The sequence below is a fragment of the Mercenaria mercenaria genome, chromosome 10, assembly GCF_021730395.1.
Source record: "Mercenaria mercenaria strain notata chromosome 10, MADL_Memer_1, whole genome shotgun sequence".
Lineage (NCBI taxonomy): Eukaryota > Metazoa > Mollusca > Bivalvia > Venerida > Veneridae > Mercenaria > Mercenaria mercenaria.
Window position 1 is genome coordinate 57572499 of NC_069370.1, and position 288358 is coordinate 57860856.

The following is a 288358-nucleotide window of genomic DNA, read 5'->3' on the forward strand; positions in this document are numbered from 1 at the left end:
TTTCATTTATGAAGCTTACAGAATGTAAGTTGTCACAAGTTCTTGGACATGGTAGATTGCTAAAATAACATAAGCGTTATGATCCTAGACTTTGATGCAATTTCTTTATTTCCACATTCAAATATTAAAATATAAGAGGTTCATTTCTTATGCAATTTTAATGAAACTTACACAGAATGTATAAGGGTGCAAGATCTCAGTTAAATGTGCAAATTGCCTAAATTTGACCTACCGGTAGACCTTTGTAAATCAGAAAACATCAATAAATTTATACTGACCACAGGCATGTGAAGTTTCATATGTACAGGCTGGAGACCAAGTTATTATTAAAAATTGTCTGAAGTTTTAGCCGATGTTCATCATTGATTCATCTGAAGGAACTGAAACACAGTTTGATAAGTATCCTTAACTTAAATTACATTAAATGTTGATCACACTTGCCTGACATTCAGCGCTTTGATTGTCTTAGGCTTACGGATGAAGTTGAGTGGCGTATTTTGATCTTTGTTGTACTTGTACCTAAACTCCTTTGTTCATTTAATTTTAGGGTCCGGCTTCAGACAGAAACTAACATGTCAGTACAAGCATCTACAGACTAAGAACTTCTTTCTCTTACTTCCTAATGAGCAACGAATCTGTCCGTTCTACAAGCATCTACCGACATACTAGACTAAGAACTTCTTTCTCTTACTTCCTAATGAGCAACTAATCTGCCCGTTCTACAAGCATCTACTGACATACTAGACTGAGAACTTCTCTCTTACTTCCTACACAGTAACTAATATGTCTTATTCTACAAGCATCTACCGACATACTAAGCTGTGAACTTTATTCTCTCTTTCTTCTTAAGGGCAACTAGTATGTCTGCTCTACAAGAATCTACTGACATACTAAGCTGTGCACTTCATTCTCTCTTACTTCCTAAAGAGCAAGATATATGTCCGTTCTACAAGAATCTACTGACATACTAAGCTGTGACCTTTATTCTCTCTTACTTCATAAAGAGCAACTAGTTTGTCTGTTCTACAAGAATCTACTGACATACAAAGCTGTGCACTTCATTCTCTCTTACTTAGTAAAGAGTAACTAGTATAACTGTTCTACAAGAATCTACTGACATACAAAGCTGTGAATTTTATTCTCTCTTACTTCCTAAAGAGCAACTTATATGTCCGTTCTACAAGAATCTACTGACATACTAAGCTGTGCACTTCATTCTCCCTTACTTCCTAAAGAGCAAGATATATGTTCGTTCTACAAGAATCTACTGACCTACTAAGCTGTGAACTTTATCCTCTCTTTCATCCTAAAGGGCAACTAGTATGTCTGTTCTACAAGAATCTACTGACATACTAAGCTGTGCACTTCATTCCCTCTTACTTCCTAAAGAGCAAGATATACGTCCGTTCTACAAGAATCTACTGACATATTAAGCTGTGAACTTTATTCTCTCTTACTTCCTAAAGAGCAACTAGTATGTCTGTTCTACAAGAATCTACTGACATACAAAGCTGTGCACTTCATTCTCTCTTACTTCCCAAAGAGCAACTTATATGTCCGTTCTACAAGAATCTACTGACATACTAAGCTGTGCACTTTGTTATCTCTTACTTCCTAAAGAGCAAGATATATGTCCGTTCTACAAGAATCTACTGACATACTAAGCTGCGCACTTCATTCTCTCTTACTTCCTAAAGAGCAAGATATATGTCCGTTCTACAACTGACATACTAAGCTGTGAACTTTATTCTCTCTTACTTCCTAAAGAACACTGGTTAGGTTAACTGCCCGCTGTTACATGACTGAAATACTGTTGAAAAACGGCGTTAAACCCAAAATAAACAAAATACTTCCTAAAGAGCAAGATATATGTTCGTTCTACAAGAATCTACTGACCTACTAAGCTGTGAACTTTATTCTCTCTTACTTCTTAAAGGGCAACTAGTATGTCTGTTCTACAAGAATCTACTGACATACTAAGCTGTGCACTTCATTCTCTCTTACTTCCTTAAGAGCAAGATATATGTCCGTTTTTCAAGAATCTACTGACATACTAAGCTGTGAACTTTATTCTCCCTTACTTCCTAAAGAGCAACTAGTATGTCTGTTCTACAAGAATCTACTGACATACAAAGCTGTGCACTTCATTCTCTCTTACTCCCTAAAGAGCAACTTATATGTCCGTTCTACAAGAATCTACTGACATACTAAGCTGTGCACTTTATTTTCCCTTACTTCCTAAAGAGCAAGATATATGTCCGTTCTACAAGCATCTACTGACATACTAAGCTGTGCACTTCATTCTCTCTTACTTCCTAAAGAGCAAGATATATGTCCGTTCTACAACTGACATACTAAGCTGTGAACTTTATCTTTATTCTCTCTTACTTCCTAAAGAACACTTGTTAGGTTAACTGCCCACCGTTACATGACTGAAATACTGTTGAAAAACGGCGTTAAACCCAAAACAAACAAAATACTTCCTAAAGAGCAACTAGTATGTCTGTTCTACAAGAATCTACTGACATACTAAGCTGCGCACTTCATTCTCTCTTACTTCCTAAAGAGCAAGATATATGTCCGTTCTACAACTGACATACTAAGCTGTGAACTTTATTCTCTCTTACTTCCTAAAGAACACTGGTTAGGTTAACTGCCCGCCGTTACATGACTGAAATACTGTTGAAAAACGGCGTTAAACCCAAAACAAACAAAATACTTCCTAAAGAGCAACTAGTATGTCTGTTCTACAAGAATCTACTGACATACTAAGCTGCGCACTTCATTCTCTCTTACTTCCTAAAGAGCAACTTATATGTCCGTTCTACAAGAATCTACTGACATACTAAGCTGTGCACTTCATTCTCTCTTACTTCCTAAAGAGCAAGATATATGTCCGTTCTACAAGAATCTACTGACTTACTAAGCTGTGAACTACATTCTCTCTTACTTCCTAAAGAGCAATTAATATGCCCGTTCTACAAGCATCTACTGACATACTTGACTGGAAACTTCCTTCTCGCTTACTTCAATAATTTACTGACATATTAGACTGAGAACTTCATTCTCTCTTACTTCCGACAGAACAACTAATAATTATGTCCGTTTTACAAGCATCTACTGCCATACTAAGCTGTGAACTTTATTCTCTCTTACATCCGAAAGAGCTGCTGATATGTCCGTTCTACAAGAATATACTGACGTACTAGAATGAAAAGTTTCCGACAAGAATCTACTGATATACTAGACTGAGAACCTCCTTCTCACTTACTTCCGACATAGCCACTAATATGTCCTTATTAATAAATCTTTTGATCTACTATCTGTCAATTATTACATCTCTCTGTCTCTGTCTCTCATCTCTTGAAACTCGACAAGCTTGACGCCAGATCATCGAAGAGTCGGGGCAACCCTCTTGGTTTGTTTTAAGCCACACTGAAACAAATTGTGTCATATGGCTAATATGTATGGTGGCTGATTTCTGCTATTCCGCGTTTTTGCCCCGTGACCCCGCCAAGCGAAAACACAAGAATTAACGAGTTGCTATTTAGCGGGGGCGCGGAGCGAAAACACGATGATTAGCAGGGTCGCGGGGCGAGATTTAGTAACTAATATGTCGGGGGCGCAGGGCGAAATCACGATAATTAGCGCTGCTTAAACGTCGAGTTTTTTCCCGACATTCCAGTTACAAAATCTCGCCCCGCGACCCTGCTAATTTTTGTGTTTTCGCTCCGCACCCCCGCCATTTTAGCTTGTTAGTTCTCGTGCTTTCACTCGGCGGGGTCGCGGGGCGAAAACTCGCTATTTATCGGGGGCGCGGAGCAAAACACTAATTAGCGGGGTCACTGGGCGAGATTTAGTAACTGAAATGTCGGGGGCGCGGTGCGAAAACTCAACGTTTAAGCAGCGCTAATTATCGTGTTTTCGCCCCGCGCCTGCGCCATTTTAACTTGTTAATTCTCGTGTTTTCGCTCGGCGGGGTCGCAGGGCGAAAACTCGAAATGGCAGAAATCAGCCACCATAGATATGCGAACTGAAGCTTACCTCTTTTCCAACAGCATTCTGATTCGCTATAACTGCGTCGATAAATGGTCTATTATAGCTGTTGGCATTTCAAGACGTCATTGGCGACGAGATGTAAAGGCTGTGAAAATAAGAAATACCATTGCATTTAGCGTTTTAATGCTGTTACTATGTCAGAATGGATTCACTGCTGCACAGATTGGCAAGAAGAAGATATAATTAACAAATGATTCCAAGCACATGTCACTTTCTGATCAGTGCAGTCAATATTACTCTGATAGTTGCCAAAATAAAAAATCACCATCCTTATAATTTTGGTTTGCACACCACTAGAATAGAATTTCAGGACGGAAAGCTACCCACGAGTTTTCTTTTTTTCTGAAACCAGTGTGTCCACTTCTGGGGAATTGGAGTCGACCGAGATCGAAGTTATTTTTACATTGTAACGCATTCCTGTGAACGCTAGGTATGTTATAATTTGTCTTCTTAAGTTGTCTGTCCTTGACAGGAACCTCAGTACCGGGGAGCTCTTTGGTCCTCAGACAACGTATCGGGAAAAACTAAGTTCTGTGGAGGATAACCTTGTTCGGACCGAAGAAAACATCGACCGTCTCCAAAATATTCACAGAATCCTAGATTGACGACAAGATACCCAAGGTATGATGACCCAGAAACGATGAAAGAAAGACAGCAGTGGCCAGGGTACCAAGACAAAGGAGTTTTAAAGTGTTACATTTATATAACGTGAAATATGCCGTGTTGTTTACTCTTGTTTCGTGAGTTTTTCCCTCCCATCCCCCCACCCCCGGTCTTCGGGTAGCCAGGTCGGATTTCCGTATCTGTGTATCATAACAAGAATGTCAATGGCTATAATTATTTTGGTACCACGCACTCACTTGCATATATCTGTAAAAATGAGCGCGTAGCAAGTCCTTTTCACCAGTTCTTTTCCATATAAATGTAGGTTTTCGCAGATTCTTGTTTGGTATTGTTACCATTTACATTCTGAAGAAAGGTGGCATTTTGAAGTGAGATTTAAAATTTAAAGAAAAACCCCACCAAATGTTAAGTTCCATTTAAAACAATTGAAGAAGAAATGCCTGACGGAAAGAAAGAGCATAATCAGGAAAGAGACCAATAAAACGTCGAAGACAATTGAGTGACGCAGGCAGTTCTACTAGAGAGGTATACCACGGAAAGCAAGCAGACCTGGGAAAACTAGACTGGGGTTCCTAGTAAGGTGAGTGCATGTTCCATTGCCTTTTTCTAATCATTTTCACGAAAAAACAGACTACCAGACTATCTTAAGTACCATTTATGTGGTAAAATTGGAACACTTGAGCACGTCTATCCTGCTTTTTCGGCTAAGGGAGCCTACCGAATGGGACAGGGAAAACTGCTAGTGGTGTACTGCCCAACAATCAATTCTGATTATAACTGGGAGGCGCTTGTCTGGGACTGACTGTTAAAAGATGAGCAAGCTTATTATGTGCAAAATGAACTACAATTATTAAGATTAAAAACATAGATATAGATTGGAAGGTTACAGTTGCCAGCCTCTCAGTGAATAGAATCAAACTGGGGCTGGACTGTACGTGTAGGGGAAGGCCATTCCAGGAAAGAATTGTCCTTGTGTGTGTGTGTGGGGGGGGGGGGGGGGGGGGGGAGGGTTAGAATGGTATTGCGTATGAGATTTTGGGACCCCCTGTACTGTAGGTGTGAGATGGTTATGGTCAACTGCAATAAGTACTTTATTTCAAAAAATGTAATAAGGGAATTTTTGATGCGGAGTTGTTCAAGGGATTGCCAGTTGAGATCTTTAAGCATTTGGGTGACACTGGTTGTTTGGCTATAGTTGTTACATGCGTATCGAGCTGCAGGTTGTTGTACTCGTTCAATTTTGTATGTGAGGAATTTTTGCCAAGGGTGCCATATGGAGGATTAGTATTCAAACTGTGGGCGGACATAGGTGTTGTAGGCTGTTTCTTTTACTTTTCTGTTTTTTTTTTTTTTTGTTTTTGTTTTTGAAATTTCTTTTGATCAATCTAAGTGAGTTATTTGCTTTCGATGTCTTTTCATGACAATAAATGCAAAGACAGATAGGCCGATCACTATCAACAGCTAAAATGTTGTAACATCTGTAGCAAAATCACTGTCGAAGGCAACTAAAAAGGCGCGCAATGTCAAAGCCGTAATTTTCAAACCCTGGGGAACATTTTCATATACATATACGGCTTATCTCGAACTCATTAAAACTCTATCAGACCTAGAGACTTAGAATCGTAAAGAGCAATGTATTTGGAATCCTGTATGAATTCTGGAAACTCATTTGCCAGAAAATTGTCGCCTTTTAGATGACGAAATGTCTACGCAGAATCCTTTCTTTTGGACTATATCTATATCAACCAACACTTACATCGCATAACAAATACAACCTCACTTTTAATCAAGAACAGACATAGAAGATGTCACTGGAGATGCCACGTCTTCAAAATAGAAGAATAAGCCATCCTCAAGGTTGCAGTACGATATGGATCCGAGCAGAAAGAAGGAGAGACCAAAGGAAAATCTGTTATAGGAATATATGAAATAGAAGACTTGTTGCAGATAATGGCGAGGGACATGTTACAGATTCTGCTGAACGCCTTATACGCTTTTCAGTGCGAGGGGGATTAAACGGTAATTATATCATCTGATAAGAAAAATAATCTTATAATTACACTCATTTTTCCATGCTGGTTAAGTGTGTTGGATACTGTCTTACTATTTATTTACTATTTTTGGATATATTGGATTAATTGTGCGATTGTAGAAAACCGTAAATATGTATACATGCATGCGGCTTTTGTTTTTGACCACGTTATTTCGATTTAATAATATCCTAAATTCGTTTCCTTTTTTGATATTTGAAAATACATAATCAGTAACGTCTGCAATATTCGATTATTAGGCCTAGATTTTTTCATATAAATAGAATATTATAAAATAGATTTTAAGATGTCAAAAATAGTCTAGGGAGTCTCTGCTTTTGGATATCAATTATGTGTTTGATACTTACCATTTGATCGATTTAAAACTCCGACTTTTAGTTATCAAAAACTTGTAAATGCATAGCTATAGTTCATGGTTTTAAAGAAGACAATAATTATTGATATCAAACTATTCGAATTTGGGATATCATTAAAGCACAGATATTACTATGATGAGATCTATCTCAAGATCAAAATGATAAATTAATTATTACTAATGTTTTGGGAAAGAGGTGGTCCAGTGGTTAACAGTTGACTTCTCAAATTACACATCAATCAGTTCAAACTAAAAAAAAAAGTTATATTCGGATAGATCAAAGAGCTATAAAAATAATAGTATTTTATACTTCTTTGGATAGATCTATCTAGATCTAGATCCAATACACAAGGGGGGTATTCGATCTACTCCTTACCACCGAAACAAAATGGCGGCCAAAACTGAAAATGTGAGTTTTTCTTACTTTTTTTCTTTTTCAAGGATATCTAGACAATAACACATGTCTATCAACCTGCTCCACTGTTTTCTCTATCAACCGGTACCTTTCACTTTGGAAACAGTGCTGTAATTTGTCTGGAATGCTGGTCATGAGATTCGAATCGATGGAAAATCCTCCGTTAAACACGGGATAAGGAATAGTGCGATTAGCAAAAATGGTCTTTGTTCCTAATATACCGCAGGTTGTAAGCTATTTTTTCTGACTGAGAGGAATATTTCCACATACTTATCTAATACTGTTCGTTTTGTGCAGATCACAGTTCGTATTTTCAAAAAAAACACAATTTTTGTCCGATGGTAAGGAACAGTGTGCGAAATCAGAGGATAAGGTGCAGTGCAATTTTTTCAAACGGATTTTACAGTTTTCTTTCATCGTTTCTGAGATAACCAGTTGACATTTCTCTATCATGTAATAACTGAAGGGGTCGGATTGAGGAGAAGAACAGTAACATAATCCCCGAATGAACATATTACCAGACAAGATATGTCAGTAGGTAAGCACACTTGACTTTTTCAGTGATTATCGATTAAACAAAACTGTTGTTCTCTGTTCTTCGTGGTGTCTTATATCACTTTTGGCCTAGATATTTGGCCAATCAAACATTTTATAGGAACTTATATTTGGCCATTCAAATGCTAAATAGGTAGGGAGCAAATGTAACCGATTTTTCCATTGTTAAATATACACAGCAACCAATTTCCTCTTCAGAAGATATACTACAAAGTTTGATTTCCACTTCAGAAGCTTTTCACGAAATATAAACAAGAACGATTCTTCTGGAAATTACAAATCGGTTAGGTCTCTTGGTAGACTTTTATGATTATTCATGACGGCTAAGAACCGTTGCTTTTTATTTCACAATCTCATTTGCATATTTAAAGTGAAACTCTGACCATCTTACTGTAATTCGTGTAGTATAATACTAGTAGCAATTTTCAGTTGCTGTGCATTTCCATGTGTAAAATGAATGATATTTCCGCATAAGTATTTGGTTGTCGTGCTTTTGAAATATATAAACCAGGCATTCGGAACAGGACAATGCTCTATTCTGTATGCTAAAACATACTAGTACGGTAATCCAATCTCATTTGAAAGACTTCCAAGTAGGATGTCTCGTTATCAGCCTGCATGAAAAAAGTGAAAAATGTAAACATTTTCATAAACATGGCTATAATTAAGGGGACTCGGATTCAGTCTTCATTTAAAAATGCAAAAGGAATTATTCACCCAAAATCACTAGTGACGCGCATGTGTATGTTACTGTTTACTATCTTATTCACAAATCAATAGAAGAGTAATTCGTCTCCATGTCATATAGCACTAAGCTTGTTTGATTTTTATACCGAATCTTTGACTGTTACCTTTGTCTGTTAGTAATTTATGAAGCTTCAAACTACCGTAAACACATACATACGTTACTGTCGCCAGCTCATTTTTATGTTTAATGAACGTTCTTGTAGTTAAAATTCATCAGTAGTCAACGAAATCACATATTTTTATGAAGTAACATAGGAAGTTATTTTATAATCAAACATAGATACAAATTTTTCCGGACTCCTTTGGTATCAGTCATCATTTAAAATGATGCCAAAGAATATGATAATGTGTTTGCCGTTTCTGGGTAGAATAAACATTCACACATGTCTGTTTGTAAATTATATAACTATTATGCTTGCTCATTCATGCTATTAATTCGGGTTACATTTTATACCATATCAGCGTGGAAAACCTTGCCCAAAAGCGTATACAGTAAACCTCACTTATAAGGAACTCGGATATAAGGAACACTCGGTTATAAGGAACATTTTTCATTTCCCCGATTTAATTCCTTCTTTATTCAATGTAAAAATCCTCGGTTATAGGGAACTCGGTTATAAGGAACACTCGGTTATAAGGAACACTTTTTCTAGTCCCAAGGTACGAAATTCAATGGAAAACCCCTCGGTTATAGCGAACAGACCTAAAGAATAAAAATTATTGAAAACTGGAAATAAACAGGAGAATTGCTGATGACGTCCGAGTAATGTCAGCACTTTTACGCGCTTTTATGCACATGAATAAACACATATTATTTCATTTCTATGATCTTTAGTTTGTTTTATTTCACGGATATGTTAAAAAGAAAATAAATAATATCACCATTAATTTATATTTACTCGAGATTATGTTTGAGAGCTACATGTATAAGGTATTTCATGATAACAATACTGAACGAAAATAAGTCGTGGACACGGTCATGATGTCATACTATCCTAAATAAATGTGTTAATTATGCGTGATTAACAATGGCAAACAGTCCAGTTTACCAAATTTTCAATTGTAAAAATTATATCAGGTGCTAAAATAGACAATAGCAAAACTATAGGTATAATTTACACTTTAGTCCGTATGTATGGCGCCGTTGTCTAGTCGTAATGCACTGTATGTCATAAACATCCTACTTTAAATTTTAATTGGTAGTCTAATTTAACATTTTTTATATTAATTATTTGAACATTTATTTATATTAGTATTGATGCCTATTCACATAACATGCTGCCGAGCAAGGTAAGGGCTGCAACATATCTTATAATCATAATGTAGTGCTCTCCTAAAAAAGAGATAGAAATAGCCGACAATAATAAACACAAATCACGTCATTCTTACCGACATACATTTTGGCTTAGTTTAGGTTTAAACGCCGTGTTTCAACGCTATTTCAGTCATATACACGCAGTCAGTTTATCTTACCATCTCTCTAGAGGACCGGTACTAGACTCACAACTTTCTCACATAAAGATTCATGGTCGACCCGGGGCCCTTTTCAAACGTCAGTCAAATAGTGTTTGCTATACAAATTGTGTTCGTTATACAAAACTCGGTTACAAGGAATTAGTTCGCTATACGGATATAAGGAACCTCGGTTATAAGGAACAATTTTTAGAGGTCCCAAGCTGTTCCTTATAAGCGAGGTTTACTGTATAACAGATTGATACATCCGTTACCGTATTGTAGAAATATCACAATTTAATTCATTTTTTTAATGCTCTTAAAGACGAAGATCATTGTCATATCTGATAGCTGATTACCCTTTAGGCAACAAATATCTATCTATGAATATTTTTTATGAGCATCAAAGAAGGAAATGATACATACGTGATCGATACATACGTTACTGTAATATTTAAAACTAACTCCTACGTCAGCATACGTCAACAGTGACGCAGGGTTTCATGTTTACAAGCTTTTTAGGTCGCCAACTTTTTAATTTTGATAACCTTTTATCACGTACACATTGTAAACAAATTCAGTTTTGAGAATTGTATGCTATAGATATGATAAGAGAATAATATCACACGTAATAAATTTTCATATCTAATAATTTTTAAATATAGAATATGTTTATTATTTTCAAATGAAATCATTACATGTATTAATGTATATAAAAGTAAAGATACAGTGTTTACGAGTGATACATACGTATCCAATAGTAACGTATGTATAATTTCAAATAAAAAAAAACATTTCTTTTTTTGTGGCATTCGTAATGTAGTAATACAATAATTTAAATATCATGCTCGGAATATACAGGATATGAATAGATAGGAAAGTATTTTCGCATTATGTTCAAAACGGGTGCCATTATTTATCTCCAAAGTTGATTTGACAATGTAATTCAAATTCCATTTGATCTGTAATTCATTTACATCAATACTAATGCTTCATTCAGTCGTACAGGATGGATTTTATATCGTTTCGTAGAATTTTGACAATTACATAACGCAGATTCTTACTTTTGTACAGCAGGAGGTTACATGCCAGTGTAATTGTGCAGTAACGTATGTATTTGCTTTGAAAAAAAGCTATTTGTTACCGCGATATTGTTTATTCTTCTTTTCTGCAATTCACATGATATGCATAACTGCCTTGATAGTGATTAAACATCTTAAAACATTTCCTTTATTATAGTTTTGGACCAATATACTAGAAATTTAGAACGTACATAAATTTCAGGGCAGTATCATAGATGATTGAATTCAAATGAGAATACACTATTGCCCATAAACAGTAATACAAAATTTAATGTGATCGAAACATATTCAAAGGGCATATAAAAGATTTTATTGAATTAACGAAAAGTGGTATCGGTAAATACATTGTATATGCATAATTTACTTAACTGGTACATACGTTACCTTGAGCATACTCATCGATTTTGTGTTATGTATGATGAAAATATGATAGAATGTTCTCAAAGTTGTTAGAATGACTGTAAATATTCCAGGACTTTTCCTTCAGACAAAACTATTGTTTGTATTACGTTTAAATTACATAGAAAAAAAAGAAAAAACTGGTTTAGTTCACTCTGAATGTTTAAATAAAATTTGATTTCAATTCATCTTGTTAGTTTGATATACGAAGCCGGAAAAAATAAATGCAGTTTGTATAATCAGTATGTAGCTAAAATGCTGGTATATTTTCAGCTATTCTACTAAACATACCGACACAGTCAACCGCGCAACTGTTCCCGAAAACAGTTTGTTTTTTTAAACACTAGGTGTAGTCACGTATGTATTTTGAAAACCCTCAAGGAAAAAGTGGTGATGTTTTTTAATGTATCATAACTTTCTTCAGAGAAAATTTCATGGTTGTTTTTTTCTTGTGTTTAATCTAGGTATCTTTATTTTGAAAATGAAAACACCTCACTTGTATACCTCATTTTTTTTCCAGATTTTTACGACCTATAGCGCCTAATTTTAATTTTGGGTGAATTACTTCTCCAAAAAGCTTTTAAAATGTTTGAATTATTATATACCATTAGGAGAAAGGCTTCTGGAAAACAAGGTTTAGTCCTTTTCATAAATAGATGTCAGCAGTAGTGTTTTCAAATCATAATAGTAAGATTTAGATTCGTTTATTTATAAAGCTTATGGAACTAGATGTGGTGATAAACGTATTTTATGATACTGCTTTCACCCCTGAAATTAACATGTATGCTTTAACACATAGTGGGAACTCCAAAAACATTAGAAGCATAAGCACCACTTGCAAAAACACAAATGGTAAAAGCACATAGTGTAAACACTCCTATACCAAAAAGAAATTTACAGATAGTTAAATGTTGGCAAGGGATACTATATTAAATACTTGCTAAACTTTTGGCTTTCAGTACATCACGTGTCTGATAGACAGGCGGATACCTTTTAAATCTTACTACATTGAGCAAGAGATAGTTATAAATGATCACCAAAATATTATTTTAACAGAATTTTACTTGATTGTCTCTGAAAAGAGCGAAGGAAAAAGTCGCTTGAAGAAGTGAACTGCACCTTATCCTCTTATTTTCGTACACTGTTCCTTACCATCAGACAAAAAACTGTGTAATTTAAAATTCACGACTTTTAATCGGCTCCAGACTAACCATGAAGGAAATATATATTGATATTTTACTTCTAAAAAAAAAATAGCTCACAGCTGTTTGAATAATTAGGAAAAAAGACCATTTTTGCTAATCGCACTATTCCTTATCCCGTGTTTAACGGAGGATTTTCCATCGATTCAAATCCCATGACCAGCATTCCAGACAAATTACAGCACTGTTACCAAAGTTAAAGGTACCGATAGATAGAGAAAACAGCGGAGCAGGTTGATAGCCATGTGTAATGGTCTAGAAATCCTTAAAAAAGATAAAAAGTAAGAAAAACTCACATTTTCAGTTTTGGCCGCCATTTTGTTTCGGAGGTAAAGAGTAGATCGAATACCCCCCTTGATACATGTAGTTCCCTATTTTTATATCTTTAATTCAATATGACCGTTTACATTGTCACATATATAAGAAAATACATGTAACGATACATCTAGCACACAATATATAAATATGTCACTGATTAAAGTTGCAAAATTGCTATTGCAGAGACCTCAGTCATTTATTTTATCATTTTTATACAAAAAAATAGAGCTTGACATTTTGGCGCGTTTCTCCACTCGGCAACTTCCGGACCAATACGCCATAAGATACTTCCGCCGCCATCTTTAAACTTGTTGAAAAGTTTATTAAAGTCTTAAGGAGAAGTTTTTCGACCTTGAACTCATGCATTTCATCGAGCAAGCTGAAGTACTTAAATATAATTATGTAAGTAAATTGCTTTTTGTTGTTATTTAATTGTAGATTTCAGGTAATCGAGTGATAAACGAGCGCAAATTGATCTCGGCAGGTGCGCGCTTTATTTACTAAGATCTGTCCAGGCGCTTGGAAAATATTTCGCTTCGAATATATTTATTTGTTATGTATTTAGATCGAAAATAGAAGGTAACATTTATGTTCGCAAGTTTTGTTAAACTCTTTGAAAATGAACATTGTTTTGGCATGTTTATTAATTGTTGTCTTGTCTTAAAGTCGCAATGGTACAGCATGATTAAGACTTTTAACTTTAACTAAGTTAAAGAGTTAATTAGACTGGTGGAACCTATGCTCGCGGTATTCCTATGCTAGCGGTATTTCGATAAATATGCTCACTGCAGAAGCACTGCTATATTCAACACCGACCAGTGGTGAAATACCTTTACAACAAACGTAGCGATAGCCGCGCGTGCCGCTCACGTGACGTATACAGCAGCCGATACATTTTACGCAATCTGTATCCGTCGCACAAATCTCACACAAATATGTCAAAATCACTCAACTAAAGATTGTTTTTTGAAATCATGCATTACATTCAGATATAAGATACATTTAAGAGCAAGATGTGATGAATGTGGCGCCTGGCTACACTACGAGTGCCTTTCGAACCATGAAAAGGTCTTAGTATTTTGACAAAGTCCAAATGGTTCTTCCTGAGATGTAGGGAGGAGTAAATTTCCTACACACAAAAGAAGTGTAGAAAGCATTAGCGAGTTAATCACTGTCGTTGTTTGAATCTTTAATACTTAAAACATTCTGTTTTTAAACAACATTATTATACGTTTCTAAGCTTTGTTCTAATAGTGACTCCATTTCTGTAAGGGAAATATACACATAAAGGCACATACTAAATGTTATCCCAATTTATTTTGTTTTTCACATAATAAATGAGTAATGTTCTAAATATTATATTCGCATATGCTTGTTTGTTCATTTTTAGTCTGCTGAATTTTTCTTCGTCCTTAGTTTAATCGATATTACATACCGCCAGCATAGGTTCCCTTCAGGGCGAATTTTCACCTTTTTACGTATGCCGTGTCGATAGCTCACGAGACGACTAAGTCACGTGATGACGCACATCAACAATATGTTTCGCTAAAAGGAGGATAACTTTATGTTTTTGCATAGGCAAATCGAATTAATAATTTTTTCTTGCTTCTTAAAAAGATTATATATGTACAAAATACCGCGAGCATAGGTTCCACCACTCTAGTTTAAAAAGCAAATAAATACAACAAAATTTCCTTTCCTAGAACATAGAAGGGCCAGAGCAGGCTTGTGGTAATTGGTTTGAGATTGAAGGTATTTTTATACATGGCAGGAGCTGTTTACAGTAGTCTTATGCTGATAAAATGTATATCAAATCATGCAGTTTTCTCAACTTGATGAAAAAAGTCAAAGTGTAACTGACACCACCAGTCTGGAAGGGTTTTAGACTGCTCTACGTCAGTTCAGAGCCACCCCATCCAGTACAGCCTAGCTCACCTTGCCATAGTTTTAGTTGTTTCATCTTTTACACAAGATTTTAACAGTTTTATTGGGAGAATTGATGGCTGTCTCATCACCCTAGTTAGGTACAGTACAATACAATAAATTTTATTTAAAGTCGGCAAGACATCTTAACAAGAAACATAAGCTCGAGAAGAGCTTTTATAACCGACTCTAGTATACTAAGGTCAACAATACAGTCTTTTAGACTCCTGACCTCTGGAAAAGAAGAATTAATGTTGTAATGAATTACATGCCATGTTTTTATCACAATCGGGTATTCATAATTTAAAATTTTTTAACATGTTCAAAATATTGCAGTATGATGCTAATTTCATTTGGGTTATAAATTTTTACTTGGATTTTGTCATAGACTCCATGTTTAAAAATCTCAAACTTCAGCCCTTTTTCATCAATTTGTGTTTGCTACTAACATCGGCAGGGCTTTTTCCCCGGCCCCTATAAATCTACCTCCTGTAAAAGGAGGTAATCCCAATGCAAAAAAGTATGTTTTTTTCCCAAAGTTGAATTTAAAATTCCCAAATGATTATACCTTTTAGGGTTTTTGCTGTTTTGAGATAGTTTTGCTAATTTGTATGTAATTTTAGGTAAATTATAATACTGTTGAACAATTACTGAAATGCAATTCATTAATATTTCACACAAAAACACATTTATGTAGATTTTGGTAATTTGCAAATTGTCCCAGTTAAGACAATTACTGAGAGCATTTTCCCAGTTCCACCGGTGCTGGTGCATTCCCAAACTGATGAAAAAAGGCCTGATCGGTGAAATTGGGAATATTGTGTTGTGAATTGTGGAAATTGGGATTATTTTAGAATATTTTAACTAAAGAAAATCAGCAGTTGTAATGTATAGTTACTGTTAAATCTGAGCAATATGTACGCTGTAATTCAATGTCTTTTCAGCAGGAGAAGTGTTAAAGTAAACTTTCACTTTCCACCAATAGTTACGTGTATCAAGTGTGACAATTTTTACAGCTGTCTGCAATCTATTTATTTTTCTTTGTTTGAATGTAAAATTTCTTGAATTTACCTCATTCCTAATGGAATCCATCGCCACAAGGGTATGAGAGAAGAGGGCATGCAGTTCCCCTTTTTAATGCTTAACACCAAGCAAGGGAGCTATTGGTACCATTTTTCACATCTTTGGTATGACACGCCCGGGGATCGAACCCATGACCTCGTGCTGAATTGCTGGATGGTATTTTATTATTGTCTTGTTTCGATAGCAACAGTACTGTTTACCTGATCGAAAAAGCAGAAAACCTCGCTGGAACCACAACGTTATATTTATGTATAGATTAATTCCGTCGTTATACATGACACAGTGCTTGTTTTATGGATACTTAAGTCCATTATCACAGCCAGTACTTACTTTTCAGCAAGGTGCTTGACAATGTGATGTAAGGTCAACCCCTGAAAGTAAACTTTTACATGATTATCAGTTAGAATTCCTGATGTTAAGAGTAGTGAAACAATGAAATTATTAAATAAGAGCCACAAAAACTTTTGAGTGTTGATTACAAATGAAATCACTTGACTTTAAAGTAGCAAACTAGCACTACAACATATTAAAAGGTTTGAAAATAAATTTAATTTACAGACGAGAACATGATCATCATTAAATTAAAACTATTTTAAAACCTAAATAAAAGAATTACAATGTCGAAAAAATTAATTTTGAGAAATAGCACTGATAATATTCAGAAAAAATGCAAATAATTGTAATTATCGTTTTCATTGCAAGTGTGCTCTCAGAACAGTCTAATTTCTGTTATTTTTGCAGATCAAAAGATCTTACTAAGCTTGATATTTAAACTTGATAACTGCTTTTAATTTAATATTGTTTTGTTAAATTGTTTGGCTTGCGTGAAAGCGATATCGTTAAGGCCATGGTGACTTTCTGGCTTTTAATGCTGGAGGAAGAGTCAAGTCCCATCACATCATTATGTCTGGCATGCAAAGACACCTGGGTAGCACCTGTCCTCCCCAAGTAGATGGCATCTCCATATGAAAGAGTTCTGCACCCCAAGGGCGGTTTTGAACCCACAGCGGTCAGGGGCAAGAGATTCTTAGTCAGCAGCATTAACCTTTCAGCCATGTAGGGCCCCTATAACTTTGGACAATAATCAGCTGATGTATTATTTGATATTTTTTAATTATTTTCATTATATTGATTGAAAAAAATTATCAATGGCAGCCACAAACTAGACACAATTTTTATAGTTCAATGTCCTTGATTTTTTCAAGTGTGAAGCATATTTTTAGATATTATTTCCACTGTGTATAAGTGCTATTTCCTGCAATAGCCCGCTGCAGTTTCCTGCAATTGTATAACTTGCATATTAGATTGCCATAAAAGAACATTGGAATGGTAAGTGATTTGTTTAGAGTAGTTTGATCTCTTCCTTTAATTTAGCAAATTGAATAAAAAGGTTTGGTCACTTTAACAGTTTGAAGAATAAAACCTTACAGCAACACAATGCATATTTTGTCCGAATATATGTTGTTGCCAGTCTGGTTACTGTTATAATCACCTGCAATAAACTAAAGCATCTTGAAGTCACTAGGTCCAGCAAACTTAATTGGTTGCGAAAAAGCTTTGATTTGCTAATACATAAAAATTGTCCTTGATCACACCATGAGAGTCTATTACATACTTTTTAAAATACTGATTTTATGCTGGTGCCCATATCAGTTGTGTAAGAGCTATCTTGCTAGCTTAAATCCAGCTGATTCTCATCAGCATTGAATCCAGGCTTGATGAAAAATCTAAAATACAACTCATAAAACTCGGTCTGTTGGATTAATTGTTAAGGCTAGGCTGCATAAAAGCTGAAGTTAAAATTGGAACAACTTTTATTGAATTTTGCCAACATTTGTTTTTAAATCTTTTCATGTAATGGTTCAACTTCAGCCCATGAAATATGTGAATTTATTAGTGCTTGAGGATTACTGCTCCTTATATATTAACCCTTATCATGCAGAACACCATTGATTCTGCCTTTACGACCAGTGTATCTGCACTGTTCGCCATTCATCAGTATCTTTTTGGTAAGCTCCCCTTTTAACACTGTCCAAATTGAAAGATGAACAAGTTCATTAAAGAAATTTAGCAGGGTTAAAAGTACACTGCATGTAGAAACTTGTCAATATCAGAAATAAGTTCAATGGTCCATCTTTATTAGTTTGATGTGTTGCAGATTGACCAAGGCATGTTTGAATGTGAAACTATTACCGAAACAACTTGTTCTTCTTTTACATGACCCTGAAATTCCCTTAAAGTAACTGATCGTTTCACATCCATGTATGTTTATCCATCACTAATTCATCTAAATCTGTTTGATAGCCCTAGAGAAGATTCATCCAAGTCAATGTTTCACCCCAAAAAAGAATTATCTATCCAAATCTGCTTTATAGCCCCAAAGAAGAATGATTCATTATGAACTCCTTATTTGTATTTATGGAACCTACATGGCCCAGTAGTTATGGTTGCTGACATCAAATCACTTGCCCCTCACAGATGTGGGTTTGTGCCTCACTCGAGGCATTGAATTTTCATGTGAGGAAGCCATCCAGCTGGCTTATGGAAGGTCAGGGGTTCTACCCAAGTGTCCACCCGTGATGAAATAATGCATGGAGGGGCCCCAAGGGTCTTCCTTCACCATCAATGTCGGAAGGCCCCATATGACCAGAATTGTGTCAGTGTGACGTTAAACCCAATAAAAAACCAAAAAAAAGTATTTGTATTTGTAACTTTTTTGTAGAACATAAAAAAAAACAGCGTGATCAGATTGTTAAAATAGGTTTGTATTTCAATTCTGTACTTTTCCTTTTCTGAGTGCTGGATTTTGCAGGTCACCATTTCGAATATCTGTCCCCTCACCTTTGTTTGGTTTGAACTTCGGCACCGTTGTTTGGTTTGAACTTCTGCAGATAAAATAACTTTTCCTCTAGTAAGCTTGCAGAAGGTTGATGACTTTCTGCAGGTTGCTCTGCACATACCTGTCTGCGATTGAGTAATTGACCATGCTGCTGATATTATGCAGATACGGCTGGACAATGTTTGTGTGCCCTTGACTCAGTCTGTCTTAAGGTAGTGGACTGTTAACAACAATCAGCAGTTTTGTTTTGTGATTAAATATTCTTGTATTCTTTTTCTTCATTTTTTGCTGAAAATATAGCTCGTACAACCACATGACTTTCCACACTAGTCTGATACTGTGAAGTCATTTTTGTTGAGGTTTTGGCCAAAACGGCTGTTAATTGGGACAAATGAATTAAAGATTTTTTTTTTTTTTCTTTGCAGATAAAAATTAACTTGATTTTTTTTTCATAGGTTTATATAAACCGTGGAATCAAAGAAAATTTGTCCCCCCCCCCCCCCCACCCAGCTCACCCCACCCACCCAGCTCACCCCACCCTACCCTACCCCATGAATATTAATGATTTCACAGCAGTCTGAAGAAATCATATGTGGAGAATACATACCAGAAAAAAATATGTCAGTTGTCAATATTCATACACTATCTCAGAGCATTATTTTTAGGCTTCATTTCAACTTCCTGTAGAAAAAATAGCCGTTGTTCCAGGTTTTAAGACGGAGTAAAGAATCAGTCAGATACCTCAAGCAGAGATTCATAACCTTAGTTCTGGGTATTTAATCAGGGCTCAGACCAAATCTTGACCTCGGCGGGTTAAGCAGCTACTGTCATTAATGTAATGTCACTGCTATTAGGCTATTACTTAAATCCTTAAAAAATCGAGATTTTGTTTATATTAATGTATTATCTGATCAGTGTTACGCATTTATTTTAAGCTAAATCTTGGTTATTTATCTTTAAGATTATTTTTTTCAATATACCTGTTTGACCTTTGCCTAATCATAAATATTCATTCTTCCCTAACATGGATAACAAATTTACTGGAGCCACAGGTAAAATACAAATAATTTTGTTAGGTTAAGACTCCAGTTTTACAAGTGTAATACGCTTCGGTGAGCATATTTTGTAATGTTTATACTGTCGGTTTTGGTCGTAGATTATTGTGCGAGTTTTTGTTACGAGAATAGGGGTGGGATTTCCGTTTATAAACTGTTTGACATTACGATAAAACTGATACAATAGTGGTTCCGGAGGCGGAGAAGTTCACTACTGATTACTGACCCAATGAAAGGCACCCATAGTGTGACTAAGAGCTCTCATGTATTCAATACACCTTTAGATTCTCTAGATAGGGCTCCTAGGTAAATTTGCTGATTAAACTTTGCTGAAAATATGATTTATATTGTATATTGGATAACACTGGCGGTGAACTGACAGATTTATTCTTTTTTTGAGTGCTAAACTATTTGGGTTTGCTTTATTTAAAAGGTGGAAAGTTTATGTTATTTATCGGCTGTGTGAGCGCTTGTGTATTAGTGTGGGAGATTGGAGTTAAAACAAAAGATAAACATTAGCTTTGCTTAGGAATTAAATAAATTTCGGGAGCAGTTTTCACTGTGTTCTAGAAAGTGTATGTATACAGAATGATTTATTGTTAGCTTTATAATATAAGTAAAGTTAGTATAATATAATACCATCCCTGTAAAAAAATCTTTTATAAGCATGTTCTCATCTTTAGTACATAATTTTCCCACTTTTCTTTGGTATTCTGAGGTGTTGTTTTCTCCAGATTTAAAAATAATTACAAGTTTTCTTTTGTGAGGACTAGCCTCTGAAAGTTACTTTGTGTCAGGATATTCCATGTTTATATTTCTTGAGGTCCCATGATATTTTGTTAGTCAAAGTCAATGTGAGAAATGTGATTTTTTTAAAGATACATGAAAACTGATGACAAATTTAAATCATTCACAAGTATCTTGCTGTAATACAATAGTTTGAAGGGTATTAAATATAGTTGCACAGTTTCATGCAAAATTTTTTGTTCTTTAAAATTTTAGTTGGATTTAAATCTACAAGGAACGTTTTCTGTCACTGTAGTGTAATGATATAAGTGTAATGATATATGTATCATATATCACAATATTAGAAAGTTATTTTGAACAAATATTTTGTGCTTCACCAGAGCAAAATTGTTGTTTTACATGGATGGAAAATGGGTTGTAGCTTGTTTGAGTTTAGAAAAAATATATACAAGGTATTTTTGTCACATGATTGTCAGTTAAATTATTGTTTAGGTCCACTTTTTGTCAAAAACTAAAAGAGCTTTAGCTTGGAAGATTTACACATTTGTTTATCATTGCTAAATGGGTCAGAGGGCCATGAACCATAACTTTGACATGTATTTTGATAGAGTTATGACAGTTTTTGTAAATATGAATTTTTTGGTCATAATTTGTATTTAAGTCCACTTTTTTTAATACTTTAAGAGGTATAGCTGAAATTTTTCAGACTCGTTTATCATCTTTAGGTTAATACATTTATACCAAAAAAATGGCCAATTTTATTCTTAGAAAATTGAGTTCTTGGTAAAAGATTTTGTTTGGGTCCACTTTCCTTGAATATTGTAAGAGCTATAGCTTTGTAATATTATAAGTAAGTATGTCAAGAACCATAACTCTGAACGGGCATTTTGTCATAATTATGGCCCCGTGTAACTCTAAGAAAATTTGTAATTCTTAGTTACATATTTGGTTTAGTTTCAATTTTCTTAAATACTACAGGCTAAAAACAATGACGAAAAAAGAAGTGATGCAGATATTACAGGATCTACAATATTCTGTTTATCTTTACTAGATATTGTAGTGCCTATTATATAAAAATGTTAAAAGTCTAAAACAACAGAACTGAATATTAACGAGTTGGTGGCAGTGTAATTGTTACAGTTGTTATGGTATGTTTATTAATTACTGATCTTTATCTATAAAAACACTAATTAAGTAGTCTGTATCAGAATTATCAACTGCATGATCGCATAATTAAATGACACAGTTGAATAAAGGAATGTGGCTGCACATGTACATCGGCTTTAACTCATATCTTTAAAATAACTCCCTGTTTGTGAATTTCACTAATATATTTTATTGACAGCTATTTTAAAATTTTGATACATGGCGTGTAATCATACATTATGTATTTATTAATCAATATAACTTTAAATGTGGTTAATTAATCAGATTTTTATCAAGATATTGAGTTTGAAAGTTTATCAAAGAATTCACAAGTGTTTACTGAGCTCTTCATACATGTTAGATTATTATTGGAGGTATTTTTAAAATTTGAGGTTTGGTTGCCCAGCTTAAGCATATAATTATATAAATTTACTAAACAAATGATCACCGATAGAATATTAAGAACTATTTTAATATATTTGTCAAAAGATTTACATTGCCAAATATGTACTTGACTACCTTGTTGTGTAAGTTATTAAAAAATTACAAGAGATAGGTTATAATATTATCTTAATCATAAGTAATATTTTTTTAACTTTTAAAAGAAGGTATACGGTAAGGAGGTATAAGCGAACTTGCAGCTGCAGGCTTAAGTACTTCTCTCAAATCCACTCCTAAGGTTTATATATACAACAGCATTAATTTTCATGTTTTTTGATCTACAATGTAAATTAATGGCAACTTTTTTTGGTTACACTTTATGATTTATGACATGTAATGTAATACTGTTTAAGTGCATAGGTCAAGTCAAATATGTATTCGGTTGAAATGCTATCCAGGTATTGGAGAGAATAATAGACTTGGTAAGCCTTGGTTCTTCAGTGTTAAAAAATCATAGGTAAAATTTAAATACGATTTTTTTCACAGGGTAAATCATACCCAAACATTGCAGACAACTGTGTTACATAATTTGAATGCACAATATTTATGGCACATGCCTGTGAAGAAAGCACTGAGAGAATTTCCTCTGTTAGGCCTCACCAAATTAAAAAGTTGTTCATCGGATTTGCCGCTCGTATATTTTCAGAAACACAAAAAAAATATTTTTTTTTGTTTTTGGCTTGCGCTCGCCCCATTGAAAAAAATCAATCCAAAATTTTTTGGTGCGCTACTTTTTACGGACGTAAAAGTGTATAAATGCTTATAATTTCAGTCCTAGATTGTTCTCAAATGGATTTTAATCAAAATAAATACATACTACGCACACATCGTCTATAATAAATCATAACACTTATGCACCTGTCAATATTTTGCCCGCCCGGGGGAGCGGCGGGCATACACGGGACTTTAGACAGAAGGCCATTCCCGACAGGCGGGAATTAGACAAACATTTGATGTACCAACAAGGCTCTAGGGTGGGATTTAGACAAAAAAGGTTGTCTCTAGGGGGGGGATTTAGACAACCAATTTTTTGAAATGTCAAATTCCCCTGGGTCAGCCCGCCGCCCCTCTTGGCGGGCAAAATATTGACAGGTGCATATTTAGTTGCATTAAAGTTGTTTCCCCTTTATGCAATTACGCCATTTTCTTCAAATGTTTACCAAATTACATGCTACAAAAAATCGATTTATTTCATTGAAAACTGGACGAAGAAAAACATACTAATTTATTTGATAACATCTACATTATCTTGGTAAGGGTAAATACTTATTGATGCATGTCACTTATCTGTTTTCTGTTTTTCCTTGCCAAATGATCAGCATTTGCATACGAAAGTTGGTGGGGTAAGGAATTTACATTATGAGTTGTTTTCAGAACAGTTTCGATTTTCAGATTTTCCAGTCATTTAGTAGACTAATGTTAATGCACGTTAATCTCCATTTCAGACTTTAATTGAGACTTTGTTTCAACAAATTTAATATGTTATGAAAGTTTAAAGTTAGAAAAAGAGCTGTACATAAGACATCATGCTCGACTTTTCTGAATCAGAGCTTTGCCAGTAAAAGGGGCATAATAGTCAGAAGCTTTGAAAGTACAGAGCTATTGGTCATTATATAAAACTTAATTAAAAATATTCTATGTTAAAAAGGGGCATAACTCTGTCTAGATTCAGACTTAAGAATATTGTTTCTCCAGGTGTAGACTTTGACAGAAAATAACTGTTCTAAGTTTCAAATCAGAAGCTTTAATAGATCTAGTAACACTCGCATAGATATTTGATGTATCAAAAACTTTGTAAAGTCAGCTAAGAATGCTACATCAAGTCACATATGTGTGATAAGTATGGTGTAAGGTTATGCATTGTTGTTTATTACATATTTTCAAACAGCATTTTCAAAAGCATGCATTATTTGATTACAGTGTACTGTATGACAATGTTATTACCTTTTTTTCACGAGTTCGCTTTGTTGTGCGTCTGCTGGTCAGATTTTCTCAATCCCTGGGGACTTACTTTTTAATTTAAAAGGGCTATACATTCTATTTTAAGGTTTTTATTAGTCAGTCGAGAGCCAAATGAAGACAAATATATTTCTTCGCTCTTCGCTCGCTCCAGATTTTCTCAAAAACCTAAAAAAATATTTAAATTATTTTTTCGCTCGCCGCCTCAATTTTTTCAGAAAAAAATCCGATGAACAACTTATCAATTTGGTGTGGCCTTAGCTTTAGAATTTTATTGATGAAGTAGTTGCAGCAATTTTATTATAGCATGACTAATTATTGACCTGCCTGTTCTTTTCATGTAGTTTATGTGCATTTAGATTTTTTGTGGTTGTGGAATTGTAAAAATCTTGTAAGGAAAGCATTGTAGTGTTTTTGATACTTTTCATCCAGATGTTTTATGCCAGCTAATGCAGTCCCATCTGCTGTCTCTTACATGTATTCTCTTTGTCAAAATTGAGATAATATTGATCTTCAAGAGTCTGAGCCAGCCAAGTGTAAGCTTAAAATATATGTATAGTATGAAATCATGAAACTTTTCCAGTCAGTTGATGTACAATAGATATAGAGAACTTGGGTCATTCCTTTTTTAGCTCGACTTTTTGAAGAAAAAGTAGAGCTATTGCACTCGCCCAAGCGTCCCCGTTGGTTAAAGTTTTTGATAAGGTCGAATATCTCTATTACTATCAAAGCTATTGACTTGAAACTTAAAACAGTTATTTACTATCAAAGTCCACACCAGGAGAAATAATCCCCATAACTCTGGTTTGAATTTTGACTGAGTTATGCCCCTTTTTAACTTAGAACTTTTTGGTTAAAGTTTTTGATAAAGTCAAATATCTGTGTTTCTATCAAAGCTTTTGACTTGAAACTTTAAATAGTTTTTTACAAAAAAAGAAACTTAAAATAGTTTTTTTACTATTGAAGTCTTTACCAGGAGAAATGATCCCCATAACTCTGGTTTGAATTTTGACTGAGTTATGCCCCTTTTTAACTTAGATTTTTTTTGTTAATGTTTTTGATAAAGTCAAATATCTGTGTTACTATCAAAGCTTATGACTTAAAACTTAAAATAGTTATTAACTATCAAAGGCTACACCAGAAGAAACAATCCCCATAACTCTGATTGAATTTTGACAGAGATATGCCCCTTTTACTGGCAAAGCTCTAATTCAGATACAGGCACTGAGAAAAGTCGAGCATGCTGTCTTATGGACAGCTCTTGTTTTGTCTCCAATTTGAAGAGTGATATAAGTCTTAAAAGCATTTTGGAAAAGAAAAGATAAAATTTTCAGCTGTTTTGGGGAAAAGTTATGTTACATTACTTACCTATTTGCATTATGCAACATAAGGGATGGAGTATTTTCTGAAAGTTAATTTTAATGTGTAGATTTTTGTCCTGATATGCTTTTTCATGACTTGCATCTGCGGTAGTTACAAATTTCTCTTTGCTTTGAACAAATTAGGTAGTCATATGAACAACACCTGAGGTGTGAAACAAGGGGACACCTTCTGTCCATTGTTATTTATTAAGTTTAATACCATCGTTAGCTTAAGGGCTTATTTAAATGTTAGTTGAGCTTTCTGTCATATTTAATCTGAAAATTTTATCTTTTTCATGTCATTTATATTAATTATACATGTCAAGAATGCGAATTACTTCTTAAATATGAATGATTTATAACAAGATTTGTTTCGGGTCAAGATTTGTATATATAAAAGTGGCGACAAGCTCAGTAGGCTGTATGAATGTCTTGCAAAAAGTAATCTAGTACAACAGTTTGCCGTGAGCTATTCTTTCCTCACTTTTTTGTTGCTGTAAAATGAACAACTTTAGTTATATTAGAGTCATGTTAGATCTTTATTTTAGGCTAGTGTTGAAAGCAACTGTTCTTATTGAATGTATATGTCCCCTTTCATTTATTTTACAAATAGTTGAGACTGACAATTTGGAACATTAGCTACCTAATTATTTACCATAGATCAGTCTCTTTAGGAAAATAATAGGTAACTTCCTTTTTTTCTATTAAATTTTGAAAGCTGCAGAGTAATAATCTATACCCAGACTCAAAAAATTTTTTAATCAGAAACTGCAATAAATTGTAAATTAGGCCAAACTTGACCTGCTGCATCATTGCAGATTGCGCGTTACATAGTGACAGTCAATGCTGAAAATTGAAAAAATCTATGATAAACTTCTCTTTGATCATTTGATAGACTACATTAAATTTAAAACTAGATCTTAAGCATCCTCACATGGACCATCCTTTTTTGGTTCAAAAGATTCGCCGCCTGAAAGTCTGCATAAAAGGCAGTAAGATATATATATATATCAGGGCTCCGGAAATTTTGAGAACTCAATCGGTCCGAAACGAAAATCATGACATCGGCGCTACCCCACCCACCGCATTACCAATATACCATATTTGTAAAACGTGATAGAGTAAAGAAATAAGCATGTCATTAATTAGGAATGATTTACCGGTCACCGCGAGTTACCATACAATGAAAACGCTTATTCATTGTTATATGTGATCGTTACTGTGTTTAAATTTCGATGTTTTTCCGAGAAAATACTTGCAGAGATAAAATTGCCGAGGCATTGACACCGTGTATCTAACTAGTCTAAAAGCCAACGCATGTGACTTCGGTACTGTATTCACGGCAGAAACTTTGTGATTTTTCCTCATTCTTTGACGGAATTTTATAAAATACAATGCGTCAAAGTGAAATGTTCTCTGCGAAACATCCTCAGTACTTTAAGAATACTCTGTCGGGGACCGAATGTGTACGTTATGTGAACGCAGAGATCGAATTTCCCCGCATGTATAGTACCAAAAGGTCACGCGGGTTGACCGCGGATATTTCATTTCACTGGCGTTGTACTTCATTAGGCAACTACATTTTATAAAGTTATATGTTCTCTTCTGGTGTAAAAACAAAATTTCATTTTGAAACGTTTTTTAAAAGACCGATTTGATAAACAGTGCCACTCCGGTTTTCTTTATCATTCGTGTTTGGCAGTCCATTTTTTTTTTTTTGTACAGTCGGGTTGCAAAGACGATTTTGTACACTTGTTTCAACTGGAGGTCCAACTAATGAATCATGTAATTTTTACAAATCAAGTAATTATAAAAACTATTTATATCAGTTTCCCGTGTGATGTCTCATTAAATGCAGTTACCGTTTGTTTTTTACCCGTGATTAATCGTAGCCTTTTGAAATAAACCATCCGTCGGATTCTAAATAAAAGAAGTGGATCCCCGTCGAAAGCATTTGGATCCAGTCAGAAACATTTGGAAACCAGTCAGAATTGTTTAATACACTGCAGTCGGCTGTCTGCAAACATTAAAGGATGTGCCGCGCGAGCACTGATTGCCTCACATGCTAATTACAGACTGATTATCAAGGTGACAATCGGACCATTTGACATGTTTATTGATTATCTGAGAGTGCTACCAACAATTAACAGGTGATCAAGTCAATATTTATTTATTGTCGGTAGGTGATGGTGTATCGAGATTTCAGACCGAAATTTATACTATTCTCCATTTTTACTGGACCGATTTTTTTCATTTTTTCACTTCACGAATCGGTCTGAAAAGTCAAAAATCGGTCCAAAACCGACAAACTGGCAGATTTCCGGAGCCCTGTTATATATATATATAGATTTTTGCAAACTTTGAAGAATGTTTATTTTTTAGTCAGATCTCAAAAATGTTAGAGATTTTTACTCCTTGTAAACAGGCCTCCATGGCCAGTTGGTGGTTCTACCCAGGTGCCCGCTCGTGATGAAATTGTGCACGGAGGGGCACCTGGGGTCTTCCTCCACCATTAAAGCTGGAAAGTCACCATATGACCTAAAATTGTGTCGGTGCGACGTTAAACCTAACAAAATAAATAAATAAATCCATGGCCAGTTGGTTAGGGTCGCTGACTTCCAATCACCTGCTTCTTACCTTTAGGTGTAGAATTCTTGATGTCTCAGGAAGCAGTCAAGCTGGCTTAAGGAACGTCGGCGGTTCTATCCAGATGCTTGCCCATGCCTGAAATGGTTCCCTGAGGGTCACCTGGGTTCTTCCTCCACCATCAGATTTTACTGCCTTGGAAGCCTAGTGCTAGAGTACCTGCGTGGAGTGCAGGAGGTTGTGGGTTGGCTACCTGGCCGCATCATTCTAAAGACATAACAACGGTTCTGGTAGCTTCCTTGCTTTGCGCTGAGCATTAAGAAGATAGTGCTAGGACTGGTCAGCCGTATGTTAATAGTATAATGTGACTGGGTTGGATATCATGTCATGTGTATCTGGCAAGATATTCCAGTGAGGTAGCTCTATAAAGCTGGGCATTGTGCTCACTGCTACAATTAGGTAGTCATTTATATGACTAAAAAATGATGGGAATTTTTTTATGCCCCTGGCATCTACTGATGCGGGAGGCATATAATGATTGTCCTGTCCTGTCCGTTTGTTCAATTGTTCGTCCGTCCGTACGAGGTTAACCAAATGGGACCGTTTCATCTAGCATCAATACCCCTATCTAGAATGACTTGATACTAATGCAGATGTAACCTGTGACCATTCCTCAGCTTCAGACATCACCTGACCTCAGTTTGACCTTGACCTTGAACTTGACCTCGTTTTGGACTTGGGTTGCTTTGTATCGACAAGGCTGCCACCCGGGGCATCAAGCGTTTATTGAACGCAGCTCTTTGTTTTCATCAAAAATGGTTGAGTGAGCCAAAAAAATAGCTTTATATAAGGAAGATGGTAACGCTTTGGTTTATTTTTAGGAATAACAGTAATCGATACAGTAACCTGATTATCATAAAAACTGTATGACATCATGATCTCTTAATTTTATTTGCAGGCGTGATGACTGATGTAAGATGGCGGCAGCCAGTATAAAGGAGGAGGTTCGTCATGGAAGTGCGAGCCCTTCAAATATGCCGGGGCCGTCTTCAAATGAAGGGCTCATCAAGTCCTGTGGTGAGCATTCCTTCCCCGCATTACATGGGCTCATTATGGCCGAAGACAGACGGACAAAAGAGAAGGAGATGAATAACTTCCAGAATGTAAGTTAAAATTTTGAGATATTGTTGAGACATCTCATAAAAGTTATATTGACTGAAAATATGTGACAGGGATACACAGTAGGAATCTGCTGTATTAAAACAGTCCTGTCCTTTCACAAAAGAAGTTAAAGAAGACAATGAATTATATAAGATAGTTCTCACAGAAATCATTTTTTTCAAGCCCGCTTGCGGTGAGCGCAATATAGTTGTCACTTTTGGCGGGTCGTGTATGTGTGTGCGTCCGTGTATGTGTCTGTCTGATTTTGTCCGGACCATAACTTTGACATGCATGGACCAATCTTGTTCATATTTGGCATGAATGTTTACCTCAATGAAAAGGAGTGTCATGCGTAAACCCCATGTTCCTATCTCAAAGGTTAAGGTCACACTTTGAGGTCAAAGGTCAAATTGAAGTTTGTCCCAAGCATTTCTTCTTCATGCATAGTGGGATTTTGAAGTAACTTGGCATGAATGTTCACCATTATGAGATGGAGTGTCTTGTGCAAGAACCAGGTCCCTAGGTCTAAGGTCAAGGTCACACTTAGAGGCCAAAGGTGCTGGCGGGCTCGACAATCTGCCCATGGGCATGCAGAATGTATTTCTAATTTGTAGTTTCAGGTGACTCCAAAATGTTCTATGAAAATATATAGAAAGATTGGCAATGTCAGTCTGTCTGTATAATGGAAAGTATATACTAAAGCCAGTTAGCACAAAATTGAAAAACACTTGTTAAAAATCACAACTATTGTAGTAAATAGGCAAAAAGGTGGTAATTACATTCAATTAGAAAGTCTTTATAACAACATTTGGGATTTCAGTGGTCTGAATGAAGTGTATACAACTTATTGATAACCTGACAAATGGCCATATTTGTACTGAAAAGGATCAAAAGAGAACTTCAAACAATTTTTTGTGTGAAACAGCTTGTGTTGAAGCAGATTGCTAAACAAAAAGTGTGCACAAGCTGTTCGTTTCGTGTAAACTTAACTCCTATTGGTTAGAGCCATTTAAAAAAATCAAATTTGAATTTAACGAAAAATTGGAATATTAGTATTAATAAAAATAAAAACAATAATTTTATGAAATTTTAGAAATTAAAAAATGAAATATAATACTCTTTATCAAAAAGGATAATTATATGTAAGCAAAATGGGTGCCTGATTAATTCATTGATATGATTTTGATGTGTAATAAAAAAAATTACAACAGGACTTTGAACATCTGCAAATTTGTGTCCCATGAAAATAGCCATTTTTACCATTTATTATGCGAATTGGTGTTCACTGAAAATTTACTCACTTGCCACAAGCATGCTAAAGGTTAAATGATTTCAAAGCATATATTGATTAAGATTTATAAATATTTCAAAATTAATGATTTTTGACATATATTTCAAAGAAACTGAAAAACTGATAAAATTTTATGTGGTAATTTTACATGGGCCGTGCCATGAGAAAACCATCATAGTGGGTTTGCGACCAGCATGGATCCAGACCAGCCTGCGCATCCACGCAGTCTCGTCAGGATCCATGCTGTTCGCTTTCAAAGCCTATTGGAATTAGAGAAACTGTTAGCGAACAGCATGGATCCTGACCAGACTGTGCGGATGGTTTTCTCATGGTACGGCTCAGTCATAATCAATCAAGTTAAAATTTTATCAGATTGAAAATGACTTCCTTATTCAGAAAATGTAAAAATAAATTTGAAAAACAAATCCACAAGATAAACAGCTCCAAAAACATTTTTTTTAAAAGTTATTTTGTGGTCTATAAATTATTAAATAAAACAGATTTCTGTTTTAATTATAATGAAAAATTATTGGCTTTAATTTTAAGACTGATTGTGGAGTAAAATTTTATTTTATCTTTGTAAAAAAAATTTTTTTTTATAAATTATCATTTTGTGTAAGTAAAATTTCTCATTTTACTAAAGTTTTTATATCACATGCACTTAATTCCAAATAATATATTAATATAATTAATTATTATTCTGCAGAATACTTCATATATTTTAACCATCCCAGATTCCTATTAAAATGTAATTAAAGGCAGACTTGAAAGAGAAAAGCAATCAGGACCAATGATTTGACTTCAAAGCTGCTTTATCCCCTTGAGGCAACTTGCTGGGGTAAAATTACATTAATCATGTGAAGGCATTTGTCTTGTTTTCATAGAAATTTTCATGAGCAGGTGGTGCAGTTGTTATGAATGAATGGAGCCATTTGATTGGCTGTTGGCTCTGATAGTCCACCAATGAAAACATTTGGTGCAGCTTTCAAAATGGAGTAATGGTCTTTGTGTGAGATGAAATGCTAAGGGTTTATCAGTGAATGAATGGAAAAGTAAAGAAAAGGAGATTACTTATTTATCTTGGATGTACACATAAATATGTGTCCATAAATAGGGATAGCTGATAACATTGATGCAAAGTAGACATATTTTGTGTGGATTTAAAGTTTAAATGTGTAGAGATTTTGGGATAGATTTGGGGTGAGATAAAGCTGACCACTTCATGGTTCAGTGGTCAAACTGAACTGACCAAAGTCACAAGTGTATGTTATGTGTGAACAACTGACAGTGCTTTTTCATTAGTGTGTACAAAACTGATTGAATGAAAAGACATTAGTCTGTGTATATTTTACAGTGTACAGTGGAAAGGATATTTAAACCTTTTGAGATTTTAGTTTGATTTGTTTTACAAAAGAGAAATATGTAGGAAATTTTATCAGAAGTTTTATGTCAGTTGAGCTGTGTGCCTCAAAACAAAACAATCGAAGTACATTGTTGGCTACTTGGAAATTTGTAAATATAATGTAAAATGTTGTACAGCATTGTGAGTCCCGACTCTACACAGACGGACACGGAAAAACAGGATGTTATTGATGCCAAGAAAAATATAAATGGATGTGATAAACTCAAAGAACTGATACACAACAATGAAGATCAGTTTGAATTTTGTAAACCTAATACTACATCATTCAGTACGTACCGTGATCGGACCAGGGAATCTCATTCCGTCACGAGCAGCCCGTGCAAACCAAGACTGACTGTTGATGTGTCTAAGTTCAACCGCATTGGAACGTGTAAATCCGTAAAGAGGTCCAGGGATTACGATAGTCCAGTGTCAACTTTAGAAGAGGTATAAAGTCAGAAATATGAAGGGATATAAAGTTAGATAAAAAATACGGTTTTCTCTAGAGACTTGCTGCTCAATATATAAAAGCTATTTAGAGGAATGGTTTATCATTCACAACCATTCATATTAATGGTATATTAAAGTCTTACAAGGGGTCAGTTTGAGGAAGCCAGCTATCTGGCTTTGACTCGGAAAGTTGAACTGTAATTTTGAATTTGACAGATCATTTGAAGGCTGCATTTCTGCATAGATCATTGTCCTTCAAGACAGGGTGCTCAGACTTTCTTTGGATTTTTTCGGCCTGAAAATTAATGTAAGAAAAGATGAGGCTTACTAAATTCTGCAGGGTTGCAAACAATTCAGTATACATGTAAGCCCATGTGAAGTTTTTAACCTATCACCTAGTTGATTATTAAGTGCTTGCATCTTCAGGTATTTTAAATTATGAGGGATACTTTTAAAAATTTAAGCCACAAGTATAATTTTGAAAGGTGGACCAAGAGTTTACTTGTATTTCAATATGCTCCAGTATACAAAAAGATGAGACAATATTCAAGTTTTTAATGTAATATTATGATCTCTGTAGTATTTTCAATCCAAAAAATTATGAAGACTGATCAGTCAGAAATAACCCTGGGGCAATATATCACAGTTTTACAAACAAGTGGTCATAAAATCTAGAAGGGTCTAATTGTAGCCAGCTGTCACATCAAAGGAGTCCACTGATAGTCTAAGGGCCATCATATCTTAGGCCTGATAATGTGAAGTGTGTGTAGTCCATCTATTCAACTTCATATGTAACAGATTTCCTATCATAATATTTATGCATTATCTGATTGCACTATGGGCAAGATTTCTCACTGGGGTATTATATGGTGTCAAGTGTTGGTAAGATTTTGTGTGTGACTTTGTTGTGTTGACCACATGTATGCGAGTGTTCAAGGTTACAGGTCACTAATTAAAATCCTTCTTTGTTTCATATAAAATATGACAACTTCAAATCTTACATACATGTCTTTAGAGAACATCACTTTTTCCTACAAATACATTTTGTGAAAGTTGTAGGGGATTGAATAGTTCCTATTGAAATGCCCATCAGTGGTGGTCTTCTACCCTGAAAATATGAATATTTGCTTTGTCTGCACAATAAACCACTTGTTCTGGTTTTGATCTGCTTAACTTCACTTTGGAGTATTAACATGAAAAATGTCACATTTCATGCAGAATACATTCAAGCATTATTAAAGCACCTGTTCAACATGAAATTGCACAAAAAATGGTAAACTTTGGATCCATTTACTATGGACTTGTTACAGCTAAACCATGGAAGCACAATTACTGACATTATCTGACATTATTCCTCAAGGTCTTGTTACAGCCCCCCCCCCCCCCCCCCCCAACCTTAGCTCAATAGGGAGAGTGCAGATCTATGGGTCTCAGGATCACGAGTTCAGTCCCTTAGTGAGGTACGTGTGTGTTCTTCATAACAATTTGATAAAAGACATTGTGTCTGAAATCATTCATCCTCCTCCTGTGATCCATGTGCAGAAGTTGGCAATTATTTGCAGAGAATAGGTTAGTAATGGTACAAAATCCAGGAACACTGGTTAAATGAACTGCCGGCCAATAACTGAAATACCGTTGAAAACCCTCTCCATTCCCCCAAAAAAGCAAAACAAGAACAATCACAAAAACAACAGCAAAATAAACCACAACAAACAAAATTTAATAAAAGAAAGGCCTTTTAGCACACAAACATGATATGACTGTATTTAAAGTCACATTTTTTAACTGCTCTACAGGTTTTTAGCGAGATATACATTTTGTATATAACAATTTACAGTGGTAAAGGACTACCATCCCACCACAAAACCTTATTTCTTATAAATTGCAATAGTTTATTATTCATCAGATTATAATATTGCCAAGATTCAGCTTTAAATTGGCTTTTTTTGTAAAAATGCAAAGTTTATATGATATAAAGTTATGAGAATGGGTGGAGTGGTGTGGGGAGTTGGGATGAATTTGTGTGAATGCTTCTTATATACTTGTATAAGATAAGTAGTTCTGAAGATTGTTAACTGTTGGAATGTGGTCCGGATTTTAAGGGAAAATTTGGTCTTATAGATAGTTCTAAGTTTTATTTTACACTCGCTTTTTAGCTCGACTATTCATAGAATAGTAGAGCTATTGGACTCGCCCATGCGTCGGCGTCCGCGTCCCGATTTTGGTTAAGGTTTTGTATGTAAGCTGGTATCTCAGTAACCACTTGTGGGAATGGATTGAAACTTCACACACTTATTCACTGTGACAAACTGACTTACATTGCACAGGTTCCATAACTCTGTTTTGCTTTTTTACAAAATTATGCCCCTTTTTCGACTTAGAAATTTTTGGTTAAGGTTTTGTATGTAAGCTGGTAACTCAGTAACCACTTGTGGGAATGGATTGAAACTTCACACACTTATTCACTGTGATGAACTGACCTACACTGCACAGGTTCCATAACTCTATTTTGCCTACAAAATTATGCCGCTTTTTCGACTTAGAAATTTTTGGTTAAGGTTTTGTATGTAAGCTGGTATCTCAGTACTTACTAATGGGAATAGATTGAAACTTCACATACTTGTTCACTGTCATGATCTGACATGCACTAAGCAAGTCCCATAACTCTACTCTCTTTTTTTTTCAAAATTATGCCCCTTTTTAGCTCGACTATTCGAAGAATAAGTAGAGCTATCCTACTCACCACGGCGTCGGCGTCACACCCTGGTTAAGTTTTTCATACCAGTCCACATTTTGACAAAGTCTTTTGAGATAAAGCTTTGAAACTTTCAACACTTGTTTACCATCACCATGTCCAGTTATAGGCAAGAGTATATAACTCTGTCAAGCATTTTGACTGAATTATGGCCCCTTTTGACTTAGAAATCTTGGTTAAGTTTTTCGTACCAGTTCATATTTTGGCAAAGTCTTTTGAGATAAAGCTTTGAAACTTTCAACATTTGTTTACCATCACCATGTCCAGTTGTAGGCAAGAGTACATAACTCCATCAAGCATTTTGGTTGAATTATTGCCCCTTTTTTACTTAGAAATCTTGGTTAAGTTTTTCATACCAGTCTACATTTTGACAAAGTCTTTTGAGATAAAGCTTTGAAACTTTCAACACTTGTTTACCATCACCATATCCAGTTGTAGGCAAGAGTACATAACTCCATCAAGCATTTTGGCTGAATTATGGCCCCTTCTGACTTAGAAGTCTTGGTTAAGTTTTTCGTACCAGTTTATATTTTGTGTAAATTGTTTGACATATGGCTTTGAAACTTTTATATCTTGTTCAGTATTATAGTCTCTATCAATAGGCAAGAGTACATAACTCTGTCATCTTTTTTGGCTGAATTATGGCCCTTTTTGAACTTGGAAATTGGTTCTGTTTTCGTATATGTCCATGTTTTGTCAAGATTATTTGACATATGGCTTTTAAACTTTAAACACCTGTTTATCATTATGATTTCCATCTGCAGGCAAGAGTACATAACTCTTGACAACTATTTTGGCTGAATTATTGCCCTTTTTGGACTTTGACATTTTTGTCAAAATATTTGAACTGTGGCTTTGAAACTGTTAACACTAGTATATCAACATGATTTCCATCTGTAGGCAAGTGTACATAACTCTGTCAACTATTTTGACTGAATTATGACCCTTTTTGGACTTGGAAATTAGTTAAACTTTTCATACAAGTCTGTGTTTGCCTAACATATAACTTAATAACATATTTGCCATCATGGTCACACATTGCCACTTAGTGCAAGACGAATCGAAATCCACAAATACAGGAAAACTTTTTGTTTAATCCATTTTTTTCTTTTGTCTGAAAATCTATGGAAATATTTTGACCCCATTCTTCAATCAGTTCTTTGAATAGTCGAGCGCGCTGTCATCCGACAGCTCTTGTTCGACTTAGCAGTTTTTGGTTAAATTTTTGTATGTAATCTGATATCTCAGTATCCACTAATTGGAATGGATTGAAACTTCACACACTTGTTCACTGTCATGATCTAACATGCACTGTGAAGGTCCCATAACTCTACTTGGCATTTTTACAAAATTATGCCCCTTTGACTTAGCAGTTTTTGGTTAAGTTTTTGTATGTAAGCTGGTATCTCAGTATCCACAAATTGGAAAGGATTGAAACTTCACACACTTGTTCACTGTCATGATATGACATACAGTACAGAGGTTCAATACCTCTACTTTGCATTTTACAAAATTATGCCACTTTTTCAACTTTTGTATTCATTCAATTGACAAGGTTGTTGAATAGTCGAGCATTGCTGTCCTCCGACAGCTCTTGTTATGTTAACTACCCATACGACTGCTGACCAGTGCTCAGAATTAAAAGTAATGTGAGGACCCTAAAGTCAGACCAGCAACCTGTTAAGGGCTGTTATACCTGAACCACTGCAAATGCTTCCTTTATACACCTTGTTATATTCTACACAAAATATATTCTAAAATGCATTGACTACATCTCCAATTCTGTGTCTTTCTTAAAACAAAAGATAGAAAGTAACTCTTCGTTAGCTCAGTAGGGAGAGTGCAGATTCTAGGATTGTGGGGGTCCCAAGTTTGATCCCTAGACAAGACACATATGTTCTGAGCTTCTCTATGGCAGTAGAATTGTGTCTAAAGTTGTTCATCCTCCACCTCTGACCCATTCAAAGAAGTTGACATTTTACTTGTGGAGAACAGGTGAATGGGCCAGAAGCCAGTAACAGTGGTTGGGTTTAACTGTATTTGGTTATGAAACTGAGATAGCGTCAAACCTAAAACAAAGGAAAATGAATTAAATTCTGAAATCAAGTTTTTGATTAAAAAACAAAAACATTCTTGAAAACTTAAATCATATTTCTTCCTGCAAAACATTGGAATTTTATTTATGTTCAAAATAAATAAAACCATTGAACTTTGAGTTTATATATTGATAGATCAGTCTGGCATATCTCAGAACATGCAGGTGCTGAAAAATCTAATTCAAGAGCATCAACAATAACATCTTGAAAGATAATTTCCTTTGCAGTATCTGCTGTGTGTTTCACATTATCCTTAATTAATGGAAGAGTTTTTTTTCTTTTTTTTCTTGAAACTCTGCAAGTTTCTATTTAAAGTGCATGTTTACCTTGATCAGCTTGATGAGAACGGAAGTTGGGATAACCTAATCACAGAGGATCAGGACTTTTTCACAAATTGATAACATTCCTGAACTAGGGCCTGGTTGAACCATATGGTTGTCTAGATGATCAGGGAGAAGTTGGCCATTTATAATTAAAAATATTACATTGAATTTCACTTATTGTATTGTAGAGGAGAAATTAGAAGGCGTTAATATTTGGATAAACGTCATTAGTGAAATAATATCAAAAATGACCATATCGCAAGTTACATGTACAACCTGATGTCCTTCACTGTCACACAAAATGGTGTTGTTAAAAAAAAATCTTTCACAATTGGGCACCAAAATTTCAAAAAGAACATTAAATTTGAGAGTTAGCTGAAGTTTATTTTTCAGAAAGTATTGATCAATCTTGATGATTCCTAGGCCAAGTTTGAAACTGGTTCATGTGGGATCAAAGACTAGGTCATCACTCAAATCAAAGGAAAAGCTAGGTCATCACTCAAATCAAAGGTTTAAAGCTTATTAACACTGTAGAGGCCATATTTATGACCCTATCTTCATGAAACTTGGTCAGAATGTTTATCTTGATGATTTCAAGGCCAAGTTTAACAGGTGAGCGATATAGGGTCATCTTGACCATCTTGTTACTGGATTTAATGGATATTTAAATAGAAATCAGGAACTGTAATTTTTATCTGGAAAGGCGAGTTCCAATTTAATGTGGGCGGGTCTTTTTGGCTGTTCTATCTAGATGTTGTAAAGATTGAAAGCCTGACATTTATTTTGATTTTTTAGATACTCTTGTAACTTTTGTAGGAAGTTGCTCTTATGACTGTTAAGACTGGAAATAAAACGATTTTTGAGTGATTAGATGCGTATATGCCTCATTTGGATAAATTCCCAACATGTTCGCAAATGCGGAGACCCTGTTGAGAGTTAAAGCTAAACATCTTTTTATAAAGCAACCTTTATTATCAAAAGATATCTCATTTTTAGTGTGGTGGTGAATCACATTGGAGCAACAGTTTGAGATATTTTTATTTTTTATGTATTCTGTTGTAGTTGTATTTTGGGAACAAAGTGGTCCTTAACATAGATACTTCTTTGAATTTCGTGTGTTTCATCAGCTTGACTGTTGGAAGAATAAGGAGGGCTGTTGTACTTGCCCTTGCCTTGGCCCCTGCATTGCCGTCACATTCAGGTAGCAAGCTTCTCCATTTCATTATAATCTTTTTACATACTGTATCATCAAACTTTGCAGAATGGTTGGTCTTGGTATTAAGAGCAAATGTCTATAGTTTTAGTCAGGTGTCCAAAAGGTCAAGGTTGGTGCTGTCAAATATTGTAACAGAGCAGACAGTATAAGTTTTAAGGCAATTTTCTTAGTTTTACAATATCTTCTTAATTATTAATTGATTAATGATCCTATTTATCATCAAACTTCACTTAAGGGTTGGTCTTGGTGATGGGCAGTTGATGGCAAGCTTTCAGTTTCATCAAACCTCATGTAAGGCTAAACATGTCTGTAATATATATTGTTTCTTCTTAGATTCCAGCATACCCCACCCCATCTCCACTTAATCCCATTTTTACCCCAACTGCATACCTCCCCCACCACCCCAATTTTCTCGGCGATACATGACCATTTTGTGTCGATTCGCCGTAAAACCCAACTCACTCACCCCCCCCCCCCCCAATTCTTACACATTTTTACAGCTCATGTATTAATTACTATTTTTAATGATTTGTGAAATTATTATCAGGGAATTAGTTTTTGGAGTTGACATAAACCATGAAATTACATCCGAGTGAATAAATTTTATGTATCAGGTATTCTGCATAAACATATAATTAGTTTGACCATAATTATGAAATTTTATTCATTTATCACAGTACATGTAGTTAATACTCTTTGATTAGAAGATATATGCAGAAGTTAACTATACCTTTTCAGACAATATGAAACTTGTTTATATTTTTTCAGACAGTATAAAATCAGTAATTGTTCCTGCCGCCTCTGAAATTGTTATGTTCCTCCGAATGTTCTGAATTATGTAATTATTAATTTTGCTTATGCAACTTATATGTTTGCTCTGATAAGTGAATAATGTTATGTTTGTTACATACCTGAATGATTTTTTTTGCTTCCTCTGAACTCGGTAATACCTGTCAAAGAAGTGGTGGACTGAAAGATGAGTTTATCATTAAAAAAAAAAAGAAAGGACACGGGTATTTTAAGGGACAAGCAGCCTGAGAACTTTGGAAGAGCAAAATCGTTTAGCAAAGATAATTATACCTTGCTTTTCTAACATTGTCTATGGTGTTTGTGTAAATTTGACCAGAGCTGACATGGGGGACGAAACTCATTCTTTACCTTCAAAAATGTCCCTTCCTCCTTCATTATAATAGATTCAACAGGCTTGAATATTTTAATCCTTTATCATAAAATACCATCACAGGGCTTGGGAGAAGGTCTCTTGCTGGCCTTTTATGTGAAATAAAAGCCATTTTAATAACAACATTTCGTAAATGATTTACATCAATTCGTCTCGTGAATGACTTCAAGCTCTATTGTCAAAGCGCAGCCACTGTTTAATTAAAATGTGACCTTCCATTTTCATAGGTTACTTGATCTCCTAAAGATTCGGAATTGTAAGTGGGTAGGGACGTGATTATTTGCGATTAATTCCTGTAAACTTCGCCGCCCCGATCACGGGTTTGCAATCAACGTCTTTGTGTAAAATGACAAATGACGAATACAGCGATAATGGACCAAGATTACTTTATTTTTCAATGAATCTTTAAGATATGACCCTCTTAGATATCTTGAATAAATAAAGCTTAAGAAAAACCTGTTGAATTATAAAACTCCTTGACCAGATAAAACTAAATTTATTATGGTCACTCCGTGATGATAGAAATTTATGACTCAGCTGCAAGTGTAACAAAGAATTTGAAATATTTTTCATAATACAACATATCTTCTCTTTGTTTATCTTTCCTGCATTTGAGTTGTTTGAATAATCTATATCTGAAATGAATAAAGTCTGCACTTTTATGATGATAATAATAACGCATAAAGTTTGCCAGATCATCGGTTATTATTGTTCGTTACAGTTGGAAGCCTTTATACGGCTTGGCAAATAAAGTGATTTATTTCAACTTGCACAATTCATAACTCTGGTTGTTAATTCACTTAATGGTACGGAGAAAAAGCGCAATGTAACGTGGGATGATAATAACATACAACTATTGTTGTGCGAAAGTTTATCTGCATAATTTACAATTCTAATTTAGTAAAAGCAACACTGAAAATATTGCTGCGGAAACGCAGATATCATCTCGCCTGTGCTTTATTGAATTACACAATAATTGCATCACAACCGCATCAACCGGAATTAACTTGCGAACTTACAAGCAGAAAATGTTCGCTTCATTGGTTTTTCAGTGCAGAAAGATGTTGCTAGCTTTTTAATTCCTTCTTTAAAAATTGTGTAGCAGATAATATGTTGAATTCAGATAATGCTGCCTCCTTGTTCACCTGCACTTTCACCTGCATAATATAATGTAGCTGAAATACTGTTGTGTTGAGAACTGTCCTCCTCTTATACAAATGTTGTAAATCCATGGTTACTTAACTACCTTTGGGAGAGTTTTATATACAGGCAGGGCTTTTTTCTTGCAATTGCAGTGTCTTCCTCAAGGAAAATTTCCTTCAAGTTGTGCAATTTTCGCCTAATCATCAGGATCACATCAGGATTTTCTAAATGTTAAGCTCATTTCGCCCACAAGTCTCCTTCTCAGATACATTAACATTCTTGAACATTTTCATATATCAGGAATTAACTTTCATTAAAATGGATAGGCAGCCAGAAACAGTCTTGAGTCTGAGCCTCAGAAAACTTTTCTTGTGATCTGCTGATGCTGTATACACGGAAAAAAAAAATGAATGTAAAATTGAAAACACTTCAGTAACTGGATATGTTTTTCTTGGTATTTGCACATCTCATTGATTTAAGATATGAGTAATTGAGTATATTTCCGGCCTTTATTAAAGCTTTATTAGGATAATGAAAAATGATTTCTGCTTATAATGTAAACATTAAATACAATTTACAGGTTTATGCCTAATTGGCTTTCATTGTATTATGAATGATAAATTGGCCTGATAGAGGAAAAAATGTGGACATTGAAGTTCTGCTTATCGCACAATATAGTTCTCTATATCAATGATATTGAATGGCTCTTCAGTAAAGAAGTTTTATTGTTTTACTACCATGTTATTTGCATTTTGGATGAGCTTGGGGGTTAGTTAAAACAGATATTTATGGTTTTGATATTGTAGCAATAAAACTTTATCTTCAGTAAAAATAAATAGGTGAACAACTGTGCCCATGTATATGGATGTGAATTTGAAGCCTAGATTTTAATGGACCTAGACATGCTAGTAGAAAAGTATAGTTACTTAGCCGGTTATAAATATGGGACCATGTAAAAAAACAACAGTTTTCTGATGGGTCTCTGTAGCAGCCGTTTTGAGGTACCTTTCCTTATTGTGTGGAGTAGGGGTATAGGGTGTTGAACTCCTGCTGTTGGGGTTACAGGCTCAGGTCCTTGCAAGATCGAAATTTGACTGCTTAATAAAGGCACAAGAGATGGTGGTCGTGGAAACAGTCATTCAGTTTGTTCAGCTCAAGTTGTGGGCAATGTTCCCGGTCAATACTCCTGAAGTCGTCAATACTGGTTGATAGGTCAATTCTGCTCAGTCAGTCAATATTTTCTGTTAAGATATTTTGCAGAGTTTGTGATGACTGTTTAGAGCATTTGCTAATCTGTGAATCAAAAAGTGTTGAATAAACCAGTAATGACCACCCAAGAGTGACCATAGTATTGAATCAACCAGTATTGACCGGTTTTAAACAGTATTGACTGCCGGCTGGGTCAGGACACATATTGACCAGCTTTTTGCCAACTTGTGGGAGCAGTCTCTAGATACAAGTGATGTAAAATAAATTTAAGACTCGGACTTAGTCTTGGTGATTTTCTTGCTTGGTCAGAGTAGGTTGCCGGAGTTGGTTGTTTCTTATAGTAGTTTTAAACTTTTCATTATACTGTACGTCTGGTCAGGTTTTTAAAGAAAGCATTGCCAGCCACAAGGTCTCGAGTTGGCGCAGATGTGACGGTATGTCCACATCAGATTTGTTTGGAGAAGTTGACAGTTACTTTGAGAAAACAAGTGTGTGCTGGTATGGAATCTAGGTTAAATGGGAAAGTTGTCCGTTACATTGAGAAAAGTATGACATTGAGTTTAAGTGGCGACCTCTACTGTTGGCTAAAAACTATCTTTCTGCAACAGTTGTCAAGAGTAGTGGTATTGTGGCTTTACTTTCGTGATGCAATGTGTGGGAATTTCTCCCTCTGTAGTCACAGAGTCTGTCATAGTAAGCTATTGTTTTCCTTATCTACTTCCTATCAGGAAAAGGATTTACTAAACAATAGATAAAAATAGAAGTTTGACCTAGTGACCTGACACACATTTTCATGCATAGTTAAAAAAATACACACACACACACACCTCACAAAATAAAATATCACCATAACAAAGTCTGATTGCTAGTTAAATGGATATTTATAATAAGATAACCTCAGATCGGTAAATATTATAAATTTATTAAGTACTATGCAATTGAGAGCAAATTATTTTTGAGATAAAAGGTTTATAATTGCTTTTATTTACATGCTCTGGGCTGGGTAAAATAAATCTACAAAGCAAATTGAGTCTTGGTTTGTAATTAAGGAAATATTTCCTGTTTTTATCTGCATCAGTTTTACCTGAAACAATGTACTGTTTCTTTTGAAAATACTAATTATTTTAAGCTGTGCTAATGTTTTCTTTGTAAATCAAGTCTCCATTGTTGAAATACAACTTGGTTTAGTGAGTTACTTGAAGTTATTCATGCATTCAAAAAAAAAAATGTTTAATGCTTTTTCTGATATGCAATATAAGGATTTATTTGTATTTTTCAGCTGATGGAGTACCGTGAGGCCCCGGCAAGCCCGTCGGCATCGTCTGTAACAACGACGTTGTCGCTAGAGAATTGCGGGTCACCGGGGACACCAAACTCCCCGCCCCCGCAGGAACCTCAGGAGATGGATGATGAACGACTGCCCAATGAACTGCTTGATGAGCTGTGTGAGGATATTGGTATGAAGGAGGGGATGGAGTTGGATTTTGTCGAGTTCTTAATGGAACAAGATATGGGAGATCCTCAACAATACATGACTCCCGAGGCACTCCGCTCTTCCGGCTTTCCAACTCCGACCAACCAGTCACAGGCTAATAGTGCTTTAAATACACCAACTAACAAAAGTACAAGTGATAGTAACTGGGGAAATAGGAACTGTGGCTCCCCGTCATATTCAATTGCCTCAAGTACAAATGTAACTATAGCAACGTCAAGTGGTTCTAGTAGCCCGGTGAGCAAGAGATTTCATATGTCAAATTCTGGGCCACCAAGCCCGCCACCATTGACTCATATGAGCAGTAACCATGTGTTTAAAGCACCTCAGACTCCTCCTACTCCACGGAGACCGATACCAACATCACAAGGTGCCATGTCTCCCAGATCAAACCTGTCTGTAAGCTCAAACCAAAGTTCCCATAGTGATCACAGTAGTCATAGCAACCATTCTAGTGTACATAGCAACAATAATCAAAATGTGCCACAAAGGTGTTATTCACCCCGAACTGTTGGTGGTGGTGCACCATCTCCACAGATGCCTCATAGTACTACTGGTGTTCAGGGGTATAATAAGCCACCTCCTCAGTATGGGCAATATCAAGGTCAAAATCAAGGTCATAGTGCACAGAAGACACCTATGGCTCAGCAGTACCAGCGACTCGGTAGACCGGTTCCACCAAATGTTAATGTGCAAAATTTTCAACCGCAGCAGCAAAACAAATATATGTCACCTGCTGCTAGCCAAGGAAACATGGCAAACCAGTCTTGTGCTATGAATAATTCTGGTAACCTTGGCAACATGAATATGCAAGGTCAAACAATGAACTCTCAGTTTAGCCGTCCAGTTGATTCACCTTTAGATCAGGGATATTTTACGTCTTCGGACACCATGAGTACACGGAGTTTGGACTCTGCCACATCGACAGTGCCCTCTAGTGTTTCAAATCATATGCATCCGGTGAACTCGCAACAAAAAGTGACAATGGGTGCAACTCCACAAAAGTCAGTACACTTTGCTGAAAATAGTGCTAATTGTGCAAGGCAAAATGGTGGCTTGCCATATGAACCGTGTTATAGAACTAATGTACCGGATTGTGAATTAGAAGAATATAGAAACAGTATTCAGAAAATGCATTCGAAAATGATGCCTCGATTAAATCACCATGTCAAACCAGAGACTGCTCCATACACAGTGCCTAATAATAATGGCCAAACAAATATGAACCCTTTCGAATACTCAAATAGTTCTAATAATATTCAACAGTTTGACTTCCAACAGAAGTCTTCCAGCAATAACTTTGGTATGGATAATAATCAGAACCTAGTAATGCCAGCGTATAATGAAAATATTTCAAGTCAGTCGAACATGTCTAACATGAATTGTCAAATGCCAAATGGCCCAATGGGCCCCATGCAACAACCTCAGATGGACACATATAGGGGCCAGACTGCTTGTCAGATGCAGGACCCTTCAAAAGGGTCTAGTATGTATGACCCAGTTAATATGCAGAATACTATGGTGAAAAATTCAAACTGTCAATATTCTGGTCCGTCTCAGGGTAATATGAACGAGAACTGTGGCATGATGGGAATGAACCAAGGGGTTATGGGTAATGTTAGTCAAAATATGAATTATGCAAATGGTCAGAACTTTCAGGGAATGGGGCCGAATTCTCAAAATGGCTACCAAGGTCAAAGGTCAATGCACATGAATATGTCATCTGCTGCAGGAAACAGTGGAATGATGGGATACGATCCGCAGTTTGAACAAAATCGTGCAATGCCCAGTAATATGAACATGAACAATATGGAGAATCAAATGTTTCCGCACACTCAGGGATCTAACATGAATGACAATATAGGTTGGAACGGGGGTATGCCCCAGACTCCACAGCAACCCCATCAGATGGGGGCAGCCCCTCAGTCTGCACCAATGGGTATGCAAGGTCAGGGTATGGGAATGGGTCAAGGTCAGTGTGGACAGTTATCTGGTGTTCCGTGTGCAATACCAAACTGTAATAATTGCAAAAATGCGTCATCTCCAAATCGACCGCCTATGATGGCATCACAACAGAGATTTATTCAGCATTTAATCACAGACAGATCTAACGCATTCAGATCTCATCCTTTATTCCCGCTACTCAGAGACCTTATTATAGCGGACATGAATTTTAGTACGCCAAATTTCCCTTATCAGCTTATTTCGAATTTGCCAGCGGACTTCGATAAGTTGTTGCAAAATTTCTTACATCGGAACCCGCCGGCAGGAAACTACCAGACAAATTTCGCAGTGGAAAGTGTTGTGATGGATGCTTTAAAATATGCACATCATTGCTTGATAGGTTTGTAGTACTTCATTCCTTCATATTCCATGTCTCTTTTTGGAAAATGTGCTTTTCTGTAAAATTAGTTATTACTTTTGCCACAAGAGAAAAAAAATCATTGTTAGGATTTACACCAGTTCAGATCTCTTAGCTTTGAATTTTTTTAAATCTGGAACATGTGATTCAAATACTTTGAAGTCATTAAATTTTTGTTTTGAACATAAAATTTTGTAGTTCCAGCCAAAACTGAAACTTCTTTGGAATATGAATTCCTTGGTTTGAACTTGAGTAAGAATTTTAATATTAAAGTTTAATTTTGAATTTAATTTTGTGGATTTAGCAAACCAAGAAATCTTTGAAAATTATTCAGCAGTGAATATCACAGTACAGGTTTACATGTATGTAAAGATTTTGTCCTTTACAAAGGACATAGTAATCCATCAGCTTCTATTTTTCATTGTTGAGTAATTCCGTAACTCACAGAGACAGGGTAGAATGACTGCCAAATATGATATTGAACAAGCTTAGCTTGAAGGCTTCAAGTATGAACAGAATAAATTGTTTTCTCCTTTGAACAAAAGAAACAATTGATACAAAAATACATAGTGTACAATGTTTATTTTGCTAAATTTCAGAAAAAATTCGTCAAAAGCAAGACCAGGACACGGACAAACACAGCAAATCTACTTCAAAATCTCTCAGCGCTATCGAAGAATTCTGTGAAAAATTTGACCAATCAGTGCGCAAAAGCTATATTAAGGTATGTAAACTACTGTTTTGGTATTTTTGCCATTTTGGTGGGAAATATAAATGTTGAAGAGCACCCTTATACAAGTAGTCTTCAGCCTATGCTGAAAAAGATTTTAAAAAAGCGATATTTATTAAAGTCAAAACTTATGACAAAATAAAAAAATAATTTTAAAGCTACTTGTAAATTGAGGGAGGTGTGTGTGTGTGAAAAATTTAATATAACTCGATATAAAATTTCTTCACAGAACTAAAGGTCCATAGATACCAGGGCTTGACAGATTTACTCATACATTCCTAACCTTGTAAGTTAAAGTTAGCTCCTGTTTAGTGGAACTTTCCATTATACTTGTCCTGCAGGATTTTGATCAAAATATATGAGTCGTGCCATGGGAAAATCAACATAGTGGCTTTGCGACCAGCATGGATCCAGACCAGCCTGCGCATCCGCGCAGTCTGGTCAGGTTCCATGCTGTTCGCTAACAGTTTCACCAATTCCAATAGGCTTTAAAAGCGAACAGCATGGAGCCTGACCAGACTGCACGGATGCGCAGGCTGGTCTGGATCCATGCTGGTTGCAAACCCACTATGTTGGTTTTCCTATGGCACGGCTCATATAATAAATGAAAACAAGAGCCGTGGGGAAGCTTGAGCATCTCGGCAGTCAAAAATGGAAGTTGATTTATTGTTCGCAACTCTAAAATCTGTCCAGTATGGGTATGGTACCACACTTTTGTTGATGCTTGAAAAAGATTCAAACACTATTTTCACTGCATTTAAATAAAGACACTGTAGCTATTACTCATTTTTCCTCGGTGAATTGTATGAGGAATACCAATTGCAGCAGGACAGTGGAAATTCATAGAGTTTGTCAGCCCTGGTTACTGAGCAGACTTTTGAACTAAATGAGGGGAAAAAATGTCACTGAGATACTTGATTTTCAGAATCTGATATAAGATATCAGTTACACTGATGTAGTAAGAAACAGACACACACACTCTGTTGATTTTCAGTACAGATTTCAAATTTTTCAAATAGTTTTGAAGAAAAAAAAGAAAACTATGTAGGTGGTCGAAATAATTGCTGTTTGTGTAAAAGATATCAACAGGGGGCTCTTTGCTAAATTGGTTTTAATTAGTTGACCAGGTTCAACAAGATCTGCCTTTCTCTGTGTTTAGTTACAAATATTTAAAAAGAAATTTCTCTCTTCGTGAAATACTAAAATGTTTTTCAACATGCAAGATGTTTTTCAGTAAGAAGAATTTGCTTTTAATAGTTCCTTCAGCACATTTTAAAAAAAACTGTTCAGCATACAACTTTTTTTCTCTCTTCCCCTTAAAAACTGTTTAGCACATAATTTGTTCCCACAAAAAATAAATAGATGATGGAAATCATGTACTGTGTAACACTTCCATTGAAGAATAGCTTGAAAGTCAGCATTATTATTAATGCATAGTATTATGTTTGTCTGGCTTAATAACGTATACTTTTCAACTGGAAAATACATCTTACGTCAGGATTCATTGTGAAATCTGGTAGATGCATTTAACTGATAACAGATAAGATTTTTACAAGAGAACTTTTCCCATGGTCTAATTCATAGTGAAGCAGTAGGTGTTCACATGGTTTTCATCAAAACTGAAGAAATATTACAGTTTGATTCTCCTCACGGCTGTTCTTGTTAAGGTGAATTTTTAATCCATTGTGTTCAAATTTCATTAAAAAGACATTTAAGGTTTAATTTTCCATTAACTTTTTAGCTGCTGTGTGAGATATTTTTCAGTGAAAGAATTTAATGTTGGTCACATTTGGTAAAGAATTGAACTGTTCAATATGAAATGTAGGGGACTGGGAACAGCAGCTGTTTTTAAATGATGGATATAAAAGGGATGGGACACAGAAAGATGGGTATAGCAACTGTTTTAAATACTGGGTATGAAAGGGAGAAGGTTGGGAAAGATGGGTAAAGGAGCTGTTTTAAATGTCAGGTATGTGAGAAATTGGTAAAGCAGCTGTATGAAATGGAGAAGGTATGGAAAGGTGGGTAAAGGAGCTGTTTTAAATGTTAGGTATGAGAGAGATGGGTAAAGCAGCTGTATGAAATGGAGAAGGTATGGAAAGATGGGTAAAGGAGCTGTTTTAAATGTCAGGTATGAGAGGTAGGGGATAGGGAAAGATGGGTAAAGCAGCTGTATGAAAAGGAGAAGGTGGGGAAAGATGGATAAAATAGCTATTTTAAATGTCAGGTATGAGAGGTAGGGCATAGGGAAGGATGGGTAAAGGAGCTGTTTTAAAAAAATAATGTCAGGTATGAGAGGTAGGGGATAGGGAAAGATGGGAAAAGCAGCTGTATGAAAAGGAGAAGGTAGGGAAAGATGGGTAAAATAGCTATTTTAAATGTCAGGTATGAGAGGTAGGGGATAGGGAAAGATGGATAAAACAGCAGTTTTAAATGTCAAGTATGAGAGGTAGGGCATAGGGAAAGATCAGAAAGGAGCTGTTTTAAATGTTGGGTATGAGAGGTAGGGGATAGGAAAAGATGGGTAAAACAGCTGTATGAAAAGGAGAAGGTGTATATATATAGGGAAAGATGGGTAAAATAGCTATTTTAAATGTCAGGTATGAGAGGTAGAGCATAGGGAAAGATGGATAAAGCAGCAGTTTTAAATGTCAGGTATGAGAGGTAGGGCATAGGGAAAGATGGATAAAGCAGCAGTTTTAAATGTTGAGGACAATAGGTAGGGGATAGGGAAAGATAGATTAAGCAGGTATTTTAAATGTTTCATATGAAGGATAGAGAATAGTATGAATACACAACCTTGTTATTATTTTAGGTAGATTCAGAGGTGTAATAGATAATAGGTTTTGCTTTATTTAGTATAGTGCCAATTCGTGTGATGTAAAAGTACAAAAATAAATTGTCGTGATAAAAAAAATTCCTACAATCTGTTTTAAACATGCTGTGTTTTATAGCTGATCGTTATATTTCTGTTTGCTTAGTAATGAGCCACGTTTGTATGGCTCTTGTATATTTTAAGTCTGTTTGTCTTGACGAAAAATTGCAGTGGCATTTTTGAAGCGAGATGTTCCAACTATTTTGGTAAGAACTATTAAGTTCTCTCAAAAATATAAATGGATGAATAAGATCAGCAATACCATTTTCACCCGGTTTATATTTCTCATTGCCATAATATTATGCTCTTAAAAATGAAGACATGAAAATGTTCATCATGTCTGTGAAGGAAATACTTCAAGGCTGTGAAGGCTAGCTTAAAAAAATAATATTTATGAAAATATCAAAATTACTCCTGGTGCAGTGATTCGATTTTGATTTGTAAGTGCTCTCTATAATATCACAGCTAGAAAAAAAAGCATTCAATTGCTATTAAACTTTTAGGTTGTTTTGGGTGCAACATTAATGAATGAATTTAACAATAATTAATGTCAGTTTGACTCTATTTCCTTCATCAAAAACAAATCCCAGGGGAATGAGGATATCATGGTAGCAGCCTGTCCAAAAAACAACAACAAACTGATAAACTGATGAGGCTAAGCTAAAGTTATTGTTTATTCACTGCCACAGCCTTTTAAGGTTATTATACCAAAATTATACAGAAATTGCAGTTATGTTCAATCAGTTAATAGTTTGTCAGACTCTATAGAAAATACATCTAAAAATACTTGCAGAGACCATCTTCAAGTTGGTTTTCAGTCCCATTTCTTTCATTGAAGTTTGTTTATATTTATTATGATAAACTGAAATTTGTACTAAATTACTCTCAAAAAACCAGCATTTATGTCCAGATATACGTTTATTTCTCCGATTTCACACATTTGAGGTTGCGAGTTTTAAGCCCAAATAGGGACGAACATTGGTTCTTGATGATTTAACAGACTACACTGCTTCTCTAGGCTTGTCTTTCACGTATATCTAAGGAATGCAGGGAATATTGTCTTCTACAGAACGCAGGATTGGGACACAGGTTGGTTTAATTGACTGGTTGTTTATCTCGGTAACATCACTCTTAATACTAAAAATGCATTTATTTTTAGTAGACTAGTTTATATCTCCAGACCAACTACCACAAGCAAATTCCAGTCCTCTCATCAATGTTGCTATTTTAGGTGAAAAAAAATGGCATTTTACATAAATATGAATTACAATCTTAACCTAAGAAGCTAACTGTTTATTCTATCTAGCCTAAGTGCATATAATTAATTCAGGAGGTAAAAAAGCCTTAGTCATGCAAAAAAATCAGGTACAGAAAAAAAGCAGATTCAAACAAAAGCTAGGGAGGTTTTGAGTGAAGTAGTCAGTTATTTTGTGTATGTATATTCCAGCGGTGCCAGAAACATTACCAGAGTTTGATTGTGTTTATGGGGAACTTGATACATACTATGATTATTTCTCCAGACTCTGGTTGCTTATCTCCACAACTAATGGTTCATAATCACTCTCTGATTAGAGAGAAAAAAATATTTCGGCAGGTTGAACTTGCTAGATGATTTTTCTCTACATTTGTTTTTTTTGTTTATTTTTTTTTTTTTGTTCTATCAAGATTGATAGAGGGATAGGGAAAATAATATCTATCAATCTTCGAGTTTCCAGTTTTTGAAGAAAAGAAATCTTGAAATTGTAGCAGTTTTTGATACTGGTATAAACTGAAGCTCTATATTAACAGTAGTGTATGTACACTGTTATAAGTTTTTTTTATTGTGACAGCACCCTGACAAGTAGTTCAGTTTATTCCTTTGATGTCAAAATGGTTCATTTTTTTCTATTTTTAGCCAGCTACGCTTCATGTTGGAGGTGGGGTAGGACCAGGTAACCCTGGAAACATGCCAAATGGACCTCAGATGGGCCCAATGGGTCCTCCAGAAATGGGAACCCCACAGAAAGATCTCAAGTTCACAATGGGCATGGGCAGTATGATGGTAAGATTTTTTTTCTCTAAGAAACTTATGTAGTAGTGTTACCTCCCCTAGCAAAGGAGAAGAATTACTAAATCCCATTTATTGAAACAATATAAATTTTATCGTGTATTCAAGTAATAAGACTTGCATGCAATTTAGGACTAGCTCCTAAAAGTGAGACAAGGCAGGAGTGCATAGCAACAACTGGTTTGTTGTTTTCTAGTCATCTGTATTTTAAATAATGATGATATCCAAAAGTTAATGGTTGAATTTAAAAATGAAAGGTCATCGTTCAAAATTTATGAGTGGAAGTACTAATCATCAACTACTTTATATAAAGTATATACAGACAAGATACCATATCTTCATGCTGAGGTCGCAAAATGTAACATAATCTAGTATCCGAGTTTTATTTCACCATAAGTAATCAGAATTGAAAACATTCGAACAGGAAGAATGCTGTCTGTAAGTACATTTAAAGTAAACATATAGCCATAGGGTACATACTGTCTAGGTTAATGTATAAATGCATGTAGAAAATTTATAAAAGAGAGAAAGAATAGAAAAAAAAAATCTTGAAATTTCTTTCATTTATAACAAAGCATTTTAATGCATGAATGTTGTATTTTCAGACATGTTGCAAGCTTTGAATCAATCCTACGCAAATAAAGATTTAACGTATTATCAAAAATTCTACTGAAGAAGATTAATCGTATGAATCATTCATTATAAACGTTTTTGTCAATATTTGTATTTTAAGAATACAACGGTTTAATTTGTCGTGAAGAATGTATTAAAAATATTGATTTGGGCTACGATTTAGATAGTCCGGATTTAGATTCCAAGTTTTCGGAAAGATTAGAATCTTGAATTTAATACCCACCCATAAAGTATACTTGGACGTTTTCGTTGACAGAGGGGGTTGGAAATCAGATAGGTAGTTCATTGGCGATGAATATAGTTAGATGCGTAATGAAGATTGTTTTGTTTGTATGGGAGGAGCACTAGTTGAACTGAAATCGTTTACTGAACCTTTAAAATGTGCTTGATAGCTCGATAATACTTCTTTTTTGCCAGTGTGAGATTTTTTTTTTTTCAACATTGCATTTTGTATCAATGAAGGTGGGTCCTATTAAAATTGTGTAAAGCATCGCAGCATTAAGTCTTAAGAATTAAAATTTCATGACATAAATACCCTCTATGAAGACTGTTTCTTTTACTGTTTGTAAGTATGGGCCAGTTTTACTTTTAACAGTAAAAAATGTTTGTTTTTTTTTATACAGGTGCAAACTTAAACTGTTGCCCAAATTTGTGTAAGACAGTGTAAGGAAGAATTAGCTCAGTGCCATCACAAACGAAAAAGTTCATTGTTTTTATCTGTATTCTGAAATTTGTGACGATTAAAATTTTGTGACCCTGTGTCAGGTACATGCTAAGATTATTGGAAAGATTACAGGGATATCGGGGATGGTAAAGTTTTTCAAAACATGTCAAAATTCATCGAAGCAACGGTGGCACGCAATATGCAATTACATTTTCCAACTGAAACATTGTACTTAACCAAAGTTAGCGTGAGGTTAATTATTTTCATTTCTTAAAGTGGACAAAAGAATTCCTTATACCTCCAGCAGCTTGTAGCCAGTAACCATTAGTTGATTTAAAATGTTAAAGATAAGACTTCGTCATGAGAATATAGAAATTAAAGAATAACCTCAGTTCATTACCTGCTTTTAAAGAATTTTAATATTGAAATATAATGAGATATTCTTGTGATTTTCTGAAAAAGTATCAGATATGTTTTTTCACTAAGTCTTGTAAAACAGAACTACAAAATGGGTTAAATCTTGTTTAAAACTTGGAAATATATATATATATATATAGAATTTTTTTACTTTTGTCACAGTAAAGGATAATGGACTCTTATTGAAAGTGACTGTTATCACTTTCATGATACCATTTCGACTTTCTTCACTCAAAGTCATGTGCTTATAGGGCTACAAGAATGGCCGAAGAATACGAAAGTAGCAACTGTGGAATTACTATCATTATACGGCCACTACCTTAAGTGCAAAAACTGTGAGGTGATTTAATACCGTAAAAATGATCGAAGTATAGTTAAATGTTGTCAAGTTGCAAAAAAAATGAAATTTCTAAATAAATTTCAAACATATCAATAAGAATATTGCCCTTGTAGCCAATACTTTAAGTAGTTATTGACACACTGTTATATCCATAAAGTTACCATTGAAAACTCTTTTATGACCATAAAATTTCTCTTTATGATTTCCTCTTTATGTTTTATTGGTTTGAATATGGTCATAATTAGCAAAATAAATACTGTATCCCTCAGATATAGAGTTTTGATAACAATTTTAGTTCATTTAGAATAAAATCATATGAAGATGTTAAAAACAAGCACCAAGGTTTTGGGCATGAATCACATGTCTGTTATTTTCGTTTGAAGCATTTTACATTGCTTTGGGGTTATTAAAAATTTGTTTCAAAATGAAATAACACACTCAATAAAAGTGATTTTTCTTCAGATTTGATGGTATGATACTCATATTAGGCATACTAATTGCATAAGATTTGATTAAAGGGTTTGGTGTCCACAAACTTGGGAATTTATCTTGAAATAGAATTACATATGAGTAACATGAGCATAATTATATGTAAACATGTAGAACACCTGGTTTGGAAAATTTGTTTTCATTATTAGATCGCTTCATTAACCATCAGAAGTAGACTTAAACCAAAATAATAATTCTGTCAAAAATGTTGGTAATAGTTTCACATTTTTAACTTTTATTATGTTATATGATGTTTTAAATATAAGTTTGAAGGCAGAAGTCTGGAATTTTGTGATTTGGCAACCTCTTTACATGAATAAGTTAGAAAAGCGGGGTTAACCAGGCTTATATTAAAAAAAAATTCATGCACCATGGTTGTGTAACATTCCAGGGACCATCCACATAAAACTTAATAGGTAAAATTTGTTTATATACACTGGAAAATCAAATTTTTTAGTCATTAATTGCAGAACAAAAATTTGCTTTTCGTGCTTAGACCTCCCGCAGTCATGACTAACTTCTTATTTTTTTGTTATAGTTAAATGAAATCCAAGAATGAAGATTATCTTTCTCAGCCATAAAGATACTAACTGAACAATAAATCAGCATATCAAATCTCCAATTTTACAACCCATGGAAAACTACTCTAAAACAGATGCCTGCGAAATGATTGTTTTTGCTGCTTGCTTGTCAGACCTTGGGTATATGTTTTATCATGAAGAGTTTTATATTAATGGTGTGTAAAACAGACATGTGCATGGGAACTTGAAGGCCATGTGGCTTCGGCTAATTACAATGACACCCATGTGATTTGAATCTCTTTGTGTTTTTTTGTGCCACTATTTAAAGTAAAACCTACAAAGTAAGGTTCAGATTTCTGTACTCATGGTGGGGTTATTGAGGTACTAGTATCATAGCATGAGTGAGTTGTTGTTGTTGTTGTTAACCCTTACCCTGCTAAATTTCTACAATGAACTTGTTCATCTCCCAATTTGGACAGTACCATTAACTGTTAAAAGGGGCGCTTACCAAAAAATAGTGAGTGAATAGCGAACAGTGCAGATCATGATCAGACTGCACGGCTGTGCTGGCTGATCATGATCTACACTGGTCGCAAAAGCAGAATAAATCGTGTCCAGCATGATAAGGGTTAAGATGGATTGTTGTACACAGTTATCTCCCCTTATTTTTTTGGATAACAGAAAGACATTAGGAAATACCTTTGTGTAACTGAAACATCAATTTACAGAACACTCCTTCAAGGAGATTCCACTGGAGCACCAAAAAGTTTATTTATAGCTATTTTACAAAGACTTGGTCATGCCCTGTTTGCATTGTTATTGCAAATGTCTTAGCAACAATTAATGTTTCTATGGAAGCCTGAAAATGCCAAAATAGTTCTGGTATTAGGTTTAAACACATATCAGGGGTCCAAAGGATATGTTTAACAGGAATGGTGGTCTAGAGGTTATATTTAAGTGTAGACTGCTCAACCCAGGGGTCGTTCGTTTGAAATCCACCTTGGTTACGACCACGCCTTCTCTGGCACCAGTACTGCTTGTTTTTTTTTCTTCAGAAAACGGACAGGAGAGTTGTTCAAATAAGCTTAAAGCTTTCAACACAAACTTTGATTCCATACCTCATGTTTTTATTTCGATGTAAATGAGATATGAAACCAAAATTTGTAGTCCTGTTTGGCGCCATATAACCTATACTGTGTTGGTGCGCCGTAAAACCCAAATAAATAAATAAATAAATTCAACACAAACTGAGATAAAATAAATTAATATAAACTAAAGGATAAGTGTATGAGATTTAGAACCATTTCTCAGATTGCTTGCTTTCCATGTTGCTATTTTAAGGTCAACAAGAAGTGTTTCCATGAGTCTGTTCTTTGACACATTAAAGCCGCTATATGAAGGCCACACCTTCAGTATAACAAGATTACAAACATTAAGAAATATCGTTTACGGTGAAAAACCACTGGCTTCTAGCCCCATGGCTGACTAGAGCAATGTATGTTGCGGCTGGCCTTTTTCCTGATATGCTGTATGTTTGGATTGCTTGAAACCCTGGATGATTGAAGCATTTTTAAGCAAAAGTAGAGTTATTGCATTCGCCCCGGCGTCAGCGTCACCATTGGTTAAAGTTTTTGATCAAGTCAAATATCTCTGTTACTATCAAAGCTATTGACTTGAAACTTAAAATAGTTATTTACTATCAAAGTCTACACCAGGAGAAATATATCTTATAACTCTGATTTTAATTTTGACAGAGTTATGCCCCTTTTTAACATAGAATTTTTTAGTGAAAGTTTTATAAGTTTTTACTAGCAAAGCTCTAATTTGAGTCGAGCACTGAGAAAAGTAGTGTGCTGTCTTATGGACAGCTCTTGTTCTTATTCCCATGCAAGTTTCAGCAGTTTGGGTTTTACTTTATAGTGATCAGAAATGATTGAACAAATACAGAATTTCTGTTTTGTTGAAAGCCTTTTCCTTCAAATATTTCTCAACTGACCTTTCTTACAATACAGAAACTGCCTTTCTCTTGCAATTACTGGGGACACAAATGTTCTTTCATGCATAATAATTTGTGGCTTTTACAAAGACATACATTACTTTTGATTAAAATCATTCTTGTTTAGGCTTGAGGTTGAATATAAATAATGTAGCTAGAGTGACTGTAGGTGAAACTATTTCAAGTTGTAAGGTTATGATGGGTTTGTTGTGCTAAAATTTTGACAGATGATTGAGTGGTGGAAAGGGAGGAAGGATATAACATATGTATACAATAGAAACAGCTAGGATGGGCAGAGCATGAGTGAAATTTTTACATACAATGTTTTGGGAAATTTAAAAGGGAGACCTAGATAACACAATAATTATGATATATACGTCAAACAAAAAATGAAGTGTAATTAAACTAGAAACTTAATTGGTTGAAAACAGAAATTGAAAGCTTGCACATTAAATATTGCCAAAATTTTGACAGACTGGTCTCCTTAGCTACAATAAATCTGTATAACAAACTGGTACAGTGTTAATGTAACAAATTTCATATCGGTTTCTTGACTTTGATACTACTGGTATATCTTGTTTAACCAAAAAATACCGTTTCTACATATTCAGCCATAAATTAACATTCAATAGGTGAGAGAAAAATACTAAAAGATACCTTTTTCAATCTGAATTATTCTAAATAAGGTCTTATACTGTATCCCAAAACTAGTCAACTGTAAAGAGCAGTAAGCAGTGGGAGATACAGACGTAGACTGATTGATGAGGTACTTCTCTGGCTTTTATGTAAATTAAATATTTCTAAAAATGTGTTAAACTTCAAGATACATACGTTACATACTTAACGATGCAGAATGTTAATTAACAGATTGCCTGCACTTGCTCTGTTTGACAAGGAAATAAGCGATCAGTTAAAGTGATTCAGAAGCTTGCATTTGTTACCTGTGAGAAGGAACTAAACAGGCCTTAAATGTGGTTCCGAACCCAGGATTAATTGTATGCAAAAAGGAAATGAATGGGTCTTTAAAGTGGTTTGAACTGAGGAAAATGTCATGATGACTTATTACACACCCATCTCTGAAAGAGCGGGGTGTATTATGTAAACACCCGTGGCGGGCGGGCAGGCGGTCAGCGTCCAAAAGCATGTCCACTCTCTAAGTCAAACAGTTTTTATCTCATCTTCACCAAACTTGGTGACAATGTTTGTGGGCATAATTTCTCGGCCAAGTTCGATAACCAGCAAAATTGCACCAGGCACTCTTTTGAGTTATGGCCCTTGAATTAGTAGAAAAAACTGCAAATTTAGCCTTGTCCGCTCTCTGAGTCAAACAGTTTTCATATGATCTTCCACAAACTTGCAGATAATGTTTGTGGGCATAATATCTCCACCAAGTTTGATAACCACCCAAATCACCCCAGGCACTCTTGGATTATGGCCCTTGAATTACTCTAAATCTGTGAATTTAGCCTTGTCCGCTCTCTAAGTCGAACAGCTTTCATCCGATCTTCACCAAACTTGGTGACAATGTTTGTGGGCATAATATTTAGGCCAACTTCAATAACCAGCCAACTCGCCCCAGGCAATCTTGGATTATGGCCCTTGAATTAGGCCAAGTTCGATGACGGGCGTATTTTGTGACAGTATGCCACTCTTGTTTAATGATGACATAGTGTTAGCTCTACTTCCTTTTGTCTGTTTTAGATTAATAAGTATGCAGTTTTATGCATAAAGAGGTTATACGCTACTGTTCAATTAATTATCTAGTTACAATAGACATACTGTCTAGCTGTTAAAAGCATAGTTTACGTACATAACATAATTATTCTGAATTTGAAAATTAACATAAATTGTTAGAAAAATTTACACCAGTGATCTTAAGATTACGAGATGAATTAAAATCCAATAAATTAAATATCTTTTGCAACGAAAGTGTTGTATTCATATTGAACGGCAGCCCATTGTGATGTAAATTATATGAATACTGTGGAAAACTGGCATATCTCTGTTTTTTATTTAAGGCACTTACTATTGTTTGTCACCTCACTGGTTTCCATTGATTGCACAGCAGTTTGCAGTTATTTAATGTGCTCTTGGGGTCAGGGCATAATAGAGAAATTGTCGTTGAAATTGTGTCAGCTAATATCCGGTTTTAATCGAGACCACTTGTCCCACAGTTTTCATAATATAAGTGTTTCTACAAAAAAACTAATAACATTTTATGAATGGGGAGAAGCAACACTTGAGTTATGGGCAAAAATAAATATCATTTGTACTTTAAGACATTTTTAGCTGGAAAAATGCAAGATTTTTACTTATATCATGTGTTTGTATGACAAAAGACATATATAGCTATACCTGTACAAGGGAAATTAACAATAAACCATATGCAAAATTTATATAATGGACGTACAACAACTATTAATAGCAATTAAAGGCAGCATTACATGCATTAAGTAAATTAATACATGTTTTTGTCAGGGCAATTGATACGTGACTGGAAGAGTTGCTTGCCCTTAAATTAATATCACTTTAGAGCACATTATCTTTAATCTTTTATGAATGATGGGGGGGAAAAAACTGTCATTTAAGTTGATGAAATCGGACTGTTTCATGGGACGGTTGAGATTATTAATAAAATATGGAAACCTGGTAACATTTTGAGCTAAGAATATGCTTTTGAAGTGTTATTTCCGTGCTAAATATTGAATTAATAAAAGCAAGGTAATCATGCAATCAATTTAACACTCAAACGAAATGGGAAATCAATCCTATCTGAGCCTGCTTCGAATATATTTTATCCGGCATTGACAGTTTTAGCATTCCGGGTAGATATTATCTTGATTGATTTCGTAACAAAAAAAAAAAAACTCTGGCGTTGTGTGCTTAAATTGGATTGGGGGTAATACCACAGTCCCTGTTTGATATTGTATCTACTGGCGCCACCGCTATTTATCAGCAAGACCGTGAAATAGATTTTCATTGAGAACAGGACAAAATGTGATCAATTCCGTTAATTAGTTTCAAGTTTTGCGCAACAAACAAAGCAGATATGCATGCAACAACCGGAATAACATCGCAATGGCTGTTTTTATGTGATATATTAGGATTGCCAGAAATACAAATGTTTTCTTTATTTTCAAAAGCAGACTTGCATGCCGTAACCTCGTAATTCTTTCATACAGATTCAGATAAATAGAGAGAAAAAAACATGACGAGTGTTTTCAAATGAGAACTGTAGGAAATACATCATTTTTTTGTTAGTTTTTGTTGTCTCCAGAACGGTTTTAAGGTTATTGCTATGTATCTTACTTTACAGCACTTAAAATAGGTAACTGTTATCCATCACATTTCGTCTGCAGTCAAAAATGATTTATTGTTATACGTTAGGAAATGTAGAAATCTTTGGTATACATGGCTAATAAGACATTAATGGCCGTCCATAAATAATTTGTCAAAAGTCCTATTTTTTTACCTTTATAAATGCAGTTAGTTTGTCTTTGGGTTACATAATTATATATTTCTTCGGCACACCTACAACTTGAAACGAAAACTTAAAGAAAAAAGGGGAAAATACGAACAAATTTTGCTGCATTGCAAAACTTTAGAAAAGAGTTTATACCAGTAAGTTTCATTCCCCCACCCCTTCTTTTTTTGAAGAAAAAGAAATTTGCATTTCATTTTAATGTTCAAAACTTGAGATATGTTTTGTTTCAAGATCAAAGATATATTTGACTCCCTGAGATTTTTTTCAGTATGAGTTCTGTATTAATATTATTATGTAGAAGAATGTATATCACATGATATATATGATATATTGTATATATACATGTAATTAATAATAAATGGGGAAAAACAATTAATGTCATATGTTGTTTAATTAAGATAATCTTGATTATTAAACTCTATGATCAGGGACACCCATACATAAAAAGGAGTTGTTATTCTATGTTTAAAGCAGCTAGGTATCCTGGGATCAATATGCCTTTATTTAAACCTGGAAAATATTGTGGTGTTTTTGATGTATATTTGACGGCTTATATGGAAGATCAATCATTTCTTACAAAAGCCGTATTGAAAACGTTGAATTTGTTTGGTGTTTTTAACAAGCGCTATTAATTAAAGACCGCAGGTTTCTGACTGTTTCTATTGAGCAAACATGTATGGTGTAGAAAATAAGGTTTTATGAAAGGTGAATTGATTGCAACTTTGTTGTATCAGAGTTGAAGTTAATGAAAAACTGTTTATTCATAGCTTTGCATTTACTTGGCTAGAAAGTGGAAAAATCATGTGTTCAGCTTTTACAATTAGACTGATGCTGTATTTTTTTAATCTTCATGATACTTCTGGTAAAAAAAATCAACAGGACTGGTCAGGGAAGGGCAGATTGCTAATTAGTTGAGCGCTTTGCTGAAACAGTTGTGACATCTTTGAAGTAAAGAAATAGAAGCATTTTGTTGCCAGGCCTGTGTGCTGTGTCATAGCTCCCTTATTTGATCTCACCTTAGTCTTTTATTCCTGTAAAGATGGACACAAAGTATTGCTACTGTTGGCAAAAATGTTGAGTTGTCTTTATTCAGTGTTTTTTCGCCTAATTGCGCTATCTTTTTAAAGGTTCTAGAGTATAACATTTCCCGTTGAAGCAAATAAATTGTAATGTGTACTCATTATTTATTCTTGTATAATATTGGCAAAAGAACAACACAGAATTATGAAAAAAATATGATATTAGCTAAATATGAAACGATTTTTCAAAATATTTTTTATTTTGCTATGGAAAGACATGTACTTATTTGATGTTTGCATAAGACTTTGGTCATGGTTCCTTGAGTTTCTTGGCCTTACTTTCCGGGTGTTGCAAGGTACTGTAGCCTGACTTTGTAGCACCAAGTTTAATGTCATATGGTAATGTTACCATATTTTTGAGCACATTAAATTATTTTTATGAGAAGTGAGGAGGGTGATAAAATAATGTGCAACATATGTTCACTGCAATAAAATGCAGAATGTGCATGACCCAGGCCATTTAAGTCTGCATATGTTAAAGTGAAGGAAATGGCTTTGCTATTCATTATTGATGAAGTTCTGCACTAATTACAAAAAATGTATAATGGGACCCGTGAGGTATTGTTGATTTCAGCTGATCAGCATGGTCAGTGCAAGTTAGGACCCACCAGTTCTGGTTTTCAACATAATAAAGATGACGTCAGAATGACGGATGTGAAGGTTTTATTAAGGTTACGTTTTCAGCAATAAAGAAATTGCAGATTAGAACAGTAAACCCATTTATTTATTTTTTCGGACACATTTGACACTGAGGGAATTAAAGTCTTCAGACTTAACACAAATTTGTTATGATGGATTCTTACATATTAAAACAGAATAATGTCTTATTTGGTTGTTTGGAAAGTCGTTGTTTCCTAAATATTTTGTTAAATCTACTTTCAGATGCCAGGAGCTATGTTTATGTCACCACAAGCCAAGAAGGGTCTGGAATTTGGTGGGATGATGTCTCCAAATTTCAAATCGATGATAGATTTCGAGTCAGGTAGCGAGTGTGGTAGTGTAGTCAGCAGCAGTAGCCATCCGAACAAACCGGAATCCAAGAAACATCCAAGTCTACCTAAGGAGGTAAGTGCTGTTGGTACTGAAGTACTGTAGGTTACATGGCAACTTCAGTTTTTGAGTGGAGGATTTGAATGAACTTTTTTTGTGCCCATCACTTTATAGGGGAGGAGTATACTGTCCTTTGGGCAGTTAGTTAGACACATTTTGTTGCACATCAATTGACAGAGCCATGAAACTAGACCAGTGTTGTTCAGCATGTGCTTTGCACCTTGGGTTTTGTTTGGGATTACACTCGGTATGATAAAACTTATAGCCCATGGTTCATTAAGAATACACAAGGCATAATAGACCAAAAAGATTCTATCTTAAGTACTGCATTCATTCTATTTGGGAAGCTGTTTGGACAGCAGCTAAAAGTCTTGTGTCCATTTAGTGTCTTTTAATGGCTGGACAGTTATAGATAAGTGAGGATACCTGTATGCTGTGGACACACATCTAGTTAGGATCATGACTCATTTTCTGTAGATAAATTTAACTAAGTAGATTCAAATTAATTAGAAATATTTCACATCTCGCAATAGCAATTCGCAATCCAGTGGTTGTGACTTGCAGTTGGTACATCGATTTTTATGTAATGATTCAATCTGTTTTTAGGCTGTAGCAATAATGCTGGACTGGTTGCGACAACACAAGGACAACCCCTACCCGAATGACGATGAGAAAGCCATGTTGATAAAACAGACTGGTCTTACCATTAACCAGATTAATTACTGGTTTACAAATGCAAGAAGAAGAATCCTGCCAAAATGGGCACAGCAGTGCAAAACTTGAGACACAGTCTGAACAATGCAGACTGGTTCATAACACAGTGTTAGGAGATAAGAAATTTCTACACGAAATTACACAACACAGTTCAGAAAAAGTAATGGACACCATTTGAACTGAAGCTAAAAGCATCTTGTCAACAAATAGCCATTCCTGGGCTTTTTGGTGCTAATTTGGAGAAAACCCCTTTTAAAAAGGGTAACTACTGAGTAATTCTTACAGACCTATTAGTATGTTTTTGCTTAGAAGAAAAATGTGATAGTTGTTTGCCTTTTTCCAGTAGCAGCAAAGGAAAAATAACAAGATCTCATTTTGATATCCTCCTTGAAGAGTTAAATAGATTTCCACTTGCCTATTGGTCAGTATTCTTTGCCTAATAATTTATTTAGGCAGTATCAGGCCCTGTATTTTTTGTGAAATGTTAAGGGCCAGTTTAAAAAGGTTTTTAAAATCACCAATTTCTGGCCTAGTATTGGTCATAAGATTTGATATTTCGCAAAAGTAAGGAAATATTTGACAGTAAACCCACACATGACCTTGTGGCTTGAGGTCTCAGCCCAACAACTTACATTTTTGCATTATACATTCAAGGGATGTTCTGTTTGTTGGATAAAGTTGATATTAATTGGAATGTTGCATTATAAATAAGAATTTGAAAAGTTGTTTAAAGTTTATGTTACTTGTTTGTCTGATGTTAGAAGTACAATAAAAATGGGTAATTTAATTTTTTCATGTTTTCACATTTTGTGAAAACCAGTTTTCCTGTTGAGAATCACATCTTAGCTTGACTGTGATATGTACGGTGTGAAATAATTTAGACGAAAGACATATAATGTAATCTGGAGAACAAAAAAAAACAAACATGCCTTCAACTTGTATATACATAATTATAGTAGCTAAATTTTGTACAGCACAAGTGTTTTATACAACACTGGTTGTGTCAAATTATAATGGAATGATTTTGACAACATGGGATGTGTTTTGTGACAGATTTGTTGAGATTTGTTGTCCTGTAATGCAAGATGAAATTTTTTCTTGTGAGTAAAGGGAGATAACAATACGAGTTTGAACACCAATACTTGCGGGATTACTTCCCTTTATGGTCAGAATGAAAAACCACCAATAAGCTCTCAGTATTTGATCTCGATTGAAATGTTACTAAGTATTTTGCAGTTTTATGACACTAAGAAGTCTGTCAAACATACGTTTGATTCTTGTAAAGTAAGTTATTTTAATGTGTACATATTTTTTAAAAGTTGACAGTTTGGTTCACATGTTTCATAAATGACTTTAGAGTTGCTTTAGGGGAAATATTACAGAAAGATAATGATTTCTTTGAAAGAACAAAGGATTCTCATTAAGCTGCTTTTACCAATATTCATGTATCTAAACTGTGATCAACTTAACATTTGGTGGCCATTTGGCAGTTTCCGGCTTGGAACACTTGATATCTCTGATGGGGAAAAGGTATCAAAAACAAATATTTGAATTCTAGTGTATTTGTGTTTCTTTGGCAAAAAAATCTGTAATCTTTACATAAACTAGAAAAGAAAACTTACAAAAGACTTTATGAAACATATGAAGCAATGAGTTGCAGAGTTAAACCAATAGTGCTGTATTTGAGCCATGCCATGAGAAAACCAACATAGTGGGTTTGCGACCAGCATGGATTCGCTATTAGCTTCGCTTATAGCTTCTCTAATTGCTATAGGTTTTGAAAGTGAACAGCATGGATCCTGACCAGACTGCGCGAATGCGCAGACTGGTCATGTATCCATGCTGGTCGCAACCCACTATGTTGGTTTTCCCATGGCACGGCTCATTTTATTGTGAAAAATCCTCTAAACCCTTACCTCTGTTTCCATCATTTCCAACAATTCCTCTGAACATAAAACTTTTTCGCACATAAAAATGGCGTCATTTTTTCATTGATTCATTTTGGGAACAGTAATGGCAAAATTTAACCTTTTTCAAATGCATGTTAAACATTTATATCATAATGCAATGGTCTAGTGCCTTTTTTTCTGTAACGAGAAATTCATCAGTTTTACATATATATCGAAAATATTCTGATGCAATATTTCATCATGGCTGTGCCTGTATTTCTAAATACATATGGTTGTGTCATATTTGGTGCCTTTTTCTTGTTTTTGTTCACTTTTTACTGGTTGTATAAAAGTTTCGGTTAGTGTTAAGGAACGATTATTTTTTTACATCAGTATTGACAGAAATTTGTAAATTTAAGCTTTATGAATCATAATATATGCAGTGAAAAAAACATTTGTCACCACTATTGAATAAAAGGAAGGCGACTGACTTACAGAAAGTTGGAGTTTCTTCTAGTAGGTGCTGGCTTCTTTGTGAAATAATGCTTGAAAGGGTCTCTAATGTTCTTTCTCCACCATCAAAATAGCTGGAAAGTTACCTTATGACTTAAACAAAACAAACAAACGAAATGAAATCTGTTTAAGCTTATGTGCCCTCTATTTCTCACTGACCTGTATATATTTGTGTGCCATTTTTGCCTTTTTCACAGAAAGTGCTCTTGCAATGAATAATTTCTCCATTCTCTTGTTGTAAGTTTGTGCCATGTAAAAAATCATTCTGTTACTATACAGCATAAGTGACCTAAAAATGGAACTTTTTTAATACTCAGTTTGACAGTGCCTATTGTGAGAACTATTTTAATTGAGCAAATACAGTTTGAAAGTCTAAAAATTTATCTGTACAGTGAATGTAAAAGAATGAGCTTTATTCTAACTTTCACAAAATTTACATAGATGAACATTGAAACAATATTTTTGACAAAGTCTATCCTGCGTTAAAAAATCTGTTTTATTATTCAGTGATTGTGGTACAAATTCTGCTTAACATAAATGTGAGACAGTTGTTTGTTAGACCATGTTAGCTGTACTTTTGCAGAAAAGAAAGGGAGATATATATATTATAGTTATTAAAGAAGTTATGAGATAAGTTATCTTATGTTACAAAAGAAACATAACATGTTATCCTCTGTAGTGAAGTGTTGTTTAAGTAAATGAAAAGACTTTTAAAAGTATTTAAGTGGTTAGAAAGTATGTTTGTGAAAGACAAGGTTGTATATAATTGTTAAACTATTTGTTGTTAGACCAGACACATGGCTATAAGCCTTCTGTATATAGCCGTTTTAATGTTTTAATATATTTAACCTCTTTCATTGATTTTAAAAATACATGTATCCGACTGCAGTTGAGTTTTTATTTCTAATGACTGATCATCTCTCGAGGCAAAATTCAGATTTAGTTTCAAATTTTATTTTTCACTCTGTCTGATAAAAGGTATAATGTTTATACATTGATTGTGAAATGTTTGTTAGTTCAGTAAAAAAATTTTTTTTTTTTCAAACATAAGAAAACATCTTTAATTATATAATGTTGATGGAATCATTTGACTGTGTAAAGTAGTGTGGTCCAATTTTGTTAAAATTTTACAAGATTTAGTAACACAAACAAGTAAAAACCAAACAGACATTGAATTAGCAACGACACAGTTAAAAGTCCTATATTACAAGTTACATAGATAGAGTGCTTGCTTACTTTGCTTACGAAGAATCTACATATATATAAACCTCTATCATTTAGTGAAATCAATCAAATTTTATTGTATATCTGCGGTAAAGGTTGTTTTTACTAGTTTACCAGTATCAAAAGGACAGTCTTAAATATCCATTATTTTATAATTCAAGACAATTTTATGTTTTTTATCTTATTTAAATTGCAATATTATTTTGTTGTAAAATGAATGGCCCTTTTAAAAAATATCTGGCATTAGCTTATGGCAAGAGCAATTCTATTTTTAGAAGATGAACGTAATACTATGTCATTGATGAAAATTATTCAAATTTTTTATAAGAGCCGAAAACTCAACACTTCTTTTCAGTGTTGTAAATATTTATTATTTTAATTTTTACTGTCATACATTCTATAAGATTAATCCTAATTTTTGCAAGTGTTAGCACACTATGTATTTTATTTTGAAGAAAAGGTAAATGGATTTTTCTTAATTGCAAGCAGAACTAAGCTTTCTTTAAAAAAGTTAGTTTATCACAGTCATTGTTCACTTTTCTGCAGCCGTAAATCGTTGCATGCCTTGTCCACATTGCTGCTTTAATCGTCCTTTCTAAATACTCTACTTTCTAAACGTTAATAGGTTTTATCGAGATGATACATTCTGTATATCTTGGACAACGTTCTGTTTTATACTTTATTTGTAGTTCATAGCAGTTTAAAGAACTGCATGCAGATTATTAACATATATTAAGACAATTTATGAAACAAAGTTTGAATGACTGAAAAGTTTAACATAAAATAATGGCATATGTGATGTGTTTTTACCATGATTGCATGCATAAACATCTATACTGACTTGCTTGTATTTTATGTCCATACTTTTTATCTATACAAAGAAAAATTTGCAGAAATGTACAAAAAATAAGATTTTTTCTTTGCTACACCAAGGGTCAAGGTTTTTGAACTAAATGTGGAGACCAGTCTCAAAATTTTAGCATTTGATTGGTTGGTTTTGACCTTTATCTTGAAATTGACCAATAACAAAGCTGGATTTCTCAGACTGGTCTGCAGACTCAAGTTTTTATAACCTTGGACTGAATTGATTCTACAAACTTCCTTCTGTCCACATTCTTCTGTTGTACAATAGTTTTCTAATGTATATTTACTGAAAATGCCTTGGCATGCTTTGTATTAAGTTTATTTAGATACATTTTTACTTTGATATGATATGTTTTAAAAGAAAAAGTAAAAAATAAACATTATAGTTTTATGTATGAAATATGTTTTTTGTTCTCTTTTTAATCATTAGCTCGACTGTTCATAGAATAGTAGAGCTATTGGACTCGCCTGTGTGTTGGTGTCCGTGTCCGAGTCCCAATTTGGTTAAGGTTTTATGTAAGCTGGTATCTCAGTAACCACTTGTGGGAATGGATTGAAACTTTACACACTTATTCACTGTGATAAACTGACTTACATTGCACAGGTTCCATAACTCTGTTTTGCTTTTTTACAAAATTATGCCCCTTTTTCTACTTAGAATTTTTGGTTAAGGTTCTGTATGTAAGCTGGTATCTCAGTAACCACTTCTGGGAGTGGATTGAAACTTCACACACTTATTCACTGTGACAAACTGACATACATTGCACAGGTTCCATAACTCTATTTTGCTTTTTTTTATACAAAATTATGCCCATTTTTCGACTTAGAAATTTTTGGTTAAGGTTTTGTATGTAAGCTTGTATCTCAGTACTTACCAATTTGGATGGATTGAAATTTTACATACTTGTTCACTCTCATGCACTAAGCAAGTCCCATTACTCTACTTTTGAAATTATTTTAATGTCTTCTTGCTTCCCTAGATGTTTAAAAGTTGATGATTTTTGTCGAGCCCGCTTGTGGAAGCGAAGACATAGTTGTCCAAATGACTGTTCGGTGTATGTGCATGCTTGGTTCGTCCATCCGAATTTGTTTGTCCGGACCATAACTTTGACATGCATGGAGCAATCTTGTTTATATTTGGCACCCCTTAACGGTCAAAGCTATTGCCTTAAAACTTGGAGCAGTTATTTGCCATTAAAAGCTGACTCCGCACAGCAAATATCATAACTCTATATTGATTTTTGCAAGAATTATGGCCCCTTTTGGACTTGGAAAATCATGGGTTGGACAATATTTCTGTTACAGAGACAAAAAAAATCAGATGAGCGTCTGCACCCGCAGGGCGGTGCTGTTAGCTCACCTGTCACAAAGTGACAAGGTGAGCTTTTGTGATCGCCCGGTGTCCGTCCTGCGTCGTCCGTGCGTCCGTAAACTTTTGCTTGTGACCACTCTAGAGGTCACATTTTTTTTTGGGATCTTTATGAAAGTTGGTCAGAATGTTCATCGTGATGATATCTAGGTCAAGTTCGAAACTGGGTCACATGCCTTCAAAAACTAGGTCAGTAGGTCTAAAAATAGAAAAACCTTGTGACCTCTCTAGAGGCCATATATTTCACAAGATCATCATGAAAATTGGTCAGAATGTTCACCTTGATGATATCTAGGTCAAGTTCGAAACTGGGTCACATGCCCTCAAAAACTAGGTCAGTAGGTCTAAAACCTTGTGACCTCTCTAAAGGCCATATTTTTCACAAGATCTTCATGAAAATTGGTCAGAACGTTCATCTTGATGATATCTAGGTCAAGTTCGAAACTGGGTCACGTGCCGTCAAAAACTAGGTCAGTAGGTCAAATAATAGAAAAACCTTGTGACCTCTCTAGAGGCCATATTTTTCATGGGATCTGTATGAAAGTTGGTCTGAATGTACATCTTGATGATATCTAGGTCAAGTTCGAAACTGGGTCACGTGCGGTCAAAAACTAGGTCAGTAGGTATAAATATAGAAAAACCTTGTGACCTCTCTAGAGGCCATATATTTCATGAGATCTTCATGAAAATTGGTCAGAATGTTCACCTTGATGATATCTAGGTCAAGTTCGAAAGTGGGTCACGTGCCGTCAAAAACTAGGTCAGTAGGTCAAATAATAGAAAAACCTTGTGACCTCTCTAGAGGCCATATTTTTCATGGGGTCTGTATGAAAGTTGGTCTGAATGTTCATCTTGATGATAGCTAGATCAAGTTTGAAAGTGGGTCACATGCCATCAAAAACTAGGTCAGTAGGTCAAATAATAGAAAAACCTTGTGACCTCTCTAAAGGCCATATTTTTCAAGGGATCTGTATGAAAGTTGGTCTGAATGTTCATCTTGATGATATCTAGGTCAGATTCGAAACAGGGTCATGTGCGGTCATAAACTAGGTCAGTAGGTCTAAAAATAGAAAAACCTTGTGACCTCTCTAGAGGCCATACTTGTGAATGGATCTCCATAAAAATTGGTCAGAATGTTCATCTTGATGATATCTAGGTCTAGTTCGAAAGTGGGTCACGTGCCGTCAAAAAGTAGGTCAGTAGGTCAAATAATGAAAAAACGTTGTGACCTCTCTAGAGGCCATATTTTTCATGGGATCTGTATGAAAGTTGGTCTGAATGTTTATCTTGATGATATATAGGTCAAGTTTGAAAGTGGGTTAACTGCGATCAAAAACTAGGTCAGTAGGCCTTGAAATAGAAAAACCTTGTGACCTCTCTAGAGGCCATACCCTTGAATGGATCTTCATGAAAATTGGTCAGAATGTTCACCTTGATGATATCTAGATCAAGTTTGAAACTGGGTCACGTGCCTTAAAAAACTAGGTCAGTAGGTCAAATAAAAAACCTTGTGACCTCTCTAGAGGCCATATTTTTCATGAGATCTTCATGGGTCATGTGGGAAGAGGTGAGCGATTCAGTACCATCATGGTCCTCTTGTTTTTCTTCTTTCTTTACTTTTTATCAGTATTTATAATCAACATCAGCCCCGCCAGATTTCTTACTTGATTGTGATCTCTTTAAAGGACATCTGTTCTTTTAAGTTCAAATGTACATGTTAAACAGCGACACTTGGTACCAACCTACTTGAATACAATATTTCGTTCTAGTTACACTTCAAGCTCACATTTCAAATGACCCCATATAGTTCTAAAAGCTAAGCTTAATACAGTAAACATATTCCATTCAAAATAATTTCATTAGTCAGGATAAAAGCGAAACATTTATTATGTACACTTTAAAACATTTGTTTTAACTTAATCCCGACTAATGTAATTATTTGCTTCTTAGTAACATTCTTAACTTTTTGCCGGATAGATTTCTTTGCCATTCCTCACCACAAACCCATTCGACGGGGGATACCAATCCATCGAATTTGCTTGTTTAGGTTAATAGGCCAAGGTCACAGTGACATTGAAACCTAAAATAGTTTTCATTCAATACCTGAAGAATGTGTTGGCCTGTAGTAATCACACTTCATAGAATGATGGCTGTTTTGGGTCATTAGCTGAAAGGTCAGAGTCCTGATAACATTGAGACTGAAACGGTTTCGATCAGTAACTAGAAAATGCTTTGGCTTAGGATTGTCAAACTTACTAGAATTATCCGTGACCAGATATTGGTTCATATCTGTGATGGTCATGTTCCGGTCAAAAACTAGAGAATGCTTGGGCTACAGTAATCAAATGTCATAGGATGGTTATTTGTGGTCACCAGAATGTCCCCTATTGCTTTTGAGTCAGTAGGTCAAGCTCATGGTGACCTTGGGACTAAAATGTTTTTGAATAATAGTTGGAGACTGCTTATGCCTAAGACCATTAAACTTCAAAAACATATAGTCAGCGGTTCATTAAGGTCAAAGGTTAAGGTCACACCACAGTTGAGACTGAAAGTTACAAACACAGTTACCTCCAACAGGCCATCATGGAGGCACATGTGTTTTACAAACGGCTCTTGTCCGTTTGGCTGCTATGGACCTTTCTCAAGTTTGATTGACTGCACCTTTATACATCTTCGTGAGCTGTGATGGCTGTTCACACGATCCAATATACATTTTTTGTAGGCCAAAAATGTTGAAATGCTTTGAAAGATTTTTTTCTGGATGTTTACCAAACTTTGCCACAAACGTCATTTCTACAAGAACACTTTCTAGTGTGCTAGGTCGTTTGTACCACCTGAGCCATCATGGTCCTCTTGTTATGTTAAACTTGTTCAAAGAAAGTTTTAACTTCTTCGAACTTACTATACTGCTCTTAACTAGTTATTGAGTTGTATGTTGATTGGTGGGTGGGAGCGGATTTTCCTTTTCCTGTCAGTAACTTTATTTATAGTGAAGATGTTAATGTACTGTAACTTGGTATGCAGGTGAACGTTAAGGATATTGACACTGTTTTGTGCTTTCAATGATAAACGTCCGTTTAGCTGATGTTCCGTAGCACTGACATTGGCCTTGACCAAAGAACACTGAAGCAGTCCGAATCTTCATTCATATACACGGCATTTCACTAATTAGCTGCACTATAATAAAAAGCTAAAGTAGAAACAGACATTATATTTTAAGTAATGATGCACTGGATCTGGGTCTCAAAGAGCCCCCCAGAGTAACTCAAGTCTTTCTGCTTTACTAAAAAGATTATATTACCAGGTTAGTGTCGTACCTTTACAATATTTGGTGCGTGTCCCAGATTTCTTAAATGTCTGTACAGAATTTGGTAAACTTTGGCTCAGACATTTCTGTCGGTTTCAACACAATCCTTTCATAAAAAGTTTGAGATTTATCAGTAGATGTAAGAAAGCAATCCTCCCGGTATATGGAAAAGGGTGTTTGGATGGGCACCAGTAGAGTCCTTCACCTCTGAAGCTGGAACGCCTTGGCATGACTTAAAGTATCGGTGCTACTTAATAACCAGTAAAACAAAAATAGTGTTATAAAGGACCTGTATCGCTTATTTGACGTAGGCAGACCTTGTTTCAAACTTAACCAAGATTTTATAGGAGCATGTAGAAAATGTGGCATGTTATGAGAATGTTCTGTTTGATTTGGCACAATGGTCTAGTTTTTAACCCAAGATTTTCTAGTTTTGGACTCGGCCAGCATTTTAAGGTGCGAGTGGGGTCACATACCCAGAGGGGGAGGTAATTTCAATATGAGATATATCTTATTTTTTGACATTAGTTGCTTCCCTCCACACATCTTATATCGAGCACCGATAGTCGGAAGACGGACAAATCCCCCACCAACAAGACCCGCTAGATTTTACCAATCTGGTACCGTCACAATTTTTCAAATATATTACAGAATAGGATAATTATCTTGTAAAAATGTTATTTTTCAATTCATGTCTCTTACATCCCCGCGCTCTTACATCCCCGCGCTCCCCCCAAATTTAAGTGTTTATATGGGGATTGTTCCTATATTCCCGAACAAACAGAAATTCGGACATGTGTCTATGCTAAAGTAATTAGTTGTCGCATTTGGCCACAGCTATTAAAATAAAAAGCAGCGACAGCTACCAACTTCAGAACCCACTTGTTTAAACAGATCATTAACAAAATTAATGTTCGTAAAAATCATGATCAGCAAGACAATGACAAGAACAAAGCACGTCGCCCCAGGCAAGAATAATTTTATACCACACCGGTATGCTTGATAAGGATGTACATGTTTGTGCATTTTTGTTTATACTTACAATTGATGTAATTTACGTGCAGGGAAGTTGTTCAGTTGTTTATCGTTTACCTGTTTGTAGTTTATCAAATGTAAATTTTAAACAATAAATCATTATACATATATATCAACGTGCTTTATATCTCACAAAGATAGTATTAATATTAAAATAGAAGTGATCTTATATACTTTAGTTAATACTTTAAATTAAAACACAGCGATGAGGGAATTAACAACGTTAGTACTGTGGCTGGGGATTTGTCACCAAACATTCGCAGGTAAGAAAGACTAAAATGAGCCGTGCCATGGGAAAACCAACATAGTGGGTTTATGACCAGCATGGATCCAGAGCGCAGTCTGGTCAGGATCCATGTTGTTCGCTAACGGTTTCTCTAATTGCAGTGGGCTTTAAAAGCAAACAGCATGGATCCTGACCAGACTGCGCGGATGCGCAGGCTGGTCTGGATCCATGCTGGTCGCAAACGCACTATGTTGGTTTTCTCATGGCTCGGCTCAAATATTTTGCTGTAATATAAACCGTTTGTCTTCAGGTAATGTATCTTAAAAAAATATACGTACGTATAAATAGCACACAATAACATCTTAAAAATGCTTAAAACGCACGCGCCATTCATGAGACGGTCAACATACAGTTATGGTACGATTATGGTAAAAAAAAATATGTATGTTACTTCCATAAAATTTTATGATACTCAGGAAAATTTTCTTAAAATTTCGAAATAATTCAGTTATGACCGCTAATTATTGGAATATTCACATGTTTTACTGTACATTTAACTCCCTGAGGCCGATATCGTAACATACCTGCTGCGGCGGGATAAGAATTACCACCTGACGTCGAAGAACATTATCTAACCTTATCATAATCACACTCGCATACAGTCAGTTAAAATCACGCAGGGATTAACTTGGGTGTAAACTGAAATCATGATTAACTTGGGTGTAAACTGAAATATACATTGAAATTTTCACTTCGAAATATTCATAATTTTAACACACCTACTGCGTTTAACAGATATTTGAACATTAAAGTCCCATAAATAGAAATGCATCATTAACACTGATTATTTACATCAGCATTACATAAATTTACACCCGTTTTGTGTTAATATCAGTGGTTTATTTTGATGTATAATCTATTTCTAAACATGTGAAAAAAATGTTGTGTGTCACGCGCTGAGACAGTTAAGTTGTAACATTTACATCCATCTTTGAATAATTATTAAAGTTACAAACATGCGTTTATTTACATATACTTTTTTGTATTTTATGAAACATGCTTTGTTGTGTTATTTTTTATCCATTTGTATCGTATGTAATGTAAGTGTACCAATATTTCAGCCTTCTAAAACTTAACATTTTCCGACCATTCATTTATCTGATAATGGAATCGCATCGTCGGAATCATCATCCGACGGAACTGATATTTCAGAATCAGCATGATAATAAATAAATATTTTCATCATTTTAAGAAAGATCTCTGGCCGACGACATTATTTTTACTCTTTTGAAATACAGCATGAACGAAACACAGCGGAGATCGTCTTTTTATTTCATTTACATTACCGCATAGTTACAGACATTTATTTTAACAAGGGAACTAATTATTAGCACAACTAGTAATTATTACATCAAAGAAATAATAGCCAGTATGCAAAGAAATTTTGCTTTTGTCAAGATTATCAAAAATCAACAAGTACTTATCGCAATCATCATGATCTCGGTGCCACGACTATACTCGTCAATCGCCGTCCTGGGGAGTCCTGATAACACGCGTATAGTCGCATATCGACGCTACAGGGGTAGAAAATATAACGCTATAGTCGCATTTCGGCCCCAGGGAGTTAACGGGTTTGAACATATGTGTGGGCGGAGCGGGGGCAGTATTTTGACCAACACCAATCAGTTACAATTGTTTCAACATTTGCTTTGTCCAGCCAAATCGTAGCCTTTTATTTCTGCATTTAGTTTACTTCCGTATTTTGCATTTCTTTTTTTAGACAACGATATGAAAGACATCTGTTTAACATCTAACTCTCTATATGATATAAAACAGATAAATTAAAATTTTAGAATAAAAAAACAACTACTCTGTGTATTTTCACTGAAGGCGGAGCGTTTAAAAAGTCCAAAATACGAATGCAATAAGATTTTTGATACCGGTGCCTATCATAGTCAGCGAGTCGACTGGACTCGGCACAGACCTCGTAAAGCTGTCTGTTCATTCCAGGAAGCGATCTATGTGATACGACCTGTCTGCACGTCATTTTCAATTAATATGAACAATGTATCTTTTCATAAAATGGTTATGCCTAATACCTGAACTAAAAATAGCTTCCGTGTTGGAATTTTTTAATGACCTTCCATTATATTTTGTTTTGTGACACCAAAATAAATCATGAATGTTTGTTTCCAGCAGCAACGTTCAGTTGTTATTCATGCTCCTACACGTTGTCCGGGGATCCTACACTGGACTACGAGTGTGTAACCCAACCTTGGAATGTAACAAAGGGACTTCCGCAGGTCAGCTGTACCACTCCAAACCAGTGCTCCACCAGAGCATCAATCAGCACAGGTATGAGTCTCTGATCGGCCGGTCTCTTCTGCAATTAGACATCCATAACTAGAATAACATCAGATAGTCACGCCAACACGCTGTTCTTATTAGTTCTTACTTGGTAACTTAAAACAAAAAATAACATATTTCGCCCGTGGATCATCCTGTTTTAATCTAACAGGTTTTTAAAATCATGTAATGGATGAAAAGGTCACTGTTCGCATAATTTCAGACACAAACGGACAAAGTGGTAGAACTACCGACCATCTGCAAGCCTAATAACTCTAAGGGAGGACCGAACTTTTGTTTACTAAATTTACTAGCTCTGTGCCAATGATACCAAAGGCCCGTCACTAACTTCCGTGTTTGTTATGTTTTGTATCAGTTCTATCTTACTATCTTTATCTAATATACCTATTGGTTTAATTTATTATTCTCTTGTGACAAAATAATAGTTTGATAAAGACGTGATACATAATGATGTTCGAACAGGACTCCGGCGGGGTTTGAAACCGCGACACCTGGGTAGGTGGAAGGCGCATTATCCAGTGTGAGGCCCATGTAGGATCAATAATTATTTATCTATTTCGAAAGATAGAAACTGTTATTTTCAAAACAAAGGTACGAAGTGAAAACGATTTGAATTGCATGCAAATGTCCATATATTTCTCAAAAAAAACAAACTTTTAGTCATACTATTTTAACCAAACGTGCATAGTTATGAGCATTTAATATTTTCATATAATAGAAAATTTTGCGATCAAGGAAATGTAACTCTTCTCTGACATGTAGACAAAAGCATCAAAGGGACATTATCTGTTTGGCATAATTCCGTTTTAATAACAATAATCCATTAAACGTTCGGTAAAAACATAAAACATTTGGAGTAATCCGATAACCTTCAAGTAAATGCTGTAACAGAATGCAAATATTCAAGGTCTGACCGGAACTCGAACTCGGGACCACTGACACATAATTTTTTTTACGCCTAAGGCAGACACACAACTTCTTTGCTATAACAGCAGACTCTATAGATGGGTAGTGTAAGTGCACCCTTATTCTCTATCTGACTACATTACGTGAACTGGAACAACTTTGTGACATGGTCGGAGTACTCCGGACCCACGTTGTTTTGACTTTGTTCGCTATCGGCAATCTTCGTGTAAAGAAAAATATAATCTAAATTTTCCAACATTTTGAATCGGCCAAATGTGCCCAAATCTCTCTGACACGCTTTTTTAGAGTATGAACTCACTAACTGGCAATACCAGTGTAATATAAGTTACACTGAAGTTTTATATTTGATCTTTTAGCAGCAGGGGAACAGCGAAGACAGCAAGCTTTGTCAAATATCAGCAGCAATTTCACAAGTTTCGATAGGATTTCTACAGTTACAAACTTCAGACCATCACATTCGCTGTCAATCAGTATTACGCCTAAGATCGACTATCATTCATTCATTTCAATGTTTCCTAGACAAAGTCCATTGTTTACATTTTTACTTTTATAGATTTACAAAAATAAAAGTACGCGAAGTGCTATGGTAAGGTCTCTACAACTTGATACAGAAATTAAAACCGACCATGTCCAGTATGGCCTTGGTTAATAACGATGACATCAGATCTGTTAAAATCCCTTTTGTATGATAAATGCTACATTAATCAAACATATTTATTTGAATGTTTGGTACATTTTCAGATAAAAAACAGATAAGGTCGGTATCCCGGTCATGCCTGACGCCGGCAGGAATTTGTTCTGGGGACAACTGTTGCAGTACGGATGGCGTGTATCACACATGTGAACATAAATGTAGAGAGAACATGTGTAATAATCGTAACGCGGAGGAATGGCTCGGTCAAGGCGGAACTTCCGGAGCAAAGGGATATCACTTCTCTTTAATTGGGACGCTTATAGTTTTAATGCCGCTCATCAGCCAACTTCTGTATGTTTAGTGTTTTGTTTCAGTGACAGTATCAGATCTGTTTAATTATATGTACTTTTTGTTCAGGAAAAATAACACGAAAAAAAAACCCACATTATTCTTAAATATTTCAAGTAAAAAAAAATAGGAAGGACTTTCGAGTGGGACTTTAGAGACTTTACTTGGTACAGACTAACATTTGTTTTGGTTATTGTTGCTTAACTTTTGATAGAAACTGGAACATTAAAATGTATTATGTTAAATGGATTTCTAAAGAAAAAGAGAATCGTGTTTGAAGTTGGAACCTTCGTTTATAGTAAAGTTTTAGTCTAAAGGTCATGGAGATATGCAATAAAATTATTTGTTGAAGTTAACCTCTTTATTAGTTTGTTTGCTTGATTTATGTTTGTGTATCTGTCTGATTATCTTTTATTTTATCTGTCAGAACAATATAACTTGTAGGTGGCTTGTGCAAATCATTCGAGATTGTAAGTTTTTATCTCGAGTGTTTAAATACATGTAGATGAAATAGGTAAAATCATAATTTCTATTTTTTGATGATATATATCTGAGACACCCAGTAACAGATTAATTTGGTTTGTGTGTATATCTCAGTAAATATGTTTTGGTTTGATTATAAAAAATAGGTAGGTCAATACTTTATGCCTGTACGGGTACACGTATGGATAGGACATAAAAAGAAAATTGTTGTATTTAATATATTGTACGTTCATAAAACACTTGTTGCTTAAAATTAGTCATGTCCATTTACAGTGTTGATCAAACGTGTATTATGGCACGTACACTGCCAAGAATAATGATAAACTACCTGAATGAGTAACTCAGAGAGACGGACGGTTGCTCAGATAGTTTTTTCTGTGATTATTCTCGGCAGTGTAAAGGGATCTAATACATGTATACACGTATTGAAATTTCGACCATTCTTCCACAAATAAGTTTCTACTAGCCTGCAAGTCACATAAATTTAAAGCTGAAAAAAGCAGTCTAAATACATGAGCTAGCTCACTATTTTCTTTTGTACAAAAATTAGTTGTCTCAAAATTTAATTAAAGATGGAATTTTGTGAACGTCCAAAAAAAATCATGGGTTGGACAATATTTCTGTTACAGAGACAAAAAAATCAGATGAGCGTCTGCACCCGCAGGGCGGTGCTGTTGTTTTTCTTCTTTCTTTACTTTCTATCAGTATTCATAATCAACATCAGCCCCGCCAGATTTCTTACTTGATTGTGATCTCTTTAAAGGACATCTGTTCTTTTAAGTTCAAATGTACATGTTAAACAGCGACACTTGGTACCAAACTACTCGAATACAATATTTCGTTCTAGTTACACTTCAAGCTCACATTTCAAATGACCCCATATAGTTCTAAAAGCTAAGCTTAATACAGTTAACATATTCCATTCAAAATAATTTCATTAGTCAGGATAAAAGCGAAACATTTATTATGTACACTTTAAAACATTTGTTTTAACTTAATCCCGACTAATGTAATTATTTGCTTCTTAGTAACATTCTTAACTTTTTGCCGGATAGATTTCTTTGCCATTCCTCACCACAAACCCATTCGACGGGGGATACCAATCCATCGAATTTGCTTGTTTAGGTTAATAGGCCAAGGTCACAGTGACGTTGAAACCTAAAATAGTTTTCATTCAATACCTGAAGAAGGTGTTGGCCTGTAGTAATCACACTTCATAGAATGATGGCTGTTTTGGGTCATTAGCTGAAAGGTCAGAGTCCTGATGACATTGAGACTCGATCAGTAACTAGAAAATGCTTTGGCTTAGGATTGTCAAACTTACTAGAATTATCCGTGATCAGATATTGGTTCATGTCTGTGATGGTCATGTTCCGGTCAAAAACTAGAGAATGCTTGGGCTACAGTAATCAAATGTCATAGGATGGTTATTTGTGGTCAACAGAATGTCCCCTATTGCTTTTGAGTCAGTAGGTCAAGGTCATGGTGACCTTGGGACTAAAATGTTTTTGAATAATAGTTGGAGACTGCTTATGCCTAAGACCATTAAACTTCAAAAACATATAGTCAGCGGTTCATTAAGGTCAAAGGTTAAGGTCACACCACAGTTGAGACTGAAAGTTACAAACACAGTTACCTCCAACAGGCCATCATGGAGGCACATGTGTTTTACAAACGGCTCTTGTCCGTTTGGCTGCTATGGACCTTTCTCAAGTTTGATTGACTGCACCTTTATACATCTTCGTGAGCTGTGATGGCTGTTCACACGATCCAATATACATTTTTTGTAAGCCAAAAATGTTGAAATGCTTTGAAAGATTTTTTTCTGGATATTTACCAAACTTTGCCACAAACGTCATTTCTACAAGAACACTTTCTAGTGTGCTAGGTCGTTTGTGCCACCTGAGCCATCATGGTCCTCTTGTTATGTTAAACTTGTTCAAAGAAAGTTTTAACTTCTTCGAACTTACTATACTGCTCTTAACTAGTTATTGAATTGTATGTTGATTGGTGGGTGGGAGCGGATTTTCCTTTTCCTGTCAGAAACTTTATTTATAGTGAAGATGTTAATGTACTGTAACTTGGTATGCAGGTGAACGTTAAGGATATTGACACTGTTTTGTGCTTTCAATGATAAACGTCCGTTTAGCTGATGTTCCGTAGCACTGACATTGGCCTTGACCAAAGAACACTAAAGCAGTCCGAATCTTCATTCATATACACGGCATTTCACTAATTAGCTGCACTATAATAAAAAGCTGTCCGTTTAGCTGATGTTCCGTAGCACTGACATTGGCCTTGACCAAAGAACACTGAAGCAGTCCGAATCTTCATTCATATACACGGCATTTCACTAATTAGCTGCACTATAATAAAAAAGCTAAAGTAGAAACAGACATTATATTTTAAGTAATGATGCACTGGATCTGGGTCTCAAAGAGCCCCCCAGAGTAACCCAAGTCTTCCTGCTTTACTAAAAAGATTATATTACCAGGTTATTGTCGTACCTTAACAATATTTGGTGCGTGTCCCAGATTTCTTAAATGTCTGTACAGAATTTGGTAAACTTTGGCTTAAACATTTCTGTCGGTTTCAACACAATCCTTTCATAAAAAGTTTGAGATTTATCAGTAGATGTAAGAAAGCAATCCTCCCGGTATATGGAAAAGGGTGTATGGATGGGCACCAGCAGAGTCCTTCACCTCTGAAGCTGGAACGCCTTGGCATGACTTAAAGTATCGGTGCTACTTAATAACCAGTAAAACAAAAATAGTGTTATAAAGGACCTGTATCGCTTATTTGACGTAGGCAGACCTTGTTTCAAACTTAACCAAGGTTTTATAGGAGCATGTAGAAAATGTGGCATGTTATGAGAATGTTCTGTTTGATTTGGCACAATGGTCTAGTTTTTAACCCAAGATTTTCTAGTTTTGGACTCGGCCAGCATTTTATTAAGGTGCAATCTGACTAAAGTACTTGATCTTCTAAACGAAGATCTGAGAACGACCTATTCACATTCGTCTTCTGTATATTTTGGATTTCCATTATTGCTATTTTTATGTTATCCAATCAGACGACTTGTTCGATTGTCAAAGGATAAGAAAAATATGCGGTTATTCCAGGACTCGAACCCGTGATCCCTCGCTTACAAAGCAAGTGGCCTACCGACTGAGCTAACCGGCTATATGATACATTACGACATAAGAATTGTAAATATCAAAAGTCAATGCTACATGTAGATTTGCAAGATGTTGTAAGCTAAGCTCTGATTGGCTAGCGAAAGAGCCGTCAGAACGAGGCAATGAATAGGTCGTTTTCAGATCCTATGCGTAGCGTAATAGGAGATGTACTTTAGTCAGATTGATTAAGGTGCGAGTGGGGTCACATACCCAGAGGGGAGGTAATTTCAATATGAGATATATCTTATTTTTGACATTAGTTGCTTCCCTTCGACAGTACAACTCCACACATCTTAAATCGAGCACCGATAGTCGGAAAACGGACAAATCCCCTACCAACAGGACCCGCTAGATTTTACCAAGCTGGTACAGTCACAATTTTTCAAATAAATTACAGAATAGGATAATTATCTTGTAAAAATGTTATTTTTCAATTCATGTCTCTTACATCCCCGCGCTCTTACATCCCCGCGCTCCCCCCAAATTTAAGTGTTTATATGGGGATTGTTCCTATATTCTCGAACAAACAGAAATTCGGACATGTGTCTATGCTAAAGTAATTAGTTGTCGCATTTGGCCACAGCTATTAAAATAAAAAAGCAGCGACAGCTACCAACTTCAGAACCCACTTGTTTAAACAGATAATTAACAAAATTGATGTTCGTAAAAATCATGATCAGCAAGACAATGACAAGAACAAAGCACGTCGCCCCAGGCAAGAATAATTTTATACCACACCGGTATGCTTGATAAGGATGTACATGTTTGTGCATTTTTGTTTATACTTACAATTGATGTAATTTACGTGCAGGAAAGTTGTTCAGTTGTTTATCGTTTACCTGTTTGTAGTTTATCAAATGTAAATTTTAAACAATAAATCATTATACATATATATCAACGTGCTTTATATCTCACAAAGATAGTATTAATATTAAAATAGAAGTGATCTTATATACTTTAGTTAATACTTTAAATTAAAAGACAGCGATGAGGGAATTAATAACGTTAGTACTGTGGCTGGGGATTTGTCACCGAACATTCGCAGGTAAGAAAGACTAAAATGAGCCGTGCCATGGGAAAACCAACATAGTGGGTTTACGACCAGCATGGATCCAGAGCGCAGTCTGGTCAGGATCCATGCTGTTCGCTAACGGTTTCTCTAATTGCAGTGGGCTTTAAAAGCAAACAGCATGGATCCTGACCAGACTGCGCGGATGCGCAGGCTGGTCTGGATCCATGCTGGTCGCAAACGCACTATGTGGGTTTTCTCATGGCTCGGCTCAAATATTTTGCTGTAATATAATCCGTTTGTCTTCAGGTAATGTATCTTAAAAAAATATACGTACGTATAAATAGCACACAATAACATCTTAAAAATGCTTAAAACGCACGCGGCATTCATGAGACGGTCAACATACAGTTATGGTACGATTATGGTAAAAAAAAAATATGTATGTTACTTCCATAAAATTTTATGATACTCAGGAAAATTTTCTTAAAATTTCGAAATAATTCAGTTATGACCGCTAATTATTGGAATACTCACATGTTTTACTGTACATTTAACTCCCCGAGGCCGATATCGTAACATACCTGCTGTGGCTGGATAAGAATTACCACCTGACGTCGAAGAACATTATCTAACCTTATCATAATCACACTCGCATACAGTCAGTTGAAATCATGCAGGGATTAACTTGGGTGTAAACTGAAATCATGATTAACTTGGATGTAAACTGAAATATACATTGAAATTTTCACTTCGAAATATTCATAATTTTAACACACGTACTGCGTTTAATAGATATTTGAACATTAAATTCCCATAAATAGAAATGCATCATTAACACTGATTATTTACATCAGCATTACATAAATTTACACCCGTTTTGTGTTAATATCAGTGGTTTATTTTGATGTATAATCTATTTCTAAACATGTACACAAATGTTGTGTGTCACGCGCTGAGACAGTTAAGTTGTAATATTTACATCCATCTTTGAATAATTATTAAAGTTACAAACATGCGTTTATTTACATATACTTTTTTGTATTTTATGAAACATGCTTTGTTGTGTTATTTTTTATCCATTTGTATCGTATGTAATGTAAGTGTACCAATATTTCAGCCTTCTAAAACTTAACATTTTCCGACCATTCATTTATCTGATAATGGAATCGCATCGTCGGAATCATCATCCGACGGAACTGATATTTCAGAATCAGCATGATAATATATAAATATTTTCATCATTTTAAGAAAGATCTCTGGCCGACGACATTATTTTACTCTTTTGAAATACAGCATGAACGAAACACAGCGGAGATCGTCTTTTTATTTCATTTACATTACCGCATAGTTACAGACATTTATTTTAACAAGGGAACTAATTATTAGCAACTAGTAATTATTACATCAAAGAAATAATAGCCAGTATGCAAAGAAATTTTGCTTTTGTCAAGATTATCAAAAATCAACAAGTACTTATCGCAATCATCATGATCTCGGTGCCGCGACTATACTCGTCAATCGCCGTCCTGGGGAGTCCTGATAACGCGCGTATAGTCGCATATCGACGCTACAGGGGTAGAAAATATAACGCCTATAGTCGCATTTCGGCCCCAGGGAGTTAACGGGTTTGAACATATGTGTGGGCGGAGCGGGGGCAGTATTTTGACCAACACCAATCAGTTACAATTGTTTCAACATTTGCTTTGTCCAGCCAAATCGTAGCCTTTTATTTCTGCATTTAGTTTACTTCCGTATTTTGCATTTCTTTTTTTAGACAACGATATAAAAGACATCTGTTTAACATCTAACTCTCTATATGATATTAAACGGATAAATTAAAATTTTAGAATAAAAAAAAACAACTACTCTGTGTATTTTCACTGAAGGCGGAGCGTTTAAAAGGTCCAAAATACGAATGCAATAAGATTTTTGATAACGGTGCCTATCATAGTCAGCGAGTCGACTGGACTCGGCACAGACCTCGTAAAGCTGTCTGTTCATTCCAGGAAGCGATCTATGTGATACGACCTGTCTGCACGTCATTTTAAATTAATATGAACAATGTATCTTTTCATAAAATGGTTATGCCTAATACCTGAACTAAAAATAGCTTCCGTGTTGGAATTTTTTAATGACCTTCCATTATATTTTGTTTTGTGACACCAAAATAAATCATGAATGTTTGTTTCCAGCAGCAACGTTCAGTTGTTATTCATGCTCCTACACGTTGTCCGGGGATCCTACACTGGACTACGAGTGTGTAACCCAACCTTGGAATGTAACAAAGGGACTTCCGCAGGTCAGCTGTACCACTCCAAACCAGTGCTCCACCAGAGCATCAATCAGCACAGGTATGAGTCTCTGATCGGCCGGTCTCTTCTGCAATTAGACATCCATAACTAGAATAACATCAGATAGTCACGCCAACACGCTGTTCTTATTAGTTCTTACTTGGTAACTTAAAACAAAAAATAACATATTTCGCCCGTGGATCATCCTGTTTTAATCTAACAGGTATTTAAAATCATGTAATGGATGAAAAGATCACTGTTCGCATAATTTCAGACACAAACGGACAAAGTGGTAGAACTACCGACCATCTGCAAGCCTAATAACTCTAAGGGAGGACCGAACTTTTGTTTACTAAATTTACTAGCTCTGTGCCAATGATACTAAAGGCCCGTCACTAACTTCCGTGTTTGTTATGTTTTGTATCAGTTCTATCTTACTATCTTTATCTAATATACCTATTTGTTTAATTTATTATTCTCCTGTGACGAAATAATAGTTTGATAAAGACGTGATACATAATGATGTTCGAACAGGACTCCGGCGGGGTTTGAAACCGCGACACCTGGGTAGGTGGAAGGCGCATTATCCAGTGTGAGGCCCATGTAGGATCAATAATTATTTATCTATTTCGAAAGATAGAAACTGTTATTTTCAAAACAAAGGTACGAAGTGAAAACGATTTGAATTGCATGCAAATGTCCATATATTTCTCAAAAAAAAAAAGTTTTAGTCATACTATTTTAACCAAACGTGCATAGTTATGAGCATTTAATATTTTCATATAATAGAAAATTTTGCGATCAAGGAAATGTAACTCTTCTCTGACATGTAGACAAAAGCATCAAAGGGACATTATCTGTTTAGCATAATTCCGTTTTAATAACAATAATCCATTATACGTTCGGTAAAAACATAAAACATTTGAGCCGTGCCATGGGAAAACCAACATAGTGGCTTTGCGACCAGCATGGATCCAGACCAGCCTGCGCATCCGCGCAGTCTGGTCAGGATCCATGCTGTTCGCTAACAGTTTTCTCTATTCCACATTAGGCTGTAAAATGCGAACAGCATGGATCCTGGACCAGTACTGCGCGATGCGCAGGCTGGTCTGGATCCATGCTGGTCGCAAACCCACTATGTTGGTATTCTCATGGCACGGCTCATTTGGAGTAACCCGATAACCTTCAAGTAAATGCTGTAACAGAATGCAAATATTCAAGGTCTGACCGGAACTCGAACTCGGGACCACTCACACATAATTTTTTTTACGCCTAAGGCAGACACACTACTTCTTTGCTATAACAGCAGACTCTATAGATGGGTAGTGTAAGTGCACCCTTATTCTCTATCTGACTACATTACGTGAACTGGAACAATTTTGTGACATGGTCGGAGTACTCCGGACCCACGTTGTTTTGACTGTTTTCGCTATCGGCAATCTTCGTGTAAAGAAAAATATAATCTAAATTTTCCAACATTTTGAATCGGTCAAATGTGCCCAAATCTCTCTGACACGCTTTTTTAGAGTATGAACTCACTAACTGGCAATACCAGTGTAATATAAGTTACACTGAAGTTTTATATTTGCTCTTTTAGCAGCAGGCGAACAGCGAAGACAGCAAGCTTTGTCAAATATCAGCAGCAAGTTCACAAGTTTCGATAGGATTTCTACAGTTACAAACTTCAGACCATCACATTCGCTGTCAATCAGTATTACGCCTAAGATCGACTATCATTCATTCATTTCAATGTTTCCTAGACAAAGTCCATTGTTTACATTTTTACTTTTATAGATTTACAAAAATAAAAGTACGCGAAGTGCTATGGTAAGGTCTCTACAACTTGATACAGAAATTAAAACCGACCGTGTCCAGTATGGCCTTGGTTAATAACGATGACATCAAATCTGTTAAAATCCCTTTTGTGTGATAAATGCTACATTAATCAAACATATTTATTTGAATGTTTGGTACATTTTCAGATAAAAAACAGATAAGGTCGGTATCCCGGTCATGCCTGACGCCGGCAGGAATTTGTTCTGGGGACAACTGTTGCAGTACGGATGGCGTGTATCACACATGTGAACATAAATGTAGAGAGAACATGTGTAATAATCGTAACGCGGAGGAATGGCTCGGTCAAGGCGGAACTTCCGGAGCAAAGGGATATCACTTCTCTTTTATTGGGACGTTTATAGTTTTAATGCCGCTCATCAGCCAACTTCTGTATGTTTAGTATTTTGTTTCAGTGACAGTATCAGATCTGTTTAATTATATGTACTTTTTGTTCAGGAAAAAAAAACACGAAAAAAAACCACATTATTCTTAAATATTTCAAGTAAAAAAATAGGAAGGACTTTCGAGTGGGACTTTAGAGACTTTACTCGGTACAGACTAACATTTGTTTTGGTTATTGTTGCTTAACTATTGATAGAAACTGGAACATTAAAATGTATTATGTTAAATGGATTTCTAAAGAAAAAGAGAATCGTGTTTGAAGTTGGAACCTTCGTTTATAGTAAAGTTTTAGTCTAAAGGTCATGGAGATATGCAATAAAATTATTTGTTGAAGTTAACCTCTTTATTAGTTTGTTTGCTTGATTTATGTTTGTGTATCTGTCTGATTATCTTTTATTTTATCTGTCAGAACAATTTAACTTGTAGGTGGCTTGTGCAAATCATTCGAGATTGTAAATTTTTATCTCGAGTGTTTAAATACATGTAGATGAAATAGGTAAAATCATATTTTCTATTTTTTGATGATATATATCTGAGACACCCAGTAACAGATTAATTTGGTTTGTGTGTATATCTCAGTAAATATTATTTGGTTTGATTATAAAAAATAGGTAGGTCAATACTTTATGCCTGTACGGGTACACGTATGGATAGGACATATAAAGAAAATTGTTGTAACTAATATATTGTACGTTCATAAAACACTTGTTGCTTAAAATTAGTCATGTCCATTTACATGTGTTGATCAAACGTGTATTATGGCACGTACACTGCCAAGAATAATGGTAAACTACCTGAATGAGTAACTCAGAGAGACGGACGGTTGCTCAGATAGTTTTTTCTGTGATTATTCTCGGCAGTGTAAAGGGATCTAATACATGTACACGTATTGAAATTTCGACCATTCTTCCACAAATAAGTTTCTACTAGCCTGCAAGTCACATAAATTTAAAGCTGAAAAAAGTAGTCTAAATACATGAGCTAGCTCACTATTTTCTTTTGTACAAAAATTAGTTGTCTCAAAATTTAATTAAAGATGGAATTTTGTGAACGTCCAAAAAAAAATTCTTGTTTTACGTGGGTAATGGACAAAAGTCCCGCCTGTATTGGATGGAACAATTTATTTCCAGCCGAGCCAAATGCAGGCTCCATATTTACCTTCCCAGCATCCGGTCTTGATCAGTACTGTTGGAAACACTACCAATTCAAGTAAATCATCCAGCACTGAACACAAGTCGGGATATCAGCCGCGACCAGCGATCGAACCTGGACCGCTGGGGTTGTAGTCCAAGCTGCTAAGCACTGCGCCACTACTATGAACGAGTGCTTTCAAAATATTCAGAAAAAGTCTGACACGGATTTTACCGATTTTCTCTTCTCGTTTCTTATCTAATCGGTGTAAACGACAACATTTAAATTTTTCACCGACTGTGAATGAGTACCTTTTATATCAACTGAAGGACATTTATCATCTTTATTATCGTAGTGACGCTTTTCAGTGCAAAAAGGTAAAGAATAGGCTGTTGAATAATACGGAGGCCTTTTAATAACATCGTGTTGTTGCGTTTCCGTGGCCGATTGTTTGGTCGCCGACTTCAAAACATTTGCCCCTCACCACTGATGGCTTGAAATCTCGCTTGGGGTGTACAACTTTTTCATGCAAAAAGACATCCAACTGTCCAACTAGCTTGTGTAAGGTCGGGGGTTTACCCAAGTGCTTGCCCGTGTCTGAAATAATGTTCAGATGGGCATCTGGGGTCTTCCTCCTTCGTTAAAGAAGTTGGAAACTCCTATGACCTATAATTGTGTTATTAGGCCTAAAAAAATCTTTGTTTCCGGTAACATGCTCAAAAAAATTAGGGTAGGTAGGTCGGAATTTTTTTTTTTTTTTTAAATTTTTTTTATTAAGTGAGTACTTTTCGGAAATTGTTTTTATGTCAAAAAATGAATACAAATAAGGGAGTTATGCCTTTAAAGTATCAGTAAGTTGATTTCTAACATCACTAACCGTGTTTAAAGCATAAAAAGTGAAGTTTTGCAACTTTTTGTTCAAAATTTGAAAAAATATTCTCCAAGGCCTTAAAAAATTTAGGGTCGGGCCAAAAATTTAGGTAGGTCGGGATACCGGAAACAAACAATTTTTTGTACGCCTAAATGTGATCTAAGCGCAACAAAACAATAGCTGGTCATACGACAGCGGGCTCGACTACTCGACAATTTTTAAGTTGAAAAAGGGCCGTAAGTTGTCTAGACTTATATAACTGAATAATTTTGCTACGAATTAAAAATTTACATGGCAATGATAACAACTTGTATGCAAAACTTCAGATTTTCACAGTCAAGCAAGACCCACCATTTGAATTAATATCAGCCAAGGGTATATGTAGGATGTCTTGTAACGCTTCAGTTGTTGCTGAGATATAGATTGATAGTTGCTCACAAAACTTTTAACTAAATTTTCTTTGTAGAAAATATGACATATTGTACATTAAATCCAAGTTATCTAACTTGGTTATTTCAGTAGGTCTGACTGGGAAGCACTGTGTCAAATTTCAGTTGTTTCAGAGAGACAGCTTCATAGTTACTTGCACTCACAAAAATAACCCGAACATTTAAGCTGAAAAAGGGTCATAATTTGAATTAAATTCAACCAGTTACCTGGATTATTTCAGAAGGATTGATGACCAGGAAGTATTGTGTGAAGTTTCAATTAAATGCATATAGTTGTTCCTGAGATGCAGTTAGTTGCACGGAAAATTATAATAGAATTTTCATAGTTGAAAAAGGGCTGTAATTTGAATTAATTTCAACAGAGAGTTATCTAACCAAATTATTTTAGTAGATTTGATAACTAGGAAGCCTTGTATTAGGAAGTTTCAATCAAACACGTGCAATGGTTCTTGAGGTATGAACTTGCACGAAAAGCTTTTTTTTTAACCAAAGTGTTAGGCCGACGACGAGGCTTGGGTGAGTATTACAACTGTCACTAGGCGTACTCTGTTTTCGAGCTTATGAACAATTATTAGAGAAAGATCCATGCTTGGAAAATAATATACCAAATTTGGTAGGCCTACAGTTCTTATCAGTAGTATCAAAGGAAAAGATGTTTAACGATTAGCCTTACATTTTGGAAAAAAAATCAAGCAACACCAATTCATAGACAGAAATATATATAGAACATATATATTACTTTACAAAACAATTGTCAGTAGTTTACTAATATATACATTGAATTCCGGAAAAAGGACTGCATAAAAGGGTCACACTTTCGGACAGTGAAACACCTTTTGAAAAATCTCACCATTTTTCAACGAACTGTCGTAAGGGATGGTACGGCAGAACATGAATCACTGAAGTAGGACGTTGGACGTCAGACGATGGCCGCCAGACGCCGAGGGCAATCCAGCTGTTCTTCAAGAAACCCACTTCAGAATAGATCACATGGAGAAATTATAAAAAGACATAAAAACGGCCACTAATCGTTTTTGAAATTAACCATTCAGAATTTTGAATTTGATATCAGTTCAAAAGTGTTTCAGACACTTTACTAATTTCAAGTTGTATACATATACTTTAGAAGGAACTTTTACAAAATAAAAGTTTTAAACATTTGAATATGACTTCCGTTCTTTTTCTTATAAATTATAACCGAGTTCAAGGTATGAACGAAATAATAAAACAAACAAATAATAAATAAATATGTTTAATTTCATAAAAATGTACAAAGTATAAAATATACATATAATGTGGAATAGCTCTTTTATTTAGCCCTAAACGCATGAATTCAGTATTTCGAGACACATTTTAAAAATATTCCACAACGCTCTAACCCTTGTCATGCTAAACACGATTGCGACCAGTGTAGATCATGATCAGCCTGCACACCCGTACAGTCTGAACATGATCTGCACTGTTCGCCATTCAGTCGGTTTATTTTGATAGGTATCCCTTTTAACAGTTAATGGTAAACTGTCCAAATTAAAAGATGGACAAGTTCATTACAGAAATTTAGCAGGGTATCAGTTAAAATAAGATATACTCGATCTAAATACAGTAAAACCCGTGCTAAATATCACCTGCTTATAGAGGTCACTATTTTCTTCTCCCGTTATTCCATTAATAGTGTAAACCCTGTATATATATACAGACCACCTGTCAACAAAGACAACTTTTTTCATTTCCCCTAGGTGGTTTTTACAAACGTGTTTGTATGTAGGTTGTTTTTATTTAAAAATAGACTGAAAACATAAATTACAGTGTTCAAGTTATTTACATTATTTTATGGTTATTTTAGCAATAACATGAAATATTTATGCATTATGGCACTCTTGTGTTGATAAAACGTCAATAAAAGAACGTCGATATGATAGAAATATTTCAACAGTTCCTGGAAACGGAAGGTTGATAACGCAATTAGTTTTTGAATTTTCATTTATTTATCCATAAAATGAACCAGGCTACGGCGCTAAATCAATTCCAGAACACGATCAAAAACACTATATAAACAAAGGAAGTATTAGATTATGCACATGCATAAACTGTCAAACATGTGGTAATAAAGGCCCTGATCATAAAGGCCGCTGTGTCTCTTCCAATTCAAATATAAATAATATAAAATCACCTGTGTTGAGAGACAACCCGTCAACAAAGACCACTTTGGTGGTGTGAACTTACATGTTAAAATGTATGAACGAAAAACCTCGCGCATGCGCATTAATATCAAACGTTTGTTGCTGACATGTTTTGTGAAAACAACTGACAACTTTCCTCCATCAATAAAAGGTAGAGGACGAACGACTTCAAACAAACTGTCTTTTGTCATGTAAAACATTCACCCCGTCCGAGAATCAAACTCGCAACCTCTTCCTTTGGTCAAAAGAAAATAATTTTAGGATTGTTTTACGGGAAATTATACGTTTCCCACAAACGGTGTGACTAATAGCTTATACCATAAAAATCTGTTTGCCCTTATATAAAATTTAATATTTGATGACCTTGACGTCGAACCGCAAGGCTGAAAGTTGAGCACTTTCTCAATATGTTAGTACTCATTTTAAAGGTTTAATGTTTTAATCTCAAGGTAACTGTAACTTTGACTTTTGATGTACTGAACATAAAACAATAGGAACCATTTGTGAATAACAATAAGAACTAATTAATTGACGATAGACATTCATCCTAAGTTATGCATAGTTTTATGTAGTTATTGAAAGGAAATAGGTCACTGTGACATTGACCTTTGACCTACTGACCCTAAAACAACTGAAGGCTTTTGCTGTGTACAGGCAAGCATGCTTCGAAGTTTGATAAATGCGGGACAATCGTTATTAAGTAAATGATCGGAAACCGTTTTCGGTCACAAGATTACTGACCTCAAAACAATCTGGATCATATACTGAATATACAGGCATTTAACAGTGGTAGAGCTAAGTGTTACCTAGTTATCAATCGGTACCGACTGACAGACCGGTCGACAGACAGAGAGACCGGCCGGCATTTAGTAAAATTCTCCAAAGCGGACATAGAACTTTTTACCGAAGTCTATAGATATTGTCTACTATCTTCCAAAGTATGTTTCAATATAATCTTCCTACATAAATACAATATATAAAAATACCCGTATGAAAAATGACATTAAAATAGTTTCCTGAGAAAAAAAACAATACCTCAATATGTTCAAATACAAATACCAAAGGCAGTTAAATTAGTTTAAAAAACACTACATTTCTTATTCCCAACCATTTCAAGTTTTAACAAAAGTTACAATATCTTATTGCTTCGATATATATCATAATGGCAGTAAACAACGAAAACAAATCTATCACCATTAAAATTCAACATCAATCACAGATAACTAAACATTATTTTCAAACTGATACCCTATACACAAAATGCTAAACTGCACTAGCCTGTGGTTGCATTTCTTTAAATATTGAAAGGAAACATGTCCTGGACAGGCTGAGAATTAAATGTGTCACGTTTAACATCAAACTGTTGACTGAGTTCTCTGAGCGGTGCAGTATTGCTGTTCGTATTATCTACCATTCCTTCGGCAGAAAATGGTCTTGGTATATACATAGGATTTACCGCTTCAGACTCAGCCACTTTATTTTGTTGGTTCACCTGCTGTCCATATTGCATATGCCTGAGATTCTGAGTTTCAAAATTCATTTGATCTTGACCTTGACCCTGAGAGAAAACATGTGGTTGAATTCTTTGGTTGTCAGTTGTATTTGAGTTATTCATATGAGTATTATGACCAACTTGTGTTTGCATAGCTCTTAACTGTGGATCAACACCCTGTTCCGGAAGCATCATTTGGGAGCCAGAACCAGTCCCCTGGTATAAATGACGCTGTCTCATCCGCAATCCTTGTCCCTGTGTATTAGGGTGCAATCCCATTCCGTGACTATGTGGTATCATATGCGATCCCATCCCTTGTGTTTGCGGCATTGGTTGACGCATCATCTGTGTCTGTGGATTCACTTGCCTGTTCATTTGCGCCTGCATACGACGCCTGTACCATTGCTGTACGTTCATAGCCCTGATTCTCTCTTGCATACCCATAGAATAATTATTTTCAGGCGGAATCATTGCTCTGCTCATCTGATTCATTGGCAAGCCTGGTTCATAACGATAACTGTGCATTTTCTCTTGCGAATGAAGTCCTAAATCAGAGATGTTGCTTCTGGGCAGTTGATTTGCACGTGCAGCAACAGTTGTCGGGTACCCAGCTGAAATGTTATGGCCCATGTAAGGCGGAGTCTGCCTTTGAGCCATGTTTGTGTTGCGTGAAGGGTCCATTGGACCCATATGTAACTGTTTCATTGGATTTGTGTGCATCATGTTTGGATTCTGCATGTGTTCAAATGATCCCTTTAATGATTGCATTTCACTGTTGGCAGAAAGTAATCGATTTCCATGTGGCGACATATTCTCTACCTTTCTAGAAAGAAGTGCTGCCCTCTGATTGGGATCATGCTGTTGCCGAATGTCGTGAGATCTTGCATTCGGATTTTCAGGTGAGTTCATAAACGGACCGGCGAGTTGGGGAGGCAGGTTTGGGTCGGATGTCGGAATACCGTTGGGATTTGCAAATGTTAGTAAACCATTTCCAGAATGCATTTCTTGCATCCTAGAGTTACGTAACATTTGTTGATTTTGCATAGGATCAATCTTCAGATTCTTATTGTAACTGTTTCTATTCAAATAATTTTCATTTTGTGGACTAGAATGCAGTGCACCAATTGTTAACATTTGTTGCCGAGCGTCAAATGGCACCGAATTAGCAGGTTGCGACGATACACTATCACTTTCATCATTTGTTAAGTCAGAGATTTCAGTTGCAAAGTCAAAGGCCTCCTTTATTATACTTGAAGCATCTCCACTACCCTCGTTAAACATATTGCTTTGATGAGTCTGTTGTTCATGTGAAGGAACTTTATGATGTAATGTGACACTTGCCCGCCGTTGTTCAGCGAGAGATATGTGATCGCCCTCCAGCAATTTAATGGCATTAGATTTATGATTTGAAATTTGGTTATTCTCTCTTATGTCATGACCAAGTTTTGCTTGACCTATGTTTAAGACTTGTTCGACGTGCGGAATACTTGTCAAACGAGGATCTATAGTTCTTGTTTGCAGAATTTTATCACTTGATACAGACAAGCCTTTGCCCGAAATGAGATCAGAATGCAAAAAGGATAAGTCAATTTCTTGTCTTGTTTTAGTTTGTGTATCATGGGTGTCAGATTTCTGATCTAACAGCTCTCGCAGTAGATCTGAATTTGAAACATGACTGCACGGCTGTTTGCACTGTTTACTGTGTATAGAACTTTGTATCCCAGGTACTGGCAGTGAAGTACTAAATTTATGCATTACGCCTTCGTTTCCTTTAGGGAATCTACTGGCATTTGCAATCACACTGTTAAGCACTTTTTCAAAGTCTTCAATATCATGCTCCACTGAATTCGCTCTTTTAAACTCAGTTTTTTTAGACAAATCTTTATCTGTTTTCGTTACATTCTGATTTTCGCATCTGTCTTCATTTTTATAAACTTTAGTAACTTTTGAAAAATTTTCAATAACATTAGATGGTTTTCCATCAAATGTCCATTTCCCGTCATCAAGTGTTTTAAATGATTGTCCTTCAATAATGTCTGTTTTCATTTTTTCAAACACAGAATCAAACATTGACAAATTTTTATCATCATCTTGATCGAGAGAATCCAATATAGAAGAGATATCATTTTTCACGCAATTTGTTTCATCTTTCGTGTTTTTAACTGATGCTACATCGTCAATAAATATATCTTCACAGAACCCTAAAGGAGCCACAATAGCAACCGGGGGACAGAGATCTATAACACCATCATTATTGTTACCCTTATTGGCATCTGAATCTAGACTATGGTCAAAGTACGTAACGGGTTCTGACTTCACTCTTTTGCTGTCTAAAGTGTTCTCTGGGAAATCATTAGGTGATAGCGGTCGTTTCCTGGTTTCATTTGGGCAACCAGTTTGGTTAATTATTTTAAGTTTAGCCACATCGATCTGCGCAACACTTGACTGCGCACTGTCACTTCCACTTGGTAAAAGTTCTTGGTTTTTGTTTGGAGATAAACTGTTGGCTTTGAGATCTACTTCACTGTCTTCCATCGGTCCAAAAGAGTTGGTCATTTCACTTAAATTACTGTCACTTCCTTCAGAGCTCTTTATTTTTTCAACACTTCCAATCCCCTCGCCAAGATAAATCTCCGCAATATCACCGTCATACAGTCCTTCTTCCAATATATTACTATGCTTATTTGTATCACGTTGAGCGTTATTTTCATCTGTGGTATCGCAATATTCTGAGAGGTCGTATACAGTATCACTGAGTTTTTCTCTTGCTAAACCTATATTACACTCTTTTCCTGACGATATGTTGTTGTCAACGCCGCCGTGTTCACCTGACAGGGTCTGATCATTTGAATAATGGCTCTCGTTGTCACGTGATTGTAGCACCTCTTTATCCGTACCCGAGATGTTACTGAATTCTTCTTTTTGGCTATTCATTTTTTCTTTCTATTTTCACGTTGTTCCAATGTTGTAACTTCTCCTTAGCGTCCGCTCACAGAATGAAAAATACATCAAATGCGGTTCTGAAATTAAAGAAGTCAACACGTCAGGTAACGTAAGCTGTTTAAAAGTTTAAAGAGGTTTTTAACATTAAACTACAGGAAATTCAACTATCTCTGAAAACAAAAAAATATTTCTCTTTGGTAAGTTACAGTTATACAAACATGTTACATAATTAAACCCACTTCTTTTTAACTTTTTACTTGCTATCATATAATGATACAGCCTACTATATTTGAGAAACTGCTGTCAAATGCTTCACCGTTTTTGTAACTTGAGAAGAGGTGGTAGCTTTTCTAAAATCTTTGGTGTGTAAGTTGCCGTATTCCGCGGGATACGAGATTTATTCTATGCTTAATTAGATTATTTCTGCTTATACATAACGTGTGTAACATCCTTAACGGCAATGACAATCTGTAACATCCTTAACGATAACTTTACCTGTGTGTAGATAACATATAGTACTAAAACTTTTGTTTTCTAGTCTCTGTGACGATTTAACTGCCACATTCTTGGGGATAAAAGCTTCAGAGTACTCTATCACTAAGCGTAACGTGGGTAACATCCTGACAGATACTCGTGTGTATTCAACGTCACGAGGTGACAATGAAGTATTGCGTTGTACTAAAAACAATTCACTTGCTCTTATGCAAGCATTTGCTGTGTGAAAGCAGTTTAAATCGCATTATCGGAACAATATTAACGTTTTCCATATTTCGTCTAAATATTTACTATGAGGTAATTTTGAAATGGAATACAAAGCATGTATAAGCTGTTGTTGATTATATTTGGTGTTTAATCTGAAAACATAGGACATTAAGAGTCTGAAGCTAGAATGAATGTTTAGTTGTTTCAATCACTCAGATGACTTTGGACAGTCAGTGGTGCAGTCAGTTTTCACTTCCGGCATAGCCATCGCCTGGTTTAAAAAAAGACGGGTTTGCCTTAACAAGATACACAGTTCCGTTCAATAAATCATGACAAATGTTGCTAATCTTGCAATGTATTCTGAACATGCAAATATTTTGCATGAAAAAGCTTTAGTCGTGGTTAAAGTATGAATATTTAATGTTTAGTGTCTAAAATAGTTGTTGTGACGGCGCTCTTTTGAATAATCAATGCCGTCTGCTAATTTAAAGCACAACATTCAAATTAATTTGAAATGAAAATGGGGTATTTCATAGCTGGATTGTGCGTGGCCTTGTTCTGTTGGAGATACGGCCTATCTGTAAAACTTCCATAAATAGCGTTCAGATAGCCTCAAGTCAATATTATGACAAATATAGAACGGGCGAGAGATAGCGCGTATTTTAATAGTGATAAACTGATAAATATAGTCATTGAGAGAAGAAAAAAACAACAACACAATTACCGTGTTATAGTGTTTAAGCTAAAAATCTAAACTATTAAATTCACTCGGACCTTAAAACTACCACGTTGTGATTTAGAAAGTGCACAGGGATTTTATGTCTCTCAATGTACGGGTAAATATATTGTCATACAATTTATTACTTCATTTCCAGTGTCATATAACAGCACACTTATTGAATAGCTTGTCAGTCAGTATTAAAAACTATTGACCCTCACTCACTCGAGCAAAAATTTTGACATTTGACAGGCAGGCCTTTCAATAAGTATAGAGCAGTGGTCATTAAAAGATTTAGTGCCACAAAACTTGACATGTGCTCATAATGTTTTATTTAGTAATGTATCTTTTGTGGGTTTTAAATACATTATCGCAGCAGCTGGTATAATTTTTTGTGTAATTACCCCCATTTAAAGTGAAAGAGTATTTCTTTTGAATTCTATAGAATTTCCTTGTTTCACATTTGCAGCTGATAGCTTTTGGGACAGAATTTCAGTCTATCTCGGATGTCCATATCAATCTATCTTTTATGATAATGTTTTGCTGATGTCGGTCAGTCGGTTGGTCCGAAGACTAATTGGTTTCCGGATGATAACTCAAAAACCCTCAGGCCTATGACCAAGAAAGTTGATAGAGAGGTTGGTCATGACTAGCAGATGACCTCTTTAGACTTTGAGATCAGTAGGTCAAAGGTCAAGGTCACAGTGACACGGAACAGTTAAACGGTTTCCGGACGATAACTTGAGAACGCTTTGGTCTAGGTTCACGAAAGTTGATGGAGAGGTTGATCATGACCAGTAGATGACCCCTATTGATTTTTGGGGTTATTTGGTCAAAGGTCAAGGTCATAAGGTCCAAATTGGTTAAATCCATTTCTGATCATTATCTTGAAAACTATTTGACCATTAGCCTTCATAATTTATTGGATGTTTAGTCTTCTGATAATTTTCGGGTCACAAGGTCAAAGGTCAAGGTCAGTTAGAGTCAAATCCATTTTAAAGCAATATAATAAGATCTATTTGGCATACATACTTCAAATTTTATAGGCTGATTGGTCTTCTTTAGTAGATGACCTTTATTAATTTTGGGTCACTGGGTCAAAGGTCAAGGTCACTTAACATCAAATCCTTTATAGATCAATATCAGCAAAACTGATTTACCCAGTCTCCTTGAGAAGATGACCCTTAATAATTTCCGGGTCACGGGGTCAACGGTCAATGTCTCTTACTAGTCTTAGGGTGAAATCCATTTTAATTCAATACCTTAAGGTCTGTTTGACCTACATACTTCAAATTTTATAGGATGGTTGGTAGATGACCCCTATCACTCTTGAACCTGGGTCAAAGGTCAAGGTTATTTAATATTTAAGGCTATCAGGGAGAGGGGGTGGGGGAGCATATGTGTTTTTCAAACAGCTCTTGTTTCCCATGATATTGCAGCTTATATATCTGTTAAACTGCTGCTGTCCACATAGTTTTCAATGAAAATCCTTGTCAAATGTTATAAAAGTGTTACTATATTTCTATCAGAATTTATGCAATGTATGTTTATCAGATTTATTCTTATGCTACAGCTGTCTTTGTCGGAAAACCTGTTTAAACACTACCTTAAGTGAATATCTGCCATGTATAAAATGCTCAGCTAGTATATATAACTGTAAATGATCGCTGGTAAAATGTTCAAACAGACTAACTACAAGACCAACAGGGACCATGCTAGTTAATAATTATCCTACCCTTTGAAGAAGAGAGGGTATGCCTCGTTGTTGATCTGTCGGTCCGTCGGTCAGTTGATAATACTGTTTTCGATCAATAACTTGAGAATACTTGGGCCTAAGTAGTCATGCGTTTCAGGATGATCCTTTTGATTTACTGCATTTTTTGCGAGGGGGTCAAAGGTTAAGATCACGAAATAACGCTTTTTGTCTACAGTCATAATATATAATCGGATAACTGCATGTGGTCAGAAGATGACCGCTATTGACTTGAAGGTCGGTAGGTCAATGTCAAGATCACAGTGACACTGAAAATGTTTTCTAGTCAATAAATAAAGAACCAGTTGGCCTACTGCATTCATAGGATGGTTGCCTGTGGTCAGCAGATGATCCCTTTTATTTTATGGGGAAGTAGACTGAAGGTCAAAGTCACACTGACACAAGTTTCCGCTTGATAACAAGTGATCACTTGTGCGATGACCCTAAATGTTTTTGAGCCAATGGGTCAAAGGTCATGGTCACACTGATATCGAAAGTGAAGACGGTTTCCGATCTATATCTGGAGTACTTTTGGGCTGAAGGCCGTCGATTTTCCCGTCGAACTTCGTAGGATGAATTTCTGCGGTCAGAGAATATTCCCTTTTGTTTCACGGGACAAATCACGTGCCAAGTTGCCTCCAACAGGCCATTATGGGAATGGAGGAGAGTGGCATTTATGTTTTGAAACAGGTTTTGTCTTCAATTTGATTTTGAAACCACACGGCTGAATAAGTTGGATTTTAAATACTGGTATATACATATAAACCAATGGGTATGTGACTACAACGGCACTATCTAGGTTCGATACATCTACCCTTGTGATATAATGAGATAAGTCTGATAAACAGCGCATATTGTCAAGAAATGGATTATCACAGAAACTTGGAGGTCAAGCCCCCCTCTCCCTATCTCCGCCCCTGCCAAATATCAGCCGATATTTTTAGTCTTTTAAAACACATTCTCAATCACTGAATGTGTTATGTCATCACAAATTCAGAATGTTACCATTTCCTATCAATGCAATAAAAAGTATAAAAAGACCGAATGCCTCTGTAAACGCACCCTTGATTTTTATTATTGATTTGCTACCCTGTTATCAGTTGGTGATCAGTTATAAACGGTAACACTTTTCTACGTTCTATTATTTTAACATCAAGTTTGACGTTGAACCATTGCCTTCCTAGTTGGGAATCAAACGCTCAAACCGTTCACCGCAGGGTCGCGATTTTTTTTTCACGGTACGCAGTCCGTAACGCCATAAAAGTTATTTTTGTTACGTTTCATTTAACTGCCACGAGCACAGGACAATACACTACGAACATTATGATTGTACACATTTGTTTACCCCCTCCGGGCTGATTTCGTGACATCAATATAGTGCCGTAGCCGCGTCATATGTAAACACGTAGCGTCATAGCATACGTGGAATTGAAAAATAATAAAAATAATAACATAGTAATGACAGTAATTTCACCAAAGAGGACGGTGTATTGGATTCTGTAGCAGACCTGTCATCGCAAGTAACAATCAACTTCCCCACTTGTGCTACAGTTGGAGGATGAATGCATTCTTTGTCAAATCGCCTAAGAACATTCGCGATACCTTTGGATCGTACATGTGGCCTATTCGTGTGCTGTACCTATTGAGCTAACCGGCCAATAATAATAATAATAATAATAAATAATAATAATAATAATAATGGTACGGTTTTCAGGTTAGCAATGTTGCCCAAAACAATAACAACAAACACCCATAACATCGATCACGTCCTATAAAGAGGCTATTTCATACCTTGACATGCATACGCCCCTTACTCATATACAAAGTAGAAAATAGATACCTTCATTTGAGAATCGTTCCAAATAGATTCGCAATATCTGTCTTATACGACTTCTGCAGACCACACAGGCGGACAATTCTGGAAATAAAATACTGGGTTTAAAATATCAAAATTCTATGGGAAATATAAACGGGTATTTGTTTAATAATTTATATGCAAATGGTACGACCTACTATTACATGGCTATTAATAGTCGGTCCATAGTTTGTACTGTTGGTCGCTCTTTAGCTCAGAGTCAAACACTGTAGAGATAGGTCCTAAATTTTTCAATGATAGAAACACATTTAGTAAAGTCTAGAAATTGATTTCCAAGTCCTTGAAATAACCAAAAATGATTTCACAAATGTGAAATTTATGATAGTTTTGTTAATATCAATTACTGAAGTTTAAATATTTAATTTAAAGTTGTGATCCGCAAAGAATGATAACTCTTGCCTTGGGCTAGTACATATAAGCAGAGATATCTATTAGTTTACTTCCCTTGCAATTACACAAATGAGTGGAGAATGAAAGCGGTTTAAGACACAATATGATACTTTTTTGCACAACAAAAACATTTAGGATTTATTCGTATGTATTTGATCTACGCCTCAAAACCTGGTTCCTATGATTTTGTCAACTTACTTATGGTGAAAAATTAACTTTTAACAAGCCGATAATAAAATGAAATACTTGTAAGTATTTCATAGTGCAGATAATACAGTTTTGCTTGTATCAAAATGTCACAATAGAATCACTTTTGTAATACAGAACACCTGGTAGGATTAGTAAGGTGCAATTATATTGATCTCTATTTCCTATGCCTAAACACTGATGGGAAAAAAAACTTGCAGCTTTATTTCTAATGACATGTAATAAAAAAAACTTTTAGACATAAAACAGGTACATAACAGATCAATTTTGTTCTGTTCTTTATATTGATAGGTAGTTAAGTAGCTGGAATCGGGTTTAAAACTAATAATGATTATGTCAACAATAGATGGATTATAAGACCAAAGCAGTCATATTTTCATTAAATCAGGGAAGGATGTGTCACTGATGAGAATCACCGTTACTTATGATCAACTTTGTTAATGATTTATCGCAGAAATTCGCAACATGCATAGAAAAGGCGACTGCATAGATCTGTTTTATACCTAACTTGATATGAACTAATATTGGTCTAGATGTATTTAGTAGTTTTAGTTATATAGCTAATTTGGACTTTTCTGGGATTACGAATTCAATCAGTAAATGAGCCGCACCTTGAGAAAACCAACATAGTGCGTTTGCGACCAGCATGGATCCAGACCAGCCTGCGCATCCGCGCAGTCTGGTCAGGATCCACGCTGTTCGCTTTCAAAGCCTAGAGAAACCGTTAGCGAACAGCATGGATCCATCCGCGTAGTCTGGTTTGGATCCATGCTTGTCGCAAACGCACTATGTCGGTTTCCACATGCTGCGGCTCAAATAGTTGTGATGAGGTATTCGACCAGGGTTGTTATATAAGCCGGTTGTTATATTTGTGACTAAAAAAACTTTGAATTTCCAAAGACTTTGCCGAATTATGCCTAACACAGTTATTAGACTGGACTTACAATCTATAACTACAATCTTAAAACTATTGTCCTACTTTTTCTTTTACTTTAACTATCTGAAGAAAATGGACAAAATACAAACAGGTATTTCAAGAGTTACCTCTTATGGTCAACCTAAATCAGGCTAAATGTATACAGCCTGGGTCTTGAAAACCCAGATATCTGGATATAGCAAACTGTTTCAGGGGTGTGGGAAGGAGTTTGACCCGTGAAATTGATTGGGGTGGGACGTCCCCACTCCCGAAGCCATCACTTTCACCTTCTTTCTAACGCCCCTGAATCAGCTATCTTAGCAAGCTAACATACGTTTTCACACAAAGCTGGGCTAAGTCTTACTCGGTTCTAAAATTTTTATACATATATATATATATTTTTATTGTATTACCTTAACATACAAGATTAAGTAAGCTCAAACAATGAAAACAAATTATCATAAATCTTGTATAGCTCTTAGGATCAACAAACAGAACGTAAAAATACACTTACCTGTTTGAAGGTAGTTTCAGCCTCCGTGCACGAGTAAAAATACATCATTCATAGTTGTCATTGCACGTGATGATCAACTTCGTATAAAACTTGTAACATGAAAGATAATAGTGCACTATAGATCCTTCTAACAAAAGTGTAAACAAAAATATACATCAATGTCCCGATTAAACATACACGTAAGTAAAGGTCAGTTTTCGTATATTGGTCCGTTATACATTACACATAAATGCGCATAAATAGCCCCGGGATAATTGTACATATTTTCGTTCAGGTATCCGATTCGTCCAGCCTAACTTTATTATGTGCAATCAAAGATTGCGGTCTGTTATGCAATAAAGCCATACTGCGCAAGATTACACAATACCACTGGTCAGTTTTTACCCCAAAAATCATTAAGACGTTATCGAACGTTTTTCAATACCAATATTTTATGTATTGAGCAGCAAGCTGTTTTTTTTTCTTTTTAATTAAAAGGGAGATTTTTTTCGCAAGTGGTTTGATTATTTTACTTTTTAATAATTACAACGCAAACCATAGGGGGAAGTTAATTACTTATGTGGAATTTAAAACGTTACTTCGGTGGAATTTAAAATGTAATTTGCCAGTTCACTCCAGGCTAATTTAAGCAATAAAAATAGTTTTCCATAATGATGTAGAAATCATAAAATTAAATGAAAGAAATTCCACGCGTCGAAAAATCTAGGTTTGGGTTATAATTCATTATTAATCATCATCATCATCATCATCATCATCAAGAACAACAATCATTATCTCCACAAAAATACAAGTATAGTAAAAACTAGGTTTGGGTTATAATTCATTATCAACAATCATCATCATCATCATCATTATCATCATCAAGAACAACAGTCATTATCTCCACAAAAATACAAGTATAGTAAAAACTTGATAATTTGTTTTTATTGACAAACAATACCAGCATATGATGAATATACCGGTCAGTGAAAATGATCTATTATTTTAGACACTTTACGGGAACTATTGTTGATGATCAGTCTGATTTTGGTCAAGAAAAGATTTTTTCCCCAAAACTTTTACATCTAGTTATATCACCGAATACTTACAACGTGTTTTTACTCGAGGCATTTTCAAAATTTGACCTTTCTGTCCTGGTTGCCAAAGCAAGGTAGAGTTATTTTAGCGAAGGTGTGAATTTGTTGAACCCTCTAAATACAATGTATACTATATAAGATTATTTCTGTCTTTTATGTCAAAGATTTACATTTATCATAAGTACATTAGAAGTGCAAGTTTACGTATTTTTTCCTATCCTGGTACGTTGGAAATTAATTAATTCTTCATGTACAAACAGTTTTAAAGCTTCCTTTGTGTTTCATTTTGAGGAAATATTCCAGTATCCCCGAAAGGGAAATGAGAAACTGGAAGCTATATTGATTACGTACACAGTTGGTTAGGTTTATTATTGAAGGGAGATAATTACTATACGTCTTATAGAAGACAATGAAGCATATATTTTTCTCTATGTAATGTTCCTTCAGACTTTCAGGAAATTGAAAACTTTTATAAAACTTTGTTTTAATGAGATTGACCACCTTGAAGCATTTTTGCCATCCTAACATTATGGTATCGGATGTTTTTGGCCATGATAAAGCGAAAAATAACTATGTGTCTAATCTTGTGTTGCAGATTTATTTGGTAGCAGTGTGTATTAGTACATTATATTAAAGACACGATAAGCACAAGGCAGATTATTTTTAAAAAACGATTATTAAAAAAGTAAAAACATAATTTTAGGCAGTATATTTTGTTAAGCTTAAGTCCATATAGTTTTCCCTATATTCTTTATCACTTTATTACTTTGTGATTCACACAGTAGTGTTTCTACTTATTTTGCAGACAGGGCAAGTACTCTGCAGAACTCACCGACTCGCTTTTTTGTAGAATTTCACATGAAACACTCCCCAGCAAATAGAAATTTAATACCATTTAACCCGTATATAGAAGCTAGTATGCAGTTTCACCTTAAAAAATGCCCGCACCGAAAACATCATCATCATCATAATCAACAACAACAACAACACCAAAGCTTTTGATATCGGCATTCTCTTGAATATTTCATCGGTAAAAAAAAAACGATCCTTTTTACTGCGTTGCTATTCTATATGAAGCGAGTGTCAATGTTATGCGATACCAAAGTGCGGAACTTTTTCTCTCTAACTTATTATTGTAATACAAACATCTATATTTTCAGAAAAGAAGTGACAAAACAGAGCGTGATATCGACTATATTACACCTTGGTTTGTGTTTCTATGGAAAACGGCTTTCATTTCACCAGTATTAAGAGTCAACAATGAACCGAATGTTGCATTAAAAGAAAGGACTAGATTAAACAATATCAGCGATAAATAAGACGGAGTGTGCCATCGTCTAAAACAATATTTTTTAGAATTTTAATGTTTTTATTGAGTGAAATATCGGTTAATTTCTTAAAACATCGCTGAGAGATATTTTATCAAATTAGATCTTCAATGAACTTTATTTCTATTTTAATGAAGACAAATTCCTACATAGCATTTAAATCTCTGAAATAATTGTAACGTTTGCAATTATGAAACGCTGTTGCTAATCTACGAGGAGCTTTCTGCATCAAGGGATTGCATTCTGTAAGACATAGTTATACATCAATGACGGAGGACGTTATGGCGTGTTTTGGTGGTGGTTGCTATAGTAACCAATACCCTTATTATGAATGTCCAGAGGAAGGAAGAATGGCCCGAATGAGGGACAAACAAATTACCAAGTTGCTCAAAAATTACCACAGACAAGAAGTGAAAAAGTTGAAACTCCTTCTCTTAGGTAAGTGCTTTCTTTGTAATCATTATTATTAGTATGATCATCATCAATAGTAGAAAAAGTATTATTTAGCACAATGTCAACACTGTGCTGAATACCATTTGTGAACAGAGGCCTGTGGGACATCTTTACTTTTCCGATCAAGAACTATATTTTTAATGCATAAATGCAGGTCAATTTTAGTCTTGAATAATGACCACCTGTAAATGAAGACCACTTTCTGGATCTTTAAGCGTGGCCATTATATACAAGTTTTGTCTTTTGGTATGCCACTTTGGTCTTATGTTACCTATAGTCGTTTGTAGCGTATTATAGATATATTTATCGGTTATTAGCTTTGTATCGGGAAATATGCACGAGTTCTTCAGCGGAAATATTGCGCGACTTTAGGAGCGCAATATTCTTCCGCTGAAGAACGAGTGCATATTTCTCGATGCAAAGATAATAACCTTTTTATTACATACGCATCTTTATGTATAAATATAATGTAACTATCATAAATTTGTTCAATAACATGTATAGGATTGACAATATTGAACTAAATAAAAAAAGTAGTGCAGCAACACACTGAATTATGTCACGCACCCGATATCAAATTCAGGCGTCAGCGTATGGAAAAATATTGACGTTTCCGGTGCCAGTATAACTTAACGGGGAATAGAAACGAGTATGTAATAAAATATTATATATTCTGTTCGTAGAGTAACCATGTTTCAGAGATTTTATTTGCATACTTGTGAAATGCTCAACAAAATATTGAAATGAATTACATTCAGAGATAATAAACGGTAATAAACAGGAAGTAGTATGAGACATCTGCTTTAGAACAAATATTTGAAGCGTTAGAGTATTGTTGCTGGTGTTTCTAGATTTAGAGCATACTTCCATTGCTTAGTAGTATAATAAAGTGAGTTCTTGAAGTATTTATTCAACAAAAAATGCGTATACAGTCAAACTTGTCTTAAGCGACCAGCCAGGAAAAGGAACAAAAGTCACTATTTGAGAAAATTTGCTTAATACCGATTAATTTGCTCTGAAATTATAAAAACAAAATGAAAATAATTAAACTGTACTATATAAATTATACGTATCAAGTATCAACTATTTAAGTGTTCAAAAACCAGAAATAATTTTCATATAACTTTAATGTTTAAGATAAAAAAGTAATTATATTGTAAACAAAAAACTTTGTAGTACACTAAGCTGAAAATATAATTTACAAAGCATAAGAAATTGAAATACTACCCAGCACTTTTTGTAAACTGTTAACAAATTAATTGTTTTCTGTTGTAATTTTTCTTTGAAGAATTACAATCGATACTTCTGAAATCGATACTTCTGAAACCGTTCTGTTGTATTTCGAAGGATATACTATAACTGATTTTAACACTATTGTTTACTTTGAATGATACATGTATTACGTAGTGTTTGAATTAGACTATATGTTGCTTTAATTTTTACACACTTTGATACTTTTAATGCTCGTCTTTTGGCATGCCCCTTTAAAGATGCTCGCCCACAGTTGGCGTTAATTTTTTCCAGCATGTTCATTTCCATCAAGTTTGGCATAGAATGTATATATGATACTGAAAAATGATAAAGGGAGTGAAAATAAGTGTTAGGTGTTTGTAAACTGGTAAAATGCACAGAAGAATGTTATTTTTTTCTCTATTATTTTAACCTTCACCCTGCTAAATTTCTATAATGAACTTGTCCATCTTTCAGTTTGGACAATACCTGTTAAAAGGGGTGCTTATCAAAAAGATACTGACTGAATGGCGAACAGTGCAGATCATGGTCAGACTGCACGGATGTGCAGGCTGATCATGATCTACACTGGTCGTAAAGGCAGAATCAATCGTGTCCAGCATGATAAGGGTTTAAGCGTTGCAACGGTTTACCCTGTTCTGCATAATATTTTTGGTTATTTATTTAGATACCTTGCAAAAAATCATATGTCATGAAGATTGTTCCACTGGTCACTTTCACAGTACCCATATTTAAGGGATTTTCGTGACAAAAAAAAAATAAGTCGTTTTAACTGTGCGAACGTGTCATCAAAAAGGTTTATCCGTAAACGTTGTTTTTAATCGGACGTTGTTGGGTTCCTTTCCATACAGCCAGCTGAAAGAGATTTGCAATATGTTCATATTAAAGAGAGGCACAGGGCGGATGCCCAATCGCACATTTTGTCTTTTGATTTTAGTGTCAGCAATGTACAATTATTTCATTCCCGGCCTAGTTCGTTCAGTTTTTGGTGGCTGCTGCCACCAGTGTCAAAAAGAATACTCAGTTTGAGAAATCTTGTCAGTTCTTAAAACCATCCTAATAACACAACCAAAAATAGTTCCAAGCTTTCCAGGTAAACAATTATCTACACAACGTGCAGAATATGCAAAGCTACAATATATGCCTTAATACCATTTTTAATGCGAATTCGGCGACTAAAATCAATACAAACTGAAGTCAACGTTTTAATTAAAACAACCACGTGAATGAATACAAATATGCAAATTTATGGTCACGTGAATAAACGCTGACCTCATGTCACCTGAACTGGAGCGATGATATTGATTAGCTATTGCATAGTACTGCCCCAGCGGTCACGTAGCTTATAACGTAGAAAAGTTAGTTTATATATAGAGAGAGAAACCTAGCCTGGGAATCCAGACTGACAATTCAAAAATGTTTCCTAACCGCAGTGTCACATGTATAACTCCAGAAATTTAAGGCTTTATTTGATAAAGAACAATGACTTCTGCTAGCAATAATCCGCGGCTGTGACTAAATACAGAGTTGGTGCGCACGTGATATATTACAGACTCCGGTATATACCGGATTAACTAAATTAGAACAAAAATACCTTAAATGTATATATTTTGTAACCATGGTGATTCTAACCCTAACCTTTAGTCAGTATATTATGCACATTATACACTAAATGCGTGCGGACATGCAAAAAAATGAGTAATTTTGCCGTGCGTTCCATTTGATAATAATTCCGCGCATGCGCAAAACGGCTGCACCAACACTGCAATGAGAAACATTCATAATCCGCGGCTAAAAATAGAAACGGAATTTCAACGGAAAAGTTTCCAAACATTTCCGGTCCATAGACAATACCAGTTTGTACCTCTGATAGCTTTTCCAGCAAGTTGTAACACTTTTCAATTATGTCAGAACAAACTTAAATGTTCGTCATAGCTATCAAATTGTAAGATATTATATTAATGCCACCCTAGTGATCTAAGAATGTTACTGGATTTTAGACTGCATTGTTTCGTTTTCGTTTCAAGCACGCAAACATATGACCACATGTTAATCAGGCTATTTATAGAAAATCGATAATCAGCAGTGATATGGATTTCCTCAGGCGTTGATACTGCCAATTAACACTAACTAGCGCAAATTTAGTGAAATGATTTATGAACAGGACAGTAATTTATGGATATAACTTGAACATGTACAGTTCATCGTTATATCAAGGGCAAAATATACTAAAACATGCCTAGCAATACGAGAGTGAACACAAATAAAAGAACATTCAGTTAAAATTCATTCGATATTGTTTGCAATGTGACCTGCCGTGAGAATCAAAGACATGTATGTTTTCTAAATAATATTCCCTCACGGATAATCTTCCTTTAGCAAATGTACAATATAAGATACTATATGCATGCATAGATTCACATGTATTCGGTACAATTTCGTCCGACAAAACACGAATTATCAACGTGGAAACCCACAGGTCGCCCAAGCTCACAAATGTTGCAAGCTCGCTTTGACTAAATGGTGCTACTGTATCACGATTTCATCAACTTGTAAGCCCGTTAAAAATTGAATTCTTTCAAGACAGATTCTGCTCACTTCAGCTAAATTCATTCGAGTCGTACCATGAGAAAACAACTTAGTGCATTTGTGACCAGCATGGACCCAGATCACACGCTCTGGTCAGGATCCTTGCTGTTCGCTAACGGTTTCTCTAGTTGCAATAGGCTTTGAAAGCTAACAGCATGGATTCTGACCAGACTGCGCGGATGCACAGGCTGGTCTGGATCCATGCTGGTCGCAGACGAACTAGTTTGGTTTTCTGATGGTGCGTCTCAATATATCTGGATTGATACAACTCAATATATCTGGATTGATACAAATATATGTATAAAAATTAAAACGGTTTCGTTTCGCCAGTTACATGTTTTTCGACGTTTTTCTCGGTATGACTAAAGTTGTAAGATGGTCTGACTTAATGTCCGGCATTTTTGCGACGCCTGCTGTTATGTCTAGCGAACTTTTGAGCATAACAGATGGAGTGATAATTAATGCACATCTAAAATACACTGGCTGCAGAACTGACATTCTGAGATGCATTTGTGGTGCATGTTTGTGTTGTTTTCTTTCACAAAAGTCTCATGAAAACCACAGCTATCTGATACGGACTAAATCAGTGTGTATAATAATTCATGATAGACACTGCCCTAAAGTTTTAAAAAGAAATCTTAAAAGCTGACTGATTTGGAGAAAAAACTTGTATTATTTATTTACAGTAAAACATCTTCGATGTAATTTATGTTGTAGTTTTCGTCACAAATAATCAAAAAGGATCAAAACTATTCGTTAAAAACTGAATCAGTGTTTATGTAAACAATGACTGTCAGTGAAAAAGGATTAATTTTGAAACCAAAGCCGAATATTAAAAAAAAAAATGCAAAAAAAAGTTCTTATGGTTTATATTAACAATTCCTCAGTTGTCGCTTTCTTTGTAATATTTTAAACATTGATTAGCAGCCACCATCAGCGCTTTGAGCGCTTTGATTCTAAACTGCAACTAGCTATGTATAGTCACGAGGAGTAGCATGTTGTCTATCTAGCACTTTTCACAGCCATCTATTTAGAATTTTTCACAGCCAGACTAGTATTGTTATCATATTTCATATCGTTGAATACTGAAGGGAAAAGTGTTGCAAGGTGCAATTCGGAACAAGAATAATAGTTAGAAAAAAATCAGCTTTTATTACAGATTTCACTTTCTTCTGTTACAATCATAATGCATGCGTTTTATTTTTATCACATTATTTCAGGGACTGGCGAGTCAGGAAAAAGTACAATCACAAAACAGATGAGAATCATACATATAAATGGATTTGAAACTAGGTACGGTAAGACCTAACTACTAGATTCTACAAATACCTCAATCACTTCGCTTTTGATAAAAGAAAGCACTTAAACATTTATGAATCATTCTCCTGTAGTGAAGTCAAGGTTTCTGCATGTGAAGAATGAAACTTCAAATGTTAAGAACGACAATGCTTTTGTCTGGTGTACAGGAATATAAAACATGCCAAGGCTAAATGGCAGACCTTGATTAAACTGATAAAACTAGTAACGTTGCTATGTTTTTAAAGACGAATTACAATGAAAAAAATGTTAAGACGTGAAAACATTTTCAGACCAGTCTAGAAAATTTGAATAAACGACTAATTTTTTTTTTGCCGAATCAAACTCTACATTGTATAAAATTGACAAAAGAAAATCTTGCCGAACTACCTTAAGTAAAAATGACTAATAACCTCCAAAATACATATGAAAATTTTGACGTCCATAACGTCTTTTCTGACCCTGACCAAAAAGTGCGCTTTTAACACGGCAGGTCACATTTTTTGAATACGTTTCTTTGTAGTGAGCGAATGGAGAAGATCAAAGATATACGTCAGAACATTAAAGAGTCTATTGTAGTGATATTATGCGCAATGCAACAGCTAGGGATCGAACTTGAACTTGAAGAAAATAGTGCCAAGATGGAATACATCCTCCAAGAGGCTTCTGATCAAAGCACTGAAATTACAGAGGTAGGTCAATATGAAATCTCTCTCTCTCCGCCCCCCCCAACCCCCTCTCTCTCTCCCTCCCTCTCTCTCTCTCATCAGGTAGTCTATAACAGTCCTACATTAATCAGAATTATTCCAAAAGTGTATTTTGTACATTTATTGCCTTTTATTACGTGACTTTGCAGTGTATCTCACCCACAAACATACAAATATGTTGTAGCAAAAAATCTTCAAATAATGTATCGACTCGTAGTAAGAGTCGATTCGTATTCCGAGTGCATTTTCACCCCTCAATGACCCAGCATCTTGGAATGCAATTTGAACAAGTACTACTAGACGTCATGATAAAGAGCTGACAGCGACGACATGAAAGCAGAGTTAACTGGAAGTGACGGGCCTTCGTTAGGAGAGCAGTTTTGTAGAGTCTAAGATAGCATAGTAAATAATATACGGTCAAACCAGCCAATGCTGCTTAAGAAAAGTCGAAATTAAAACAGAAAGTCAGTTAAATTTCATACTGCGCTATAAGACGTTCATAAAATTCACTGAAAGTCTTACAGTCACGGCCACTAAACGTCTTAAAATAAATTCTGTTCATCTTAAAACTTCGCTACATGTCATAAAAATCCTATCTGTGTTTAAATAGTTCAGTTATGCAGCAAACGTCTTGATTTTTTGTTTCATTGATTAATATGCCACGTATATTGAAAGAATATTTAGCATATATAAAATCGTCCAATTGCATTCAACAAAACAGTTAACTTTGTCCATGCCGTAAAAATTAATTAAACGTTTGCAAATTTCAATCAAATCAGACCACCAGACTATGCCATCATACGAATTGACTTCAACCTATCGTTGACAAGTCACAAAAATACACTTAAACATCTCGAATTTACAAACTAGCGAAAAAAGTTGTCAGAAAAGAACATGAAAACAAAAAGAAAATATCGTAGTTACCGTGCACTGTCGAAAAAGAACGTTTCATACTAGTGATATCCTACCCTTTTCCAGTAAACAATCAAAATGTAACACAGTTTTCTTATAAATGGTATTCACTTGGTTTCCTAAAACACATCGCTTTGTGTTATTTGTGACTTTTTATAAAAAAGGTTGTGTTTGTAAAATGAGTAATATTATATCTTTGCGTGATTTGCTGTTATTGAAAGTAAGCAACGTGTACTTTAAGAAAAAGTATTTTCAGCAGTTTTTATGATGTACAGGCTATAGCCTATTTAAAGATAACCTTCAGATGGAAAGCTATTTGTTGTCGTTGCCTTGCTCGCTCCGACTAAGTCTCCTGCATTTCAGAACAGGAAACCATCGACTTCCGGTTGAAACCGGGCGCTGGCGACAATCTCACGTTGCACATGAGGAGAGAAAGTGCCCACGGTGCCCACTTAACGATATTGGGGATGAAATGCATTACCTCTTAATTTGTCCTTTCTTTACAGCTCTTAGGAATAAATATATTCCTCATAGATTTTCCCATAGACCAAATATCCTGAAATACAAAGAACTGATGACGTGCAAAATGAAACAATTATTCATAATTTATGCTTATTTGTTAAACATGTATTGCGAGAATTTAAGTAATTTCCTATCTGTATACACACCTTTCTTAAACAGTGTTTACTATGTACCAAATGATTTAATAAGATTTAACAAACCAATGTAAGTCCATGCATTACGAATTCTTGTTCGTTTGTATTTCAGTCAAGAAAGAAAATAAAGTACCTTCGTGTAAGTCCACGCATTCCGAAATCTTAATCCATTTTGATATCAGCATAAGGAAAATGTACTTTCGGACTTATTTTGTTATTACAATTTAAGATAAACTCTCGATAGTAGCCTCCATTCATAAACTGTACACGTGGATTCCGTGATCTTCGCGCGCCCTGCGAACTCGTCCAATCAAAACAGAGTATATGCAAACCTAGCTACTTCTATATTACACAACAAAAATAACGTGCCATATAATTTGAAAGCAATGTTTGTTTTTTGTTGTTTTATTTTTCAACTTCTATTTTTGCTTTTGTCTCTTATTTCTACTTGTTATTTAAATCTGACATTATGTTATTGATATTTTTCATCGTATAGTATCAATTTTTTCTATTTAAAGTGTCTTCTTGATTTGATCACTTCCCCTTCAGAAATTACCACTCCCGTATGAACTTTATCAGTTATGTGTATTTATTTGTTCACATGTATTTACACCATGTAAACTGTGACTCTGAATAAAAGTATTGACTTGACTTGACTTGTTAGCAAAATAACAAATGACAGGTTAGTCGTTTTGTTTAGTATATATTTAGCTGTAAATTGTAATTTTTATTGGACTGATAAATAAATGATGTTTTGACAGTTTAGTTTCATAGAATTAAGAGTAACGTGATTCCAGTTACCTGTTACTTGAGTTCGCGTCTGCGCAGAATGGCGCTCAATTGTACGTTTTTTCTAATTAAAGCTCAAACATATGCTACCGCAGGAAATTTTCTATTTCTTTATTATACTTTTTTGTCATGATTTTTTTGTGACATTTTCAATCATTGAGTTGATTTAGATAGTGTAACTCGAAATGGTGAAGTCGTCATAACTCGTGACTTGTAACTGACTAATACGGGTAAAAGTACCATGCAGAAACACTGTTTACATTAACGTACAATCGTATATGCCTGAAATAATTTTGAAAAATGAAGTTAAACCGAACGAAAAAAAAAAAAGGAAAATTAAAACGATCATTGATACAGGTGGCATTATGTTATAAATCACGATTCCTCTTATATTTCTAGGAATTTCTAGACTGCACGGAAACATTATGGAAAGATTCAGGTGTCCAAGAGTGTTATTCAAGGTCATACGAATACCAGCTTATTGATTCTGCAAAATAGTAAGTGTTCTATATACCGGTATGTAACAGTAAGTGTTCAGTAATTCTAATATCAAACGCTTTGCCGAGAAAATGCCAATATCCAGGCGTAATGTCTTCCCATTTTGATCGATTTCTGGGTTACAGTGTGTTACAGGGGAAGTTTCGCGTTTTTTTTGTTACCTGCTTAATGAAAGTTTTCTTTCTATTTTCGTTATTTTTCTCTATTTTCTGCGTCTCAGAATGTTAAAGAACAAATTATATCAAGACCACGTTTCATTTCACAGGCTTGGTCTTTATAAACATGTTTGATTGTACTTGTATCTATACGCATGAATGTCGAGCACAAAATTTTAATACGGTCATTAACAGCCGTATCCTTTGTTTAGCTTTTTAGACAACTTATCTGAGATACGCCAAACAGACTATATACCGTCTGACCAGGACATTCTCCGATGTCGGGTATTGACGACCAGTATACAACATATAGAGTTTGATGTCAGAGATGCAGGTCATCCGGTTTCTTTCAGGTATTATCTCAACAGAGTCTTTGTCTCTCGAAAACATTTAAACCCAACCTACTTTCATCGTAATTAACAATCGTTATTGTTGGGACTATAATACGTAGACACACCTCCTCCTTGAGGCTATTTGGGAAAGCCGAGCGCATTTATTAACTGAGCCATCGAGAAATGACACGTTTATTCATCAGTTTTCTTATATGTTCTTTTTAAAGCATACGCATTAAAATAAAATAGTCTCCTTTGCTTGGGAATGATTTACTCAGCGTTTCTATGACATTTGATTGCGGCTTTGAAAAAGTGTTGACCCTGACAAAAAAAAAATCCCCCCGTATTTTCCCGGTAATTTAGACATGTCAGATAATATGCACTTAAGTCAAATAATGCACGTATAGGAAATGCCTTAATCTAGCCAATTTATTGTAATAATGTATGATGTAAACAGACAATAAATGGCTTAACGTTCAAGACAGTTATATATTAATGAAAAAAACCCCTGTAAAATACTGTAAATCAAGCCGAACAGTCATTGACTCCAATGTCAGGAAGTTATCAAGAGAATTATGGATTGTTCAGTAAATACAATGTACAATAAAAACTAAAAAGCAAAAATAATTTTGCTTATAAAGGCTGCAATTTTTTGTTACTTTTAAAGTCTCTGGACGCGTTAAGCAGTTGGCCGTTGAGTGAGTCTTGTTTATAGAATAAAATTTGTCGAACTTATTAATGTGGTCGCTTTCAAAAAGGGGCAATTACCACAGGCTGTGTTGTATACTGGGATTTTTTCAGTGTGTTTGATGTTGGTGGTCAGCGGGGGGAACGGAAGAAATGGATCCAAGTCTTTGACAGTGTTGTTGCAATATTGTTCCTGGCTGACTGCAGTAGCTACGACCAAACCCTGCGGGAAGACCGGACCAAGAATAGATTCCTAGAAGCTCTTGAGATATTTGAACAAGTTTGGAAAAATAGGTACAGTCTGATATATCACTGAAACAATACAGTACGTAATTAAAGGGCTTAGTTCTTTACTTTGAAAAACAAAACAACAACAAATAAATATAAGCTTAAGATATGTAATTTTGCTATCATTTGTAAAGGAAATCCCGATGATAAGACAACTCCGTTATCAAGACCACTTTCTGTCAGAACCGTAGCTCTGTCTCATTAGCGGAGTTCTACTGAAATTTCACTTTGAACTATTCTTTGAAACTTCGAATTTTACACATTTTTTTGTAAAAAAACTGTATATCTGACGTTTGGAAAAACTGATGAGTTTCGGAAACAACATGCAGAAATTTGATGTCATTTATCACAGACGAACGATTTTCTCCGTTTCACAGATTGATGATGATTTAAAAGACTATTTGAATTACTTTAAATATTCATCATTTCAGTGCAGTTCTCCATGTATACGCATTCTTTAACTGTTTATGTAGATCCAACCGGATACGTAGACTATATTTTTGAATAAAAAATAACGATCATTTCGGGTTCATTATCCTAGCAGTTATGGAATACAATAAAAGAGTATTCTTTATTTTGCAATCTATTTTGTAGGTTCTTAAAGAACGTTTCGATACTTTTGTTTATGAACAAGATGGACATGCTGTCAGAAAAAGTACAAAAAGGCCGATTTATAAGCTCACTTACAGACAAATATCCAGACAGGTTTCCAAGCTATGAGAAATTCACGCCATCCAGTAAGTTAACACTGTTGTAAAAAGATAACTTGTATGAGTATAAATGTTGCCGTAAAAGAAAGTTTTCGGGAGGTCAGCCAAAAAATAATTCATGTTCGGAAAGTGGTGAGAGAATGGGTCCATTTTTACTTGATTTGAAGTTGAGAGTATAAGAAAGTATTTACAGTCATTTATGGAAAAAATTTGAACCTCAAAATGTAATGCACAGTCATAATGAATTCTTAATTTTATGAGCCATAACACTTCCCTCAAATTTAAACGCACTGTTGGAATTTACCACAGACTTTAACATTACAGAAAATGTAATGTATATACTTACTTATAATAGTAATAAACCATAATTTTTTTTTACTTCAGTAAATAATACAGGAGGGGTCGGCTTTTTGATAATCTGTCTATAGGTCTGTCTGACCACCTATCTATTTAAAACGAAGATGCTACGGCATTGATTGTTAAACAAATTTAAAAAGCCATGCATACATTTTCTAGTTCTGACCGTCCATTTTAATAAATACCAGTATGCTAAATCGTATGCGCATGGAAGGAACAAATACAGTTGTATAAACAATAAGGGGTTAGTTTATACTGCTAGTAATTTATTTTAGCTCCATTGTAATGAAAGCTTAAAGCTTATTTGAACCACTCTCGAGTCCGCTTCCTGGAAAAACCAGTACTGGTGTCATATGAGAGGTCATGGTCGCGACCCCAGTGGGGCTTAACCAACAATTCCCGGGTTGAACGACCGATAACTTAACCACTAGACTACCGCTCCCAATAAGGGGTTGGGGGAGTAGGGAACATAAATATAGTCGTATGAACGAGAGGCACAGATGTATTCGTCTGGACGTTGGAGGCATTATCAAAGTCTTATAAACGTGGGAGCGGGGCACAATATGTTCGCATGAATTAACATGGCAGGCACAAATATAGTCGTCTGGATGTGGGAGACAAAAATAAAGTCGTATGAACGTGTGTGTGTGTGTGTGTGTGTGTGTGTGTGTGTGTGTGTGTTTGTGTGTGTGGGGGGGGGGGGGGGGGGAAACAAATATATTCGTATCAGCATGGGAGGCACAAGTGAAGTCTAGTGAAATCGGGGGTACAAATACAGTCGTATGGACATTGGCTAGGTGCATATATATAGTCGCATAAACACGGGTGGCACATATCAAGTACATTGATCACTAGAGGCACACATATAGTCGCATGAACTCGGGAGGCATATATATAGGTGTGTGAGTACGGGAGGCACACATATAGTCGCATCAACTCGGGAGGCATATATATAGGTGTGTGAGTACGGGAGGCACACATATAGTCGCATCAACTCGGGAGGCATATATATAGGTGTGTGAATACGGGAGGCACACATATAGTCGCATCAACTCGGGAGGCATATATATAGGCGTGTGAATACGGGAGGCACACATATAGTCGCATCAACTCGGGAGGCATATATATAGGCGTGTGAATACGGGAGGCACACATATAGTCGCATCAACTCGGGAGGCATATATATAGGTGTGTGAATACGGGAGGCACACATATAGTCGCATCAACTCGGGAGGCATATATATAGGCGTGTGAATACGGGAGGCACACATATAGTCGCATCAACTCGGGAGGCATATATGTAGGTGTGTGAATACGGGAGGCACACATATAGTCGCATCAACTCGGGAGGCGTATATATATATAGGCGTGTGAATACGGGAGGCACACATATAGTCGCATGAACTGGGACTCGGAGGCATATATACAGGCGTGTGAATACGGAAGGCACAAATATTGTCGCATGAACCCGGGAGGCATATATATATAGGCGTGTGAATACGGGAGGCACAAATATAGTCGCATGAACCCGGGAGGCATATATATAGGCGTGTGAATACGGGAGACACAAATATAGTCGCATGAACTCAGGAGGCGTATATATAGGCGTGTGAATACGGGAGACACAAATATAGTCGCATGAACTCGGGAGGCGTATATATAAGCGTGTGAATACGGGAGGCACACATATAGTCGCATGAACTCGGGAGGCGTATATATAGGCGTGTGAATACAGGAGGCACATATACATGTATAGTCGCATGAACTCGGGAGGCGTATATATAGGCGTGTGAATCCGGGAGGCACGAATATAGTCGCATGAACTCGGGATGCGTATATATAGGCGTGTGAATCCGGGAGGCACAAATATAGTCACATGAACTCGGGAGGCGTATATATAGGCGTGTGAATACGGGAGGCACACATACAATCGCATGAACTCGGGAGACATATATATAGGTGTGTGAATACGGGAGGCATATATAAAGTCAAATGAACGTGGAAGGCACAAATAAAGTCGTATGAACAAAAGAGGCACAAATAAACTCGAATAAATATGGGAGGTACAAATATAATCGTATAAATATCGGGGCATGCATATTGCCTTACGAATGCTGAATTCGTCATAATAGAAAATATTAGATTCCATGAGAAACAAAGATATCTGCTTTTGGTCGATCACCCGCATTGGCTGTTTGAAGAAGCTTTATAAAAGAAAACTTTCATTACAGTCATTAAATATTCATGAAAAGTGAACAACTTTATGGCTCATTTAATAACTTTAAATGTGTACCGAGGTTCTATGTTTCCCTTGATATTATTAAATATTTCAGTACTAAACAATATCTGGTAGAATATATGATGGAAAAGAACATAGGTTTATTTTACAATAACACCGCTAGGCAAAAATGAAGACCCACTTACCTATTATTGGGGAAGTTCAAATGGGCACTGTCCTTTTCAGATATATCTTGTATCAAAATTAATTGTTAAGAGCATTGTGGTTAAAAAGCGCACTTTTAAAACATGCTGAAACTGTAACAAAATCCGTTTTGTGACCGTCACATACGCTCAGTACGTGACTACTGGGTATCAGTTGGCAGGGGCGGAGGAGAGTTGGGTTGGGTGGGGGGTCCTGACCCCATGTGTCTGTAGTAATACCTGTAAAGGCTGTATCATTAAGTGATTTTTTCAGTTGTTTCAGACAATGATACATGTAAATTGTCATGAAAGAGAAACTTGTCTTTTTTATCTCCCTTGAATGTGTCGCCTCTGTTTATTTTTGTTTAGACTTTTAAAGGCGTACGCTAGAATTCCCTGTATATGAGATGGGCGAAAATTTTCCCAATAACAGAATTTCTTTAAACTTTCGATATTGAAGGACAATCATCTAAGAAACAAAAATATGCAATAAAAATCATAGGTCACCGGTATCGAAAAAGAGTTATCTGCCCTTGAAAACATCATTTTTGGAGGAAATGCCGTTTTCAAGGGCAGATAACTCTTTTTCGATACCGGTGACTTATGATTTTTATTGCAGGTTTTTGTTTCTTAGATGATTGTCCTTCAATATCGAAAGTTTAAAGAAATTCTGTTATTGGGAAAATTTTCGCACCAAATTCTAGCATACGTCCTTAAACCTGTAACTTCACTTCAGATTCTGAAAAGCTGGAATTTGCCGATGCATATCACAAACCGGAAAGTGACGGAAAGAAACGAAGAGGTTCGCGATCGGGATCGAAGTCAGCCGATATCAACCCAGATCTGATTAAAAACGCAGTTTACATCAAACATTTATTTATGGTAAGCTACACTATAGTAACCATTTACTGCGTAAAAGTAAATAAATAAATATGCTATGTCCCACTTTCACTAAGATATTTTATCATTGTGGATACGAACTTTAAATGCAGACAAATCTAATAAAATGTTTATCTCCCGTTTGATATTTAGGTTATAACACACTAAATAGCCACCACTATATATTCTATATAAAATGACAAGTTTTCACAATGCTGCAATACACACCTAGTATGGTGGCATATTTCTGCATACGATAACCAGATAAGTTTCGCGAAAATGTATTGAGATTTCACGAAAAACAGAATTTTTTTTTCGCGAAAACATAAAAGCTTTTCACGAAAAGAACTGCAAATATTAAATGGAAAAAGATTGCGTTAGTGCCCACTTCTGCAATGGGAAACAAGATAAGGCAAGGTAACTGCTCAGTCTGACTAAAGTACACCTCCTATTAAGCTACGTTTAGAAGATCAAATACTTTAGTCAGATCGGGTAACTGCTGCGAAGAGCTTGATTTTAACCCTAATCAACTGCTTACAATCGAACTAAACCGTTGCAGTGTAATCAAAGCCAAAGGACAAAAAAATATTACACATGTATATTAAATGTACACGGTAATATGAGAGTACGTAGTTAAATTTTGCAGACGGGTCATTTTAAACTATATTTGAATCCTGTTTTCACGCAGTATCATGTTTTGCCGTTTCAGAAAATTGTGAAAGGCGATATAGTGTTGAAGCCTTCTGTTCAGGAAATTAGCAAAGACTGGCACCAAAACCATAGCTGTGAATATTTCTACACATGCGCAGTGGACACGAACAATATTCAGCGAGTGCTAGATGGGTGTCGAACATTAATCATTAGAAAACATTTAGAAAGATTTGGAATTATTTAGTAAACGTAAGACCCATGTTATCTCAAGATTCGATGTATGGTCGTTAAGGGAGTTTGTTGCAGAGCTGTAATTAGCTCAGCAAGTTCGGATACTTCTGCAGAGTGCAGAAAATAGCACCTACTTCCGACAAAAGACTGGCGGACAGTAACCTAGTTACAAAAGTCATGTGACTTAACGCGACGCAATATGTGTGGACATTGTATTAGTCAGTAGAACAGTTATGTGTACGGCTTTTACGTGTTTATATTGCCGAGTCTGACTGTAAGGAAATGCTTATAGATGTGTCTGTAAATAGGGACAGTTAGAGGCAAGCGTTTCGTTTTTTGTCAGTAAATGTCACAATAGAAGGTATTGGGCATCGAAGAGACTTCCGATCACCGCGCATTTTATAGGTTATCAGCTTTTAATCGGCTCAAGTTCTGCAGCGGAAATATTGCGCGACTTATGAGTGTATATTTCTAGATGCAAAACTAATAATCTTTTTATTATATACGTGTCTGCCCATATAAATATTACATTAATATCACGAATTTGTTCAATTGACAATACTGACCTAATAGATAAAAGAAATAATACAATGACACATATTAACTGACGTCACGCACCCGATATGAAATTCAGATGCCAATATGTAATCATTACTAGTCACTTGGCATCAGTCCATGACGAGTCACCTCTCTCATGAAAAAAAAGAGGGATATTGTTGAAAGTGTTTCTTATACAGAAACATTTAACAGATTTTAAAGTGCATTTAATCTTACGTACACACCGTGTTAAATATTATCGGTTTGAGGTGAGATTTCAGCCGGCTGTGGTAACCAATTGCCATCGAAGAGTGCAGTATTTTAGTACCAAGAGGTTTAATTAAGGTACATTAGGTATAAGTTCAAACATATGAAAACAACGAAATTGTACAAATCTTGCTTTTGTAAAAATATCTGAAACTGCCCCGAGTGAACCAGCTAAAATGTGTAATAACTTGTAGGGATGGCAACGAATAGCAATTTTGGTATTCGAATATTCGGTCAGCCATCCAAACGAATATTCGAATATTCGGTCATCAAATGATCAACAAATCAACTCAAAACCTTATGAATTTATCGTACCCTTACAGCGATCTGCATTAATTCTACTTTCGTTTACACCGGAAGTAATTTAGACATTGACGAATTAAGACTGACTTATCGGTCTCATCGCTTGTTCATCTTTTTGAATATAAAATATTTGTTATTTGCCTCCATATACATATAACATATATAGGTTTTACTTATTTTACATGTTTTTAGATGGATGTAGCCCTCCAGTAAGTAAGGTTCTCTCCACACATATTACACGTAGCCGACTTCTTATCGGATGATCGCGTGAAATACTTTAAAAAGACAGGCGGCATTGCTTGCATTTTGGCAGTAGATTCACGTAATAGCACGAACAATATTTTCGATTAAACGGGGTGTAAAATTAAGACTTTGGGGGTGGGGGAGTCTTATAAAAGATATATTTTGCTTTACTTTACCCTTTGTCTGAATATTGAGTAGATTCTACTATTTTTTTTCAATACGAAATGCATTTATTATCAAGAGGAATCCGTTTTACATAAAAAGAAAATTCGTCACATTTGACTTGTTTACAACACTTTTCGGCATTTTTCTTTACTGAAATACATCTTGAATCGACTTTGATTGAAATCCGAGTCATTATAGTTCAAGTGCTTTCTGATGATTTTTAATTATATGTGGTTCGCACCTACCGAAAACAAGGTGATTTGTAACGGATTAACATCAATTGGGGACTAATAAAATTTCTAAAGGTAAGCAATTAGCGGTACTTACTACAGGTTACGATGTCATCACCATAGCGATGTACAATATCGGCACGCTAATATACAAAGTGACGCGTCTGACAGCGACGGAAGCCATTTTCGCGCGTATTTACTATGAAAGCGAATTTTGGTAAATTAGATAAACGAACATACTGGTTCTTGCATTTGGTTTTTATTTATTTCTTACGATTTTATATTTTTTTTCCGAATATTGGAATAGTGAAACAGTATTCGAATATTCGTGTCACGAACGAATATTCGAATATTCGAAAATTCGTTGCCATCCCTAGTAATAAGCTGCGGACTATACGGTACTGTGGGATATTTTTAAGATGGTCTTATTCGCTATCTCTAATACAGACGAAAATTGAATGTACCAGCGTTAACTGTAAAATGTATAAATGGTAAATATTACACTAGCCAAAGTAAAACCACATAGTTTTGGATAAAACTGTACAGATTTCTCCCAAAATAAAGTACGGTATACCAAATTATCAAATGTTTAAATTGTATCTCAGTTTTGTTTTTGTAGTAAAGAGTGTTAGCCCATAACCTTAGGACGGCCAGCACATATTTATGCAATCTCGCCAGGCATATGTATGTTTTTGACAACACAGAAAATGACGTCACTCGACCTTCAGCTATTTCCGGAAGTAAATAAAATGAAAGTAGAAATGCTAAACTTGAGAACGAAAGCCGCATTTTGATTCGTAGATAGTCAGGGGTCACGCGCAGGGGTCACCCCGTCTAAATGTATGCGCGTGGACATTTTTTTTTCTTTTTTTTTTGCTATTGGGGAGTCAATTTTCAGCACTTCATTACGAACTGAAATTACCTGGGCTTTAGTACAGCATGCCAGCTTTTAATCTATGAAAAAATATTTGAGCTCTGGATACCGGTAAACAGAAATCCCACAGGGGTTCGTAACGGACCAAGGGTACATTGATAATTTCGGAACTTCATCAAATCGCTCAAAATGTCATTTTTGATGTTGCCTGAGAGTGTCAGTGTATGCCTCACATGTAAGATATAACCGTATTTGAGAGTTGCAGACCTAGACATTTCAGAAATATTTTCAAAATAAGTTTCGTGTAATAAATATTGTTTCTACGGAAGCGTGAAAGGGCCATCAGACGCTAATACGTTTTAGTATGTTAAGGCTGCGGAAAGGATATTTTTTGGAAATCACATTCTTCATACCAGTAAAGAATATGACACATGTGAAGAACAGGGTCTACTTTTTACACAAACCGAACATACTCCTCACATTTTCTGTGTAATTTAGATCAGGGTCACATAAAATTACGCTTTCACATTTCAGTTTTACAAAAAATAAAAATCGGCTGTTTCTCTACTCCAAAACTGAAGGAAGCCATACTGTACAGATACGTAATTTACTAAGAACTTTGTAGATGGACAATAACATATTGCAAGAAGGCATTATTCTTTATAGATGTCACTAACAGAGATTACTGTATATGATTCAGTTCAATTCATATGTAGCCTACTTATATTTATATAGGCTGATAAGTTAATTATGTGCAAATTATTCGCGCGTGCCTTTTAAGTGCATAATAGATAGTAATGTTTGAATAACTCTGGATTCATATACATAATACTTGTGTTTATTTTTATATATACATCATACAGAAACGATTACAAATTAATGCTATAGCAGGAAAAATCTTGTTTTCTTTATTTAAAACGACATGCCTTACGGTGTTCCTCGTTACATCATTAAAAATTTGATATCGTTAATATATTAGTTTGTTGCATTGTAAGAACAAAATATCTTTCACCGGATGAACACCGGATACAGTATATTAACAAGTGGCTTAGCCTGGAGTGAAAGTGTAAGATAAGAGTGAAAATGTTAGCCATGAGTGAAAGTGTAAGACAAGAGTGAAAATGCAAGCAAGCAGTGAAAATGTAGGCAAGGAGTGAAAATATCAGACAAGATTTAAAAAGCAAGCAAGGAGTGAAAGTGTAAGCCAGGAGTAAAAGTGTAAACCAATAGTGAAAGTGTAAGCCAGGAGTAAAAGTGTAAACCAATAGTGAAAGTGTAAGTCAGGAGTAAAAGTGTATACCAAGAGTGAAAGTGTAAGCCAGGAGTAAAAGTGTAAGCCAGGAGTGAAAGTGTAAGCCAGGAGTAAAAGTGTGAACCAGGAGTGAAAAGGCAAGCCAGGAGTGAAAGTGTAAGCCAGGAGTGAAAAGGCAAGCCAGGAGTGAAAGTGTAAGCCAGGAGTGAAAGTGTAAACCAGGAGTGAAAGTGTAAGCCAGGAGTGAAAGTGTAAGCCAGGAGTAAAAGTGTAAAAGTGTAAACCCGGAGTGAAAGTGTAAGCCAGGAGTGAAAAGGCAAGACAGGAGTGAAAGTGTAAGCCAGGAGTGAAAGTGTGAACCAGGAGTGAAAGTGTAAGCCAGGAGTGAAAGTGTAAGCCAAGAGTGAAAGTGTAAGCCAGGAGTAAAAGTGTAAACCAAGAGTGAAAGTGTAGGCCAGGAGTGAAAGTGTCAGCCAGGAGTGAAAGTGCAAGCCAGGAGTAAAAGTTTCAACCAGGTGTGAACGTGTAAACCAGGAGTGAAAGTGTAAACCAAGAGTGAAAGTGTAAACCAGGAGTGAAAGTGTAAACCAAGAGTGAAAGTGCAAGCCAGAAGCGAAAGTGTCAGCCAGGAGTGAAAGTGTAAACGAGGAGGCAAAGTGTTAGCCAGGAGTGAAACGTATAAGCCAAGTGTGAAAGTGTAAACCAAGAGTAAAAATGTAATCCAGGAGTGAAAATCAAAGTTTTGGTGTTCAAAAATGAAGGATATTTTGATTTTACACGTAAAGCAATCACTTTGTTTTGTTCATGGTTTTTCAATGGTTGTAAGAATCTTTCACCCATTTTGTAGTGTCATACCAGTGAACTATTATATTTATATAAGGGAAGTTGTGGTTTTGTGGTTATATTTGCCAGCAGCTCTACCCGAAGGTTATTGCTTCCAGCCTCACTGGGATCACAAATAATACCAGTCTTTGCTTTTTCAGGCGGAATGGTCTCGAGTATGATCCAAATAAGATCCAAGCTTTCACTTTAATTGAGCTTAAATAAATTAACATAAACTGAAAATTTATTTGATATTTATTACAAATATATTTAATAATTTTGAAAGCGAAACTGGAATCCCTTTGTTTTATTTTTTTATTATAATTACTAACAAAAAGAAGTAAATGCTTAATCTCGACGCATGTTTTTTAACAATAGGGACATAGTATAGAACAGTTTAGTGTATATATTTACAATGAACAAATACAAGTTTTGTAATAATTTGGATCTCTAGTATCATGCTATATGTAACATGTTTTAAATAAACATTTGTACAACCAGTTTGATATGTTATTGTTTCCCCCATCCCCACAGCTAAAACAGATTGTTTCAAACCTACGCACTGATAAGTATGTACCATTAATTAATTAATTTATTTAATTGAGTTCTTTCGTCGTATATGTATTCGCGTACATACAAAATTAATAAACGTACAATGCCATTCGTTATATTGAATTATAAGAGACAATTAAGTTATACATTAAAGGTATACATTAGAAATGTCTATTTTGTAATCTAGACATATATTCAAACGCATATATTCAAATAAAGTATTATTTCTTTACAATTTACTCTACCCCTATATGGTACACTCAGACGGGCTGCATATAGAGTTTCAAAGTGGCCGCGGCTTTGAACCTCTGTGCAGCCCGTTTTAGACTTTAAGCATTGATATCCGGCTATAGGGGTAAAATAGCTTAAGAGGAAATGATGCTGTTATTATTGTTCGTTTCCATGTTTCCTTATTTGTGCATTCCACCATCTACAGTATCACCACACCATCATCGCATTTGTGTACATTGTTCAATGTTCCTATCATGAGTTCTCAGTCATTGCAAGTTCCATAAAAGTTTTCATTTTTACCTAGCTCTAAAAAATGTATTCATTATAATCTACACTGTTCTTTCGTATTAGCATTGTTACACACTCAAAATAGAATTTTCAAATCTCATTATGTTAAAGGACCGTATGTTAGACTGGCAAATATTCTATCCTCGTTAAATAATGTTTAATTAGTTAGAATAATGATGAGTCTTCTTCCGCATGTGTTTTTTTCTTCGTATGTTAAATGTTTATTTCAGAAATGAAACCAGTAGTATTTAATTTCTGTTCACTCTTAAGAACAGGTCTGACCGTATGTGAGCTCTGGGTCTCATTTGCGGTTTCAGTGCTTGTTTATCCTTTAAACTGAATTTTATCCTTCACGAGTGCAACAGCTACATTTACAGTGCATGCTCATCTCCAGAGTGAACGCCATTACAAAGGTTACGTCTACATTGTTTGTTGAAGAATTCTGATGTGGGGTTGGGGTGGGTGAGTAGGAGGGAGATCTTTTGGTGACTGTGTGTATGTAAATTTATCTTTAGCCGCCACCGGTTATCTTTATCGGTCCTCTCCTGATAGTGGCAGCCTGCCAGTTGTAAAGCACTAATAAAACAAAAGGAGCGATCGATGATCGAAATCTTGATCAATTATTTTCCTCATTGGGCCAATGCTTCTGAACTGAAAGTTTTATGACGACGTGCAGTTTATTATCACACTATCAAAGCAGTCTTTTCGGGTCCTGCATTCGCTGTGTAATTTTATTAGGCAGACACAAAGCAATGATCATTGCTTTCGCTTTACTGCTCAAGTAATTATTGACATACAGTCAAACCTGTGTATAAAGGGCATGGAATAAGAGTGTGTGAGAGAGAGAGAGAGAGGGTGGGGGTCCTTTACAGGTGGTCTTTATTCCGAAGAATAGTCACGCAGCAAATGTTTTAACTGGTAATGGAACTAGTTGATGTTACAAGGACGTTGTCCCAGTTCACAGGCATGTTTCAGCACTGACTTGACTGTAATTATATCTACGAGGTAGCGTGGTCTTGTTCGTGTTATTTCGTTTGTCATTTATTGATGAAATAATAGTTAACCCCATGTGGAGAAACATTTATATGATTGAATTAATTTGATATATTCTTTTATTAAGGGAAGATTATTTAAAGACAATATTTCTGCATTTGGTGGTGGGATTGATTTCCACTGCACTGTTTGCTTACTGCGTATTATTATGTACAACATATTTTTCAATAACCCGTATAAGATGTCAAACTTGTAAAATCTAACTGGAACTGTGTTTCTATCTGGTCCAAAACTCCGCCCTTGAGACTGATATTCTACCACAAACGTTCAACATAAGATTTGGGGTATGTGTCGATAAGAAGACAGATCGAAAGGTGGTCTTAAAAGAGATTTTCACTTACTTCGACGCAGACACCGGACAACGGACTGCGGACTTACACCAGTAGCGTTTTCTCAAAATGCGTACAGGTTGTCAAAGAAAAGCAACGTATGTTATAATGTCTCTTTTATGTAAAGAATTAAGGTATTTCATGCTTTCACTGTGAAATTGAATGTGAATGGTGAAATATACATGTACTGTGTTGCAGTGCATTTCTGTGCAAATATAATGGAATCTATATGTATTAGATGATCCTCCGAAACCAAAAGAACAGCAGCCAAGTGAAATAATAGCAGACTCGGTCTGATTGAGTCTGGTCATGAGAGGTAATAAAATGTGCAATACCCTCACACCCCTAGCATCGGATTAAGCGGAATTCTATTACATTGAAATTGACTTTACTCCATGATCTCAATGGACCAGAAAATATAACAACACCGAGTCCAGGTACGGGATGATTTTTAACAGCCGTCACACGGCACTTAAAGACTGTTGTCTTGATAGTAAATATCATCTTTAAGAAGATCCACCGAAAGCATGCAATGCTACCAAACAAAACAAAAGCAGACTTGGTTTCAGTGAGTCTGCTATTAGGAGGTAAATGTGCAACACCTCTCATGCCCCGTAACACTATGCTTAGTAACAAACGTCTGCTGTAAATTGTTCCAGATTTTACGTTTTACTTGTGTGAAATGTATAAATTTCTGAATTTTGACAAAGCAGACGTTTATTGAAATAATGAATAAATTCTCGTAGCTGTCTCAGAACACGTATGGAATCTCGACTTCAGTAAATATATTCACAGAAAAATTACATACACCAGTTAACAGGAGCAGGTGAGACACAAGATCTGCTGGTGAGTGGAAACGTATTAACAGTTAAGTGAAAAGACGTATGGTATAAAATGGAGAAAAACACACTACTAATTTTAGGTGTAATCTGATATTTTTGCCAAAGTAACAAAAATGTTAACTGATTAATTCTAGTGTGAAATCTGATGGCTCATTTGAACCTCGTTTTCACAGCTGATCCCGTTTGTCTATTTGAAGATTAGCACATGTACTTGTACACACTATCATGGATATTCTTTTACAGAAAAAGTGGATCGTTTAGAGATGCGATACTCTGTACTTCGAAAGAAGTAAAGAACTTTCATAAAGAATAATATTGTATGAGTATTTAGATCTATAAATTAGTATATGAGAGGTGATCGTTATTTATTAAATATACCATTTTTAATTTCATTTTTAAAACGGTGTCTTTTATGTAATAAAACAATCTGTTAGGCTGAGGTAAATGAATGCATATACATGTACACTTCATATCTTGTTTTACTCGTAAGTTTGTTCTGGGCGTTCCCGTCTGTGTAGAAAGAAATGGAAAATCGTCATCTTATAGTTTGTTACAGCTGACTTTAACACTACTGAACACCTTGATATATGTCTTTACGCTGTTGACAGCTCTTTGTTTTAGCCTCCGTCGGCCGTTTCATATATACAAAGGTTAAATGGAATACAGAGCATCGTTTTGGCCCGAGCACAATGACTGACTAGCATGTGGTCCGAGTGGTTTCTCTTACACTATCTATGCTTGGATCGCTCGAAACCCTGGACCACTCGAGTAGTTTGCATATACACTGGCGAGGTTTTACTTATGTTATAATTCAATCATTTTGTAATTAAAAGGACCAACCCACACATTTTAGGTGAAAAATAATTTCTCTCAAAAATCCATAAAAAGTGAGTGCTCTGAAAGTGACTAGTGGTATAAACTCATTGACATAAGATTTTTGCAAGATATTCATATTAATAACCAAACATTGTGCAGAAGGTAGTAAACACTGCAACGCTTTTGAAATAATGCAGAAAATTTACATTCTTCTATCTAACTTTTATTTTCACCCCCTTCATCAATTTTCAATGTCATATATACATTCTACGCTAAACTTGTTGGAAATGAACATGTTGAAAATTTTCACCCAAATTGTGAGCGAGTAGCTGTTCTAAAATAGCCGTTTCACATAGAAACAAACGAATGGCCTTATGGACTCTACTAAATTAATGGGTAGGAATTTCTAGGAAAACGGAAGAGTGAGACACGCTGATGCAATATTGTTTCTGATCCGAAGTGCAAACGTTTGTAATTACTAGTAGTAGAAAATGTTATAATTCGATTATTTTGAAATAAATGCACATTATAGTTTTACCGCTCTGTTTAAATTTCATTGTTCATTACAATCATAAATATTTAAGCTTGTTGAAATGTTCCAATCAGTTATTGCATATTGTAGCGCTGGTTTTCCAGTAGCAGTTAGGTTGAGATCAAAGTTCTTTGTTGAGTGCGGCTAATATACATCCTTTATATGAAAGTTATTTACATCAATTTACGGTCATTCATGATTGTGTATCTTGTACAGTCACAACCTTGCCATGGACCTTTCCTTCTTGTAGAAAGAAATAAAAGACGTTCGTACGTCTCGTTAGATGCATTTCCAACGACATAAAGTGATTTGAATGTTACACTGCACCACTGAGTGCGGGAGGTCGGGGTTCCAGGACCCTAAATATAAAGGTAAGCTTTATTTAACGTCGCATATTATCAACGTACAACACGAGGTACATAGCTCCTGTGTGACAAACTAGATATTCAGTAACAGACACTTACCTGTGCTTATTTTACCTTCTGGCACAACCCTTTAAATGCTTAAAAAGTGAGCTACGAGTACCAATCTTTTTATGACCTGGCCCGGGATCGAACCCCAGACCTCCCGCACATAAAGCAGACACGATACCACCGAACTATTGAGACGGGTCCATGGCAGCGTCGAATTGCTTTTGTCTCTTATCAAATGATCAACTCGACCGAGTTTACTTCGAGTTTTTTTTACAGAGCTGCCATTGTTCCAGCTGATGCTAATTTAAGTATCATTGTGATCTTAATGGAAACATACAATCTTCTGTCAAAGATCTATAAAAAAAAAAAAAATCTGAAATTCTCATAGGAACATAGTTATAATGAAATTTGTTTTAATCTCGTGGAGCAAACGAGATATCGGTTAACAATGTAGACGCTTTCTTTGCCTTTTACTGAATAGTTGTTTGATGTATAGATCACAGTAATTTCTGATTTCACAAGAAACGTCCAGTTTAAATTCTGTTGCATATGTTCATTTTGTTTGCTGCTATAATTATAGGATTAACTATCATTGTAAAAAGTAACAGCTTTAACATAATATTTTATTGTCAGTTAATCAGTTCATTACAAACTTCTTTTGTGATATTTCTTTTTTTTAATAAACCATTCCCGATGCCCTCTGCGATGTCACGTTTTCACTCCTGTTGAAGATCAGCAATCCAGACACACCTTCGTTTCTTCTTTAGACTAATACGTGACGAGATGTACATCTTTATATATAATGAATCATGAATACTATTTTCTGGGAGAGTTTCATTGAATGATTTTGCTTACAGCTCTGTTATTCATAGTCGTTTAAAAGATCTAATATCATGTTATTTTGCTTTATGTCTTGCCAATTTTAAATAAAACTTATCTTATTTAACGATAGCATTATGTCGATCGTGTCATCGTCTGTCAAGCAGGTACATGCTATTTGTACAATAGTGTGTTAGCGCGATGTTGACAGACTGATACTGGGAATGCAGTATGGTGGCGAAGACGAGGTAATACTTGACGTTATCGTGTTAAATAGCTGCCGCAAAATGTACACGTGATACCGGGACAGAACGTTGGCATAATGTTGATGAAAAGACAGCACGACGGTGATAGACTACAATAGCATACTACCTGAGACGCGTGCGATTTCTGCTATACCAAGTATTTAGTAAACGCGATACAATGACAGAAAATAAAATCTGCACAGAGATCATTTGGAAGCATAGAATGCAACCAAGCCTCGGTTTGATCGAGTCTGATCATGAGAGGTAACTTAAGATGCAACACCCTTCACGCCCCCTAGCACCGGCTAAAGTGGAATTCTATTACAGTAAAAATGAGTGTACTCCATGATCCCAAAGGACAAGAAAATACAAGAAACGCGGCAATGCCACGAAACCAGGTTTTCAACACTTTTCATAAGAATAAACAAGAGTGCCAGAATGTCACAATATACGCCCGTCACAGCAAATTTCTTTACTCTAGCACCTGTATTTGCAGATGTAATTTTAATTTTGTGGTTGTTTAGTAATCATTGTAATTCTTTTGTTTTTCTAAGTCCACAAAAAAACTCCTTACCAGGTAGAGATACCTTAAAATACACCTAAAATTAGAAAGTAACAACTATGTTGTACCACAGAAAAGTGGTCTTGGTTTTTCCCTACGGTCAATTATAAAAAAGTTACAATATAAGTTATTTATAGTAACAACTAAGGGAAGTTAATCTTAAAAAAAACCCCCAGAAACCCCAAAATCAATCCCAAGCTACAACTTTATATAAGTTTTCTATACACCAAGTTTCATCATGATAGCTCATTCCTAAGTTAAGTTATTGACCAGAAACCCTTTTTCTATTTTAAGTAACAGTGACCTTGACCTTGACCCCAGAAACCCCAAAATCAATCCCAGCCTTTGTCTTGATATAAGCTACATACATACCAAGTTTTATTCAAATATCTTTACCGAAACAAAAGTTATTGACCGGAAACCCTTTTTCTATTTTAAGTAACAGTGACCTTGACCTTGATCCCAGAAACCCCAAAATCAATCCCAGCCTTTGTCTTGATATAAGCTACATACATAGCAAGTTTTATTCAAATATCTTTACCGAAACAAAAGTTATTGACCGGAAACCCTTTTTCTATTTTAAGTATCAGTGACCTTGACCTTGACCCCAGAAACCCCAAAATCAATCCCAGCCTTTGTCTTGATATAAGCTACATACATACCAAGTTTTATTCAAATATCTTTACCGAAACAAAAGTTATTGACCGGAAACCCTTTTTCTATTTTAAGTAACAGTGACCTTGACCTTGATCCCAGAAACCCCAAAATCAATCCCAGCCTTTGTCTTGATATAAGCTACATACATAGCAAGTTTTATTCAAATATCTTTACCGAAACAAAAGTTATTGACCGGAAACACCAGTTTGACGTCGCCGCCGCCCGCCCGCCCGACCGACATCTACCCCAGTCTAATAACTCAGGTTTTCGTTGAAAACCTGGTTAATAACAGGACTGAATCCAAGTACGGGGAGACCTTTTACAAAAGACGGCGTGATGGTGACAGCGTAAACCTCCCCCCTCCCAAAAAAAACCCAAACAACAAATGTACAAGTTATACCCTACGCTTACTATATTATAGGAAACATGGTCAGGAACGGGAAAATGTACTAACCCATTTCAATTGCGCGTTCCTCACCTAAAACGCGCATTTCGGTAAATGGATACTATGCATATTGAACAACTGGTAAGTTATCTTCCACCGTGAACCAGTCACATTGTCTCAATATTTCAAATCACAGAGACACTCCGCATATTTAATGCTTTCATACCTATGGGTAGGGTTTGACATGTACTGTGGTATTTTCTTTCTGGTCTAGCGCCAGCGGGAGTGGTAGTAGTAACACTGACAATAACAACAACAATAATGGTGATGATAATACATGTATATAAATAAAAATATGTATAGAAATTAATTTTGTTTATGCAATGGATCATACAATTACTATATATACAGAAGCATATAAATGTATCACAGTAGTGCACATATTTTATCATCTATTTCAAAGGTTTAACTTGCAAAATTCAGTCACAGAAACAGAATAAACAAGATCAATCGGAGGACAGCCACGCTCGACTAATCAACAGCCTTGTCACTAATGACAACTAAATGAATATAAAGGTCGAAAAAGCGATTTGTTTTTTGTTGTTGTAAAAATGCACAACAGAGCTATGGAACTTGTACACTGCATGTCAGCTCATCACAGTGGATAAGTGTTTGAAATTTCAATCTAATCTCGAGATATCTGCTTACATACAAAAACTTAACCAAATCGGGTCGACAACACCGACGAATGGACGAGTCCAATAGCTCAACCTATTCTTTGAATAGCCGAGCTAAAAAGCCAGCTATCTGGCGTGTTTGAACCACTGATGTCCAAACTGAATTATTTTCATCAAAGTAGTCTGTTGCGCAAATGCGCATAGGAAGTACCAAAAAGAATGAACACGTTATTATATGAGCCATGCCATGGGAAAAACAACATAGTGGTTTTGCGACCAGCATGGATCCAGACCAGCCTGCACATCCAGCAGTCTGGTCAGGATCCATGCTGTTCGCTAACGGTTTCTCAAATTGTAATAGTCTTTGAAAGCGAACGCGGATGCGCAGGCTGGTCTGGATCCATGCTGGTCGCAAAGCCACTATGTTGGTTTTCCCATGGCGCAGCTCAATTATGTAAACTTCAACTATAGGTATAGGTATCTAAAGGATCACACAAAACAAGCAGGGTTTGAACTGTGAAGATTGCTTGAACATAGTAATGATATATGTTTGCAGGCATGATTGCTCGTTCACTTATAGCAGAAGACAGTCATGCTCATTCGAGAAAAAATGCTTACATTTTGTAATCCTCATTATTGTATCTAGCGTATTTGCTTGTATATGACACAAATTTGACATCACAATGAAACTGTGTTCAAAATGATATATACAATGTACTAGATATCATGTTACTTGAAGATAAATATTTTGTACAATGCGTAATGCCGCAAACAAGTTTTTATTCAATAAATCACCCATTTGTCGGTATAAAACAAATATCTCATAAACATGGAGTGGAAAAAGGTAGCGGATATTGTGAACTTGGTATTATTTTACCCACGTCCACAAGATCAACGATCTAAGTACAAATATCACATACAGCATTAGTTGAATGAGATAGCGGATATTGTGAACTTGGTATTATTTTACCCACGTCCACAAGATCAACGATCTAAGTACAAATATCACATGCACCATTAGTTGAAGGAGATAGCGGATATTGTGAACTTGGTATTATTTTACCCACGTCCACAAGATCCACTATCAAAGAACAAATATCACATGCACTATTAGCGGAAGGAGATAGCGGATAGTGTGAACATGGTATTGTTTTACCCACGTCCACAAAATCAACGATCTAAGTACAAATATCACATGCACCATTTGCTGAAGTAGATAGCGGATATTGTGAACTTGGTATTGTTTTACCCACGTCCACAAGATCAACGATCTAAGTACAAATACTAGTATCACATGCACCATTAGTTGAAGGAGATAGCGGATATTGTGAACCAGATATTATTTTACCTGTGTTCACAAGATCCACTTTCACATCCAGTTCAACGTGTATTTGAATATTATGTATATATCTTAAATTTATATCATTTTAAAAGTCTGTATCAATCACATGAAGATGTGTTAGTGCGTCATAACATTGGGGTTGTTTCCAAGGTCGTCGCCATCATGAAGTTCGTTAACTTTATTTATGTTTTCAACATTATTTTCATATTTTGGAGTATATTCTTGATGATTATGGCGATCTATCTCATGTTCCAAGTACGCTGTGTCACGACCCAAACGCTGTGCTATCGTCATCTGAAATAAACAAGAGCTGTCTCCATAGGATGACACATGCCCCCGATGGCACTTTAAATGAATAGTTATGGCCGATGTTCGAGTTTAGGACCTTTGACCTACAGAGCTGGGCCTTGCGCGCGACACGTCGTCTTACTGTGTCACACATTTATGCGTAGTTATTTTAAAATCCATGCATGAATGACAAAGATATGGACCGGACACGCCCATCAATGCACTATCATGAAAAAAGACCTTTAACATCTAAGTGTGACCTTGACCTTTGAGCTATGGACCTGGGTCTTGCGCATGACACGTCGTCTTACTGTGGTACACATTCATGCCAAGTTATTTGAAAATCCATCCATCGATGACAAAGATATGGACCGGACACGCCCATCAATGCACTATCCCTTAATGTCTAAGTGTGACCTTGACCTTTGAGATACGGACCTGGGTCTTGCGCGCGACACGTCGTCTTACTGTGGTACACATTCATGCCAAGTTATTTGAAAATCCATCCATCGATGACAAAGATATGGACCGGACACGCCCATCAATGCACTATCCCTTAATGTCTAAGTGTGACCTTGACCTTTGAGGTACGGACCTGGGTCTTGCACGCGACACGTCGTCTTACTGTGGTACACATTCATGCCAAGTTATTTGAAAATCCATCCATCGATGACAAAGATACGGACCGGACACGCCCATCAATGCAATAACCTTTAATGTCTAAGTGTGACCTTGACCTTTGAGCTACGGACCTGGGTCTTGCGCGCGACACGTCGTCTTACTGTGGTACACATTCATGCCAAGTTATTTGAAAATCCATCCATCGATGACAAAGATATGGACCGGACACGAAAAATGCGGACAGACCGACAGACCGACAGACAGACGGTTCAAAAACTATATGCCTCCCTTCGGGGGCATAAAAACACATGCATAAATTCATCTACACCAACTCGTATGGCGTTATTATTTAATGCTCTATTAATACTGACTTCAAAACGCGAGCCAAAACGAACAGTCTTCAGTTTTTTTGTACACATTGAAGTCTTGCTCATAAAAGTTGAATATATCACGCACTGCGCAAATTTAAGGGTAAGATGCTTTTGATTATACATGTATTATGTCTGAAACACTTTTTGTTATAAACATTTCTTAGTAAATTCTATTTTCGATAATTGTTTCCAATATTTTATTAAATCTAGTTTTGATTGCCTCCCTTTATGTGCAATATTGAAAGTAGTGCTTTTCTAACTATTCTTTAGTAGGACAGCTGGTTTATCTGTTTAAACATAAACATTCAAAGCCTTAAGGAACTTTCAAGAAAAGGGCCTAAGTATAAGGGAGACGGGAGACACTCCAATCAGACGATATTCCACCCGAGTGCGACTACCTAATAGTATGCTCTTGTATACCGTTCTAGCAAAACTTCTTTGTTTTTTGTTTTTGTTGGGTTTAACGTCGCACCGACACAATTATAAATAGGTCATATGGCGACTTTCCAGCTTTGACGGTGGAGGAAGACTCCAGGTGCCCCTCCGTGCATTATTTCACCACGAGCGGGCACCCGGGTAGAACCACCGACCTTTCGTAAGCCAGCTGGATGGCTTCCTCACATGAAGAATTCAACGACCAGAGTGAGGCTCGAACCCACATCGGTGAGGGGTAAGTGATTTGAAGTCAGCGACCTTAACCACTCGGCTACGAAGGCCCCTAGCAAAACTTCTGTGAATGTTAATAACCAAGAGAACACTTGTTTTCCATTTATCCAGTAAAATTTTTAAAAATATAACACTAGATGTGTCCTTACCTTTAATTGTAGAATTCTGCTAGGTCCAATAGCCTATATTGAGAGGAAAAGTAAATTGATTAAAGTGATATAAAAATGGCGTTTCCGTTTTACTACGTTAAGTTCCTTTTCAAATAAAATGCAATTAAATGTAGGAAGTCGCCTTTGACTTCCATCTGGATCGATGTCATTCAAAACATATAAAAAGTTAAACTAAGAAAAAACAGAACTGCACAACTGACTGAAAACATCACGAAGAAAGCGGAATTTTGAAAAAATAGGACCACGGTTCTTTACTTCTAATTTTATTTAGTACGAAATATACTTACAATATATGTTACGTAGCAACTGTAGGTAAGTAATATTATAGCCGTGATGAAATAAATATACCAGGCTTGGCCACTTCCCTGTAAATAATTACATGTCCTTGTAAATTATACGATTATATTGAGTACGTAGTTACTAGATGATTACATGTCGCAAATTCCTTATGAATGATCAAATGTATACAGGTCTAATTATCAATACTAACTATTAATGCATAGTTAGTACATCGCACATCTTAATAGAAATTAAATGTAGAGTTTTTGTATCGTACTTTTATGAAATTACATGTTTAGTAAGTATATGAATAGTTACATGAATGTTTAGAATATCGCAAACTTTTTTGAAATAATTACATGTATATTTAAAACATCGCAGCTTCCTTAGAAGCGATAGCACAGAATATATGCATTTGCTGCCACGTCATTTCACACGACCTGGAATTTAGTATTCATTTATCATATCCTTACTTCAAAAATATATCATCTCTCCAATTCATGGTAAAAAAAACACAACACAAATGATATATCGTTACTTCCAAATAAATGATTACACCTGCTTTCATGATATTACCAGTTCACATTAAATGACATTAAGTAAAATACAGATCGCTAACGCTCCATGTGGAAGAGAAAAAGCTAAAATTATTCAGTGTTTTCAAATGATCAAAACAAAGATTATTTAAGAAAAACGGTCATGGACCACGCTGATTTGCCCGAGCGACCCCAGGTGCTTGAGGCATTAATACTTGAGTGAGCGGCGTTTCACTGCACGCGAATGCATATTCGTAGCATGGCACTAACTTTACTGATCAAAGTTCAGTTTCTAACATTGCCTTTGCAATCTGATGGACATTTTGAACTAAAACAATACCAAAATACTTACAACAAATAATATCACGAGATAGAAGTTTATAACCATAACCAAAACAGCAAGACACCATACAACTGTTTTCATAACCCTGTAATAAAGCTGACAGTCTTAAAGATATCCCAATACCCATCATTCACTATTAAAATACTTCCTCTTTAGATTATTACTTTAAATGTAGAAAATACCTATCAAATTGATTACCTTTACTAAATACACAGATTAACTGAGCATGTAGAGTTACATTCATGTCATGCAAATGTCACGTAGCCATTAATTTTGTTAAAACAATTCCAGATTTTAGCGGAAGAACACTTTATACTGTGTTAAACAATACATGTAATAAGTATATACTATTTTAAACTTAAATGCATGGTACTGTTAATATAAATACAGTTTTGAATTTTATGTTTACACAAACTATATCCAGTAATTGCTCATGTTTTTATACACAATTTGAGTCAAGAATACCCTTAAAGTTATCAATTAGATATCAAATAAATACTGTCTTCAGAAGCATGAATAAACAATGAAGACTAATATTTCTTAGTTCATTTCTGTATGCTTTACATAACGATCTTTTTAGACATACAAATATAATTCATTAATTCAGGATGATATAATGTAGCATAACATATAGACTAGCAACTAGACTGACAATAAGAAACATTTCCCCCCATTTTTTTCATGTTTTTAATGTAATTTCATAAGAGTCAAATGAGTTGAAAGTCTGGAAATTCTGGAGATTTTCTCAGAGAAACGACTATAAGACACCTGATATTGGAATAGGATATAGACTGTCACTGTTTACTAGAATTAAAATATAAAAAAGAAAATATAACTGAAACATATGTCCTAGTCTAGGAGTCAGTTTACATTAAATAGAATGAAAATGGTATTCGAGACTATGGAAACATTCAGCTGACGCTGTTATTCTAAACCATAGCGGAAAGGAGGGCTGAAATATCAAACCGATCGGATAGATTCGGGGGAATTAATTAAATTTTTTTATGTGATATATTCCGATACCATACTGTAATGTCAATTAACATGACTTCTAATCTTGATTAATAGTAAATACACATGATTATGTACTTTTACAACTGCACATTTCTTGAGTTTGTAAATATTTTAACATTGCCCTTCAAACCACAGTGATCAGAAATGAATTTAGATAGCAAAAAGAGTGATACTACCTTCCATTTTTAAAATCTCCCATGATTCTCCTGCTATTTGTGCAGTGCAGTATGGGTAATAATGCAAATGGCAGCTGTATACTTTGTAGCACGTTAAGCCAATTATTCATAAGGTCAAGGTCTTTTGTAGCCAACAAGGCAACAACGATTGTTGGTATCATGGCTATGGATCTAGTCAATAACACTCTCTTCCACTTAGGCCACTGAATGTTTAAAAACCCTTGCATCACAAACTGACCAGCATATGTCCCCTGTAAAAAAAATGTAGTCAATATCAATGAGTTGGATATTTAGCAAATAATCAAGGACTTCGGGTTTTTTATAGTTTGATTAACCACGGTTCAGAGTTCAGATACGCAGGAACTGAACAATGAGGGAGTTAGCCCGAGTGGTTAAATAACCAAGCATCTGAATGATGTACGACCATTAATGTCCATTTTTTTTATTTAAACATGCTTCATAAACATGATGATAATAATTCAAAGTCCAACACAGTGTTACTTCCCCTTATCGGTACAATGTTGATAAAAAATATGTACTTTTTTCTAATTTGGAAAGTGGTGTACCATATATCTACTGACGTCAAAATTGATGTCAGAATGTTGTCTTACTGTTCCGTGTGTCAATTGTTGTTTATCACAGAATAATGAGAATGTATAACGATTGACCTCATTCTTTGTTTAAAAGACAGACACACTGAGTGATGTTAGAATCAAATATAAAATAGCCAAAGTTAGAAAAAAGTCTATCCTTTAATGAATTTTTCCTTATCAAAACTGTTTATTCTTCTGAAACGTTTATCCCAATTCCTATGAAACCCTATTTCTGGGTTTGAACACTGTTTTAACTTTAAAATCCATATATGCTTACAAACCGTCATTGTGGAGCTCTGACCAGCGGCAAGTATCCCTATTCCCCAGATGACCTTCATAGTCAAACCATATTGATCATTCAGCCATTTACCCTGCAAAATAACAAATATGCGACTGTAAAAAATGTTCGTAATGCCGAGCAGGGAAGCGTGAAGAGAAATCGATACGCTTTATCGACATATTGCAGTTAAAATAGTATTTATATATTGTCTACCAAATAAATAATAAATCAATATCATTAATGCAGTGCAGTAAGCAGGCTAACTGTGTCTGACTTAACAAAAAGTCAAACAGAACACCTTTACACTAAGACCACCAAGCCTTTAAGACCATCTTTTAAAAGAGAGGCAAGTGTGTGATTTTATTAGCAAGCATATTCCTGTAAAACCTCAGTAACTATTCCAAGTTATACTAAGCATTGACAAAAGTAATTCTAATCGTAAACAAACATATACTTACAGCCACTCTAAGACTAGGATCGGGATAACCAGGACCGGAAAATGCTTCCGCGAACACTGCCATCACAAACAGGTTGATCAGAAATGAAACGAACAAGGCTATTCCTGTAAAATATGACTGTACCCATGAAATTGTTTATAATAAAACCCGTCTTACGAAAGTAAAAGAAAAATCTTCAAAAAAGCTGACCTTTTATCACCAATAAGTGAACAAACAAAATTAAATATATGTTTTGTGTGGATTTCATACGGCAGGAGCAGTATTCTTCACTTTATTAACGTGTCTACATCTAATAATTTTTCACAGAAATCGGTTTGCTTTATGAAATCATCACAACCGTGAAAGCGTTCAAAGGCTATATCGAGTTTAATTTTCAGGTCGGAAAAATGTTCTATGTGCTTAAATATATTCTAACCTGATTCTATTGAGTTATACATATTTGCCTCTCTCACAGCACCCTTGTCTCGTCTATCTATGTCCCTAGACTGAAAAACGTCGAACAATTAACAAAACTACATTTAATTTCATTGTAAAGAAGTAAAGTGCGATATTCTAAATGTTTTAGCCAACTGTTTTTATTTTTGTGGAAGCGATTTAAGTTCTTGTTCTGTGTTATATAATAATGCCAACGAATTGGCAGGTTTTACGACAAGTTATCTTACGAGAATTTCGAAGCATGGTGTTTGTTTTGAATGTAAAACAGCTCTTTTATGAATGTTAATGTAAAATAAAACTGGAACAAGATTTGGACAGTTTGATGCTATCATGGATCACACGCATTTTAAAAGTTCTTTATATTTTGAGCATACATTGTAATGAATTAACTTTTGACTTGATTAACAGACCAAAATTGTTCCAAGTATTGTCATCAAATGGGGTACATGGAAAACTCTATAATACTATCAAAGCCATGTATACATTAGTAAAGGCTAAGGTACGGTGTTCTAATGGAGATATGACGGGGAGTTTTATGTGTCCTCTCGGATTAAAGCAAGGTTGCTCTGGGAGTCCGATTATGTTTATCCTGTTCATAAACGATCTTGTTAAGCGGATTGGAGAATCAGGATATGCAGGTATACAGCTCTTCCCACACACGGAAGAAATATTATCATTATTCTTTGCTGATGATTTAGCTTTGACAGCGGATACAGTTGTTGGTTTGCAACGTTTACTAAATATATTAAGCACCTTCTGTGACGATTATAACTTGCGTGTAAATGTTAATAAGACAAAAATCATGGTACATAAAAATGGTAGCGTTTTATCGAGAGCTGAACAATGGACCTACAAGAATGAACCAATTGAAGTAGTAAAGGCGTTTTCATAAGTTGGTGTTCTATTCACTAACCAGCTAGCTTTAACAAAAATGGCAAATGAACAAGCGCTGAAAGGGAAGCGAGTCCTTGTACATTTACTTTCAAAATTGTATAAATATGGTCAGTTGACTAAGGAAGCGTATTTCAAAATATTTGATTCGAAAATTTCACCAGTGTTGTTGTACGGATCGGAAATCTGGGGCACAAATAAGATGCAATCAGTTGAACAGACTCAGATATACGCCTGTAAACGATACATGTGTACTCCTCGTAGGACATGCAATGCAGCGGTTGTAGGAGATTGTGGTAGACATCCTATGTTTGTTTCTACGGCTAAAAGAGTAATAAAATACTGGCTACGCATATTAAAGCTAGATCAAAGTAGATATGTCCGTAAAGCGTATGATATGATGTATATTTTAGACCAAAGTGGTCAAAATAACTGGGCTACAAGAGTCAAAAGTTTACTGAATAATGTAGGCTTCGGATATGTATGGTTGGAACAGAATGTGCATGATGAAAATGTATTTATTAAGAATTTTGTAGGCAGACTGATTGACCAATGTATCCAAGAATGGTTTGGCAAGGTTAGAGATAGTAGTAAACTCAGCACATATGCTTGTTTTAAATTACGGTTTGAACATGAATGTTATCTGAATTGTGTAAATATTCGAAAATTTAGAAGTGCTTTAAGTAAACTAAGATGTTCAGCACATGATTTGGATATTGAAATAGGACGATATAATAATATTCCTAGGCATCAACGTATTTGCAGACTTTGTCAAGGCGATATAGGGACAGAGTATCATTTTGTTCTTAAATGTCCTGTGTATAGCGATCTCAGGCATAAGTATATTCCTTACAAATTCTTTACGAATGTCAATGTACACAAGTTCTATATATTGATGTCTTCTTCTAATGAAATTATTGTCAATAATTTAGCAATGTATATATGGTATGCAAGCAAACTCAGAAAAGATCTTTTGAACTGACTTGTACATGTATATACAATCATGTACCATACACCACATTGTCAATAGGTGTAATATATATTTTGTTATACTATGTTGTCATGGGCCGGCGGCCTTCAGCAATAAAATGTTTGAGTTTGAATTAAAAAATAACATTACCAAGACGAGAGCGCTATGTAGATATATATTATGGGGCATGATCACAGCACCGACTATGCCTACCAGCTGTTGAATCTCGGCTTTGTTACAGTCCTCACACCATGGAATAAACAACCCTTTTAAAATACTCACTTGGTTAGGCACAACCGTTATGTACTGAAACAAAGAGAATAAAATGAGTACAAGGACTCCCGCCACGACAGAATTCCGCCGTCAAACATTAACAGATTACAAAGGCCACGATATCCCCTTTAAATAAGTAAAAAAACATTTAACGGTATCTATTTAATGGTCCGTTCTTTTAATAGAGAAATGGCTTGTAGAAGGCCGATGATTCTATCCAGGTGATTAATACAGCTTCGGCAAATAATGCTACGAGGTGCACTTGGAATCTTTATCCATCATTCAAGTTGAAAAGTGGCCAGGTGTAAAATATCGAGAACCAAAAAAAGTTTTAAATGTATACTTCAAACTTACTATATACATAAATGTTAAAGCCATTGTCGTAATAAGAGCACCAAATAACGCCTCCAGTTTTCTAAGCCCATAATTTTCCAGGAAGAGAAAGGTAAATGTATCTGCTCCAGTTATCAGGACACCTGCCCATATTGGTACTCTGAAAATTAGACACCAGGCAATACATTGATATGTGCATTTTTGCGGCTTATTATGTTTTTGACGTTTACAATTTGTCAGTTATAATGACATATATTTTTACTTGCGGGTACGAAATTTTCTAACATACATTTAAGTTATATAAGAAGCTGTCTATAAAGTTTGCACATCAGGAAACGGTTTTCGACGTACATCATTTATTTTACTTACAGCAGTACATAATTACATGTTATGTTTTTCACGTTCAGTATGTTTGTTACTTAGATATTCATTGTGACTTCAGTGTATAATTAAGCTTATTACATGTATTTCCTTTCAACATCTGAAAAATGAAGACGTCAGCAACTGGTTAATGGTTAATTCACTTACTTTCCCGCGGAGAGCAAATTTATTGCAATAGCTGATCCGATAACTTCTTGAATGTCGCTACCAATGATTGCGATTTCCATCATAAGCCAGAGTACCACTCTGGGAATCTTGGGAAATTCTAGTCGGCACACCTCGGCTAGGTTCAAGCCCGTTACACAACCCAGTCTTGCGGCTAGCAACTGTAGAACCAGTCCCAAAATGGTTGACGTCATCAACACCCATAGTAACTGAAATCACACACCGAGGCTATAGAAATATAAAGGATAATTTGAGCCGTGCCATGAGAAAACCAACATAGTGGGTATGCGACCAGCATGGATCCAGACCAGCCTGCGCATCCGCGCAGTCTGGTCAGGCTCCATACTGTTCGCTTTTAAAGCCTATTGGAACTGGAGAAACTATTAGCGAACAGCATGGATCCTGACCAGACTGCGCGGATGCGCAGGCTGGTCTGGATCCATGCTGGTCGCACACCCACTATGTTGGTTTTCCCATGGCACGGCTCATTTGTGTTTTTTCATGTTATGTACATCTGCTGATGCTATGACAGGAAACACTCTACATTCTAGTATAGAATGTGCTGAAAAGTTTATCTAAAGCTGAGGGCATAATGTGTTATCAGCCAGATTGAAGCCGATAATTTACTTGTTTTAATTATGCGTTATAGGGCTGTTATACACGGAACTCACATCTTAACAGGCACGGGTAAATCACATTTACGTCATAAGGTCAGGATTAAGCTATCTGGATCTATGACCTTGACTGATCGACAAGGGAACAAAAAATGCAAATTTTATCTATATTCTTGACAATAAACAACCTTTATCACATTTTGTTTATTTTGTTATGACTTGCCCGAGATATATGAATATTCGCGCAAAATACTTGCCAAACTCTGAGAAAATTTGACAATTTGATGTCCTCTGACAGAAAGAGAACTCAGAATAATATCTGTAAATTTCTGAAGGAAGTATATTTGTCGAGATTGTAATTTGTTTATGTTTACGCATGTTGTACAAACGATATAGATCATATTTTTACTATTCGTTAGCCAAAGACATGTAATTGTCGATATTGCTAATAAAAGTTGTTGTTGTTGTTGTTAAAAGTTCGTATGAAACAAGATGCGTGATATGTTGTTGAAGCTAGAAATGCAACTTGTGACTGTGAAGTTTGAATAACGTTATCGAATAATTCTAGAACATGACCATACGTCACTGAGGACTGAGGACTGCTTGGACACTCCAGTATTGTGTTGACTAAATAATCGACATTTATGACAGATTGAGTTTTAGTTCGATTCTTCTTCAGACAATAATATCACAAGATGTACTTGTATTAATTAAGATAATACTAATGGGTCAACGCAGAGTTCAAGACAAAACGGAAGTGAAATAAGTAGATTAACATTGTCAAGATAAGTACATCAATATTGTTAAGATGGGTATTTCAAACACGCAAAATATAAAGTGGATCAAATGTACTAGAAGAAGCTGCGTAATTAACTGAAGTACTTTTACATGTATTATTTACCTTATATAACATAATCATAAAACGAAGTCCAAAGAACGCCGCTAATGCAAAACGTAGTATTGTGTAATACATATTGCAATTCTGTCAGTGACCTTATGAAGTTTACTAAAGAGTAACCAGTGGGGGAAACTAACTACCATTGTAGAGAAGAATTTGCTAGCAGAGATGTATTTGCAATGTGTTATTCAATGAGATTATCATGAATGATTTCACAAATATACCTTGTATTTTGCTATGGCACCGGCTTGTAGATCCGATTCTATATTTCCAGGGTCCAGATAAGCTATACTCATAAGAAATCCAGGTCCAGTGAAGGCCCATAACTTTCTGAAGCTGAAGCCAGTCTGAAAGATGGCACAATTTACTATGTTATTCAAAGATATATAAGTACTACTTCATATAAGGGTATCGTATCGATACTCCTGCTTTTGGTGATAGTTCTTGGAAGGACAGCAGACGTAGACCTACTTTAAAGTACTAATTGGTACCAGCATATCAAAGATAATGTTCAACTGAAATATAACAAGAGCTACTAGAACACGAAATGCCCCCATTGATGCATTCGGTAACGGCACAAGGAACAGAAATTATTTGGTTACTGTGAACTGGACATTCGACATACTGGCCTCAAGTCAATAATTATGGGTCATAAGTGACCTCCGTATCAAATGTGATCTTGGACCAAAGCATTCTCTAGTTATTTGGCAAAAACAATTCTACTGTTCTGGGTCAATCGTGTGACATTGACCTTTGACCTACTGACCTCAAAATCAACAGGCGTCATAGCGATCCTAAGTCCAAGCGTTCTCAAGTTATTGTCCTGAAATAGTTTAACTGTTCTAGGTCACTGTAACCTTGACCTTTGATATACTGACCTCAAAATCAATAGGGGTCATCTGCTGGTCATGTCCAGACTCCCCATCAACATTCATGATCCTAGGTTCAAACATTCTCGAGTTATCATCCGGAAATGGTTTAACTGTTCTGGGTCACTGTGACGTTGACCTTTGACCTACTGACCTCAGAATCAATAGCAGTCATTTGTTTGTCATGACCAACCTCCCTATTAACTTTCATGATCCTAGACCCAAGCGTTCTTGAGTTATCATCCGGAAACCGTTTAACTGTTCTAGGTCACTGTGACCTTGATCTTTTACCTACTGACCTCAAAATCAATAGGGGCCATCTGCGTTTTCAAGTTATTGTCCGGAAACCGCTTAACTGTGCCGGGTCACTGAGGCCTTGACCTTTGACCTACTGATCTCAATATCAAAATGGGTCATCTGCTGGTCATGACCAAATCACTATCAACTTTCATGATCTTAGGCCCAAGCGGTCTCAAGCTATCATCCGGAAACGGTTTAACTGTTCCGGGTCAATGTGGTCTTGAACCTACTGACCTCAAAATCAATAGGAGTCATTTGCTGGTCATGATCAACCTCCCTATCAACGTTCATGAGGCCCAATCATTCTCGAGACATCCGAAAAATGTTTACCTGTTCCGGGACACTGTGACCTTGATCTTGGACATTAATGACCTCAATCAATACGGGTAATCTGTTGGCCATGGCCAACCTCCCTTTTAAGTTTCGTGATCCTATGTCCAAGCGTTCTCAAGTTATCCTCCGGAAACGAGTTTACTGTTCCGAGTCACTGTGACGTTGACCTTTGACCTACTGACCTCAAAATCAACAGAAGTCATCTGTTGGTCATGACCAACCTCCCTATTAATGTTCGTGATCCTAGACCCAAGCGTTCTTGAGTTATCATCCGGAAACCGTTTAACTGTTCTGGGTCACTGTGACCTTGATCTTTGACCTACTGACCTCAAAATCAATAGGGGTCATCTGCTGGTCATGACCAACCTACCTATCAACCTTCATGATCCTAGGCACAAGCGTTCTTGAGTTAATATCCGGAAACGGATTGGTCTACTGACCGACACACCGACCGACCAACATCTGCAAAACAATATATCCCTCCTTCTTCGATGGAGCATAAATACACATAAGAAATAAGATTCTGATAGATATCAAAACGTGTCACTTTAATTCTAGTATTTCCCTTCCTTAAGAATCTTTAATGTTTAAATCTCACATTTGCGGTGTCTGGTATTTTGACAAAAGTAGGCATGTCGTCACGTGATACCCTCTCACCATCATTCTCGATATTTTTTATTTGTTCAATACTTTCGCTAGCATTAGCAAGCGCTATTTCATTGCTTTTTAAACTTGATAAGTCCATTTTCATAAAAATATTAAGTTTTCATTGCACACAAATACTTTTCGAAGAAAAACAAATGTCCATCAAAACTGATAAGAAAAATATCTATGTCCAGTTAACTCACTGATATGAGGCCGATGACCACGCTGTAGAATTGATAGCTGATATATAGACTTTGGACCAATGATGTAACAAAACTATAGCCAAGGGATTCAGTTATGTAACACATATGTAAAGTGCACGAGTACTGACTTGAACCTCAAGGGACTAACAAATTGTTCGCCGAGCCGAGCCAAACACTTTCCTCACTTTCAGGTAATAATGTACTAAACATTTTAAACAAGGGTGTACCATTACATGAACATATTGATTAAATACGTTCATAGCTAAAGTTCAAATAGACTTCCTATAAGTCCCCCCTTTTTTTCTTCTCCACGAATATATATGGCATTTTCAATTTTCAATCATAATGGACATATTTGAATATAGAAATATGATACTGTATCATGTGTTTTGTTTATCTATTTCGAAGTTTATCAATTTTACCGACAGTAAAGTTATTGGAAACAAAACAAAGATCAAAACTTGTAATATGGAAGTACTATATTAGTACATATATACTTCCTCGTAAATTAGAGTAGATTGCAAGTGTTGGGACGTGTACCTGCGACAGTTCAATGTGTAGTAACTGTAATACGACCCATGCCATATAGTTTGTTAAACTTAATTTTATCAAAATGCTTTCAAATCAAATCGAAAAAAAAAGTCTACTATAGTTGCCATAAAAGGAATTTAGAACACGTGACCCATAGGTTTTTTTTTTTTTTTATAATATACCCTACCAAAGAAGCTTTATCAATGTTAATTGGTTGTGTAGGTAAGACAGTAGTAAAATATTTAAAATATGCCAGTTTCAGTAAGTTGATAATTAAAACATGTTAATGGTATTTTCGAACAAGCGAAGCGACCGAGCATTTTTTTTTAAATAGTTGCACTTTTTTCTCATATTGATAACCACAAATTATTAGAAATACAGCAGGTGTTTTTCAAGAAAAACAAAAATGAAGGAGGTCCTCAAAATGTAGCAAGAGGTTTACGTATTGAACCTCATTCACTTCATCATATCGTTGTATAATGCTTATATATGCCGCGCCCTGAGAAAACCAACATAGAGGTTTTGCGACCAGCATGGATCCAGACCAGCCTTGGCATCCGCGCAGTCTGGTCAGGATCCATGCTGTTCGCTAAAGGTGTCTCTAATTGCAATAGGCTTTGAAAGCGAACAGCATGAATCCTGACCAGACTGCGCGGATGGTCTGGATCCATGCTGGTCGCAAATGCACTATGTTGGTTTTCTCGTGGCGCGGCTCAATTATATGAAAGGCCAGAGTTGTCTTCTGCGCTTAAGTATTGGTATATCACACATATTTTCCCTTATATCATGATTGTACTTTCTTCATTATATAATATAGGCCTACTTTTAATATATGTTGTGCATTCTTTATTGTTCGCTGTAGATTTCTGTTGTGTTATGCAGATTTGTCATTACATTCTGTGCTTTTTCATTATATAATAATATGCTGTAAATTTACCATAATATTATGTATTTTTTATCATATCATATACATCTATCATATGATACACATTCTATAAAAGTGTGTTGTGAGTTAATTCAGGTGGATATCATCTACAATGTCAGTTAGCAAACAATAAAGAGATGCACTGGATAACCTCTTGTTTGCGGCTTTCACTTCATTATAACATTGTTTCGCTGTTGCGCGCTCAAACTATGTAAACAGTGGACACATTGTACAGAGGATATATCTGTTTCCCAACTGTGCACTATATCAGTGTAAAAAGCATAAAAAGCAACATTACAGACAAAAACTGTTAATGTTTTCTACCAAACTTAGAATTTGAAAACTCAGCAAATGGGCAACACTTTTTGGCCATTGTTTTCACAAGTCACATTCTTCACACCTGTGAAGAATAAAAATATATTCTCGAACAAGATCTAATTTTGCAAACAGACCGAACATATTTGTTTTCACATTTTCTGTGTAATTTGTGATCGATATATCTTTTTAGACTGACAAAACAATTACATTTTCACATTTCAGTTAGGAGCCTCCGGTTAAAGTCGCTGGTTTCGAATCAATGTAGCTTGGGATATAGAATTATTTCATTTGAGAAAGCCATTTAACTCGCTTAATGAATGTCGGTGGCACCGTCATGCCTGAAACAATGGCTATTATGGCATTTTGGGGTTTTACACCACCATGAAAAGCTGGAAGGTCGCCACATGACCTATAACATAAACCACAAAACGAGCTTAGCTTTGTAAAAAGCTAGTATGCGGCCCGTTGTCGATTTATTTTCGTGAAAATAGTTACTTTAACATGTTTTAAACTTTTAGAAAGTTCGTTCAGATGTAATTTTATGACATGAGGATTTGCTTGATTTTACCAGAAATATTTTATCAAAGCTCATCGATTACAACATGTCAGGCGGTTGCTTCCCTTTACATGTATAATCAGCACGAAAATAGTATATCGGATCCTACATCTGATATAAAATTACTATTTTTTACACTAATTAATTGAAGGTGAATCCTGAAGCAAATTCTACCAATTTAGACCTCAAGTCTTAATTCATGCAAAATTACGAGTTTGAGCGAAGAGACTGTTCTATCCGCATAATGCTGATCATTCAGAATGTGTGGATGAAAATGCTCTGGATAGTTTTGTAGCAATTGGGCCTATGTAACATTTACACCTGGTGCATATTGGAAACCAGTTAGTTTCAAATACATGTATGTATATTAAACCTACGTTCACATGAGGAATTGAGCTAAACAATAGAATAAAATGTACAACTGTTACCACCCACGGTTTACTATTAAAACATCTGAAAAGTTGCATGCAAAACTAATGTTTAGTCATCCCACTTGTAGCGTTACTTCAGTGCTGGGGTACAATATTAGGCTGAAAAAATTCGTTTGGTGCATGGTCCTATTTTAGCCATTCCTGTTCCGGCCATGTCCAACTGGACATATGACCGTATTCGTTACAGGGGTATCAATAATATGATTTGTGACAAAGGTCTCTCCTCATTACATATTATTTTTATCTCTAGTGTGCCATCCATTGCCAGCATATTACACTGGGCATGGAAAACTGACCGATTTTTTTGACCAAATTATACCTCCTGCTCCAACCATTTAGAAACACATCAAAATGTACCTATATGACATCTTGGCCGTTATGACTAACCCAACTGTGAGCTTTAGTAATCCCGGACGACAGTTATGCTATTTTGTTTTTATAGAATAATGTTTTTTTTCCGCTTCGAAACATGTTTATATAAATGACAAGGTTCAGCAAGAATGAATTTTCTCTGCGGTAAACTGTTCTCATATTTGTTATTATTTACCGTATATACTTCAAAGCAAAAGCGCTCTTGAAAAAGGGTTGTGCAGCGGACTGCCTAGTATCCTGTTTTCTTTTCAACATGATATAGATAATAATATATAAGCGATTTTCTCATGTGAGACAGGACTTTATTTATCTCCATATCATTGATATAAATGATAGTTAAACATTACTTAATGTGATAATAATGATTATTGTGGTATCATGTGTTTGGGTTATCGAAAGTATCAAACTGCCCTGCGTTTTCAAGGTAAGGCCAGAGTATAATAACATTTGTTTCTTGACACAAGGCTCTTACTTTCATTATAAAGCTTGACATCACGAAAACTTCCTTTGAATATATCTGACAGCTTCGTAAGAGATGCTATTTATTTGTACACTCTGAATAATGTAATGATTATTTAAGTTAGACTGTTTACATGTAATTTCATATACCAAGGACGCAGCTCATCTTTATTGAGACGTTGCATAGCGAACTGCATGTGCAGATAGTTGGATTCCTAATTTTGGTGCATTCCGCTACAATCCATTACATTTGGACTTAATGCAAATAAAGAGATATAATTAGGTTGAGTTATAAACTTCAACCACTTGCTTAATAATCAATCAAACAAGACCTAATCATAGTGTTTGTTAGTTTTGGGTTTAATGGCCGTTTTTCAACAGTATTTCAGTCATAACGACGGGCAGTTAACCGAACCACTGTTTCTGGATTCTCTACCAGTTCTCCGCAAGTAACTGCCAACTTTTTCACATGAATCAGAGGTGGAGGACGAATTATTTCAGACACACTGTCTTTTATCAAATCGTCACAGAGAACATACGCTCCGCCCGGGGATCGAACTCACGACCCCCGCGGCGATCCGTAGACCAACGTTCTACCTACTGAGCTAAGAGGGCGGGCTCTAGGCACAGTATACTCATAAGACTATGCATAAATGAAAGTTTGAGAAAATTGAAAAGAACCTGCGTAGTTTTAAACTTCGTGAATTTCATGTGCTCAAAATGAACATGATCTATTTCATTTTTGTTTTAAACTACAAAATATAAAATTACAAGTAATCAACACTTACATGACCCTTTGATGTTATGGGAATATGCACTTGCTGAGGACCTATTTCAAAAGTGAGCTCCTCCACTTGAATTGGTGGACCTCTTGGTGGACCTATCACATCATAGCCAGTCCTCTGGGTATTCACATTAGAGTCCGGAGTCCCATAGTCGGCCTCAAGATTCAAACCTAATAATCTCTCTTTCTCACTCATATTCCGAAATGAAATATTGCACAAAACGGTTTAAAAGGAAAATCCATATCACACAAACTAGGTTACCAGTGTATGTGTATATTTTACACTAAACGATTTTATAAAGTAGCACACGAGATAATTATAAATACGGTTACGCACGATTTCCTTATTTGGTTTAAACATGATTTGTATGTATCTCATATTCAAATAAATGCATTACATACATTCAATATTACAGTAAGAATTGCTAAAACCTTATAAATACATAAATATATAACATATAATGTCAATTCATTTCCTTATCATAAACTGATCGAATTCAATCTAGTTGTTTAAATATCAATAATTCACAAGCAAAAACGATGTACAAAAGTGTTTAAATAGATAAAACGTTTCTATCAATAATTTATAATTTAAAAAATCTTGTAATATAATCTTATACAAGAGAAGAAGCGAAAAGTATGTCATTTTTGTCAAAGTTTCCTAGATTATGATTGTAAAATATGTGTTCTGTAAAATATGTTCTAAATAAAAATCATGAAAATTTTACTTTAAAAACTACATTTTGTTTTGCGTTATAAATACCCGATCGTATACATGTAAAAGTGCAGAGTACATGCACGTTTCGTAGTTTAAAGTGTGCATTGACTAATGAGGCCGAGTACCTTTTAAAAAAATACTTCTTGTTAAGAATTATGTCATACAAGTTTGAATGTATTAATTAACAAAATAACACTGTTGTTGCTAAGTAGGGAAATTACCACAGGTGCACACCTTAGCATGCTGAAGAACATTCACAGATTTATAAACTTTCATGGCTCATGGTCAAATACTTTCAGAGGTATGCGCAACAAAGGGTTGTGATAGGAACACAAAAAGAAGTAGTGTTACGAAATGTTATCATGGCTAAAGTATACGGCACATTTTTTGAAAAATGAAATGTCATAATTCTTAAACAACCAGCCTGATTTTGTCCATAATAATAAATTCAGTTTATGTAATCAGCTGGATATACAATGTATTTTGATGTTTGTAATGTACACGTATAAAGCAGAAGGCCGACATTCTTATTTTTACAATCCCAATGTGTTTTATATTTGGATGGTAAATACATGTACCACATTGTGTTAATCCTCATACATTTTTTGTATTGACAGTTGCCCTTTTCTCTCTTTTTTTCACATTATTTATTTGATACAATGTTGCATACATTTTTAATAATAGATCACCAGCCATTAGCGATCATTGTAGAAAACAGCGAGATTACAGTGCCTACTGTCCGCAAACATCTTCTAGTAGAACGTTCCGACAGTCAAATAACGTTCCAGTAGAATGTTCCGACAGTCAAATGACGTTCCAGTAGAATGTTCCGACAGTCAAATGACGTTCCAGTCTTTCATGGTGTAGGAAGACCCCAGGATTCTCTCAGGGCATTATTTCATCACGGGTGGGCACTTGGACAGTGCCACCGACCTTCCGCAAGCCAGCTGGACAGCTTCCTCTTATAAAGAATTCCACGCCCCAATTGAGGCTCGAACCCACATCGGTGAGGGGAATGTGATTTGAAGATAGCGACCTTAACCGCTTGGCCAACGGAGGCCTTTTGTTTTTCATAATATGTAATATTTAAGGCTGGTGCACCTAGCATGGAAAATGTACTTTTAGCCATCAATGCTGTTTGTATTACAAGACGGGAAACTCTGAAATTGGCACTTCGGAGCAATAGTGGGTCCAATTTTTAAGTTAGTACCTGCCTATCAATTTCTGGTATCAAGGGTCAGGTATGTAATCATTCCGTCAAATGACACAACTGACAACTGACATTAAGGTCCGACAAGAATTCGATGACCATTTTTTGTCTTCTGTGGAACACTTCCGTGCGGATGAATACGTGTTATATATTTTCGATAGGCCTACCAGTCGCATACAAAAATTGATATCGCATAATGGCGGATACAAATAGTCCTCATGTTTTTCTCTCTGTAGAGCTATATGCAACTTATTTGCTAAAATCACATGACAGATCTATGCTTGACATGTAGGTAGCATTTTCATAATAAAATAACAACATGACAGAATTTGTCATGGATCATACACCACCACTACAATTTGGGGTCTCATTTTTTAAGCTGAAAATAGTTTTCTTGCATCAAACATGACCCCCACTTTTCTTTTGATTTTTATTCAGCACTGACAATATTCTTCAAGAAAATGTAAGTTACAGACATTTAAAATGGGTCCTGATGTGTGCTGCGGCCATTGGAAATATGTCAGTTTTATATAGAATAAAGAAGAATAGCTATTTAGTGTGTTGTAACCACGAGGAGTTTCCCATTTTGTAATTGCTAGCAATTACTATAGAATGTCGGCACTGTCTTTTGTAGTCATGAAAATCTATTATTATGTTTGTTTTTTTATCATATTATGTACCGAAATCTTTACATGTCGTGCAAACATATTTATGTTATGTGATTATATCGCTGTGTGTTGTGTGTTTGTAGTAATATTATGGGGAGGTGTTCTGGAAACGGTTTGCCCTTCCATAGTCTTGTCCAGGGGGAAGGGGGCCTTCCGAGGGGGATTCGTTCTGGAAACGGTTTGTCAAAGGGGGCGTTTTTTTGGGACAAAATTCCTTCCATCGTCTTGTCCAGGGGGTCTGTCCGATGGGGGTTCTGGAAACGGTTTGTCCAAGTTTGTGTCCAGCAACACCAAACTTTATGCTTCTGAACCGTTTCCAAACCCACCCTCGGACAGCCCCCCCCCCCCCCCACGCCTGGACAAGACTATTGAAGGCATTTATGCCCGAAAAGACCCATTTGGACAGACCGTTTCCAGAACCCCTTCGGACAGACCCCCTGGACAAGACTATGGAAGGCATTTTTGCCAGAAAAGAACACCTTGGACAAACGTTTCCAAACCTGCCCCCTCCCCCCTCGGACAGACCCTCTGGACAAGACTATGGAAACAAAGACAAATATCAAACAGGGAATGCAACGTACCAAAATCGCAGCCTCCCCAAAACGAAACCTACAGCACGCAGACGTGCACACCACAAACACACACACATACACATACACGTGCACACACACAAAGCCAACACACGAGGACAAAACGAACAAACAAAGGAACACACACACATACACGCGCACACACATTAAGCCTACACAAGAGGACAAAACGAACAAAAAAAGAACACAGTGGGGCACCGCCTTGGAACGGTCAGTGGCAAAAACACCACTGGGGAAGGCATTTTTGCCAGAAAAGATCCCCTTTGACAAAGACTATGGAAGGCATTTTGTTCAAAAAAACACCCACTTGGACAAGCCTTTTCCAGAACCCCTTCGGACAGACCCATTGGACAAGACTATGGAAGGCATTTTTGCCTGAAAAGACCCCCTTGGACAAGCCGTTTCCAGAACCCCCCTCGGAAGACCCTCCTGGACAAGACTATGGAATGCATTTTTGCCCGAAAAGACTCCCTTGAATAAACTGTTTTCAGAACCCCCCCCCCCCTTTGACATACCCCCTGGACAAGACTACGGAAGGCATTTTTGCCTGAAAAAATCCCCTTGGACAAACCGTTTCCAGGTCTCCCATCGGACAGACCCCGCTGGACAAGACTATGGAAGGCATTTTTGCCCGAAAAGACCCGATTGGACAAACCGATTCCAGAACACCCCTCCCTCTGGACAGACCCCACTGGACAACTGTCAGGAAATACCCCAACTGGACAAAACAATGTGCCTTCCATGAGGGTTGGTGGGGGGAGGGTGGGGTGGGGGGGGGGGGGGTCAGATATTATTTGGAATAGCCCACTTACCGGTGTCGAGGCAGGTTATCATCCCGCTCAAAATATCCACTACATCATAATAAAGTTACCACTACATAACAAAGTTTGCACAAGATATAATAACTTCATTACAAAATATAAGACAGTATTGACAAAATATAATAAAAATATTTAACGACATAATATAATAAAAGATGCACACAATGTAAAGATAAAAGCACATAATGAAATATAGAACGGACATAATGTAATAAAGTATGGACATAATATAGTAAAGAATGCACATAATGTAATAAGTTGTCTACATGATGTAAAGATGTTTCTACGTAATATAACCAAAAATATCATAATATTACTACAAACACACAACACACAGCGATATAATCACATAACATAAATATGTTTGCACAACATGTAAAGATTTCGGTACATAATATAATAAAATACAAACATAATAATCGATTTTCATGACTACAGAAGATAGTGCCGGCGTTCCATAATTTTCACAGATTTTTTCTTATTACTAGATGGAAATTTCATGGAACAAAGACGAGGGCCGCGTCCTTAAAAAGATATACATGTTGTACATTTTGGCGGAAATCCTTTCATTTCGTCAGAAAGTGCAACCGTGCATTTCGATCATGGAAAAATGGTGACATAATGGGGAGCAGACACCAAAAACATGCAAAAATCCGACGTTTTCTACTATTTCTTGCGAATCTTTAGGTGAAATGTATTGCGAAACAACATTCACACACTATTCCTGTATTCTCGCTACAAATGAAATAGCTATGATGAGGAGCACCTTTAGAAAAGCTCTGATGCGAGCAGATATTTTTGATTTTCGCGACCTTAATTTCTTTGTTTGTACCCTTCGGTGTGATATGTAGAGGGGCTTATGCTCGCAACTCTTCATAGTATGAGTGCCGAGCTTGCATTGGATTGAAATCTAGAAAATACACCACACAATAAGATTTAAGAGTCATCAGACCAACTAATCTATGTTGAAATTAAAAAATGAGCACAAATTACCATCTCAAAAAGAAGCATTCTTATTAAACAATTTCTGTAAAATTGTTTGTCGCCCCTTTGTTTCAAATAAATTGTGTCCGTCCGCTCAGTTCAATAGGAAAAATGCAGATCTACGAATCGTAGGGTCGTGAGTTCGATCCTCGGGCGAGGTGTGTGTTTTACATAACGATTGATAAAAGACATTGTACCTGAAATTATTCCTGCTCCACCTCTGGTTCATGTGGGGAACAGGTTAGCACTGGTATAAAATCCAGGAATTCTGGTTAGGTTAACTACGCCGTTACAAATCTAACTAAAGTACATCTCATATTACGCTACGCTTAGGATCTGAGAACGAGCTATTGATAGCCTCGTTCTGACGACCCTTTCGCTAGATAATCACAGCTTAACTTACAACATTTTGCAAATCTAAAGTTAGCGTTGATGTTTGATATTTATAATTCTTGTGTCATAATGTGTTAGATAGCCGGTTAGCTCAGTCGGTAGGCCACTTGCACTGTAAGCAAGGGGTCCCTGGTTAGAGCCCTGGTTTGACTGCTCATTTTTCTTACTCTTTGACATTCGAAGAAGTCGTCTGATTGGTTCAAATAAAATAGATTTGCGAAAATCAAAATAGCAATATTGGAAATCCAAAATATACAGAAGACGAATGTTAGTGGGTCATTCTCAGATCTTCGTTTAGAAGATCAAGTATTTAGTCAGATTGATGCCGTTACATAACTGTGATCTCTAAATCCAAATCAAGCAAGCCAAATAAATTGTCTTTGTATTTTGGACTGTGTTTTGGTCTGATCACTCGCCATAAGAAAAGTCCGTTCGGCCAGAACCGCTTCACATTCACTTACCTATGTTTTATACTTCTTGAACGGCTTTTAATACTTAGTCAAATCCTGGACCAGACAGGTTTGATCTTTTCGGCACTTGCGAAGTGGCATCAAGACTGAGGCATATTTTGTGAGGACTGTTATACTTGTTTTCACGCCGAATGCCAGGGTATGAGTACTATAATGTATCAGTTTCATTCTGATCATTCAAATGAATCATGGCAATGCACAAATTGTGGTTTACCACATTTTCATTCTTCATTGTTTTTAGTTTCTCAGAATCACTAGATCTAGATCAGTCATTCTCCTCCATCAGAACAGACAATTCATTTATTCAGTCACCATGTGGAGTGAATCATTCTATGCCATAAAGCTGTAGCACACTAATCAGCAAACCTTCAAATAACAGCAAATGCTCTAAACGTCAGCCGAAACCATCATATTATAAATATAAGTATATACAACATTTGAAAGTTGTTACTGTGAATTGTTAATCTGTAAAGAAGAAAAATTGAGGATTTTTATATATGCTAGCTACAGTAAAGTCTGATGTAGTGCTTGGCAATGAATCTTGGTTAAAGCCAAAAATTATAAAGGAATGGCAGAAAAGGAGGTGGTGTTTTTATTTTAGTGTCTAAAAAGTTCAAAAGTGTTTCACCTTCTGAACTAAATTCGGACTCAGAAATAATACGGGTATATATAAACAGAAGGGTAAGAACGATTTGCTTTTTAGTTGTGCACACATGCCTGACAAGGACTTTAGATGCATAGATGAATTAGAACGTGCACTATCATAAGAGGGGACCTGAATCTTGGAGATATAAATCGACAATCAAAAGCTGTAAAACACAACTTTAATGTAACTTTTGATTTTGTTGATTCCTATTGTTTCACTCAGATGATACCTGGACCCGCCAGAGTTACTGATACTACTAGTAATTTACTTGACATTGTACTCTGGTCAAATTCCATTTTGGCCGAAACTGTAAAAGTTATTCCTGGTTTCATTGAGCATTGTATTCCGTTTGTTGACATTCTTTCTTCAGCTACAATCAACAGAAAAACAAAAGGCAAACTGATCCGAATTTAAGAATTGTTCAAGAAATTTTGCCTATCAAAATCGTATGCAAACTTTTTTATGTTCAAGATTTATGGAACTCCTTTAAGTTTTAGCAGTATATCACAAAACAACGGATTTTTTTAACGAATGAACAGCATCTTGACCAACAACTTATCTATTCAATACATGTTTTACTGTTTTGTCCCACAGACTTAGATACTTTAAATATTCTGAAGGAGTTGTTCCCCTTTAAATAAGAATGCCATTTGTAAAGAAATAAATGTAAACAATTGTCAAAAACGATGTTTTACCTACTTATGTAAAGTTTAAACACTCGTACGATGTTGCAATTGCATCAAAACGAAGACATGTAACAGCTTTTTAAAAATGGTGAGTTTTTAAAGGCGCTGAACTGTCCAGAAGTGTGACCCATTCATGCAGACCCTTTCCAGAATTCAATACATATATGAGTAAATTGCCAATGGTTTTGTAGAATAATATAAATGTTTTACATGCTGTTAAATTTTCATGTAAAACAATGCTTTCTTTCTATGATTTGATGACGTTCGAACTTTTTTCTTTTTCACAAATGGTCCAGACAATGATTTACAAAAACTGGGACATAGCCCATTTAACAGCTTGTCTAAAATAAATGTACCAGAATATAGTGCTCGAGAGAGATTCTTGAAAATTTAAATCCATACAAAGAATGTGCAAATGAGATAGCACCAGTCTTTACTATTCATAAATCCCTTAATATTTTGTATAATACTTTTTAAGGAAGGAGAAAAATATCAAGCTTCAAATTATAGGTCTGTTTCCTAAACCTGTATAGCTTGCAAAACATTGAAACATATAGTAGTAGTTAGTAATATTTTAAATTATATTGATAAATTACTTTATGACATTTCTCGGAATTCTCGAACTCACGGCCCCGCGATCCGTAGACCAACAGTCTACTACTGAGCTAAGCGGGCGGGCTCTAGGTACAGTATGCTATGCTTAAATGAAGGTTTGAAAAAATTGAAAAAAAAACCTGTGTAGTTTTAAACTTCGTGAATTTCATGTGCTCAAAATGAACATGACCCATTTCTTCTTCTTCTTGGCGTTCACCGCCTACACTGTCACCCCTGATCCAGCAATGAAGGATGCCGTCTTCTTCAGGTCCTCCTTCTTGCCGTGCACTTTGGTTTTCATTGGGGTGCTGTTTGGCCACACACTTTTTCTTTGGTTTTCCAGACGTGGGCATCTCTGTAGAATGTGCTCAGCAGTTTGCTGTTCCAGACCACAGGGGCACATCGGAGTGTGCCAAACGGTCTACTGAAGCGTCTAGTGTGGTGTGCTGTGTGTTGTGTACTTGTCACCTTCCGCTTTCAGCCTCTGCCGCTGGCTAGCACTTTGGGCAAAAAGGGAGCCGAGTGCGTAAGTCTTCCCTGCCAGTACATAGCCTCTCTGTAGATAAGCCCTATGCAGTGCCTTCTCGTGGCGACACACGGATACTGAGCACCCTGCGGCCTCAGGCAGAAATGTATAGGACTCGGAGGAGGTCTGCCCCTAGACATGCGGCATGCAAGGCCCACCGGTGCGTGGATATGTCCTGCTGCCCATGTGATTCCAGGGTAGGTTTTTTGGCCAGAATCTAAGGGAGAAGTACACAAAACCTAGAGAGCTGAAGACAGATGTACCAGGCCAGTTGGCGCTCTCTAACAAACCATGGTACAATGCGTTTACTACACCAGGACTACACAATCACCTATGACCCATTTCATTTTTGTATTAAACAAACTACAAAATATCAAATTACATGAACTATATAATTATATTATTAATCAACACTTACTTGACCCTTTGATGTTATGGGAATATGCACTTGCTGAGGACCTATTTCAAAAGTGAGCTCCTCCACTTGAATTGGTTGACCTCTCGGTGGACCTATCACATCATAGCTAGGCCTCTGGGTATTCACATTAGAGTCCGGAGTCCCATAGTCGGCATCCAGATTCGGACCTAATAATCTCTCTTTCTCACTCATATTTCTTTTTCTATCCACCGAAATGAAATATCGCACAAAACGGTTTAAAAAGAAAATCCATATCACACAACTAAATGTATACTAGGTTACCAGTCTATATTTTATACTGAACAGTTTTATGAAGTAGCACACGAGACAATTATAAATACTGTTACGCACGATTTCCTTATTTGGTTTAAACAGGATTGTATGTATATCATATTCAAATAAGTGCATTCCATACAATCAATATTACAGTCAGAATTACTAAAGCCTTATAATACATAAATATATACTTAGTTTCATATAATGTCAATTCATTTCCTTATCATAAACTAATCGAATTCAGTACATGTATTTATCCTAGGTTTAAAGAAATCGAGGTTTTGCTGTATTGAAAAGTTATTGAAGTGTTTGACGCACGATTATTTCGTGCTATTTTCAATGGTACGAGTATATAGCTGAGTTGAATAGTCAAATAAGTCGAAGTTGTCTGCATTGCTTAAGGTATAGGTCCATGCTTCGGAGAAAAAAGTTCGAACGTCATCAAATCATAGAAAGAAAACATTGTTTTACATGAAAATGTAACAGCGTATAAAACATTTATATTATTCTACAAAACCATTGTCAATTTACTCATATATTTATTGAATTCCGGAAAGGGACTGCATGAAGGGGCCACACTTCTGGACAGTTCAGTGCCTTGAAAAACTCACCATTTTTTAAAAAGCTGTTACATGTCTTCGTTTTAATGCATTTGCAACATCGTGCGAGTGTTTAAACTTTACATAACTAGGTAAAACATCGTTTTTGACAATTGTTTACATTTATTTCTTTACAAATGGCATTCCTATTTAAAGGGGGACAACTCATTTAGAATATTTTAAGTATCCAACTCTGTGGGACAGAACAGTAAAACATGTATTAGACAGATAGGTTGTGTGTCAAGATGCTGTTCATTTACTAAAAAAAATCTGTTGTTTTGTGATATACTGTTAAACCTTAACACAACACACACTACTTACATGTATACAAACTGGATCCCATCCTGTCCACACATTGAAAATCTAAACATTGCAATATTTTTAAATTTCAGTAAGATTTTATAGTGCCAAAGGATTTAAGGTAAAAGAAATGAAAAAGCTGTCGCTATACATGTTGTGCATTTGGTACATGTTTGGAGTGGCACTCATTTCAATATTTCAAATAAGATTATACAATAATTATAAAGGGAGGTAATCAGAACTAATAAATTCAACAATATTTTCGATTGAATTTGTACATTAGTCAATGACCAAGGAACTGACAATAAATGTTGTATGTTTTATGTTTTTGAAAGTGTCGAAATGTATTATGAGCTTTTAACGTTATTTTGAATATCAACATTACTTAGCGTCTGACTGGAGCACGGCATAGGAATTTACCCATGTATTTTATGTTATGATAAAACCGTATAGTCAAAGACTATTTTTGTAATATAAGTGTTAACAAGGTCTTGTAAACATCGTATATAAAAATGTTAACCGTTTCTGTCGGGATAAATAAAGTTTCGTTATACATGCAGTGATGATGCACAATATTTGAATATTGTGTACATTTTATTCTTTTCTATCATTTTATCTAACAAAGGGCAATAATATGAATTTATGAATTACTCTATGGACAATGGTTTGCTTAACTTGCATTGATCTACTTCATTGCAAGTTAATTAGTACTAACTTGTTGACAGTTTTAAGACGATGTTTATAATAATACAAGTTAATTTATATTTTACAGATTACTCCAAGAATTGAGGAGTTCTTCTTGACACATTGTCGCCTAGATTTCTACGGAATAAATATGCTTTTACAGATCTATGCATATGGAGAACTGTTCTATAATGGAGTGAAGTACCAAGGACGATATTTTTGCCTCGTATAAATTTCTTATAGAAATAGGAAGTTATATTATCTTGTAAGATTAGAAATAGGAACTTACCTTTTCTTGTACATAGAAAAATAGAAGACAGTACTTTACCAAAAGTGCAAAACTTATACCATAATGCAATGCGCGAATTGCTTTCTATATACATGTATCACTCTCAGTAAATTTCGAAGAGTGCTGCCTGACGCACTCGTTAACAGAATAAATAACATGCGGAAAAAATAACTAGTTAAGTAAATATATTGGAATAAACATAGAAAATATACAAAATAAATTATACAGATTATTTTAAGGAGACCAAGGTCTTTTCAAACAGCGTAAGCAAATAAAAAAAAGACACTTATAAAAAGTACGTTGCATGCACATTGCACCATATAATGCAAATGATATTATTAAAATATAGCTTCAGAAGAACAGTTTTAGAGTCTTGGTATTAACAAAGCACAATATTTTCGGATTCGAAACGCCGAAGAAAAACACTTTCGGTTAAAACATTTAGTACAAAATACTTTTGATTCACGACTTTCATGCATATATCAGCACAGTCACAATCATAACTTCTATTTCATTTTAAACAATTGATTCCCACAACAACAGTTGATTGCTAATGAGGTGGTTGGGATGTCAGCTGTGGTCGGGGTCCGTCAAACATTTCCTTATTGAAAATACTAATTGTGCATGATTTGATAGAAAAATATGGTGTTGCATAAGATTAGCAACAACATCCAAAAATTATTACCGAAAGTCTAATATCTACATGTCACACTTAGGGGTCATTTGTAATAAACAGAATATACGTATATCTCAAAGGTGCTAATTATTTCAACGAAGAACTGAATATGTGGACGCAAATAATTATGTATGACAGTGTGTTTTGAATGCATATATGTTGTTCAAGACATTTCGAAATTTCAATAAATTCAAATTATGCGATCATTAGAATTTATTTTCATTTTTGCAAAATTTATAAACGTTAAATTCATAAACACGTACAGATGACACACATTACAAAAAATAATGATGATATATAACGGTTACTAAGAAGAACAGTTTGCTTTGAGTTTTTTCTGTCCTGCGAATATGTTTGTGTTTTAATTAACGCTTTCGATCAGTATTAATAAATTTTTCTCAGTAAGTATTTTTTTTTCTAAAACGTTTTAGAAAGCGGGATGTGTCATAAAAATGAACAGAATGATAGAAAAAAATAATATATTCATGAAAAATCGGTATGTTACTGCTAACATGGATATACAATTTCAAAACTGTACTGTCTAAATTTTAAAGAATTTTGCAAATTGTGTAGTTCAGTATAGATAAAGCGTTTCTCGGTCTAGTTAAGTTAACTAAAAAAACGAAATGAATGCAAAATCTATTATTTATTTATGTTTATTTATTTATTTTGTTGGGTTTAACGTTGCACCGACACAATTTTTGGTCATATGGCGACTTTCCGTCTTTGATGGTGGAGGAAGAACCCAGATGAATGTGCTATTTTTAGATAGCAGACCTTATCGCTGACGTCACATTTCCTCAATTTTAATAGATCTATTATAGGTTACACTCTACAAATTAGCTGTTTCTTTATTTTATATAAACAACGAAATCTTGAGACCTCATTTTCAGTACTTTGGAGCATTTCACTGATATGAAAGCCATATAATATGGTCATTTAGTATGATATGTCTTCTTATCAAAAATAGAAAAATATTGACGTGCTATGTTACAAATAAGAAAATTAATCTGTTCTGAAAAACATCAACCTCTGAAAATGCTCCATTGAAAATAGCTGTTTACCAATTACGCGCGCGTATGTAGACATTTTCTCAAAGAACAAAACTAATACCTGGAAATTCACAATGAAAATGGCCTATGTCTTTCTCAATACAATAAGCAATAAAACTAAGCTAAAAATATAACTGCCACATCCTCATAAGACCCATTATACCAGATTTCATCAACAGCATGGCACTACATTTTGGACTTCTTCACATGTAACACTAAGTAGACACTTCCTGTTTGGTGTAATCAGTCCTATATGCTGTTGGTAAGCCGTTGAAACGTTTTTTCCGTATCCACAGGACAATCTCAGTCTTTCAGAAAGCTGTATTTCAGGAACGACAATAAACCCTAAATCAACAATAAATTTGTCTTTAGAAAAAAAAACTATTAAGAATATTTGTAAATGAAAAAAGACATGCAAATTCGCTCAAGTGTTCAAGTCAGTTTAACAAAATTCACGAATATAACATTTAAAAATATCGTTTCACCTGCATAACCATAGCAAAACAATTGATCCGTCCCATCAGGTTTCTGAAAGCTTTGATTCTACCGTTAATTCAATTCAATTCAATATATCTATTGCATTAAACATGTTACACATATTTATAGCAACACAATACAGTAAATACAATAGAAGACATGGATTTCTTAAACAATATACATTTTTTGCAAAAGAGCATAGATGTTTGTAGATATTAGAAAAAGGTTCTTAGTTTCGTGTCAGATTGGCATAATATATAAATTTACTCAAGTTCTGTATAATTTTCCGATTAGTCACTGTTAGCAGATTGATAACTTTTGTTTGGTGGGCCAAGTATAATAATAACGTTTTAAATATTTAACTCTAAGATCTCTAAATCTAGGACAGATTAGAAGAAAATGATATTCATTTTCGATTATTCCATTGTTACAATATGTACAAATTCTTTCGGTCCTTGGTACATTGGTGTAACGCCCGCGTTCTATTGCTAAGTCATGAGATGATGTCCGGAATTTCGTAAATGATATTCTGAATTTAGGCTCTTGTATAATGTCAAGATATTTTTCTACTTTAAATTCATGCTTAAATAAACAAAACGTTTTCAAGACGAGGAGATTTATTAATTGATGAGTACCATTGTTGGTTATACATATCTATTATTCTTTGTTTTATTGTATTGAAATTAATAAGCATATTAAACTGGTTTTGCCAGATGTAGGCTAAACCGTGGTCATCAAGGATAGTTCTAATTTTATGGGCCCAATTACTGCCGTTGTAAGTGTCACCTGCCTCAGCATCGTTCTTCAACATATTGTATACTTTAAATAATATTGACTGATTGTCTAGAGTTAGTAATTTTATCCAGTATTTGATTAAAAGTATTTTTCTCTGAATAATCATTGGTGTTCTTCCTAATTCTCCATAAAGAGCATCTACGTTTGTGGAGCGTTTAACACATAGGATTTTTCTACAAAATTTAGTATGTACAATCTCAACGTCTGGTCCAGCATGGTGGCCCCACACTTCGGCGCAATAATTAAGGGTTGACGACACAAGGGTATCAAATAAATATATTTTCTGAGAAACTGGTAGGTCCAACTGGTTATATACTGTAAATAAATTATGAAGCGAGAATTGGGCATGTTGTGCGATACGTTGCTGCGTGCGATTCCAATTACCGTTTTTAAACAAATAAACACCAAGATACTTAAACGACTGAACAAATTCAATAAGTGAATTATAAATGTAAAAATTAAACGATGTATGACGACCATTTTCAAATATCATTATTTTCGTTTTATTTACATTTAATCGGAGTCCCCATGCATTGCAATAAGTTTCAACATCATTTAACAATGACTGTAATGTTTTGGGATCATGAGCAAATATGGCCCCGTCGTCAGCAAATAGTAGCAAAAATAGTTTTATATCTTCAATACTAACAATTCCATTTATATTACTATTTATATTTTCTAAAATATCATTTAAGAAGAAAAGACACAAGATGCTGATTGCAGGATCTGCCTGATTTACCCCGATATATGAAGTTATAGGATCTGAGTTTGTAGATTTATAACGGATAACAGACTTAACAACTAGATACATCGATTTAATAGCTGTAACGAGTTTTGTGCTTACGTTTGATGTTATTAATTTTTGCCATAACATTACTCGATCAATCCGGTCAAACATTTTTTCCCAGTCTAAAAAAGCAACATAAAGTTTCTTTTTCATAGATAGCGTCTTTGATATAATAGCATGGAGGACAAATATACAATCACTAGTGGATTTCGATTTTTGAAATCCATATTGGTTATCTATTAGAGCTGAATTTTCGTCTGCCCATTTTGTCAACCTAGTAATTAGCATTTTAGAGTAGATTTTAGACAAAATATTATTTAATGTAATTCCACGAAAGTTTTTAGCTTCATGCGACCCACCTTTAAAAATTGGTACTATAATACTTTGTTGCCAACTTTGTGGGAAAACACCATCAGTGAATAGTTTGTTATACATATTAAGCAGGAAATCGGAAATTATATCAAATGAGTGTTTGAATACCTCAGCTATCAAATGATCAGTACCTGGACTTTTCGAATTATTTTGAGAGAAAACTGCATCTTTTAATTCCGATTCTGTAAATAAACTATCTACTCTATCACTATGTATTCTATCATGTTGTTGTTGTTCATTAGTATTTGTAGTAGGTGTAGGTGGCGCTCCATATAACTCATTAAAGTGTGTGTACATGTCGTCTATAGTAAGATTGTTTGGGTCCCTATTATTTTGTCTATAATGCGATTTGACGTCTTTCCAAAATGACTTAGGACTGGACTTCGCTAGTTTTGAGACGCGTTTGCCCTCACTTCGCTGAAAAAAGTTTTTTATGTTTCGCTTAATATTATTGTACTTTAGTTTTTTATCCAAATAAATGGTTTTATTTTCCACAGTTTTGTGTCTTAAATAATAATTTCTTGCCTTATTAAACTCCTGACGGGCATTATAGCATTCTCGGTTAAACCATTTCCTTTTAATTTTTGACAGTTTATTATCTGGTCTGTTTATTTTTCTAGTTTTCCCGAATACATTTAGAGCGTTTTCTGCATATACGAGGTGAATAATTCAATCGATTGATCAATGGTAGACACGTGTAACTCATCCGTTATTTGATCAAGTAGTACCTTTTGCTGTAATAAGTTGTTTCTAAATAAATCAATACGCGCATTATCCCATGATATATATAATTCTTGGCTGTTATCATTATTAGGCCTAACTAAACTAAAGGAACCAGCGTGGGAGCCATCTGGTCTAGTCGCGTAATGGCTGCCAGGTATTTGAACACTAATTTTTCACTTGGCATGGCAACAGAGGTCTAAATTGAGGCTAGTTTTTGTTTAAGTTTCATTGTGGATGTATTGTTGACATTTTGGTAGGAAAAATGGGAGAGCAGGTTGTTTTTGGTGAAGTGAAGCTCAATTTTAGTATGAGTAGTACTTCCAGGTCACAGCAGTGTGATTTTGATGTCAGTTTACAGTAAGTAAATGTGACCAGAGAAATCTCTCTTAGAAGATACATGACCCCTACTTTTCTCTTCATTTTATATCAGTTTTATCATAACTCTTTAAGATGAGGTAAGGATTTGTTCTCTGAAATGGGTCTAGCTATGACTGGTAGCTCTTTGAAAAAGGTCAGTTTTATATAGAATATATAAGGAAAACTATTTAGGCTATTGTGACCTATAAGAAAATGTGGGCAAAAATTAAGATTTGTCCAGATATTGATATAAATGAACTAGTTTGGTCAGATTTTGGTTAAAAATGAGCATTTCATTGAAATTTTGCTGCAAAAATTGATAAAACCCCAAAAAATCACATTTTCACTGTTTTGGGGGTATTTTTTTAAAAAAATGCAAATTTGCACTCTAAATTATGCCCATATATACCTTTCAGAGGGGACATTTGATATATTTCAAAGTGTTAATGTGTAATTTGCTTGCAAATTATGGTGAAAATTTATGAAATAGGGCAAAAACCAGCTCTGGCTAGAAGAACTGGTTAAAAATTATGTCGCGACATCAGTTTTGAAGGAAAATTGGCGCAGGGACCCGCGTTACTGAAAATGCCATAAAACCTGGAAAACTGATTAAATGAAGCTGAAACTTGGTATTTTTCATGCAGATGTGTTACTGGTACTATACAAATGAAATTGAGACTATTACAGAAAAACAGTTTTTCTTATAGGCCTAACTAAACTAAAGGAACCAGCGTGGGAGCCATCTGGTCTAGTCGCGTAATGGCTGCCAGGTATTTGAACACTAATTTTTCACTTGGCATGGCAACAGAGGTCTAAATTGAGGCTAGTTTTTGTTTAAGTTTCATTGTGGATGTATTGTTGACATTTTGGTAGGAAAAATGGGAGAGCAGGTTGTTTTTGGTGAAGTCAAGCTCAATTTTAGTATGAGTAGTACTTCCAGGTCACAGCAGTGTGATTTTGATGTCAGTTTACAGTAAGTAAATGTGACCAGAGAAATCTCTCTTAGAAGATACATGACCCCTACTTTTCTCTTCATTTTATATCAGTTTTATCATAACTCTTTAAGATGAGGTAAGGATTTGTTCTCTGAAATGGGTCTAGCTATGATTGGTAGCTCTTTGAAAAAGGTCAGTTTTATATAGAATATATAAGGAAAACTATTTAGGCTATTGTGACCTATAATCACGTGGTACAGATGGGCGTTCCTTGCGTTTTAAGCAAATATGTATAGAATTGTGATCCGAAAATTCTGTAGGTTGCATTATATCAAATAGCGTAATTATATCGAAGTTCATTTGATGCGTTAACAAATAATCAACTGTTGACGATCCATTATTATTAATAAATGTGAATTCGCCTACATTTTTATCACTTAAGAGACAACCGTTACATATTAGTAAGTTTGTTGATTTGCATAATTGTATTAAGCGCTTACCATGCGTATCTAATACTTGGTCTTTATTTACTCTGCGTAAGGTATCATCATTAGCTAAAAGATCATTATCATTGTCTAAAAATCTATCATATGTTATAAAATCTGACTCATTTGATGTCCTAGAGTTAAAATCTCCAATTACAAAGACTTTACCTTGAATTCTATATTTCTCTATTCCTATTTCGATTTGCTCGAACATATCAGTTTCATTGCGGTTAATTACTTTTGAATCATAAGGTGGCATATAAGTGCAACAAATAAATACGTCAGTGTCAAAATTAAACATAAATTTGCTAAGTTTTATCCAAACAATACCACATTGCTGTTCTTCTATAAAGTCAATTTTGTCACTCAATTCTGTTTTGTAATAAACAGTAATTCCTCCAGAATAACGTCCTTTACGCGCGTTAACCGATTTATTTCCATAAAGATTATAGGCCTTATAGCCTTGAATATTAAGATTAAAATATGTGTTTTTTGATATCCAAGTTTCTGTTAAAATATTTATGTCATGTTGTTTTATTAAATCCACAAAATCTGGGTCTGCGATCTTTCTAACAAGTCCGTTTACATTCCAGGATATTAAGTCCAGTTGTTGCTCTTCGCGACCTCCCTATGGAATGGCACTTGCTGGTGGTGGGGTGTACTCATTATCGTTTATGAACAATTTCCCCTCAACGAATTTAACCTTGTTTCCTTTCTGTTTTTCCGAATGTAAGATAGGATAAAGCTTCTGGCGGGAATCGCGCCACTCTTTTGGAAGCTGTACTCCTACCCCAACGTTAAGTTTTTTCATGTGTTCTTTGAGTCCGAGAGACGCCCTGCGAATGCGCTCCCGATCGGTGTAGTAGTGGAACTTCACGATTATCGGACGCGGCTTCTTTGATTTGAACTCATTTCCTAGTCTGTGGACTCTATCGAACACCATACCGTCAGCATTAATTTTCATTACATCCTTGATGAATTGTTTAACAAGCGTCTCACATGCATGTGTCTCGGGGTCCACACCAGCCGTCAGAGGCGACTTTCCTTTGTCTCCGGATTCCATGTCGATGACGTCACCGCTCAGATTGTCCCTCATACTCCGGAACTCACTGTCTGTTACTTTAGACTGAATTTGTTCGTTCGATTTTTCGAGACTGAGATCGTTTTTTGCATTGATGTGCATTTTTCCTGTAAAGTTTTAACTTCCTTCCTGGCTGTGTCCAATTCGTTTGAATGTTTTTCGTGCTTTGCATTGATGAATGAATTGAAATTTTCATTATCAGTTACTCTCTTGTCGATTGTATTGACCTTCTCCGTCAGGTCACTGAGTTGTGTGTTCATACGATTTACGACTTTTTCAATTTCATCTATTTTTGATACACTAATTTTAATGGCTTTTATGTCTTCTATGGTCTCAGTTGCCCATTGAGGTGGTGGACCAGTTGGTGGTATACCGGAATGTGTAGGTGAGACAGATGGCTGTATGTAATGTCCAGGATACGACGATGTAAATCCAATATTATTCATGTTACTCATATTATTAACTGTTGGTGAATCAAAAACAAAATATTCCGGTAATGTACTACTCCAAGGTTGATTTTTTATACGTTTATTTTGTTTATAATCCGCACTATTGTTCGTATTCAATGCCGCCGCAGTCGAAAAACCAGTTTGGGACTGGTCAGCGTGTTCACTCGTGCGTTGTGTACATGTATCAAACAATGGTGAAATCTGTTTTCGCTTTTTTCTTCTATTTTGTTTTTTAGAATGTGATTGTTTTTCCGTTGGCATGAAGAAAATATGTTTATGTCACTATTTATGTAACTATTGTCCAAAAATATAGCCATAAAAGCTTCTAAATTTGCATTTTATTCCATCAAATGTCTGAGCTCGTAAATCCATGCCCGGTGTCAGTATAATGTCATGTGTCTGGACATAAAGACGTAAGAAATCTTAATATTATAAGAGCGGACGAAGACGAGATTGGTATTTTCTAAATGTTCTTATTTTTACAAAAGTTTCAAACATAACCAAGTATATTTTACAACGATCAACGGTCACTTTTCATGTCAAGCATACACCTCAATATCCTTATTTGTTTTCAAACAGTCGGAAGCACTGTCAGTACTAAGCATACAAACGATTCTCTTCCATTTAAATCGAACAGAAACAGGTCTCCATATTGTATTCTTGCATAAAAACTACTTTTTCCACTGCATCCGCCGATGTATTAACGGTAGAAATCAAAGCTTTCAGAGACCTGATGGGACGGAACAATTGTTTTGCTATGGTTATGCAGGTGAAACGATATTTTTAAATGTTATATTCGTGAATTTTGTTAAACTGACTTGAACACTTGAGCGAATTTGCATGTCTTTTTTCATTTACAAATATTCTTAATAGTTTTTTTTTCTAAAAACAAATTTATTGTTGATTTAGGGTTTATTGTCTTTCCTGAAATACAGCTTTCTGAAAGACTGAGATTGTCCTGTGGATACGGAAAAAACGTTTCAACGGCTTACCAACAGCATATAGGACTGATTACACCAAACAGGAAGTGTCTACTCAGTGTTACATGTGAAGAAGTCCAAAATGAAGTGCCATGTTGTTGATGAAATCTGGTATAATGAGTCTTATGAGGATGTGGCAGTTATATTTTTGGCTTAGTTTTATTGCTTATTGTATCGAGAAAGACATAGGCCATTTTCATTGTGAATTTCCAGGTATTAGTTTTGTTCTTTGAGAAAATGTCTACATACGCGCGCGTAATTGGTAAACAGCTATTTTCATGGGAGCATTTTCAGAGGGTGATGTTTTTCAGAACAGATTAATTTTCTTATTTGTAACATAGCCTGTCAATATTTTTCTATTTTTGATAAGAAGACATATCATACTAAATGACCATATTATATGGGTTTCATATCAGTGAAATGCTCCAAAGTACTGAAAATGAGGTCTCAAGATTTCATTGTTTATATAAAATAAAGAAACAACTAATTTGTAGAGTGTAACCTATAATAGATCTATTAAAATTGAGGAAATGTGACGTCAGCGATAAGGTGTGCTATCTAAAAATAGCACATTCATCTGGGTTCTTCCTCCACTATCAAAGCCGGGAAGTCGCCATATGACCAAAAATTGTGTCGGTGCAACGTTTAACCCAACAAAATAAATAAATAAACATAAATAAATAATAGATTTTGCATTCATTTCGTTTTTTTAGTTAACTGGACCGAGAAACGCTTTATCTATACTGAACTACGCAATTTGCCAAATTCTTTAAAATTTAGACAGTACAGTTTTGAAATTGTATATCCATGTTAGCAGTAACATACCGATTTTTCATGAATATATGAATATATTATTTTTTTCTATCATTCTGTTCATTTTTATGACACATCCCGCTTTCTAAAACGTTTTAGAAAAAAATATACTTACTGAGAAAAATTTATTAATACTGATCGAAAGCGTTAATTTAAACACAAACATATTCGCAGGACCGCAAAAACCCTAAGCAAACTGTTCTTCTTAGTAACCGTTATATATCATCATTATTTTTTGTAATGTGTGTCATCTGTACGTGTTTATGAATTTAACGCTTATAAATTTTGTAAAATGCAAATAAATTCTTATGATCGCATAATTTGAATTTATTGAAATTTCGAAATGTCTTGAACAACATATATACATTCAAAACACACTGTCATACATAATCATTTGCGGCCACATATTCAGTTCTTCGTTGAAATAATTAGCACCTTTGAGATATACGTATATTCTATTTATTACAAATGACCCCTCAGTGTGACATGTAGATATTTGACTTTCGGTAATAATTTTGGATGTTGTTGCTAATCTTATGCAACACCATATTTTTCTATCAAATCATGCACAATTATGTATTTTCAATAAGGAAATGTTTGACAGACCCCGACCACAGCTGACATCCCAACCACCTCATTAACAAGCATCTGTTGTTGTGGGAATCAATTGTTTAAAATGAAATAGAAGTTATGATTGTGACTGTGCTGATATATGCTTGAAAGTCGGGAATCAAAAGTATTTTGTACTAAATGTTTTAACCGAAAGTGTTTTTCTTCGGCGTTTCGAATCCGAAAATATTGTGCTTTGTTAATACCAAGACTCTAAAACTGTTCTTCTGAAGCTAGATTTTAATAATATCATTTGCAGAATATGGTGCAATGTGCATGCAACGTACTTTTTATAAGTGTCTTTTTTTATTTGCTTACGCTGTTTGAAAAGACCTTGGTCTCCTTAAAATAATCTGTATAATTTATTTTGTATATTTTCTACGTTTATTCCAATATATTTACTTAACTAGTTATTCTTTTCCGCATGTTATTTATTCTGTTAACGAGTGCGTCAGGCAGCACTCTTCGAAATTTACTGAGGGTGATACATGTATATAGAAAGCAATTCGCGCATTGCATTATGGTATAACTAATATATGTTCCATTAATAGAACACAAGAGCGTGCTATTATCCGCTTCCAGTCGGTTTTTCCAACCATGCATTGGGGAATTCGTCTCAGCTAAACGCATACCTGTAGTTTCAAGGGATAATAGCATTGTAATTCGGTCACATGGAAAAGCAGAAGCACATAATTCGCCGACTCAAAATAAAACTTATTGTATTGTGTCAAATCTCCGTAATGGTTATTTTTAGCCCACAAGTTTATTTTAGCATACAAAGCTGTATCATTGCGCTTTTTAATAAATATTGCCGATATTAAACGCATTGTTTTTATATGATACACACTTTGTTAGATATGTCTCGGCTAGGTTAAGTATGATAGTGTAATTATGCAAACATATTGTTAAGTGAAGGAGGTAGGACTATTTTTACGCACTATTTTGTTAGGCTTTTGCATTAAGAAATGACTTGATTTTTGAAAGTCTGTTTTAGCATTGCTCAAGGCGGATACTCCGCCCCAAAAACCATGATTTTTATTTTTGAAATGCTTTCCCAGGGACGTATATGTATTTCTGAGCAGATTGGCATCTGGTATCTGCTTCTTGTTTCTTTCATAATAACCTCTTCTTGTAGCATAAAAGATGCAATCTAATCCATAGAATGTTTTCTTGTATAGTTACCAACGCCAAATGTACTGCTCTCACAAATGTTCGTAATCGCTTTTCCCCTTGTTTACCCCCGTTTTAGATGTCAGCGTCGATTCAGTTTTTGTTGATAACCGTGGATGTTTAAGGAACACGTGTAACTTGTGCGATTATTTGGTTGTTTTAGGAATAATATTAATGATTTTGGTAAGTTTGAAAGTTTGGCACTTACTTTGTAGTCATCTGTACGCGAAATGTGTTCGTACTAAAAACAACTCGAATGTAAAGTTATTATACTTGAAATGTTGCTCCTACTTTTCAAAAGTAATATGAAAAATTATTTGTTATCTCATGTTTGTAATAACGAGAGATAAAATTCGTTCAAAAGTCTTCAGTACGTGCTTTTGTTAGTGTTGTTGATTTCTGGGCCCTGGTTATGGATATCTAAAACATGTTTACCGTTTATGGTAATTAAACAAGAGCTGTCGGAGGACAGCAACGCTCGACTATTCAACAGCCTTGTCAATAGAATTAATACAAAAGTCAAAAAAGGGGCATAATTTTGTAAAAGTGCAAAACAGGGTTATGGAACCTGCACAGTGCTTATCAGCTTGACAGTGGACAAGTGTGTTAAGTTTCAATCCATTCCCATAAGTGGGTTCTGAGATACCAGCTTACTTATAACAATTTTACCAAAAACTGCTAATTTAAAAAGAGGCATAATTTTGTAAAAATGCAAAGTAGAGTTATTGAACCTATGCACTGCATATGATATCATGACAATGAACAAGTGTGTGAAGTTTCAATCCATTCCCATTAGAGGATACTGAGATACCAGCTTACATACAAAAACTTAACCAAAAACTGCTAAGTCGAAAAAGGGATATACTTTTGAAAAACATGCAAAGTAGAGTTATGGGACCTGCACAGTGCATGTCAGATCATGGCAGTGAACAAGTGTGTGAAGTGTCAATCCATTTCCATTAGTGGGTACTAATAATTTATTTACAAGACATCACACTGTCATAACTAAGTGAAAGCTGAAACAAAATTCCTAATGTACAACTTAATATACTGATTAACATTTTCTGTAAACTTTCATCTCTTAGGTCCTACAATTTTTAAGAATTATGTCATACAAGTTCGTATGTATTAATTCAAGAGCAATAACTCTGTTGTTACTAAGTAAGGAAATTACCACAGGTGCACACGTTAGCATGCTGAAGAACATTAATAGATTTATAAACTTTCATGGCTCATGGTGAAGTACTTTCAGAGGTATGCGCAACAAAATTATGGGAAGTGGAAAGGGTTGTGATAGGAACACAAAAATTAGATGTTTTGTTACGAAATGTTAACATTGCTAAAGTATACGGCACGAAATGTCATAATTCTTTAACAACCAGTCTGATTTTACCCATAATAATAAATTCAACTTATGTAATCCGCAAGTCAACTGGACAGCTTCCTCTTACAAAGAAATCCATGCCCCGATTGAGGCTCGAACCCACATCGGTGAGGGGCATGTGATTTGAAATTAGCGACCTTAACCACTCGGCCAGGGAGGCCTTTTATTTTTCATAAGCACAGCAAGAAAACTCACGACATCCCTACTGTGTCATACGATTGATAAAAATTGGAATGAATCTTCATCTTTGGAAACTTATTTCAATTTTATCTCCATGTTAGGCACATTTCCTTAAAGTGAAGGAATTAAAAGATACAAAAGTCATGAAATATTAATGGCAGCATTCGCTGAGTTATCTTCCCACAGGTGTCGCTACGGGCGAATAGGTCCTATCATGCGTATCCTCTCGGCTTTTATCATAGATAAACTCTTTTTCTTAACCTTTCATGCATTTGACAGCTGAATAAAAAAGTATTTAAAGTATTAAAAAAAATCTAATCGTGTAATTTATCAATATAATCTATTTGGATAGCTGTTTCTTCTGTTTTTAACATAAAATTTAAAGCCTGGTAAAATTTTCATCATTTCAAAATGCAGGCTTGTAATATATAACTGAAATTATTATTGTAGCTTTAATTTAAGTGAGTCACATTTCCGTACAATTTATAAGCAAAGTGGGGCTAGCTATAGTAGCTAGTTGAAAAATATTGCTAAATTTTACCCCTGAATGGAAGCTTTGTTTCAAATAGACAATGGTTTCTCTGGAAACATTTAGTTTGCATAAAATTGCCTATAGGGGGTTCAAGAATATGTCCTTGAAGCAGACTTAACACTTCCTGCTCCCACTTAGGTGTTAAATATAGGTCAGATGTTAATGTAATGTGTATAATAAGTTTTCTTAATACATTGCAATTTGAAATAATGTCTAATATGTCTCACATTTGTTTTTATTTTTAAAGCTTCACAGATTTGTGGTATGTGTATTATAAATCCTACGGGTGTTTTTATTAAATGTAGAGATTTATATTTTCACTTTATGTGGGCAAGTTGCTGTGAACTGAATTGACTGAAAATTAAAGAAGCAGCATCATAAAATTAAATTAACACGTGGTATGTCAACTTGTCAATAGAGATCATTTATGCCTCATGGATGATATTTTCATGAAATATATGAGAAAACACCTATAATAAATTAATTGGGCTGATGGAAAATTGAAGGGACATCTTATCACAAGAGTATAATTATATTCTAACATTTACAGTAATTATTATTATAATTTCTATATTATTCAAGATCTCATTGCATTAAACTGTGTATGCAGAATCTTTCCGATTAATTTGTAACTTTAGGAATATATACTGTCTAGTATACTGATCCTTATTCTAAGAATATAGTCTGAATACTTGTACAATGATAAAATGACTTTCCAAGGAGGCATTTCAATATTGAAAAATACTTTAAAGCTAAATAAAAGCATTTATTGTCACAATTAACAAACATAACAATCATACAGTCCATATATAAACTGACACACAGAAAATGCACTTTAAAACAGTCCTTACAGCTAGCCTCACAGAGTATCAATAAATATAAATAAAGCTCTTTCCTCAATTTCTCAAGGGATAAACAGCTGAATTTTGATAACATAATCGGATATTTTCCAAATCTACTAATATAGTCTGAAGTGACAGCGACTATATAATGTAAATTATGTAAACAAAATTTTCTAGGACCTATTCGCATGTAGCGCCACCTATACGCGCACCTGTTTAATCAGGGGAATTAACTGACCGATATCGCCCATTTTCAACATAAAACTGTCGTAGCATAGTAATATCTAAGGCGTGTGCACCTAGCACAGGTCATGTTTTGTTATAATTTCAGCATGCTTTAAAGAGCACTTTCAGCCATCAATGCTCTTTGTATTACAAGACGGGAAACTTTGAAATTGGCACTTCGGAGCAATAGTGGACCCAACTTTTAAGTTAATACCTACCTATCAATTTCTGGTATCAATGGTCAGGTATGTAACCATTCCGTCAAATGACGCCGCTCCTGACAACTGACATTCGGGTTCGAAAAGAAATCGATGATCAATTGTTTTCTTCTGTGGAACACTTCCGTGCGGATGAATACGTATTTTATATGTACCCTAGGCATACCAGTTGCATACCAAAACTGATGTTTTCACCTTCATTGAACCGGATAATAACTACACGAGGACCGCTTATTATGATACTATGAAACTATGTATTTATTTTGGTACCCGGGACATGCGCGATACAGAACGGGTATCCAGCGCAAGATGGTGCTCCATATGTCAGTTTCAGAGTTTCTCATCTTGCAATATGAAGAACACTGCATTTTTTAAACATGCTGAAATTTGACAAAACATCATATCACTTCTGAACCTATGCTCAGTTCGTTTCAAAATGTTAAAAGATATTTGCAAGGACGGATGAACACTGTCATACCACTTGACCAAATGCTTTGTTAAAAAAATCCTTCACCTATGGTAGCATTTTCACAGATTATTTTCTTATTACGGAATGGAATTTCATGGAATCAAGACGAGGTCCGTATTCTTTAAACAAATACACACGTTGTACTTAACATTTTTACGGAAATCAATCCTTTTATTCGTCAGAAAGTGCAACCGCGCACTTCGAGCGTGTACAAAATGGTTACATGATGGGGAGAAGAAACCAATCCGGCGTTTTCTGCTATTTCTCGTGAATCTTTACGACACAACATTCATACAGTTGCAGAGCGAACTATTCCTGTATTCTGGCTACAGATGCAATAGCCATGATGAGGAGAACTTTACAAAAGCTCTGATGGAGCTGATATTTCAGATTTCGCAATCCAGCTAAATATCGGACCACGCCAGTAACTTTCCATTCATACTGCTGAACGATTTAAATGCGTGTTATAAGTCATAAGCTGCTGTAAGGTTTATAATTGTCACGTGCAATATATTATGTATCGCCTTTGTTTACGCGTTACAAGAATTAAGTCTTTTTTGCAGATGACTGTGTGGATTTAAATTTTTAAGAATCTTTCTCGAACACTATATTATGGCACATTTATTTTTGACAACTGTTAAATGGGCTAGGTCCCAGTTTTGTTAAATCATTGTCTGGTTCATTTGTAAAAATAGAAAAATAACTATTTAGGATTTCAGACTTATCCTTGGTGCTATATTAAAAAAACCATTTCTCTTATTGGGCCAATGCCACAAGTATCATTGCGTATTTTTAATAAAACCAAGAAACATTTGGTTTTTCCATGTTTATGTTCCTCGGAACTACAAACAATATTATTCATATAGTCCAAAAAAGCATTTCCAGTTTTCATTTGGATCAAAGATTTAATATTTTTAAGTTAGAAAACAGGGTGAGATTTTTAATTTTCTTGACTGTACTGTATCATCTGTCACCTTTCTTCATTAACTTTTTAATTATAAGACTATAAATTTACAGACCAATTCAGCTCAACTGCAAAAGGATATTGACAATTCAACATTATGGAATGTCATTCAATGTAAACAAATATTATATCATATTGCTTGTCTCTAGCTCCAGCCTGCCCGCTTAGCTCAATAGGGAGAGCGCAGATCTCTGATTAATGCGGGGAAGTTGGCAGTTACTTGCGGAGAAGAGGTTTGTACTGGTACAGAATCCAGGAACACTTGTGAGCTTAATGTCAACCGTTACATAACAAAAATACTGTTGAAAAAAAAAACGGCGTTAATCCCAAACCAAACAGACAAATATCTCTAGGTCCAGAAAACTCACGATACAGTGTTCAGCCTCTGTCTACTGTAAGTGGACTGTCAGTGCGAGCATTAGCGGTCGAATTCGAATAATGACAAGCCACAGTTATACGTAACTGTGGTAATTAAAACGTTCGACGCGCATCGCATTTCAACAAAAATATTACATAATGTATGACCAAATTACACAAAGATTGCGAATTACAATCAAATACCTCACATTGCACTATACACAAAAGGCGGCTTTTGAGTCTACGTTATTTTTGAACAGCCCTCGTGTTGTCAGTCAAACTATTTAGGCGTGGACCTTTCATAAAAACCTATCTTAGTCTCCTCATGTAAATAAAACTAATCAAAATTTCACCTAGTAATACTAATAACATTAGAATAATGTCCCAGTGTATGGGATTCTTACCATCAGAAGGATATAGACAAACTAGAAAATATTCAAGGACAGACTGCAAGGTTTTTAACAAACACTTATAGACAGACCCCGGGCACAGTATCAGATATGATAAATTACTTAAATTAGGACTCATTGCAGTTTAGAAGACAATATAGAAGTCTATTTTTCAGATACTATCTATTACAGCTGGTTAAATTCATTTTTCCCTAGAACTGTTGTTCAGTGGTACATGTAGTCAGTGTTGAAACGGTCTCCGGATTCAAATCAGCACTGGCTACATTGATATGAATCGTTTAACTTTTATCCTGTTTTCAACACTACTTAAAATCTTCCTTTATGCACAACAGTTTATGTGTTTGTATATATTTTGCAGTTAGGGATTTACGCTTTAACGTGTTAGGTTTTTGTACCCCCACCTCCCACACACGCGCATGGTCATTTCACTTTAGTCTGATATTATGTGGACGGACCGTCAGAGGAGGTAACTAGAGTCACGGATTGGGACTAGTATGGAGGCACTAGTGTTCTTCAAAGACTAAAACTACGAGCACCAAATTTACGAATAGGGGCATCTTCGATTCATAAAGGTCTAGAAAAAGTATATATAGCACAATCATTTAAATTTTGATAGACCATTTATGTATCCATTCCTCCAAAACAACAATTTACGTACATTAAAAATAACAAAACTACATGTAACACATACTAGTACTTGACATATATCTTGACATTTTACGACGTACCCTCGTGACCAAACCCACGGCGAATCACACTTGTTACGAGTTTTTATTTGTTTTGTCCCCGTTCAACGCAGCCTTTTGCTGATAGTATAACTATAGGCTCTTTCTTACATTTGAACTCAATCTTTGGAGACCTATTTGCGTTCCCGTTTTAATGAAAGGAACGTATTACATGCATTGTACTCACAGAAAGACGGTTCAGGGATGTTGGGTGATTGTTTTACGTGTAAATTGACCTGCGACTGTTCCAACATATATGAGGAATGATCATGTAAAGACTTTTATGATTCATTAAATTTCGTCTATAGTTTGGTTCACTGATTTTATCAAAGGGGCACCGACCTCCATTGCGGTGTGTTTGGAGTTATCCGTTATTAAGCTTCAGTATGCCGCGATGCATTCAGCAAACGATATTGGCCAGGCAATCCCTTCCATTGCACATAGAACATACTATGAAAAAGCTAAAGAAGAGATCACACCAGTTGTCACGATGGGGCATGTATAATTTAGAGATAGCATCTAAAATGAATATGACAAAAGCTAAGAAATTAATTTAAAAGTTATTCAAATTATTGAAAAGAAATTGTGTCAGTGTTATTTTTATTAATACAAGTAACGACATCCCTTGTCTCGGGCAGATTTTTATCAGGTACTTTTGCATGTTACAATGCAAGTGACGTCATCATTGAGAAAACATATGAACATTGCTTGTGGTATACGATAAGCCTGTTTTCACAATAAAGATAAAAATGTATTCGGCATAGTATAAATAAATTTTAATTCAGATGATTCTGTGAGCTTATTAACTGAAACATATATACTTTACCAGTGCAGTATCGCTCGATATCTATTAATGGTCACAAACAGGTAAATAGTTTTCCCTATATATTCTATATAAAACTGACATTTTTAAAGAGCTACCAAACATAGCTAGACCCATTTCAGAGAACAAATCCTTACCTCATTTTAAAGAGTTATGATAAAACTGATATAAAATGAAGAGTAAAGAAGGGGCCATGTATCTTCTAAGAGAAATTTCTCTGGTCACATTTGCTTACTGTAAAATTACATCAAAATCACACTGCTGTGACCTGGAAGTACTACTCACACTAAAATAGAGCTTCACTTCACCAAATACAACTTGCTCTCCCATTTCTCCTACCAAAATGTCAAAAATACATCCACAATGAAATTTAAACAGAAACTACCTTTAATTTAGACCTCTGTTGCCATGCCAAGTGAAATATTAGTGTTCAAAAACCTGTCCACCATTACGCGACTAGACCAGATGGCTCCCACGCTGGTTCCTTTACTATAGTTAGGCCTAATGCAGATATGATACTAAACACCAATTTGGAAACAGGTGTCTCTCCGTACTCGGACCCTGTGGTTATATTTTCTGGTGGAGTTAATTCATTTTTACTATGACGGAATTCCGCTTAAGCCGGTGCTTGGGGGCGTGAAGTGTGTTGCACATTTTATTACCTCTCATGAACGTACAGAGTAAGCTATTATTTTGCTTATTTATGTGCTCCCAATAAATATTTAAACAGATTGTATCACAGTACATATTAGAATGGATTAGTAAAGATGTCTTTGTCCTAACCCGTTGGTGTCTAGTATATATTACATCATATTAACCTGCAATAGAAATTTAATCATGATCTTTATCTAAAAAAGAACGTGTGCACGCACAGTATATGTATCTTGGTAGTGTTGCCTAATAAAGCAAATATTCTATTTTCAAAACAATTTATAATATTTTTCGGATTTTTTCGTTATATTCATTACAACCACATTTCAGTATGAGAATCCTTATGGTTGCATATCGATAGTTTTTATTTGTTTTCGGATAGAATAAAAGATAAACCGAGACAGCTGTTTCATAACTTTAATGGATAAAGTGCAAATAAAACGTATATTTACCATGTAGATTGTGGAAAATCAAACATGCAAGATTATTCTGATCAAATAAATTTCTCATGTTACTATTACATGTATATGAACACATGCCTGCAGGCTAAAATTTCATCGTTTCGTGGGGAAAATTTGTCCGTTATGATTCAGTTAAAAGCGAAGTACATGAACGCTTTAACCATTTGTTTTTGCAGTATTTAAAATTCTTGTTAGAACAAACAAATTCCTTCATGTGCAAGAATTTTTACAGGACCACAGCATCTCTGTTATAGCCTAAAGAATAGAGAGCAGAATTTAACTGAGGTCTCTACAGACCTTTACCACAAGTCGTTTCTAGGTGCAATACAGTGAATACTGGTAAAATATCAAGGAAGCAGTTAACATAAGTTTTGAGAATGTTATTATTATTATTATTATTATTATACCAGATTTATATAGCGCCCTTTTCATGATCAATTTCACGTTCAAAGGCGCTTTACATAGTTCAATTGCAGCCACACAGGGCGCATAATTCATCCTCTACTAGTACAGACACAGAGCGATCTGGCCAGAGGGACAGAGTGAGACAAAGCCCCCACGACAGAGAGATCAGAAATCAGATACAGGCTTATCCGGCTAACTTAGCCTAGCTCGTTGCGAATAGACAGCCTGGTTCTTTAACGTGCCCAGTGTATAGCACTGATACACGCAAGGATTGCCTGGGTTCCTGACCAGTACACCTCTAGAATGTTCTTTATTATCGATATAACGTTCCAATGTGCAATACTTGTAAAAAATCAAGAAAGCAGGGAACCAAAAAGCCGTTTCCAACGACAAGTAGTGGTACAAAGTCAAGACTGCAGTTTACAAAATATGTGAAAAGTTTCACTACAATCGTTATAAAATGAACAGATTCAAATTCAAACGAAAAGCAAGAGTAGAATCTACGGACGTGGAAGCCAACATAAACAATGTCACACTCGACAAAGAAAACCACACAAAACTGACACTTCAGTTAAAATACAAATGTACCTGTTGACAAGATACATTTGACATATAAAGAACAATAAAAATTTAAGGAAAATAACGTAATCAACATACAAGAGAACAGATATCTTGTCGTAACAACCTGTTTTAATGAATGTACCATATTATTTAAAAGGATTAATATACAGCAAGTTTTTGCAAAATAAATAAAGACTCCATAGCAAGTTGTTTAGTGGACATCTCAAGTTAAGTCAGCTCCCTTATCTCTGAAAGTATTTAGCTGTCCAAACATGACGCTTCTACATATGATGCACTGGCTTGTTAAATTGGAATTCTTTGACATTAATGTATTTCAACAGTTTTTAAATTGAGAGTTTTATTTCATTAAAATATAATCACAATACCTATATGTATAATAAAAACAAAAATTCAAGTCATGTTAAACGAACAAACATCATATTTCGTTCATAACAGTAAAACAGTATTCTGCGATGAGTGGAGTGCAGTTAATCCCACACTGAAATAAAAATTATGCCGGTGGTATAAATTGTGATGTACTGTTTGAAAAAAAAACTGCCATTTTCGTCATTCGTGTCAAATTGTAAGCGTTTTGCCTTGGCTTTTGCCTGTTTGATTTTTCAAAGGTCGAGAAATCACATGCGTATATTATCGAACACATATGATGCTTGTTGCATAAAATTATTTTGATATCAGTTCCTTAATTCTTGAAACTAACAGAAACTAACTAACTATAAATGTGAGATTTGATTTTAATAGCATATCACTGTAGCACTTTTTTCTATCTTTGTATTAATTTCATTTTTTATCATTGCAACAATGTAAACTCATTTTAACTCTCTATGCCGTTGTCATTTTGTTTAAAAACACTTTTAGAGCTCAGTTTTGTTTAGCCCAGTATATTGAAACAAGAAGTGAATATCTGGTCTTCCATGCAGACTTCATTAAATGTTCATAATATGAAATAAGGCACTTCCTCAATCGGGAATCGATCCGACGTCAACTCATCCCATAACATTTGAAAAGAACTGTCCAATGACGGTATATCGCATGTTACCGTAGAGGGATCGATCCAGCGTTCCGTCGTTTCGCGCAGGATCGATTCTCTATCAATTTAAAGGTAGATTTTGGAACAAAAAAACAGCACTGCCCGTATTTGTACTGATGTGCAAGACGTTGCGGTTCGGACAAGTTATGTGGATGCTTATTAAGCACAAGGAAAAAACATATTCTGCCAAAAAATCCGAAGTCAGACGCTCTGTGCACGTGCCGGAAGTACACATTTTTTAGTTCGGTAGTATATATTTCATTCGGTGTATCGCATGCTACCGTAGAGGGATCGATAGGATCGATTCCCTATTAATTCGTATATTAATTCGTATAATTGATAGCCAACGCATGTATTTTGCTCAATATCAAAATCCCTGATCATTTCCTTCAAGTGTGATTAGATGGTTGAAATGGTTGAAGTTATGAATTTCATCATACAATGCAACATGCTTAAAGCTTATAAACAAAAACGGATTTTAAGACTCCTCTGAGTCTTCATAAACCTTTCAATACAGATTAAACATCACAGACACTGAAAGTTTCAAACAGTTCTGTCATATGTTTAATATAGATTAAGAAAATAAAACACTGTATGAAACAATATAGCAGTTCGAGTGTTTGCCCCGTCCTTTCTTCAGTGGGTATACTGTGTGAAATAATTTAGACAAAGCCATACACGGTTTGAATATTTGTCAGGTTGGTTTGAAATACCTTATCTGTCTCTGTTTGATACAGAAACAGATCTTTTGATACGCCCCTCATATATGCTGCTATTGTCCCAAAATTACTTCTTGTAAGTAACAGCTTGTCACATAAAGAAAGAATTTGCTGTTCAAACAACACGGTGTATAACCCCTCACAGACATCAGTTGTTTTTTCAGATCCCCCGAGACGATCGACATGAACTATTGTACGATTGACATTGACTACATTTCTAAATTTAGATACTGCGTCGTATCGGACATCTTCCGAGTCGGTTGCTATGTATATCACGTATTTTGTGCTGTCTTTGTATTGTTTTAAGAAAGAAAATATTGTTTTATGTTTTGGAGGGCCTTTTGGGAGATTGTTATCACCAGGAATTGAAGGATTTTTACCTTTTCGAATATGGCCACACACAAGCTGCCTTCCATGAGTAATATCTTTGATATAATATGTCAGATGCTCCATAAGTCTTTGTTTAGGTTTGAATAGTGTGTGTAAAACCAAATGGACAATTTCCGGGTTTGTCTTGTTCAAAATCCACTCCATTTGCGATTTAGCATTTTTATGCCGTTTAATTCCGCTCATAACTGGTTCGTAAGCATTCATGTACATAACGACTGCTTGTAGAGTCCAAAGGTTTTCGAAGTCTATTTCAGGTATATCATGGTAAAATCTTCTATTCCCAGATACGTGTTTTTCTTCAGATACATTCGAAATTAGTATTGTGTCTAAGAATCGTTTACATTTTGTCCAGTCATAGATAAAGGGTTCTATGAAATTTTCAATGTCACATGGCTTATTCATATATATTGCAAAAGTTCTATTCGTGAGCAATGCTAGGAGAAAGGAAGAAACTATACCCTTCTCTCTGTCACCCCATCCACCACAAAGACTCTTGTTGCATTTATAAATCAAAAATTGTCTTTTCGGACAGTCTTCTTCATTATCGACAATTATATTGTTCAGCGTCTCTTTGCTTAAAACCCGTATTGAACGGTCTGTGTTATAAATAGAGCTTCTTGTTCTATTTATAAATACTTTCGCACTGGTTGAGTCCGTCTCCAAATTTATGTTCGCAGTTGTTATGGCTGTATTCAAATTTACTTGCGCAGTTGTCCAGAAAGCATCACTGTTTCCTGTTCTGACTGGTGACATTACACTGTACAAAGAAGTAGTTCCATCTAGTGTATAGACGAAACATACCAGTGATATGCCCAGTGATACTGCTGTTATCTGAAATATATCTTATATTTTAAACCATGTACTATCGTAACTGTAAAACCTATTTTAAACGATTCCACAAAAAAACCTTTGTTATCAAATTATCACAAACTCCGCTCCAGCGGATTGAACTTGCGACCTCTCGGTCCTGTATATGGTGCTTTACCAGATGCGTTAACAGCACGGTCACCGAAAATCGTTACCACAATATTAATTCATCTCTAATTTATTTGTTATAGACGAAACGCAATAACTCAGTTTTATCTACAAATACAAATCAGCCTATAGCAGTTGTTAAACATAATTTATCAAATCAAATAATTTCTTTCAGCTTTTTTTGTCCTGAAGTTGTGTAAAGTTACTTCAGGCGTAGTAGACGTAACGGATTTCATTGCAGAATTTTCATTACAGACGTTGCTGCTTTCGGACCGAGTTTACTCAACTGCGATAATAGTTTGATTTCAAGTCAACAGATATGGACAGGGTCGTGAGTGGATAATTGGGATAAATGTGTCTCCGAAGTATGCTGTTTCTTATATGAGAAAAATATTAATTTCTGTTCAAAATGGCGATACTTGTTTACTTTTTGACATACCAGAGGACACATTTTCAGTGCTTGGTGTGTTTACATTTTACAATTTTTCAACCGATCGGAGCCACATAAAGTTTTTCGTCCTATATGTTAAAAAAAAGATATTGTTATTGAAGGTACAATGGCACTTCAAACTGGCGATAAAATCATAATCGTGCATGTAAAAGCAGCAATTTACGGGTTAATAACTTTCGTTGAGTATTATAACAAGTATTCTGTTGTAATTGAAAATTTCTATATGCTACTAACCTTACAATACTGAATTACAATGTATTTGTTGTTTACTCGTCCAAACTTATAGATACCCCGTAAACGAAATGTTTTTTTTTTCTGTACAAATTTTACATTTTCATAGCTGATTACATCATGTTCGTAAATTTGAACTGGTACTCTTCCTTCTATAACATAAAATGGAAACACATCATTTAAAAAATCAGTGACATGGTTGACTCAAGCAGGGAATAATTAATTTACAAAGTGCAATAAAATGTTTAGGTACAAGGTAGGTTACCCCTAGTTGTAAACATTGTGCAAAAATTGATGATGGGGGTGTGTGTGTGGGGGGGGGGGGGACGCGTATTTCGCAACCAACCAAAGTATTAGCAGACTCGGTTGAACCTTTTTATGAGAGGTAAAGAAATGTGCAAAACCCCTCACGTCACCTAGCACCGGCTCAAGCGGATTCTATTATAGTAAAATTGAATATACTCCGTGGTCCCAAAGAATCTGGAAATAAACGACACTGAATCCAACTACGTGGAGACTTTATCATGACAGTCGCAACTCGACACTTAAAGACTGCTGTCGTGATAGTTAATGAATTCTAGAAGATCATTTGCATGCATAGAACGCAGTCAATGCTTTCATTGGATATATAACCTAACCGACATGCTTAAATTGATTAACACGCTTCTGATATATATAAGTTCTTAATTGTTATGTTTATATTTTTGTCCAATTAATATGAACAGAGATAAATCCAGGAAAATGTGATAGGCACGAACATATTTTGTAAAAGCACTTTTCAATTCCAAATTTCGGACTTATGTCCTTTTCCAAGATACATGATAATTTATTTACTGCTAAGATATATCCACGACTGCGACCCAAACGCAGTGATCTCTCCTCACAGGAAAGATACATCGGTCAACAAAAGCATTTTATCTGGATTTGTTTTTCATCATTTGATATAAGATTAAATTACTGGTAGATAAGTTTCCACAGCGTCTTGAAAAAAGGACATACGTACAATTTAAACTGTTGTAAATGTTTTTGAAATAATAACATATCTTACCTTGAAAAGCCGTTCACGGTTACACAATTTAGTTTTTGGCATTATTTTGTCTGTACCAATACCACGAATTCTATTCCCAGTTGGATAAAAACATATAATCTAACAACAGCATTAAAGGAAAATAATATAACTAGTTACAGACATTTGCCTCCAAGTATCTACAAGACCAAACAAAAATCTATTTGTTTCTTGTTGTTTCTGAAATATTATTTTTACATTAATTTAGGCCTATCGAGATAACAATAATGATTTATTGTTCCTCACGTATATGCCCGATGCAAATTTCCCACTTTACTAACTGAATTATTTCATCATACTCCCCAGTAGTATATCTCGTGCGCAAAAGCACTATTTTAGTTTTATGCACATGTCGTATTATCGAATATGCAAATTTCTGCACATGTAATATCATCCCGTTGGGTGATATGATACCTTCGCATTAACGATCAAAGTTGTCTAGACTCTTATTGACTTTTAGTTGTACAGTGTTCGTCTAATGACAAAACAAAGAAACAAACTGTCTTAAAGCGAATTCGCCACAAGCTCGGAGGCACATCTTCAGTCTTTACCATTGATAAAAAGGCTCTGTCTGTGATATCTTCATACTTTATTTATGTTAATATTCTACTTTTTATTAATCATTTAACAAATCATATTTACATTTCCTGTTTTCACTCTTTTTATCAATGTCTTCACTCTCACTTAGCTCAACAAGGAGATCACATAGATCCCCGAGTTTGGTCTATGTTCTCGGTGACGATTTTTGTTTATAAAAAGACATTGTGTCTTCCACTTCTGATTATTGCCGGAAAGTTGGCAGCTACTAGTGGAAAACAGGTACGTACTGGTACAGAATCCCGAAACACTGGTTTGGTCTGCCGTTACATAACTAAAATACTGTTGAAAGAAAGGTGACAATATCCCCACTCCCACCCCTTCTCCGCATACAAAAAGACTTCTTATTTCTTTTCAGTATAATATAATAAATATTGCATATCTGAGAGGGTGATATGAAAAGTGTTTACCCCTAAATATATGAATATAGATACAAAGAGTCACAATTCATTCAGAAAAATAAACAGTTTTCCACATCGAAATCAATTTGAAAATGTACACGATTTCATAGCTTTTTTTTTTTTATCACAAACAGTTCTCTGAAATATCCCACTAATATCTTTTGATTTTCATTAAATTGCAATAATAAGAGCCCTAATGAAAGTTTTGATATTGCTGCAGCCTGCAAGGACAAACATAGCCAAAACATATTGGGATAATTCATGACCTTTTAAAACATATATTTTTTTTTAATTCGCCTAAGGTTGACAATTATTACTAGCGTCAATAAACAGACAATAAGCGGAACTGGTAAGATACACTTCTTGCGCAAGCTGTTGGTGACTTTTAAGGGAAATCAAATAATTTATAAGAGACACTTTAAACATCAGGTTGACAATTATAGTAATATATTCTATGCATATCGAATCTAGCTCCAAGTATCCAATTATATAATTAGATTGTCTCAGATTTCATAAGGTACACAAAAACAGGATGGTATTCATAAAAAAGTAAATATTTATTCATTCTTATCTTTAAACTTAATCAATATAGAGTATTTGCGAGAGATATTTATAATATGTTCTTATTTATTGTAGAGACCACTCGAGTCAAGTCAAGTAAAGTAAAATTTATTCAAAGTCGAATATCAGAACAATATAACTCAAGCTCTGCAGAGCTTTTAAACCCACTAGTAAATAACATGCATGACATAAAAAATAGCAAAGCATAGTGTAACGTAGCGCGGCCATTTAATACAACAAATCATAACCTTTTAACCAGTTTTTAATTTGACATAGCAACAGTCTTTTATTAATTTCAACATAACATTTTAATGTACATAGCATTCAGTGACCTAGCATAATTATTAACATGACACTACCCTGACAGTTCTCTTGCATTTATCTCCCAATCTGTCTACATCAAAATATTTTTGACATTATAGACAAACCATCCGTCTGAAGGCTAATTCGTCGTGCCTTTTTCCTTCAAGGTTATAACACACTAAATAGTTTTTGTTCTTTATTCTATATGAAATTGACCTATTTCCAATGGCCGCAGCACACACCAGGACCCATTTTAAATGTCTGTAACCTACATTTTCTTGAAGAATATTGTAAGTGCTAAAGAAAAATCAAAAGAAAATTAGGGGTCATGTTTGATGCAAGAAAAATAATTTCAGTCAAACACACAAACTGCAAAATCAGCTAAAAAATGAGACCCCAAATTATACTAGTGGTGTATGATCTAAGTTTCCATGAAAAATTTTGTCATGTTGTTATTTCATTATGAAAATGCTACCTACATGTCAGTCATAGATCTGTCATGTGATTTTAGCTAAAAAAAAATGCAAAGAAAATAAGGAAAATAGCTCTACAGAGCAAAACAACTGAGGACTATTTGTGCCATTTTTCTATTTAGTGCCTGTATGCCTTAACATAATTACTTTAAACTGAGGAAATGCAGTACATAAATGTATAAGTACCTATGATAGACAGGCTTAATTCATGGGCTACATGTTTTGTGACAGGTTTACAGCCTTTCAAACCTGTTACCTTACAAATCCCTTCGTTTCTTCCACAAACAAATAATGAAAAAGAATAATAGTAATCTAATGTAAAATAATCAAAGATTATTTAGTTGTTTTAAATTGTTATAATTATAAGGTTAGACAGTACACCAGCTACACATCTGTCAAGTTAATATATAGTTGATGCATTTATGTAATTGTTTATTATATCAAACCCACACGTTTTATACGTCAAATTGTCAGACAGTGCATATATCTGATGTTAGAGAATTACTATATATATTGGCTGTTTTAGATATATTCAGAGAGAAGGGTCTAGGAGAGACCAGGTGCATGAGACCTAGTAATGGGTCTCGTAGATATTAAGTTAGGTTTTAAATATGACACTTGTTAAGACTGAATTATGAAAGTTATGTACGAAATATTCTACTGTGTAAATAAACATCGAAAATGTATAGACTCGTGTCGTGTTGGGTACTCGCCAGGTATTATTTAGTAAATGGAATTAGGTTTTTGACTGCACAACTTAAAACAGTTGATTAATTTTACACATACATATTTAAAGACAATTTAAAGTACATAATATTACACATAAATACCATTTTCTCAGTAGTTAGGCACATTAGTTAGTGCAAGTATAATACAAATATAATCGAGGAATTTCCTTAAACGTGACGATTTCTTTCATACAAATAAAGTGCATTAATTTTTTATTAATAACATTTATCTGTAGCTTTACAATATTACCACATTATACATTTAAAAATAAACAGTATTTCATTTGCGAAAGTCACCTCTGTCTATATTTTCACAAGTACATGTATATAACACAATATCCACATAATATAAACTTGTACAGTATCGCATTTCGAGGGCTGAACGCAATACTGTAGTAACTTCTATTAAATAAAGAAGGACTTACGACAGTATTGCGTTCAACCCTCGAATTGTCAGATGAGTGTCTTTATGTTTGTTTCTTCTTTCATTTTCTGGAAATTCCTTCCATGTTTCTGATGCAATTTACTGAGCTTGTCATACATATAAAACATAAGCGGTTATGAAATTAGAAAGCAAAATGACATATCTGATTTAAACTTTACACGTACATGTACAGGTATAAAATCACATCTTTCATGGATTGAAACATATTAATATTTCAAAATTAAGTACGTGTACATACATAAAGTACGGGTTTAAGATGAATCCATTTTTATTAAATATTTTTTATAGCGCGTATGCGTATTTAAGTTAATCTCGCTTCTTTTACAAGTATATACGCTGAAAGTCGGATGTATAAAGTACACACTTTAATAGTATTGAATATATGAGTATGCACCTAGAAACATTTATTTTTCATAAATTTCCTTTCTTTCTTTTAAATTTTCACATGAAATAAACAAGAAATGATACAAGTTATTAAACCAGTCTGCCTCCAAACACCAACCATTTTTCGGTAGTGCACAAACATCAATTGTCGGCCAAGTGGTACCAAGTCTGCTGTTTTGCGTTGTTCACATCGGAGTCCCATAGTTCGATAATAATTCTGCATCGTTGTTGAATCCTTACATGTGTACATCTCGTTGTGGTGTAGCAAAGCAGTCTGTGACATCCTGAATTTGTTTATCACTAAAATTGTCTAAAAATATTTCTAGTTAGTTTCAAAATGTTAAATGTTTGCAGTTTTTCAGCTAGGGCAGTTTTCAGCTAGGTAAAATTAAGACTTCATAATCAATTTATTTTCAAAATGCATCGTGTATTTTTATAGGTAGTGCATAGAAATAATGGTATATTTCATCGACGAGAATCTAACATCGTGCAAATGTATTTGTTGCTTAAAACGTTTGTTGTTGTTCTTGTTTTTTGTTGTTTTCTACACAGAATTTCAAGGTTTTTTCACTTAGTTCATAGTTATGTACATTAAATTTCTTTCTTGACAAAGTTTCTTTAACTAAGAAAGATTAATATATCATTATAGCTCCAGGTTATGTTTTCGTTGATTGTTGTATTATACATGATTTTATCTTTGCCACGTTGACGTCTTAACCAGGAAATTGTTGATATAGTTGACTGATAATGGGTCCTTAAGGGTTGGTAATGTAAGGGAGTCGCTGACTGGCCCATACTGGTCCAGTGCCTAAATCCGGACACTTTTTTGGTTTTATGACCATAACTTTGCATTCCGAAACCGCACGTGCATCACATTTCAAATGTATAATTTTAGGTTCTATATAAATCCCTATGCAAAACAACAAAATCGTATATTGCTGATTTCATCATAAAAAAGTCATCCGAAGTGGGCCAGTAAAAGCTGTCAAAATCGACCTTCAGAGTGCTTAAATATTCGGACACTATATCGGTATGAAATGCAATGAATCAGTGCTCCAAAAAATAAAAATGAACACGACTTTGTTTGAAACAAAGCAGTCAGATTCAGTCCTGTAAATTTTGTATACAGACATCTCCGTTCGATTGAAGTTTTATTACCTGTTAATCACGTGATCATGTGGACTAGTTTCTAATTTAATGTATATATGCCAAATATAACAATAATATAATACGCAATAAAATCTATCTTAGCGAAAATTAATGTTTACACACATGCAGATTCTGTTGATGTTGTTATACTCTTTGACCCAACTATACACTATAAAGACGCCGCGTCGATTTTAAATTGCTTCCCTTGTCTGCAAAATGCTGGCATTTTCTTCTCTATGAATTAATCATTTTATAACAGAAATCGGTTAAATTTGTTAATAAATACTGAGGGTAGTACAGAAATGTAGAAACATGTTTTACATCAGTTTTTATCAACTTAGAAAAAAGAGTCGTCTGCAACGGAATAATTGTTTTCTCATTAAATTAGTACCTCGTCGCACCTCAAATAACGGGCGTGCGCTGTATGACGTCATCCCCCGCAACACACAATGTTTACTTTTAGCGGTGCGGATATTTGAAGGTAATTTTCTCGGGAAATACTTACATTCACACACTGTTGTTGACAACTGGTCATCAAAGCTTTCGTCTGCGTCGATCATGTTCATTCCAGTAAAAAATCACGACCGTAAAGCTTGTTTTAATGGTGTCCGAATTATAAAGCACTGTCCGGATTTAGGCACTGGACCAGTATCGTGCGTTCAACCGTGAATTTGCTTGTCTCCGTTTGCATTCGCGGCAGAAAATGTTAGATAAACTTGCCATTGTACTTTTTGCATGTATTCTTTGCAGACCGTTTTTTTTATTTAGATATTTTTTTTTCAAAATTAAATTAGAATTCCACCGTAATACGAGCACTAAGAGATAATAAAAGGATATGATAATGGATAACATGAACAATTACATGTATTCAAGTTATTGTAAGATTATATTTTATGGATTATTTCGCCAAAATCTTTCGGGCAAGTGAATTTGATACATAGTTAAACGAATCACAAATTTTTGTACAGGTTGCCGATTTTTTCGCTTTTTATTTCCTAGTATTTGTGACCATGCTTACTTTATTAGCGGCCAGATATTAACAATATGATTTTAAATTAAGTGCTGGAAGGATATGAACTAGAAAAAATTAATACGACTATAACAATTTGTTTATTTAAGGAAATGTATCATGGTAAATTTGCTTTTACTAAAATGGCTAGTAATACAATACGAGGGCTGTTCCAAAAATAACGTCATTTGTGTTTTATTTTGCGGAAATTGTGTCATGTGTACACAAAACCACCTCGTGTCGATAGAATGATCACTGAATCGTAACATAGGTAAATATCTCGCTCACACGTTCACTGACCTTAGTACAGTGTATATTGCTTTATAGCGTATTCATTACACTTTACACAAAATGACTGGGAAAAGAGCTGAAAATGTGCTTGAAATTAAGGCCTACATAAAAGGTAGGTCACTACTCGGCATGAAGCTTGTAGATATTCACCGTGAGGTGTGCGACATTTATTGGGAGGGTCAAATGTCTCACAGGACTATTTGTAGGTGGGTAGCTAAATTTAGGACCGGACAGCAGCAACTCAAAGATGCTGCTCGCATAGATCGTCCTGCAACAACTACGTCGAAAGGTAACATCGAAAAAATCCTCAATTTCCTAAAAAAGGATGCAATTGGCCCGACTGACAAACTTGTCGTTAGCACGAGTTCATGGAATTTTGAAGAAACACCTAAAACTTAGAAAATAAAATGCAAGATGGATACCCCATTTGTTAACAGATGAATAAAAGAGGACCCTTGTAACAATGGCAAAAAACTTCTGAACATGTACCTAAAATACAGCAAAAAGGTTTTTTATAATATAGTTACTGGTAATGAAACCTGGGTTTATTATTTTGAACCAAAGCGGAAGTATGCCAACCAAATTTGGGTCACCAAAAATACGCCCAAGTATTGCCAAACGAATACGAACGGTGAAGAAGGTTTTGTATGTATTTTTTTCACTCATAAGGGTCCAATCATTCAAATTCCGGTACCAAAAGGCAGTACGGTCATAGGAAAATTCTATAAAAGAAGTTGTTCTAAGATAATTGAAGAACTACTACAAAAGTCGCCGCCCCAAAACAGGACTTAAGTACCTCCGACTTTTGCATGATAATGCACCCGCTCACAAGGTACGCATTGTGACCGAGTTTTTGGAGTCAGAGAAGGTTACCGTCCTTCAACACCCTCCGTTTTCGCCAGACCCGGCCCCCTGCGACTATTTTCTGTTTCCCAAACTTAAATATATTTTTCTGAAAAGAGATATAAATCGAGAAATGCCCTTGGATCTGCTGTTTATCAGTATCTGATGGGTGTTCCCATAGAAGAGTATGAACAATGCTTCCAAAAGAGGACTGACCGGCTCAAAAGGTGTATTCAGGCTGACGGAGAGTATTTTAAAGGGCAGAGCAAGTTTAAATGGTCAGAACATTTGCAGTATAGGAGAACCGATACAAGTGACATTACTTTTGGAACACCCCTCGTATGCTTGTTCTCACAAAAGGGTCAGAGAACACTAAATTTCAATCAACAAAAAATCGTATATCTCAATATGAGTAATTACGTATTGTAAGCCTTACTTGTTTGTCTAATCAGGGTGACTTATTTAGGATCTGTTATTAAAATGTACGTGCTTTAATTAAACATTAATATTCATATAGAAACTTCAAAAGGGTTGAATTTAACTAAATTTTCTAAAAAAAAGACTTAAATCTTCGGAAATATGTGCAAACAGGTGCGAGGAGAAATCTACCCTGGCACCGTTTTCTGTAAACAGGTACGTGGAGAAATCTATCCTGACACCGGTTTCCGTAAACAGGTGCGAGGAGAAACCTATCGAGACACCGGTTTCAATACTCCACAGACTGCCGATGACATTATATTGCAGAAACGAAACAGAAATGGTTCTACCCAGGTGCCCTGCCCACTCGTGATGAAATAATGCACGGAGGGGCACCTGGGGTCTTCCTCCACCATTAAAGCTGGAAAGTCGTCATATGACCTATCATGTGTCGGTGCGACGTTTAACCCAACAAAAAAAAAAAAAAAAAAAAAAAAAAAAAAACGAAACAGAAAATAAACATTAATATGTCAGCGACGCAATTTTATGCTTTAATGTCAACATAAATCAATTATCATTATTGTAAACCTCACACTATGACTGTTTTCATGTGTCTTATAATACTAAATATGTTTAAACTAGTGAACCTCACGGTATAATTGTTCTCACAGGTCTCAGAAATGGTTTGAAATTAAATATACTTAAAACAATAATTGCAAGTGTGAATAATAGCATAGGTATTCTGTTCTCAATAGAATTAAAAGAAATATTTCTTTGAGATTGTATCTTTTTTTTCTACTAGCCTTTATTAATATAACTCTATGCATGAGGAATGCAACCGACACCGAACAATTATAATAATGTATGTATGTACAACAACTTTAATCGAAGATATGTACAAAAACCTAGAACAATAGATTGTATATGTATATTCACTGTAGTGAAGTATCAATGTCATCATATAGCGCTACTTTATCTTAATAGTGCTGTACTTCCTTTGTGTATCACTTAGTTTATGAGACAGAAAATATATAGGTCTTTCTTTATTTTCATCTGATTCTGGTGAATTACAGGCTTGAGTTAAGCATGCAGCCACATCACTATCACTAGCATCGGTGTACAAAGTATACGGTTTGTTTGGATCTGGGTAGGACAAGAAGGGGATAGCTGTTAATTGTTCTTTAATTTTTTCAAAACTTTGCTGACATTCTTCTGTCAAAATAAACTGAGACTTTTTCCTTGTTAGGTTTATAAGGGGTTCTGCTTTTTCTGAAAATTAGAGGATGAACCTATGAAAAAACTTGATGCTCCGATTATTTTTCGAACTTCGCGCACACATTTTGGAACAGGAAGTGACCTTATTACTTTTACTTTATCAGGGTTTGGTCTTATACCTTCTTTATCAATATCGTATCCTAAATACTCAGTTTTCGGCTGTAGAAACTGACACTTTTTCAACTTAAGTTTAAGTTTAAAGGTATTTGCCAAAATCCCGAGCGACAGTCAAGGGTTTTAAAGTATTAGCTTCACATAAAAAGAGCCAAAATATCATCGATATGCGGGAGGAGGTATGCTGTAGGTTTGACTACGGCATTCAATTTTCTAAAGTCCACACAGAGCCCTGCCAAAAGGACTAGGTCTATTTTATCAAATTGAATAAGATCGAGTACAATCCGTGCCTGAGATTACTAATAAAATTATCGTTCACTATTTCTGAGAGATGAACATTGTCTCTGAACAAGTAAGCTTTCTCAGTAATTTCAGGATATCTAACGTACGCACCACCATGTTGAATACAATGTTTTGCCAGTGTGGTATTGAAACGTCGCCGATACTTATTCAATTTAAAGTTATTAATCTCGTTGCGATAAACAAATCTGGGCAGAATCTGAGACCAAATGATTCTAGTATTAGTCACAGACTGTATTTCTTTTAACGTGTTGATAGCTAACAATTCTGTTTCGTTTAATGGACTTTGCCCTATATCATTTCCTCCACATTTAACGACTAAATAGTGAGGTGGTTTGTATAAAACTAACAAATCATAAATTCTACTACGTAAATGATGCATTCGCATACCGGGTTGGAAATCCCAATAGATGTCTACACCCGGCAGTTGAAAATTCCCACTGTGAACACAATAGAAGGCGTCTCGGACAATCGAAGACCTCGCAATCCATACTTGTGTATTATCTGAAAGTATTTAACAAATTCCTTATAATCTGATGTAATTTGTATAAGCATTTGACCTCCAACGTCCAAAAGTTTGAATTACGTGTTCGGGAACACCTGTACGGTATAAATGAGTTGCACCGCCTATCCGAAAGGAATGTGTTTAAAAGTAATCATTCGAATGTCCTAGAAACGCTAGTTTTACGTAGCATTTGTCTGAATTGATACTGTGTCAAAGGACTGCCACTGGAATGACATAAATATTGACCTTGTATGCTTGGTCTAATAGCTGCAAATTGTAAAAGGTTCGCTTTAAGCATTGCGGATTCTGCTGAGCAATATGTTTTTTTATAGTTGTCCCATTTCTGAATTGATTGGTTTTTGAGGAGGCTAAGTAGAGTTGAACATAGTTTGGGTGTATGATAATTTTCTTATTTGTACAACTCAATTCACTTACTCTCAACAAGCCAAAAATGCTATCTGAAATGCTGTCTTGAAACGTTAAGTTTCATAGGAAGAAGTAAAAACAAAATGCAAACCGTTTAAAAAATCCAATAATAATTTGAAACTGATCGGCTTTCGTGTGTCTGATCTATTTTGCAATCGTTTCATTCCTGCTAACATTTTTCTTACTGTAAAATGTTGAGTGGTGTCGAGTTACCCATTAATATTACATGCAAATGCGATAGCAGCAATGTGACAACCTACTGTTCTATGTGCATATCCTCTTTGGGACAAACATGCAATATACACAGTAGGAGGGCATTGCTTAACATACAGTGAAACACCGCTCGCTCGAGCATCGATGACTCGAGCACCGGTGCTCGCTCGAGCAATTCATGTGGTCCCGGCCGATTTCCTTCTATTTTCTATGTAAAATTACCATGGCTGGGTCGAGCATCGATAACTCGATCGCTCGAGCATGACATCTGGTCCCTGTGTATTAATGTACTCTTTGTTGCTTCTGGCTAACTCGAGCAGAGGTGTCAAAATTTTTCGCAGCTTCGGCGATCAGAATGTATCGGTTAATTAAAATTTTTCGCACGTCGTGAAAATTGCGTTGTTTATTCCTCGACTATGTTAAATGTTTGTTTGTCGGTATATTTGATCTGATAGTGAGATTAATTATTGATGAAAGGTTAAAGAAAAGTTTTATTGATCAAATATTGATCAATTACTGTTTGCTTTAGATTAAAGCAAGTATGTTATTACTTATTACATCATAGATACGTTTTTTAAATGTCACGGGTTTGTTATTATTATGCATCACCGTTTCCTCTGCAAATGGTACCGATGACAACTGATACAATACAACTTCATTTTTTTCGTATGCTGGTCAATGTTTGGGTCGCTCGAAACCATGGATAACTCGAGCATTTTGCTCATCCCCTTGCGACCTCGAGCGAGCGGTGTTTCACTGTAATTCATATTGTCTCTAAAATTTTCGAAAGAACGTTATCCTGCATTGTAATTCTTATGTGTACTATCTGCCTGAGAACCATGTATTAGCCGGCTAATTTCGTGTTGAGAAGATGCTGAAATTCAAGAGGAATCATGAAAGGGGTTTTACATGCAAAATTTAGTAGTAATGTCTGGACTCCATGAAACTGTAACCGGCTTATTGCATCACAAATGCCGTTTTTTTTATCATGCAACAGAAACAACACCAAGTGCCTTAATAAAATCAGAACTGTCTTATTTTTTGACGATTTTTTATTGATAATGTGAAGTAAAGCCATATTGTCACAGTGCAACACTACTTTTCCCCCTTTAATTTGACACCCCACATTAAAAACGCGAGCATGATGGGAACCATTTCTAGCAACGTGATTTCTCTATATATATCTTCAGGCCAGCTGGTAGGCCATTCAAAAACAAACCACTCTCCATTTAAATAAGCACCACAGCATAAACGTCTGCTTCCGGCAGCGTCTGTGTACATATTGCGAAGTCGATCGGAAACCCAATTTTCTTCAGGCATAATGGAACTTAAAAACATTAGCCACGCTTTTAAATCTTCTTTTAATTCGTATGCAAGACGGATGAAGTGATGGGGCAACTTTACTTGGGACTGGGCTTGATATAATCTGCAACAGAATGTTTTACCAGTAGGGATAGCTTTAGTAAAGAAATAAAGGCTTCCGAGTATAGTGTACAAATGCACTTAAAGTTATTTTCTTTTTTAAAAGTGCCTCTGAAATTTGCGCTTTTGATTTATTTTTTTCTCCTCTGGAACACGGATTTCCATGCGAATTGTGTCTATCTCTAAACCTAAATATATTAAAATTGTTGCCGGACTATCAGATTGTTCATGGTTAATTGGAACTGTAATGTCATTGCAGATATATACAAATGATGTCATTAAGTCTGCATAATCATTTGTGCGAGCTTTACCGGCGACGAAAAAATCGTCCAGATAATGATAAATGTTATTTGATTTTGCGTGATTTTCTGCAGTAAACTGTAAAAAATGTTGAGAATTTTTCCAAAATTGCTTGACTTATTGAGCAGCCTCAATAATAAAGAAAGACCTATATATTTTCTGTCTCATAAACTAAGTGATACACAAAGGAAGTACAGCACTATTAAGATAAAGTAGCGCTATATGATGACATTGATACTTCACTACAGTGAATATACATATACAATCTATTGTTCTAGGTTTTTGTACATATCTTCGATTAAAGTTGTTGTACATACATACATACTAACACTTTTTATCCGTAAATAAAATATATAACTCGAACTAAATTATCGTGTTTAAGTTAAAACAAATACATATGCAAGGAGGTATGTTCCTGTACAATTATTTGAGCCGTGCCATGAGAAAACCAAAATAGTGGCTTTGCGACCAGCATGGATCCAGACCAGCCTGCGCATCCGCGCAGTCTGGTCAGGATCCATGCTGTTCGCTAACAGTTTCTCCAATTCCAATAGGCTTTAAAAGCGAACAGCATGGATTCTGACCAGACTGCGCGGATGCGCAGGCGGGTCTGGATCCATGCTGGCCGCAAAGCCACTATGTTGGTTTTCTCATGGCACGGCTCATTTTATTTTGCGATCATTTAGGACGCCATACTGTCATCTGAGCTACATGCAATATTTATAATATTGTTTGAACGATTTACAGTAAATAAAATATATTATCATATTAAACTATATTCACATGTGTAAGGTTATACAGTTGTAATACGGTTCTTATTGATTGGCGGCTATCAACCGGATGTATCATCTACAATGCTACACCTACATGAAAATGTAATGACGTTTTGTGTAGTAATCAAATTACGATCCAATTTGGGTTCTTTTTCCTACTTTTTGTCAACGGCAAGACATAATGTGAAAGCGGAATTACCTTACTTATAACATAACAATTTCTGTTATGACATAAAAAATAACGGATTGGATGACACAAATTCAAAGGAAAAGAGGGCGGCGTGTTTTATTTTATTAACGACTGATGCTGGCTAACGCTGTCCTTGACAAAAACGATGTTGCCAAGTTATGTTGTATAGAAGCAAATAGGTCGTAGGCATAAACAGTAATTCTTTAGAGAACTGAAAAAATCTGTTGTTTGTTTTTCTTTAGCTTTCTCACCGAAACTGTTCCAAGTCATAGTGTTTCCTTGCAGCTAACCCTTTTAATACTGACACTACAGGTTGACATCTATTTATCAAGTTGAAGTGACTTCAGCAGTTGCACATACGCCCCTTTACAGTCGTTTATAATGAAATATTATATCTACAACTCACGACCTTATACTACAGTTGTTTTTGAATCCAGTACAACAAAATGTACAATCTAATACGGCCATAAATGACAAACACGATCCTTTTCTTCAGTAGATATTTTTCAAACTGAAAAAATTAGCGTCCAACAAATACTCTTCTGTTTTTTTGACCTCTACAATTGAGATCGATTCTGAGTTTATTCTGCATTAGCTTTACATTAATTCTGTGATAAGTTATACTTTCGAGATTATATTTTTTGTAAGCTTTAATCATCTATGTGCATTCTTCCCTATACAAATTTCGAGGTTCGAACTTCAGATAGCGCAAAACAAGAGAGACAGCCGTATTTCTACTACTGCGAATCATAGTACAGGGGAATTAAATCAGTGCTAATTAAAGTTCTTTTTAGTCCCATCTATCACTAGTCTTTCAAGCTGTATTTTCTTCTTATTGTCAACAAGCAATGTGACGTGTTTCGTTAAATTGCCCCAACAATCCCATTTAGTAGACGTAAAGTTACTGAAAATTGAAAAATGAAGTCACGTGTATTAAAAGGTAGCAAAGTCAATATACAAGATAATTCTTTTTGCACTCTCATTGCCACCAAACAAAATGACAAAGTTCAAAGGTATTGCAAAAATTGAAAAAAAGTGGTAAAAAAGAACAAAAGGAGCGATAATTTTCTTAAATTTCAAACTGCCATATCTTTTCAATGGTTGTCCAGTTTTAAAAACATACACCAGCGTTATGAATGGCTGGCTGGAAGATGGCTTTCATACAAAATCAACTCTTGTTAATGCATACTTTCCCCTTTAACTTCATTGTTGGTCTGTTCATTCTTTTTTCGATAATTTATTCTACAACACATTGTTCAAGCAAGAAGATCATTAGTACCACGTGGTTGGAGTCTTGCATATTCAAAAATCTCATAACAGATATCAATTATTTCCCGGGAAAGTTTTCTTTTTTAGAAAAAGTGTTCTAGAAATAATGATACTAGCCTTATAATGTTTTAATAGTATGCAAGATACATCATTAGAAAGGTGTGCTTTTACCCTTTAAAATGATATCATATACAGTATATAGCTCCATAGTGTATAAAAACATAGAAGTACAAGTGTAGTATTTTATTTTAGTTAGAACCTGTACAGCAGCTGTGGTAACAAACGTGAGTGATAACATATTATTTAGATATAATATTAGATATACAAGACTGTAAATATTATGTTTTATCTCCTCATTGTTTGCTGTTAGGAAATAGTTTTCTTGTCCAATATGTATATTTCATTCTACTTGTTATGAAATATTGTTTGTACGAAAGGAGTTCACTTTCCGTATGAACATACTGCTGACTCAGTTGGTAACTGACATTCACTAAATGGTCTGCCTGATATTTTGTCAAAAGAATTCTCTACATTACCGCCACCACGTTCCGACCTTTTTGTTTGCATCGAGACTATTCCACATTATCCGTATGTTTTGGATTGTCATTGGTGTGCCTATTCTGTTCGCGATTTCTGTGAACGCTGGCATCATCTCCCGAAATTCTTCAACTCTGTAAGCACGTTTACAAAAATTGAATAGGCATACATATAGGGAATGCAACTGGAAAAGGCGTGATGTTGACATCGCAACAGATGACACTGCCGCCATATCAATCTGTGTACCTGTCATGCTATTGCTCACCCTTGCATCATTAACAGGAACCCAGTCTGGAAGGATAAGTGCCTCTCCAGCCAATTTACTATATCTCATCAGGTAATACTTTACGCATTTTATGAACATCTTCCCACTAACAGCTTGTAACAATACTCCAGTAATCATACTGGCAAATGTTAAATTCCCTCTACTAATACTGAAACATTCAGGGACTAACGTGTTAGGTAAATCTCCAATGCAACCAGGACCAAACAATTCGGTGACATGAATCGTGCCATATCCCTCGCATACCTGTAAGGCCAAATTTGTTTTCTGCTTTATATCAACATACAGTGCAAAGCACCAAGGATAGCCTATGTCCAAACCCCACAATACACTTTTCATCAGATCGCTGCCATTTCTTTCCAAACTGATTTCATTCTCTTCTAAAATGTCTTGAAATACCAAAATAGCAGTTTTGTAATCCTCATGTAGAATTAAATCTCTCAGAAGTTTTCTGCTCACGGTAAGTAACGGCTGGCTTGAAGTATGTACTCCTGTAAAGGTGCATGTATTCTCATTTGTGTTCTCAATGATTTCTTCTACCAAACTTCCAATTTCCGACGACATGACATCAAGCTGGTCCAACATGAAGTAAAGTGTAACCATAGGTTGGAGCCGGACACAGTCAAGCCTCTCATAACATTCATCAGTAGTTTCCTCGGGTATTAATTTTAGCAAGTTTTTCTCGCACATGAAGTAGTGTGGAACATGCTGATTTTTGAAACACTCAACAGTTTTCTTCAGAAGTATCAAAATGCATTCGCCGGGTTTTGACTTCCAAGATGACTTTTCAATATTTTCACATGCGTAAAAGAAAATACTCTTCACGACTGAGACCGGAAGTGGAATGTCTTTGAGTACAGTATCGATCAATGATTTGAAGATCAGAAAACACTGTCTTTGTTCAGTTGAGAGGACCCGACTAATTTCCTTTTCAGCAGCAGCGAATGAGTAACACCAAGTATGGTCATCTGCAAATGCCATGAAATATATAGGGTCATCAAGTATGTCCGACATTCTTGTATCTAATGTCATAGGAATGACATGACATCCACTCTCCACGATTGATTTTACTGTATGCTCTTCCGGAAATCCGCTTTCCCGATGACGACGTGGCCACTGGTCTGCAACGTCTGGCCAGACACAATGGAAACCCAGCATAAAATGCATGTCAAAGGAATTATTGGACATTTTCGACTTGAACAAGTCACTTGACCAGTTAAAGTTTACTTCAAATGCTTTCAAGTACGTGGTTTCATCTTTCAATGCTGTCGTTTGTCCCCGCCATAATTTCCGGTTTTTTGGTATAAGCATTAATTGCCCCACAACAGCCTCGCTATTTTCGGCAATTAAGTCCATAGATTTTGAAGAAGCTGTTGTTGATACAATGTTTGTATCTTTTGGGGTTTGTAATATTGTATGAACGGCTTTTTGAAAACTGGAAACGTTTTTCTCTGTCTCTTGTCCGGATGGGAAAACCATACTCATATCAGACTCAAAACATTCAGATTTGATATTACGAGGAACCAGTTTACAAATTAGTGACCCGAATATTTCTGTAATATCATCGTTTGTTTCAATGCGGTTCGGAATCAAGGTGTTTACATCATCAGAGCAGATACTTTCAACCAAGCCCATTCGAAACGTTTGTCTAAGTATGAGGTCGATATGACGCACAGGGCATTTAACCAAACTATCGTCTGCATGTGCAGCTTTCGAGGAAAGTCTTCTTTTAGTTAAACCTAAACATGAATAATGATGTGAGTATTAATATGCAGTAGCTGAACGGCTTTTGGATACATAAATAAAAATATGTGCTGAATTTATACCAATGGTATTAATGAATATGTAGCAACCAAGTGAAATAATAGCAGAGTCGGTTTGATTGAGTCTGTTCATGAGAGGTAGTGGAAAGTGCATCACCTTTCAATCCCCCTAGCACCGACTTAAGCGGAACTTTATTACCCATGAACATTAAGTGACCTCCATGATCCCAAAGGACCAGAAAATATAACACTAAAACCAAGTACGGGGGAGGGGGGCTTTTTACGGCCGCCACACGACATTTAAAGATTGCAAAGCACTAGTGAATGAATAACGTATTTGGTATCCTGCTATATTAAACAAAAACTTTGTCGTGGCTGTCTGCTGTCGTGGCTGTCATAAAAAGAAGTATTCAGGTGAGTATTTCTAAACTGTAAATGATCATGTGAAATAACTTTGTCATTTGCCAGTAAAGACTTCAAATGTAAATGAAAATCACCCATTTAAACAAGTATTACAACATGGCTAATAAATTCTATACCTTTCCGAAGACTTTGTTTCCAACGTTTTGGTCGAAGACTGACATAATGGGATTCCTTAACGTGTCCTACATATACAACATTGTCTTCATCTAATGCTTGATTGTCTGTCTCGGAAAGACCTATTTTGTCTGAAAAAGAAAACCTCATTACATATCAACTTTGTTATATTAGATATATTAAACAATTATTATATGATAATAAGGTTAATATTCAAGGTTATTTACCTGACCAAAGTGATATTGGCCGAGGCTGATAGACAGAGCTGAATATCACCTCGGTTAGGTCCATATACATTGATATTTACCGATATTATCATACAGTTAATATTTTATTTTATGACACTTAAAAAGAGCAGTGTGGTTAATGTCTCAGTTACATTGTTCATAAAAAAAATTTACAGACAGTCAAGATATATTTTCATCGAAAAGTAACGGGGATAATGATTTGATTACGGGTTTATAGAAACCAGTTATGATTGGCTGGTGTTTGACATATCTATATTTAGTATAGTGCGTGAGTTTGTTTTGAAGAATAGTTGCTCGTTCAAGTTTGTGTAGCAAAATAACACTTTTTTGCGGTGAAAATATTACTTTCTACAGACCCTCTATGTGATCAGTTATCGACTAATGAGAAAAGCGAGAAATACGAGTCATAAAATTAAAACATATTCTTAAATAAATGGTGATTTCAATCAGACCTATCAACATTATAGTATTTTTTGCAAATATACACAAATAAAAGACATAAGAATACTTAACTTCGGATGCATTTACCAATAAATATAAGTATACAGACTCAATACACATTCAGATAAAATGGGATCTATAGACTATTTATATTCACAATGTAAAGATGGAATTAGTTCGTGACAGACGAATTAGTTATAACTACGTTTAAGGGTTTTAGGGCACATGATGGTTTCTCTTTCGCCAGTCGTTCCACTGTAAATGAGAATCTGCTTGTTTATTACGTTGGTCAAGGCACTGAAAAAAAACATAATAGAAATTAACATATAAAGCAGTTTTGATTGTTATACAGAATGTCACATCATCAGTACAGACTGCATCAGTACTCAGAACTCTAACCGTAATGTTACTGCAATTTGTTTGAAACTACTTTTTAATGAAAGCACAAAATGAAGCATTGCCTTTTCTATAGCCTTACATTGATGCCCTTCCATGTCAGTCTTACAGTACAACTAAAATATAAATAAACTATTTATCAAGTTTACCACGTTACCTGATATTTGTTTTGAAGAACATGATATGAAGTATGTATATTTGTGTATACACTTATACATTTATTACATTTCCAACAGTATAACCTAAAAACGTTAGAGTTTACCCGAGAATTATGTGATCACCCCAAGCACCATCTTCACTCATAAGCGAAAGGTATGTCTCCCAGGGTACCTCATCTGTGAGGAACATTTCTATAGGTGTTCCGTCGTCCTGAAATAAGAAACAAACTGGTAGAAAGTGCTGTGTTACCCCATACAATACTTGCAGTTCTCATACATATGGCAAATAAACGATATTGTATAAATATGGACTTTTCTTTTCAAAAATGTTATGGTTCCATGGAGAGTTCTAGACAATATTGTCGGAAAATCTCATACAAACAGTTTCAGAGTGGCTCTTGATGGAGAATGATAGAGAAATGACACTTACAATACATAAGTTTAGACAGTTTCCATGGTCTATAATCGTATGTAAGTAACCTAAATTACTCCGTTGAAATGCTCGTACGTACGAACAAATGATAGTGAGAAATGAAAAAGAATTTTTAACGCAGTTTGGAATTTTGTTCGTACGTTCGAACAAATCTGGGCTGTTTAAACAGAATATCAGAATTGAAAAATAATATGGACAGGATTTGTTCATACGTACGAACAAAATTCCAAATTGCATTTTTTTAAGAATAAATTCTTTTTCAGTTCTCTCATTTGTTCGTACGTACGAACAAATCCAGGCTGTTCATGCGTACAAACAAATGATAGTGAGAAATGAAAAATAAATTTTAAAGCTATTTTGGAATTTTGTTCGGACGTACGAACAAATTTGAGCTGTTTGAACAGCATGTCAGAACTGAAAAATAATACGGAATATGGATTATTGTTCATACGTACGCATTGCCAGGATTTGTTCGTACGTATGAACAAAATTCCAAATTGCATTTAAAAATGTGAGAAATGAACAAGACTTTGTAAATTTTATTTGGAATTTTGTTCGTACGTACGAACAAATTTTGATTTTCTGTTGCTGTGGTCTGCGATTTCTTCAATTTTTGCTGTGATTTTCACCGGTAAAAACTCCATATAGCTGCAAAAACGAGGGACAGACCGGAAGATCCTCTTTTATTCCGGAAGCAGATAAGTGTATATTTTCAATACACTTGACATAAGACACTGTGACATATTAGATACTGTTACATATTATACATAAAATGGAACAAGAGTTCGGGATTTTGGATGAGAGTAAAAGAACACACATTTGTTAATTAAGAAATCTTTTCTAGCTTAAATGCATAAATATTGGAATTTTAAGTCCATATAAATCAGAAGTTGTCATTTAATAGTGGCTTTTCATCGATTGAAAGATTGTGTAGGCAAACCTGTAAGATTCAATGAGGCACTGGCTGACTGGTTAAAGAGATATGACCTTAGATCATGAAAACAGATATAAAACCTTAGTTTTCTGTGCAATTTGAACAAATGTACATGTTATAATGTAAATATTATTCACAAAGGAAGGTAGCAGACTTTGATAGAAATAGCAAACTATGGATTTGCTATGTCCTTGTAACAAAGGTATCTTTTGTGTCTGGAAGACTATTTGATAGGAAAACTCTCAGGTCATCAAATGCTCCGAGGGTTGGGGTAGGGGAGGAGGGTTGGAGGGGGTTCTATAGAGTTATTTCTTAGAATGTAAATCTACGAGAAAGTCAGTAGCAGTGTTAGGCCGATTATGGTGTATACAGTCCCTTGTCACCTGCCGCTTAGCTCAATAGGGAGAGCGCAGATCTACGGATCGCGGGGTCGTGAGTTCGAGCCATGGGCGAGGCGTATGTTCTCCGTGACGATTTGATAAAAGACATCGAGTCTGAAAGCATTCGTCCTCCATCTCTGTTTCATTTGGGGAATTTGGTAGTTACTTGCGGAGAACAGGTTTGTACTGGTACAGAATCCAGGAACACTGGTAAGGTTAACTGCCCGCCGTTACATAACTGCAATACTGTTGAAAAACGGCGTTAAACCCGAAACAAAAAATAAAATAGTTAAGGTTAACGGACATAGTAAATTGTCTATTATCAAAGAAAAAACACTTCAGAGCTACAATAGTCCCTTTTCAGATGCCGACAATCCTAGTTAAGGTTAGCGGGCACAATCAATTCTCAGTTATCAAAGAAAACAATTCAGAGCTACAAGAGTCCCATTTCACATGCCAACAATCTTAGATAAGGTTCATGGACATAATGAATTGTCAGTTATCAAAGAAAACACTTCAGAGCTACAACAGTCCCCTATCACATGCAAACAATCCTAGGTAAGGTTCGTGGACACAATTTATTGTCAGTTATGTCAGAGCCACAGGAGTTCCCTTTTACACAATCCTAGCTATGGCTCATGGACATAATTAACGATCAGCTTCAGAGCTAAAATAGTATCCTTTCACTTTACCGGCAGTCCTAGCTAAGGTTCGCGGACATGATAAGAAAACACTTCAGAGCAACAATAGTCCCCTTTCAGATGCCGACAATCTTAGGTAACGTTCGGGGACAAAATGAATTATATCTTATCAAAGAAGACACTTCAGAGCTACAATCTTGGATAATGTGAAAGGGCGTCTTGTAATGACCAACATTCTATATCAATCATTCACTGTTTGTGACCTTGATAAATAAGTTACATAAATGAGTTACCGAGTAGGAATGCCCATTTCGGATAGATTAGTAGGTGGTAATTTCGAAAAAAAGCCCAACGTTTGACAAATTTAAACACGGAAACCGAATCTGTTTATTTAGTAAAGTTATAGCTAAGACGACTTTCCACTTGGTATTTTCTTACATTTAATAAATTAAAAAGATCTCAGTATCGGCTGATGTCATTGACGTTGATTCATGCGTCAGGGATTAGCTTGTATTTCAGTATACTGTGATGTAACTTTGGAACATAATGGTTTAAACAACCAAGTGTTGTTTTTGCTACTAACTATTCCTGTTCCGTGTGCTCATTTTGTCTTACTTAGGTTTTGTAATGTTGGGTAAATATTTATCAGGAGTGTTCACTGGCACCAGACCAGAATGAAAATGTCTCTGTACATGTTATACCCTACCCCTAGGTATTCTATAAGAACCATGCTCATGAACGGGTAGTGCACTTACTCATTTCAATCGTACATTTCTCACCCAAAACGCGCAGTTAGGTGAATGGGTACCTAGTATATTGAACAAGCGGTAATTTATCTTCCATCGTGAACCAGTCACATTGTCTCAATATTCCATATTGCAGAGATACTCCACATATTTTATGCTTTCGTCAACGTTACAGAAAAAAACTTGCGTGAACTCCCCTAATGAACATCCGGTCTATAGGTCACAGCAGTGTGCACATGTTAGGCGAAATGTAAACAAAAACAAAAAAACAGAATGGAAAATATTCACACTTTTACAATAAAACTCGAAATGATGAATGAGTTCATCTTAGATATGATTTTGATATTGAAGTCATATATTGGTATACATCTGTTCTGTTTATTTAATTCATTTTGCACATTTATGGTGCATATACACATTTAAGCGTACACGTGTAGTTAAACGACGACTGACATACATTTTCACATCAGCCAATCAGAATGGCTTTGTAATCTAGACTGGAACTTCACCAGGGAAGTTCAGCCAAATTTTACGCGTTGTATCTCTAAGATAGGAAATATTGAAGAAATGTTACCAGTACACAATGGAAGATAAATTACCACTTGTTCAATATCCATAGTACTCAATAACCGAACTGCGTGTTTTAGGTAGGAAATGCGCGATTGAAATGGGTTAGTATATTTTTCCGTTCATGACCATGGTTCTTATAGAACACTTAGGGGTAGAATATAACATGTACAGAGGCATTTTCTTTCTGGTCTGGTGTAAGTGGGAGGGTTACGTTTCGAGAAGGCTATGTTGTGGCCCGACTGTACTAAAGGAACCAGTTTTGGAGCCATTTGGTCGCGTAATGGCGGACATGGTTTTTAACATAAATTTTCATTTGTTCACAGAGGTCTCAGCTTGTTTTTGTTTAACTTTCATTGTGGATGTTTTTTTTTTTTTGACATTTTGGTAGAACAAAATGGGATTTGGTGAAGTGAAAGTCAAATTTAGTATATGTAGTACTTCCAGGGCACAGCATATATATAGGAAAGTTCAGCTCAATCCGGAGCTAGAGAGTATGTACGGTACCTTGCATTTCCACTACCGCCAATGAACAGGCTCAATCAAACCGAGCCTGAGAATTTTTATTTATGCCGTGTTGGGCGACCTGTGGTTTTCGGCTTTTTATATTCGATAATTAAAAGCATTAAGTTGTACTTGATTATAATCATAAACCGATAAATCAATACATTAGAACTATTGATATGCAACTGCAATGTATAAGTGTGCATGTTCTTTTAGGTCATGTTCTCAAGTGACGGGAGCTATCCGGGTGCTCTTGTACGGCATTTCGATATTGAACTAACTCTCGCCGGGATCATCATTAAATACTGCAAAAATATATATAGAAGGCTATTATTTTGTATGTAGCTTATGTAAACTGGGTTATTTCGTTTATCGCAGAGAGCCCTAAGAACTGAACAGCGTATCCACACGCATCCATGTACCTTTTTTCCTTCGTTCGCATATTGAACAGATGTTTACGTTACAAAAGAATAAATTCGTAGTGTCTGATAAAGACGATTCCAAGAATGTTTAAGTTGTAATGAAGTAAACCCCAGAAAAATATACTAGCTTATGGAAAATATAGCCTTTCAAATGTTCGAAATTGTAAAATACAGCCTCAAATTATAGTATTGCTTCTTAAAGTTTAAATTTTTCAGAATTTTTGCACTCGGGATAATCGCATTAAAAGCTGATAATGTATATAAAAGGAAATTTATTTTTTCATTTTAATTTTTCATATTAATTGTGAAAACACTTATTACTCAGGTTATTTTTATGTTTTCTGACATTCTAGAGTTTTATAAGTAAAAAGTTCGTATCGGTTTGATATATACAACTGCATTTCTGCCTTCATTTTTTTCAACCTCATAAGTTCAAATAAAAAAAAAGAGTAAATTCAGGAAATTATAACGTGTTTTATTGTACGTCAATATTTTCCTTGCCGGTTTATCCTACAGAAATTAGGCAATCCACGCAAGCGAACCTTTTGATTATATGATATCTAATCCTTTGTACAAAATTAATACTTGCTGATATAACGATACTACCAGGAAAATATTACTTTGAAGGAATATAATGCCATTGAAATGAAGATGATACTGATACAAACTGTGAATGGATTTTCCTTGAGATATTTCACAGCTGACTGTCTCAAGGTGTGCGTTGTGAAACTGAAGTCTCCACGGATGCGTAGTTGATCAACTACTGCAGCAAACAGGCAATTGCCGTCCGGGAACACATCATGAGGAACTAAACCTTTATTTCCTATCACATCTCTCAGTTGATTTATCGTCATTTTAAATGATGCCATCATTTGAAGTTCTTGAAACAAAAATAGTACTTGACCTATGATTAGTGTCGAATAATTTGCCACAGTTTTCAAATATAGAGAGTGATGACATAAATGTTAAAATGAAGCTCCATAGGCTAAAATATGATACATCTTTTTATCAGGAGTTTTTGAACGTAGATCTATTTCTAAAGATGATACTCTAAAGTTTGAAGGTTTTGTAGAAGCTATTGGAAGAGTTATACCAATCAGGATATAACATAAGTGATGATGATGAAGACTGCGCCCGATAAACTCTTATGACAAATATTATAACACACTATGGCGCAAATGATCAATTATACTTAAAAAGACATGTTTGCAAAATTGTCCTCACCTGATCCTTTTCTATGCATTTTATTTCTTCTTCCGGGCTCACATCCGTCTACTTTGCGTGTCATATATTCCTGAACGCGAGTCTTGTTTAGTACCACAGGTACACAGAATAAGTCATCTTCATTTAAAGTCCATCCATGTGTTAGGTTGTCTTTGTTATTTTTGTTTAGTTTAGTTTTTAATACAATGTCACCATTGATCTTCTCAACCTTGGAAAAGTCTCTATTTGATTTAGTCTGATCCACAAAACTACCAGTTGGTACATTTTCCTTTGCAATACGAAGGCGACGTAAAGAAGATGTGGCATAATCTTCCTCTTCTAACAACGCATACTCCATTTCTAATCTTTTTGTCTGTATTTGATCATTAACTAAATCACTGGCATGTCCGTCGTACAGTTTGTCACGTACTGGGTTTGCTGGCACAGAACTATAATTAATGCCATTGTCTTCTGGTTCAGACCCAGAAATGTCATTGTCAAAGACCGTCTCCGGTGAATCCATCCTTATGGTTGGCGGATTTCTCTTGTACTCCTTATCCATGTCTAACAAAATCAGTCACTGAACTATCAAATATGCTTCCATTTTATATGGCAGGATTGAGAAATCTCCGCATTTACTGTTTTTTATCTTTTAAACGAAAGAATTTAAAAAGAAAAAGAATGGAAACTCCCAATTAATGCTTCCGCCTATTAAACACTTCAAGGAGTTAAAATGTATTTATTTGAAGCATATCACGTGCTGACCAGGAAATAAATCCACATCCGGAGTAACTAGTTTTTAGTGTGGTAATTAACATCTAAATACGACAAATACGGGAAGCAAATAGTCATCGGTAAGTTTTATTGGTGACCCGAAATACACTGTCTCGAAAATCTTTATCAATATCACTGAAAGTTAGAACATATTAATCTTTTAATGATAAACATTTTGTCGCATCGATTAAAATAATTTAAAACATGAACAAAAATAGTATAAAGATTTAAACAGATTACAAATAAGTCGGACTACAATAAAATTTATAAGAAGATCTGGAAGCATAGAACGCAACCAAGCAAAAGTAATAGCAGACTCGGGTTGATTGAGTCTGTTCATGAGATGTAGTGATGTGCAACACCCCCACGCTCCCTAGCAATTTCGAGCCACTGCCCTCCAATACAAATTCATATTTTAGCGCATATATTTTTCATGTATTTACATAAACTATCTTACATTTAGAATATTAATAACATTTAATACATGTTGTGTTAACAAGAAAACACATTAAAACAACAATATACTACTCACCTTATAATATAAGATACATTAAGCTACATGAAGCATTTAGGACCTCCACGGCCAAGTAACCGCCTCGGTAGCCTAGTGGTAGAGCGTCCGCTTCGAGTGCGGGAGGTCTTGGGTTCGATTTCCGGCCGCGTCATACCAAAGACGTAAAAAATGGTACTAGTAGCTTCCTCGCTTGGTGTTCAGCGTTAAGAGGGTAGTGCTAGGACTGGTCAGCCCGGTGTCAGTATAATGTGACTGGGTGGGGTATCATGTCACGTGTCTACGGCATGATATTCCAGTGAGGCAGCACTATAAAGTTGGGCATTGTGCTCACTGCTACAAGTAGACGCCGTCGTTTATATGACCGAAAAATTGTTGAAAAAGACGTTAAACCCGAACACAAACACACATACACTCCACCGCCAAGTAGTTAATGGCAGTGACTTTCACTGCTGGATATCTATCCTTGTTTTTATTACTCCATCATTAAAAGCAGTAAAGTAGCCCTATGATTTATAAATAATGTCGATGTAACAAACTATAAACAAACATAAACGTAGAGAGAAAAAGAAACACAGGATTGATTTCTAAGTCCTTTAATTAACTAAACTTATTTTAGAAAAATGAATTCCATAGAAGTTTTGTTTATATCAATAACTGAAATACTTTGATATTTTTGTCAAGAATGACAACTCGTGCCTCTATTTATCAGGTACTAACAATCATAGATATCGCTTATGATTTAATCGTATTTTATAGCTTCTGAACACATAATACATAGCTAATGTACATAATAAGTAACAAAAGCAAATGGGTTGGGCTATAAGTTATTACAACATTAGAAGTCAGCCCTTCCTAAGTGCTTAACATTAATAGCAAATGAAAAATGAACGAGTGTATTAGTTAAATGTAGCATTCCTTACAGATATATGATAGTAATGATAGTGATAATAATTACAAAGATAAAAAAGATGAAGGAGAAGAAGAAGAAGAAGAAAAAGGAGGAGGGAAATATTATGATGATGATATCAAAGAAGTAACAAAATGATAACAATAATAGTATTTATGATAATAATTAAATGATGATAATTAATAAGTTTTAGTATTAGTCAAGTTATGGTTGTAATCATTATAGATGAGTTAAAGAAGAAAAGAAACAAATATGCTGCTCCATATCCCCGAGTGTCTACCGGGTAATCACAAACATCCTGTCCCAAAGTAACGTAAAAATGACAAGAGGACATAAGAAATACATTATGTAATGTCGAAACGTCTTGTGTGTTTGATATAGTTTTGAACTTCTATGAAAAGGGTAGTGTCATCTTCTATAGAAATATTAACATTGCCATATACATGTAATAGCTTATTGACACTTAGTGGATGAAATAATCTTGTTTTAGAAAAAAGCTCTCTTCTTTGATGTGAAAAACGAGTGCATTTAAAGAAGCAGTGTTCTGCGTCTTCCGTTTTGGATCCGCAGTCGCAGTTTGGATTTTCTTTGATGTGAGTATCGTCTGTCACCGATTAAGTAAAAAGTAGGGAATTGTGGAAAATTGGTGTTAGTAAATTGTGCTAGTAAACACTTAAAGAGTTTCCATCACCATTGTAGTTTAAATAAAAATAAGAATGTTTGACTTCGAATTCTTTAATTCGAAAACAGAACACGATTAGTTTGAGGGAAAAACCGAATGGTGTTGTGTTTAAAAGCCATTTTAACTACCCCTGTTGGCCTTTCTCGTAGCGAATGTATTCGGCCATGACTGGGACGATGACGTCATTGTGCCCGGAAGTATTAAAAAACAAAGACAAATATCAAACAGGGAATGCCACGCACCAAAAACGCAGCCTCCTCAAAACGAAACCCACAGCACGCAGACGCGTGCACCACACACACACACACACACACACACACACACACACACGCACACTTACACACACACACAGCCAACACATTAGGACAAAACGAACAAACAAAGGAACACAGTGGGGCACCACCTTGGAACGGTCAGTGGCAAAAACACCACTGGGGAGTTTAAACCGGTTTATGGTGCGCACCCAACCTCACTCTTACCCCCACCATGTCCCAAAGACACGGGACAGTGTAAATAAAAGTAATCCCCTCCAGGTGAATCTCTTACACACGTAATGGAAACAAAAAGGCATGGTATGTAAAACACAAAAATGCTCGTGTATAAATATATAAAAAGCAAACCTCAAGAAACAAAAACGTATGTACTCAATGCCTTTTCAGAAGACAGAGCAACAAGAGAAACACCCTTAAGGGCCCGACGAAACAGGCCAGAAGACAAATATCAAAACAGTTCAGTCCTTGTAGGATTTATAAACTGCTTATCATAGAGTCCTCCCCCTCTTCCGCCAGACACAATCAAAGAGGGAAGCGTAGTGTCCATCTGTAAACGGGTTGAACACTAAACATGCGGTATGTCTCAAAACAGTTGGGTCGTAACCTCTTTTAATAAACCGTTTTATAATTTTACCAAATACATTTGGAAAATTACCATGACCCAATATCTTACGAAGTTTGTAAACCACATCCCCATAAAAACGGGTTTAGAAATACCTTCTCGCAGAAGTGTCTTTAAATTACTATTGAATTTTAAAACTAAATCAGAATTACGATAGTAAAATTTAGCAAAATATTTACGCAATTTGTAATAACGGTAGCCTTGCTGAAGAAGTTTACTTGTAATATATTGATTACGTTCATTTAAATGCTTGACATGACTACACGCTCTGGCAAACCGAATAAATTTAGAAATATATACCCCATAAGATGTAGCCTGAGGTACATCCCCATCCAAATGGGGAAAATTTACAATATTAAAATTAAAATCATCCTTCTTGTCATAAATTTTGGTATGTATAATATTGTCATAAATAGAGAGATGTAAATCTAAAAATGAAGCATCAGTATCCGAATTGTTAGTTTTAATTAACTGAAGCTCCCTAGAATAAATAGTACCCACCAAATGACCAAAAAAACGGATTATCCATATTAAGACCGCGCGCACAACTTTCACTTTACCACAATAACAAAACATGGCTTCCAACAACAATTTCGCCAATTCAATTCAATTTTTATTTGCATTATATGGCCTCCGGCCCAAATACAATATATACAACATGAGATAAACATAATGCATGAGGTTATGACATAAACAGCTGGACGGCATAGTCAATGTTAAACCATGATGACGTATTATAGTTAACAATGCATATCAGAATTCATATTTAACTGAACATTTCTAAATATTTGTCCCTCTCTTTAAAAGAGTAGTAAAGATACATGGCAACTTTTCTAATTAAATTCACATTTTCGTCTGACATCAAAGAATAAAACTTTTCTAGGGTTGGATATTGACAATAATACATAGGTAGATATTTTTTACGAATATCAGCATATAAAGGGCATGATAACATGAAATGATATTCATCTTCCAGTACAGTTTCACAGTACAGACATACTCGATATTCTCTAGATATGTTATAATGTCTACCTTTTTCTATCATTAAACAATGCGAAGAGCTACGGAATCTTGCCATACAATTTCTAAATTTCTCAACATCTATTGCAATAATATATTTTTCAACTCCAAAACAGTATTTATAGTTACAATAGTATTGCAGTTTAATATTGTCTCTACACCTTGACTGCCAGTTTTGTATGAACTGGTCTTTTAAAGTTTGAACGTACTGAATTAGAAATAACCTTGGGTTTGCAACATTTTGTGTTTCCCATACATATCCAAACCCATTGCTGTATAAATTACGCTTAACATCAGTAACCCAATTTTCATACCCTATATTGTCATAATACATAAGCATTTCATAACACAATCTTGTATATCTATCTTTAGTAAGATTAAGTAATCTTAACCAATATTTAATACATCGTTTTGAAGCATATATGTGCATAGGATATCTTCCTGTATCCCCAAGTACAGCATCATTACATGCAGAGTTATATACATTCAAAAATCGTTTGCAAGCATATACCTGTACTGTTTCTATGCATTGTGGGTGTTTTAAACCCCAAAGTTCAGAACCATACAACATAATAGATGCAATTTTCGAATCAAACACTTTAAAAAACGTTTTATATGGCAGACAATATAAATGTTGAAGAGAACTAAAAATGTACATAAGTACCTTCTTCGCTTTCACAGACATGACCTCTGCCATTTTATACATTGATAATCTGTTTGTAAAGAATATACCGACATAAGTAAAACCATTGACAATTTCAAGCTGTTTGCCATTATATAACCATTTTTCTCTTCTCGCCAACCTTCCACCTCGTTTAAATACAAGTACTTTCGATTTCGTGATGTTTACAATTAATTTACTCCTTAAACAAAACTGATATAAAACATTTAATTGTTTTTGTAAGCCAACAACAGTATCAGAAATCAAAGCAATATCATCAACAAACATAAGCAAAAAAATTTCAACAATATCTGGAAATAACTGAATCCCTCTGATGTTATCTTCACATAACATTGAATAAAGTTCATTTATGAACATTGCAAATAAAATGGGGCTCAGACTACAGCCCTGGCGTAAACCAACCGGACACATAAATATGTCTGACACACCCTCGTTGGTTCTTACACATGCTTTGACTGATGAATAAATGCCCTGTATTGACTTATATAAGTGACCCTTTACACAATTTCGTTTTAATATATCATACAAAATCGACCGATCGACTGAATCAAAGGCTTTTTGAAAGTCTATGAAAGCTACATATACAGGTTTCCCTTTCATACATAAGTATTTATTAACAATGGAATATAAAATAAAAGCATTGTCAACTGTAGTATAACCCGCTCTAAAACCTGCTTGGGATTCCGAAAGTTTGTTATAAGCCTCAACATAAAAGGTAAGTCTTTTAGTAATTATTGATATATACACTTTACTAAAAACATCTAGTAATGCTATATCCCTGTAATTATCAGGGTTGCTATAACTGCCCTTTTTGTGTAGTGGTATAATGACTGATTTTGCCCAGTTATCTGGAAATTCACCTCTAGAAAACAATCTATTAAAAAGTTTACATATAAATGGCAACAATACATGTACGCCATACACTAACTGATGGGGTACAAGACTACCTCCAGACGCTTTATTTATATTCAGCGCTTTAACACTATGTAATATCTCTTCATTAGTAATCTCAGAGTTAAAAATTAACTGTTCTATATCATCAAAATTTGTATCTATATCAAAAGTGACACATACATTGTCACATACATGGTTATTTTCTACAGTATTCGAAAATAAATTACTGAAATGATCATACCATTTGTCCAATGATATAATATTCTCTGATTTAGGCTTATTTAATACCCGTTTGATTTCATTCCAGAATTTTCTGGAGTTATTAACAGAGGACTCGACTTTATTTAAATATTTTCTGTTAAACAACATTCGTTTATCTCTACACAAATTTTTATATCTACATTTACTTTCTACATAAGCATTCAAATTCTCATCACACCTGTGTTTCCTGAATCGTTTCAAAAGCTTTTTAGTAGAACGTTTTACCTGCTTACATTCTATATCAAACCATTCATTGTATTTAACTGGTTTGCCTTTTCTTCTTACCTTTTGAAAACTAGTACTACTGTTGCAAATCACAGTTTCAAATTCCTGAATTACTGAATTTATATGTGTTTCATCATCTGACAACATAGTTTCTAGATTTGTAAAAAACCCATTTAGGATGTTTTCGGATAAACAATTTAAGTACTCCTCACAATTATCCTGATTTAGGTCATAAAACATGTCAGTACGTTTACAATTATTAACAGGTATATCACCTTGCTCTATCTTCAAACCCAACGATAAAGGAACATGACTACTTTCAGTGCAAGAATTGATCTCAAACAATGTAATTATATCAAACAAATGTTTCGTCACAATATAATAATCTATGACACTACATCCGTTATTGTTAATAAAAGTGAAGCCATCACCTCCATCATATCTACTAAAGCGGCCATTCACAATATAACATGAGAACACTTTACAAAACTCTAACAGCTCGTGTCCAAATTTATTAGTTTTGGTGTCACATGATACCCTTTCAATGTCAATATCACTGTCAATTATATCGCTAAACTCTTCTAACTCCGGTATATTGTCCGGACATACTGTGTAATCAGGAAGATTAGCAGTTCTGGCATTAAAATGCCACATAAAAGTAAAGCAGTGTCTAGAAAATTATTACTTATAATATGGTCTTCTAGTTGTTGCAACGCAGACATGACAACATTATTATAAACTGGCGAATTTTCTGGTGGTATATATAACGATACATAAAGTATATCTCGATCTAAAGACAGTAACTTGCTATCTATTATTAACATCACTCCAAAACTAAAATTGTCACAAACACGTTTAAAATAACTAGCAATGTTGCTTTTTACCAAAACTGTTACACCACCCATAGCTCTACCTCCTGCAAAAGACTGTTTAGCATTACAAGAGAAAATTGTATATTCATTGAAATATTTGTTACAATAGTCAGAGTCACAATCCCATGTTTCTTGTATTCCGATTACATCATATTTTTTAATAAATTCAATTATATCAGTAGCAAACAATTTCGATTTGAAACCTTCAATATTCCAAGATAAAAAATGTATGTCCGTCTGTACAGGGCTTTGGCCTTCATCCTATCTGGAATTTACCTTGACTCGAGCTGGCCTATCATCATCCGAGGTCACAGTATCCATATCCGGGGCAGGATTTAAATCCGGACTCCTATCCCGGTGTCTAACGGCTCGTTTAAATGTTCTGGATTGTCCATCAAAGTCGCCAGTCAACGGTGCTGCCTTTGGTCTAAAGGCTACAAGTTTACCGTTTTTAAAGTAGCCAGTTAGTCCTTCCTTCTTGAGCTCCTTTAGCTTTTGTCGCTGTAGGAATGATAAATCATTCGATACCCGGATTCCTCTATCTCTTAAAGTTTCTCTGTACTTGAATAACTCAAATTTATGATCACTATTCTTAAATTTTACAATCACCATTCTTGGTTCATCATCTTTCAATTCACCGACCCTTTTAGCACTATCAATCGAATTTATGTTAAGCTCATCCGGTTTTCCAACTACATTTAAAACATTTTCAGACACCACATGCTCCAAGGATACCAATTCTGACTCCGTTTCTTTTAGACCGAAAATTCGTAGCGACGGTTTCAACCTTTCAGACTCCATAATATTTAACTGTATTTCAATATTTGTCAAGCGTTCTTCCTTCGTTTCATCTGCAAGAGACAGTGTCGCTACATCACTATTCAGTACTTCCTGTCCGTATTCAAGTATATCAACTTTTGCTTTAACCGATCTGATTTCATCCTTCAGACTTCCGATCTCTTTTTGTAAACAAACAACTTGCTCTTTAACTCCTTTAACTTCCTCTTTAGTGTCAGCTATAGCATACAGAATCAACCTCGTGTTAAGGTCAATGGTGGGGTCATCAGGGTTAATACTCATACCCGGACTCTGTATGGGTCCAGGGTTAGTCTCCACATCGGACGATAATATCAACAAACGTTTGTTATAATAGCTATACTGTCCTCCGAACGAAACACAAGATGACATATATCCTTGCATCGTCCCATGTGTTGACAAAGATGTCCATGTGCATATTTCTGTATGCGACTCTGAAAGTTTCTCCTTTAACCATTCATGTGAAATCATAACTCCAGATAGCGCTAGTGTAATGAACAAAGAATATGTACAACATATGAAACTTCTCAGGTGAATGTCAGATCCTTTCGTGAATTTATTATATTTCCCGTATTTATAGCACCTTTTATTCACTTTAGTTGACAACGCAAACGCACCAATTCGAGCACGATAGGTATCAATATCAATGCCCATTATTACTGTGACCACAACGCGCTTCCGTAGAAAATGTTCAATGATAGTCCATCAGTACACCTTGTACTAATCCTCAATTATCGCCGATAAATTTATGTCAGTGAGCCAGTACAATAGCCACTATATATTCAAAGGTATACAAAATCAATCATGCGTTATACACAGTAGTTTATATCGAGAAAAGTTTGACAAAATATTTCAAAACTCACAGTTTTATATCCAAAAATTACTCCAAAATAATCCAGTTTTCCAACACTATAAACACACTATCACAAAGTGCACTTTCTCAGTTATCGATCAATGTCAATCTCAAGTCACAAAGTTCAGTATTTCTATCAAAATTTACAATTTGAGCAGAGCATAAAAATTACGTCTTGTCATAACCTCACACTTTTTCACAGTCTCGCCGAATATATTGACACTTCTGACACAGATTCTTCGTTTGAGGATGAACTTCCAGATAAGAATGGCATCGGGTATGTTGGCTATCGATTTGAACCACAAGTAGGCAGTAGCGACGAGTTAAGAGAAAGTGATGAGAGTGAATCCGACGGCGAAAATAGGTCGAAAATAGGAAATCTAAGAATGGACAATTTAAATCGGTGCAGTTGTAGTAACTGCATTATTATGAGAACAGAGACTGAGAACATCTGTTGCAGAGAGATTTAGAATGTGCTTACTAAGGAAGAAAGTGACAATATTGTGGAGGAATGCATTTGTGGGCACCCGAAGTTCAACACCCTCTGCTTGGATAGAGATGTGTTATATGCTGCAGCCATTACCGTGTCTTCGATGTTCCGGACTAATTTGCCAAATCCTCTAACAGATAGGTAAATACTTCAAAATATCTCTTTGTTAAACATTTAATAAAGTAACTATTATGTGAAAACAGTTGCATTCTTTACGTTTTTCAAGTCACAAATTCACTAGCCTTACTCATTTGGCTTATCGAGATGACTTATTTTATGATCTGATATTTTATAGTTGTCATCCCTCTCCCTCGACGGAGACAGCGACAGTCAAACGTTATCACGTCCCGAAAAGTCCAATTATTTGGACTACAAATTCACAGACTATAACATTTTTTTTAAGGTGGCTACGGGTCCGGTAACCGGACCTCTAGACCCGAAGTCTAGAGGTACATCAACACACAATTTTTGTTTCATAATGGAATCTTATTCCTAGAATATTTATTTTTACTTTCGACTTTACAGACGAATGCCCTTTAAAATTTCGAATCATACGATATAAATTTAGAATCTGGCCCATTTATAATTGCCAAAACTCAGTGAAGTCTTTTTTAAAAAAAACTTACAATAAAAAGTCAATTTAAACACATTTCGCCTAAATATAGAACATAACAGATTATGTTGAGATAATTTTTAGCCCAAATCATTGGTACCTGTTTGTTTGAATGCTTGTGTAAATATGATGCATGCATTTGTGTATATAAGATATGTTTATTATAGTCTCACTCTGCATGAATACAAATATAATACAGTTACATTTACATATAAAATATTCATGCTAACCTCTCTTAAAAGAAATATGAGAGACTAGGAGAACATATATCTAATACAGAATTAAACTTTGAAATAGATTCATATATTTATTCTATCACTAAAAATTTTAAAAGGATTTTATACAATTCACAGTAAAATTCACAGTAAAATCTCCATCTACTAAAAAGAACAATATGTAGATATAACACATTATACACATACACATGCCTTTAGCCCTTGGAAACAGACAGATTGTATCAGTGTATCAGGGACAAAAAAACAACAACAACAACAAAGACTGATGCCTAAATGCTTAAAACATATATATTCTTTAAATTTATCTAGGATCTTATCACAAAATACAGGTTATCATTATCCAGTAAGTATACCATGCTTAAATCCTTAATATAATAAAGAGATACTATTAGACAAATGGAATTAGTGACAAATTCTTTAAACGTCACCCTGACATCCAGTGGAGTGGAGTAAACTAAAGTATGTAGTATGTAGTATCAACGGATGTACTGGAATAAAGTGAGTTATTGAGTGGAACATTAAATGAGTGAAGTAGACTGCACTGAAATGCTTGAGAAATGATTGGGTTGAAGTGAAATACTGAGTGAAAATTGAATGAGAGCAAAAATAAACGAGAGCACCGCCTACGAGCGCGATCGCTCATCTGAAAAAGTCATAGTTCAGAATTTCTAAGAACAAAAAGGATATGGTTTAACTGAAAACTAGAAACAATGCAACATATAAACATTTTGACAGTCAAATTTATGTGCCTAACAGAAAAAACAATATTCATATATAATTACAAAAGCATGCAGTGAAGTAGAGACAACACATATTTACATCTTCATTTTACAGCCATAAATATAGCATTGAATCAGTTTGCTAGTAAGACAGACACCCTTAACTTCAATGGATACTTATGGGAGGCCGGTTTAGCAGTGGATGGTTGTGAACCACCTTTTCCTAATAACGATTATGAGGGATTCCCAATGCTGCAGCGGAAACTTTGCTCCGGTAGAAAACATGTGGACAGTATTTGAAGAAGCGGTGAGTACATTTTAATATCATATAGAAATACCTTTAATGACAGGTGTGTTGCTACAAAAATGACTTGTACATAACTTTTATTAGCATGTTTTTTTTTTGTAGTCAGATGGTTTTGTTTTAACAGTAACTAAAATGTTTTTGCTGTCTTTTAACACGGCTATAGATTGTAAAATTATGTGGCAAAAGCTTTATTAATTGTTTGGTTATTAGAATATAGCAGAATAAATGAATAAGTGCAAACTTCTAAATGAAATTATTCATTCTGTACGTGTTTGCCAACTAGAATTCTAGTCTTGTGACATATCATAGATAAGAAAAGTTTTGGGTTCATTCCTTCAAGTACCTTGGCCGAAATGAGATGTAGTGTAACATTATCAACAGGGTTCATGTTCACAAAACATTTTCAGTCTCTTTAATAATGAAACATTATTTGTCGTTTACATCCAAACTGCGTGTGTTGAACTAAATGTTAAGTCAATGACTATTATCACGTGATTATTCAGTACTGATAGTCAGCCTCTATTGGAATTTATTCTAAGACTTGAAGTTCTTACAAAAGATTCTGCTCAAACTTGGCTGAGACCCAAAAGATGTTTTGTGAACAAAGGGCATGGTCAAGTATCGCACGCGAAAAGATTTATGGCCGATAGAAGATATAGTGTACCATTTTTATCAGTCAAGAAATATAACACCATTTTACAACGTTTTATTGCTTAAAATCCTGTTACGGTATAGCCATAAAGGTCATTCGTTTTTATGTCATTTTGCTTTTAGCATACCCAAGAAACTAATCAATATATCAGACCATCGGGTATTTTATATATGTTGTATCATGGTCCAGCATTCTTTCCTTCTACTTCTACAATTTAACAGAGAATTAAAAATTTGTAAACTGCTTACTCTCAAGGATTTTGAAACGCGTCATCCATTTATGGCAATAATTTCATTCTTGCAATTTTTCTTCTAATATTTACTTATTATTGTTCATTGAATCTGATCCAATATGGTGATTATTAAAGCGTGATCGTTGTCATCTGTGCTTGTGTAGCTGCTCGTGTTGTAATTCACATCATAAAAAATCAAATAAGCGCATCTATATTAGATCAATTTATCACATGATGAACAAGATTACTAACTAATGAACAACCATTTCTTTCAAAATCCATGTACCTGTATTAAATATGAAATATATTTATGAAAATTAGTATTGATTTTGTTCTTCTCAAAGTTAGCCGTTTCTCGAAACCTTCTATCGAGACCTTTTAAAGCAACACTATCAAACAAAATCAAGTTATTTTGATATTGGAGGATTCCCAAAATTGTACTACACGGGCTGCAGCTCTAGGATTCCACATTTGATACCATGTTAACGTATACCAACGTTGGCATCTTGCAACACATAATTCAAATTAACCCTTTATAATTTGAAAAAAACAAAAAAACAAAAAACAACAAAAAAAAAAAAAAAAAAATAAACAACAAAAAATCTGGTCATTTTTTAACTTTAACAGTGTAGAGACCTACAGGGATCTTCGGTATTTTTTTCCGAACGCGACAACCGAATCACTGCATATCAGAATAAAACTAATCCGAATACAGTCGTACAATTGAGGACTTAAAAAGTCCCAAAATTGATCCAAGAAGTTTTTCCTAATGCATATATTTATGAAATATGCATAATATAGAAGGGCATTAAAGTGATATTTTTTCCGTGTTACAGGAAGCGTGGCTACCACTCAAGAAGCTTTTATTCGGATTAGTTTCATTCTGATATGTTCAGGAAAACGAACGCCGAGTATCTTGAGTCTTGACTTCCGCCTAAAGGTTGATCTGTACATAGTATTGTGTGAGAGTTTCTTAATGGACCTACCCAGAAAGCTCTTGTCTTTTCAACATTCAATTTTAATCCAAACATTTGATAATAGTTTTCTAGAGTATCCAAGCAGTTAAGAAATGAAGAAATACACTGGCTGAGTTTATACTCTTAATAATGTAGTTCATTGCCTATAATATTATTATTTCGTCTAATCATAAGTCCTAAAACTTTAGAGCAGAGAATGAATATGTAAGGCGAAATCGGATCCCCTTGTCTACAATCTCTTTCAACGAAAATAAAAACAGATAAATGATCATTTTGCAAAATACAAGTTTCACTTCCAATCTGAAATAAAGATATCCTCTTTTTGAAAGAAAAAACGAAATTAAAAAAAATTCTATAGTGTTGAGGATAAAATTTAAATAGATAGGGTCAAATATCTGTTGGAAATCGATTGAAAATAATAAAACTGGAATATTTTAAAGCTCCGTTGCAAACAGAATATCGTAAATAAAGTCTAATATCTTTATCCAATGAATCTGCCGGCCATGACATTTTGATCTTGATGTATAAATTTATCTAATACACATTTTAAACGATTTGTTTTCAAAGCTAATTTGTAAATAACATTCAAAATAGGTATGAGTCTCCATTTTTTTCCATGAAAAATCTGTTTTTGTTTGTTTTTGGAAGGCAGGTCATCACCCCTTGTTTTTGTGTAATTGAAAATTGATTATTTTTATAGCCATAGTTTGGTGATCGTAGAACCAAATGAACGATATCTCTCCACAGCGTCAAGGACTGGCATTTTATTGCTTTCATATGCTTTAGCGCTACACATAATTCTTCGGTACTGATTTCACCCTCCAATTTTAATTAAGGAATCAGAATTGTTTACTTTTCTTGGATTCTCTCCAACAATATTAATAATAGGTACTTCGTCTATATTCTGACAGTTTGTATACAAATTTTCATAATAACTTTTTAGAAGCATAAGATATCTTTTGTATTTGTATACTCAATTTTATGTTTGTCAATCAATTTATCTATTGTTTTATTAATGAAATTTCGATTTTCGAGACCAAAAACAATAACTTGAGTTCCCCCCCACCCCTCAAAGTTCTCATATCTGCATTTCGATCTTATCATTACTCCATTAATTTTCTTTCTCTTTAAGTTCTTTCGTTTTTAGGTCCAGTCATAAAGCATTGCCTCCTATTTGAAAATTGATCGTTGACTTGCTTCTCTAAATTTTTGATCTCTCTCTCTCTCTCTCTCTCTCTCTCTCTCTCATGATCTCGTTTCTTTTCCCCTGAACAATATTTAATAGTTTCGACCCTGAGAACAAATTATATTTATTCTAACTGAATATCTTCTTGCTTCCAATTTTGTTTTAAAAGTATTACTATCTCTTACATTGAGCATAAAGCGGAAATTACTTAAATTTACAATTTCTTTCACTTTAGTGGCACATATTTTTAAAAATTTTAAATATGACTTATTAGCATATATATAGATGTTCTTGACTTTATGAACATTATCATAACATACTTATCTAACCAAGAAAGCAAAAACTCGCGTTTTCTTATAAAGTTATAATTCTGTTCAAAATCGACATTAAAAGAAAGCAAATATCTTTGTAGATTTGTAGAAAACATTCCAATGAACAAATTCGCCCGTTAGTTAGACTTGGATGGCCAAATATTGTTGAGATACATATGGATATAAAGGCATAAAATATATAATGACCCGCTAGTCTCTAATTAGCTCGCCAGACTTCGCCGATTTCCGTAAATCAGCGAAGACAGTACGTGTCGCGTGACAAAAATTTAAATACATGTACGTCGAAAACAACAATGGCTGATTGGCCGTGATAGGATTTTGTGTACAAACGTTGGATAACTGTAGAAATTAACAAATATTTTGCTTTTCTCTGCCATTTCTTCAAAAAAAAAAAAACAAAAAAAAAAAAAAAAAAAAAAAACCACACATGCACACACAAAAAACATTTATGTTATAAAATTAAGCCTGCTGTTCAATAAAAGGAAAGGCAGTTTACCGGAAAATGCGATACGTATAAGTTAGATAATACATACAAGTGTGTTACCGGCTGGTATCATCATGCGCGGGGGAATCTCAGGGAACGTAATCTGGGTAGCAAACGAGCCTCGTAGAGGCGAGTTTGCTACCAGATTACGTTCCCTGAGATTCTCCCAAGCATGATGATACCAGCCGGTAACACACGCGTGTGTATTGTCTAACTGATTTATCGCATGTTTAAAACAGTAAACTGATTATGTTAATTTTTAATTATCGTTTTGAAAATATTTAGAAATATTTTCCCTTTATTGAGCCCCCCTTGGAAACTTCACATACTAATTTGCATAAGCACGAGCTGGTCAGTAGGGAATCAGCCAATCACTGCCGAATGGGGTCCTCTTCTTATTTGACAAGGTTTATTGCGCTTTAGCAACGGGAACAAGTGTGAAAATCTACCAATCACAGTCGATCGGGGTTCACATCTAATCTAACACGGGTCCAGCGCCCTGCGCCGCTGGATTCTTGAATTTGCGTTTGCCAGAAAGTAAAATGTCGCTGGACGATAATGATGATATCATGTTATCTCAGGCTTTGGATTTTATGGAAAGCGCTATGGCTAACGAGAAGTTTAAAAGTGAAAATGAGGACGATATTCTTTTGTCTCAGGCATTAGATTTGATGGAAAGTAGACCTAGCGCTGCCAGGGATAGGTCGTATGATTGCCAAAGTTATGACGAAATAGAAATTAACTTGACTCACACATTGTGCGAGATTGAAAAAATGGAAAATGAAACACTAAGCCAAATGATGAACAGTTATGATGTTCAGCTTACCGACAATACATTTGGAAATTTTAACCTGCGGTTAAACGATGTGACTGGGGACACTACCGGCACTTTGGATGACAGGTTAGTTATTCATATCTCTCTCTCTCTCTCTCCTACGGCTGCTTTACAGCGATTGTGATTCCATACTTCTACGTGATGTTTGTTTCAGTGAGCATCTGAGGCGGCAAATTTCAGTACTTTCCAAAAGGTTCACAATATATAGTAGAATAACCTCGGGAAAGATAACTTTTGCAAACCCTTGATTAAGGATTTCAAAAAGAAAGTGTGCAAAAAAAATGCTCACATTCGTTTTTCACACCTACATGTAGAATACTCTGTCGCATAGAGAGTATATTAAATACTGCATGATTTTTAGGACATAAAAATATGCCGATTGGAAATTATACTGTACACTTGTTTTCCAAAATTAGAAGCACACTGGTTTAGGGTATAGCGGATAGCTAACAAACTTTTCCTGCATTCCTTTCAAAGAAAATGAATTTGTTTTTTTGTTTTTTGATGATTTTTTTTTTTTTTGGTATTTTTGAGGGAAAATGCTATTATATTCCAAATATTCAGCCTTTATAAAAAATCATTAGTTTCTTGTCTCCATGGCACTGTTTACATACGTTTTGATTTGGTGTGTAAAGGATAGCTTTGGTCATTTTTGTGGAAAAAAATTGAACGCAACATGAGATACATTTTTTTTTATTTTCAGCTCTGTCGTTAAATCTGAAGAGCCTGATAGAGATAGCTCACTGACTGACAGATTTGCAACAGAGACAACCTGTGAAGATGCAAACGCTTTAATAAATGAACTGAAGTCAAAAAATACAGTGAGGAATACAAAGTGGGCGTATACTGTATTTGAATCCTGGAGAGATACCCGTAATAAAAGCGGCCATGAGATTCCAGAGCTTTCCAATATGACGGTAGATGATATGAACACGTATCTATGTCGTTTTGTAATGGAAACGCGGAAAAGAGACGGTACTAAGTATCCTCCAAATAGTTTATACCATATTATGTCTGGACTTCTGAGGTACCTAAGAGATAAGAATATAAATGATAAAAACTTTCTGGATCAGGCTGATCCTAGGTTTTCTTATTTAAATAAGGTCTTGAATTCTGAAATGAAAAAGTTAACGAGTGAGGGTTTAGCATTGCCCCAGAGAGAAGCACTGCCTGTGACGGAAACGGATGAGAGGCAGATATGGGAGAAGGGCGTGTTTGGGGACTTTGACGCAATTTCACTTCAAAGGACAGTGTTTTTTATAATTGTAAAATATTTGGACTAAGAGCTGCGGATGAGCACCGAGACCTTACAACTGACCAATTCACCATCGGAGAAGAAGATGGAAATGGACTTTATGTGGACTTTAATGGAAAAACCTCTAAGACATATAGTGGGTCTGTTAAACAGCGAAAATTGGAACCCAAACAAATACGTCATTACGATAACGGAAGCGGACTCGTTAAGTTATATGAAATGTATCTTTCGTGTGTGAAAACTGAATGTGAAAATAAAACGTTTTACAAACGTGCACTGCCACGAGTAGGTGAAAACAAGTTGAGAAGTTTCATGAAGGAAATTTGTAAGGCGGCTGGACTCGATGGCAGATATACAAATCACTCTGGGAAAAAGACATGTGCAACCTCTTTGTATCAAAAAGGTATTCAAGAACAAGAAATTATGCGCAGAACTGGACATAGGAGTATTGCTGGAGTACGAAAATACCAAAAGGCTTCAAATGAAATGTTGAAAGACGTATCGAACATTCTCAATCCAAAAGTATCATTTATGGGTGGTGCCGACATGTCTGTCCCGCCAAAACTGGAGGTGAAAGAGGTGAAACCGAAACTGGATGAAACGGACACAAAACCAGATGTTACAGTTTCACCAGAACTGTTTAAGTCAAATACTTCTGCTCAAGGCAGTTCTCAAAGCATTTGGGATGGGAAATACTGTTTTTATAACTGTAATTTCCAAGTGGAAAGAATGTGAACTTTAACTGTATACTTTCCAAGTGGAAAAAAACGTGAACTTTTAAATTTAAAGTTTGACTGACGTTTGTATGTGTTCGGATTTTGATTTTTAATTTGATATAAAGACTTCTAAAAGCATTTGGGATGGGAAATATTGTTTTTTATAACTGTAATTTCAGAGTGGAAAAAATGTGAACTTTTAACTGTAATTTCCAAGTGGAAAAAACGTGAACTTTTAAGTTTAAAGTTTGACTGACGTTTGTATGTGTTCGGATTTTGATTTTTAATTTGATATAAAGATTGGTAGTCATTACTTCATTACTAATTTTTGGCGGAAAATGTATTTCTGCACTGTTTTTGTTTTTGAATAAATAATTGAATAGTATTTGAAATATTTAGAGTAGTTTTAAATAAATGTTTTTGACATATTTTGTTTGGATCATATTTACATGGATGTAGCTGTTTCAATTATTTATAGATTTAAGGGAATCCTATAATGTGTTTTAGGAAACACATAATTTTGCCTATAAAACTGTGAGCGATACCTGTGTGCAACGGAATTTAGAGCACGGCTAACCGTGGCGATACCAGAATTTAGTAAACACAATACTTCAAAGGAAAATGCCGCAATCATGCGATAAGAAAGTGCTAGACATGTTGATGTGTTTCTTAAAATAGATTTAGCGTAGCTCTTTGTACGGTCCCGTACGAACAATATTCATCATTAAGCGTGGCTCTTTCTACGGTCCCGTACGAACAATCAGTTCAGCTACATCTGCACGATAGTCCCCACAGTCAATAACCGACTGTGACACGGAGGCGACTGTCTGGTCGGCATTTTGATGATTAAGCCGCTATTGAAAACACAAAATAGTTTGCAGTATTAAAATCAGTACTATTATATTACAAGTTACACGTTAAAAGATGATAAAATCATATATTTCAGGTTAGGACATCAGTAATATATGTGAATATGTTTTGAAGAAGGTTGAAGAAGTGACAAAGTGTTTTAATCACAAATAAGATTTTTAAATTCCGAGGTGAAAGTCCGGAAGGCATTGTTAATGTAAATAGAAATAAAACAGATCTTTCTGAAGTTAAACATGTGGTGTACAACAACTTTTGCAATTTGAATGAAGCGGCAAAACAGAGCAAAGCGTTTTCCGCTAATTTGATGGTAACAAATTAATACTGAAAAAAACTTACAACTACTATTTTCAGAGTCTAGGATTATTACACGTTGTAAACTTACCATGGTTAGATTTTGTTGTAAGGACTATGATGTCAGTTTCACAAACATAGCATACATAAGTGGAATTCATGGCTTCCTTAACTGGCAGCATTCTATAACATGGCACTATTACCCGAGTTATCATGTCCGAGACGAGGTAAAATTTCCGTCATTCGAGAACCTGGATTATGGGTAAGCATCACACACTTCCAATTTCTGTATAAATGTCACCATATTTTTTATACTTCAGTTTAGATTTCAGGTGCAGTGTTGCTATTAGCACGATGTATTTTCAAATAGGGTTTGAGAAAGAAACATGCAACCCTAGTGAGACCAGTAACTTGAAAGATGACTGTATGACTGTTTCTGATATTCCAGTACATTCAAAGCAATAAGCGGTATCTATTAAGTATTTTATTGAGACAGGCACAATATTCAAAACTCTTCCAAATTTTCTGTTTATTAGATGACAATTACTTGCACTATGAAGTACTAGTACCTAGACAGAGTAAATCTTGTCAGATTAATGTTGATGAAGATATATTCAAAATTGTTTGAAAATAGAAATAGTGTACAGTCATGGTGTTAAGGTATTGGACCCCTTATAGTAATGTATAAAAATGGCATTTGCTTGGTATATTCTTAAAGTTGACCATGTTTAACACTGTGTTGCAAATTTTAAACAACTTTTACCGTGCCGTTTTTTTGTAAATTTTGTATAATTTATGGTATTTCCTCACGCTCAAGATGAGACAAAATTCAATGTGATGGCCACTATCTAAAACGTTGCAGAGAATTCATTACAGCATTAATTTTGATAAAAGAAACATCAAACTATTGTTAAACAATTATAAAACACAAAAAAAAAAAAAAAACTGTAAAAATCATTTTTGTCTTTGGTGCCCAAAGTAAACAGATTTAATGAGACAGAATTCTAACTCCAACATTGAAAAATTAAGGTCGAATCCTGTGGGTCTGTTTTGAATTTTGCTCACTTCATTCAAAAATAACCTTGGGGCAATAGTAAAACCTACCTGCATTTCTTCCACAATATGTAATCTAAAGAATGAAGGCAAAATAGAGAACTTTTACCGCACGTAACTCAGTATTTTTAAAGATGTCTAACTTTACCCCTCCGGATTCAGAGGTAAATTCACATTGAACAGCAAAAAATCGCTTATAAAATGAAAATTTTCCACTTTTGTACAATTCATCCGAATTAATCTTGAAAGAAGTAAAAACTAACTAGAAAAAAGGAAAACATGGAGAAAAAATGTTTGAACCCAGTGGGGTTTGAACCTACGTCCCCCTGAAAATTGCAGTCAAAGTAATTGAATACTCTTCAAAAAGGAGATACTCTATTACGGGTCCAATACCTTAATAGTGCAACTTGATCTGAACACATGATTAATAGTCTAATGTCCTATTTGACGAAGTTGCCATGAACAACAAACCTTTCAAAACCTCAAGTCTGTGTTATTGCCAATTGTGTTGCTATAAAGAGGATTTACTTCAAGCATATTACCCGTATTTTTAAGTTGAACATGCAGATCAGTATTTATAGTGAAATGACAACAGTTTACGTATACAAAATAAGACATAACAATGCTTTAAATTTCAGCCGGAAAGCTTTTCATTGTACCACATTTATGCGGAAAAGAGTCAGACGATTCCGCTGAGTGTTTCACAGGAACAGTTCTTTCTCTGGTGTCTGGAACTGATTGGTCAGATGACGTTGTTTATAAAGTTATATATCACAATGACACTAACACATACCCCATATACCATCTTGTAGAAGATTACAAGGAGACATTTGTGATTTTTTTAGATTTAGGAGGTAATTTCTGTGATAAGTGATAATGTTCATGGTGAAAACAGGAATGAAGAAAACGTTTCCACTCTGTCTTTGATCATTTATTCTGTCCGTGAATCACACATAATATAATTGAGCCGCGCCATGAGAAAACCAACATAGTGCGTATGCGACCAGCATGGATCCAGACCAGCCTTCGCAGTCCATGTAGTTCGCTAACAGTTTCTCTAATTGAAATAGGCTTTGAAAGCGAACAGCATGGCTCTTGACCGTATTGCGCGGATGCGCAGGCTGGTCTGGATCCATGCTGGTCGCAAAGCCACTATGTTGGTTTTCTCATGGCGCGGCTCAATTATAAACACTGAAAATAATCATGATGTAATGTTAATGGTGAATACGGGAACGATAATTCAGCACAATGAAAATATACATTTTATTTAATATTCTACTTCTACGTGTTTTTTTAGCTCAGTGACAAGGTGAGCTTTTGCGATCACCCTTCGTCCGTCGTCAGTCCGTCCGTGCGTGCGTCAACAATTTCTTGTCTGCACGATAGAGGTTTCATTTATGATTTTATTTTAACCAAACTTGCACACAACCTGTATCACCATAAGATCTAGGTTCCTTTCTTGAACTGGCAAGATCCCATTATGGGTTCCAGAGTTATGGCCCCTGAAAGGGCTAAAATTAGCTACTTTGACCTTATCTGCACAATAGCAGCTTTATTTACGATTTGATTTACCAAACTTGCACACAACCTGTATCACCATTAGATCTGGGTTCCTTTTCTTGAACTGGCCAGATTCCATAATGGGTTTCAGAGTTATGGCCCTGAAAGGGCCAAAATGAGCTATTTTGACCTTGTCTGCACAATAGCAGTTTCATTTATGATTTGATTTTAACCAAACTTGCAAACAACTTGTATCACCACAAGATCTTGGTTCCTTTCTTAAACTGGCCAGATTCCACCATGGGTTCCAGAGTTATGGCCCCTTAAAGGTCCAAAATTTGCTATTTTGGCTTTTGCAGCCATAATTATAGAGACTATATTTATGGTTTGATTTGATACAAACTTCCAAAATATCTTCAACAACAATAAATCTTGGATTCCATGACGAATCTGTCAGTTCCAGAGTTATTTTATATCTGATTACTTCCCCTGATTGTAATCAAAATGGATTTATATCAGTAAGTACTTATAGGACTTATTTGAAATTTCATTATTGTCATTAGTTGGTCTGAGACAATCAGGGTAGATAACTATGGACTGATTTTATGTCAAATTACCTCCCTTTATTTCAATTTAAAATGGGTATATCTCCGTAACTAATGAAGATACTGATCTGAAATTTCATTTATGTCAACAGATGGACTTGGACAATCAGTGAAGATACATATTGACTGAATTTATGACAAATTACCTCCCCTTATTTTTTATTTAAATGGATACACATTAGCAGCTTCTAATGAGATTGGTTTGAAACGTTATTTTTGTCTTCCATGGTAAGAAATAGTCATATTAGTTAACTGTTGATTGAACATTTATCGATATGAATACTTTACTAATATATTGTTGTATAGGCTTGTACTCTGTATCTTCTACATGCATATACCAATAAATTATTAACTCCCCTGATTTTAATAAAAATGGATTTATCTCGGTAAATATGTATAGATCTCATTTGAAATTTCATTATTGTCTTTAGGTGGACTGAGGCAATCATGGTAGATAGCTATGGACTGATTTTATTTCAAATTACCTCCCTTTGTTTCAAATTAAAATGGGTGTATCTCAGTAGCCAATGAAGATACTGATTTGAAATGTCATTTGTGCCATCAGATGGACTCGGACAATCAGGGTAGATAACTTTTGACTGAATTTATGACAAATTACCTCCCTTTATTTAATGTAAACGAATATATATCAGCAGCATCTAATGAGATTGGTTTTAAATGTCATTTAAGTCTTCTAGGGTAAGGAATAGTCATGTTAGTACAAAAAATGCAGCATTTGAGCCTAGGACCCTCAAACTTGGTATGGAAATTGGCCCTGACTAGGTAAAAGGGACTGTTACAAGAAAATGTTTATCCTGATGATATTTAATGTGTTTGCCTATGTGCTCTATGTCAAAACTTGATCATATTATTTTGAGCAATGGTACTCAGGTGAGCGATACAGGGCCGTCATGGCCCTCTTGTTTTTTTAATTCAAGACATTGATTTCTATTACTCACTATACTAATTTTTCAAAAAGTAGTTCTCACATAGCATGAATGTGTTTACAGTGAAAAAAAGCTAATACTCTCACTTATTTTGCTTCCAACAACCTCATGTTAAGCATATATTTCATCATTGTGCGATGACTTCGTCATTTTAAGAATGTGATCTTTTTACACATTTTTGTATGTATGTCATTGTGGTTCTTAATTAATATCAAGCTGTGTATTTTTATTTCAATTTTCAACGGATATCATCAGTTGGTTTCTTTTTAAACGAACATTTTGATGAATAAATGTAACTTATTGTTCCGTAAATTAATAAAAAAGGCTTGTCTAAAACATAACATGAACCTTAAGTAGATGAATCTTCTTGCAATGTACATTTTGAACTGACAGAGACTTGTATATAACTTCTGCAAAATAAGTATATGCTATCAGTGTCTGGACAGAAAGGAAAATAGTTCGAATTTAGGAGTATAAACACACAAAGTCCTGGTAAACTAGTTGTTTTGAACAAGACTGTAACATTGTACGGTCTTTGTAAAAGCGATTATTCACTACTCTTAATTTTGTGTAATTACCAAAAGTCACTGGGGAACAAATGTGAAAATCGCCGAAAAAAATGACTTTCAAATATTCATTTTTGAAATAAACATATTAATTTGGTTATACATTTTCTTAGTTAGATTATCTTTTCATCACAATAAGTTTGCCCCCATCTTTTTTCTACCGTATCTGGTACATAATTAAATGTAATTATTATCGCTTCGAAATTAACTATCCTTCATTAGTTTTATACTTCATTGGTTTCTATTGTATATGTTTTGGCGGGTTTTTGCACGAACATTTCGTGCAATTCTGCCAGTATATATAGGTTTTTTCGCGCTTTATCTCCACTCGAGGTTAAAATTTGGCAGCAAACATACGTTTATGAAGTTATAATGTCCGACCAAGAAAATGGCGACGAAAGATCTTCTGATTTGAGGAAACAAGTTGTGCAGGAATTGAAAGGATTTTTTGACGACAAATTCGCTGATCTCAAACGTGATCTGAAGGAGGATTCTGAGTGGACAGCTGAAAACGTCAGGAAGAAGGTACGAAGTGATAATTACATTTCATTTTAGAGCATTTCTAATAAGAAACAGTTTCAATTTAATTCTGAAATTTCGGATTTGATTGACACTACTAAGAAAGCCATAAGTCTCAGAAACGCCTCTAAAGCTCAAGACTATTTGAATGAAGCTCAACAAAAATTACATCATAGAAATAAGTTGATTAGAATCGCAGATTCCTCACAGTCTGGATGGTCCACGATAGCAGAGTATGAGCAAATAGATGTTGCCAGTGACTCCGACGATGATAAAAAGATACGTAGGGCTGAGGAGAGGGCCAAGGCAAAATTGGAAAAATCAAAGAAGTTTGACACAACCCCCGACATTAACAGTCGTAATTCATCTGACAATAATGTAAGTTAATTGTAAGGTAAAATAACTTACTCATTGCTTTAACACATCTTGATCGGTAGAGTCAGTGGTCTAGAGGTAACGCGTAACGCGCCCGACTCGCAGCGTGGAGGTCTTAAGATCGAATCTACGTCTGTCCGCATAATTTGTTTACTTAATTTTTTTTTGTTGTTGTTTACTTATATATTTTTAGGCTAAAGTTATTTTTAAGAACTATAGATTTTAGATTTATGTAAAATTTTATTTTATCTATTTGTTCAAAGTCATGTTATTATGATGTTATAAAAACCTTTTATATTTGAAAAAAAGGCCCATTTGTGTAGTTGTATACTGTACGTGAGCTGTTTATAGGGAATAATATGAAATACGAGAATCAAGGTAATTTGCATATGGGAATATTGCATTTTCACAAATATTATATACTTATAAAATGATTACGATAAATTGTCTTTTTACAAAGTAAATAATAATCTAAATGTAAATTAAGACATTTTGTCATCGTTTTATACATTATGGTGAATTTTATGATATTTGTTTTTAAGCTTTATTAATTCTCGTTAATTAAACAAAAACAAACTTATTAAGTTTGAACTTTTAAATGTGTTTCTAATTTTACTTATTTTAGTAATGTTCATTAATATTCATATCAAAATATTTCTATTAGTCTTTTCGAAGTTTTCGGAAGACTACAGGAAGACCTACCATGGCGGGACAACAAGGAAGGTTCATCCAAAGAGAAGTCGTCTGCTTCTTATGTGGGAACTCCGGTCACTTCGCTTCCGGTTGCGCAGCAAGGTTACAGCCATCACTTGCGCAGAACGCAACCTTTACAGGACCCATGGGAAGTAACTTCTCGCGACTGCCGTCAGGTCCAGTCACCTCATCAGAGACCACAACGAACAAGCCCCAATCAGCAGATAAGCAATGCCAGTGATTTTCAATGTGAGGACGATAAGTACTTGCTTTTGTCAGATAATTTATCAGATGATAATATAGATTTTCACACACTCTTCTGTAAATCAATTGAAAGTTCGCTTACCGTATCAGATGCCTCGGTAAAGGGCCGATTAAAAGACTGTTTTTCATTTTGGAAAGATACTATTAAGGCGGATACTGACATTTTATCTGTTATACAAGACGGCTATGTTATACCTTTTACTACTAAACCTCCTCCTTTCGATATGAAAAATAACGTTTCTGCTTTAAAAAATCAAGACTTTGTAGAGAATACAATTGACCAACTAATAAAATAGAAATGTGTGTACGAAGTCCCGTTTGTGCCGCAAAATGTAAATCCTCTTTCAGTAGCTCCAAATAATACTTCGGGAAAAAAGCGCTTGATTTTAGACCTAGGTGTTTTGAATTCGTATGTTAAAAAGCAAAAGGTTAAATTTGAAGATTTTAAGGTTGCAAAAGAATATTTGATGCCTGGTGGCTTTATGTATAAATTTGACTTGACTTCTGGTTACCATCATTTCTCTGTTAAGCCCATACACCATACACACTTGGGTTTTTCTTGGCCTTTCAACGGAAAAAAACAAATATTTTGTCTTTTCTGTACTCCCGTTTGGATTATCGTCAGCGCCTTATATCTTTACTAAAGGTCTACGCCCTCTTGTAAAATTTTGACGGTCGAGTGGTCTAAGAATTGATATTTTCTTAGATGATGGTTGGGGAATAAATGCAACTTTTGATTTAGCGCAGGCTGATGCAAATTTTCTATTTAGCACTTTAAAGCAAGCGGGGTTTTTAGTTAATCTGGAGAAATCTATTTTTCTTCCAGTTGAGTGCTTAGAATGGCTTGGCTTAGTCTTAGATCTTAAGTCAGTCGTATTCCTCTCAGACGGATTGAAAATACTGTAGACTGTCTCACTAAACTATTACAAACTTTTCCGTATTCGTCCGTAAGAAAGTTGGCGCAGCTGTCCGGAAAAATCACTATGGCACCAGTCCTTGGTAATGTGTGCTTGTTACAAACTAAAATTCTTTTTAGTAAAATTGAATCAAGGGTCACGTGGGATCGAACCTTAGATATATCAGATTGTTTTACTTGCCTAAAATTTTGGGAAAATGTTTTTTCCTCCAGTTTTAGTAAAAAGCTTTTCCAAGAATATTTACCATCTCGCATTGTGTATTCAGATGCCTCAGCAACTGGCGGTGCGGCTTACATAGAATGCGATAATGCCATAGCTCATAAAGTTTGGTCTGAATCTGAGAAATCTCGCAGTTCTACATTCAGAGAATTGTTAGCTATTAACTTCTCACTATGTTCATTCAAAGATCAGCTGGCAGGCAAGCATGTCATATGGAATACAGATAGTAAAAACTGTGTGCAAATTATTCAGAAAGGTAGTATGAATGTTGAATTACAGACTTTGGCGTTGAAGATTTTTACAGTGTGTGCTATTAATGGTATTTCCATCGAACCAAAATGGATCAGTAGGTCTAGTAATACGCGTGCAGATGAATTAAGTAGATTCATAGATTATGATGACTATGGAGTAACTCCTGAATTTTTTGAATTCATTGATAGTTTATTCGGTCCGCATGATGTTGATCGTTTTGCTAATGATTATTATTTCAATTTACCCCGCTACAATTCTTTGTTTTGGTCCCCAAGTACAGAGGCCGTAGACGCATTTTCAGTATCATGGAAAGAGGATAATAACTGGTTGGTTCCACCAGTTTATTTGATTTCAAAAACCCTGAATTTTTTGTTACACTGAAAGGCAAAAGGAACTATAGTAGCTCCTTATTGACCTTCAAGTCCATTTTTTATCCCCCCACCAAAGGTGAAGGGGATATTAGAAATGCTCTCCGTCCGTTCGTCCGTCCGTCCGTCCGTGCGTCCGCAACGATATTTGTCCGGAGCATAACTCCAAAAGTACTTAAGGGATTTTGTTCAAACTTCATACACTGATAGAACACATTGGGAGGAAGTGCAGTGTGCAAGAACAATAACTCTACCTTGCCTATTTTTTTGAGTTATTCCCCTTTATCTTATTTTCTTAAAAAAATTTGTCCGGAGCATAACTCCAAAAGTACTGGAGGGATTTTCTTCAAACTTCATACACTGATAGAACACATTGGGAGAAAGTGCAGTGTGCAAGAACAATAACTCTACCTTGCCTATTTTTTGAGTTATTCCCCTTTATCATATTTTCTTAAAACATTTTGTCCGGAGCATAACCCCAAAAGTACTGGAGGGATTTTCTTCAAACTTCATACACTGATAGAACACATTGGGAGGAAGTGCAGTGTGCAAGAACAATAACTCTACCTTGCCTATTTTTTGAGTTATTCCCCTTTATCATATTTTCTTAAAGAAATTTGTCCGGAGCATATCTGCTTCATGCATGGAGGGATTTTGATATATCTTGGCACAAATGTTTACCACCACGATGCGGAGTGTCATACGCAAGACCACTTTTCTGTAGTACAACAAACATGCTAAATCCAATTTTGAGGTGTATTTTGACCAGTCTCTTTCTGATAAAGATTTTTGTGTGGACTTGCAATTTTTTTTTTTTTTTTTTTTTTTTTTTTTTTTTTTTTTTTTTTAAGATTTACTTCCCTTAGTTGTTACTATAAATAACTTATATTGTAACATTTTTATAATTGACCCTAGGGAAAAAACAAGACCACTTTTCTGTGGTACAGCATAGATGTTACTCTCCAGTTTTAGGTGTACTTTATTAATTTTATTATATATAAGGTATCTCTACCTAGTAAGGAGTTTTTTGTGGACTTTAAAAAACAAAAGACTTACAATGATTACTTACTAAACAACCACAAAATTAACATTCTATTTGCAAATACAGCTGCTAGAGTAAAGAAATTTGCTTTGACGGGCATATATTGTGACATTCTGGCACTCTTGTTCCCTGTTAGCTTTCCATTCCTTCTTTTTACAGTAGCCATATAGAAAAACATCATAGTTATACTCTTCATGAAAATTAATAAAATTTAGCAGTAAACCACCTCACTACTGACTTATTCTTTCTTCCACATCTTAAAACCCCTGATGCGGACCACATTCTTCAATTATGATATGCCCGGTGGGGGGATTAGCCATGTCTGACATGGCTCTTGTTCCTCTTGTATTTTCAGAGAGAAGTTTATTCAAGGACTACATTTCTGATATTCTCTTATTTGATAATCCAGAGGGTATTTATATGCAAGGTCGTAACAAAGAATCGATTTTTGGTTCACCTAGCTTCACCAGTAAAGTACTTGTAATAAGAATGAAATGTGTTTAAATGAAAGTTTAGCAGTTTTTAACACAACGATTGATTTAGAATATTTCACGAGACATTTGTCCCAGTATATTTATACTTATTTATGTAATTATGTCTCCCCCCTCTGGGGGAGACATATTGTTTTTGCCCTGTCCGTCCGTCCGTCCGTCCGTCCGTCCGCCCGTCCGTATATCACACTTCATTTCCGAGCAATAACTGGAGAACCATTTGACCTAGAACCTTCAAAATTCATAGGGTTGTAGGGCTGCTGGAGTAGACGACCCCTATTGTTTTTGGGGTCACTCCGTCGAAGGTCAAGGTTACAGGGGCCTGAACATTGAAAACCATTTCCGATCAATAACTAGAGAACCACTTGACCCAGAATGTTGAAACTTCATAGGATGATTGATCATGAAGAGTAGATGACCCCTATTGATTTGGGGTCACTCCGTCAAAGTTCAAGGTCACAGGGGCCTGAACATTGAAAACCATTTCCGATCAATAACTTGAGAATCACTTGACCCAGAATATTGAAACTTCATAGGATGATTAGTTATGAAGAGTAGCTGACCCCTATTGATTTTGGGGTCACTCAATCAAAGGTCAAGGTCACAGGGGCCTGAACATTGAAAACCATTTCCGATCAATAACTAGAGAACCACTTGACCCAGAATGTTGAAACTTCATAAGATGATTGATCATGAAGAATAGATAACCCCTATTGATTTTGGGATCACTCCGTCAAAGGGCAAGGTCACAGGGGCCTGAACATTAAAAACCATTTCCGATCAATAACTTGAGAATCACTTGACCCACAATATTGAAACTTCATAGGATGATTAGTTATGAAGAGTAGCTGACTCCTATTGATTTTGGAGTCACTCCATCAAAGGTCAAGGTCACAGGGGCCTGAACATTGAAAATCATTTCCGATCAATAACTAGAGAACCACTTGACCCAGAATGCTAAAACTTCATATGATGATTGATCATGAAGAGTAGATGACCCCTATTGATTTTGGGGTCACTCCGTCAAAGGGCAAGGTCACAGAGGCCTGAACATTGAAAACCATTTCCGATCAATAAATAGAGAACCACTTGACCAAGAATGTTGAAACTTCATAGGATGATTGTACATGCAAAGAATATGACTCCTATTGATTTTGGGGTCACTCCGTCAAAGGTCAAGGTCACAGGGGCCTGAACATTGAAAACCATTTCCGGTCAGTAACTTGAGAACCACTTGACCCAGAATGTTGAAACTTTACAGGATGATCGGTCATGTAGAGTAAATGACCTCTAACGATTTTGGGGTCACTTTGTTAAAGGTCAAGGTCACAGGGGCCCGAACATTGAAACCCATTTCCGGTCAGTAACTTGAGAACCACTTGACCCAGAATGATGAAACTTCATAGGATGATTGGTCATGCAGAGTAGATGACCCCTAACGATTTTAGGGTCACTCTGTTAAAGGTCAAGGTCACAGGGGCCTGAACATGGAAAACCATTTCCAGTCAATAACTTGAGAACCTCTTGACCCAGAATGTTTAAACTATATAGGATGGTCGTCCATGCAGAGTAAATGACCCCTATTGTTTTTGGGGTCACTCCGTTAAAGATCAAGGTCACAGGGGCCTGAACATTGATAACCAGTTCCGATCAATAACCTGAGAACCACTTGACCCAGAATATTGAAACTTCATAGGATGATTGAACATGCTGAGTAGATGACCCCTATTGATTTTGGGGTCAGTCTATTAAAGGTCAAGGTCACAGTGGCCTGTTCATGTAAAATCATTTTTTGGAAATAACTTGAGAACCACTTGACCTACAACGTTGAAACTTCATAGGATGATTGGACATGCAGAGTAGATGATCCCTATTTATTTTGAGGTCACTTGATCAAAGGTCAAGGTCACAGGAGCCTGAACAGTGACTTGAGAACCACTAGGCCAAGAGTGTTGAAATTTAGCGGGATGACTAGACATGCCAAGTAGATGATCCCTATTGTAGCCAACCATCAGTGTCTCTTTGACTTTCGCTCCTGACCCCTATTGACTTCTTGCCTATAGGACTTTGCATTGGGGGAGACAGGCGCTTTTTTACAAAAGCATTTTCTAGTTAGTCATGTTTTTTCAAAATCTTCAATGATTGAATATGTCCTTTCGTGTAATTGTTTCATATATCACAAAACATTTAAATGCAATTTTACAGGTTTGTTTAATACTGAGAGGTGGAATGATGTTAGAAGACATTCGAAATTCGTTCAACCAGACCTGTTCTTAGCAGTTAAAGAAGCATGTATACGTGGGAGGGAACCATCCACAACACGGAATTATTCTCTCGCCTTCAAGAATTTTAGTAAGTGGTGCGAAAAAATGAAACTTTCAAATTTACCCGCTTCTCCTACAACCGTAGCGCTTTATTTAGTGTCTACTATTCAAGGCGAACATTTGTGTAGTAAATCTAAACTAAATTCTATTTTTTATGCTATTAATTGGGCGCATAATTTGTCGTTTTCATTAAATCCTTGTACCGATGTGTGGCTAAAATTATGTTTAAACGGTTGCATAAGAATTGCTTCAAAGCCTATTAGCAAGAAGGAGCCTATTACCACAGATATTTTAAAACAGTTTATCACGCACTATGCTGCTGAGAACAGCTCCTTGTTAGACTTGAGATTAACGTGTTTATTTGTTTTGACATTCGCAGGATTTTTTCGTATTAGTGAATCTTTGAATATCAAAAGATCAGACATTCAATTCTTTGACACTTTGTGGAAAAATCAAAGACTGATGTTTTAAGGGACGGAGACACTGTTGTTATTGCTCGTACGGGACATTTCTCCTGTCCCGTTTTAATTCTTGAGAGGTACTTGTTGGAAGCTGAAATAAAACCAGAATCAAAAGAATTCATATTTAGACAAGTGCACTTTTGTAAAACTAAACATAAATACATTTTGCGTAAAAAATCTACCAATCCACTTTCTTACTCCTCTGTACGTGACTTGTTTAAAGACAGGATTGCAAAGTTAGGTCTTGATCCTTCTCGGTATAGTTTACATATCTTTCGTTCTGGTGCTGCTAGTGTTTCAGCTAACAACAATACCTCAGAGAGATTGTGGCAGAGACATGGGAGATGGAAATCTGTTTCAGCTAGGGATGGATATGTAAAAGACACTCTTAAAGACCGTCTCTCAGTCTCTTTGAACATAGACTTATAAACATGTACTTATCTTGTGTGTGATAAGTGATTGCTATGTAGAATTAACATTGTATTTGTATTAGAGAGAATGTGTTTTGAAAATAGATCAATGATATTTTCAACTAATTAATATTTCCATTATTTCTATTAGAATATAATGAACTAAAAGTTATTTCTTGTTTCATGATTCATTTGATTCGACTTAATAGATTCAGTTTCATAGCTTTTTTGTGCGTGTTCGCAAGAGGCAGTTGTTACATGACGACTAAATGTTGTCATTACGTATGCTCTGCAAGTAACGGAATAACACTTTGTATGTGCTCTGGCGGAATGTCACCTATTTATTTTTCTTTTTGTGCTGTGCTAGTGGCGGAATGCCACATGGCGGCGGAATGTTTCCACCTTGTGTTCTGCATGTGTCTGAATGCTACCTTTAATTTATGTGCTCTGCGAGTGGCGGTATGCCACGTGGTGATGGAATGTCACCATTTTTTGTGCTCTGCAAGTGGCGGAATGCTACTCATTTTTTATGTGCTCTGCAGTGGCGGAATGCCACGTTGTGATGGAATGTCACCATTTTTGTGCTCTGCAAGTGGCGGAATGCTATTCATTTTTTATGTGCTCTGCAAGTGGCGGAATGCCACATGGTGATGGAATGTCACCATTTTGTGCTCTGCAAGTGGCGGAATGCTACTTAATTTTTATGTGCTCTGCAAGTGGCGGAATGCCACGTGGTGACGGAATGTCACCAAATTGTGCTCTGCAAGTGGCGGAATGCCACGTGGTGACGGAATGTCATCACTTCTTGTGTGCTCTGCAAGTGGTGGATGGTCACAGCTGCTTTGTGCCCAGCAATTAGTGGTATGCTTAAATATTCATTTTTTACGTTTTTCAGTATAAATAACAATTTTCATCATATGCATTGAAAAATATTTAACCAATAGTACAATTTAGTGTACAATATTAAAGTGGTGCCTTTTTTAAATCATGTAATTATTCATATTCTGCAAAGAGAATGATTCTTTATTTGTTATAGATAAAATTAAAAGCATTTAAAATGATTCTTTGATCTAATATCTCGTGTGTTTAATAGTTTCTGATTCAACTGCTTTTTTATTTGTAAGTTTTGACAATTGATTTTTTGAACTTGTATACGGCATCATTTCATTGTCAATATATTAAAATGCTTAGTCGATCATTTTGTTTCAATGGTATTTCACAGTCTATTTCAGACGAAACTAATTTCATAAACAGTAAAGATACAGCGTTTGTGCTGGAAGTCTTCATTTTCTGTCGATTGAAGTCTTTATGGGAACAAAATTATCATCTAGACGAAAGTTGATACTTAAAGGAGACAACATGGAATTGTTATGGTAATTGTATCCATATAAGTATATTTTAAATATAAATTTTATTACTCTCTTTGTTTGCTCGATATTTGCTGCCAAATATATACCTTAAACCTATTCATGTTTTGGTTTTATGTTATTAGTTAATTGAGATAAGAGAATAATTAATTTAGTCACAGCTTTAGCGTGAGTAAATGTAATTATTATCGCTTCGAAATTAACTATCCTTCATTAGTTTTATACTTCATTGGTTTCTGTTGTATATGTTTTGGCGGGTTTTTGCACGAACATTTTGTGCAATTCTGCCAGTATATATAGCTTTTTTCGCGCTTTATCTCCACTCGAGGTTAAAATTTGGCAGCAAACATACGTTTATGCCCACCCTCCCTGCCAGTTAAATTTGATAATTTGGTAAATTTGTTCGAGGCTTTCAACTCTTAAGAGGGAACCGCTTTAACGTTCATTTAGTTGTCATTATCATTTCCATATTTTAAAGTGAAATGTTTAATTTTAAATATATTGCTTTGTAGCACAATAGATGTAAAAAAGGTATTTCATTTTATAGCATCTATATGTTAACATGATTTTCACATTTATATTAGTGTCGTTTCAGATTTTTACAATCACACAAAGTCATGCCAAGAGACGAGGGCACTGTCGAGGACAACATAAATTTGACATCTTGTATTGTTGAATATTTACTCCGCGGTACATTGTTTGCGATATTTGCACATTAATATCGAATGTTGGTGATTAGGTTCATTAAATCAACACGACGCCATTTTGTTTTTAAAAACAGAAGGCGACAAACAAAAACTGCATTTAAATATTTTGTGTAAAAATACACAGTCCGCGGCTAACAGAGACATTGACAAATGCCGGTAGTTAAGTAGAAGCATAATTAAATCTTTTCGGGTCAATCCGTCAGTTTGTTGAATAACCGGAAGCTTGCTTTGTTTACCAAAAACACACGCTGAAGGTCAGATTAAAAAAAACAACACGAAAAATTTAAACAACTGTGGAATATGCGTATGTCCATGGAAAATCAAGCTGCAGAATTAAATATCATCATGGATTCAATAGAAATAGCTAGGAAATATTGATCTAGGAGCTGCATAGCATAACAAAATGAATGGAAGTTGGAACACAACTGGCTGGGCTTGGAGTGGGAAAGTAAATGCTGGCATATTACGTAAGGTTGAGTTGATGTCTTGTGATAATTAACTAAGACAACAACCAACTAAATGTGCTGTCGCCAATAAAATCTACCAGACGATAGTGACCCAATGGAAAAAAGTAGAGGAAATGCACATATATCTGTAGCTACATGAAATTATGGCAAGGCCTAGCAACCAAGCTGACAAAGGTAACATTATTTCTTTCGCAAATTTAATAATGTAGCTAGCCTGTTCTGTATAGGATTGTCTAGCAGTTCATGACTCGTGTATGGCTTGAGTATTAGTATAATCCAGTAATTTTAAAGGCAGCAAAGGGAGGTAATTAAAGAATATATATTTCAAGGGAGATAATTTATCTGGAAAAAAAAAGAAGTTCGGCACAGTGAGTGATATCGATTTATATCTCACTGCTATTTTCCAGTATTTCACCAATAAGCATAAAATAAAAGAGAATAATTAATTTACTCACAGCTTTAGCGTGAGTAAAATTTTTTTTTCACATCGTTCCACTAGACTGTTCGACTTAGAGCACGGACAAGAGTAAAAAAAGGCCGATTTTCGGTATTTCAAGGACCATAATTCCGAAGTACCTGGACCTATTTGGCTACTTATCGAACTTGGCCGAGGACTTATGGTCAAACACATTTTGTGTAAGTTTGCTGAAGATCGGATGAGGAATGTTCGACTTAGAGTGACAGACAGACAGTCAGTCAGTCAGAGACGGACACAAACACACAGAAACACACACGAATACACGCACATGCACACACATACACACACAGAGTGCTTAATCAATATCTCTCCCACACACCACTGTGTGGGAGACATAATTACTGTTCCAAAATTTCTTCCAAGATTGTTTGAACCATTACTGAATCAAATAATTTTCCATTTTTCCATTTGTTTCTGGAGAAAACAGTTCTAATGCTCAAACCGACAATTATATTAAAAAGAACGAAAACAAATGAATGTGTTTTTTTTTTTTATATTTTCAAGACATCAAAATGTGTGTACTGTAGTCCCTCTGACGATACTGTATACTGTTAAATCATTGATATTCTTGGGGGATCAATTTCTTGCTTGCATCAACTCACGAAGCTATATCCCAACGAACTAAGAAAATACTCACTCAATTTATCTTTAATTATCTTTAAATTTGAATCCGTTGGAATTAACCTTTTATCCCCGCGAAATTAAATTATTTCACAATGTAATAATTTTACTATTTTTAAATCATTTTAAATTTAACTCCAGAACTCTGATCAAATATTTTGAATTACACATACATGTACTAGATACAGCCTGTCAAATAATTTTCAAGATAGTGCATCTACTAATTTGCTTATTTATTCTCCGCGCCCACAGGCGCGAGGTACCGCAAAGTATTTGTAATGACCTTTTGTCAGTGTAATGTATGTCGTAAATGACGATTTTATCCTTTCGATTTGCAAAATTTAAATTTTTCATTTTTCATTTTTAATTTCTGGCCTGGCCCATAAAAATGACATCAAAACACAAACGAGAAAAATAAGTTTAATAAGACAGGAAAGAAATCAAAGTGAAGAGAAGAAAGCAATTTTTGTCGGACTTCACTTGGAAAATTCCTTTCCTTTTCAGTTTGATGAATGCGTCAGAAAAACAGTTTTGATCCATAAACTCTAAAATAGTCAGTAGGCCGACCAAAAAACCCAAAGTTGTATGCACAAAATATTTTTGAATGAAAAAGTTCTACAACATGTACTTTTATAGAAACTGGATGATGCATATTTGTCATCATTGAGCATTTTGAAATATTCAAGATGGCCGACAAGATGGACGCCAAAAAAGCAAAAATGACATAGCTCCTAAATTACCGGATATTAGGACAGGATTGCAATGTAAATATTATCTTTATTGCTAGAGGTAACATAATAAACATCAAATGTAAAATTGAGAGAAGAAATTCATTTGAAAAATCCAAAATGGCGGACAAAATGGCCGCCAAAACGGAAAGTCCCTATATATTGCATTAAACATTCTGAATGTGCAGACTTTCTCGACGGTATATTGGTACTTCTAATAATTACAAATGTTTTCAACACTTTAAATGTTTCTTCAGTAATTTTATAACAAAAAGGTGGATAAAATGGATATTCTTATTCAAAAACATAACAATTTGAACATAAAATGCATATGAAAAGTAGGTATGATTTGCGATCAATTTGCTATAAATGCCAATAATAATATATCAAGTATCATAACAATGTTACTGCATAAAATTAACTGATCCTTGTTCTATCTTCGTATTATATATGTTATAAAGTACACTATTATCTATATGATATATTCTCTTTGACTTTCCAAAGAGCTATTGAACGATTGGCATCTATAAATTTGTAAATTTTTCGTATTCTCCGTCAGAATCACTAGAATCATCATCTGCATCACTGAGTATTTCATCTACATCCTTCGCCAATCTTTTTTGACAGCTATAGTTTTCATGGCAGTTACATAATATTGTACAGGCGAGGTGAACCACAGAAAGACAGTGGAATGTTGCACATGGTTGTTCTGATCCAGAAAGGATGAACTTTAGGACAAAGTTGAAGTCGGGGTTGGGGGTTGTCTATCAGGATTGTCGTCGGTACAAGCCTCTTGGATCCTTCTCCAACTAAAACTGATAGCATCAAAATTTGAAGGGCCTGGGTCCAAACCACTCCAACATATATATGTCTGTATTGTATTGTAACATTTTCATTAAACGATTTCAATGTAGGTGGCAACGATTTTTGTTTAGACATCATTTGAACAGCTTTGTGTCCCATTTTTCATGTTCAAATATCATTTCTGGTACCGGGCAACCTTTTAGCCCCTTTCATTTCATAACAGGCAGAAAAACCGATAATTTCTCCAAAGATCTTGTTTTCTATCCCATCTACATCTCCAAGTTTGTTTAGAATGTATTCGTTTGACAGCCGTTGCATTTCCAGTGCCACATAGATTGGCAACAGTATTGCATAAACTGAATACGATGACACAATCACAGGCATAACATATGACCCTGACAAACACAGGCTGCAGGGAGCAGAATATGAATACTGATTGAAGGAATTGGTGCTCATTGGACGATAGTTGAATCTGAAGCTACATGTAAGGTACACAAAAATTCAGCTATTATGCCCTAGTTATTAGCTGCTCATGCTATGTCTGTCTGGATGCGATAATGTCTCCAAGATAAGTGGCATTGGAAAAACAGCCGTTGACAAATACCTGACAATACAGTTCAATCTGGACAAAAGTGGATGTGTCGATGAAGATATGAACAAGGATTTTGGAGAAGCTGTTTTGTTGCAGCCTGTTAGCGTAAGAAAGTAGCTGAATGTATATCAGATATGACGTTTAGGTATCAAATATGGGAAAGAAAACCATCCAAAAGATGCACAGACTACAATCATTCTCACCTTCATCAGACTCTTTCTATGAGAATGTCAAAGGAACACACATACAGACATGCATATAGAGAAGTGCTTTGGACCCATGTTTTGATGCCACCAGTTTTTGATTGAGCAATGATCCAAACTCAAAGAGGCTTGTACTGACGACAAGCCCGGCAGAACACCCCCCCCCACTTCCTTATCTGTTGTGATTGGTGCATCAGAATAACCATTTGCAACGTCCCGGTGGTATTGTTTTGTAGCTCTCCTCGCCTGCACAATATTCTGTAACTGCCATAAAACCTGTACCTCTCAATATAGATGGACGAAGGCTATTGGCGAAATATTCAGTGTTGCAGATGATGATTCTAGTTATTCTGACAGCGACTTCGAAAACTGAAGTGTTCAATGTCCATCGTCAAATAGCTTTTTGGAAAGTCAAACTGGATATAACGCATTTGAATACCAGTGTTCTAATATTAAGACAGCACAAGTATAAGTCAATTTAATACAGTAACATTGGGGTGACACTTGATAAACCCACGCTCATCCATATATGATATTTATTTCATTCTTGCAAGATGTATCGACGTATTTTTGTATTTTGCCTGTTATCAATCATTTAATCTAATACGATATTGTGTGATACTTGAAGCGTGACCGTTGTCGCCTATACAAGTGTAGCTTGTTCTATAACTCACCTTATACAAAATGCACAGCATTTATAAAAATTAAATGCTATTACATGTTGACGTCGATAATTAGCTCATTAGCAACGTATTCATCAAAATTTCCCAACTTTTGCTTAAAGGCATTTTTCAAAATCTTTTATTAAAACGCTATAAATAAAAAATATCAATCCCCAACAACTTATATTTGTATGGGAGAGTTACCAAAATTATATTGGATAGGCTTCGGCTTTAGGGTTTCTCGTTTAACACAACCATGCTAGCGTTTAACATTACGCCAACGTCACCTACTTTGGCGTGTAAAAATCAATTAACCCTTTTACCATTGGACAAAATGGCCATTTTTGTTTACTTTTAACAATGTAAAGACAAACAGGTATTTGCTATTCCTATCCGGCGACGGCATCAGATATCCGAATACAACTTATCCGAATATGAGCTTCATGAACAGAAGTCACGCTTCGTTTAGCACCATTATACATTAATCTATTATAATCTGCATTACGATTATCTTCTTGAATCAAATTTTACAAATGCACAGATGAGGCGTTTTAAAGTCCTTGAGTGTATCCTTATTGTTATTTGTAGCAAACTGATCATAAATCATACCACGTTCTTATATATGTTTTGTGTTCAAATTGTAATGCTTTTGAATAAGAACATCCATTTTATCCACCTCTTTGTTATAAAATTACTGAAGAAAAATTTAAAGTGTTGTAAACATTTATAATTATTAGAAGTACCCATATACCATAGGAAAACCTGCACATTAAGAGTGTCTAAAGCAAAATATAGGGATTTTCCTTTGAGCGGCCATTTTGAAGGCCATTTTGGATCTTTTTTTCAAATGATTTTCTTCTTTGTTATATTTAATGTTTATCTAGCTACCTCTAGAAACAAAATGAATGTATACATTAATAATCCTGTTCAAATCTTCTATAATTTAGAGATAAGTCAATTTTGCATTTTTGGCGGCCATCTTGAATATTTCAAAATGCTCAGTCGTGACAAAGTTGCATCATGCCGTTTCTATGAAGATACATGTTGTAGATCCTTTTTATGCAAAAATATTTTTGTGCATACTGTAATTTTAGGTAATTGGCATTTGGCATACTGACTAAAACATGCGACTGTGCATTTCTAAAGCACATATTAATGGCTTACCAATATTGTTTTAAATGTTTGCGTATCCAAATATTTTGTTCAGTGTGTTGCAATAATTACCGTTTACGTAAGTTGCGTAATGAAATTTACAATAGCTGCGCAAATGTTTCGCGCAAATAACAAAACTGTGCGTTTTGTAATCGCGCAGCACAAATACCAAACTTGTAATTAAAGACAATGTCATACTGATTGTATCTTTCAAAAAGAAAATCCTAAGAAGACTTCTCGTATTAAATTGTTTAATTATACAAATGACAACTGCCATACATGCTTGAATGCGTGAATTGTCCGAGCCGTTCTAAGTGTACATTTCTTTAAATAATAAAAAATCTTATCCATATTCATATTCAGTTATTAGTCCCCTACCGGTGGCCAAATGGTAATCTAAATAGCCACATTGGTTTTTCCATTCAAACTGTGTTTCACGCCTCTTTGGCCAACATTCATGAAACCCCATCAGACTGTCTGTTGGCCTAGGGTAAACAACAAAGACACCTATATACTCAAACGCAAAAGAAAGTGTGCACTTTTTAAATTTGAATATTCTCAGTTCTTAAAGAGGTATCCGTCTACAAATTGCAACATACTTTGCTCGAAGCATGTACTATTGATCTTCCTTCAATTTTACGATAAAAATTGGGTGGAGTCAAGATAACTAGCGACAGTGGACTTTTGCACGATTTGCACGTGCTGCCCATAGGAAATGTACATGTCTACAAAAACGTGTTTTGTCAGTTTTCTTTTACCTTTGGTGAAAGGAAAAACACATTAGATTTCAAATCTGTGCTGTAATAAAATGCCACGACTTAGTGAAACTCAGCGAATTGAAGCATTAGCAATGCTTCAACGAGGTGACAACGTTATTTACGTCAGCAGAACGTTTGAGTGCCAAAGTAATGTCATAATTCTTTTGCACCAGCAATTTCAGCAAATTGGTCGAGTTGCTGTACGCCATAGATCCAGCAGACCTCGGGTGACAACCGCTACTCAAGACTGGAATAAAATTCCTCGTGACGTCATTATACTGTTACGTAAGGCCTAAGCGTTGCCATATCGATGCTTGAATAAATGGTAGAGGTAGTCACACACGATACTTAAGGTTTAGCAGTATATCACAAAACAACAGATTTTTTTAGTAAATGAACAGCATCTTGACCAACAACTTATCTGTCCAATACATGTTTTACTGTTCTGTCCCACAGAGTTGGATACTTAAAATATTCTAAAGGAGTTGCCCCCCTTTAAATAAGAATCCCATTTGTAAAGAAATAAATGTAAACAATTGTCAAAAACGATGTTTTACCTAGTTATGTAATGTTTAAACACTCGTACGATGTTGCAAATGCATCAAAACGAAGACATGTAACAGCTTTTTAAAAATGGTGAGTTTTTAAAGGCGCTGAACTGTCCAGAAGTGTGGACCCTTCATGCAGTCCCTTTCCGGAATTCAGTACATATATGAGTAAACTGACAATGGTTTTGTAAAATAATATAAATGTTTTATATGCTGTTAAATTTTCATGTAAAACAATACTTTCTTTCTATGATTTGCTGACGTTCGAACTTTTTTCTCCGAAACATGGACCTATATCTTAAACAAAATGATGTTTGAGGAACAGGCAGCTTTTTATCATCTGACAAGAAAGAGATTTACAACTTCCGTTTTTGATCCCTGTTGGCTTTGAATAGCCAAGAATCCCCATAAATGTCAAAATTTTGAAAATACTGGAAACACATCATATTGGCCATAAACTGCACTAAATTCTAGTACAAAACATGACATACTTTTATACAAAATTATCAACTTCGGACAAGATAATCTACTTCAGTTGACGAAAACCTGAGTGCACACTTTCTTTTGCGTTTGAGTATATTTCCTCCTATTCTATCAGTACTACATACACTGCTTTGCTTGCAGCAACTTTCGTACTTGTAATCCTATGTGTTGACAATTAACAACGTATTTATACAGATAAAAAGCCGCCAACATTATCTTCTTTATTGTTTTACTTTACGAACAAAACAAATAAAACGTTTATCATATAAATCAAATACATATCTTGTGAATTTTATTTCATTAGCACAAAAACTTGGCATATTTCAGTACTTGGTATCTCATTTTATTCTTTTATACACATCTAAAAGTAGTTTATTTCTGACTCCCTTTACATCCATATTGTAAGTTCCAAGAAACAGTGTCATTTGCAGGACTCTATGCCTCTGGTTTCTTTGTTTCTCGAAAGCTTGTTTCCGTATCCGGTAACATAAAACGTAGTACTAATTTTCAAAAAAATCTTTTCCTCTTGCTAATCCCTGAAGGACGAACTAACTTTCTGACTTTTCGCTTTCATCAAGACGTTTCCACATGAGTTGAATGTTTGCCAATGCTAACGGTGTACCAAGACTTTCTGCGATTAATGTGAACACTGACATCATTTCCCGAAATTCTTCTACGCGTTTACATCTGTCACAGAAATTGTATAAGTACACATATATTCTGTGTAATCTTTCAAAACATTGCATAATGATAACCTGCGTCATTTGATCCGGTGTGACTTCCGCGTTACGGTCCGGAAGGACGAGTGAGTCACCCGCCAATTCTCCATATCTTTTCAGGTAATACTTAATGGATCTGATGACCATTTCTTCACTTACAGTTTGTAATAAGACTTCATAAACCTTGATGACAAATGTTAAATCACCATTGCTAATACTGAAGCAATCGGGGACTACTGTGTCAGGCAATTCGGCAATGCAGTCGGGACCAAAAACTTCGGTCACGTGAATGGTGCCATATCCCTCACATACTGTTATTGTCAAAGTCGTCTTCTGTTTAACATCAAAATAAAGAGCAAAACACCATATAAAACCTATGTGAGAATCCCACAATGCTGTTTTCAACAAAGCGCCATAATCTAGGCCCAAACATCTCCCTTGTTCTTCTACAATGTCCTCAAATACTATCTTGGCAACTTCATAATGCTCTTGCAAGATCAAGTCTTTCAAAACTCCAGTACAGTTGGGAAACGATATTTGGCTTACAAGGCTTACTTCAGTACCGGTCTGGGCATCCGCGTGGATGTTCTCGATGATTCCTTCCACAAAACCACCCATTTCGGATGGCATAACATTTATCTGGTCCAGCAGGAAGTAAAGGGTTATCACTGGTTGGAGTCTTGCACCATCAAGTCTCTCAAAACACTCATCAATGATTTGATCGGGTATAAAGTTGAGCAAGTTTTTTCCTGGCATGAAGTAGTGCGGAACATGGCGATTCTTTAAGCAGTGTACTATTTTCTTCAGAAGCATGAAAAAGCATTTGCCGGGTTTTGACTTCCAAGATGACTTCTCGATGTTTTCGCATGCGTAGAAGAAGACACTTTTCACGACAGACTGTGGAAAAGGTATGCTTTTCAATGTAATATCAACCAAAACCTTAAAGACATGAAAAGACTGTCGTTGCTCAGATGAAAGAAATCGACAAATTTCTTTTTCAGCAGCAGCGAATGAGTAACTCCAGGTATGATCATCTACTGATGTCATGTAATGGACAGGGTCATCAAGAATGTCTGACATTCTGGTATCTGACGTCAGTGATACAACGTGACAACCGCTTTTCACAACATTTTCTATAGTGGGTTCATTCGGAAAACCGCTTCTCCGAACCCTATGTGGCCAGTTTTCGGCAATATCAGGCCAGGAACATTTGAAAGCCAGTACAAAATGCACACCAACACATTCTTTGGGCAGCTTTGAAGGAAATACTTCTTCGAACTTGTTGAAGTTTATTTCAAATGTTTTCACATACGTGGTGTTTTCCATCAATGACGTCGTTTGTCCTTTCCATATCTTTGGCGTTTTCGGAAACAGCTTTAGATGTCCCACAACATCTGTGTCATTTTCGGCAATAAGGTCTGTCACCTTTGCAGAAATCAATGCAGAGACAATTTCTGTATCATATGGTATGCTGAAAACTGTGAAATCAGAGTTTTGGAAACAGCAATCAATTTTCTTTTCCTCTTTCACCGATGGGAAAAACATGCTTATATCAGGTCCAACGCTGTCAAAATCCAACTTGCACGGAACAAGTTTACAAATTTGTGAACCAAACATCTCCAAGGCAAAATCGACAGTTTCAATTCGACTTGGAACTGAATTCTCTGAAAACTCTGACTCAGAACTGTTGGATATATACATTCGAAAAACATGTCTCAGTACAAAATTGATGTCCGGTACAAGATAGTTAGGCAATCTTTCCTCTGTAAGTGTTGAATCCAAAGACAACCTTCTGTGTAAACCTATACGAAAACAATGCAGTAAATATTATATGTGCATCCTCTGTGAATAGCAAAGACGTTAAGTTTGATGTTGTTTTAGTTTTAGAAGACCTGATATTGTTTGGACGTTCCACAGGATCTAAATAAAATAATACCAGTCTCGGTTCGACAGAGTCGCTTCAGAGCAAAATCAGCAACACCCCTATCACCGACTCAAGCGGAACGCTACTCTAAAAAGAAATGGAATGAAAACCAAATGACTAGAAATATTTTTTTTTTGGAAATATGCATCATTTTTCTTTCAAGCAAAGTAAAAGTGGTACAAAACATCATACGTAAATGCTTTGTGATAGGAAGTCAGGGCAAGGGGGAGTAGTAGGTAAATATTAATAATGGATAACAAAAATGCGTTCCTGCACAACTAATACAAAATAAAGGTGACATTCATCTCTTTGTTTATAAACTCCCAATAAGTATTCTTTGTTGATATTATATAATGTAATCAGAGTATTAATTTATATTTTGCACATAGTTCTACTGATTTTATTATTGTAATTTTATTTGTTTTACAAAGAAATTAATTAAACAGTGTAAGGCTATTAGACCCATATCACGCCAAAGAAGGATTTGAACTGGACAATATTCCTTTCATTATTCAGAACATTCTGCACACACTCCTAAGTCAATTTAGTGAAAAAGTGTAGTGTTCCACAATGTGTAGAACGTGTGCGAATTATTCTAAATAAAACCTGGTGGAGACAGAACAGTCACATGATCAATATTTATAACAATGGAGTGCAGGTGTTAGTTCCTGTCAACCATGGATAATCTCAATAATACTGGGTACATAACAGCCGAACAGTGTACACTTAGGGCCATTTCTAACCAGTCACTTTTTGAATTCTGTTTTCTCGAATATGGCTCAAGGTATTAGTTTGAAACTATCATAAAATTGTTCGGCTACATTAGCTGTACAGAAATTATTATCCCTCGCCGAAGGGGCGTTTTGGCGTGTTTCCGTCCGTCCGTCTTTCCGACCGTCTTTCCTTCCGTCCGTCCGAAGTTTTCAGTCAGATTGTCAAAGTAACACTAGAGTTATGGGCCTTAGTAGTTTCTAGTGTTAACTATATAGGGTACTATAAATATGTCAATTTCTACTTCATAACTTGTCACATATTTGACCTAAAACTATGAAACTTAAGTTGAATTTAGATCACCATAATGTGGTAGTGCACACACAGTTTCGTATATTTGTACATAACAAACTAACCAGTTGGTAGAATTTCATTAAACTTCTTTCATTGAACATTTATTATCAACATGTGAAGTTGTGTACCCGCACCCGGTCAACCCCACCGCCCTGGTCACAATACGTCCCCGTCCAACCCCAGACCCCACCCCACAATTTTTTTTCATTTTGTCTTTTTCTAAAATCTTAAACCTTCCATGAACATTTAACAACATGCAAAGTTGTACCCTCCCCCACCTCGCTTCTCCAGCTAGTCACCCCCACCACACCGATCATGCACCCCCTCCCCGCCAACTATTTTTAAATTCTTTTTTTATCTTCCATCAATGTTTATTATCAACATGTGAAGTTTTGTACCCTCACTCAGTCAACCGCTCACTCCCCCCCCCCCGCCACTCCCACCTCCCCTCAATTTGTTTTTATTGGTTGTTTTATTTTTCAAATCCTCCATGAATATTTATCAACATTAGCAGTTGAAAGTCCACCCCCCCCCCCCATCCCCCACCCCCACCTCCCCACCGCGTCACCACCCACCTTGCAGATTTCTTAATTTTATTGTGCTGTCTTAAGAAGGACTTCTGTTCTTTTAAGGTCAAATGTAATGAAATTATTTGCTTCTTAGTAACATCCTTAACTTTTTGCCGGATATATTTCTTTGCCATTCCTCAACACAAGCCCATTCGGCGGTGGATACCAATTCATCGAATTTGCTTGTAAATCTTTCAATCGTGACGATCCAGCAGTTTTGCGTCTGATACGTGCACGATTTCAACACTTTGCACGTGGAAATGTTTGTAAGCAAAAATAACGATTTTTATTTGCATTTAAAAACATAATTGTAATGGTTAGGATGAGTATTGAAGAGCGCGGTCGCACAATCAGCATGTTGTAAGCCGGACATTCACTCCGACACGTAAGTTAATCGGATTTTATTTATAAATCGGTATTTTGACTCCAAATATTTACAAAATGAATCTATTCACAATAAATTATGATACAAATATACATTTTTCAGTGAAATTTCAATATTGAGAGTTATTTTCGTTACAGATTGTCCGAGTCTTTAGAAGAAGTTTCAGCGCACAGGATAATGAGCCCAGGAAGCCTCGCAGATGGGTGAAAACGCCTGCACAGGATGCGCGGATCATTACATATCATCTTCGAGATCGTTTCAAGAAGGCGATCAGTGGAACGCAGGCTAGACCCACTCGTATGACACAAAAAAAGCTGCAACAACAGAACGTGCGGCAGCCGCCTTTCCCGCCTAAGTCAATGTTATTGAGCACCTTTGGCACCTTCTGAACAGGCGAGTACGGAGTCGACCTGCAGCCCCTCGCAATCTCCGTGAACTAGAACAGGCCCTTGCGCAGAAATATTTCCCAATGGGTCATCCGGAACTACGTGTTGTCGATGAGGCAGATGTGTGTGCATGTTGTGAGAGCCATGGGAGGACACATGTGTGTGCATGTTGTGAGAGCCATGGGAGGACATATGTACGGCATGTTGTGAGAGCCATGGGAGGACACATGTGTCACAGGAAATATTATTTACTCGGACGTACAAACTGTTCTGTTACTTTTCACATTGTTAGAATTTTGCGTTATGCCATTTTGTGAATTCGGATTTTACAGTGATATTTTTATTTGTTAAGTTTTATACCTCTATGCTTGTCAATTAGTATTAAATTATAGGGAAGTAAGTCAAATGCGTTACATTATTTATATTCAAAATTTGAACGAAATCCATTCACAAATAACTGAACTACATGGCATTATATAGGTGACGGGTTAGAAATGGCCCTAAGTGTAGTATTTTATTCCTTTGATAATAATTAGATGGATTACATTAGAGTTATTTTATAGTAGTCAAAGTAATATGGCACTGGAGAAACAGGCATTTTCTATTTAAGCTTTGTGTGAGGTCAGTTAGCTTTTTCTGTGTGACAGTATTGTTGTCTTAATACCTGAAATATTAAAGATATTCCGAAATTAATTCTCAATGAAGTTAGTGTACGAGTTAATTTATCTATACCTTTTTGAAGATTTTGTCTCCAATGTTTTTGCCGAAGACTCATGTAATGAGATTCACTGACATGCGCTAGATATACAACACTATCATCACCCGCTACAACACTATCATCAACTGCTACTTTATCACCTGTCTCGGAAAGATCGTTATTGCCTATAATGGAAGACATCATTTCATTTAAAAATTGTAGATCATTTGAACGATAATGCAAATTGGAACAATTATGAAATCTGAAAAAGCAGCAGAAATAATTCAAGGGGAAGGGATGTAAAAACAGATTCCCGCTGCACAGAGTACAGTCGAAACTCGGTATCTCGAATTTTAATGGACCATGCAAAAATTTTTTTAGAGATAACCGAAATTCGAGTTATGAGGAAGGACGTATACGACATTGATACACGTATCAGTCCCACTATCCAAAGCGCGAATCTTTCTTGTAATCACTTATTTCCTGTAATGGACTTTTAAGTTCCTTATAACACCTTGATACATAGGTTGCGTGCCGCTGGTTGAATTCAGAGGAAGAAACACTAGCTTTACTGATTTCAGTCCATTAATCTTTGGATACGCGGGAAAGTTGTCCACAACTAACAAGATTGATCTCTGGTTTCGACACAATACGAAAAGATTTGATGAGAAATAAAAACTTTTTCCTTGATGTCGTGTATACTCTGCGCTGTTGGCACTTAACGCGTACACGATTTCGTACAGTTTGTGTTTATCAAAGTTTTAAGTTTTTCGAAGATCTCAACTGGTCAAACTAATTAATTCATTATTTTAAATGAAAAGCAATTTTCAGAACGTCTCAAAAACAAATGACATCTAATGTTTACAGCAAACAATTATCATTATGGCACGTGCAAACAAGTATGACATCATCTCATTTTGATAATCACCGTACCTTTGGTATGTCGGCATCAAGGGTTACTGGTTAGGCAACAAACATGGACATGTGTTAAAACCAACCACATTCACAATGACATGTGTGAAATTTTATCGCATAATTTTCTCACTTCGACTTACCGAGTTTACAATGCGCTTGAATTTTATTAACGGGACTGAAAATCCCTTTCGACACATCCGGAGTCTCGGTAAGTCAAATTTTGACGTAACCGGAGTTGAATCACATATATAAAGAAGGAAATTTGACGGGACTTGAAACTTTCTTAGACTTAAGCGGCATTTCGAGGTAAGCGAGTTTGAGATACCGAGTTTCGACTGTATATATAAAAATGAAACTAAATCCATTAGTGGACAGATGTTCTGCTTATGCAATATCGGTTGTTTTCAACAATAGATGATTAACTGCAGAAGCCGACTTGATAGAAAATATAAAAGAACATTCTCATTTTTACCTGGAAGGGCTTTGGGACACAATATTGTTTCTCTGTTACCGGAGGCACCGCCGTATATAACAATCTTCATGTTTATCACATTGGCTAAGGCTCTGAAATATGTTAAATTACGCGTGTAAATCGGCGTTTGTTATCGAATAAAAAGACATGATATAGACATTTTCCAACCTTAATGTTCAAAATGTGGCAATGCATAAGAGGATATTTTTTTAGTTGCCGCTGGTTACTCATATCTGATATGGGATATGTTTACTATGATATTTTTTCTGCAAAAAATCAAACTGGTTGCTATGCGTAAGTAACTCTAATTCATATGCGAATGAGCCAGTTAAAGTCCTGCAAATGTACTTTGAATACAGAATTTGTGACGAGTACAGGAAAGCAATACAGACAACCCGTTGCAATTTGCATCAGATGAAATAATACTTGAACAGATAGTTATAACAGATGTTCCATTGGCCAAGTCCTTAAGGTAGATCCCAATCACGTGTCTCTCAACTCCTTACATGGTACATAGAATTCTTTCGATATAACTCATTGCAGAGTTGGAGCGGTCTTCTGCGCATGTCCGGAAATAATTATCAGTTGTAGCGCACGGCAAAAATATGCATATTTTTGCATGTTCGCACGCATTTAGTGTATAATATGCATAATATACTGACTAAAGGATAGGGTTAGTATCACCATGGTTACAAAATATATACATTTAAGATATTTTCGTTCAAATTTAGTTAATCCGGTATATACCGGAGTCTGTAATTTATACCGGCGCTCCAAGTCTGCATTGAGTCACAGTCGAATTCTTTCATGTGCGGAAACTTTTCAACTGGCTTATCGTAGGTGCCTTGAACAAAACGTTAAAAGCTAGACCTAAATTGTGCCGGTGTCAAAACGTACCGTTTAATAACATTACCTAAGAATCATGTGATCACCCCATTCACCATTTTCACTCATACGGCGGGTGTAGGCATGCCATGTTTCTCCATCTGTGAGGAACATTTGTAAAGGTGTACCATCATCCTTGTACAAAGTAAAATAGAAGTTTATTCGTTTTTGTACTAACCAGTTTTCTGCAAGTAACAGCTAATTTCTCCACAAGAATCAGAGGTAGGGAACAAAAGAGCCAGGCCATGAGAAAACCAACATAGTGCATTTGCGACCAGCATGGATCCAGACCAGCATCCGCGCAGTCTGGTCAGGATCCATACTGTTCGCTAACGGTTTCTCTAATTGCAATAGGGTTTGAAAGCGAACAATATGGATCCTGACCAGACTGCGCAGATGCTGGACTGGATCCATGCTGGTCGCAAATGCACTATGTTGGTTTTCTCATGGTGCGGCTCAAATGATTTCAGACACAATGCCTTCTATCAAATTCTCTCCTCGCCCGGGGATCGAACTCCCAACCTACGAGCGCATATTACATTTTACAATGATTTTATTCTCTATGTATACAACACTATAATTAGAATACGGAAGCAGACAAGTATAAATCATATATTGTTATAATCAAGCGGCGGAGATAGGAAATTTCAACAACTATCTAACTTCATATCTGCTTTTTTTGTTCTTATCCCTATGCCGAAGTTTGACAGACTGGAATGAAATGAGGACAAAAATGTTGAATGATTATGTCATTATAATAATAAAGCAGGGGCCGTATTCATAAAGCATCTTAAGTATAAGTATAAGAAATTGATTATTTACTTAAGTATTACTTACCAAGAAATGTATTTTACTTAAGTGTATTTGTTATTCATAAAACAACTTAATAAGTAATTCTTGGCTTTTATTGTGGACGAAAACATTAAAAAAACAACATTAATTTCAGACAGACACAACATGCACTATTATGTTTAAAGTGCTTTTATCTGAAAAACAACACTTAAATCGTACTCACGACGCCATTTTGTTTTCTGACTTAAGTCATTTTTTACGTATCTTAAGTTTAAGCTGTTTTATGAGTAGGACTTAAGTTTCTTACCTAGACTTAAGCTGAAATCACCACAAACTTATGAAAAATCTTCAGCTTAAGGAGGTAGGTTACCTTGTTACCAGGGTAAATTCAAATTAGTTGAACCGCAGCAATTTTTTGTAATTAGTGTAATATGATGTTTTAACAGCTACAATCTCAATTTCGTTTTTCTCTGGCCCTTCAAGTTCAATTTTTATCCAGGTTTAAAGAACATGACCCTCCAAAGGTATTTTATATTGAAAGAAGAAGGAAAATACGGATATTTAACACTTTTCAGTGTATTTTAGTTTCACTGATATCCGTAGAAGTCTGCATAATTGATAATTTTACTAGTATGCGCGTTAGCTTTCTAATATAAGCTTAAAATGTATATGTCGCGGGGCTCGTGTTTCCATGGTAACGCATTTTCTCTCATTTTTAAACAGCTATGTATAAAAACGGGGTTTTCGACGGCTTCAGTGCCATTCTGTTAATGACCAACATGGAATATTTGGGTAATATTATTAGCAAAATACCAAGCACTTTACATGGTACCCTATTTTTCTTAAAGTTTAAAGTAACCATGGCAACAGAGATGTTTAAAATAGCTTATATCTTGCTTTTTGTCGCAATTTCTTATAAAAAATATTGAATAAAATTATATTTCTTGTTAATGTAGCTTCAAAACATATTATTTCAAACGTAAGTTATATTTTCGTGTTATTTGTATTTATTCAAACAAATTTCACAGCTTAAAATACTTGCAGCAGTACCCTTCGTCTTGCATTTTTCATGGAAAAATCGTTCAGCATGTGCTATTATTCTCATGGATGTTGTTGTAATGAAAATAAAAAGCCGAAGCTGTGTTCCTTAAATACACCAGTGTCAACGCTTTTGAATTTTACATTTCGATATATAGGTCACGGGCTTCGTTTCCATGGTAACATCAATTCAATTCAAGAAATCACAATTTTCTACTGAAATCTGAACAATTTTAGAGCTTAGTTTTAGTATATAACTAACAAATTATCAATGAAAACTGAAAAATAGGTATTACAAATCAAACTGCAAGTTTTTTATTTGAAAATGGCCGTAACAAGTAACCTTTCATCCAACTATATTCCAAATAACATCGGTTACCATCATCCATTTTCTTACATTCCGCATAACATTTCAATATAACTACATAAAAGAAGCAAAATATTGATTGTTATTCAGAGCAAAAGACTCATAAAAAATGTTTCAGCAAATAATAGCTGTTTGAAAATAGTTCAAATAAAGAAAATGCACAGAATTACGTACTTTCAAAATAAAAGCTATTAATTTTGCGCGGTAACTGACACGTAACGTCATGACGTCAATGACGTCATTTTAAGGCAACATTGTTTTGAAGCGTTTCTGCGGCAATTTATTCATTATTTCTGCATTATTAAACCATAAAGCATCAGATCGGAGACAGGTTCATGATTTGTTTTCAGAAGAATGAATATACAAACACATTTAGTTTGTCGTAAATGTCGTCGTAAATCGTCACGTTAGCTTCCGGTTGGACTTGCGCACATACAAATATGAAGGTAACCTACCTCCTTAAGGTAGTTCTGCACGTTTGGATCGAAATTTTTTCTACAATGTAGAATTTGATTAAACACTGATTTTTCAAAACTTCAGAATATACCTAGAAAATTCAGCAAATAAAAAGGATAGGGTCGTGTGCTTGATTTTTTGATAGACTGATTTGAAAAAAAATGGACCTCACGCTATATTTCATAATGGGAGTCTATGGGAAAATTATAACTTTCATAACATTTTCGCGAATGGAAATTTTTCTACAATGTAGATTTAGATGAAACTTCTCACAGTTGTATTTAAACACATAGCCTATAATTTGGTGAAATAAAATTTATAGGTCCGTGTGCTTATTTTTGAGATATTTGACCAAGATTAAAGTGAACCGGACATTTCACGCTAATTTTAAGACATTTTTTTAATTTTTTAACGTGTCATATGTTTTGATATGATATTTTGACTTTAGAAATATAGCAACAGTGCCATTGTAATAAATTTACTCACAGGTTTCGATTAATTCATAAAATTGTTTTCATTTCCGTATGTCGAATCCAGGCTTTATTCTACGTTTTCCGGATAAATGACGTTACGCCATCACTTCCGGTTTATCAAACGTGCAGAACTACCTTAAGTCAAAACTTATAATTATGAATACGACCCCAGATCCACAATAACAACCGGAGGTTAACTCATTTAGAGGTAACGATTACAATAAGGTAACCTGACAGATGTACACATTCAACAGATCGAATTGATGAAATTCAGTTTTTCATAAACTGGTCTCAGTTCAGCTCCGTTTCAATATCAACGTGTAAATCTCATATCATATGTGTGACGTCAATAATGACACCGCATAAATAGATGACATGACGTCAGAAAGTACAGAAAGTACATATACGACGATGATTTTCGATTTGACTCAGCCGAACAAACTAAATATGAATCATTTTATGAGAAAAAAATAATATGCACCATAATGCCAGAAAAAATATGCACTAGCTTTTCCGCAATGTGAAATATTTATAAACCAAATTCGAATAAAGGAATTTTTCCAAAGTTGTAACTGGGGTAAATATACTACATTATTTGCGTTTTTTGTGTTAAACATTCTCAAAGGTATTTACCGCATGTCTGAGTAATTTTCATTTAGTACATGTACACATGACACGTTAACACGTCCGGATATTTCCATTACTGAAATAGATACTACGGACCGCGCTTTTTTGCACTACTTCAGAGAAATCTGTAACTGGAAATCGTAAGTGTTCATTTCAAAGAATATAGGTCGTTGCAATTGATAAATCCAATTAAGAACAATAGAATATCGAAACTATTTTTCTTCAGGATATTTATGTATGAGGGTTTTATAATTTACCGACAATTATCGGGATAACCATATTATAGTCTATGTGAGCTACACAATTTCTTCCTTTATGTGTTCAAATATGTACATTTGAATATCAAAGCAATATTTTGAAATCGTTTTTGCATAAAATACATTAATTAATTATTACATGTTTGAAATAAAATAGTCACATACTTTGATATTACACTAGTGTGAAAACATGTTTACGTTGACATAGTTATAAAGATTATATTTGTCTTTCCACATTGAATTTATTAAAATCATTGAATAAAAGTTATAAAACTCCCGGCAGTTTTTTTTCCATACATAGTTTCACAGGCTCTCATACAAGCGAAATATTTGTCCGTGTATCTAGAAATCCGTTTTCAGAAGTATAATGACCCGAAAACAAAGGAAATAGGTTAGAGGAAAATATTGCCTTCTAATATTCGTTTACTTTGGCATGGAGCCAAACCAGGTCAATTATTTAAAGGACAATACAGACACCTAAATGAAAGATATCAATACAAACTGTGGTTGGGTTTTCCTTGAGGTATTTCACAGCTGACTGTCTCAATGTGTGCGTTGTGAAACTGAAGTCGCCGCGGATACGTAGTTGATCAACTACTGCAGCAAACATGCAATTACCGTCCGGGTACACATCATGAGGAACTAAACCTTTATCTTCTATAACATCTCGCATCTGACGTATCATCCTTCCAAACGATCCTACAGTTTGAACTTTACCTCCACATGCTTGATAAAACAAAGTCAAACTTGATAAAAGTTAAGTGCTTGATTAAATCGATAGAAAATTGAGGTCAATTTTCAAACGAAACAAAATAAATTAAGTTAGTTCTCGTGAGTTCTCATTTGGCTTTATAATATTTACGAGATTTCCTACCTGATGAGTAGGCCATAGTCTAACTGCTTTCAAAGCCAAGCCAAACTTCAAAACAATTAATCGGCTACATATGTAAAATGATCCCATTATTTGTAAAAGCTTAAACATTTATCTGATAGTTCATGTGACTTTTTTCTTCGCTAAAATCTCCAGAGATTTGTATTTTTATTCTAATTAGAAAGCATATACACCTATGCATGTATGAAAATACCTTTTAAATGTTCTGATAGATATAACAGCAAGATGTAGATGACTACAAGGAATAAAATGAACCGCACCATGAGAAAACCAACATAGTGGGTTTGCGACCAGCATGGATCCAGACCAGCCTGCGAATCCGTGCAGTTTGGTTAGGATCCATGCTGGCTGTTTGCTAACTGATAGGCTTTGAAAGCGAACAGTATGGATCCTGACCAGACTGCGCAGATGCGCAGGCTGGTCTGGATCCATGCTGGTCGCAAATACACTATGTTGGTTTTCTCATGGTGCGGCTCAAATACCTTATTCAAATAAATTTGTAGATAAGACTTACTGCTAGGGGTGACCCACTGTACTAAAAAAGTTACATACAAATGTACGTTTCATTTAAAAAAAGTTTTATCTGTGTTGATATATTTGGTATAATAGTGCATACTTAGTCGAGATAATGACAGTGGCAAATGGAAAGAATATAAAATGAAATCTCAAACGTTTGCCTTAAAGCTAGATATATCAAAATGCTATATTTACTCAAGCATTTGTGGTTGTTACTGTTTCCCTTCTTGTCTGGTGGAAGCATCATAGGGCCCACGTTCTTCCCGCCACATTTCTCGTAGCACTGCATACATGGCAGTAGGATGGGTGGTGCCCACACTTCTGTCATTTCCAGGAATGTTGGTAGGTCTGATCCGGCTTTCTTGGCAATATCAGCAAGAATGTTAAGCTCTGCTATATATCTCAAGCGTGAAGCTCCTTTTCCTGAATAAGGTAACTTTAATTCAATGGCATTCTGAGATAAGTGCGATATGAATACTCGTTTTATTTTCTTTTACTAACTGTAAAATGTCCACTTCACAATGTTAAAGACAACGCTCGCTTTTCCAAACTTCCAAATTAGTTCTTAGATCGAGTGTTTTCGAAGCCAGTAAAATTGCTTCCTCTTATTTTCCACTGTACTGTGGACTGACGGACTTCTAGTACATATTACTGCTAGTTTAAGGTAGACTACCCACTAGACTGATAATAAGAATTTGTCACAAAATTTCATTTTTTGTAATTTTTCTTTTATTTTTATTTGACAAATGCAAGTATATTTCAGAGGTTTGCTCAGAGAACTGACTGTAATATCATAGATATTGACTGGTTATATTCACAAAATGAATAAAAATATTTAAAAAAATGATATATAAAAGTCTAGGAGTTAGACTAATTTTAGGCTGAGCATTACCAAATCAAATCGTCACCTTAGTGCAAAAAGTGAATAAGTGCTTCTTTAAGTCAATGCAGTTATCCACTTCTTGCACTGAGGTGACGAAATGAAAGCTACGTAGGTCTAGTCGCAGTATATAGTCACAATATAAAGAATTCTAATCTTTCTTTCTTTGCTCGTACGCTTACCGTTTCAAAGTAGCATCGTGCTTTCTTTAACTCTACTTCATTTTAGTATGTATCGAAATCTGCATTCTTCTTTCGAATAGTAGGTTAAAATGGGGGCGTAAGAATTTTAGACTGTGACCCGAAAAGTGACCGAAAATGAGTTAATTTAGGGAGTTGTAGTTAATGGAGCATAACTTTCTTAGGTAAAAGCTAACATTCTTTTCTATTTTACTTTTTCTACAGTAAAGGTATAATTCTTGATAGGAATACAAGACTCCCAAATCTGATATTCTAGAAAATATCAAAATAACGTTATCAAGTAAGCAGATTCTATATAAAATAATAAATAGCCTGATTTAATTATGTTCATATATTTTTGACATGACTGCTCTGTACATACATAATCCGTAACAAGGTATTTCTTAAACTTCTGCTCTATTTATACATTATTGGGTAGTATAATAATAATAAGGAACTTAATAAATTTTAATTAGCATCTTGAATAATGTCAATTTATGGTCAAACATATATTCATTTCAGTGTAAAAATCGGACCAAATCATAACTAAAAAGTCGTTTTTAGTAATTCTACAATATTTTAAGAAAATGTTGCATGTTTTGATAATAGTAATAATAATTCATAAACAAATAATTACAAAAGTTTTGAGCTGGTGTCCAAGTTGATTGAATTTTACAATGGAAAATATCAAAATCGTTTTTGATTATTTATTAGAATGGAATCAAACATTTTTGAAAATCTAAAATATTCGTATTTCTTCCCTCGGCTCGGAGATCCGTTAAGAATAATGCATACAAGCTAAAATAGCTACCCGCCATTTGTTATTTTGCCAATATCTTAAAAATCACTGAAAGCATCTATTTAATTCAACATAGACCAATATGTTCTTTATAACATATAAATATTTCAACAAAATCAAACTATTTACTCTCATGCATTTTAAAACCTTTTTTGAAAAATCATAAAAATACACGACACTGTTTAGAATTCACAAAACAACGATAAACTTTAACAGCAAATACAAAATAACGTCTTGCCGTATTGGAAAAGAACATTTAATACTGGTGTGATATTTAACCATTCTCCTTTGTAGCCGGGTGGTTAAGGCCGCTGACTTCGAATCACTTGCCCCTTATCGATGCGGTTTCAAGCCGCACTCGGGGCGTAGCGGAAACCATCTAGCTGGCTTACGGAAGGTCGGTGGTTCTAACCAGTTGCCCGCCCATGATGAAAGAATGCACGTAGGGACACCTGTGGACTACTTCCAACGTCAAAACTGGAAAGTTGCTATTTGACTTATAATTGTGTCGGTGCGACTTTAAACCCAACAAAACAAACTAACACGGGTATTTTATAAGGAGTACTCTGGTACATATGAAATAGGAGGTTCACACATAGGTATCATATCATAATATGAGCCGCACCATGAGAATACCAACTTAGTGCATTTGCGACCAGCATGGATCCAGACCAGCCTGCGCATCCGCGCAATCTGGTCAGGATCCATGCTGTTCGCTAACGGTTTCTCTAATTGAAATGGACTTTGAAAGCGAACAGCATGGATCCTGACCAGATTGCGCGAATGCGTAGGCTGGTCTGGGTCCATGCTGGTTGCAAATGCACTATGTTCGTTTTCTCATGGTGCGGCTCATATGACATATAGCTTAGAAAAGTAGGCCGACGCCTGTATATATGTCCTGCAAAACATGAAAATTAAGCACATGGTATATTTAAAAAACAATTTCACCTGTTCTTTTCCTCAGTAATCTCAGTAACTTTATTTCCTTTCCTCTTCCAGGCTGGTGTCTTTCAAATAAAGCTGATTGTCTTCCGTCAGTGTTCGCCTTGTATTCCTGAATGTGAGATTTGTAGAACGCTTGTGGTACCCACGATAAATCATCTTCATGTAATGTCCATCCATGTGTTAAGATTTCCATGTCCACATCTTTGTTACGCTTGCTCTGTGTAGTTTTAAATGCATCGTCTACGCCATGTACAGATCCCTGCTTCGATGTGGTCTGATCCGCAAATTGACTGGGTGATGAATTTTTCACGACCGCGCCATGATGACTTGGTGAAAGACATGCTTCACCCATCTCCTCTTCTACCGATATGTTCTTCATTTCCTTCTCTTTAGCATCTGTTATATCATCAGTAAGACTTCCAAGTGGCCCTTGGTCGCTACACCTGTCTCGTACAGATATTGATGCTACTGGAGGACCAGAAATGTCATTCCTTTTTTCTTTTTATCCCTCAAACATCGAAAGATTGTTTTCAAAAACCGTTTCTGAGGAATATGTCCGTAAGGTCTGCAGATTTCTTTTGTAATCCGCCTCCATGTTAAAATACTAGTCACTGAATTATCAAATCTTACTGATATGATATCACCTCGTTTTGTTTGTACCTCCTAAATTAACAACAGTCCCATTAGTCTGTTTCCTGATCATTTGAACATGTGAATGAAAATGAATGCAGATTGACAAATCTTCCGCATATATTACAAATCTTCCGGATATAAAGAAAATGAATGAGCAATATTTTATGAATTTTTTCAGTTTTCGTGTATTTTGTTAGAGATTTATTTAAGGAACAAAAAGACCCATTACATATAGTTAGATCCATATTGGAAATGCATATTTTATTACTTTTTATGAAAATTTGTAAGTACTTCCCCTTAAACGCACTCGCTACAGTTTTTCCGGACGGGTCGATATTTACCCCAACACCGTGCCAATTTGGTTTCGATGTAGCTCACTGCAGGTCAGAGACCACCAATTTAAAAAAGTACAGGGAACTTACTGGGAATGAGGTAAATGTATACCTGGGAATAAGGTAATATCTGTGCGTTCTGATTGGCCAGTCATGTAAACAAACCCAGGAAGTGATTATTTTTTCAAAATTGATATTTTTTCACTGCATTTACAGTATTTTATTATACATTCTGACAAAATTTGCTACATTTTATGTGTATTGAAAAAAAGTTTTATCAAACGAATTTCTCCCGCCATGTCAATGATGTAAACAGAGGGTCATCTCATTCACACGAAAATTACTTAAATAAAGTATCACTATTCATATGTTTTTCGTCCGATATTTTGGTAGAACTAAGATAGTTCTTGAAAAACTTGAAATTAGATATACATGTTTCGATGTATGGAAGGCCGTACACGCCATAATGTTACAATGTAAGTCCATGGGAAAACAATTGGTGGTCTCTAACCTATAATAGAGCTAAAACATGACTTTCGTCGGAAGTCATCACAGGTAATGTAAATGGCCACAAATCTGTTGTAAATGATGTAGAAAGACGTTTTCGTGCAAAAATAAGCGCGAAATTTGATTTTTTTTTAATTTGGCCTCTTTTTTGAACAGGTGTGCCCATTTTTATCTGAGCTTTTTGGACAAAAAGGATCATTTTTATCTCTGTAATGTTAGTGAATGATCAAAATTATTAGACCTTATTTCTATTTTTTACGGAATGAAGCGTATTTCAGCTTCCAAGTCAAATCAATAGCAGACAACTGAAATTTTCACGAAAAATTGCAATCTGACGACGGCATGGACTGAGTCTGGGCATATAAATCGACAGGGGGCGACCTCAGTAAACTGTCCATATCTTTCTTAAAACTGAACATTTCTTGATGAAACTTTGTAAGACATTTGGTATTGGATCATGTTTCACAATATCACTGTAAAATTGGAAAATGTGACACGAAACATTCATCTATAGGTCAGAGATCACCAATTTAAAAAAGTACAGGGAACTTACTGGGAATGAGGTAAATGTATACCTGGGAATAAGGTAACATCTGTGCGTTCTGATTGGCCAGTCATGTAAACAAACCCAGGAAGAGATTATTTTTTCAAAATTGATATTTTTTCACTGCATTTACAGTATTTTATTATACATTCTGACAAAATTTGCTACATTGTATGTGTATTGAAAAAAAGTTTTATCAAACGAATTTCTCCCGCCATGTCAATAATGTAAACAGGGGGTCATCTCATTCACACGAAAATTACTTAAATAAAGTATCACTATTCATATGTTTTTCGTCCGATATTTTGGTAGAACTAAGATAGTTCTTGAAAAACTTGAAATTAGATATACATGTTTCGATGTATGGAAGGCCGTACACGCCATAATGTTACAATGTAAGTCTATGGGAAAACAATTGGTGGTCTCTAACCTGCAGACTTGGTGCGGTCTTCTGCGCATGCCCGGAAGTGATTATCTAATGTCGCGTACGGCAAATTATTGTATGTTCGCATGCATTTAATGTACAAAATGTATAATATACTGACTAAAGGTTAGGGCAAGTATCACCATGGTTACAAAATATATACATTTAAAGTACTTTTAGTTCAAACTGCTTCAGTCCGACATATACTGGAAATTGTTATTTATACCAGCGCTCAAACTCTGCAATGAGTCACAGCTGTTTCTAATCCCGTACCGTACATTCGTAAACTACAGGTTTTGTTAAAAAAAAAGGCGGAAACTTTCATCGTTCTATGCCATCAAAATGCTTCAGAAACACCTTAAAATCCGCATATTAAGAAATCTGCCGTTTGATAATTTTATATATATATTTCCAAGTAATTTGATCAAACACTGAAAGAGTATTTCGTACCAGCCTCTTTGTATAAATGCCCGCCACAACCCACCTCGTTGTAATTTGATTTAAGCGAAATCTAATATGGTGACCTATCAATTTTTTTTTTGTTTTAGATTAGGTAGACATAACCAAAGGTATGTGCAGAGTTTGATTAAATTCTGTTATGTGAAACTCGATAAAATAGCAGAAGTACCAACTTAAAACTGACAAAAATATGCAAAAATAGCCCTTGGGTCTGCTGAACAAGTATTCCTTTCTTTACAAAATCATGTTCTTTTGATTTCTCTGAGCATGTTTCAAATAGATATATTGTTTTCCGTTATAAAAATGCTTAGATAATCAAATTTATGCTGATTATTGTACTTTACTGAAAGATATTTTAGGATTACAGAAAAATTGAAAAATGTTTAGAATAGCACCATATCTAGGGGCAAATTAAATTGAAACAAAGCTAGTGACCTAGTATTTTTATTTCATTTTTCAATACATCTTAACATGATATTTTAATACAAAACATTTCATTAAAATCTATTATTGAGAAAAAAAAAACGAAACTGTAGCGAGCGTCTTTAATATAAATATATCTGAAAAGCGGTCTGTTTCTTTTGATTTCAATATAATTTCTAGTTTTATATTTGCATTTGATAAATATTGAGATATTTTAACTACCCGAAACAAAAATCAGGATTAAAAACAGCACGAAGATTCAGAATTCATGTATTTTCAATCTGGGTTGCGTAACCAAGATAGACAAAGGGAAATAATAATAGTTTTATGAACTTGCACTTCTAATTAATTTTTGGCAAAATATGTACTTCCTGTACGAAACGTCCAGACGGAATCCGTCTGGAAAAGGCACGTCATTGGGCAGGAATTGAGCAGAAATTGCAATATTCCGTGTGAAATTGACACGGACACGGATTTTTTTCTGGAGTCCGTACGGAGACTTTCATTTTTCCGTGCGGATAAATTTAGTTTTCCGTGCGAACTCTCATTATTTTCCTGCTGCAACCCACACGTCATTTTGGTAGACAAGGACTTTTTCGACTTAGTCAAATTTTGTAGACCGAATTTTGGCACTTAGTAATTTTTACAACACGGACTTTTTCCACTTAGAAATTTGTACCCTCCTACAAGCCCCAAAACAAGAGTAAAATGAAGTATGGATACAAAGGAATAATGAAAAACATTACTTTGAAATCTAGTCAAGTTTTAGTCTATATTTGATCGCCCTTAGCTCAGATTTCCGCACTGCATTTCAAGAAGCGGCGAAAATGTGGAAGAATTGCTGAAACCTTCAGTTTCTGCGGAAAACAATTTTTGTTTTTACGGAAAACATGCAGAATAATGACACTTAAACATTTCTCAGTTGTGGAAATTCTGACTCTGACAATTTCATAATGCGAAGAAGTTCTACATAGACATTTTCAGTTGCGGAAATTTTGACTCTTGACTATTTCATAAGATAGAGTCACATATTATACTTTGAAAAAACTTAGTGCACATGGTCAATATGACTTTTTCTGATTTTTCTTTTAAATAAATTAAATATTACAAGATATTTTTTGCAGTAAATGTTGGCGGAACTTTTTAGGAATGAAAAGAGTTTCATTGACTTTCTTTCAGAAATTAAAAAAATTGTGACATAAATTTAACTGGTTTGCTGACTAGTGGAAATGTTTTGAACTGTAGTGTCTAAGGTAGTCAAGGACTATTGATTTAGTTGTTCTATACCTAACAATAGTGTTTCATACAACAGATTTATATAATGATACCGATAGTTTTGTAGCCAAAATGATAACTTGTTAAAATCAACGTAAATCATGTCAAACTAAAGTCTTCTTTCATCAAGGGACAGTACCCTGTATTTACCGTTGATAAGAAGAATTAGATATGCGAGTTTCTCCCCTTATCTACCCGTTTGGTAACATAACGTATCTTATCATCTAGCCTGAGATTCAGTCGGTGATAATTTTCGCTTTGTCATAACATACGCGCTATCTTATATGTATGAGAAAATTGCTGTTACTGGCCCGTTTAGTTTCTAACAGTAGAACAGAAACACATGAAAAAACAACAGACTGGAACCCAGGCTACTTTTCACAAATAAACAGTGTTGTTATTATCATCTATAAAAGAAAAGGAAAGACGAAATGGGAGTCCGTATAATTAATGCAAGAATTTTACAGGATAAAATATTTTCATGATCACCTCAAATAATAACCAACCTTATGAAAAGATAGCTATGATATAATTATCATCATATGAATTGTAATGATAAAAAAATCATTTCATCAGTGATATGTGATTGAAATTTTAATTAAAAACATTTAAATTGTAAAGATATCCGTATAAGAAAATTTGAATCATCAAAAACTTTTAAAACTCGATTTGTAACATTTAGTGTTAAAATAACATTTTGCTTCAAGGCTTTCTTTCGATTTTATTAAATGAATGTTCATTTTTGAGTACAGGCTATGAAATGGACTAAGGCAGTCTGGCATTGTGGAAACTGTAACTTGCAGCAACTTAAACACATGTATTTACAATATGTAACAGTACAGAAAGAAATAAAAATTTAAGACACCGGTCACATAATTTTAAGTACTAAAATTTTAGGTTTATCTGACCGCTATCTCATTTGCATTTGCTTAGTTAATCAAGTATAATATGTTGCGCAACAGAACATCTGGTTATATATATCCGTATGAATAGCACACACTGCATGCAGTTGTGTAAACTCGCAATTCTGTGATCAAAAGTATTCAATAATTTCCGAAAAAGTCAACGTTTTAGGATATATTTTTAGGATAGAAATATGATGATTTAATTAAACATCCAGTTCATTTTCTTTCATGAAGTTTTCTTTTTATAGCTGACCCTTATACAGGCGCGGATACCTGCTGTGTTAACAGAAGTTTTATCATATTGTCATGCTGACAGCTACTATACTTAACACTTTGTTATTAATCAGAAACACATTACACGCTTATATATAATAAGTAAAAACAGTCAACATGCTATATGATATTTTACTTTAAAATCAAAATTACTGTAATATTAAAATCTATTTTAAATAAAAAGATATCAAGTTAACAGATATATCATGTCAGGTCATTGTTCACATTTAAACTTAGAAAAGTTTTGACAACTATTTGTTCGACTGTAAACATGATAATTACAATTAAACACTCGAATCAACAGAATATTTTATATACTTCCAGTAGTGCTAAATTTATGTATTAGTCCATTATATCATATAGCAATCTGGTAATACATATAATAACAGTAAAATTAATACAGACGTATGTTGATATAGCTGTGATTTATTCTGTTATGCACTGATCCGATTTGATAAATAGTAATAGAAGCGAAAACCCTGTAAAAACAGTTTAGAATTCTGATTTTGTTTAATTTCTATACTGAATGTGCACGTTATACTATTTTTATTTCGCACGCACTAATTTCACTTTTACAAAAATGCAACAGATATATTCTGTCAGTCACAGAGAAGCGTGGATGTACAATTTACAAAACTATAAACTGTAATTTTTTACATTTTAAATCTGTTATATTCTAAGATCGAATATCTCAATGACACGTGGTTGAGTCAATTTACATTTTTTGACTGTAACAATGACACGTGACTGACTTTTAACGAAATACACAGTAATTTTTGACACTATTTTCTTTTTTTACACAAAATAAACGACATGTAACGCAGAATGGGATAAAGGCAGTATTTTATCTTTTATTTTTAAAACAATCAGCCAAAAAACTTAAGCTTTCCAATAGTATTCCAGCTATAATAGTTCTAATATCTTTGTCTCTACTACTTCAAGCAAGACAGAGAATCTTATCAGCTAATCGAACATAACTCGGACATTTTGGGCAGAGTAGCTAAAGTGCAATTTTAGCCGTTTTTAAATGCAAATGGAAGCAAGATGCTATTGAATTACTTTAAATATTTTTATATCATCATTTTCTTTGTTTGTTATACTTTCACGTCATAACAGTGATAAAATTTGTTTCAGAGGATAAACAGTATTAAATGTCCTTTAAAGTAAGCGAAAAACGTGTTTTGCTTGCATTCTATATAGGTTATATAGGGAAATACTATCGTTGGTTTCAAATGAAATTGGAAGCAAGAAGAAATGATGTTACATTAATAAAAAATACACCAGTGGAAAGATAAGAAAATGAATTTTATGGTAGGAACAGTGATAAATTTAAATATCAGAACAGGAAATAAGAATGGTCGAAACAAAATTTAATCCTTCTATATTTCAATGTAAATCTCAGGTCTGTCTGATATCGGAAAGTCTCTGCGGCGGCTGTTCTCGCACCCCGCTGCGGATGGCTTGATAAGACGCCTAAGAAGAAAAAAGTTGGGTATGAAACATCTTAAGCAAATCTCACGAGCTGTTATTTATCTTCATAACAACCTAAGATATAATATGAACAATCTTTGTAGAGGGTCACACAAGGACCATTTGTGTAAAATTATTGTAAAATCTGGCTAGCAGTTTCACACAAGATTTGTCACTTGAATATTTTTCTTCACAGATATCGCTAAAAAATTTAGTAAGGCTAGATTTTTTCTAATGTGTTCTTCTAATGTGAATACTTTCTTTTGATGTGTGGTGTAGATGGTGTTGCAATTGTGCTGTTTTTATCAAATGGGTGCTGTGTGAATTTTGGCTCCAAAGAAGAGGCATATTTCCATTGATTTTACTCAAAAATCCATTTTTTTCTCCAACTAATCATGTTTTAAATCACCCAGTGACCCTTATAAAATAATGAGACGTACTACACCTGGTTTTGTGGCGTACAAAAGGCGTAATGGGTTGTTATGTGACAAGAACCAGGCGTAAAGGTGCAGGACAGGTAATTCTATTTTACTAACGGAGGTAAATCGCAAGAAATCCAGGCATAATCTTTAAAATATCAGGCGGAACCAATTCATATAAGACAAACAGAGGCGTAAAGTTGGACTTAAATTTTTTGTTTCTTCGTGAGAGGCGAAAGTTTGACTTGGCAATTTTCTAACATCTAGAAAAAAGTTTGTTGGATTTAACGTCGCACCGACACATGATAAGTCATATGGCGACTTTCCAGCTTTAATGGTGGTGGAAGACCCCAGGTGCCTCTCCGTGCATTATTTCATCATGAGCGGGCACCTGGGTAGAACCACCGACCGTCCGTAAGCCAGCTGGATGTCTTCCCCACATGAAGAATTTAACGCGCCGAGTGAGGCTGGAACCTACATCGATGAGAGGCAAGTGATTTGAAGTCAGCAACCTAACTACTTGGCCACGGAGACCCTACTGTCGGTCCAATAAGCATATGGGTCATACCAATTGTCAAGAAAAATGACGTGCGTAAAATACTTCCGCACGGAATCCAAACGGAATTTTGTTCTGAATTCCGTCTCATTTACATATTCCGTGCCTATTTTCCTGCCCAATGACGTGTGTAAAGCTGCTCTGCACGGAATCCGCACGGTATTTTTTTCCTGCTAATTTAAATATTCCATGCCGATTTTCCTGCCCAATGACATGCGTAAAGCTGCTCCGCACGGAATTTTTTCCTGCTAATTTAAATATTCCGTGCCGATTTTCCTGACCGATGACGTGCGGAATCTCTGTTTTATTTAGATACCTTAAAAACTGAATTCCGCCTGAAAAAATGGTTCTGAGCATTTTCAGTCTCTAATCCATGCCACTGACGTGCGTAAAATTTCGTACAGGTTGTCAATGCAAATCTTTGACAACTGTAATACAATAGTGCTTATATTCATGTTATCATTCTTTAGGTAAAATATGTTTATTTAATTCATACCTATACTGAAAAAACGCTATCATTAGTTTGGCAACCAGGATAGGAAAATCAAATTTTAAAGATACTTCCAGTGAAAATCGGACGTGTATTAAAAATTCAGTGAATACAAATAAGTGTAAAGGATCAGCTGTTTAAGTTTTAAATAAATCCATTAGTTTAGTTTAAACATATTTATTCCCAAATAGTTAACATATACATTGATACATAATCATACAGTGAATATTGTAACTTAGGAAAGGATAAGAATGGAGGACTAGTCTTATAGAATTCTTCTCCTTCGCGGACAATTAACTTGTAGACATACTATAAATTTGTAGCTAAAATGGGACTTGAAAGAAAATAAATGTTGTCGTAAAAATAAATCCATTAGTTGACCAAAGTCTGATTAACCACCTTTAATTTGTTACGATAACAGTATATAGCAACAAATCGGATAAACCATTTCGGAGAATATTCCGCAGCTGTTTAAGTTTTAAATAAATCCATTAGTTGACCAAAGTCTGATTAACCACCTTTAATTTGTTACGATAACAGTATATAACAACAAATCGGATAAACCATTTCGGAGAATATTCCGCAGCTGTTTAAGTTTTAAATAAATCCATTAGTTGACCAAAGTCTGATTAACCACCTTTAATTTGTAACGATAACAGTATATAACAACAAATCGGATAAACCATTTCGGAGAATATTCCGCAAGATGATAATCGATAGTGTTAAATTTTCGACAAAAAGTTATTATACGAGAACAATAAGGTTATGCTACAGATAAATAACTTAAGCGGTACTTGTTTTTATATATGAAATTTGGATCTAGTATATATAATATATAATAAAAAGGTGTGAATATGTGTTCCAGTCCATCCGGGGCGAACTTCACATAATATCCCATTTTTATCAACATACGTGACAAACTCCCTCGAAAATGCACTAGGTCATATTCATTTAGGTTTTATTTCTAAGTCTTATCAGATTATCTGAATTTATTTGAAAATGTAAAACATTTCATAGATTACAATTCACACGAATAATCGTCTAATAATGTAAAGAAAGGCATTTAGATAAACATTATGACACTAAACTGCTAACTACAATTTCATAGTTCAGACAAGTAAAATATTGTGGATAAAAATTATTCAAGAAACATGCTTGTCAAATAACTATAAAATCAGGCCTGCAATTTCTGACTAGAGGATTTTAATGTTTCCATTGTATAGTATTCATATACATGTGCTTCTCCTCTTCTTCTTGGCGTTCACTGCCTAAACCTTCACCCCTGATCCAACAATGAAGGATGCCGTCTTCTTCAGGGCCTTCATCTTCAGGGCCGTGCACTTTGATTTTCATTGGGGTGCTGTTTGGTCACACACTTTTCCTTTGGTTCTCCAGACGTGGATATCTCTGCAGAATGTGCTTAGCAGTTTGCTGTTCCAGGCTACAGGGGCACATCGGAGAAGGAGACAATTTAAGCTTTGTGCACATGTGAGCATTCAACCTGTTATGTCCTGTGCGAAGCCTAAAGATGATGACTTGTTCCCATCTGTCTAGTAGGTGGTAGTCATCCTTGGTTGGCCTTGGCTTTGTCAGTGCTTTGATCATTGTCATGTTGGGGCAGCTCTCTGGAGACTCCTCAATGAGTGTAATAATTTGTTTGATGGCCTCAACCTCTGCTCTATAGTTGGTACAGTGCCTTCCGGTTTGAATACTATTTGTCTCTGATCTTCCCGAGGTATGTAGTGTGAAGATGCCAGCTCCTCTGTCTTTTATTGCAGCTGAGGCTGAGCCTTCTGTGTACACCTGTGTCCATGTCTCTGACAGGTATGTGTCTTGGATCATGGCCTGTGTAAAGGATAGCTTTGCCATTTCATCTGAAATACCAGAGGGAAGACCAGGAACATTGGTATGTATAGTCAGGTTGGATTGGTCATGTTTCCACGGTTCCGGTAGATCTTGAACAGTGAAAGGAATAGTGGGTTGTCCAAGACTCCTGGTTTCATGTACAAAACTGCCTCTTTTTAAACGATTTTTTGTAAGCTCTTCTAATTTGGCTTTCATGGGATGATCTGACAGGTATTAGTATTTGCTGGTTTGTACCAGGGTTTTGGACTCTCTTCTCTTGGCAAGTAGAGGGATGGCAGTAGCGTCTTCCATGTCCTTAATGGGTGATGATTTCAGTGCTCCGGTGATGATTCTGAGAGCCTGATTTTGCACCTTGTCTAACCTCTGCTGATTTGTCTTGGCCGCTGTTATCCAAGCTTAGGAGCCATACTCTAGGATGGGTCTGATGGTCCCAAAATATACTGTCTTGAGTATGTTTCTGTGTGCTCACCAGTTTGTACCAGCAAGTTTCCGTAGTATGGGAAACTTTTTTCGTGCCTTGCTTTCTGCATTGGTTAGATGTGCCTTCCATGTTAGGCGCCTGTCGAACGTTACTCCTAGATATGTTGCCTCCTCCACTTTTGCAAGTGGGGTTTCACAAATCCTAATATAGCCAGCATCTGTCTGCTTTGGTGACAGTGAAAACAGGGTTGTGCAGGACTTCTCAGTGTTGACCTGAACACATCATTCATCTGCCCAGGCTGTAAGCCTGTCTGTGGCTTCTTGCATCCTGTACTTGGCAGTTGTTGCATATTCCTCTGAGCACTAAAGCACCAAATCATTCGCGTAGAGAGCAGCTTTGACTCCTCTTGGAAGTTCAGCCACCAGATCGTTGATGAAGAGAAGAAAGAGAGAAGGAGAGAGTATTTCTCCTTGGGGAACTCCATGTCTCTGCAGAAACTTATGACTAGAGGTTCCATCAAGGTTCACTCTAGCCCTTCGGTTGAAGAGATAGGACTTTATCCAACTGTACGTGGTGCCCCAACACCATTCCTCTGTAGTTTCACCAGAAGACCATCCACCCATACCTTGTCAAATGTTCTATGAAGGTCTACCCATGTCACCAGAGAAACCTTTTTTGCCTGAAAGGCATTTTTGATTTTTTGTGCAAGGTATGTTGTTTGATCCTCTGTTGACCGGAATAACTTGAAGCCAGCCTGTTGGTGGACAAAGATATTGTTAGCTTCCAAGTACCACTTCATGCGTTGGTTTATGATGCTTTCCATGGTCTTCCCCACCGTGCTGGTGAGACTTATAGGGCGATAGCTGGCTACCTTCTTCTTGTCCTTTCCACGTTTTAGGACAGGTGCAATGATCGCCTCCTTCCAGACCTGTGGAAGTTTTCCCTCCTTCCGGCTCAGGTTGAAGATATCTAGAAGGATTTTCGTAGCAAAACTTCCCATATGGGTCAGCATCTCATTGGTGATGTGGTCTGGTCCTTGCAATTTCTTGGCCTTGAGCTTCTTCAGTGCTGTAAGTAGCTCATTTAGTGTTAGGCCTTGGACTTCTTGGATCTTCTCTCTCTTTCCTCCCTTCTAACTTCTCTTTGCCGTCCTCTGTTGACTGTGGTGTTGCTTACTTTCTCGTAGTTTTCAGCACACTTATTTGCAGCCTGTTTTCCAGTCAGCAGAGAACCATTTTCTTCTACAGATTTAGTGCCTCTTTCGCATCCGCCTTCATCATTCAATTGCCGTGTAAGTTTCCAGAGCTTTGTACTGTCTTTCTAAATTAAGTGAGGCAGTTTTTTCTTCCAACTCTCTCTTCTGGCCTGGATCTTTGCTCTCAGAAACTTGGTCCTTGCCTTTTGGAGTTTTATGTTGTTGGTTTGGGACGGTTGTGTTTCAACCTCTCGCCTGGCTTCTGACAACTCCTCCTGAAGGCCCTCTAGATCCTTGTTCCGGTATGGCTTGTAATCTTTCCTCGAACCTCTAGGAATACATTTTTTCTGCCTGAAGTAGGGCTGCATTGAAGTCCTTTGTGACTTTGTTGATGTCCCTGCCTTCAGTGCGAATCTGTCTGCAGGTTGCATCTGTAAGCTGTAGTTGCTGGCCTACTTCTCTTACAATATTCTTGTGGATGTCTTCAGTGCAGAAACTAAGATCAGGAGTGGACGTGCCAACGTCTGGAATAGAAAGTGTCCTGGTCGTCGGGGTTGTTGATCAGCAACAAGTTGTGATCATCTTGCCAGGACTCTACCTCTTCTCCACGCCTGTCTATGTGGTCATATCCCCAACTCTGGGAGTGGCTGCTGAGGTCGCCAATGACTAGGAAGTTTGAGTCCTGCACTGGGATCGTGTCAAGAGATAGAGGTTTGTCATTTGGGGAGTAGAGGTTGACAACATTTAACTCCACATCTCTAAGTTTTAGGCGTAACACTGATATTCGGAGTCATCCATGTGCACGGTGATCTGCGTTGCTACTATGTTGTTTCTCACCAGTGTTAGGATTCCTCCCTTGCTCCTACCTAACCTGTCACAACGGAAGCACTGGTAGCCTCTAACATTGAAGGATTTGTCCTCGCTAACGCAAGTCTCTTGGATGCAACAGATCTGAATGTCCTTATCAAACAAGATGTTCTCTAGGTCCATTTTCTTATTGAGGAGTCCTTCTGCATTCCAATGCATAACCTTGAAAGGTTGCATTGACTTCTTTTTTGTTCCCGTGTGGCCAGTAGATTTCCTAAGGCGATGGGAATTACCTCCAGTAGTATGAGGTGGACTCTGTCGAGGCTCAGAGCCCGGCACTGATTCTGCCTGGAAGGATCTCAAAGAACCAGCGACATCACAACTAAATCTAAATGATTGTATAGTCATGGTGTAGTAAATGCATTGTACCATGGTTTGTTAGAAAGCGCCAACTGGCCTGGTACATCTGTCTTCAGCTCTCTAGGTTTTATGTCGGGGTTACCTCTCCATTAGATTCCTGCCAAAAGACCTACCCTGGAATCGCAGGGGATCTGTACATGAGCAGCAGGACATATTCACGGACCGGTGGGCCTTGCATGTCGCATGTCTGGGGGCAGACCTCCTCCGCGTCCTATACAGTTTTGCCTGAGGCCGCAGGGTGCTCAGTATACATGTGTCGCCACGAGAAGGCACTGCATAGGCTTGTCAACAGAGAGGCTATGTACTGGCAGGGAAGACTTACGCACTCGGCTTCCTTCTTGCACAAAGGGCTAGCAAGCGGCAGAGGCTGAAAGCGGAAGGTGACAAGCACAGAACACACAGCACACCACACTAGACGCATCAGTAGACCATTTGTCATATACCACTTACTGAACAACTAATCTTGGTTAAGGGACACAAAGAAAATATTCCTGTGAAAATATTTCAAAATTAGATTAGTGGTTTCGTATAAGATGTCGTTATGAAGATTTGTCCTAATTTGTAGCGCATGCATCCACGGTTTGACGAATTATAATATAAGGATAATATACATTTGTGTAATAACGTTACTTAATGTATCGTTTTATTAGATGACGACTGCTGTTCCGGTACATTTTTATTTACTGTTCTGGTTGCTCATGGAAACGGTAAATATGTTTTAAATATCAATAACCAGGCGTGCAAATCGACACTATCAAAACCATGTATTAGATGTTTTAACTGATAATTTTAATTTTTTTAATACAAACATGACATTAACGAATTGTTTGCATATCGTTTTAAAATTCGGTAAACTGGGACACGTATTCACAAACATTTTTTGTAAGAAGTGTTTTAGAGCGAAGTCGAACTGGCCTTCTCCTAAAATTTATACGCATTTTGTGAGAAATTAAACAGGAGGGTCAAGATAAGCCTATATCGCTCTTAAACTTGGCCTTGGAATCATCAAGATAAACATTCTGACCAGTTTCATGAAGAAAGGGTAATAAATATCGCCTCTAGAATGTTAACAAGCATTTCCTTTGATTTGAGAGGGTGACCTAGTTTTTGAACCTACACGACTCAGTTTCGAACTTGGTCTTGGAATTATCAAGATGATCATTTTGACCAAGTTTTAAGAAGATAGGGTCATAAATGTGGCCTCAAGAGTGTTAACCAGCTTTTTCCTTTCATTTGAACAGGTGACCTAGTTTTTAATCTAATATATCCCAGTTTTAAACTTAGCATAGGAATCATCAAGATAAATATTTTGACTAAGTTTCATGAAGATAGGTTCATAAATGTGGCCTCTAGGGAGTTAACAGGCTTTTCCTTTGATTTGACCTAGTGACCTAGTTTTTGACCCCATATGACCCAGTTTCAAACTTGGCCTAGAGATCATCCAGATAAACATTTTGTTCAAGTTTGTATCAAATAAACAAGCAGT

General features: G+C 35.4%; 10 protein-coding genes across 21 annotated transcripts; 5 read left to right on the forward strand and 5 right to left on the reverse strand.

Annotated features, from left to right (window-relative positions):
- Nucleotides 1–13529: 13529 nt before the first annotated feature.
- Nucleotides 13530–68408, forward strand: LOC123560702 (putative uncharacterized protein DDB_G0277255). Of its 5 annotated transcripts, none has more exons than XM_053553165.1 (7): nucleotides 13530–13661; nucleotides 29358–29562; nucleotides 43905–46461; nucleotides 47079–47203; nucleotides 51979–52125; nucleotides 62637–62819; nucleotides 63411–68408. In XM_053553165.1, the coding sequence occupies exons 2-7, from the start codon at nucleotides 29377–29379 to the stop codon at nucleotides 63585–63587; spliced, it is 3375 nt and encodes a 1124-aa protein (XP_053409140.1). In that variant the 5' UTR covers nucleotides 13530–13661; nucleotides 29358–29376; the 3' UTR covers nucleotides 63588–68408. The 5 variants fall into 5 exon arrangements, with proteins under 5 accessions (XP_053409140.1, XP_053409143.1, XP_053409142.1 ...); XM_053553168.1 differs by lacking the exon at nucleotides 13530–13661 and adding an exon at nucleotides 13748–13838; XM_053553167.1 differs by lacking the exon at nucleotides 13530–13661 and adding an exon at nucleotides 20280–20465.
- A 5298-nt stretch (nucleotides 68409–73706) lies between these two features.
- On the forward strand, nucleotides 73707–78577 carry LOC123561464 (uncharacterized). Of its 2 annotated transcripts, none has more exons than XM_045353845.2 (3): nucleotides 73707–73982; nucleotides 76145–76300; nucleotides 77981–78577. In XM_045353845.2, exons 1-3 carry the CDS (start codon nucleotides 73925–73927, stop codon nucleotides 78232–78234), a joined length of 468 nt encoding a protein of 155 aa, XP_045209780.2. In that variant the 5' UTR covers nucleotides 73707–73924; the 3' UTR covers nucleotides 78235–78577. The 2 variants fall into 2 exon arrangements, with proteins under 2 accessions (XP_045209780.2, XP_045209778.2); XM_045353843.2 differs by having other exon boundaries at nucleotides 73710–73982; nucleotides 76142–76300.
- Nucleotides 78578–82668: 4091 nt separating this feature from the next.
- On the forward strand, nucleotides 82669–87762 carry LOC128559947 (uncharacterized). Of its 2 annotated transcripts, none has more exons than XM_053553170.1 (3): nucleotides 82669–82928; nucleotides 85091–85246; nucleotides 87169–87762. In XM_053553170.1, exons 1-3 carry the CDS (start codon nucleotides 82871–82873, stop codon nucleotides 87420–87422), a joined length of 468 nt encoding a protein of 155 aa, XP_053409145.1. In that variant the 5' UTR covers nucleotides 82669–82870; the 3' UTR covers nucleotides 87423–87762. The 2 variants fall into 2 exon arrangements, with proteins under 2 accessions (XP_053409145.1, XP_053409144.1); XM_053553169.1 differs by having other exon boundaries at nucleotides 82670–82928; nucleotides 85088–85246.
- A 3366-nt stretch (nucleotides 87763–91128) lies between these two features.
- On the reverse strand, nucleotides 91129–103987 carry LOC123561461 (uncharacterized). 2 transcript variants are annotated; one of them, XM_045353839.2, is made up of 3 exons: nucleotides 103567–103987; nucleotides 101504–101581; nucleotides 91129–96567 (listed from the first exon to the last, which is right to left on the reverse strand). In XM_045353839.2, exon 3 carries the CDS (start codon nucleotides 96479–96481, stop codon nucleotides 93350–93352), a length of 3132 nt encoding a protein of 1043 aa, XP_045209774.2. In that variant the 5' UTR covers nucleotides 96482–96567; nucleotides 101504–101581; nucleotides 103567–103987; the 3' UTR covers nucleotides 91129–93349. The 2 variants fall into 2 exon arrangements, with proteins under 2 accessions (XP_045209774.2, XP_045209775.2); XM_045353840.2 differs by lacking the exon at nucleotides 101504–101581.
- LOC123561463 (guanine nucleotide-binding protein G(s) subunit alpha-like) lies at nucleotides 97816–127014 on the forward strand. 2 transcript variants are annotated; one of them, XM_045353841.2, is made up of 10 exons: nucleotides 97816–98028; nucleotides 105803–106408; nucleotides 111484–111556; nucleotides 112083–112251; nucleotides 115023–115120; nucleotides 115489–115629; nucleotides 116410–116589; nucleotides 117178–117320; nucleotides 120808–120953; nucleotides 121660–127014. In XM_045353841.2, exons 2-10 carry the CDS (start codon nucleotides 106237–106239, stop codon nucleotides 121843–121845), a joined length of 1308 nt encoding a protein of 435 aa, XP_045209776.1. In that variant the 5' UTR covers nucleotides 97816–98028; nucleotides 105803–106236; the 3' UTR covers nucleotides 121846–127014. The 2 variants fall into 2 exon arrangements, with proteins under 2 accessions (XP_045209776.1, XP_045209777.1); XM_045353842.2 differs by having other exon boundaries at nucleotides 97816–98022.
- Nucleotides 127015–134571: 7557 nt separating this feature from the next.
- Nucleotides 134572–162803, reverse strand: LOC123561460 (natural resistance-associated macrophage protein 2-like). Of its 2 annotated transcripts, none has more exons than XM_045353838.2 (13): nucleotides 162474–162803; nucleotides 147248–147370; nucleotides 145494–145720; nucleotides 144987–145125; nucleotides 144510–144665; nucleotides 142479–142548; nucleotides 142064–142167; nucleotides 141607–141696; nucleotides 140733–140983; nucleotides 139552–139627; nucleotides 138672–138749; nucleotides 138364–138396; nucleotides 134572–136562 (listed from the first exon to the last, which is right to left on the reverse strand). In XM_045353838.2, exons 1-13 carry the CDS (start codon nucleotides 162663–162665, stop codon nucleotides 136386–136388), a joined length of 1716 nt encoding a protein of 571 aa, XP_045209773.2. In that variant the 5' UTR covers nucleotides 162666–162803; the 3' UTR covers nucleotides 134572–136385. The 2 variants fall into 2 exon arrangements, with proteins under 2 accessions (XP_045209773.2, XP_045209772.1); XM_045353837.2 differs by lacking the exon at nucleotides 162474–162803 and adding an exon at nucleotides 153754–154186.
- Nucleotides 162804–184565: 21762 nt separating this feature from the next.
- LOC123561459 (uncharacterized) lies at nucleotides 184566–190778 on the reverse strand. Of its 2 annotated transcripts, XM_045353836.2 has the most exons (3): nucleotides 190452–190778; nucleotides 189407–189555; nucleotides 184566–188577 (listed from the first exon to the last, which is right to left on the reverse strand). In XM_045353836.2, the coding sequence occupies exon 3, from the start codon at nucleotides 188497–188499 to the stop codon at nucleotides 187300–187302; it is 1200 nt and encodes a 399-aa protein (XP_045209771.2). In that variant the 5' UTR covers nucleotides 188500–188577; nucleotides 189407–189555; nucleotides 190452–190778; the 3' UTR covers nucleotides 184566–187299. The 2 variants fall into 2 exon arrangements, with proteins under 2 accessions (XP_045209771.2, XP_045209770.2); XM_045353835.2 differs by lacking the exon at nucleotides 189407–189555.
- Nucleotides 190779–205085: 14307 nt separating this feature from the next.
- On the reverse strand, nucleotides 205086–215838 carry LOC123561458 (uncharacterized). The gene is made up of 6 exons (XM_045353834.2): nucleotides 215072–215838; nucleotides 214516–214727; nucleotides 209325–209431; nucleotides 208872–208963; nucleotides 207980–208108; nucleotides 205086–207416 (listed from the first exon to the last, which is right to left on the reverse strand). Exons 1-6 carry the CDS (start codon nucleotides 215610–215612, stop codon nucleotides 205390–205392), a joined length of 3108 nt encoding a protein of 1035 aa, XP_045209769.2. The 5' UTR covers nucleotides 215613–215838; the 3' UTR covers nucleotides 205086–205389.
- Nucleotides 215839–231413: 15575 nt separating this feature from the next.
- On the forward strand, nucleotides 231414–233058 carry LOC123532227 (uncharacterized). Its single transcript, XM_045313614.2, has 2 exons — nucleotides 231414–231573; nucleotides 232211–233058. Exons 1-2 carry the CDS (start codon nucleotides 231446–231448, stop codon nucleotides 232788–232790), a joined length of 708 nt encoding a protein of 235 aa, XP_045169549.2. The 5' UTR covers nucleotides 231414–231445; the 3' UTR covers nucleotides 232791–233058.
- A 24364-nt stretch (nucleotides 233059–257422) lies between these two features.
- LOC123561457 (uncharacterized) lies at nucleotides 257423–274420 on the reverse strand. Of its 2 annotated transcripts, none has more exons than XM_045353833.2 (7): nucleotides 273457–274420; nucleotides 270846–271067; nucleotides 269745–269968; nucleotides 265261–265367; nucleotides 264348–264439; nucleotides 262996–263145; nucleotides 257423–259736 (listed from the first exon to the last, which is right to left on the reverse strand). In XM_045353833.2, the coding sequence occupies exons 1-7, from the start codon at nucleotides 273830–273832 to the stop codon at nucleotides 257764–257766; spliced, it is 3144 nt and encodes a 1047-aa protein (XP_045209768.2). In that variant the 5' UTR covers nucleotides 273833–274420; the 3' UTR covers nucleotides 257423–257763. The 2 variants fall into 2 exon arrangements, with proteins under 2 accessions (XP_045209768.2, XP_053409146.1); XM_053553171.1 differs by having other exon boundaries at nucleotides 270846–271073.
- Nucleotides 274421–288358: the final 13938 nt, after the last annotated feature.

Excerpts from the sequence above, each read along its gene's own strand:
- LOC128559947 (XM_053553169.1), top strand. The coding sequence starts at position 82,871 with ATGAGGGAATTAATAACGTTAGTACTGTGGCTGGGGATTTGTCACCGA. Across the intron at positions 82,929-85,087 it reads TTGTCACCGAACATTCGCAG|CAGCAACGTTCAGTTGTTAT; the intron begins GTAAGAAAGACT and ends GTTTGTTTCCAG. Across the intron at positions 85,247-87,168 it reads CAGAGCATCAATCAGCACAG|ATAAAAAACAGATAAGGTCG; the intron begins GTATGAGTCTCT and ends GTACATTTTCAG.
- LOC123561464 (XM_045353843.2), top strand. The coding sequence starts at position 73,925 with ATGAGGGAATTAACAACGTTAGTACTGTGGCTGGGGATTTGTCACCAA. Across the intron at positions 73,983-76,141 it reads TTGTCACCAAACATTCGCAG|CAGCAACGTTCAGTTGTTAT; the intron begins GTAAGAAAGACT and ends GTTTGTTTCCAG. Across the intron at positions 76,301-77,980 it reads CAGAGCATCAATCAGCACAG|ATAAAAAACAGATAAGGTCG; the intron begins GTATGAGTCTCT and ends GTACATTTTCAG.
- LOC123561459 (XM_045353835.2), bottom strand. The coding sequence starts at position 190,493 with ATGCCAAAAACTAAATTGTGTAACCGTGAACGGCTTTTCAAG. Across the intron at positions 188,578-190,451 it reads ACCGTGAACGGCTTTTCAAG|ATAACAGCAGTATCACTGGG; the intron begins GTAAGATATGTT and ends GATATATTTCAG.
- LOC123561463 (XM_045353841.2), top strand. The coding sequence starts at position 106,237 with ATGACGGAGGACGTTATGGCGTGTTTTGGTGGTGGTTGCTATAGTAAC. Across the intron at positions 112,252-115,022 it reads AAAGCACTGAAATTACAGAG|GAATTTCTAGACTGCACGGA; the intron begins GTAGGTCAATAT and ends TTATATTTCTAG. Across the intron at positions 117,321-120,807 it reads TGAGAAATTCACGCCATCCA|ATTCTGAAAAGCTGGAATTT; the intron begins GTAAGTTAACAC and ends ACTTCACTTCAG.
- LOC123561458 (XM_045353834.2), bottom strand. The coding sequence starts at position 215,612 with ATGGATAAGGAGTACAAGAGAAATCCGCCAACCATAAGGATGGATTCA. Across the intron at positions 214,728-215,071 it reads AATGCATAGAAAAGGATCAG|AACTTCAAATGATGGCATCA; the intron begins GTGAGGACAATT and ends TTTTGTTTCAAG. Across the intron at positions 207,417-207,979 it reads GAAACAAAGTCTTCGGAAAG|GTTTAACTAAAAGAAGACTT; the intron begins GTATAGAATTTA and ends ATTCATGTTTAG.
- LOC123561460 (XM_045353838.2), bottom strand. The coding sequence starts at position 162,665 with ATGAGTGAGAAAGAGAGATTATTAGGTCCGAATCTGGATGCCGACTAT. Across the intron at positions 142,168-142,478 it reads GTATAACTCAATAGAATCAG|GAATAGCCTTGTTCGTTTCA; the intron begins GTTAGAATATAT and ends CATATTTTACAG. Across the intron at positions 136,563-138,363 it reads GCAGAATTCTACAATTAAAG|ATGACGATAGCACAGCGTTT; the intron begins GTAAGGACACAT and ends TGTTTATTTCAG.
- LOC123532227 (XM_045313614.2), top strand. The coding sequence starts at position 231,446 with ATGGAAAATGAAACACTAAGCCAAATGATGAACAGTTATGATGTTCAG. Across the intron at positions 231,574-232,210 it reads ACCGGCACTTTGGATGACAG|CTCTGTCGTTAAATCTGAAG; the intron begins GTTAGTTATTCA and ends TTTTATTTTCAG.
- LOC123561461 (XM_045353840.2), bottom strand. The coding sequence starts at position 96,481 with ATGAATAGCCAAAAAGAAGAATTCAGTAACATCTCGGGTACGGATAAA.
- LOC123560702 (XM_045352867.2), top strand. The coding sequence starts at position 32,380 with ATGTTGTACAGCATTGTGAGTCCCGACTCTACACAGACGGACACGGAA. Across the intron at positions 32,701-43,904 it reads CAGTGTCAACTTTAGAAGAG|CTGATGGAGTACCGTGAGGC; the intron begins GTATAAAGTCAG and ends TGTATTTTTCAG. Across the intron at positions 52,126-62,636 it reads TGGGCATGGGCAGTATGATG|ATGCCAGGAGCTATGTTTAT; the intron begins GTAAGATTTTTT and ends ATCTACTTTCAG.
- LOC123561457 (XM_053553171.1), bottom strand. The coding sequence starts at position 273,832 with ATGAAGAACATATCGGTAGAAGAGGAGATGGGTGAAGCATGTCTTTCA. Across the intron at positions 265,368-269,744 it reads TCAAGGAAAACCCAACCACA|GATGATGGTACACCTTTACA; the intron begins GTTTGTATTGAT and ends ACTTTGTACAAG. Across the intron at positions 259,737-262,995 it reads GAGACAAAATCTTCAAAAAG|GTTTACACAGAAGGTTGTCT; the intron begins GTATAGATAAAT and ends GTTTTCGTATAG.